This window comes from Odocoileus virginianus, chromosome 10 (assembly GCF_023699985.2).
Source record: "Odocoileus virginianus isolate 20LAN1187 ecotype Illinois chromosome 10, Ovbor_1.2, whole genome shotgun sequence".
In the NCBI taxonomy this organism is placed as follows: Eukaryota; Metazoa; Chordata; class Mammalia; order Artiodactyla; family Cervidae; genus Odocoileus; species Odocoileus virginianus.
Window position 1 is genome coordinate 31,191,694 of NC_069683.1, and position 248,569 is coordinate 31,440,262.

Sequence of the window (248,569 nt, forward strand, 5' to 3'; positions counted from 1 at the left end):
AAAGTAATTAGCCTCCAACTAATAAAAATAAATGGAAAAAAAATTTAAAAAAAAAACAACATAAATCTCAATTAATGAGGTTACTCAAGTCAAAGGACATTAATGTTTAACTCCTTTGGTATACTTTTCCAAAATTATTTTCCAGACAGGAGCCTTTCTTCTCCCTTCTCTCCTTCCTCTTGGTTTGTTCACTATGTCTGCAAGTCTGCTTTTGTTTTATAGATATGTTCCTTTGTACCATATTTCTTCAAGAAAATTAGAGATACTGAGGGAACATTTCATGAAAAGATGGGCTCAATAAAGGATAGAAATGGTATGGACCTAACAGAAGCAGAGGATATTCAGAAGAGGTGGCAAGAATATACATAAGAACCGTATGAAAAAGATCTTCATGACCCAGATAATCACAATGGTGTGATCACTCACCTAGAGCCAGACATCCTGGAACGGGAAGTTAAGTGGGTCTTAGGAAGCATCACTACCAACAAAGCTAGTGGAGGTGATAGAATTCCAGTTGAGCTATTTCAAATCCTGAAAGATGATGCTGTGAAAGTGCTGCACACAATATGCCAGCAAATTTGGAAAACTCAGCAGTGGCCACAGGACTGGAAAAGGTCAGTTTTCATTCCAATCCCAAAGAAAGGTAATGCCAAAGAATGCTCAAACTCCTGCACAATTGCACTCATCTCACACACTAGCAAAGTAATGCTCAGAATTCTCTAAGCCAGGCTTAAACAGTACGTGAACCGTGAACTTCCAGATGTTCAAGCAGGATTCAGAAAAGGCAGAGGAACCAGAGATCAAATTGCCAACACCCACTGGATCATCAAAATAGCAAAAGAGTTCAAGAAAAACATCTACTTCTGCTTTATTGACTATGCTAAAGCCTTTGACTGTGTGGATCACAATAAACTGTGGAAAATTCTGAAAGCGATGAGAATACCAGACCACCTAACCTGTCTCTTGAGAAACCTGTATGCAGGTCTGGAAGTAACAGTTAGATCTGGCCATGGAACAACAGACTGGTTCCAAATAGGAAAAGGAGTACATCAAGGCTGTATATTATCACCATGCTTATTTAACTTGTATGAAGAGTACATCATGAGAAACGCTTGGTTGGATGAAGCACTAGCTTGAATCAGAATTGCCAGGAGAAATATCAGTGACCTCAGATATGCAGATGACACCATCCTTATGGCAAAAAGTGAAGAACTAAAGAGCCTCTTGATGAAAGTGAAAGAGGAGAGTGAAAAAGTTGGCTTAAAGCTCAACATTCAGAAAACAAAGATTATGGCATCTGGTCCCTTCATTTCATGGCAAGTGGATGGATAAACAGTGGAAACCATGGCAGACTTTATTTTTGGGGGCTCCAAAATCACTACAGATGGTGACTACAGCCATGAAATAAAAATATGCTTACTCCTTGGCAGGAAAGTTATGACCAACCTAGACAGCATATTAATAAGCAGAGACATTACTTTGCAAACAAAGGTCTGTCTAGTCAAGGCTATGCAGAAGGCAATGGCACCCCACTCCAATACTCTTGCCTGGAAAAACCTATGGACAGAGGAGCCTGGTAGGCTGCAGACTATGGGGTCTCGAAGAGTCTGGCACGACTGAGCGACTTCACTTTCACGCATTGGAGAAGGAAATGGAAACCCACTCCAGTGTTCTTGCCTGGAGAATCCCAGGGATGGGGGAGCCTGGTGGGCTGCCATCTATGGGGTCCCACAGAGTCAGACACAACTGAAGCGACTTAGCAGCAGCAGCAGCAGCAGTCAAGGCTATGGTTTTTCCAGTAGTCATGTATGGATGTGAGAGCTGGACCATAAAGAAAGCTGAGTGCCGAAGAATTGATGCTTTTGGACTGTGGTTTTGGAGAAGACTCTTGAGAATCCCTTGGACAGCAAGGAGATCCATCCTAAAGGAAATCAGTCCTGAATGTTCATTGGAAGGACCAATGCTGAAGCTGAAATTCCAATACTTTGGCCACCTGATGCAAAGAGCTGATTCATTTGAAAAGACCCTGATGCTGGGAAAGATCGAAGGCAAGAGGAGAAGTGGATGACAGAGGATGAGATGGTTGGATGGCATCACCGACTCGAAGGGCATGAGTTTGAGTAAACTCCGGGAGTTGGTGATGGACAGGGAGGCCTGGCGTGCTGCAGTCCACGGGGTTACAAAGAGTCAGACACAACTGAGCAACTGAACTGAACTGAACCATATTTTAGATTTCACAAATAAGTGATGGCATGGCATTTCCCTTTCTCTTTCTGACTTATTTCCCTTAGTGTGATAATCTCTGGGTCTATCCATGCTGCAAATAACATTATTTCATTCTTTTTAATGGCTGAGTAATATATCATTGGGGGCTTCCCTAGTGGTTCAGGCGGTAAAGAATCTGCCTGCAGTGCAGGAGACCTGGGTTCAGTCCATGGGTTGGGAAGATCCCCTGGAGAAGTAAATGGCAACCCACTCCAGTATTCTTGCCTGCAGAATTCTACGGTCAGAGGAACCTAGCAAAGTTTATCCATGAGATTACAAAGAGTCTGACACGAGTGACCTATACACACAGAATATGTCATTGTGTATTTATACCATATCTTCTTTATCTATTCATTTGTCAAGAATACTGAGCCTATCAACAATAATTACCCAGGTTGTCAAATTTCTTTTAATTTTATTTTATGGTAACTTACAAGATACAAGTTTTAAAGTAATTAAATCCTCTCTTTTTTGTTTTGTTTTTTGCTTTGTGATTTCTGTGTTTTTCATTCTTAGAAAAAGTTTCTCTTCTGAGGGTTTACAGAATGCTCATTTATATTTTTCTAGTTTAGTTTAGTTTACGTTGGTTTAGTTTTATTTTGTCTTAATTTTAAGCACATCACTAAGTCATTTCAGTTTAGCTTTATTTTACCCCAAATACCTAACCAATTGTTCCAGCATCATTTATTGAATACTCTTCCTTTTATATTACTGGTTTTTGGTGGAAATTTAGCTATATATCAAATTCTTACATATAAGAGTATTGGTTTCTGAAATGTTTATATTGCTCCATTGATCAAACTGTCAATTCATGCCCTAGATACATAGCATTGTGATAACTAAAGGTTTATTGTAGGCTTTATTATCTTGTAAAACAAAGTTCTCTTTATGACTCTTTTCATCTCATTTTATTTATCTTTCTGGAATTTTCATACTATTCAAGACTATATACTTTAAAAAATGAGCTATATTTTTACTTTGTCCAGTGAAACTTAGAAGAACTCAAGAAAAATTGTATTGGAATCACATTAAGCCTTTAAATTATTTGAAAATAATTAAATAATTACCTTCATAATATTTAATATTCTCACTCAGGAATATGGTATATCTCTATTTATATTCTCCTTTTATGTCTCTCCATATATTTTCTAATTCTCTTCATATAGATAACACACAATTCTCTAATTTGTTTTTCACTGATTTCTTATTAGAGTTACTTATAAATTTGCCTAATTATTTTTGATGACACAGAATAAAATAATTTCACCATTATAGTTTCTTCATCTTTGTAATTTGACTAGATTACTGCTGGTGAAAAGAAGCAACTATTCATATTTTGTGTTTATCTTTGCATCTGGACATTTTCCTAATTTCTCTAATTAGCTTGAATGATAATTGTTAAAGTTTCTTGAGTCTTCTAGGCTGCCAATTCAATAGTTTATAAAATATTTCCTCTTTAATAACTTTAGCTTATTTCTCTTAGCTTTATTATTGTTTTGCAAATTTACTAAGTTTAATTAAATAATAATGAAGAATTAAAGGTAATATCTTGTTCCTGAATATAAACATATATGTATATGTGTGTACATATATATTTATGAAAATATATATTTCAGAATGCTGCTTCTAGATTTTGTTATTCATTGAAATGTTAAGGAAATTTCCTCCCTTGCTTATTTGATAAGAAGACTTTCCTGAGGAATAGATATTATATTTTGTTGGATAATTTTATAGCATCTGAAGGAACAATTATGTTGCTTTTCTCCTCTGACTTATTGCTAATGGACAATATTAATAAACTTACTATTAATAAGTGAATCTTATATTCTGAGATTAAAAACTACATACTATTTTGGGAATATTATGTTTCTAATATAGTAGTATATTGTCTTCATTGATTTATTTAAGATTTTTACATTTATCTCTGAAGTGTCATTGTGGTAATGGTGACAAGGACCCACATTCCCTATACTTTAGGGGCCTCTTACCAGGAATCCTTTTGTTAATGGGACTAGCTAGCATATCATGATGTTAAGTTCTATAAGAGCAGAGAGCCTTGTTTTGTTTTTTTGTTTTGTTTTATTTTAATTGAAGTGTAGTTGGTCTACAATGTTGTGTTAATTTCTGCTGTACAGGAAAATGATTCAGTTGTGTGTGTGTGTATATATATATGTAATCTTTTTTACTTTCTTTTTCATTATGGTTTATCACAGGATATTGAATATAGTCCCCTGTATACACAGTAGGACCTTGCTGCTTATCCATTCTGCATTTACTCGTTTGCATCTATAAACCCCAAATTCCCACTCCTTCCCTCCCGCATCCCTCCTCCACTTTGGCCCCCACAAGTCTGTTCTCTATGTCTGTGAGTCTGTTTCTGTTTCATAGATAAGTTCATTTGTGTCATATTTTAGATTCCACCCAGAAGTGATATCATATGGTATTTGCCTTTCTCTTTTTGACTTGCTTCACTTATTATGGTAGTCTCTATTTATATCACTGTTGTTGCATGTTGTATTATTTCGTTCTTTCTTATGGCTGAGCAGTATTCCATTGCTTATATGTGGCACATCTTCTTTATCCATTCATCTGTTGATGTTCTTTTAGGTTATCTCCATGTCTTGGCTATTGTGAATGGTTTTGCTATGAACATGAGGGTGCATGTGTCTCTTTGAATTATACTTTTGCCAGTTATATGCCCAGGAGTGGGATTGCTGAAACATATGGTAATCCTTTTTTAGCTTTTTTGAGGAACCTCCATACTGCTTTCCATAGTGGCTGTACCAATTTACATTCCCACCGACAGTGTGGAAGGGTTCCCTTCTTTCCACACTGTCTCAGCATTGTTATTTGTAGACTTTTTAATAATGGCCATTTTGACCAGTGTAAGGTGTTACCTCATTGTAGCTGTGTTGAGCATCTTTTCATGTGCTTGTTGGCAATCTGTATGCTTTCTTTGGAAATTTAGGTCTTCTGCCATTTTTTTCGATTGGGTTATTTGGTTTTATGTTACTGAGTTGTACATGCTGTTCATATATTTTGGAACTTAAGCCCTTGTTGGCCTCATTGCAAATATTTTCTACAGGTCTGTAGGTTGTCTTTTTATTTTGTTTATAATTTCCTTTGTTGTACAAAAGCTTATAAGTTTGATTAGGTTCCATCTGTTTATTTTTGCTTGTATTTCTATTGCCTTGGGAGGCTAACCTAAGAAAATATTGGTACTGTTTGTGTCAGAGAATGTTTTGCCTATGTTCTCTTCTGGGAGTTTTATGGTGTCATGTCTTATACTTAAGTCTTTAAGCCATTTTGAGTTTACTTTTGTGTATGGTGTAAGGGTGTATTCTAATTTCATTGATTTACATGCAGCTGCCTGACTTTACCAACACCATTTGCAGAAGAGATTGTCTTTTCTCCATTGTATATACTTGCCTCCTTTATCAGAGATTAATTGCCCATAGGTGTGTGGGTTTATTTCTGGGCTGTCTATTCTGTTCCCTTGATCTGTCTGTCTCTTTTGTGCCAATCCCAGACTGTTTTGATTACTGTGTGCGTGCATGCTAAGTCACTTCAGTCATGTCCAACTCTTTGTGACCCCATGGGCTGTAGCCTGTGAGGCTCTTCTGTCCATGGGATTCCTCAGGCAAGAATACTGGAGTGGGTTGCCATGCCCTCCTCCAGGGGATCTTCTAATTCCAGGAATTGAACCCATATCTCTTATGTCTCCTGCATTGGCAGGCATGTTCTTTACCACTAGTACCACCTAGGAAGCCCATGATTACTGTAGTTTTGTAGCATTGTCTGAAGTCTGGGAGGTTTATGCCTCCTGTTGTGTTCTTTTTCTTCAAAATTGCTTTGGCAATTCTGGGTTTTTTAATAGAGGTCTTTGTTTCATTTGCTGATGATTCATTTAAGACCTTAGAAGTGTACCTGACACAAAATTGGTATTCAATTAAATACTTGTTGAATGGATTAATGAATTCTCTGTTTTACTGATATTTACCATCTTCAGTCATTTTATACTTGACATACATTCTTTGATTCTTTATTTTGACTCTTTACCTGAGGAACTGGAATAAAACATGAAACATAGAAACTCAGATATCACATGTACACATTTTTTTCCTTATGAATATGAGCATGGTGTACTTGTTGAGCCTTTAAATATTGGAGGATATCCTTCTGTTACCACAGGAATGGAAAAATAGCTGTTTGTACAAAATTTTGCCATCAAAATTATACTATGTGTTCCATTATTTTCTGGTACTTAGCATTGCTGGGGAATATTGTGAAGCTGACATCTGTTTATTTGCCTATTCTTTTCTTTAAAGCCAGGATGCTTTATTCCTAACTTTTAAATACAATGACAAAAATACTAATTTGTTTTTTTAAAACATACATATACAGGCACTGTGTTAGTTGCTCAGTCGTGTCCAACTCTTTGCGACCCCATGGATTGTAACCCACCAGCCTGCTCTCTCCATGGGGTTTTCCAGGCAAGAATACTAGAGTGGGTTGCTATTTCCTTCTCCAACGAATCTTCCAGACCCAGGGATCGAACCTGGGTCTCCCACATTGCAGGTAGTTTTTTACCATCTGAGCCACTGGGGAAGCCATATGTGCACTACATAAAGTAAAAGTCCCTCTGCTTAGTCCCTCTATTTCCCCGACACAGAGCTCCTTCAAAATAACCTCACTCCTCAGATGTAGCTTCTCTGCCAGTTGGTTTTTCCTCTAGATTTGTTTTATATATATTATATGGATAGGTATTTTCTTCTTTCTGAAATGAGATTACACTTTTGTAACAGGTGCCTAAAAGAGAACTCCAAAAACATTTTTGAATAGAGACTGCCATTTTCTTCTTCATCTAAATAGACACAGAAATTAACACTGAAACAAATTTTCTGGACTCACTGCTTGAATGGCCCTTCCTGATTGTGTAAATATTAGAGAAGGAGGCACATGTTGCCCTGAGGAAAAGGCATAGTAGGTGTTTTTGTGTCTTTACCAAAACTGTCTTTTCTCAATGTCACTCGGTATATGGACATTATCTGGTGTTTGAGTGGAAAGTGGAAGATTTTATGTGGGGCCCATGAAGCCCCATTTAATTGAATGGATGGAAGCTTCAACCCCTTCTCATTCAAGAATCAACCTTACTAAATTCTCAGAGGTGGATTAAGATGTCCCACCTAGCACAAGGATTCCAAAATAAACAGAAAAGAAATTTTGAGTTTCCAGAAGAATAAGAAGTAATGTATGTATGACAAAGCTGGAGAGGGAAAAGAGCCCCAGCAACCTATCAGGAGGTTAAGATAGTACCATAGCACACAGCTTCTTCACCATTGATAAGCACCTAATGAGGGAGAATGGCCAATATATTTCTCAGAACAGTGATACCTTCTACTAAATTTGAACATGTTTTCAATAAGACTGTAATTACCTTCTATTAGCTCTAAAAATTAAATAGAAATCTGTTAAATAAAATAATCTAGTTTTTGGTACTTCAGGATATGAAAGAAGAGGAAAAGGGTCCACTGCAGACCCCAAAGTGAAGAAAAGCTATCAAGGGCAGGCTATGATGAGGAACTGATGGATGGACTCATCTGAACATAAGCCCTCCATGGAAATCTAAGAGATTATACTGGTGGCAGAGGTAGATGTAATTAATACTTTCTACAGTATTGAAATAGCTGCATTAACCATCTTATTTTGATATTGTGAAAAGTGTAGGACTCAAAAGATGGGAAAGTTTGGGGAGCATCAGTTTACAAGCACTTGACTATAAATGATCCTCATCTGCATAGTGAACAGCCTCTAGGAGAGCCCCAGTGACCCCACTTCCTTGTATCATCCCTCTCCTTGATTGTGGGCTTAATTTAGTGATTAATTTCTAGTGAATAAATGCAGCTAGAAGGTGATGGAATGTCACATCCAGGATTAGGTTATGAAAGGACTGTGGATTTCATTTTAGGCATTCTCTTACTCATCCTGAAGCAAGCAAGCTGCAGTGTTGTAAACTTCCCAGTGGGGAGATCCACCTGGCAAGGAATTGAGGGAGGTCTCTGGCCAATAGTCAACAAGAAACTAAGGCTCTCAGTTCAACAGCTTACAAGGAACTGAAGTATGCAAGCAACAACATGAGGGTGCTTGGAAGGAGATTCTTTCCCTGTTAAGCTTTCAGATGAGAACATAACCCTGATTTTTGGCTTGACTACAACTTCATGAGAAGTCTTATGCCAGAACCAAACTAAGTAACATCTGGATTCCTGAACCATAGAGACTGTGAGAAACTAAATGTGTGATGTTGTAAGTTGGTGAGTTTGGAGGGTAATTTGTTATGCAACAACAGATAATTAATTCAGTTAGAAAAATAATCAAATGTGTGTCACAAATAGTTGATTGTTTGGGCAAAGGTTGATTTGGGATTCTGCATGGAATCAAATGTTTAATCAAGTCAGAGTTAGGAAATACAACTATGTGTTCAAGGATGCATCATCATACAGAGCAGTAAGCCATAGGATTTTATAACAAACCATCCATTTCCATGATTCCACTGGCTTCTTAAGATATATATGGAAATATGTTTTAGAAGAGACAGAGGCTTTGGTGGAGCCTAGTGAGACAACCCTGACTTGTCTTTCCTCCCCTCCCAATGACAGCCCATGAAAACACAAAGTTACATAGGAATATTGGTCAAAAATCCAGTATATCCCAAGTAAAGCCACTAATCGGAGTACAGAGGGGGCCTTAAATGAGAATGCCTGGCAGTCCAGGGCTTTCACCTGCCAATGGCTGCAGGAGAGCCGCTGTCCTTGCACCCCTCCCCCTTCCAACCCCATACAATGGTCTCCTCATTAATAAGTCTCTTTCTGCATGCTTTTAGGGAATTCAGTTTCCAGGATTCAACATAGCTGAGGGCATATGTCAACAGATGGTGGAGCAATGTATCTAGAGATATCAAGTTGATAGCATAAAAGAATAGAGACAGAAAGCACTGAAGCCTCCTTGCTCTGATCAGTACATTTTTTTTATTACAGCCATAGGCTGTTACAAGGTACTCTCAATGGTTCCCATCCTTATATTTGTCATGTTATAATCCTAAAAATTAATCAATCTTCAAATACATAATTGCAGTGTTCTAGTCTATTTTTAATCTGTGATTTTATATAATATTCACATTACAAGTCTATTTCTAGAATCTGCCTGCAACAGGGCCTGGTCAGTCAGATGATGTGGTTTTGTAGTTTGCAAAGCAAACTCTAGGTTCTAGACTGCCTGGATTTGAATGCTATTTCTGCTGCTTACTGGCTGTGTCACTTTGGGCAAGTGACTTAATCTCGCCAGGCTTCAGCCTCCTTACTTTTAAGATAGAGATAATAATAGCACTTACCTGATAGCATTATTCTGAGGATTCAGTGAGTTATTCCTTATAAATTGCTTAGACAGCAACATCTCCACAAATGGGTTTGCTCTGTTAGCCATTAGTTTCATCATAGAATAGCAAATGCTGGGGGAGAGTAGGGGTGTTGGTGGACAAGAAAAGAAACCTTCAACTTCCTCAGTACAGAGAAGTTCCTTTGCCTCAGGAGTCAGCCTGACCCAGAAACAGTGTTAGTGGTGTGACAGAAAGCTGTTTCACATTCCGTGAAAATCCCAGATTAATATTAATACCCATGAGGTAGTCTCTGGAGGCCCAGACTTGGACCTGCTTCCACCTTAGCCCTGTTGGGCCTTAATTCATACATATTCACTCAGACAAGTATTGCTTAAGCTGGGGAAAAAGTCAGCTTATTGGTCCTTTGTTTTTTTAGTTTATGGTTCTGTCTTTTCTTTTGGAAAACAAATAATTTATTCTCTTGCTCCTCAGGGAGCAGAGCAGGTCACACACTGAAAACAACTGTCTATGGAAAAAAGGACAACAGTTTTTTTCAGACAACAGTTCTAAAAAAACATCATTTCTTCAGTAGAGAAAATCAAGCTTGCTTGCTTGCTATTTTCTCAATACTCTGAAAATAAACAAACCAAAGACAGCTCATGAGGCTGGTAGTTTTCTTGTGATTATCCTTATCTCAAGCTTCATAGTGAATGGAATTCTCCCCCCAGGAGTAGGGATGGAGGCCCAAGTACTGAGTAGCAAGAGGCAAGAGACACTCCCCACCCCCCGAACCCCCTTACCCCACCTCAGGCATGTTCTCTGGGATAAACTCTGCTAACTTGAAGGAAGACCTCTGGTTTGAGGTTGGGCTGAGAATTCTGCAGAGCATAAAGTACTCCCTTCTTCTCACTGGACTAATCAACACACATAAGCCTATACTTGTGTGCATATACTATTCTACATTTCACAGTTACTCCCTTACAGTTTGTGTATTTGTGTGCGCACACACTCTGCTCTCCTATAAGTGTATCTCTAAGACACTTTCTCACATACATGCACATGGTGGTCATGCCCAAGTGTTAGTGTCAGAATCACGGAGGGGTGAGGGGCTTACATCAGTTCAGAAAAGGAAGCTTCTTAATAGATTATGATCAAAGTAAAACTGAGACACAGTCCTTCTCAACTCCTTTGGCAAGATTCATGAGGTACAGTCCTAGGCCAGGAATAGCTCCCTGCAGGGATTTAATATTTATCTTTAAAGTCAGTTGTTTGAAGTCTTATCAATTTGAGGCAAGGAATATCTACCTGATTCTGAGATATAAGAATAGGAGTGAAAGATGAATTTCAGTCATCAGCCAGTCAACATGCATTTAACTGATGCCTGCTGTGGCTCAGGCAGTGCCCTGAACACTAGGAGAGAAAGATGATTGAAACACAATTCCTACTCTTCATAGTAATAGGAAGATGAGACTAACACACAGAAAGCAGACTACTCCAAGATCAGTGTTACACTGTCAGTGTCCAAAAGGACCTTATCTCATCAAACACATTAATTTTGGCAGTGGGTCGCTGATAGCCACAAGGTCACTTTCTTATGGCCATACAACCAGGTAATAAATGAATGCTTCTTGATGAAATTACTCTCTCCATCCTTCTGCGTTGTTCTGTAATTCTACAAAAAACTACATAACCCTGTGTTTTAGCCAGGTACCACTTGTCTGTCCCTAATCCAGGATTGTGAGCTGCCACAAGATGGGAACCTGATCTTAGACACTTTCAAAGCTCACCATGACTGACACAGTCATCATTATCCAGAAGGTGTGCAATTCGTCAGCCTAAAGTGATCTGAAATAGTCTGGGTGATATTGCTCTTGGCCCAGGGCTCCATTCATTACACAAAGAAGCAGCACAGATAGTAAAGAACTAAATCCTGGATACAAACTCAAGGTAAAATGCTTCAACCTTGTCATAAAAATTACAGGTATATTTCCAAGCCCTTCTGTTTTCTTATCCATTTTGACCTCAGTTCTTGTATAATTTTACAGACAAAGGTAATGCATTCTCATTTCAGCCAGCAGGAAAAAGGTCAGGTTCCTCAGGTTCATTTGACTCTTCATATTCAGAGACAGAATCATTGAAAGGTTTTGGTATAGTTCTCCTAAGGGTTTTTTAAATTTATGCCAAGTCACGCAATCATCAAACATTGATTTCAACAAGAATTAAAAAAAAAAAACCTACTCTTTGCCAAATACTGGGCAAATAGTTGGCTAGAAATTTGCTTAGCTGAATTATTGAACACTTTAGGCTCAGAAAAAAATAAAAAACAGCAGTTACATTATTTTCCTTGTGCTACTATAACAAGCCACAACCTTGGCGGCTTAAAACAAAAAATTATTCTTTCACATTTATAGATGCTGAAAGTCCAAAAACAAGTTGTCAGCACAGCCACACTCTTTCTGGAAATGCTAGGGAAGAATCCTTCCTGCCTTCTCCTAGTTTTTGGTAGCTCCTGACAATTCCTTACCATTCCCTGACTTATCAATGCAGTACTCCAGACTCTGTCTCTGTCATTTCTGTATCTGTCTCTGCATTCTCTCCTCTTCTTAGAAGGACCCCACCCTAAATCCAGGATGGCTTCCTTTCTAGATCTTAACTAATTGCATCTGCAAAGACCTTGTTTCCAAATAAGGTCACACACATTTTGGAGGCTCCAGGTGGGCATGAATCTTGGGGGGACACCATTCAACAGCTGTCACTGCACTTTGCTTGCAGGAGTCTGCATTGATAAGACTGATAGTAGATGGGCTGACCATGGAGGGAAGCTTACCTTTGTCTCCATGAATGAGTTCCTCCCATCTGGCTTCTGATTCTTCACAGTCTTACTCTCTGTCCTATGTGTATCCAGACCCATACTGCTCACTAGGATTCTGAACTCCTGATTCACATGATTCTTTTTTTTTTTCTGCCACTTTATTTGTATTTTTAATGGAAGGATATTGTTTTACAGAATTTTGTGGTTTTCTGTCATACATCAACAAGAATCAGCCATAGGTATACCCATGTCCCCTCCCTCCGGAGCCTCCCCCCCACCTCCCTCCCCATCCCACCCTTCTAGATTGTCACAGAGTCCTTGCCTGAGTTCCCTGAGCCATACAGCAAATTCCCATTGGCTATCTGTTTTACATATGGTAATGTAAGTTTCCATGTTACTCTCTCCGTACATCTCACCCTCTCCCTCCTCTTCTCCGCCCCTGTCCATAAGTCTTTTCTCTATGTCTGTTTCTTCATTGCTGCCCTGAAAATAAATTCATCAGTATCATCTTTCTAGATTCCATGTATATGCATCAGTATACGATATTTATATTTCTCTTTCTGAGTTACTTCACTGTATATAATAGGCTCTAGATGGTTCATCCACCTCATTGGAACTAACTCAAATGTGTCCTTTTTATGGTTGAGTAGTATTCCATTGTATATATGTACCACTGCTTCCTTATCAGATGATTCTTTTACATATGACACTGGTTGTCATGTGTTTGCCAAGCTACTGACCTATGCTCTCGTGAGTACCCTGGCCCATCTGGACCTGAGTATTGCCCTTTTTTCATTCAAAAAATATTCACTGGACACTTCCAAGTGTCAGGCACTGTCTTGAATGCTGGATTCTCAGTAATGACAGACAAGGTCTGTACCCCCATGAGGAATAAGGGATGAAAATAAGCCCAAAAGCAAACAGATAGTGGGTGCCCAAAACACTATCTGGCACATAATTGGTGTTCAGTGAATATTTGTGGTTTGACAGAATGAGCGGGAAAGTTTCTGATAGTGACAGTGATATGAAGGAAATAGATTTAATGTGAAATAGAACATTAAAAAAAGGTCAATATGAAAAGTTTCTCTAAGAATATGTTGATTAGACTGAAGTCTGAAGAAAAGGAAAGGGCTAGCTGAGGAGAAGGTATGTCTGAGGTAGAGGAAAGAGCAAGTGAGTTCTGAAAGAACATCACTGAGTTGAGAATAAACTGGGGGTGGGGGTAGGAATAGAACAATTTGACAGAGGTAAACTGAGCAAAAGTGAAAGTGTGAGTTGTTCAGTCATGTCCGACTCTTTGCAACACCATGGATGGTAGCCTGCCAGGCTCCTCTGTCCATGGAATTCTCCAGGCAAGAATACTGGAATGGGTCGCCATTCCCTTCTCCAGAGGATCTTCCCAACCCAGGGATCAAATCCAGGTCCCCTGCATTGCAGGAAGATTCTTTACCATCTGAGCCACTCCGGACCTCCAAACTGAGTAAGGGGAAGACTAATTCATGATGGTATCGAAAAGAAAGAGGGAAGCTTGGTTATACACTGGAGATCAGAGAAGTTTGGGCTTACTTTCCAAGGCAACTGGATGCCATTTGAGGTTTAAGTGGTGAATCAATCTGATTTAACTCATGAATTGAAAGATCGCCATAACTACCCTGAGGAGAAAATATTGTCAGAGGCAAGATTTGTGGAAGGAAGACAGTTTAGGAAGTGCATCAGTTAGAATGTTTTTTTACATAAACAGGTCATAGGTATAAAAGATATTGATCCCTTCAGTCCTTAGTGTAACCAGGCAAGGACAGGGCTGGCCAAAGCCACAAGATTGGTCTGTCTACGAATAGACCAATCCATTAACCTGAATAGCATCATTTTCTGTGTGACACAATGTGAACAAGACTGGAAAGTACTGCTCTAAAGAATATTTTTCATGTTTTCTATCTATGCATCTTCTTTTATACATTGTGTCTGGAGAATTTCTCACTGTGGCACCCAGTCTCTGAGATGTCTTCCAATGATCCCCAAATCCTGGTATTCACACTGCTGTGTAGTCCCCTCTTACACTGTACCAAGGTTTAGTTTCTATAAATGACAGAAGTCACTTCTAAGATTAGGTAGTAAAAGAATGTGGCTTATATCTTGCCCTCTATCTCTCTCGGGTCACTCACTCTGGGGCAGCCAGCTGCCATGTCTTGAGAATGTCCAGGTATCCCTGTGGAGAGCCCACATGGCTGGGAACTCAGATTTCAGCCAACCAATAGCCAACCAGGAAACCTTCTTGAAAGCAGCCCCAGTCAAGCCTTCAGGTGATATAGCCCTGGCTTGACTGCAATCTCATGAAAGACCTTGAAACACAACCACTCAGCTAAGTTGCCCTCAGGTTCCTGAGCTCAGAAACTATGAAATACCAAATGTCAATTGTTTTAAGTTGCTAAGCGTTGGGCTGATTTGTTACATAGCAATAGATAACTAAGGCATCCTACTCTGAGCCATGCCACTCCAAGGTGGAAGCCAGAAACTCTTTTTACTTGCTTCCCTTACAGCTGGGGTGAAGTCAAGGGGCCTGAACTTTGCCAGTCTAACCCATCTGACCCATGTTAGGAAATGATGACATGAAGGAGGAGAACTGATTCTGGGATAGGTGGTGGAGGGAGATGCAGCTTCCAGAGGAGGCAGAAGTAAAGATGCTCATGCTAACTCTCACGCCCAGCCTTAGTCTCTGTGGTCTGCTTTGTCTGCCCCAGTGGTGGCAGAAGTGGTAAGGTGTCCATTGAAGCTGTCTGCTGATGTCTCATGGATAGTGTTTCTGGATTCCAAATCTGATGCACTCCAACTCTAGGACATTCTTTCACAATTTTTGTTTAAACTATTTAGTGGACTCTGTTGTTGGCAACTAGGAACTCAGACTGACACAGAAGTCTTTGAAATCAAAAAGATACTGCCTCAGAGTGGCTTAGATAATGTGGAAATGAATTGTCTCCTATCACAAAAAGGCTGCAGAGGTATGTCATCAAGACTCTGGGTCCACTTAACTAGAACTTTAGAGGCTGTGCCCCTCTCTCAATGTGCGTTCCATCCTCCCTGGCTGATCACAGTTTGGCTGTGGCATTTTTGGTCATCAGATTAGACACAACAATGTCCAGAGGCTGAAGGAGGCTATATTTTCCTTGTATCCCTTTTGTAAGAGTGAAAAACCTTACTCAGGAGCCTTCCATAAACTTTCCTTCATGTCTCATTGGCCATAATTTGATAAGGTGCTCCCTCCTTAAAGCAGTCACTGCTTTAGGAGAATGGCATACCACTGTTGCCTTGGTTTACTTAGGTTCTACCTCCAGGATCTGGGGATGGAGCCAGACACCCTTAAAGCACCTGGCCAGGAGGAAGAAGGTGGCTACATGAAAAACTTTAGAGCTTTCCTAGAGATTCATAGATTCTGAGTAAACAAGCGACAGTCTATTATTGGAGGTTATTACAGTGTCCAGGCAGGAGATTACAGTGGTTTATATTAGAGTAATGGAGGAAGGAACAGAGAGAAGAAAACAGATTGGGATATATTACATACTTAAAAGCAATAAAGTTTGCTGGTGGATTGAATTAGGAAGAGAAACATGGGGAAGAGATAAAGGGAATGATGCATTCATTACTGTATACCTGAGCATTTAAATGTATAATTTAATTAAAGGAGGCAGGTTGGGAAGAAACAGGTAAAGATGAAGTTACACCTTAAATGGTTTCCAAGTTAGACAGTTTGACATATGAGTTTAGAGATGAAAGGGAAATCGTCGATGGAGACCAGAACTTGAGAGTCAGCAGTATATAGACAGAATTTAAAACCCTACCACCAAATGAAATGCCTTGAGGAAAAGTATAGCAAGACAGCAGAGGTCCAAGAACGGAGCTCAGGCCAGGGAGAACAGCTGGAGGCCAGGTAAAAGAGGAGATGTCAGTAGAGAAGAATAAAATTGAGTAGCCTGGGGGAAAGAAAACCGAGATAGACCTCAGAGTTCAGGAGATGGTTCCAGTCATTGTCCTCTAGCCTCGCCTGTCCTGATTCTTCCCTTCTCCCCCACTCCACCCGCAGATGTCTGTGTTTGAAGATAACAACCATCTTCTGCATCTTAACATGCATCTGCATTTGAAGTTTTATGTAATAGATTTAAGTAAGTTCCACTCCCAGTTGAGCCTAAAAAATCACTGGAGATTGAAGGAAAATAGGAACATAATTGAGGAGAGAAAAAAAAAACACTTTGGAAAACTTGTCTTTTCTTTCTTGAATAATATATTCAAAACATTTTCCTCGTGACTCACAAAACAAGCATTGAATATATCTTTACTACCTACAAATATTTTAAAATTTAAACAAATGAAGACTTCCTCTTACTATTTTATTGAGGCAGTATCCTTAAAGCAGTAATTATTTTGCAGTTATTGAAGGGAAGGAAAACTTATGTCCAGTTAGAGGAAACTCTTTCTGCAATATCTCAACTCTGGTAAGTTGCAGATAGAGAAGTTGAGGTCTCTGTATTGGAGGAAGGCAATTCTAATTCCTACACAAAAGGTCGAAGTGCAGAAGAGAAGTAGCATAAGAATGCAGACCAGGAGATCAGTGGAGAAATCCAGACCACAGTGGGAGCTCCAATTTATTACTCAAGTGGGACTGGGATAGCAGAATAATAAAAGCACAGAGCATTTTGCTTGTAGTTTATCATGTAATCACCTGGGCTTTAATCAGTTCTTCAGTGAGCTTATATAATTTTAGAGTGTGGATTTGGTTTTCCTGTAGTTACTCAGAGGGATCATAAGAGGCTCTAAGAATGTATATTGTATAGTAGCTAAGTCGTGTCCGGTTCTTTGCGACCCCGCTAGGCTCCTCTGTCCATGGGATTCTCCAGGTAATAATACCGGAGTGGGTTGCCATTTCCTTTCCCAGTAGATCTTCCTGACCTAGGGATTGAATCCGTGTCTTCTGTACTGGCAGGTGGAGGATCCTTTACCATTGAGCCACCTGGGAAGCCAATAAGAATGTATATAAAATGTAAAAATCCTGCCAGGCAACTCTGAAATGAAATTCATTGGGAACATACCGTGTGAGAGTTAAATTTCAGTCTTTGGAATCTCCCTAACACAGATTTGAATCTTAATTCCATTACTTGCTAGCTGTGTGACCTTGGGCAGGTGACTTGTGCCTCAGAGTTTGTGTTCCCATCTAAAAGTCACGATGATAATAACAGTATCTATTTCAAGTGGTTAATTCAGTTAGACAATAAAGCACAGCAGACACTATGTACTGCAGAGCAAACTACTCAATAAGTGTTGACTATAAATGGCCAGTCTGGAAAGACCACATGGGACGTAATGCAGATTGATCAGACCCTGTCCATCCTCATATGCAGGAAACAAAATCAAGGTGTAGGTCTGACTGCATCCATCAGAGCTGGTGAAAGCACAGTGTCTGCGCTGCTCTTTTGGCCATTTGGGCCCTTCAGCTTTAGCACGTGGACCCTGTGCTCCCACCTGAACCCACTGTACCCACCTGCAGAGGAGGACTGGGCTCAGGAGTCACATAGCCCATCACTGCTACTGATCAGCTGTGTGACCTTAGGAAGGCTACTTAATTTTGGTGTTTACAGTACCTCAGCTGAAAAGTAAAGATAGTTAATAACAATGCCTTCCTTATAGGGGTGTTACATAGATTATATGAGCTAATATCTTTAAAGCATGGCTTTCCAGGTGGCACTAGTGGAAAAGAACCCGCTTGCCAGTGCAGGAGATGTAAGAGATGTGGGTTCGATCCCTGGGTTGGGAAGATCCCCTGGAGGAGGGCATGGCAACCCACTCTTGCCTGGAGAATCCCATGGACAGAGGAGCCTGGCTGGCCATGGTCCTTAGAGTCGCAAATAAAAACAACTGAGACGGCTTAGCATGTAGCATTTAGAGTATTTCTAGAGTGTCTGGCACATAGCATGAGCTAAAAAAACTATAGTAAAGATAATAGGAATATGATAATTGTAATAATAATTTTCAAATGGACCCCTAGAATGACAAAACCTATTTTCCTTCCTGAAAAAAGCTTTGCAGAATAGACTTATGGAAAGAAAATGAGAAGAAAATTAGGAGCAGATAGATTCAAGATGGGAAAGAAAAGTCAAGAAAGTATAAGCAGCACTAAAAGGATGACGTTTTGAATAATGAATGTAAGATAGAATAAGAAAGCTTAATGTGGAAATATAATATTCAACCCTGAAGTTGTATCAAAAAACTCTTGCATTAAGTGATCCCCAATAGACATTTGAAAAAACTAGGCATTTGATTAATTAATTGGTTAATTAAATGTGAGTAAGTTATAATCTCTTTAGCTGATAACCTGAAAGATGGTTCTTTGGATAGGCTGTTGTTGTTCTGTGTTCAGTCATGTCCGACTCTGCGACCCCATGGACTGTGGCTGCCAGGCTCCTCTGTCTGTGGAATTTTCCAGGCAAGAATACTGGAGCAGGTTGCCATTTCCTTCTCCAGGGTATCTTTCCAACCCAAGGATCGAACCTGTGTCTCTTGAGTCTCCTGCGCTGGCAGGCAGATTCTTTACCACTTCGCCACCTGGGAAGCCCCTGGGACAGAGAGAGTGAGGGCTGAGAAAAACATGTGGTCTTCTTGATGCTCTTACCACATTTTGTACAAATCTCTACCCATGAATTAGGCTAGAGGCAGTAAAGTGGATGCTTCTGTGTGTGTGTGTGTGTACTCAGAGATTTTTGTCAAAACTCTTTGTTGCTAAGCAAAGATCATGAAGGGGAGGTTGAAACTCTTCTTTAAGTGCTCAATACCTTAGCTAAGATATAAACATGCCCACTGACCTCTTAATAAGCAGGCACCTGAGCTCAGGTCAACCTACTCTACATCCATTGTTGACACCGAGGAGGGAAGGAAGCATACTGTGGAAGATAATGAAAGGTGTGGGTTATATGGAATCTTTTCTTTTGGCCCTTCTTCAGCTAATTGGACATTCCATGACCACTATGACACAATCTAGCCAATTTTGGACTCCATCATCTTCTCTTTTTCCTCTGTCCAGAGTCATTCTTAACAGTTTCCTAGACCAGTCCAGGGTAAACAACATCAGCCACTTTGAAAGGCAGCTCCAGGGGTGCAAAACATGTTTTTTATTTTTTTTTAAGTTATTTGGTGAGGGAGGGTCCTAAGGTCCAGGTTTCTCTCAGCCAGCACAAATCTGACCTCTGCTGTCTCTGACCTCATTCTGAAAAGATGAACAAATGGAGAACCATGAGTATCTAAGAGTGGAGGAGTGCCAGGTCCTCTGACCCAGAACATCACCTTCTGTTCCTTTCAGTATATCCTTTCATGGTGTATCTGTTAAACGTGTGCTCTTGTGCTTAGTTGCTCAATCGTGTCTCACTCTTTTCGACCACATGGACTATAGCCCGCCAGGCTCGTTTGTCCATGGGATTTCCCAGGCAAACATACTGGAGTGGGTTGCCATTTCCTTCTCCCGGGACCTTCCCGACCCAGGGATCGAACCCAAGTCTACTGCATTGGCGCGTGTGCATGCTCAGTTGCTCAGTCATATCCAACTCTTTGTGACCCCATAGACTGTAGCCTGCCAGGCTCCTTTGTCCATGGGATTTTTCAAGCAAGAGTACTGGAGTGGGTTGCTATTTCCTCCTCTAGGGCATCTTTCCAGCCCAGGGATTGAGTCTCCTGGGTCTCCTGCATTGGCAGGCAGATTCTTTACCACTGTGTCAGCTGGGAAACTATTTTTTAAATAGTAAATCTAATAAATCTCTATTTAAAGTCAAAGAAATTTTAATGATAACTTTGTTATTGGCAACCATAAAACTGGGAAGGAACCCACACAGCACAGGAAGGAAGAATCAGGATAAAGAACAACAACCTGCTTCTTAATGCAGTGATAGCAGACACATGGGCAAGGTGGCATTACCCAACTCAAATCTGCTTTAATCTCTCAAGAAAAGCTTACCACAGTTGGGGAAGGACTCAGCTCACAAGATATTGAAACCCAAGATGAGAGAGTAGTTGTTATGGAATACGAACTCAGTTCTAATCTCTTGGTCCAAGTGAATTATATTTCAGGCTGTGGAGCAGGTGTAGGGATGAATCCCTGTTTGGCATAATTAAGCAGGAGTTTGTGAGTATTTCATGGGAGTGCTAATCACTGGGAGAGAGAACATGGGCTAAGAACAACATGCCAGCTGAATCTTATTTTCTTTTGCTAAAGGCAAGAAGCTGAATCAAACAGAATGCCAATTAATAGGAAGTTCTGCCATTAGGAGTCCCAAACCACTTCCCAAGTACAGAATCTAGATCTTGGGAGTAGTAGTGAGTATATGGTCTAAGAGCAGCATGAACATCTTATAGGACTTCTTTTTAAAATTATTTTTTCCAGCTTTTGGGGGGAATAAAAATTAAAAAGTACATATTTAAAGTGTACATGATGATTTGATATACATGTACATCTTCAAATGATTACCAAGATAAAGATGAAGTTAATTAACACATCCCATCACCTTGTAACTTTTTATTCAACTTTTGTGCTGAGAATGTTTAAGAGCTACTCAGTAAATTTCAAGTATACAATACTGTATTATTAAGTACAGTCACCTCTGTACATTTGATCTTTGTAACAGAATTTGTACCCTTTGACCTACATCTCCCCATTGTACCTTCCCCTAACCCCTGGCCACCATCATTGTACTCTGATTCTATGAGGATCATTTTTTTTAGGTACCACATATACACTACCCAGTACACTTCTCTGTCTGAATATTTCATTAAGTATAATGTCCTCCAGGTTTATCCATGTTGTTGCAAATGGTAGGATTTTCTTCTTTCTAAAGTTAAATAATATTCCATTGTGTATCAGTGTATACATATATATATATATATACACACACACACACATTATATGTGTGTGTACGTATGTGTCACACTTTCTCTATCCATTCATGGGTATCTAGGTTGTTTCCTTGACTTGGATATTGTGAATATGCTGCTATGGACATGTGAATGCAGATATTTATTCATGATAGTGATTTTATTTCCTTCAGATAAATAGCCAGAAGTGAGATAGCTGGATTACATGGTAGTTCTATCTCTAATTTTTTGAGGAATATCCATAGTTGCTGTATCAATTTACATTGCCATCAACATGGCACCTGGGTTCCTTTTATCCACATCCATTTCAACCACTGTTCTGATACTGGAATGTCACTTCCACACATTTTATTGATTAAAAGTCACAGGTCAGCCTAGATTCAAGGGGAAGGGAAACAGTCTCCACTTCTTGGTGGAAGGAGTGGTAAAGTCACATTGCAAGGGGACGTGTGGAATGGGAGGGGGGGACGTGTGGAATGGGAGGGGGGGACGTGTGGAATGGGAGGGAGGGTCGTAGCTGTCCTCTGGAAACAGTCTGCCAGCTTGTCCTTGGGAAGATTACTCAACCACTTGATTTTACTTTCTTTACCTGTAAAATAGGAAATAAAAACATCCATCACTTAGCAGCGTTGTAATAAATTCAGGAAGTGTGTTTAGCACACTTCCAACAACAAAATCACATGCTCCCAACAATAAAATCACATACTAATTGAGTCTGTACTATGTGTTGGCAACTATTCCAAGCATTCTATGTAATCTTTATAATTACTCAATGATGCACATATTAGTTTTATCTGATGAAAAATCCAGGTACAGAAATGTTAAGTAACTTGTGTTGAGTTGGTTGCACAGTAACTAGTCTCTCTAAATCATGACTGTCTTACAGACATAAAGGACAAATGTATGGAAACCAAGGGAGGAGTGAATTGGGGAGATGGTGGCGGAGATGAATTGGGAGATTGGGATTAACATATATACACTACTATATACAGAACAGATGACTAATGAGAACCTACTGTATAGCACAGGGAACCCTACTCAGTGTTATGTGGTGACCAAAATGGGAAGAAAAATCCCCAAAAGAAGGAACATATGTATACTTATAAATGATTTGCTTTGCTGCACAGCAGAAAGTAACACAACATTGTAAAGCAACTCTACTGCAATAATTAATTTAAAAAATCACGACTCTCTTACGGCTTGCTGTATCTGAAGGACACATCTTAGTTTTTTTTCTTCAAATTCTATTGACAGTCGATGCTGTTGATTGTGCCCTTTCTTTTGGACCATGACTCCCCTCTGTCGGATTTTCCTCTTCTCTGATTGCTACTCTCAATCTCATCCTTGTCAAGCCACATTTTGAATGGTAAAGCTCTCTCCCATTTTTCCATCTCTTCTTTTCTGGAAGAATCCATCCAATGTGGCAACTCAGTTTCTACCTTTTTATGGTTGATGGCCATCCTTTTATATGGCTGAAGTCTCCCTCTCCTAAAACTCTGGGCTTGTAACTCTAAATGTCATCAGGTGCTCACAGTGTGTGACCCAGGTCAGTTTTTTGAATGTCTGTGGCTTTCATTCTTTCCCATTCCACTGGTTGCAATCTTGTTGATTCATACCTGAAATATTTTTCTAATTTGGATGTTCCTGGCAATTAGCCAATGCCTTTGGCCTGATCTAGGCCCTTGGATATCTTGCATGGTTTATCAAAGTAATTTCTTAACTGAACTTACTACTTTTGGTTCCTCTCTGACATAGTCACATCAGTGTTAATTTTCCACGTGCTTTAATGCATGCTCCTCCTCACCATTACTACACCAACTTTAGCATCCACACTCTCCCTCCTACATCTCTAAGAGCTCCCTCTTTTTAAAGACCAGTTTCTGCTCTACCTCCTCTGAGGGCTGACTCTGAATTTATTTTCCCTATTAATTTACCTAAGGCAGTCTACTTGCATTTTCACAACTCTGAAGTTAGCTTTACCTTTACAACCCTGCATTTTCTCTATTCTAATGTAAGGTCCTTGAGGCCCCAAGCACCATGTGCAGTAGTATTCTAAAGCTTGTCTACTGGGTGAACACTCTATGGCATCCTGAACTAACTACCTTTCTGCACAATTTGATTTGCTATGAGATGCTCTAGCAACAGCACAGCCTTATGACTGAGAGTATCAGTTGTACAGATTCTACTCTGCTTTAGAGTAGGACACTAGTGTTAAGTAAAGGCAAAGAAAAAGAAGGTCAAGATTAACCTGCCTCCCCATGTATGAACTTGGGCAGGTGCTAACTTCCTGAGTCCCAGGTTTGTCATTGGTAAAAATAAGCATAATAGTTATGCAGACTTTGTTGAGGCTATCCAGGGAGTTAAATGAGATTATGTAGCTAAAGAGTTGTCACACACACAGGAGCTCAGTATTCAAGGGAGTTGGATTATATAGCTAAAAGACCCTCTCTCTCTCTCTCACACACACACACACACAGCTCAGTATCCTCTGGTCATTTCTAGGTTTATTGCCTGAAAGGTTGAAGAGGTTGGCGTATGAGAGGTGCCCTGTGTTCCCTTCCAAACATCCCAGATTCTCTGATACTCTTCCTCGGTGGGTGCTGGAGAATCATTGACAATCCTCAGATTTCCATTCAAATTGCTTAGAAAAACGACCAGGATCTTCGAAGCTGCAGCTAAGTCCCAGCGTCTTTCTCAGGAGCCATTTATTTTTCCTTATTTCTGATTTGAGAGCCTTCACCTTTTTCGAATCACCAAGGTGGTCCGAAAAGGTCCTGCGCTTAAGAAATCTCTCTTTTGTTGGTGAATCTCGGCCCCAAACCCCGCATGGGCATCTAGCATCCTTAGGCCCATGGTTTATGCCCAGACGGCACCTTTCAAGTTCAAAGCCTGGACTCCATTCTCCAGATCGGGCAGGTGTGGTTCACACTTCACCTTTTCGCGCAAAGCATCCAGGAACGTGCTTTGGACTCCCGCGGCAAGGGGCGATGGGAGAGGGTGTGGGTTTGCTTCGGGACGGAGCGCGCACTCGCTTACAAGCTCCAAACCTGGGCGCGGTCGCTCTGAGCGCGAGGTCCCGAACCGAGTCCCGCGCTCCTCTAGGAGCCCGCGAGCGCCCCCGCCCCTCGCCGGCGCCCAGGCCGGGGCCGCCTGGATCCTACCCCGCGGCACGCACCCCTGACCCGCCCCGCCCCCCGGCGGCCGCGAGTGGCGGGCGGAGCGCTAGGAGAGTGGCGCGCTGGGTTGTGCGGCGCCGCCTCTCCTCCGTGCCGGGGGAGGGACGGAGGGGCCAGGCGGGAGAGAGAGAAAGCCCGACCGACCGGCTGGCCGAGAGCTGCATGCAACCGGTGGGAGGCCGGGCCGGCTGGGGCGGGGGCTCGGGCGGTTTCTCCACGGATCCCTGGCGGCGAGCGCGGACGGCCCGGAGGCGGCGGCTCTGAGCTGGCAGGCGGAGGGTTGTCTCCCGCGCCCGCCTGCCCTGCTCGGTCCGAGGATGCGGGGGGGCGATGCCCGGGGCCAGGGACGCGCTCTGTCACCAGGCGCTGCAGCTGCTGGCCGAGCTCTGTGCCCGCGGGGCCCTGGAGCACGACAGCTGCCAGGATTTCATCTACCACCTGCGGGACCGCACCAGACCCCGGCTCCGCGACCCAGGTGAGTGCCGCCGCCGCTGCCCGGCGCGACCCCAGGGCCCTGGGCTGGGAGTTGGGGCCGCGCCAGGGCCTGAAGCAGGGGAGCGAGGCGGACTGGAGGGAGGAGGGTGGGTGACCACCCAGCTAGGGGAGGGGACCAGGAACCAGCGCACCGTGGCCTGATGCTGGACCCGGGCGGGAACCCCGGCGGAGGCTGCTGCGTGGAGGCCGAGTCCGGGTGGGTTGTTGCGGGGTTGGAGGGACCACGCCCGTCACCTGAGCTCCGGTCACCGGGGCTCTTGGGGGGCGGCTCCCGAGCTCGGAACCCCGCGCGCCGCTTCCCTGGATCTGCGCTCCGGGCGAGGAGAGGTCGCGGCGGCCTCGCGAGTCTAGGGAAGGGGGACGAGGCCAGAGGAAACTCTGGGAAGTTGGGAGTTGGGGACGGCCCCGGGCTGTGGCTGAATCCCACCGGGCGCTTCTCACCCTCCCCCCGGAGCGTCTATTTCCTTTCCTCAGTCTGGGGTAAGAAGGGCGGGGCGGGAGTTGGCGCTGGGCCGGGGGCTGGAAGCTCCAGGTCCCGGGCAGCCGGGCCTGAACCCGCTCCCTCCGGGTCTCTCCGCGTGGAGGCGGCCTGGGCCTGGGCGCCCGGCTCTCCCAGCTCCCGCTGCCGGGCACACGGAGGTCGAGGGGCTCACGGGTCATGCCTTGTGCACCTACAGTTATTCTTAATGAAAGTTTCGAAGCTCCTAACTTTGGAAAGTTCATTTATTTTGGCCTTTGACCAATTAAGGTTGGAAGAGGAAGTTTTAGTGGAGCCGTTTGCTTTTCCCCAAGGGTCATGTGTCTCTCGCATCTTCTCATCCACTGCCGGTTATTGGAAAACACATTCCTTCCAGATGTTTACTTGAGATTCTTCTCACCTTGAAGAATCGTTTTCTCAAATAGTCTCTCGACCTCAGTACTAAAAAAAAGGAAAAGAAAAAAAAGTATAATGTAGTTGGGTTGTTAAAGATGGGGTAAGAAAACGGTCCTTCCCCTAATATTCCTGTGTATAAATACTTGAAATGAGCTATTGGTGTGCAAACTATCTAGTATGAATTTTCCTCATTTTAAGCCAATCCATTACATAAAAATCCATTTACCCAAGGGTAAGTTAGAGAAGTATTTGATTCATAAAGAGGTCTACTTTGAGCCTGACTTAAATAGCATTTCCTTGTTAATATATCCAAGATAGGTCTGTGGGGTGAAGAGAAGTTATCTATTAAGAGTTTATATCAGATTTTTTCTACTCGAAGTGTTTTTTTAAAAAACAAATAAGAAACAAAAAAAAATAGATTATTGTTTCCCTTTGCCTGTGGTTATATTAATTAAGTGTATGGGATGGTCACTAATGTGTTACTTCAAAGTGGAGAATTAAGTCAAGAAATGCTGTTGATTTCATATCATTTCCCCGGGGGTTTAATGCCCAGCTTTTGTGTGGCTCCTTGCTGGACTGATGTGCTACCCAGAGTGCAGACAGGAAATGACAGCACTTCATTCATGAACGGGGGGCCTGGGATGATGTCCTCATTGGGGGAGAGCTTCTGTCCTCAGCAGGAGGAACAAGGAAATTATCTAGCTTGCTTCATCCAAAGGTAGTGTTAGTGTTGAAACATGTCACTTCTTTGCCTGTGCCAGGAGTCCCCATTGTTAGCACGCATAAGCGGTCCTCTGTGGGTTTACCAGAAAAGATGGATGAGGCCTCTCGCTGAATTGAATGTTAAACATGCCACATCTTTTTGTCTGATTTTTGTGCCTCTGCTCCTTTTAATCTATAAGCTAGATCTCATGTTCTTAGGTTTTTTCCTCAGCCGCTGCACTCAGAAGTCCTTAAAAAAGTCACGTCTGATTCCCTGGCTGAGAAATAGCCACTGATATAGAGTATGCCATACTATTCTTTGAGTTCCTAAAAGCACTGTCCTGTTATCTTAAACTAGGGTACAGGAGTTTTGAGGTAGCCCGGTGACCCTCTGGATCTTTGGTTTATGGTCAGGAAGTAGCCTGTTCATGAGGTAGGCTGGGGAGGGGGACTGTGAGTGCAAGATCAGAGGAACTGAGACTGAAGCCCCTATCCAAGGTACACCCTCTCTTCCAGGGCCCTTCGACTCAGGCCAGAATCTCTCTTCACTCCCCACCTTTCTCTCTTTACCCACATTAATTCTTACATCAAATGAATTTATCTCCATCCCTTTAAAGCTGTTTGGTTGTCCAAGTCAAGAGTGCCTTTAATTTCTGAGTCTAAAGGCTGAGTGGTTGGAGTAGCTGCACTGCCCAAAGCTGTGAATGGTACCTATGCTGCTGGGTAGTGGGAACCAGAGCAACTGCGTACAGCAGCAGTGCTGGTACGTGGGTCCCTAGAGCAGGTCATCTCTATCAGTGGGTGACTTCCGTTTCTGTAAAGGAGCCCACTTGAATGCCATGTTTCAGCTTTTTCTGCCCATTGTCTGTCCCGGCTACCCAGTGGTAATTAGGTTTTCTCAAGCTCAACTGAGGAACTTTGGCTTTGAAAGGAGAAAAGAGATAATTTCCTGTGGATAGCAGAATGACACCGCATGTAGTATGTTTGTTTGTTTTTCCAGAGGTGGGATAAGCCTGGGTCACAGACCAGTGGGCCATCAGAAAGGTTATTCTTTGCCCAGGTGACTGCAGTGCTCTGATGTGGGAGTACAACCCTAGTCTTCCCTAACTTGGTATTAAGAGAAAATTTAGTGAAAATGTGATTTAAAAAAAAAAAAATAAGGCTAAGTCATAAATTGAAACTTGAGTGCCTAATCCAGTCCTTCATCTGTACCAACTATGGAAAGTAAAGTGTGGATTTTTAAGCTGAGGGTGGGCATTTTTCCATAGAGAGCAATTAGAATCCTGTTAGGTGTCATTATGTCGTTTTCACATATTGGCAGTGCCAGCCATTAACTTGTGAATTTCAGCGAATAGCCTTCACAGCAGAGAGAAGAGGAAGTGCAAAGGTCCTGAGATAGAAGTGTCCTTGTTGTTATTCAACGAATAGTTGAGTTCATGGGTGGCTGGCACAGAGCAAATAAGATAGAGAATGACAAGAAATATGGTTAATGGTTAATGGAGAGGGAAGATCATATAGGATCTTATAAACCATTATAACGGTTTTGGTTTTTACTCTGAATGAGAAGGGATTGAACAGAGCAGTGGCAACCCTTTGGCTGCTGTGTTGACAAAATACTGTTGAAGATCAAGGGAAAAAGAGAAACTTGCTAGCAGGCTATTCTAGTAATCCAGACAGACCAAGGGGCTAGTGGGCACAGTTTGAAGATACAGTGCTCGGATTTGTTGATGGAATGGATGTGAGAAGTGAAAGAAGAGGAGTTAAGGATGACACCAAGGCTTTTTGACCTAAGCAGCTCCATTTACTTGCAAGACTTTAGGAGGAGCAGAGTTGGAAGGAAAGTAAGGAAAGTTTTATTTTATTAAAATTTTTTGTTTACTAAAGATTTTTTGTACCTGTTATATATGCAATGTCTTTTAGTTAGTTCCACAGTGACCTGAGGCATGAAAGTCTTCTTTGATCTTATCATCTGGTCAGTGCTCATACTTTGTAACCAGGGATTTTGCTCTATTTCCTCAAGAGGGCCAGTTGATTGTAGGAGAGCAGTTATTACTAAAAGGTCTTTTCTTGCATGGAATGAAAAGCTCTATTTAACTTCCACTCATTGTTCTTGATTATACTTCAGTTCAGTTCAGTTGCTCAGTCGTGTCCAACTCTTTGCGACCCCATGAACCACAGCACACCAGGCCTCCCTGTCCATCACCAACTCCCAGAGTTCACCCAAACCCATGTCCATCGAGTCGGTGATGCCATCCAACCATCTCATCCTCTGTCGTCCCCTTCTCCTCCTGCCCTCAATCTTTCCCAGCATCAGGGTCTTTTCCAGTGAGTCAGCTCTTCTCATCAGGTGGCCAGAATATTGGAGTTTCAGCTTCAACATCAGTCCTTCCAATGAACACCCAGGACTGATCTCCTTTAGGATGGACTGGTTGGATCTCCTTGCAGTCCAAAGTACTCTCAAGAGTCTTCTCCAACACCACAGTTCAAAAGCATCAATTCTTTGGCACTCAGCTTTCTTGATAGTCCAACTCTCACATCCATACGTGACCATTGGAAAAAACGTAGTCTTGACTAGACGGAACTTTGTTGGTAAAGTAATGTCTCTTCTTTTTAACATGCTGTCTAGGTTGGTCATAACTTTCCTTTCAAGGAGTAAGCATCTTTTAATTTCATGGCTGCAATCATCATCTGCAGTGATTTTGGAGCCCAGAAAAATAAAGTCAGCCACTGTTTCCCCATCTATTTGCCAGTCAAAAAAGAATTCCATCTCTTCTCCATTTGGCTGTTAGCGGGTAGTGATTGTAACTTTTCTCATCCTGTTGTTTCCACATCTGAAAAGGAAAAGAGGATTGAATCAAGTCATTTCTAGGTTTTAACCATGTTTTATAATTTTCTTTGTAAGTCTGTTCTTCTGAAGGGTGCCAACCACATCTGTGCCAAGCACTTTATGTAGGTCATTTCATTTAATCCTCATAACGTCTTCTAAGACCTTGCTGCTCAAAGTGTTCAACAGTGCACCAGCAGCACCAGCAGCATCTGGGAGCTTGTTAGAAATGCAGACTTTCAGGCGCCCCTCCAGACCTACTGGTGTGAATCTGTGTCTTAACAGGATCCTCAGGTAATTCATAGGCACATTAAAGTTTGAGAATCATTGCTAAAAGAGATTGTATGTATGCATAAATTGAAGTGCAGAGAGCTAAACTAGCCCAGAGCCATGGGTTCCTTTCTAAGAAAAAGAGAGTCGAGTCTAAGAGTAGCTTCTAGGTAAACACATCACATATTCTAAGTATCTAGGAGTTATTGTCAATGAAAATTTCCTAGGTTATTTTTTTCATTTAAATGTACACAGATGTACAGAACAGACTTTTGGACTCTGTGGGAGAAGGCGAGGGTGGGATGTTTCGAGAGAACAGCATCGAAACATGTATATTATCTATAGTGAAACAGATCACCAGCCCAGGTTGGATGCATGAGACAAGTGCTCGGGCCTGGTGCATTGGGAAGACCCAGAGGGATTGGGTAGAGAGGGAGGTAGGAGGGGGGATCGGGATGGGGAATACATGTAAATCCATGGCTGATTCATGCCAATGTATGACAAAACCCACTACAATATTGTAAAGTAATTAGCCTCCAACTAATAAAAATAAATGAAAAAATAAATAAATAAAATAAAATAAAAAAAATAAATGTCCTATCTCTATTCTGTTTTTCTATAATGGATTTAATCTCTAATTGTAGGTTAAATTCTATGCAGTTATAAAGATTTTCCTCTGTTTTTACTTTTACTTTTTAAATTTAAAGTGTAGTTGATTTACAATGTTAAGTTAGTTTTAGGTGTGTAGCAAAGGATTCAGTTTTATACACACACACATATCTTCTTTTCCAAATTTTTTCTATTTTAATTATTATAAGATATTGATTATCGTTCCTTGGGCTATATAGTAGGTCCTTGTGTTTATCTATTTTTACATATAATAGTGTGTATCTGTTAATTCCAAACTCCTAATTTATTTCGCCCTCTTTAGTTACCATAAGTTTGTTTTCTGTGTGAGTCTGTGAGTCAATTTCTGTTTTGTAAATAAGTTCATTTGTATCTTTTTAGAACTTCTAAAAAATTCCACATGTAAGTGATATTTGTCTTATATGTGATATCATATCTTATTATATGATATTTCTCTCTCTCTTTTTTACTTACTTAGTGTAATAATCTCTAGGTCCATCCATGTTGCTGCAAATGGCATTATTTCATTCTTTTTCCTGGCTGAGTAGTATTTCACACTCTGTGTGTGTGTGTGTCTGTGTGTGTGTGTGTGTGTGTGTGTACCCACCACATCTTCTTTATCCATTCGTCTGTTGGTGGACATCACTCACTATCTTGGTCATGAATTCTTTTATTCATGATACTAGTTTTCCATTGATATTACAGCTTTGTATTTCTAGGGATTTTTTTTTGGTTCATTTTTTGGGTGAACTCGAGAATGTTTGGGGGCTTCCTTGTTAGCTCAGAGGGTTAAGAATCTGCCTGCATTGAGACCCAGGTTCAGTACCTGGGTTGGGAAGATCCTCTGGAGAAGGGAATAACTACCCACTCTTGCCTGGAGAATTCCGTGAACAGAGGAGCCTGGTGGGCTATAGTCCACGGGGTCACAGAGTCAGACACAACTGAGCGACTAACACCAGAGAATGTTCACCTCATCAGGGTGTGAAGTAGATTTTTATGGCACATCACTGATGATCCCTCTTTCTAGGTGGACGTTAACCCTAGTTAGGAGATGCTTTTTTCTAGACTGATTTTCTAGATTGATTTTCAACCTTAGTTGCATGTTAGAAACACTTAGGGAGCTCTAACAAACAAACAAACAACAATAAAGAAACTGTCAATAACTGAGCTCTACTCTGACCAATTAAATTGGAATCTCTGGTGGTGAGACCTAGTATTGGTATATTTTTGTATGTGTTCTTCAGTTGGTTCTAATGTGCACCAGGTGGAATATAACTGTTGAGTGAGACCAATAAGTGAAGAATGAACCCATCCAACCCTTCTCAGCTCAACTTGTATTTCTTTTTTGCAAAATTAGGAGAGATGCTATCAAGGCAGGGGCTTTGACTGTTACCTTGTACGGTTACCACCCAAATCAACTAACTGATTCTTAAATTTATTTTGACAGTATTACCCCCAATTTTTATTTTGAGGACTCTTTAAAAATACCATGAGAATCCATTATATTCATTCAGTGTAGGGGAAAAAAGAACAAATTGAGAAAATCATGTCCAAATTATTAAAAGGCCAGGAAGTGGAACTGTCATTAATGTCACCTCATATTTAGAGTGAAATAACTTATTAAAAGATGTACATGTAAAATAAATATAGTTCGTAAGGAAAAATTTCCAAAATGATCACTGAGATTAAACATTAACCTTAATTCAGATTTTCAAAGAAAGTCAAGAGAGAAATCAGCCTTAAAACACTGAATTTTTATGAATAGACATTGGTGTGATTATGCACAATGAGATTAATTTTTAAAAATTAATGTTAATTGCAATCAGGAACTGGAGAGTCTTATAAGGAATGAGTGGCATGTTGGATGCACAATCTGCGAAGATTTAATTTGCATTTACTTCAGTGACATTTTAGGGCTTCTTCATAAATATTTTATTTAAACAAGTGTGTTTTCATCTCCGTGGGATTCCTTTACATGGATCAGTGAGTGCTTTAGTCATGAGGTGATTTTCAAGAGGGAAAAACAAAAGCAAATTCTGGTAAAAGCATCATAGGCAGACTTGTGGCCAGCCACCTCTTTCAGAATAAACAATTAAAAGCACAAACTTTTTATGTAGGCTAAGCTTTCAAGGAAAACTTAAGCTGACACCTAAGGGACACCGACTCGATGGGCATGAGTTTGAGTAAACTCCGGGAGTTGGTGATGGACAGGGAGGCCTGGCATGCTGCGATTCATGGGATTGCAAAGAGTCGGACATGACTGAGCGACTGAACTGAACTGAAGGGAAATCACCCTAACATTCCCTGTTATGTATAGAATGTGGGCATTGCTTTCACTGTAAAAGCATACTGGCACTTTTGTGTTTGTGTGTGCATGTGGACTTTGTCATGCGGTTGGCTTAAAAATATACATATCAGAATCCCTTCCTAAGTGACTTACTTGAGGAAACTAACAAGTTCCAGGGAAAGGGAGGAGCTTAATGAGAGGCACCAGTGGGGAAGAGCAGTCTCACTTTCCAAAAGACAACTCTAGAGTTTGTATTTCTGCTTTCTAAATGAAATCACATTTGAGCCATAAATGTTTACCAGTTCAAGTATTTCATTGGGCTGGCTCTGGTTCTGCAGGTCTTGAAATATTCCTTGTGCATGTATTTTATCACACAACAACTTTTATACCAACACTGACAGAACTGAATTCAAAAGAAAAAATATCTCACCCAGGAAATCAAGATGACAAAGTGGAATAAGCAAGAGCTTTGGAGTCAGAATCTGGTGCTGCCCTTACTAGTTTTATGACCTTGAGCAAAATATTTAATTCTTCACATTGTTCAGGGCTTCCCTGGTGGCTCAGTTGGTAAGGAATCTGCCTGCAACGCAGGAGCCCTGGATCAGATCCATGTATAAAATGGGAGTGGAGGGCTGTTACAGCACAGCACCCAGAGTAAGTGCTCAAGTGAATGCTCAGTAAATGGACTTGGTGGTGGTAGTATCACCTGTCCATGATTCCCCTCAGCTGCTGGATCATGGAAAAAGCAAGAGAGTTCCAGAAAAACGTCTACTTTTGCTTTATTGACTACGCCAAAGCCTTTGACTGTATGGGTCACAACAAACTGGGAAATTCTTAAAGAGATGGGAATACCAGACCACCTGACCTGACTCCTGAGACCTACAACTGACCTCCTGTATGCAAGTCAGGAAGCAACAGCTAGAACTGGACATGGAACAACAGGCTGGTTCCAAATCAGGAAAGGAGTATGTCAAGGCTGTATATTGTCATCCTGCTTATTTACCTTCAATACAGAGTACATCATGTGAAATGCCAGGCTGCATGAAGCACAAGCTGGAATCAAGATTGCTGGGAGAAATACCAATAACCTCAGATATGCAGATAACACCACTCTTATGGCAGAAATCAAAGAAGAACTAAAGAGCCTTTTGATGAAGGTGAAAGAGGATAGTGAAAATGTTGGCTTAAAGCTCAACATTCAGAAAACTAAGATCATGGCATCTGGTCCCATCACTTCATGGCAAATAGATAAGGAAACAATGGAAACAGGAAGAGACTTTTTGGGGGGCTCCAAAATCACTGAAAATAGGGACTGCGGCCATGAAATTAAAAGACACTTGCTCCTTGGAAGAAAAACTCTGACCAACCTACACAGCATATTAAAAAGCAGAGACATTACTTTGCCATAAAAGTTATGTCTAGCCAAAGCTATAGTTTTTCCAGGAGTCATGTATGGATGTGAGAGTTGGACTCTAAAGAAAGCTGAGCGCTGAAGAATTGAAGCTTTTGGACTCTGGTGTTGGAGAAGATTCTTGAGAGTCCCTTGGACAGCAATGAGATCCAACCAGTCCATCCTAAAGGAAATCAGTCCTGAATAATCGTTGGAAGGATTGATGCTGAAGCTGAAACTCCAAAACTTTGGCCACCTGATGAGAAGAACTGACTCATTGGAAAAGACCCTGATGCTGGGAAAGACTGAAGGCGGGAGGAAAAGGGGACGACAGAGAATGAGATGGTTGGATGGCATCATCGACTCGATGGACTTGAGTTTGAGTAGGCTCCGGGAGTTGGTGATGGACAGAGAAGCCTGGTGTGCTGCAGTCCATGGGGTCACAAAGAGTTGGGCACCACTGAGCGACTAAACTGAACTGAGCGATGTTGTGGGTTTGATTCCAGATCAGTACAGTAAAATGAGTCATATGAATTTTTTTGTTTATCAGTACCTATAAAGGTTAGGTTTATACCATTCTGTGATTTCTTCAGTGTACAATAGCACTATGTCTTTAAAAAGTACATAATTTAAAAATACTTTATTGCTAAAAGATGCTAACCATTTTCTGAGCCTCCAATGAGTCATATTTTTTGCAGTAGTAATCTCAAAGATCACCAAAACAAATATAATAATAATGAAAAAGTATGAAATATTGGGAGAATTATCAATATATGACAGAGAAACATGAAGTGAGCAAATGTTGGAAAAATGGCCTGATAGGCTTGCTTGATGTGAGGTTGACACAATCCTTCAATTTATTTTTTAAAAAATGCAGTATCTGTGAAGTGCAATAAAGAGAAGCACAACAAAATGAGGTAAGCCTATGATCATTCATAGACAAAATTTACTATTTTACTTTTTTGTAAACTGAGCATTTTATCACCATTTATTAGCTCTATGACCCTGTAAAGTTATTCAGTCCCTATGTCTTAGTCTTCTCATGAATAAAGTGGAGTGCTATTACCCAAGCAAAATACAGGATGCCAAGGTATTCAAATTATTCAAAATTATTCAAATTAAAATTTGAATTTCATATAAATAGCAAGTATCCATTGTTTATCTGAGATTCAAATCAAATTGGGCATCTTACATTTTTATTTGCTAAATATAGCAACCCTATGTTAGTATCTATCTCATAACACATGTGAAATACTTATCATAGTACCAGGCACATAGTAAGTGCTCAGTAAATATTAGCCATTATTACTACTATTTTTATAATTTTTCAATGATGAACAATCATTATCGTGTAATTATTGTGATGAATATATACATATGTTCTGAAAGGTAGATAAGTCTTTTTTTCTTAACCTTTCTTTGGGGTTATTTCTAGCATCTGATTTTTACTTTCTATAAATAATATTTTATATCTATAATATCCTGCTCTCTTTTAAGAACATTTCTTAATAATTAATCATCACCAATGGATTCCAGTTGCTTTCCAGCGTATCTAGGCCAGTTAGCACTGCTACATGTTGACAGTCAGTATACTACCGTTAGGAGGTGTAATTTGACAAAACGTGGCTAATTCAACACGTTTCGAGTGCCTACCTGGTTAGTGTTTCAACTTGAAATTTTTTGTTGGTAGTATTGAATGTTTTTAATATTTTAAACCAGTTTATGTTTTCTGTTATGTGAATTTTGTGTGCTTATTCTCTACCATGTATAAATATGTATTTTGAGACTCTTAATGTATTTCTTACCAATTTGCATTAGTTGGATGATAAATATTCTGTCAAGTTAGCCTATAGAAGGAGCAGTGTATAGTCAGTGTACTCAGGTTGTCTGTCCATACTCAATCCATTCCACTAGACTACCTTTTAAAATGTGAGAAGTCCATCAAGAAATAGAAATTCTTTGTAACATTCTTTCCATGCAAAGTGCTTTTATTTATGTGAGGTATGAAAAAAATTGTTATGTAACTCAAATCTCTTTTTCTCCCCCCCCACCCCCCCGCCCATTCAATTGCCCCCGAGGACTGTAGCCACATAAACTGATCATTTTTCTAAATTATAATTAAGTTACATTAAAAAAAACATACATTGAGTACCTCTTAAGTGCCAGGTGGACTTTGCAGGTGGCTTAGATGGCAAGGAATCTGTCTGCAATGCAGAAGAGCTAGGTTCTGTCCCTAGATCTGGAAGATCCCCTGGAGAAGGAAATGGCAACACCTCCAGTATTCTTGCTTGGAGAATCCCATGGACAGAGGAGCCTGGCGGGCTATAGTCCATAGGGTTGCAAAGTGTCGGACACAACTGAGCAGCTAACACTAAGTGCCAGGTACTAGGTTGGGCATCACTGATTTGAAAATACATTAGACATGATTACTGCCCCTATGGAACTGAAATAAAGCAATAATTACAATTAATAAAGATCAGAAGGGAGACATGTACAGGATACAGTGCGGGAAAAGAGAGAAGTAATTATTCAGTGGATCTATAGAGAACTCCTGGAAAGCTGATTCTTGGGTGGAGTACTTTGCCTGAAATTTGTAGGGGAGAAAGACATTTTAGAAATTTACAAACATTATAGGATGAGAATGGGTCTTTGGTAATAGTAAGTGAAGCATGTGTTGGGAATGTTGAGAGTTGAGTCTGCTCCAGTAAACACTGGTTGTCAGATCATGGAAGTCCCTGTTTGCCATCGTCAAAGTCCCACAGAGGACTTGGGCTGGAGTACTCTGATGCAGGTATCTTGAAGGAAGTACGGTTTAGAGTGATGAGCCCAAAGGATCCATTCTCAGGAAAGTAGTTTGGAGATTTGAGGATGGGGCAAGTTCTATGGGTGCACTTCTCAAGTCTTCCTGATTCTCATGGGAAAAAAAGCTGACATTGGTGGTGATGTTCTTCCTTACTGAGTTAAGGTCCTAACAGATTAGAATCACTGCATGGGTGATTACCTATTCAGATCCCCAAGTGTGTCACCCTGAAACTCAAGTGTAATTACCTCATCTAGTTGTAAAAACTGCCTTTAGCAAGTGTAGTCATCTGGTTCAAACATCTGGATTTCAGATAAAATTTCAGACTGTGCCAACAGTAACATCTTGCTTCCTTGCCTGTTTACTTAATAATGAAAAAGCAGTGTGTTCAGTTGCATTGCAGTCATTCAGTTTGAGGATATGCACAGTCTGTTTTTTCAGATGTTATAGGGCCATGAAGGGAGCAAGCATGGCAGGTCTGGTGCCTACCAAGCCACTGTGGAGATGGTGGTTGATTCTAGATACAGGGGCTGCCAAGAGGCCAGTACAGTTCTTTAAATGAAATGAAATGCCCTTAGGCAGGTTCTACATTTTTCCACTTTTCGTATCCACCCCACCTCCCCTGTGCCACACACGCAGACTTTACTTATCACATTTAGGGGCTATGCCTGGCTACTGAAAACATTTCAGTCTGCATTAGCTGTAGCACTGGAGACCAACTGAAGAGTTTTAAGCTGAAAACTGAGGTGAGCAGATTTGTCTCCTGATTAGATAATTCTGGAGGCAGGATGAAGGTTGATTGCAGAGGTTATGATTAGAAATGCCATTGACTTACTCATCAAATGTTTATGGAACCTCTCCCAAGTACAAAGCTCTCTTCTAGGTATTGTACACACCTAGGTACCTTAATACAGTATTGTACATACACTAGGGAACCAAACAGACTATAAAAAGCTTGCCTTATGAAATTTACAGGTTGACTAGAGGGAAATACTATGTAAATAAGCTAATTCCAGAGGATGTTAGCTACTGATAGTGCTAAGGAGAAAAATAAAGCGTGGAAAGAGAATAGGTGTGGGAACTAAAGTGATATCACTGAGAAACTGATGTATGAGTAAAATCCAGAGATGTGGGAGCAAGATGTGCACATATCAGGAGGAAGAGCATTCTAGGCAGCAGAATAGCAGGTGGAAGGATCCTGAGACAGGTGCATGCTTGGTATGTTTAGGTATTAGCCAGGGGCAGTGGGACTGTGGTAGAGTTGGCAAGGAAGAGGAAAGTATTATGTGCAAATGTAATTGCAGTTTTGGACCATGAATTTTAAATCATTTTAACTAGGCTCAAACACATCTTTATTAATTAAAGTAGGAACTATTACAGTCAACACATTTTTGCCAACAAGATGTAAGTTTGACTATTCCTGTAGAGTAAAAATCCGTGCTTTGAGATTCAACAAACTCTTGGAAAGCATTTTCTGCCTCCTGCTGGTTGTGGGAGTGTTTTCATGCAAAAAGTTGTTGAGTTGCTTAAAGAAGTGGTAGTCGGTTGGCTATAGGTCAGGTGAACATAGCAGATGAGGCAAAACTTCGTAGACTATTTCGTTCAACACTTGAAGCATTAGTTGTGTGACATGCAGTTGGGGGTTGTCATGGGGAAGAATTGGGCCCTTTCTGTTGACCAGTGTTGGCTTCAGGCATTGCAGTTGTTGGTGCATCTCATTAATTTGCTGAGCGTACATCCCAAGTATAATGATTTTGCTGTGATTCAGAAAGCAAAAAAGTGGATCAGATGGGCAACAGGCCACCAAACAGTGACCGTGACCTTTTTGGGGTGCAAGTTTGGCTTTGGGAAGTGCTTTGGAGCATCTCGGTCCAGCCACTCAACTGGTCAATGCCAGTTGTCATATAAAATCCACTTTTCATTGCACATCACAGTCTGATCGAGAAATGGTTTGTTGTTGTTGTGTAGAATAAGAGAAGACAATACTCAAAAAGGATGGTTTTTCTAATCTTTGTACAGTTCATGAGGCATCCACTTATCAAGCTTTTTCACCTTTCCAATTTGCTTCAAATGCTGAATGACCATAGAATGGTTGACATTGAATTCTTGAGCAACTTCTCATGTAGTTGTAAGAGAAGCAACTTTGATGGTCCTCTCAGTTGGTCATTGTCAACTTCTGATGGCCAGTCAGTGTTCCTCATCTTCAAGGATCTCATCTCCTTTGCAAAACTTCTTGAAACACCACTGCATTGTATGTTCATTAGCAGTTCCTAGGCCAAATGTGTTGTTGATGTTGCAAGTTGTTTCTGCTGCTTTATGACCCATTTTGAACTCAAGAAAATGACACAGATTTGCTTCTTGTCTCCTTTCATTTCCCTAGTCTAAAATAAACATAAAATACACAGAAAGTAGTAAATTATTAGTAAAAAAATAAGTAAAGTGAGAAATGCACATTTAAAAATTTATAACATAACCACATTTATTTAAGAATGTATTTCAATATCAAATGGCAAATTTCAACCATGCAAAAACTTCAATTACTTTTGCATCAGCCTAATAGTAGTTGAGATCAGAGAAGTGATGTCATGCTGATTGAGGCCCTAGAAACCACTGCCATTTTTTCTCAGAGAAAGATGGGAAGCCATCAGAAAAATTTGAAGCAGAGGGGTAATAATAACTGAGTTAGGAATGGAAAGGGTCACTCTCACCAGCGTATAGAAAACAGGCTGTTAGAAGGGTGGAATCAGGGAGAGCAGTAATATGGATGGTGTGAGAGATGATGGTAGCTTGGCCCAGAGTGTTAGCATTGAGGGTGGTAAGAAGTGGTCAGATTCTAGGTAGCTGGAAGATAGAGAAATAAGTTTGAAGGGAAAATTGGGAGCTCAATTTTGGATGTGTTAAGTTGGAAATGCTTACTAGAGTGTCAAGTAGGGAACAGACTAGGAAGCTGGACTTTAAAGTGTGTGAGAAAGATGACTGTCCTGGAGATATAGATATGAGAGTTGTAGACTTGGCGGTGATATTTAAAAGGAATCATCTAGGAAGGTGGGTGTTGCCTAGAGGTGAGAAGAGGACTGAGTTCTGGAACTTTCCAGTATTAAAAGGATGGAGAGAAAATGAGGAACCAGCAGAAGAAGTCTAATAGAGACCAGAAGATCCAAACAGGAGTATTGACCTGAAAGCCAAGATGAAGAAGAAATTGTGTGAAAGGAAAAAGTAAACATCTGTGTCATATGCTACCATTAGATCGAGTAGAATGAGCACTGATCACTACCACAGCAGTTAAGTGATGTAGGGGTCATTGGACATGAAGTTGATTAGCCATTATTACTGAGAGGTGAGAACAAGCCAGACTGGAGTGGCCTTAAGATAAATTCATGGGAGAGGAATTGAGGGCAATAAAAACAAAACAAACTACTCTTTCAAGTGTTTCTGTAGACAAGAGCAGAAAGAAATGAGTTTGTAGTCACTGGTGAGGAAGGTGAGATCAAGGGGTTTTTTGGTTTGTTTTTTCTTTTTAATTTTTTAATAGAAGGATAGTTGCTTTAAAGAATTTTGTAGTTTTCTGTCATACATCAACAAGAATCAGCCATAGGTACACCCATGTAACCTCCCTCCCATCCCCCTCCCTCTCCCATCCTTCAGCCTGTCATAGAGCCCCTGTTTGGGTTCCCTGAGTCATATAGCAAATTCCCATACCATATGTAAAATAGATAACCAAAGAGTTTTTGTTTTTATTTAAAGTTATAAGGGATAACAGCACTTAGGTGATGGGAATGGTGGTAGAGAACAAAAATTCATGCTATAGGATAATGAGGGGAGGCTTGCTGGAGGGATATCCTTGAGTGGGCTTTGGGATATGCTCCTGGAGGTCAAGGAGCAAGTATATATATATATATATATATATATATGTATACACACACACACACACACACACACACACACACACACACACCATCAGCATAAAGATGCCAGTTAAAGCTGAGAGATGAGATGAGTCTACCAAGGGGTAACTGAAAATAAAAGAAGTCAAATAAGGTGAGGGAGGGAGAAGGAACCAACAAAGGAGATTGAAAAGGAATAGCAAGTAGGGTGGGAGGAAAATCAGGAGTGTGGTGGCCTAGAGGTGCAGAAAGTATTCCTAGGAGGATGTCCTAAGACCTTATGTGAAATGCAGCTGGTGGGTCAAGTATGTTGAAGACCAAGGACTGCTCATTGCATTTAGCAATGTGGTAGTTCACTGGTGACCTTGAACTGAGTGGTTTTGAAGTGAGGATAGGTGAATAGAGTGGGTGAAAGTCAATTATAGTCTCTTTAAGAGATTATGAGAGGAGAGAAGGAAGAAAGAGAACATACACTGCTTTTTTGTTTCATTGTGAGGGAAAAGGGAGGAGAAAATGATTCAAAAGATGGTTTGTAAAGAAAGGAGAAAATAATTGTTGGTATGCTAGAGAGATGTTAAAAATGATGCAGAGGGTTGAACTGCCTGAGTGATGTGTTTGAGTTGGTGGGTTTTTCAACCAGTTCATTTGTTGTCAAGGAAACAGGGCAGAGTATGTGGTTCCAGGTGAGTAGGTGTGGTTTGGGATCTTACAGAATTGTCTTCTGTTTGCTCTTCCATTATGAGTGAAAAAAGAGACTTCAGGGTTACCATCTGAGAGTAAGGATGGGGTAGAAGATGCTGAGTGTTAGAAAAGAGGAAAGGTAGAAATAATAGTCCAGGAGGTAGAAGATTGAATGGATTAGGGAAGTAGAGTGTGCCTGCCAGACAACATTAAGGGCCCACTTGAAGGTGGTGCTTGTGAATTTAAAATGATATCTACCAGCATGGATATAAGGTTTTCTCTCGCCACGTGCAACTGTGTTTGTACAGGCACGAAGTGACGGGAGCAGCCTTGTGCTTATGTATGACAATGTAAGTATGGCAAAAGAATTGATAGTATATAGATAACCTACTGAATGGGAGAAGATATTTGCAAATGATATGACCAATAAGGGGTTAATATCCAATATATTGGATTGACCAAAAAGTTCATTTGGGTTCTTCCAGAAGATGTAACAGAAAACCCCAAATAAACTTTTTAGCCCTCTCAATATATAAACAGCTTGTATAACTCAACATCAAAAAAACCTGATTAAAAAATGGACAGAAGACCTCAGGGATTTTTCCAAAGAGAACATACATGCACATGGCCAACAGGAACATGAACAGTTGCTCAACATCACTAGTCATCAGAGAAGTGTAAATCAGAACCACAGTGAGGTATCACCTCATACCTGTCAGAATGGATAGCATCGAAAAGGACATATACGACAAATGTTGATGAGGATATGGGAAAAAGGAAACCCTCATACACTGTTGGTGTTGGTGGGAATGTATATTGGTGCAGCCACTGTGGAAAACAAAATGGAGGTTTCTCAAAAAACTAAATAGAAGAACTACCATATGACTCAACAGTTCCACTCTTGGGTATATATCCAGAAAAGAAAACACTAATGGGAAAAGATTCCTGTACCCCAGTGTTTATACCAGCATTATTTACAAGAGCTGCTTTCAGGTATGGAAGCAACCTAAGTGTCCATCAACAGATGCCTGAATAAAAAATGTACATACATATACAAGGGAATACTACTCAGTCATAAAAGGGAATGTAATTTTACCATTTGCTACAATATGGATGGACCTGGGGGGGTGTTATGCTTAGTGAAATTAGTCAATCAGATAAAGACAAATACTCTTTAAGTTATCACTTATGTGTGGTATCTAAAAAATACAACAAACTAATAAATATAACAAAAGAAGCAGACACATAGATATAGAGAACTAACTAGTAGTTACCAGTGGGGAGAGGGTAGTAGAGAAGGGCAATATAGTGGTAGGGGATTTAGAGATACAAACTATTAGTTACAAACCAAGCCACAGGATATATTGTACAATACAGGGGACAAAGTCAATATTTTATAAAGCTATAAATGGAATATAATCTTTAAGAACTGTGAATTACTATATTGTATATCTGTAACTTATTTAATGTCCAGATGTGCAAGCTGAATTTAGAAAAGGCAGAGGAACCAGAGATCAAATTGCCAACATCCACTGGATCATAGAAAAAGCAAGGGAATTCCAAAAATATTTACTTTTGCTTCATTGACAATGCTGAAGCATTGTGTGGATCATAACAGACTGTGGAAAATTCTTAAAGAGATGGGAATACCAGACCACCTTTCCTGCCTCCTGAGAAGCCTGTGTGCAAGTCAAAAAGCCTCAGTTAGAACTGAACATGGAGCAATGAACTGGTTCAGAATTGGGAAAGGAGTACATCAAGGCTCTGTATTGTCACCCTGTTTATTTAGCTTATGTGCAGAGTACATCATGTGAAATGCCAGGTTAGATGAAGTACAGGCTGGAATCACGAGATGATATCACGCTAAATGGCAGAAAGCAAAGAGGAGCTAAAGAGCCTCTTGCTGAAGTTGAAAGAGAAGAGCAAAAAAGCCTGCTTAAAACTCAACTTCAAAAAAATAAAGATTATGGCATCTGGTCCCATCACTTCATGGCTAATAGATGGGGAAAAAAATGGAAACAGAGACAGATTTTATTTTCTTGGGCTCCAAAATCACTGTGGATGGTGACTGCAGCCATGAAATTAAAAGACGCTTGCTCCTTGGAAGAAAAGCTATGACCAACCTCCACAGCATATTAAAAAGCAGAGACTATACAAAGGTCTGTATAGTCAAAGCTATGGTTTTGTGAGAGTTGGACCACAAAGAAGGCTGAGTGCCAAAAAGCTGATGCTTTCAAACTGTGGTGCTGGAGAATACCCTTGAGAGTCCCTTGGACAGCAGGGAAATCAAACCAGTCATTCCTAAAGGAAATCAACCCTGAATATTCATTGGAAGGACTGATGCTGAAGCTGAAGCTCCAATACTTTGGCCATCTGATGGGAAGAGGCGACTTATTGAAAAACACCCCACTGCTGGAAAAGATTGAAGGCAGAAAGAAAAGGGGGTGACAGAGGATGAGACAGTTGGATGGAATCACGGACTCAATGGACATGAGTTTGAGCAGACTCTGGGAGATTGTGAAGGACAGGGAAGCCTGGCATGCTGCAGTCCTTGGGGTCTTAAAGAGTCAGACACAACTGAGAGACTGAACAACCCATTTTTATAATGTACGTTAACTATATTTAAAAAACATGAAAAGAGTTGAGGGTATATAAAGTGGCATCATTAGAATGATTGAATTTGCAATTTCATCTAGGTCAGGAAAGTAAGTGCAGTGGACACATGGTGAGTTGGGAATAGTGAAGAGGTGGTGGGGTTAGTGGACTATAGGTGCTCTGGGGGAGATGATTACCAGGAATGCAGTGAGGACGGAGCCAGACAGAGATTATAGAGGGTTACAGCTGCTCGATGATGGGTCTAGGATGTGATCATGGGAATGAGGCTGTAAGGCAGGGTGGGGGACAAGTGATTGAAGGAAGAAAGGGAAAGAACCAGAGTTTGGGAAGTATTGAACTAACCAAAAATTAAGACAGAAGTAGTGTTGGAGAGAATGACAGCAGGCCAGGAAATGACTTGCATGAGGAATGTCTGTGATGAGGATGTGTAGTGATGACATATAGTGGTGCAGTTGGGTACCTGCAGAATCAAAGCTGGGGGAATTTAAAGAAAACACCAGAAATAATAGACTCTTAGTATTTATCCAGGCAGAAGTGTTGAAGGGATGTTTTAAGACAGTGGAATTGGAAAACTGATGATAGATGTAAAAATGTTTTAAATTGTTTTTTAAGTTTATTTTTAACTGCGCTAGGTCTTTGCTTTGTGCCGGCTCTCTCTAGTTGCGGTGAGTGGGAGCTGCTCTTTGTTGTGGTTCACAGCCTTCCCATTGTGGTGGCTTCTCCTGTCGTGGGGCATAGACTCTGTGGGCTTCAGTAGTTGCAGCCTGCAGGCTCTCGGGTGTGTGGCCTTCAGTACTTACCACACAGGGTCTCAGTAGTCGTGACCCATGGGGTTTAGTTGCCTGAGGCATGTGAAATCTCAGGCCAGCAATTAAACCGGTGTCCCCTGCACTGGCAGGCAGATTCCTGTCCACTGTACCACCAAGGAAGTCCAAGAAATATTTGCTTTATTAAGCTTTTTATTTTGTATTGAAATGTGGCCAATTAACAGTGTTGTGATAGTTTTAGGTGAACAGTGAAGGGACTCAGCCATACATATATATGTACCCATTCTCCCCTAAACTCCCCTCCAATCCAGGCTGCTATATAACATTTACATTAAAAATGTTAAGAGGTAAAATGGTTGGTACACTGATAAGAATTAGAGGGATCCTAATTTCCATATTTCTGGCATAAGTACCTGGAAAGATGGTCATGTGATTTATTAGGTTTACTGTTGGATGTCCAGCATTTTTTTGTGGGAAATAATACAATTATTTTTAAATCCTTGAAGTATAAGAATGTATTGAGATCTGATGCAGATGTCCAGGCAGATCTACCAGTCAACTGGTAGGTCATTGGGAAAAAGTTAGTGGAAATCAAAGAAAGTGAGAAAAGATTGAATGCTAAGGCCCACTAGAAACTTATTAAGAGTTTTGGAATGTAATTCTTAATTCCAGCTGTGCATCAGAATCAATTGGGAAACTTTTGAATTCAAAACACAACTGCCCAGTCCCCAAACTGACTAAACCAGAGTCTTACGCAGTAACACCTAAAATATCTCTACATGTGAGTCTGGTGTGCAGCCAGGGTTGCAAATGACATGCATTTATAGCTTTTATGGATTGAGATTACTTTTTACAGCCCCATTGTCAAAATAAGTGCTCCAACCATCTGTATAAAACCATTATAAAATGTTAGGGAAGGAAATCTAAGCATGAAATGCATTTACTATTATCATTTATCTTTTTTTTTCCCTTACCACAATAAGTTATCTCCCAATTATTTGTAAGTACAGCTGCTGTTGATGCAACTAATAATAAATTCTATAGAAAATTTAGCTGTAGGATGTAGATGTAGCATTCTGGTGCTAACTAAAATCATGGTCTTCTTTATTGCTAAGCATGTAATATGATTATCACTTATTTTTAATTTAGGATAAGTATACTGTAAATAAGGTCTGTAAAAATTCTAATGAGGCTCTGAGCTTAGAGAATGTGTTTGCTTGATTCCTATAGGCTATCAATCCTTCTTTCCAGTATGTTCACTTCCCATCAGAAAAACCTGGGTAACAAGGAAATAGGCATGAATGACAGAATAAATTAGAACCACTTGTGACACCTTACTCAGAAAATCTCAGGTTAAGCTTATTTTCAGTTCTGATGTTTTCGAATAGTATGGATGTCAATTGATGGAATAGCTGAGCTAGCTCTAAGGACTTCCCAGATTGTTTCATAAGGAGTGAGAAAACTGTTGTCTGTTCTTCTCTAATCTGTTCCATTGTTACTGATACTTAGATTTAACGTCACCATAATATCCTGAATTTATAGGTCATCCTTCTTCTGGGGCTTTGGAAATGCTTTGTGTGGATTACTTTAATTTTGATGCAGCTAAAATTCATCATGTTATGGAACCTATTTCAGAGAGAGTCTACAAAGAGAACTAGAAAATCCCCCAAGCCTTTCTTTTTTACTTCCAAATGCCATTGGTAGAAGCATCCATTGATCCTAACTCCATCCTGCTGCTTTAGAGGCCATTTGTGTGTGGATTACTGGAGGCTTCTCTGGGAGGAATCTAATCCCCGTGGGTTCAGTTTGAGAGGATCCACTCGGCAGCCGATGAAGATTAAAATTGCAGCTCTTTTCCATTACATTGGTCTTTTGATCTTTTAATTTTTGTATTATTTTACACTTCAGTGGCTCAATCACAGCTGTCTTTCCCAGTGTCTCAGTATGTGGGAACTGGGAAGTTAAACTGCACAGATTCACAAAACAAAGGTTTTATAGCATATGCTTGTACAGTAAAAGGTGATGTTTTAAGGTATGGACAGTCATCAGGTTTAATCCAGGGAAACACATGGAGAGGAGTAGGTATTAAATAGTGTCCTTATAATAATGCAGCTTAGAGCATAGGGGAATGTCAGAAGGGTCAGAATTGGCTGTTATACTGTTTGATTCTTTTAAAGAAATTAAAAAGTTATTGATGTATAGTTGATTAACAATGTTTTAGTTTCTGGTGTACAGCAAAGTGATTCAGTTATATATGTATGTGTGTATATGTGTATACACACCCACACGGGCTCCCCTGGTGGCTCAGTGGTAAGGAATCCACCTGTGATGCAGGAGACACAGGAGACCCCGGTTTGATCCCTGGGTCAGGAAGATCCCCTGGAGGAGGGCGTGGCAACCCACTTCAGTATTCTTGTTTGGAGAATGCCACAGACAGAGGAGCCTGGCAGACTACAGTCCATGGGGTTGCAGAGAGTCTGACACAACTGAAGTGACTGAGCATGCATGCATATATACACATATCCTTTTTCATATTATTTTCTATTAAGATTTATTACAGGATATTGAATATAGTTCCCTGTGCTATACTGTAGGATCTTGTTTGTTTATTTTATATACACAGTAAGTCCTCTACACACATATGAGTTTTGTTCCAAGAACATTCATAAGTCCAATTTGTTCCAACAAATTGTTAGCCAGTAAGTCCAACAAAATTTTCCTAGATATCCAACTAACACAATCAGAGATAGTATTATACTGTAACAGATTTATAATACTTTTCACACAAATAATACATTAAAAAAACACACAAAAATATTTTAAATCTTATAGTCCCTTGAAAAGTATAGTGGTACAGTACAGTAGCTGACTATACAGGGGCTGGCGTAGAGTGAACGAGCAAGAACTACAGACTGGAGGAAGGAGAGGATGTGGGAGATGGTAGAGTTGAAGGATCATCAGCAATAGGAGATGGAGAGCAAGCTGCAGTTTCGCTCACACCTGAGGGTGATGGCACAGGTTCTGGTTCCTTGTTGACACCAAATGCATGTTCCCATCTTTGAAAGTTTGCAACTTGAAGGTTCAGATGTAGTAGTTTGTATCTGCTAATCCCAATCCACCCCCCCCCTTTCCTTTGCTTTTTATGTCTGTGAGTCTGTTTCTATTTTGTAAATAAGTTCATTTGTATCATATTTTAGATTCCACATGTAAGTTACAGCATATTTGTCTTTCTAACTTGGGAGACCCTGGTAGCTAGCTGGTAAAGAATCCACTTGTAATGCAGGAGACCCTGGTTTGATCCTTGGGTCGGTAAGATCCACTGGAGAAGGAACAGGCTACCCGTTCCAGTATTCTTGGGCTACTCTGGTGGGTCAGCTGGTAAAGAATCCACCTGCAATGCGGGAGACCTGGGTTCCATCCCTGGGATGGAAGATCCCCTGGAGAAGGGAATCACTACCCACTCCAATATTCTGGCTTGAAGAATCCCATGGACTGCATAGTCCATGGGGTCGCAAAGAGTTGGATACGACTGAGTGACTTTCACTTTCTGACTTAACTTAGTGTGCTAATTTCTAGGTCCGTCTATGTTGCTGCAAATGATATTCTTTTTCTATGGCTGAGTCCCTAGTATTCCATTGTACTTATGTAACACATCTTCTTTATCCATTCATCTGTTGACAGGCATTTAGGCTGCTTCCATGTCTTGACTATTGCAAATAGTGCTGCTGTGAACATTGGGGTGCATGTATCTTTTTGAATTAGTTTTCTCTGGATATATGCCCAGGAATGGGATTGCTGGATCATGTGGTAACTCTATTTTTAGTTTTTTGAGGAACCTTCATACTGTTTTCCAATGTTACTGTACTAACTTACATTCTCACCAACAGTGTTGGGAGGGTTCTCTTTTCTCCACACCCTCTCCAGTATTTATTATTTGTAAACTTTTTAATGATAACCGTTCTGACCAGTGTGAAGTAGTGCCTCATCATAGTTCTGATTTGCATTTCTCTAAGTTAGTGATTTTGAGCATGTTTTCACGTACCTATTGGTGATCTGCATGTCTTCTTTGGAGAAATGTCTATTTAGGTTTTCTGTCTGTTTTTTTATTTATGTTCTTTATGTTTTTGTTATTGAGTTGTATGAACTCTTAGTATATTTTGGGAATTAAGTCCTTGTTGATTACATCATTTACAAATATTTTCTCCCAGTTCATAGGTTGTCCTTGTTTTGTTGATGGTTTCCTTTGCTGTGTGAAAACTTGTAAATTTGATTAGATCCTACTTGTTTATTTTTGCTTTTTATTTCTATTGTCTTGGGAGATTGACCTAAGAAAACATTGCTACAATTAATGTCAGAGAATGTTTTGCCTATGTTCTCATCTAAGAATTTTATGGTATCATGCCTTATAAGTCTTTAAGTCATTTTGAGTTTACTTTTGTGTATGATGTGAGGGAGTGTTTTAGCTTCATTATTAAATGTTTGAGAAATTTTTTCATTTAATATATTAAAATAACAAATGCAAAGTATCTGTGGATTTTATATTGTCTCTGTCTTCTCTTGTTCCAAGGCCTCATGCTAATTAAACTAGCATTCATACAATAAATATACTGGAAGTGACATAGAAGTCATTAAATGTGACTTGTTTTAGGCTAATAGTACAATAAACAATGATGGCTTAGCGGACATAAACTTTTAATGAATGAAGAAGAATTTAAATATATAGAAACAAGTTTGTTAAAACTTCAGTGGTTAGAAAAATCAGAATTATAGTGGGAGACCATCATACTTCACTAATAATATGACACATCAAATACACAAAAAATAGAGGATAGAAGTAATGTAGTTAAAGTTTCGGTTTATATGAAATACTTACGGAATTTTCTACTCACCAAGAGAAAAATAATGTTCATGGACCATTTCAAAAAAATCAATCAATATATGATCAGACTGTACAAAAGGAGCATTAATTCTAAAAGGTCAGAATATTATGGGCCACATTTACTGACCGTAATGCAGTAAAACCATCAAGGAGTGAGTAACCGGTAGCAACAATTACTCCAAAACCTTAAATACCTGAAAACTGAACTCTTTCAGAAGTCTCTTGAATAAAATAAAAATCAGAAATGGAAACTGAAATTATAGACATAAGGAGACAATGTAAATGAAAGCATGTATATAAGACCTGTAGAGTCTAAAAAAAGGAAAAAAAAAAACCTGCAGAGTCCAGCCAAAGCTGTATTTAGATGAAAATTCATAACTTTAACTTGTTATAGTATGTAGAGTGATAGAAGATAAAATAGAATTATATTTAAGAACTAGAAGTTGGAAAATGAAGTAAACCAAAAAATGTAGGAGCAAAGCATTAGGAAGATCAAAAGAAAAAAATTGATTAGAAAGTGAAAAATAAAAAACAAAACCAACTTATCTAATATTGCATCACAATTACACTTCAATTTAAAAAACAAAGAAAATGGTATTAGTAAATAAAATGAAGATAAGTTTCTTTGAATTATAAATAAGTAAATACTTTGCTCTTTTGATCAGGAAAAAATATGAGAAAATGTGACTATAAAGCCAGAGGAATGAGTAGGGGGATTTAATAATAGATATAGAAGGGATTAAAAAACATAAGAAAATATGTTTTTCTTATGCCCATGTGGAAATACAAATTGAGTGGAAGGTATAAACATCTCAGAGCAGGTATAAGAATATACAGAGGAAACTGAAAGGTAATCCAAGAATTAGTCCACACCAAATGTTTTAGGCCTAGCTATTTGTATCTGTTAGGTCTATCAAAATATCTAATAATGCGTCATCCTCTCATTTGTTGGAACTGTAATATTCATTGCAAATTTGTTTCAAATTCTCATTGTAAAATTTTTTTTTTAAATGAGCACAAGAATTCAGTAAAGGTCACCAGTACTTATGCTACCTGGAAATAATCACTGTTACTATTTCTTTTTTTTTTTCTTTTTTTACTAGAAGTAGAATTGCTTAATTCAACCTTGGCACATTAAATATTTTCCGACAAAATCATCAGATTGTCCTCTGGAGAGGTTTTGACAGTTCATATACTTACAAAATTATTCTGTACCAGAGAAAAGTATAGAAAACATTCCAGTTCACTTGGTGAAGTTAGTATCATACTGTTATAAAATCTGGCAAAGACAATGGGAAAAAACTTCTCATACCAGTCTCATTTAAGCACATAAATGCACAAATTATATGTTAAATAGTAAAACTATTATTGCTCTAGTAGACTTGTTTTTTCTTGTTGTTTTCTATAATTTTTTAAAAGTGTTTGACCATGTTTACACAAAATAAGTAATATAAGCTTCATGACTTTTCAATTTGTCTCCAATAATTCTCTCATTAAAAAAAATAACTTTATTGAAGTGTATTTTAAATACCCTATAATTCACCCACTTTAAGTGGTTATTATTTAGTAAATCTTTGAAACTATGTAAGCATCACTGTAAATCAGTTTAAGAGCAATCCCATCACCCCAGTGGGATCCCTCATGTCCATTCACTGTTAACCCCAGTTCCAAGAGGCCACTAATCTATTTTCTGTCTCTATAGATTTGCCTTTCCTGGACATTTCATATAAATGAAATCATATAATATGCAATCTCCTTCGTAACTGGATTCGTTCACTTAGCATACTGTTTTTGCAGTCCAGCCAAGTTGTTTTCAATTTGGGATTATTATGAATAATGTTTTTAAGAACACTTGGGTGCAAGTTTTTGCATAATATATGTTTTCATTTCTCTTTATACCTACCCTGATAGCTCAGTTGTTAAACAATCCTCCTGTACTGCAGGAAACCCAGGTTCAATTCCTGGGTCGGAAAGACCTACTGGAGAAGGGATAGGCTACCCACTGCAGTATTCTTGGGCTTCTCTGGTGGTTTAGCTGGTAAAGAATCTGCCAGCAATGCAGGAGACATGGGTTCCATCCCTGTGTTGAGAAGATCCCCTGGAGAAGGGTAAGGCTACCCACTCCAGTATTCTGGCCTGGAGAATTCCATGGACTGTATTGTCCATGGGATTGCAAAGAGTTGGACATGACAAAGCGACTTTCACTTTCACTTCATACCTGCAAATGGAATTACTGGGTCATGTGGTAACTCTGGACTTCCCTGGTGGCTCAGACGGTGAAGCATCTGCCTACAGTGCAGGAGACCGGGTTCAGTCCCTGGGTCGGGAAGATCTCCTGGAGAAGGAAATGGCAGTACTCTTGCCTGGAAAATCCCATGGGCGGAGAAGCCTGGTAGGCTACAGTCCACGGGATCACAAAGAGTCGGACGCGGCTGAGCTACTTCACTTTCACTTTTCACTTTCATGGTAACTCTATGCCGACTGCCAAACTGTTTTGCAATGTGGCTGCACTATTTTACATTCCCACCAGTAGTGTATGAAGATTCCCTACGTGCTCACCAACATTTGTCATTATCTTTTTTATTGCAGTCTTTCAAGTGTCTGAAATTGTGTCTCATTAACAGTAAGTTTTGGAGAAACAAACTGTTATCTCAAGTAATGCCAAAGAAGCATCTGATTCTTTATAAGACCTTAGAAAACTAAAAAAGCCACTATCTTCATATGTTAAGGAATGATGATGACAATGATAGAAAGGTACATTACAGCTAGTATTGTTATTAATAAATAATAATGATAAAACATAATAGAACTTAATGTGAGATGCTGTTCTAATCATTTTATAACTCAATAACTCACTTTAATACAGCACCCTTAAGGTAGGTTCTAATATTATCTTCATTTTACAAAGAAGGTATCCAAAGCAGACAGATGACGTGACTGAATGACTCCACACAGCTAGTAAGTCAAAGTGCTGGGATTTGAATCAGGCATTCTGGTTTCAGAGTCCATACTGTTAATCCTTATGCTGTCATCTGGAGAATTTTATCAGCTGGGCCCTCGTTGCTGCTTAATGGTTTTTCCCTGGCATTTGACCTCTTCCTTGTCCTTCTCCCATTCATCTAAAGCTCTATTTCTACTCCCAGCTTTCTACAGAAAACTGTCCTTCTCACTTCTCAGAGGAAATGAAGACTATACAAAAAAAAAAAAAAAATTAAACAGAAACTGTGTAGTATCTAGTGTGTGTTATTTGCTCAGTCGTGTCTGACTCTTTATGATTCCATGGACTGTAACCCTTTATGTTCCTCTGTCCATGGAATTTTCCAAGCAAGAATACTGGAGTGGGTTGCTATTCCCTTCTTAAGGAGATCTTCCCAATCCAGGAATGGAACCCAGGTCTCCTGCATTGCAGGCGGATTCTTTACTGTCTGAGCCACTCAGTTCAGTTCAGTTGCTCAATCGTGTCTGACTCTTTGTGACCCCATGGACTGCAGCACTCCAGGCTTCCCTGTCCATCACCATCTCCTGGAACTTACTCAAGCTCATGTCCATTGAGTCGATGATGCCATCCAACCAGCTCATCCTCTGTTGTCCCCTTCTCCTCCAGCCTTCAGTCATTTCCAGCGTCGGGGTCTTCAAGAAATGAGTTAGTTCTTCATATCAGGTGGCCAGAGTATTAGAGTTTCAGCTTCAACATCAGTCCTTCCAATGCGTTTTTCAGGACTGATTTCTTCTAGGATGGACTGGTTGGATCTCTTTGTTGTCCAAGAGCTTCTCAAGAGTCTTTTCCAACACCACAGTTCAAAAGCATCAATTCTTCAGTGCTCAGCTTTCTTTATAGTCCAACTTTCACATCCATAGATAACTACTGGTAAAACCAAAACTTTGACTGGACAGACCTTTCTCTGCTTTTTAATATGCTATGTTGGTCACAACTTTTCTTCCAAGGAGCAAGCGTCTTTTAATTTCATGGCTGCAGTCACCATCTGCAGTGATTTTGGAGCCCCCCAGAATAAAGTCTCTCACTGTTTCCATTGCTTTACCATGTATTTGTCATGAAGTGATGGGACCAGATACCACTAGGGAGGCCCATAATATCTAGGTGGCATTTCACATCAGTAGAGGAGAAAATGGATTATTCAGTAAATGGTGTTGGAATAAGTGGTTAATTCTTAGGGAAAAACACTATATTCTTGTTCCACTTCCAGACATTTTCCTGTGGTTTAATTTTTACAAAAAATAAAACCATTAAAATTCTAGAGGAAATTTTGCGATAAGCTTTTAAAATCAGGATATTCTGTGTACGACAGAAAAGCAATAGCAGTGGCTTAAACATGGATGATAAATTTTCTTTGGAGAGAATTGTAGACAGGCCGCACAGGTCTGAGTGGCTCCAAGTAGTCATAAGGTTCTTTCCGTCTTTCTATTGTACCTTCTTTAGTGTATGGCTTCTAACTCCAAAGTCACTTCATAGTCTAAGATGGCTACTGAAATTCAAGCACTCACATTTGAGTTCTTGGGAATGACAAAAGACCTTACCTCCCACCTGAGTCTGCTCTTTTTAAGTAACCTTTTTGGAAATGCCACTCAACACTTGTGCTCTCATTGATCAGAATTTAGTCAACATGACCAAGATACAAGGAACGTTGAGAAATGTAGTCTTTGACTTGATATATCATAATTTCAATACAATTGAAGTTCTGTGGTTTTTTTTTAAGGAAAAAAATGGATATTGGATGGCAGCTACCAGTTTCTGTCATATTTTATTTAGGTAGACGAAGCCTTCCTTAGCATGACCTCAAGGTCAACAACTGTAAAAGGACAAGGTTGATAGCTTTTGACAAACACATCAGCTGTTGTTTTTTCCCCTTGTGCAAAAGGTGTTATTAACAAAATGAAAACGAACTACAAAGTAGGACAAAATAATTGCAATAAATGACATATAATTAATATTCTTAATGTGTAAACATACACTATTGGTAAGAAACTTGATTGCCTGTGCCTTTTGGAGAGAACATAATCAAGTCTTTGATTCTTTTTAAAATGTACAGTAATGCATTATGTTGTTGTTCAGTACTCAGTCATGTTCAATTCTTTGCAACCCCGTGGACTGCAGCATGCCGGGCTTACCTGTCCTTCACCATCTCCCAGAGCTTGCTCAAACTCATATCCATTATAGATAGTGTTTAATCTTGCATGCGTGCTCAGTCACTAAGTTCTGTCTGACTCTTTGCAACCTCATGGACTGTAGCCCACCAGGCTTCTCTGGTCATGAGATTTTCCAGGCAAGAAGAGTGGAGAAGGTTGCCATTTCCAACTCCAGGAGATTCTAGAACTCAAGTCTCCTGTGTCTCCTGCATTGTCAGGCAGATTCTTCACCAGTGAGCCACCTGGGAAGCCCTGTGTTTCATCATATGTATATTTAAAAATTAAAAAATCCACATTGACCTTTTACCAAGAGGGAGCATTTTGTGTTTTGTGTGTCTTCATTTTAATTCTTTGCTCCTTAAAGGCACATTCTAGGCTCATTTGTTAGATGCTGCCCTGCATTAATACATGTACAGTGATGGGATACTTGATTTAGGACAGATTCAGCTAGATTACCTGAATGCTCAGTTAACTGCCTTGGTGAAAATCATCTGCTTTCAGATTGATAAGAAGATAAAATCAGTAGCCATTCTCAGTTCAGTGCTTCATCAGGAAGTGAATTAAAGTGAAATCATTAGCGGTCATTTTTTAAAATACTAATCAAAGAATTTCAAATTCTGGGGAAAGCTTTGTATGTTTTTAGTTTTTAGTGGTTATGATAGACTGGAATGTTTTTAACTGAGTTCGGGACTTGGGAACATTGGGAGGGGACGTTGTTTCTGACCAGATTACTTAGACAACCATAATTCTTCACAGCTTTCTGTTAATATCTCTTGATTAACAAGCAAGTTGGAGCCAAGTGATTTGGCTCTTTGGTATCCTTGGTAACTACCATTAGATAATAAGTTGAATCAGTTAAAATTAATTTGTTGTAAAAATCTGCTTCCATGAGAAAGTATGGACTTTGATATTTAGATGCACAAGAAATATATTTATATTAGTGTCATCAGATATGGAGAATTTTTGTAGATAAAAATCTACAAAGCCTAGTAAACTCAAAAGGTGGGGAAGATAAGGGAAGGCTGCCAGGACTCTGCCCTTAAGGACTCTGCTTCTATCTGGAGAGAGAATACTTCCATAAATGAAGGAACCTGAGGCAAAATAGCCATTGTGTGAGCTTTTGTTCAGTAGAGCTATTATTAATAGCCTTCTTTCCCTTCCATTTGGGAATGCTGTCATGACAATGCTATTTTATTGTTATAGAAGTTTGGGAAAAGGTAGAAAACACTTTTTTTTCTAACATAAAATAACAATACATATTTTAGCTCCAAGCCTATTTTTAGTGTCAGTTTAGGAAACCTCCCTTTGGTCATGATAGGCCCCTTCAACTGAGGCTTGTAACTGCTACAAACCTCTCATTTCCAGACGTTAACATTTTAGGGGTGTTACAAGAAGGTGGAAAAGCCAGTGCTAAACTGTGTAACATGAGCCTGGACTGCTGCTTGGTGGAATAATAGCATTTCCATCCCCCCATTTGTAGCCTGTAGCAAAGGGTGGGCCAGACCATTGTGCAGAATATATCCTGACTCCCTGCAGACTGTGCTTTTGCCCAGGGTACTGGAGAGCCCTGATTTCAGTTTCACATAGGATTTTGTCTGCTACTGACTTCATGTATTCTGTTTGCTCTCAGAGGAGCTATAAGATAGAAATTTAAAGGAAAAAAGCAGAAGTTGAGCTATAACAAGGTAAGTCACAGCTTCATTTATATGATTAGGTGCTTAGAGCCTTTTTAAAATCATCAAATCTACCTATTGTATAGGTAAGTGGCTCCTAAATGATGTTTCCAGGAAAAAAACATGGACTCTGGGCAGTCCATGTAAGCTGAGTTCAAAGACTGCTTCACCACCTACTAGCTGTCCCATGTAGGATAGACATATAACTTCTTGGTGTCTCAGTTTTCTTATTTGCAAAATGAGGTAATGATGTTTATAGGGAAACTTTATGGTATATATGAGATCATGGATTTGGGATAGGACCTGGCACTTGGAGCTCAGTCAGCGCTGGTTCTCTTATTACTCCTCTCGGAGAGACTTTACTGAGTTTCACAAAAAACCTGCTCATCTTTTATTTATTTTACTGCTTCCATTAATCTCTCTTCTTGTATTCCACCCATCTTCTGGCACCCTACTTCATTATTGTTTTCTGTCCTCTTTCTTCATCCTTTTGATTCATTTTATCCTTCAAACTTGTTATTGGCTCTTTGCTGCTGCTTATAGTAAGAATGTAATGTAATCTAGCTGTTACGTTGTGAAACAGTAATGTACCAAATGCTATGTTTGGTGCTGAAGTTATACTGAAGGAGGATATGGTCCTTGTAACCAAGGAGACTACCTTTTAGTGGAAGATGTAGACAAGTACAGTGGGCCCTTGGTGTCTTTAGGTTCTGCATCTGCAGATTCAACCAACCGAGGATCGAAAATGTTTTTTAAAAAATTCCAGAACTTTCCAAAAAGCAAAGCTTGAATTTGTTATGCGCCAGTAGCTATTTACATAGCATTTACATTGTATTAGATATTACAAATAAACTAGAGGTGATTTAAAGTATATGGGAGAATGTGCAGAGGTTAAATGTAAATACTGCATCATTTTATATAAGGGACTTGGGCGTCCATGGATTTTGATATTCATAGAGGGTCATAGAGAGCCAGTCCCTTATGGATACCCAGGGACTACTGTAAATAGGGAATTGCAATTCAGGGAAATGGTGGTGGATTATGGAAACACATAGGAGGGACACTAAACTCAAACTTGGTAGGAATGGTGTCAGAAACAGCTTCCCTGGGGAAAAAGTAAACAAGCTCTGACATGTTATGGAGGTGAGAGTTTAAGCAAAACATTCAGAGGAGGAGTTTTTAATGGAGGAAGCATGTGCAAAGGCTCAAACCCTTGAAGTGGTACGTGACCTTAGGGAGCCTAAATGAGTTCGGGGTTGGTGGAGTCGAATTTGGGAATTAGATTGGGGTGAGTCTGTATGATGAGAGAGAAAATCAGAAAGGTAAGTAGGGGTCTTATTATGAATTTGAATTTTATTCTACTGGTAATAGTCACCTATTTTATGATAGAATCCATAGGACGTGGATTAAAATAGGAGAGGTATAAAGGAAGTCTGAGGCTTCTGATTTAGGCATCTAGGTCATACAGAATGCAGAAGGAGCAGGTTGAAGGAATGAGACTGAGTTGGGTTTTAGAGATGCAGGTCTGTGATATGTAGTAGTTGTAAATATGGGTCTGAAATGAAAAAGCAATTTCAGATCTTATTTTGAAATTGTAATGGATTGCCTTTGTTACTCCCAACTGTTTTCTTGTGTTTTTTTGGCATGATTCTGGTCCTTCTGCCTGTCCTTACATTTTGGTGCATATTGTTGGGTAATTATGACTCAATTATATGTATCTAAGAAGGATCAAAGTGTAAGAAGAACGTAGTTGAGGTAGATGAGAGAACCCAGTATGCATTTCCTGTGAAGGCAATTAGAATAAAACAGAGTGTTCAGTCTCTAGTATCATAGAAATTGTTTACAGGAACTTGGAGGTTGGCTGATTTCCAAGAAGCAGAAGAGCCATTCTGAGAGAGTCCCATGGCCAGAAACCTGTGCTGATTGATGGTGGTCCCAAGGGAAGTGTATGAAGGAGGGTTTGTTTGGGGGTGAATGATAAATAAAATCTTATCCTGCCTAAACTCAAGCTCCAAGATGAGAGATGTCTCTAAATCAGCTATTTTCATTTAAGAGACAGTTGTGGGTTTGTTATTTCCAAATTTATCTAAAAATGTTTGGAGTCTGTTTTTATTTCTGACTTGTATGTCCTCTGAAATAAAGTTCTATGAGAAGTTTATTACCTGCTGGGCTATGTAGAGCTGCATTTGATTAGCAAAGCCTGACTTCTCTTTTGTTTCCAGCAGTGCCGTCTCATTCTGACATTGCAGGATTTGTTGACCAAGTCTATATTTCTGTAGTTTACACCTGTCATGATTGTATAATCTTTTATCATATCCCTCTTAACTTCATATTTTCATGATTTTTTTTTGTTTGGTTTCTCCCCATAGAGCTGGGCTCTTGTCTTCATCACTTACTTTGATTAGCACTTTCTTTACTTCTCATATCTCCCCTGATACACAGAACTGAACCTGACTGTATTTCTGGGGCTGCCGTTCTATGATACAAATGAGAGAATGGGGAGTTTTCCCTTAGACGGTGCAGCAGCCACACATCAGGCCACATGAGTAGTCACACATAAGGCCACCTTCTCAGGAAGCCTAGCAGAGGCTTCCTGACCCCTTCTTCGTGGCCAGCCCCCTCAACTGACACACATCATTTGTTTGCTTATCACTTGTCTCCTGTTATACCTGGTCCTTCATAAAGATCTGAGAGAACTTCTATAGGTTCTTGCAGTCCATTGGAGTGAGGAATGCTGGGTGATCTAACAGCTCCATCTTGGCCCTGTGAAGTCTGGGTCACAGGCTGGAATTAGTTCCAGGCAGGGACTCACAAAGCCAGCAGACAGAGGTGCTAGGCCTATGCTCCAGTTCAGGGCACATCCCTTGCCTGGCCAGCTCTGCTCCTGCTGACTTCTGACTTGCCGGGTTCTGAACTTTCCTGGTGTAGATATTCTCTCTGCTGCCCATCACCTCACCTAACAATCTTTCTGTCTTCATAGCCACACTTCTCATAAGAAGTCTTATCCTTGCTGGGTTTCCTCCTCATCTTCAAACCACTGTCATCTAATTCCCCCACCTGCCACTCCTCTGAGGTTGCTTTAACTACAGTCATTAATGACCTGCTAATTGCTCATCCCAGAGGGCCACATTTCCGCTATTGGAATGCTGCTGCTTTTGAAATGGTGATCATTGCTTCCTCCTCTCTTGAGTTTTGCAACATTGAATCTCATTGTTCTTTTTTCTTCTTCATAGGTTTCTATTCTTCTTCTTGTTCAGTCACTAAGTCAGGTCCAACTCTTTGCAACTCCATGGACTGCAGCACGCCAGGCCTCCCTGTCCTTCACTATCTCCTGGAGTACTCAAACTCATGTCCACTAAGTTGGCGATGCCATCCAACCATCTCATCCACCGTTGCCCCCTTCTCCTCCTCCATTCAATCTTTTCCAGCATCAGGGTCTTTTCCAGTGAGTTGGCTCTTTTCTACTTGCCTCTTAAATGTTGATGTGTCCTAACTAGCTTGACCACTGCTTTTCTTACTTTTTGCCCTTCTGCCCAGTTATTCTCTCTACTCTCAAGATTCACCAGCCTCCAATATGCTGATGATTCCAGATCTACATTCCAGCCCAGATTCTGTTGAGCTTCAGATCTGTATATTTAACTGCCTCCTGAATATCTCCATCTGAGTAGACAAAAGTCACTTCACATTCAACATGTCTAAAATTGGAGTCATTCCTCTGGCCTTTACTCTTAATGTTCATTTGCCTGAAATATTCTGTACAGTGTCTCACAAGGCACACTATCTCTTCATCAATGAGTTTCTCTGCTCAATCAACGTGTTCTCAGGAAGTCACTATATATACCAATTTTCCCTGGCTTTATTTTTCTTTGGGGGCTTCCCGGGTGCTGCTAGTGGTAAAGAATCCTCCTGTCAATGCAGGAGACATAAGAGATATGGGTTCGATCCCTGGGTTGGGATGATTCCTTGGAGAAGGAAGTTGCAACCCACTCCAGTATCTTGCCTGGAGAATTCCATGGACAGAGGAGCCTGGTGGGCTACAGTTCATAGGCTTGCAAAGAGTCAGACATGACTGAGCAACTAACACTTTGACTTTCACTTTTATTTTTCTTTGAAGGACATATATCTGAATTTATGTGATAGATTAGTGTTCACCTTCCTCCGTTAGAATGTAAGCTCTATTTATCTGTCTAGTTCCCTATTATGTTTATAGTACCTGGACCAATTTCTGGAACATAGTAAGTGCCCAAATATTCCTTCAACCCCAGACTGATTTCTATACATTTTATCTTGATGGGTGACACCACCTCCATCCTCAGTCACGTACCTCAGAAACTTGGGTGTAAGTCCAGAAACATCTGTCACTGTCACCACATCTCGGCCTCCCTTTGTCCAACAGTCCCCAATTCCAGCCAGTTTTTTCTCATCTGCCTCCCAACTCCATTTCTGTGATTACCACCTTATTTCAGGCCCTCAAACCTGTCTGGGAAAAAGAATTCACTGTACTCTGTTGATGGGAATGTAAATTAGTGCAGCTACCATGGAGAGCAGAATGGAGGTTCCTCAAAAAACTAAAAATAGAATTACCGTATGATTCAGCTCTTCCACTACTGGGCATATATCTGAAGAAAAGAAAACACTAATTCAAAAAGAGACATCCAACCCTATATTCATAGAAGCATTATTTACAAAAGCCAAGATATGGAAGGAACCCAACTCTTTAACAGATGAATGGATAAAGAAGATAGAGTGTACAATGGAATACTACTCAGCCATATAAAGAATGAAATTTTGCCCTTTGCAACAACATGGATGGACCTAGAGGGTATTATGCTTAGTGAAATTAGTCAGATAGATACAGACAAATGCTCTATGCTGTCACTTAGTTGTGAAATCTAAAAAGCAAACAAATGTGCTCACTTTGGCAGCACATATACTAAAAACAATCCCAAACAAGTGAATGTATGTAGTGAAACGGAAGCAGACTCACAGACACAGAGAACTGGTTAGTGGTTATCACTGGCGGGGGAGAGGGCAAACAGAGGCAGGTGATTAAGAGGCTCAGACTACTATGTATAAAATAGAGAAGCAACAAAGATACAAAGCATAGCACCAGAAATTATAGCCATATTTTATAATATATGAAATACATATTGCATATACAAAATATGTAATATTTTGTAATAACTTTAAATGGTGTATAATCTATAAAAATGTAGAATCATTATATTGTATAACTGAAACTAATATAATATTGTATATTAACTGTATTTGAATTTAAAAAACGCTTTCTCTGGTATTATTAGAGCTTCTAATGTGTTCCTGCCTTTGTTCTTAACCACCCAAACTGAGTCTCCACAGAAGCCAAAGTGGTCTTTCTAGTGGTTTTTCAAATCTAGAAAGCAGATCTGGCCCTGCTGCTTTCCTTTGTAAAACCCCGAGCATCCCAAGCAGCCAGAGGGGCCCATCCCAGCTCCTTAGTGGCCTATGAGAGATGAATGCGGCCACACAGTGCCATCCCTTGCTTTACACTCACAGTTGGTGCGCCGTGCAGTTGCTTGCCTCCAACTTAAACTGTCCTCCAGCCTAGCATGACTCTTCTCTTGACCCCTCCCTTCCAGGGGATTTAGCTTATCATTCTTTTAACACTTGCCATTCACCTGGATTCTCTGTACTCTTCTATCACTGTCCCTACAATTAAAATGTTACCTGTCCCTGCCTCTGCCTTCTTCATTTAGTGGTGAATGCTCTGCTGAAAGGGCTGTGTTTTATCCACCCTTCTATTTCCCTCTTCTAACCAGTGACTGAAGCATAAAAAGCACTTGATAAATGTTTGAGTAGAGGAAAGAATGATTGAATAACTGTCTAGATGGATGTTTCTGGCTGATTTCTGGTCATTGTCATCAAGTTACAGCACAGAATTATATTTCCAAAACCTAGGAGATAGTGTAATCTGCAAGATGGGAGTTCTTGTGCACTCTGTGCTACAGAACATCCTTTTTACGTTTGTCAGAAAGTGGCCCTGTCTAGTCTCCTCTCCTGTCCTTTTAAAACCAAAAATCAACCTAATAATAACTGAAAAGAAAGAAGAAAATAAAAAATGACCATTGGAAGAGGTGCATCTATTTGTTTCTGGGTCTTAAGAATCTGAAAGGTTTTCTTGAAGAACAACAGAGGGGCATTTTTTGCAATAGTAAAATAATTGTATAGTTATTATGTGTTTTGTCAGTCACATGGACAGTTTGGTTTAGCAGGTAATTTCTGAAGGATTTCGGGTATGCTTCCCTCAGTACATGCTGGATTTGCATTTTTAACGTGAAAACAAATATTTCTGTCGTAGACCATTATTATCAACTTGTTGGAATTCATGCCCAGAATATTTTGAGTTGAACAGTTCTGACTCAGTAACATATAAATATTCTCTAGGACAGACACTGTGCCAGTGATGCTGCAAACTTGTTAAAAGCTAGGAATGCTGCACATTAATTAAATGGCAGAGAAGCCAGTCCCAAACCGAAGGAAGTTCTTCTGTCTGCACAATGATTTAACCCTATTTTGCTGAGTTCTGAGACTCTGCATCTTCCTGGCTACACATGGACCTAAGGGTTGAAGCTGAAGCTTCACCTTACTCCCAGTGGAACCAGAGCAGCAGCACTGGTATCTGGTTTATAGAGGGTAGTTCTTTATCATATGATTGTACTTGATATTATATTTGACTTGAATTGGCTGAATGTGGCTGGACTTGTATCCTATAATACAGGGAAAATTTCAAATATAATTTCATGCAGTCAGATTCCAGATAGCTCAAGAGGAATGAAAAACATAAAGAATCTTTTAGATTTTCACATTCAAACTCAAAAGTGGAAAAGAGAAGGAAGACGCCCCCCCCCCCCCCACCCATTAGCTTAGAAACTAGTGCTAATGAGCACAGATTTAAAGAGTTACAGGCACACACATGAGTGGGCCAGACAGATACACATCTGGGAACTTCCACGGGGCATATGCAATGAAAATATTTTCAGGAATGCTAATGGAAAAAATTAGTTCTTTGGAAACATCCAAAGAATGATTGATCAGAAATGTATTACTTTAATTTATGTTCAAACCAAGAAGGAAGACATCTCCCTGCCTGGGGAGAGGGAGTGATAACAGATGCCAGGAGACATCCAATAGAGACAGGAACTGTGCCAGCAGATAGAGTTGGGCAGGTAGCCCAGTCCTCACAGAATCTAGAAATTCAAGGCTTTTGATCTTGGTGTCCATTCCTGGTGAAGTCCTAAGCTAATTTCAGCAGATGATTTGTGAGCACCTAGAAAAGGTGCCCCATAATTGGCTTATTGAAACCAAGTCATGGTAAACTTCCTGTGCTTCTATTATTGGTAGGGTCACTCTTTTTTTTTTTTTTTTTTTTACTTTTTAAAAATGTATTTAATAGTTTGGCATTGTTTCTCTTCACACTTTTAATTTGGAGTGGTAGGGAGTTGGAGTGGGAGAGTCAGGAGGTGGTGCATATACTGTAACCACTTTAACATTTTGGACATCTTGTATTTCTAGTACAGCCCTCCTTTGCTTATCAAACATGAAGATTCCTAAGATCACTCTTGACCCAGTAAATCAAAATTTGTTGGACCTGGAACCTAAGAGGCCTCAGAAGATTCTGATGCCTATTAATGTACGATCTCCCGTTAAACCATAAACTCCTCGAGAACGGAGGCGATCTCTGCTGCAGCATTGCATCCCAGTGCTGACACAGGTCATGACACAGGGTAGTTGCTTGTATACTAACACATATATATGGAATTTAGAAAGATGGTAATGATAACCCTATATGTAAAACAGAAAAAGAGACACAGATGTACAGAAGAGACTTTTGGACTCTCTGGGAGAAGGTGAGGGTGGGATGTTTCGAGAGAACAGCATCGAAACATGTATGTTATCAAGGGTGAAACAGATCACCAGCCCAGGTTGGATGCATGAGACAAGTGCTCGTGGCTGGTGCACTGGGAAGACCCAGAGGGATGGGATAGGGAGGGAGTTGGGAGGGAGAATCGGGATGGGGAATACATGTAAATCATGGCTGATTCATGTCAATGTATGGCAAAAACCACTACAATATTGTAAAGTAATTAGCCTCCAACTAATATAAATAAATGAAAAAAAAATAAAATAAAATCACAAAGATAATGGTAGGATCACTCTTGATCTAGCAAGATTTTTCATGAGATTGCTTATGATAACCAGCAAAGTCCTTTTTTTTCCACTGGAAACAAAGAAATCCATTTGGTGACAGGGTCAATGGGGTGAGGTTCATGTCAATTGAAGAGAGAAGTTAAGGAGGCAGGAAGATACCTCCAAGCTTGATGGAGTGGGTTAGAGTCAGCTTAAGAATGGAGTGGGGAGCTTAGATGTTCACTTTTGAAGCATCTGGTAATACCGCATTTTTCAAACTAAACCATGATTAATCTGTCTTTAGAGGTACTTTGTTGGTGCTGGTGTTATTTAGTTGCTAATTTGTGGGTGTTCCTATCTATCAGGGCTAAATCTCAGGGCTTCCCTGATAGCTCAGTTGGTAAAGAATCTGCCTGCAATGCAGGAGACTGAGGTTCGATTTCTGGGTTGGGAAGCTCCATTGGACAGGGATAAGCTGTCAACTCCAGTATTCTTGGGCGTCCCTTGTGGCTCAGCTGGTAAAGAATCTGCCTGCAATGCAGCAGACCTGGGTTTGATCCCTGGGTTGGGAAGATCCCCTGGAGAAGGGAAAGTAATACTACCCACTCCAGTATTTTGGCCTGGAGAATTCCATGGACTGTTTAGTCCCTGGGGTCCCAAAGAGTTGGACATGACTGAGCGACTTTCATTCATTTCATTTGTGAGTGTTTATTTAGAATGTAGGTACCTGAGCCCCACCCAGAATCCGTATCTCTGGAGGCACCCTAGAAATCTATACTTTCAACAAGCTTCCCTAGCAATTATCAGCACATGTATATTTCAGAACTGTTGCTTTAAAGATAAGATGATCTGTTGTGAAGAGTGTTACCCAGTTAGAGAAGTATAGAAATTCTTTAGTTCTATAAACAGTTTAATGTTTTTTATATGATTGTGGCCCAGAAATTTCTGATCTTCCTCTATCTGCCCAGGGTCAAGCCCAACTCTGTTGCCATCTGGTGACAGCCACTTATGCTGTAAAAGTGGGACTTTTAAGGCAGATCTTTTGAGCATAAAATGATAATTTTGCATCAGGTCAGTATCTTATGTAAACAGTAATGAGGCATATTGCAAGAAGCTTAATTCTGTACAGTTTCTTAAGAAAGTTAGTCTCCATGCTGCCTGGATTGAGGACAGCAGCTTACTGCTATGTGTATGATAACAGTTCTCCAGAGTTAAAAATGTATGAATAAATATAAATGCACAAGCTTATTATAAATTTTACTCTTACACAAGATGTGTACCATATAATTCATAGCAAAATATATACTACAGCTTATTGATTATATTAATATTACAGTTGATTCTTATAAAGTGTCTTGATCTTTGTCAAATTTCTGTATCTATCAAACTTTGGTTGCAATTGGCAAATGAAGATAGGTGCAACATGCATGGTGGTTGATAGTTTCATTTATGTGAGCAAGTAAGACAAAAGTGAAGCAACAGTGGCACATGTCATATAACTTTACCCATGTGTCAGTAATGTGAGCAGCTTCTTTGTTGAGTTAGATAATAGCTTTTAGAGTACTAGAAGAATTTCTCTTCAATCTTTTGTGCTATTCACAATATAATGGCTACGGACATGACCACTTTTAATCTGTGTTATTGACAATTTCTCCATCACTTTCTTAAAATGAATTCAACAAAATAATAAATCAAGCCCCGATTTGTGGTGTTTGAAATATCTGTGATGTAAATGCTCCCACCATAGCACATTTCAGTCTAACAAGATGGCATCATTGAATGCAGAGTTGGGAAGAGACATGCAAAACCATATCTGGAAATATTAGTTACTTCCACATACAGATATGAGATACATTCACATTGAGAGCATGGATAATTGTAAAATGTAGTCAAATGAGTAGGAAATGGTGGCTTTTGGGTGTCTATTACCTTTGTTTTCAATATGATTTATATAATTATAAATTTATGTAATTTAATTAAGTAATGGCTGTATTTAATACTTAGGTCTCATAACACCAAGGTTAAAAATTTCTGACTATTTAACAATTGGCTCTTTCAAGCTGCTCTGAGCTGGCTCTCACCCTTTACTGAACGGGGACACGTTTTCTGAGCCAGCAGATGTGATTGGATGCATCCCTGCTTTTACATGGGAGCACAGATAGAATATCAGACACATTTTCATATTTGCATAAAATGCAGCTCTTCTAAATTAAAGCATAGCAGAAACATGCCTGTCAAATGTGTCCCACTCCTGGGCATAATCAGTTCAGTTCAGTCTCTCAGTCGTGTCCGACTCTTTGCGACCCCATGAATCGCAGCACGGCAGGCTTCCCTGTCCGTCAACAACTCCCGGAGTTTACTCAAACTCATGTTCATCGAGTCGGTAATGCCATGCAGCCATTTCATCCTCTGTCGTCCCTTCTCCTCCTGCCCCCAATCCCTCCCAGCATCAGGGTCTTTTCCAATGAGTCAACTCTTTGCATGAGGTGGCCAAAGTATTGGAGTTTCAGCTTCAGCATCAGTCCTTCCAATGAACACCCAGGACTGATCTCCTTTAGGATGGACTGGTTGGATCTCCTTGCAGTCCAAGGGACTCTCAAGAGTCTTCTCCAACACCACAGTTCAAAAGCATCAATTCTTCGGCGCTCAGCTTTCTTCACAGTCCAGCTCTCACATCCATACATGACCATTGGAAAAACCATAGCCTTGACTAGACAGACCTTTGTTGTCAAAGTAATGTCTCTGCTTTTTAATATGCTATCTAGGTTGGTCATAACTTTCCTGTTATCCTGGGCATAATAGTGAAGAGCAATTCCTAAACAGATGCAGTGAGATCCAATAGAAGAGATTTCCCCTGGCATGTCTGGGAAACTATTTATGACTCATGTTCTTGCCAGCTCCGTGATTTGCATCAGTAGACATTCTGACATGTAAAGGTACCTCTCTTGTGTCGCATCCTACTGATTTCAGCAAAACTGTTTTTTGTTACTTTGACACTCTCCATTCAAGAAGCCCTTTCAATACAATTATGCTATTATTATTTCTTACTTTCTCCTTTTTGTCTGCATCAGCTTGTAATTAAAATCTGATAGCAGCCTGGCTGTGGCCACTAGAATAGTTTTTTTTTTTTTTAATTCATTTGCTCAAAGCCAGATACAGAATTTATTTGCAATTTGTAAGTTCTTAGAGCTGGAAGTTTGAGGCTATCTGCCACATATGAATATACTAGGGTTGGAGTCACACTATTCTGTAAATTCTTGTTAAAGCCAACCGTGCTGTGGAGCGTTGTATTTTTGACAAAATTTTTGGATTGTCAGGCTGTAAATAATATGCCTCTAATGCACAGTCATGTTCTTTTTTCCTATTTTCTTGCTGTTACGCTTACAAGCAAATTGTGCATTTCATTCTGTGCTCCATGAGCATTTCCTGAGGTGTGTTTGAATTTCCCACTGTAGGGACCTGGGATATCAATATTTTCTGTACTGACCCTTGTAATTATGGCACAGGGACCTACTTAAACAGAACTTTGCTTACCTAACAAATATAAAGGCAAGATTACTTTTAAGTTGCTGATTGTTCTTTCCTGCTGTGGATATTGGTTATGTAATCTCACAACTCAATTGTTATTTCAGCCATCAGAGATCTTCTACAGGCTCTCAAATATTTCCTCAAGTTAAAATTTTTATGGTGCCCACTGACTCTTAATTGGAATAAGAAAGCTTCCTTCCTAATACTGTAATAAACCTATACATTTATAAAATGAAAAAGCAACTTTTTGCATAATATAAAAAAAGTGGAACCAAGCCATCTCTTGGCTTGCAGGCAGAACCTATACGCATTTCACAGTACTGATGCCATCTCTCTATTTTTCTTTCAAGACAAGTCTATGTGTATGAAAACTCTCTTAGTGCATGTGCAGCTGATTCCGTAGTTCAGGTTGAGGACAAAGAATGGAAAAACGATGATGGAGGTTCTTCTATAAAATACCCTTTGGCCAGGTAGGTATTAGAGTGTGAGTTCACAGAGGGAAGCAGATAGGCAGATGGCAGGCTAGGCACCCCGGGCTTCACGTGTGATGGCAGGCAGTGCCTCATTACACTTGCTCCAGGGCGCACCTCCCAGGGTCCTGTGCGCAGGCGCAGACCCAGGCACCCGTGCTGCCATCTGGGTCCTCCACCCCGGGGTAGCTCCTAGGCAATACTGGGAAACAGAAACCTTCCCAGTGCTTTTGGTGTTTTTTGGCGTCTGTTTCCGTTGAGACAGAGCCCCTTTGGCCCTTAATTTTTTAGTCAGAGTTGGAGATGTTTCAGCTTCCTAATTTAAAGTATATTTTCTTTATATTTCATTCATCCACATTTTATTTATAATTATAATTATCCAAGTAATACACACACACACACGCATACACACAGTGTTTAAAAAAGTGAGTGCTGAAGAAAAAAGTTTGCTTACTTGTAGATCCACTCTCAGAGGCAACCTTTTATATTTAATCTTTTTTAGTTTTAGGTTTCTGAAGGTAGATAATTACCTTCATACTGTAATACACTTGTACTTTAGGGGTTTTTTTTATTTGCCAACTTCAGAATATTTGTAAATGAGATGAGGAATTTTCCTATCTCCAATCTGTGCATTATGTTATTTTGAGTTCTTTTATTGGTTACATTTTATACTCTCAAAATATTTTTTAAATATCCATTTCCTATTGTATCAACATTAGACATTATCTCTGGATCTTCTACTTTATAAAATAAGGATATTGGTTACCTCTTAAGCTTTTATTTCACTGATAGTAAAATTTTTACATACTATATTATAAATCATTCTTGTTTTGCCTGTATGTTAATTCTGAACAATACATATCAGCAAGCTACATTTTATGGTACAGTTGAAGCTTTTTTAGTCAATTTCCAGTTACCTAACTGGCCGTAATTATCAGAACTTTCAGTTTCTTCTAGAAAACATATCAATAAATGCCAAATGCTAATGGATAGTAGGCTATTCACTTCTATTCCTGTTTATTCCTGCTCCCATAAATTAAGATGAGTGTTGACTAAGAAGTAGTTATTTTTGGCCCAAAACTTGTTTATTCTGGTTGTACTTACTATTGAGATTATATAATTTAATTAAATATTATGGGCTTTCGTGGTGTTCAGTGGTAAAGAATCTGCTTGCCAATGCAGGACACACAGATTCAATCCCTGGGTCAGGAAGATACCCTGGAGAAGAAAATGGCAACCCACTCCAGTATGCTTTCCTGGGAAATCCCATGGACAGAGGAGACTGGTGGGAGTCTCAAAAGAATCAGACACAACTTAGTGACTAAACAACAGCAACATGCTGATGATATATGAATACTAAGAAAACTTGTTCCTTGAAAATGGAGTTGAATGCTTCAAAGACTCAGTAAAGGCAACTTATTTTTTTAAATGGTGCTGAATTAGGAGTGGAGGAGCATTTGTGGAAGATTGAAAACAGTGATAAAAATCTAAAAGGATTCTCCTCTCAGATTGCTTTCCATATATCTTTAACTTTTTATTCTACTTTAAACAGACTCAAGTTGAATGCAAACTGCATTATGAGTGTTTTCAATGTAAAAAAGAAAACAAAACTATAATCAAAGGACTCATATTCAAAGAAAAGAATTTTTCCCTGTCCCAAAGGATTGGTAAATTAATATTTTAGGTTAAGATAAAATGTTTATGTTAAAATAAGATATTTAAAGTATAAGGGGGTGGTTTTTTTCTTTTAAGTGACTTTTTCAATTAACTGATGTCAACCACGTTAGCTAAGAGTGTCATTAGCTTCTCTGTTAGAGTATGGTGATTAAAAGTAACCTTCAAAAACTTGCTTTACCTTTCTGTACCTAGGTTTCCTCATCTGTTTAATTGTGATAATCATAGGGTTTTACGAATTAGCACATAAGTGATGCTTATCACAGCATTGGCACTTGCTAGACACTCAAAGGTGAAGCTATTGTTATTGATATTACAATATTGTAATTTTGTTAAAATTAGTAACAGCTGAGCCATGAAGTGTGATTGGACCCTTGGGAAAGGAAGCACAGTTTTATATTGTTAATCTTTTGCCACTTGAAGTATTCAGTTCCTATATCCAGAGTCTTCAGTTATATGCCATCAATTATTCAAAGTCTGATCACATTTTAAATTGGTGTGATATTTGACTGCTACTTTCTTTAATGGCATTTTGTTTTTCTTAGACTCTAATATTTTCTATAATATTATAATATAATACATTATCTCTAATAATATATAATATAATATATAATATAATATCTCTAATAATTACTTGGGATATTTTGTAAACAAAGAGCAGCATTTGTCGTTGTTGTTGTTTGGTCACTAAGTCGTGTCTGACTTTTTGTGACCCCATGGACTGTAGCCCACCAGGCTCCTCTGTCCATGGGGTTTCCCAGGCAAGAATTTATATTTCTATATTATTGAATATACCCAGTCTCTCAGTCATACATTTGATATTGGGGACCCACTTTCTTCTTGTTGGTATTCTTCCTAGGACTTCTGCTTCCATCTAGAAATATTCTCTAAGCTACACAGAGCTGATGTCCTGGGACCCCATGTTACTGGCACTTAAAGTATGGCTCAGATGGTATAGCATCTGCTTGCAATGCAGGAGACCCGGGTTCGATCCCTGGGTTGGAAAGATCCCCTGGAGAAGGAAATGGCAACCCACTCCAGTACTCTTGCCTGGAAAATTCCATGGACAGAGGAGCCTGGTAGGCTATAGTCCATGGGGTCACAGAGTCAGACACGACTGAGTGACTTCACTTCAAAGTATGGGTACACTTTTATTCATTTCCCTACTCTCTCTTTCTTTGATTCCTTTTTTTTTTTTTTCATTTAGCCAGAGTACATAGTCAAGTAAACTTTTCAGAAGATGGACATAGGATATAAATAACCAGTCCTTCCATTTCTAAAAATGCTTTTATTTTGCCCTCATTTTTATGGATGATTTGGCTGAGCATACATTCTGTAATGAAAATCATTTTCTGTTGGAATTTTAAAGGTACTGTTTCATGGTTTTGCATCATAGAATTGCTTAAAAGGAGTCCAAAGGCAGCTTGCATCTAAGTCTCTCTATGGTATTCTCTCTAGCCTTCAGATTTTGAAATTTCACAGCAGTGTGCCTGGGTATATGCCCTTTTTCATTCATCATGCCCAGCATTTCCTGAGCTGGTGCACTGGGATGACTCAGAGGGATAGGATAGGGAGGGAGGTGGGAGGGGGGTTCAGGATGGGATACGCATGTACACCCATGGCAGATTCATGTCAATGTATGGCAAATACAATACAATATTGTAAAGTAAAAAATAAATAAATAAAACTGAAGAAAAAAAAACAGCTTATGTTGTTTTACTCTGGGAAATGTTATTTTATCTTTATGAGGATTTCCTCCCCTCTGTTTCCTCTGTTTTATATTTTGGGAAACATTCTAGATTAATCCTCTGTTTTTCCTATCTTCTCTACTGCTTTTTGTTTCTCCTCTACATCCAGTTTTGTCTTAGAAGAGAGATGTTTACCACGGAATATTGTAGTATGGATGACTCTTTTGTTCCTTCTTCCCATTTCTCATGCTTTTTCCTCTTTAGCTTCATTTTCCACACCTTCCCCCTCATGTCACCATTGCGATTGAACCTTAAGAAACAAGAAGACAACGTAGTATGATTCTACCCATGTCATCTACTCAGATCATTTTGTTACTGCTTCCTCAAGGGACCTAGTCGTCTTGGTCCAGTTGGGCTGCTATAAACCACTTATCATAGACTGGGTAGCTTGCAAACAACAGAAATTTATTTCTCACGGTTCTGGAGACTTGGAGTTCAAGATCCAGGAGAATGCAGATTCAGTGTGTAGGGGTGGCCCACTTCCTCATAGAAGGTGCCTTCTCTCTGTTCACATGTGAGTGAAGGGAGGAGGGAACTCTCCTGGGTCTCTAATAAGGGAACTAATCCCTTTCATTAGGGCTTCCTAATACCATCACATTGGGTGGTGTTAGGATTTAACCTATGAATTTTGGTGGGGACACAGACACTCAGTCTACAGCACCATCTATCCTTGGACCCTATTTGAGGGGAATTTTGAGGCAAAAGATCAGGTGGGTTTCTCTTTCAATACCCATATTAATTTAATGTTTCTTTGTATAAATTCATAAGTGGAAGCTTCAGAACTCTGTGACCAATACTGGTCAGAAGAGGTTTCAGCAGAGTCCACTTACTTCTCAAGATAACACCAAGTAATACTTGGATGTAATTATCCACATCGACTTCTCAGTTCACTGAAGTTGTGGTCTCAGTCCTTAATTGTCCAAAGATCTGAGAAGAAATTGAGTGACTCGATGTTTTAGAATAGTTTCAGACTCCTCAGTCATAACTTTTTTCACCTTGAGGTAATCTATACCCTGATTTTATACCTAACTTGATTAATAGTGATGACACCTAATTGTAACTTTTTCTTTCTCATTTTGGGGCAGTGAGAAAAGGGCTCTCTTTTAGTTTCTAACAAATTATCAGAAATTTCTAAGATGGTATGCAAGTTATAAAGACAAACAGACACCTTATGCCTTCACCCCATTTCCTTGCACATTTTTTATAAGTTGTTTATGGAAGTCAAATTGTTTAAGCTCTTATGTACCATGCCTTCCAAGTGACATATAGCAGTCCCTATGTTTACAGTAGAAGGAAACATCACGATATCGTGACTAGACTTAATTCTGCAGGGTTGTCCCAAGTGTCTTTTGACACAGACTCCCAGAGTCACAGCCAAGGGAATCAGGATGTGACTCTTAGGGCCTAGAGAAACCCTGGGAGGAGCCCCAGGCCCTGTGGGGGTGGTACTCCATTTGAAGTACTTGGCAGAAGTACTTGGGTTGAGAGGGACCATGTACCCTGCCTAGTTTTGATGTTTAGTGAAGCTACAGAGTTATATGCATTTGTTAAAAACCTAACTCTTTGTCAATCTTATCCTGGCTTAGTAATTCTCTTTTTTTTTATGATAATAATGTCTCATCCTCTCTGATATTTTCAAAACTTATTTCTGTTTCGTTTATTATTAACGCAAATATCTCCCTGAATATCACCAACTCCTGCATCGACCTGGATGGATCTACTTTAGCATTTTTAAATGTAGGCTTGCTGTATTAGCAGCTTTTACCTGTCAAGCAGTAGGAAGGGTCCCTGTCATTTTACTTCTTGTGTTTCCCTTTGGGTCTCCCATGGAGGATGTGGAGGAGAGTAATATCCCATAAAATGAGCCTCTTCCTTTGGCTTTGCTGTCTTTCAGCTGTGCCTCCTGCTTTTATCATCCTTCTCAGCCATACTTGCTGTTCTTGCCATTTCTCTCCTCCAACACAGTCCCTGTTCCCCTTGCCTTGGCTTCCTGCTGACCTATGCTCTGTAGAGCCTAACCTCTGTAGGATCCTGTCTGATCTACCAGTAGTGATTCACCCTCAATTTCTTCTGCTCCTTTAAGTGTGAGAACCTTGCCCTCTCTCCCTCTGCTGTTTGGAGTCTTCTTTACTCCTGAATCCACTGCTCACATTTTTGGTCTTCAGGGAAACACTTTTCCTCTCTCCAGCGCAGCTTGTGTAGAGAGTGTCTCATGGCAGTGCTGCTTGGACCCTTGGTGATAAAACTATGCTGATGAGTCACAAAAAAAGGTGGGAATAGTTCTATGCATCCTCAGGAGAGTGCATTTTCATCCAAGATCAGAGGACTGAGGGATTGTTAGTGGAACATCTGTTTGTAGCCCCTTTCCCAGCCTCAGTCTCCAAAGCATCATGTGGGGTGTGTCCCAGACTCTCCTCTTTTCTGTGTTCATGTAGGAGCCTGCCTGTCCTATCTGGTTGTGATCATCTTCTGTTCTTCTCTGTGTACTTTTGGGAGGTGAAGGGTCTGTCTTGTGACCCAACTTTCATTAAGATGAGGCTGGGGGTGGGGAAAGAAATGAATGGGAGGTTTTGGTTTAATAGGTATAGAACTTCAGTATGGGATGATGATGGAGTTCTATAGATGGGTAGTAATAATGACTGCATAACAATGTGATTATACTTTTGGCATTAAACTGTATGGTGAAAATGTATACAGAATATAGAAGAAATGGTACTGAAGAATTTATTTACAGGGCACCGAAGGAGACACAAAGAGAATAGACTTATGGACATGGGGAGAGAGGAGGAGAGGGTGAGATGTATGGGAAGAGTAACATGGAAGCTTATATTACCATATGTAAAACAGATAGCCAACGGGAATTTGCTGTATGGCTCAGGAAACTCAACCAGGGGCTCCGTATCAACCTAGAGGGGTGGGCTGGGGAGGGAGATGGGAGGAAGGTTCAAAAGGGAGGACATATATGTAATCCTATGGCTGATTCATGTTGATGTTTGACAGAAAACAGCAAAATTTTGTAAAGCAATTATCATTCATAAAAAATAAATTTAAAAAAAATAGAGGGTATATACATTTGAAAAAAAATGGTGGAAATGATCAATATTATGTAGATTTTACCACAATAAAAAAAGTGAAAAAAATAGCACCTACCTGGCTTCTGGAGAAGTGAGGATTACAGAAATGGGAAAAACCATCAGTGTCTGCTTATAGCTGTGTCTCTGTCCATGGCCACTAGGCAGAATTTCTGTGAGTCACAGAGAGGGCCGTCATAAAGAGAATGCTTCTGAGAAGAATTGGTATTCTTTGTATCTTCCTATTAGAGTTAAGAATAATTTGTATTGAAATCTAAGGGTTCTTTCTTTATTTGTCAATAGTCTTTAGAACAATTACTACATTTCTTGGTCATATGCCAGTATTATTCATCATTCTGATGATGAATAAATGGCAGTTTCTATGCATGACTACTGATGAAACTCAGTGATTTAAAAGAAACCATCTTCATTTCAGCTGTATGAAATATTCTCTAAAAGGAAATTGACTTAAAAACATGATTTTTTAGAAAATTGACAATTAAATGCAGAGACACAAGAGCCCAGGCTTTTTATCATTTGGCGATAGTCTAAGCTTGATCATGGTTTCAGCACAGGCAGATCCATGACCATGGGGGTACATTAGGATTTTGAGTATAAAAGTCCCAACTAGTAACAGGTTATATGTTGGAAAAGAGTCTGTGTCTTTAGCCGTGGGCCAAGGTTCAAGCCAGACAGAAGAGAAAAAAATAAAAATAGGTAAGAGTGTGCTCCAGGAATCCACTTTCTGCTCTGACTTCAAGTAGCCTTGTGACTTGAAACTATTTCTCAGGAGAGGTATTCTAGGGTTAATGTTGGCCATAAAAAAGCAAGACTATATGGAGACATCATCTGGCTGTAAGAGTCTCCTGAAAATTTAGTTTCTTTGGCACACTCTGAATAGATCACTCTACTCCCAATTACATAAAATCTTCATAAAGGCAGCTCAATATTATGTGTTGTAAAATTAACTTAATAAATGATGGCTGTCTCCAGAGCCCATGCTCCTCCAACTACACAGCACTACCTCTGTGGAGTCTTAAATGTTCAGAGAAGCATAAAATATATTATTATCAGTCATGATGAAAAGGTAGTCTTACTGCTCATTCTGTATACTTAAACACATGGTTTCTTTGGCATTTTCTTCTCCTGAAGCACATTTTTAGTGGATATAAAAAGGGAAGTGATACATAGCTTAGAATTTTATCAAACACTGAATGCCTTCTGTATGTTAGATATCATGCTAGGTTGTAGAAGATACTTTGGATATAAAAGCTCTCTAATAAATTCAAGAATATGAGATCTGCAAGAGTCTTTCCATCTCATCACCTCTCATTTTATGTATTAGAAAACTTAGGCCCAGATACAAGGTCAGGTTCCCAGAGATTATGGAGGGAGGTTACCCAGGTTGAGACGGGAGATTACGCAGGTTGAGACAAGAGGTAGCTCTTGGAGTAGAAAACAAGTCATTAATACGGAGAATCAGTCTGAGTCCCAATGGAAACATGCAGCATGGTCAAATTAAGAAATGTGAGAAAAACTTAATACAGGGACTTTTTACAGAGGTGTAGTCAGGATACAGGGGAACAGTGAGGGATAGTACGGTACTTCAGAGCTGATAATAGTAGGGAGCCATTGCTACCCATAGGCCTCAGAGAACCCAGAAAAGGAGCTGTAGATTTCAGTAGAGGGACACATGTACCATGGTGACCCAGCGGGAAGAAAGCTGGGGAAGGAGATACTGTGACTACTCTCCCTCCGCTCTCTAATTTCCCACTAGGGCCTCCTATTGGCTGAGTTCAGCAGACACCCTTGACGAATTCCCTAGAGGTCGGCCTCCATGGCCCAGAGCAGGGTGGACAGGGAAGGAGAGTGGGTTTGGAGTGGTGAATGGAAGATGCATGACATAGAGTTCCTGTTAGAAGATAGTATGTGTCAGGTGTCCAAATGTTAGGACGTAAGTTAATCAGACATTGGAAAAAAGTCTTTGACTCTCTTTTAAAGGGCATCACCTATAAGCAGTACATTATTTGAATATAAGATTTTTAAATCTTTTTATTTGAAAGGGAAAAGATTGTTTTAGAGTCATAGAATTCTAATAACTGAAATGCCTAGAGCTCAACTGCCTAAAGATACAGAAAATGCATTGACCCCTTTCCTCTAATAGCTTACCAGGACCTCTTGTCCTTCTTTTAGGGATTATTGGGAGACTCTTGGGGAATGTCTCACATACATTTAAAAACAAGTCTACACCCAGACTCCAGGTGATTTCCTCATATATCCTGTCTCTGGCTGAACTATTGTGCTATGAAACAAATAATACCCATGTAACTCCCTTTATGCTAATGGAGGCCTGGCAGTTCTGTTTCCTAACCTGTATAGACACAGAGGGCATGTTCCCAGGGCTGCTGTCAGCCAGGACGCATGTGTAAAGGTCAAGGCCCTATCCTACAGGTGTTGAGCTGTGCCTGAGGAAGAACCAGGAGAGAGAGTCTGTCTTATTCTGGGGTCCAGCCGCAGTAACAGACTTCCCAGAAAAGGTACTGTAGATGCACCATGCCCTGTGCAGGCAGACAGGTACCACATAGAAGGGAGAGGTAGGGCTGCCTCACGCTAGTTGAGTAACCCGCTTCCCCTCTGAATGGAGCAGGAAGAGGTGGGGGAAGTGATCAGGAGCATTTGGGGAAAAGTCACTCCTCAGGGGAGTCAGGACTGGGAAGAAGCATTCCCACCCACATGTTGCTTTCTGAGATTCTTTTTTCTAAAAATGCTGGTTCACAAAGGTGGTTGTCAGCAACCTTTTGATCTTGTTCCATAGAGCAGACAATAGATTTAAAGACTAATTGGATCAAAGCAAGACCAGATCTAGCTTGGGAAATGGCTCTGAATAACAGAGTTTGGAAAGAGGCCCTGTGGGAGATGTGAATGCTTAGGCCAGTGCAGCAGTGCTAGGCTAGAAAAGAATTTTAAGTAACACTACTTGAAAGCACTGTGACAAGCTCTTAATACATATAGAAATATATGTACCTAATTTTCAAAAGAGCCAGGCAGGGAGGCATTTCCACCCCACCTCCCCACCCCCCATTTTAGAAGTGAGAAATGGCTTCTAAAGAGAAGTCGCAGGCAGCCCAGAGTCTCATAGAAAGTTACAGAGCTAGATGTCACACCTCTGAGGTGCCCATTTCATCCTCTCCAGTGCCAACTGGACCTAGACTCCAGTTTCCCGCAAGCACACCGAGGAAAGTTACTAACCTCTTGGGCCTCTACTTGATCTCCACATGTTCTTAAGATTTGTTTCATGGTGTTCTTTTCAGGCAAAAAGTCCCCATTGTATAAAACCCTACACATCAGATTTTCTGTTATTTCTTAAGAATCTTAGCACATCTGAATGTTTTCGTTTACTCTGCACAGACCTGAATCCCATGATAGAGAAAACTGTAGATTTTGGAAGCATTTCGAATGAAGCTACAGTGGGTGGTAAAATATTTTCTTACATGGACTTTTTTTTTTCCAATTAAATAACATCTGTAGAAAATGAAGAGGGAATGGAAACCCAGCAGCAAACCTGAGGATAGTTCCCGGGCCTTCCTGAGGTGCCACAGGGGTGGGAGCTCAGGGATTTTGGATGCAAGAGCCAAAACGCAGCTCTTAGTGTTTGCAGCTCCAATCACCATGTAGCCTGAGCAGCCTGTGCCCCATCTGGCCAAGGCAGAGGAGTGAAAGCAGTGTGAGGAGGTGCCGGTCACACGGATGAGGCTGCACTTTGTAAATAGAAGGTGCAACAGAACATGTTCTTTCAATGCTAATTTTAGGCTGACTGCTTCCTTAACACTGGCAGAATCAGCTGGACAGCCTTCTGAGGAAAGGGTCGAATGTTTGTATGTTCAGACCACTCTAGGTGACTGTCCTCTCATACATCACCTGCTGGACCAGTGCCGGCTTCATCTGCACCCTAGTCACAGAACTGACCTTCCTACATACTTGCCCCAGTCCCAGCTGATGATTGTTCCAATAGCTAATCAAAGGGGCGTGAAGGGGCGTGCCCCTCTGCTGGTTTCCCCAGTAACTGACAAGCCGACCTGATGCCATTTCCTCCTGTAACTGGTAAACTAGTCCCCAGAGCAAAGTCTGCCACCATGTCTTGCTATGTTTGCTGCACGTGGTAATGAATTGCTCCAGGATCTTGCTTCAGACATGGAAGTGCTCCCTGCCTGTTAAACCATTGATGTTTCTGTTGCTGACTCTAGATTTTTCCTTCGGTCCTGAAGCTGGGCAGGTAATGGTCTTGTCGGCCTATTGGGTAGAGAGGCCTTTTAGGCTTTCAGGGTGAAGGCCTTGTAGGCCTGTGGGGTGCAGCCCAACAGGGCCAGAGACCCAGTCCTTTTAAATATGCTCCTCTCTTTATGTCAGTTACAAGAGAATCCAGTAATGCCACTTGCCAGTTACCATGCCCTAATTCATATGACCAGTTCATGGACTTCTTAGAGTTAAGGCCTTGGAGTGATCTGCTTACCTGGCTCAGTACCTTAATAATGATATGGCCCCTGCAGGCCCAAGTTAATACCCCTTAATAATCCTTGCAGTTTGCACTGAATAGTTGTGTCACTTCAGTTGTGTCTGACTTTTTGTGACCCTATGGACTGTAGCCCACCAGGCTCCTCTGTCCGTGGGATTCTCCTGGCAAGAGTACTAGAGTGAGTTGCCGTGCCCTACTCCTGGGGATATTCCTGACCCAGGAGGCGATGTTTTTCCATGAGCTAAGACAACCTCATATGAGCTGCAAGAATGAAAACCAGGAATGGCCCTAAACCATAGCCTCCAGGTGGAGAGCACCAATTGACTTCTGGTCACTAATAGGAAATATTACAAAGGCTTTAGCCCTAGAGAACCATTGCTGTGAACTCAAGGTCATTTGGCAAGTCCACAAGAACCACAGAATATAAGCCTTGCAAGACCCTTTATGATAGATGAGGAAGACCATACGGGCGCAATGACTTACCCAGGGTCACAAAATATAAATGGTGGCATAGCTTGTCTGAGAGGTCTTAGAACATGCCAGGTCTTTCCCAGATCCTCCGTGTACAATTGGGCAAGTTATGCCCTATGCAGCTTGGAGGCCATATGCAGAAGCCCTGGCTTTCCCTTCCTCCTGGTGAAGTCTTTTGACCACATTCCCAAGTGACCTGGGTTTTGCCTTTGTGTAAGAGAAGAGGTTATAAGTAGGACTTGGCTCGCTCCTGTTTTATGGGAAGCCTTCTCTGAACTCCAGATTGGGTTATATATCCCTCACTTCTGGTTTTCAGTAGCATTACTGAAAGGACTAGTGATTCCTTGAGGGCAGGATCTAGTCTTATTTACTTTGTGTCCATGGTATCAGTTCAGTTCAGTTCAGTCGCTCAGTCGTGTCTGACTCTTTGCAACCCCATGAATCGCAGCACGCCGGACCTCCCTGTCCATCCCTGACTCCCGGAGTCTACTCAAACTCATGCCCATCGAGTCGGTGATGCCATCCAGCCATCTCATCCTCTGTCGTCCCCTTCTCCTTCTGCCCCCAATCCCTCCCAGCATCAGGGTCTTTTCCAATGAGTCAACTCTTTGCATGAGGTGGCCAAAGTATTGGAGTTTCAGCTTCAGCATCAGTCCTTCCAATGAACACCCAGGATATGGTCCTTAGCAAATATCAGGTGCTCAATAGAAGCTCTTTCTCTTATTCTCCATTATTCAGCTCAGTAAGCACCATTTGGGGCTTAATATTTGCTTGTTGCTGGCCCATTTCATAAAGCTGTGGGAAGCCTTGCTATTCATTAACCATGGTGACCACTTCTTGGCAGTAAAAATAAGTCTAGATATGGAGTGGGTGAATCCTGAGACACCTCATTAAAAAAACAGTAACTTACATTTATTGACTGCCAGTACCTTTCTAAACAACTCTAAGGGATAAATAGTATTATTATCCTAACGCTGCTGTGAGAAAACAGAATACCAAGAGATTTATGTTGCACAACTGATGTTGGGCTGCAGACCTTGGCTATGTGTTTCTAGAACTTGTGTTTCTACTAGTGTGCTTTGGTACCTTACAGTGTATTAAAGAGCAAGGTTTCTGCAAGATCATAGTTCCCAGACAACTTAGATTCAAGTATTTAAACACTAAAGCATTTTATTGTAGCCTAGCATCTATTATGTACTTTTTATCTAAGATAAAGGTCACCACTCAGAACCCTCTGGGCTATTGAGGTATTGGGGGGACTAAGTTCCCCTTCACTGAGTAACTCCAGACTTCTGTGATTTTTGAATGTAATAATTTTATTATTATTATTATTATTATTATTATTATTACCTTTAAAATTGCACAGTAATACATGCTCATTGCATTAAGTTTAAAAAAATACAGAAATAATGTATTCAAGTAAAGTCCTTATGGTCATATGGAAGGGACTGTTGATGAGGGAATTCTGATACTGTTTTGGATGACTTCTAAGGTTTATTCTAGTACAGTGTTTCCACATTGATTTGGTTCCCTGAAACACCTAACATCTCATCATCAGAGCTGTGTAGTCTTGGCTGTTTCCTCCATCTAATTACATTGTCACTTTCCCTACAAGCTACCATGTGATATCTTCAGGTTCTCCATGGCCTGATTGTCTAACTGAATTTCCCAGTTTTGTCTTTATTAGGCCCCCAAGACACAGCTGTTTTAGGCAAGCATCTCGTGTTCTGAACCATATATACAATGTTTACTTGGTCTTGTTTACTCAGTGTTGTCTGGAGACTGTTGGCATCAGGTTAATCTGAGATTTGAGATGCTTGTTAAAAGTGGAGATTAAAGGAATCTCACCCAAGACCTGTTAAATGGGAATGTCTAAGACTGAAGTCAGAAATCAACATTTTCTCCAACCAAAACATGTTTTGTTTTTTGTTAGGAATTTGTCAAACATATTCAGAAGTAGAGAGAATAATATAATAAGCCACATATACTCATTACTCAGTTTCAAGAGTAATTAACCTGTGGCCAATCTTAATTTATCTTTAATTTGAAGTAAATTCCAGACATGATATCATTTGAATGTTTACATATCTGTCTATACAACATAACCACAATTCAATTAGCATATCTAAAAGTAATTAATAATAACCTCTAATATCATTACATTGCTAGCGCAGATTTTCATTGTCTCAAGTATTTTTTTTAAGTATTTCTTAATTGTAGTTTTCTAGATGCTAAATCATATCCTTGGTTATATTTCTTCTTTTCTGTGATACATGGGATGTTGGGAGCCAATTCTGTAGCCACCTCTGGCAACTTTACAAAACCTCATATATGAATTTTGGCTAATTTACTTCCCCCTGACTTCATCTTTATTTTACTTTTATTTTTCTTTGGCCCTGATTTCCTTGGAAAGTTTCTCTTACTGCACTGCGTTATATTTTTTAAGCTGTCTCAAATCCTTTTGCAGAAAGGTAAATCATATGTTAGTGAATGTATCAGTGATCTTGAGCTACCTGCTTTACTTCATTTTGCACCATCCTTTTAAACCAGTGCCTGTCATCCCAGGTTCTGACCATGAGTTTCCTGTCCCTTTTTATGTCCCATCTACCTCAGTCTCAATGCTCAGCACCTTTTTTCCAGCTCTGATCTTTTTTGTTTCCCTCCTCAATTTGTAATTCGAGGTTTCCTCTGCCTGCCCTGGAAACACCTTGACTCATTCTGAGCATCTTCACTGGGTCTTCTGTGCTATCACCCTAAGTCTCTATGGCAGTGAGAGGACTAGACACAGACATCAAGTCTTGAGTTTCCAATATAATCCCTTTGAAAATTCCAGTCTTCTGGGACAATACAAGGTTGAGAGAGCAGTTAAAGTGTGGAGCTTAGGACAAGAAGACTGGGTGGATATCAAAAATGTCATCTATTTTCCTGTTTTGCCCTGAGCTACACTGTTGTCATAAGAAGTAGAGATGGGGCAGGACTGACATTCAACGGACTAGGGCAGTAGTTCCCAATCTCCACTGCCTTATTTATGCAGGACAGAGTTCTCACAGCTCTGAGAAGACACAAACAGATGGAACAATATACCATGTTCATGGATTGGAAGAATCAATATTGTCAAAATAACTATACTACCCAAGGCAATCTACAGATTCATTGCAATCCTTATCAAGTTACCAATGGCATTTTTCACAGAATTAGACCAAAAAGATCTCAGAATTTGTATGGAGACACAAAAGACTCTGAATAGCCAAAGCAATCTTGAGATAGAAAAATGGAGCTGGAGGTGATTCAGGCTCCCTGACTTTGAATTATACTACATAGCTACAAATATCAAAACAGCATGATACTTGTACAAAAAATAGAAATATAGATCAATGGAACAGGATAGAAAGCCCAGAAATAAGCTCATGCACTTATCGTCAATTAATATATGACAAAGAAGGCAAAACTACACAGTGTTGGAAAGACAGTCTCTTCAACAAATGATGCTGGGACAGCTAGACGGCTATATATAAAAAAATGAAACTAGATCATTATTTAGCATCATACACAAAAATAAGCTCAAAAAGGATTAAAGACCTAAATGTGGGACCAGACACTATAAGAGAAAAACAGAACACCCTCTGACATAAATGACAGTTTTATCTTTTTTGATCTGTCTTCCAGAATAATGGAAATAAAAACAAAAGTAAACAAATGGGACCTAATTAAACTCAAAATCTTTTGCACAGCAAGGGAAATAATAAACATAAAGACGACCCACAGATTGGGAGAAAATATTTGCAAATAATGTGACCAACAAGGGATTAGTCTTGAGAATTTACAAACAGCTCATGATGCAAACACCAAAACAAACAACCCAATCAACAAATAGGCAGAAGACCTAAATAGACATTTTTCCAAAGAAGACATAGATGGTCAAGAGACACATGAGAAGATGTTTGCAAATAAAACTACAATTAGGTATCCCCTCACATCAGCCAGAATGGCTATCATCAAAAAAATCCACAAACAACAAATGCTGGAGAGGGCATGGAGAGAAGGGAAGCCTGCCCCTACACTGTTTGTGGGAATGTAAATTGGTACCACCGCTATGGAGAACAGTAAGGAGGTTCCTTAAAAGACTAAAAATAGAGCTACCATATGACCCTGCAATCCTATTCCTGGGCATATATCCAGAGAAAAACATGATCTGAAAGAATACATGCACCCTAGTGGTCACTGCAGCACTGTTTACAATAGCCAAGACATGGGAGCACCCTAAATGTCCATTGACAGGAGTTTATAAAGAAGATGTAGTACATACATACAATAGAATATTACTCAGTCATTGAAAAGAATGAAACAATGCCATTTGCAGCAACATGGGTGGACCTAGAGATTATCATACTGAGTAAAGTCAGTCAGAGAAGGAGAAATATTGTATGACATCCCTTATATGTGTAATCTAAAGTTATATAAATGAATGTACTTACAAAATGAACAGAGACTCTCCGACTTAGAGAACGAACTTTTGGTTGCCCGAGGGATGGATGAGGGGAAGGGATAGTTAGAGAGTTTGGTATGGACTTGTACACACTGCTTTGTTTAAAATGAAAACCAACAAGGACCTACTGTATAGCACATAGAACTCTGCTCAATGTTATGTAGCAGCCTGGATCGGAGGGGAGTTTGAGGGAGAATGGATGAATGTATACCTATGGCTGAGTTCCCTATGCTGTTTACCCGAAACTGTTACAACATTGTTACTCAACTATACCCCAATACAAAATAAAAGTTCAAAGTTCTCACAACTCTGAAGCAATTAACAAAATAAGGACAGTGTAATAATTTTATTCATAAAGCTCAATATAGTATTTTAAGGGAATGTCATTTGTTTCTGGTGTTACAGCATCCCTTCTTGTATGAAATGACCATGAGAGTAAAGAGTTGTAAGTTTAAGTTGTAAGTTTAAAATAGGTATTAGCAAGATAAAAAGTTGCTAACATGTGTCAGTCTCCTGATATTTTGTCCATGAATCTAAAAGCCTGAACAAAGATGAGTAGACAAGGGATTTTATGGGTGTGACCTGGAGGGAAAACTGTGCTGGGGAACTGAGAAACTGAGATTATCATTTTTGTAATGATTGTCATGATATTCACTGCTTTGCTCTTCATAAACCAAGGGGCAGAGTTAAATAAGGACTGTTTTTCAGAAATGTTTGGAGATTGCCAACTCAAGTTCACCTGAATGTACTGCCACATGTACTTCATTACTATAGCAGCTTAAAAAATGTTTTTCATTTTTTTCTCAGTAATATTTACTCTTTATAAAAAGTTAACATGGAAGTGAAAGTCTCCTCTAATTTCATCCCAGCAGAAATGGTTTGCTCTATCTCCATGTGGTTTTTAATGTAGAAATAATTTTACCATAATTTTGCCTAAGTTTTCTGAACCTTTTGTTACCCTCTTTTGAATTTTTTATTTGTTTTAGCAATCATTTTTTTTTCTAAGAAGATTGTCTTATTTTCTTCTCCATTTCATTCTAGTAGTCTACCCTTGTTTTAAGGAGGAAATAGATCATGGAAATTTCCTATGATTGAAATGTTTTAAAAGTTCCTGTTTCCTTCTTAATCTCTGTTTTCTCTGGGAACATCTTTTTCTTTTTTTCTTCTATATGTTGATGTTGCTCTAAGATTTCTCTATATGGCTGGCAATTCTTTGAAGCTTTGTTGTTGTTGTTCAGTCCTGACTCTGCAACCCCATGAACTGCAGCATGCCAAGCTTTCTTGTCCTTCACTATATCCCTGAGTTTGCTCAAACTCATGTCCACTGAGTCAGTGATGTCATCCAGCTATCTCATCCTCTGTTGCCTCCTTGTCCTCTTGCCCTCAATCTTTCCCAGCATCAGAGTCTTTTCCAGTGAGTCAGCTCTTTTGCATCAGGTGGTCAAAGTATTGGAGCTTCAGCTTCAGCACCAGTCTTTCCAAGGAATATTCAGGGTTGATTTCCTTTAGGATTGACTGGTTTGATCTCCTTGCTGTCCACAGGACTCTCAAGAGTCTTCTTCAGCACCACAGTTCGAAAGCATCAATTCTTTAGCACTCCATCTTCTTTATGGTCCAACTTTCGCATCCATACTTGACTACTACTAGAAACAAGTCATAGCTTTGACCATATGCGTCTTTGTCGGCAGAGTGACATCTCTGCTTTTTAATACACTGTCTAGATTTGTTATAGTTATTCTTCCAAGGAACATAGTTGTATTTAAGAGTGAGGCAGTAGAAAAGCTGGGTGTAAGGCTGTGCATCTGTGAGTGAGATTTTAACAGTCAAGATTTACTTAAAGGGGTCTTTATGGGGTTCCATTTTTTGCAAGAATATGGAGACTTCTGTTCTTGGGTACCAATTCTTGCACTAGTCGCCTTGATTTCTCCGTAGACATACTGGACAGTATTTGGGGAAGATTTTCAGTCACTGCTCTTGTTTTCAGCTCAACATCTTAGTCTTAGCTACTGCCGTATTGGAAATGTCTCTATCCTGAGCCCATATGAGGGCTTCCCTGGTGGCTCAGGCAGTGAAGAATCCACCTGCAATGTGGGAGACCTGGGTTGATCTCTGGGTTGGGAAAACCCCTAGAGGAGGGCATGGCAACCCACTCTGTTCTTGCCTGGAGAATCCCCATGGACAGAGGAGTCTGGCGGGCTGCAGTCCCTGAGGCTGCTAAGAGTCAAACACGACTGAGCGACTAAGCACAGCACAGCAAACTGCTAATCATCCCATGCTGTTTTTTTTTGTGAGTTTATGCTTTTTGTTTCATATTATTTAATGGGGTGAGGGTTGTCTCAGAAAGGAGAGGATATATATGCATAAATATGTATGCATATGCACCATTATGAGTCACTATCTCCCTTTAATATTTTATGTACATATTGGCACCTAATTTCCTTATCAGCATCAAGTTGAAGTTATCTGTCATCTGTCCTCTCTCCCTGCTAACAGTGTAGGCCATTTAATTTGTTTTTCCTTCTTTCCTTCTTCCTTTTCCCACATTTTGTTGAAATTGTTGGAATTTTAAGTGAATGTAGTTACAATTCCTTTGCTCTTTTAAGTGGATTTTTTCCTTTACAGTTCTGTTAAACTTTATATCCTCAAAGCCATCAATTAGTTTTAATACACTTTTTACTGTTTTCTTTGCTTATCATGAATTCTTGTGATATCTAGTATCTAAGTATATGTCTTATCTAGAAAGCTCTTCCCTTCTTGGGTTCTCTATTCTAACATAAAATTTTACTTGTGTATTTGGAGAATTCCATAGATCGTATGCAGGAAAGGGTACATGAATCACATATTTTCTGAGTCACTGCTGGCTGAAAATGCCTTTCCTCTTGTGATAACGTGGCTGGCTCTGGAGTTCTAGGGCTACAATCTCCTCATAGTTACACCAGGTGAGATCTCAGGGGTGTCTGATTCTGGTTACTGCTACAGCCATACTTATCTCTCTTGGCCACAATTTTAAACATCTCACTGAATATATGAGTTAATTTTTCTCTCACATTGATTTGTTTTATGTCAGAGATCATTTATTCTGATGGCTCTGCTGGGTTAGCCTCTTTCAAGTTGCTGATTTTGTCCTATGATTCTGTTTTTGTCATCAGTTTACACGTTTTTCCCATCCTTTCACAGTTCAGCAGGGCAACTACTGTTCCTTTCCATGTGATGTGTAGGTGTTCCAGCCATGTGTTCGTTGGACAATAATATTTGTCATTCTAGAACAAGTCTTCAGGCTTTCAGGGATCTCTTGGAATCAGAGGTGTCCGGCTGGGATGTCTGCTGGGTCTAGGGGTGTCCCAGTACCTTGTGTCCAGGGCCCAGGGTTGTTGCTGCAGTACTTCATGTCCTATAGCGAGGGCTAGTGGCCTGCAGAAGAGGGTTCTGATGGTCAGGTGATGGCACGCCACGCCACTCTGCCTCTTCTCTGAAGGGGTGTTCTTCAGCAGCTCTGGGTACAGACTGAGGCACAGTCCCCCCAACCAGCAGCACCTCTGAGGATCTGGATCCCAGCTGCATTACCTACCATGTGCCTCATTTCATCCTGGATCACCAGCTGGTTATTCTCTTGACTCTTGGACAGAAGGACCAATTACACTTTTCTGTTTTTCAGAAGAATTGTCTTTAGAGTAATAACTTTTTGATGGTACTATTTACTTTTTTCAATTTTTATTATAAAATATATGTCAGTGCCAAAGAATATATGTGTGTGTGTGTGTATAATACATGTAGTTTAAAAATCAATAATAAAACAAATGGCCATGTACCTACCACCTTACTTAAGCAATAACTTCTTTTCTGAAAAAAGCTATTTTGTGGTTCTAAATGAGATCTCGCTCTTTGTTTCCTGAGGTGGGTGGTATGTGTGGCCTTAGTGAGGCTGAAGCAGCTTTCTAGTACTTCTTTCTGAAAAAAGAGAGAAAAGTACAAGTAGAGTGTGTGAAGAGTACCCTGAGCTGTTTGCTATCAAGAAGTCCTGATGACTGCACTTAGTGGTTGGCGTGGCTGTGTAAGTCACTGTTGGTTTCTCCTGGTGCTCTCTGGCCCCTTGCTCACCTGTAGGGCACCTTTGTGCAAATGAGGAAAAGCCCCTCTTGCTGTTTGCCAGTTATTTTCTGTAGTACCTGGGATCCACAGACGTCTGTCAACAACTATGAATGTGACTAGTGGCCCCTGGAGCTTACGGGCCACGCAGCCTTCACCTACGGTAGACTTGGAGGTGACCACAGGACTCTCTGGTGGGCTGCATCAAACGTACAGTGAATGTGTGCAGTGTTTCAGGCGCCCTTTAAATGCTTGGGATTCAGCCCTAAGAGGGACAGACAAACCCCTGCTTTCATGGATCTCCCATTACTGGACTTGGGAGAAAGGTGGTTTGGGGGTACATGAGCTGAGAGTCAGCTAACAAGCTGGAACAGTTCTTGAGCTGAGTCAGGCCCTATGGTGACTAGCGGAAATAGATCTAGGATTTACTCTATTTAGCATGTTGTCAATGCCAAGTAAACCCTGAGAGGCCATATTGTACCAAGCGGATGAGTTCAGAGCTCAAGTAGGATTCTGAATGCAGGGTGACCATAGGCCTAGACAATCCTGGGTAAAGTCTCTTGTCAATGTGATTATTGATTTCACCTCTTTTCCTTCCTAAAAATATCTTAGTCTTGGACAGTAAATTATATGATCTAGTTTATTAGTCAACTTTTTGCTGTAGGGACAAACACATTCAAAATCCTGGTGACTTAAATAAAACATCAACTGTTTAAGTTTCGCTCATGGATCTATGGATCATTTTGCTGTCCTGCTCAGTCTGTGCATCAGGTTTAAATTTGCTTTTCATTCTGGACTCTGGGCCTGCACCACAAGTCTTCCATTGTGGCACCTAGGCTGAAATATCAGCTGCCTTCTTTTCATGGCAGAAGGTGGGAGCCCAATAATCCTCTGCTCCAAAGTGGCATGGGCCATATCTACACATACTTTATTGACCAGTGTGAATCATGTAGCCAAGACCAATGTCAAGGGTTTGAGATTTATGCTCCCTCGTTGGTGGGGGCACTGTGGTGTGGAAGAGTGAATCTTTGGTAAATGATAATATATAATTGTCACATCACACTTCTAACCTTACTGCCTTCCAGTGTATCCAGTCTCTGCCATCCTCCTGGTGGTGTGTGTGTCAGGTTGGTGCTGAAGTGTTTAACATGATGCAGAGAAGGGGTTTTGCCTCTGTTTGGATTACAAAATGTTTTAAGGGGTTTCACTGTGTTGTAGGGATTGCTTTATTTTTAGAGTTCATTGGAGTTGGTAGAGGTTGATCTTTGCTGTGGCAGCCCGATTGACTGGGAGGGGTTTCCGCCTTCCCTACACCCCTAGTACTACCACCTATCATAGAAGTTTTCATCAACAAATTTTCCATCCTGCTGTGTGAGCTGTCAGAACCAAGTAGAGTCTGTGGCCAAACCACGTTCTCTCCCTCCTCATCTTGCGGCGCCATGGTGTGCGATTTCTAGTGCCCTTTACTTTGCCCCCCTCAACTGTCTTCCCTTTCCCTCATCCCTGCCTTTTTTGCTCTCCACCTGAGATTTTTTAATTTTTGTTTTTCCCTCAGCATTTCTTCATTGTTATTTTTTTGTTGTTCAGTCGCTCTGTCGTGTCCAACTCTTTGCAACCCTGTGGACTGCAGCATGCCAGGCTTCCCTGTCCTTCACTGGCTTATGTTAAGTGTTCAGCCCTGATTGGTTTTTCATTTAAAACAATCCCAGAAATTCCTCAGTGTTAGATAGAGAGTATCTGTCCTTGTTTTCCATAGTTATATAGTTTGCTTATCCTTATTCAGTGATATTTGAAGAGAAATGGGATAAGCAAAGATTTTGAGCTCAACTACCAGTGTTGAAACTGGAACCCCTGTGTTTCCAAACAGAGATATGATGTTTCACCACAAGGGCAAAGATTGATTGGGAGGCATAGAGAAGATACATCAGATCCATCACCAGCCCTGGCAGCTGGCTTTCTGTCAAGGGCAATTTTTCATGAAGAAATTGTCTTATCATTTCATAAGAATGATCAAGTACCTTAAGAATCATGTTGAAAAGTGCACAGACAGTAGGGGGTCTGCTTGATTCCTTAGGAAAGTGATGGGTTCACAAGCATGCCTCAGCTGTCTCATGTCATGGATCATTGGCGTGCTGTGGATTGTTGACATTGTGACTGTTAGGTAACTGATTCCTAATTTTCCCCTTCACTAGAATAGGAGTCTATGAAGGTTAGAGTGTGTCTATCATGTTCTCCATTGTGTCTCCAAAGCCTAGCACAGTTCCTGGCATTAATGGACATCAAGAAAGCTTCGGCTGAAGCAATGCAAATATTAATGATGGACAGTAAAGGCAGAACCTGGGAGGAATCCTTGGGGCCTCAGACTGTAACATAGCTCAGTAAGGGCAGGTAGGGGTATCCTTTAAGGAAGAAGTTTATAGCAGCACAGTGCCAGGAATAAGTTCAGGCTGATGCCTCAGCCTCTTCCTGGCTCTCCTGTAGGGTGGGGTGGAAGCCTGGAGAGCGATGGGCTCTGTTCCAGGAGTCGGGCGCACACCCAGTAGACGCTGCACTGCCTTGGACCGTGGCTGAGGCCGTGGGGCCGTGCTCCGTGTAGCAGATGTTGTTGTTGCCCTCACCACCCCTCTCCTTTGGCCCTTGAGCATCTGCCTACTGACCTAGGCCAGCCCTGCATTATTTGAAATGTGGAAATTTTCTGGCCACAGAAACTTGCTTTGCCACCCACATAGCAGATGCCCCTTGAGAGCTGCCCTCAAATCAGTGACTGAAGGGGGTTGATGTTATAAACAGCCCAGTGGGCTGCGGACCCTCTGCAGCAGTTTAATCTCTGTTCCTCCACTCTGGTAGCTGGCTTGACAAAGCTGCGCGTCCCCCCCCCTCCCCCCCCCCCCGCCTTACTGGCTACTTTCTTACACCCCTGAATTGCTTCCCTCTTCTAACTGGGTCACTTCCCTACTCCCCTACCTATGTTTTCTTCACCTTCTAAATAAACCTCTTGCTCTTGAATACTTGTCTCAGCTCTGCTACTGGAGAAACCCAAACTATGACTCTTGTCCCCCGGTCCTGGGCACCTGACCACCGAGTGGTGGGTATTCTTGAGGCTTGAGAGGACTTGAGCTGCAAAATGCAGCAATGGCCCTTAAAAGCTCATATCAAAAAGAGAGGGAAAAGCACTGTAGTTTTCTCTTGTTTTAAAAAAGATATTACTTAAATGACTCCTAAATTATATTGCTCTCTGAGATGACAGAGGAATTTTTAATGATAGTTGAAACCACTCTACTCCCAGAATATCAGTGATTTTTATTGCTGAGGGGACAGGGTCTCAGTTGCCTTGCAGGGTATTTCTGGTCCTCTGAACACACCCTGTCTCTTGCTATCACAGGCTATTTGTTTCTAAACATGCGTGCATGTTACATCTCTATGCTTGTGTCTGAATCCTGATTGTCCCTGCCTCAGAATCAGCAGGGACATTCAGCATGCATCCCAGGTGATTCAACAGTATCCCAGGCCTGGCCTTCCGCCGTCACTCCTGGGGATGCATGAATGAGAGGGCTCTGCCCACACCCTGCAGTAGGTGGGCACGGGAGGAGCAATCCCACTGACCTTTGATCTTTGCTTCTTTGCAGATATCTCAGTGAGCCTGCTGACCCTTGTAGTCACTGCCTGTGGCCTCGCTCTCTTTGGTGTGTCTCTCTTCGTGTCTTGGAAACTCTGCTGGGTTCCGTGGCGAGAACGAGGCCTGTTCTCTAGTAGCAAAGACAACAACCAGGAGCCTCTTAACTACACGGACACAGAGACCAATGAGCAGGAGAACAGTGAGGGCTTCCTAGACCCTCCCACCCCTTGTCCAGACTCCTCCATGAAGATCAGTCACACCTCCCCCGACATTCCCCTCTCAACCCAGACGGGGGACCAGGACAACTATGCCCATGGCATCCGCGTGCAACGCCAAATCACAGAGCCAACCTCATCAGCTCGGTCAGTACTGCCCCCTTCCTTTCTGGATGCAAGGCAAGCGCTGCCCTGCTTCCTTCTCTTGGCAGCAATGGCATTGATTTAGACAAAGAGCCTGTAACCTTTCACATGTCCCTTTGGTATCAGAGACATGAATGTGGGAAAACGTGATGCTTCCTATACTCCAGTCAGGTTCCTGAGCACTGCTTAATCTCTCCTTAGCTCATATTAACAGTAGTTAACATTGCTAATACTTTCCATGTTAAGGACTGTCCAAGAATTTTATTTGTATTATTTTTTCATTGCTCACAACTTTGTGTGAAACAGATCCTATTATCATTTTCATCTCACAGAAGAAGAAACTTAAGGAAATTAAGAAACAAAGTCATAAGTTGGTAAGCACCTAGGACAAGGTTTGAACCCTTGTTCAAACACCACCAGAGCCCAAGTTTTTACCCTCTCTTCCATGTTACTCTTGCAGTGCTATGAAATTAATTCCCTGTGCCTCTAGCCTAGCCCAGCTGTCACACACAGGGTCTCCATAGAGTCCACACGGTGGCTGAAGGTCTTTGTCCGTCTCCAGGCTTTTCAAGGACTACAGAGTACCTAGGCCTAGTGTCACTGTCTTTCCACGGGCTGGATCTTCGTGCTTTTGCATTGTAGAGAAATAATACCGTGCGGCGATAAAAAGCAAGGGCTCTTTGGTCCAGTGAACTAGCTTTACCTCCAAATGTGATATTGGACAGATTATTTAACCTTCATCTGTTTCTGTTTCCTCTTGTGTAAGAGGAACAGTGATAGGTGGTTTTGAGAATGAGATGATAACATGCACATCACATGCCTTGCACAGACCTGCACCTAGTGGCTGCTCCACACACTGTGAGCTGCTGTTTTGTTTTTGGTGATGCTGTCATTATCATCATCATCACCGAGCCCTGCCTCTACCCGGACTCTGATGCATAAAGATAGCTTTGAGGCTAAGCTGCCAATTCTGAATCACTGTATATAAAAATTCACTCTCAATAACGCTTCAGGAAAAGAGACTAAGAAAGCAACTTTCTTTAAAATGAAAATATTTGCTTGAGTGATAGCTAGAGGAATAGCATGTGCTGTTATTTGAAAAGTACAAGCACAGTTTGCAGTTATTTTTTTTAAAATCTCTTTTATTTGTCCTCTAGAAGCAGAAATAAGATTTTACCCTTTTTATGTTAATCAAGTTTATCCTAGAGGCTCTGCTCATTCACATTAAGTGGGATGGAATATGACAGTTTGTAATTTAATTTTTTCCAAAACCTATTTTAGCATCATTTCCAATTCTGAATCAAAGAACTTTATCTAAAATATTCCTCTGTGAGGAAACGGATGGTTGTTTGCCATTTGGTTTAGAAGAAATCTTCAGATTTTATCATTAGGGCTTCTCTTCAGATTTAAGACTGAAATATAACTAGAGCTCTGTCTGATGCTGCCGTGGAGTTTGTGCATTGGTGCAGACGCATAGTAAAATCCTCTCAGTGCTTCAGTAAGTAGGGCTTTCAGATGGAGTCTCCACTGAAATTGTCTCCTGTTTGGTTTTACTCTGCATGTTCATTTCTCTGATCTGGGTTCCATCAATATGGTGTAACAGTGCTGTGTTTTTATTAGATGAAAGGTCTGAGGGCTCTGCCATAATTTTAGAGAATTGATAGCAATCATATCACTATAATTATTAGTGTTTATTCTAGAAAATATGTATGTAACCTGCATATCAAAAAATATATTCCATTTAAAACTAAAAACTGTAGATCTCTTTACCACTGACCTATAGAAACTGGGTAGAAGGAAAGCAAAAATAAAGAGCAAGGGAAGGAATTACTGCATTTACATTTTGATGTATTTTAGTTTTGAAGTCATGCAATTAAATTCTCTCTTCTGATGTCTAAAGTTGTTTAGTAATATTTGAGTCCCATATGACAACTAAACTCTTTCCAGCTGCATTTGACCTAATACTAATGATAATTTGCATCATTTTGCATTTCAAACATTCTTATCTAAATTACTGCTGACCTGATTCTATGGGTTATGTCTGGAAATGCATATCTTTGACTCATGGTCTTACCATAATGAGAAGGATGTGGTCTTATAATTCTTTAGAGTTGTGCCATAAAACACACACACACACACACACAGCCTTTTTACTGACAGTGTGGGGGAAATGAATGAAATTTCCTTGATACTCCAGAACATTTTTAACATCCTTTTTTAAGTAGCATTTTTCATTCCATACTTGCGGTGGGTGGGGAAATTACTCTTGCTGAGATGGCTCTAAACAATCTGCATTGCTAGTTATTATTTCTACTCCCTTCTTTCTCATTATGATCCTTACTTTCTCACTGCTGTCTCTTTCTTACTGCTTCCCTCCTGCAGCTGTTAACCATTTGTCCCAAAGTTCCCTGGGCACATGCTCAGCTCAGAACATGCAACGCTTGGACTCCCAGTTAAGGCCTCCCCACTTGTCACAGAGACTGGCACAGCTTCTGCCATGGCATTTGCTTTGGAAATCCTACTGTCACCTGGCCCCTTCAGCTTAGATATATATGGCTCCCACCACTGCCTTTGGGTACATCCTAACAATGAATTTTGCTGCATCTTCTAAGAATATTTCTGGTCAGGATGACTTTCGATTGTTCTTCCAAGAGCAGGCATGTTTGCCTTCTGTTTCTGGTTGGCTCAGTTACTGTTAGACCCTCCAAAATTCCTGCTAATTCCTTTCTATTTGGATGAAATCCCTTTTGTATAATGACCTAATATCCTGGGAAAGTAGATATTTTTTTTTTAGACCTTTTCAGTACCAGAACATTTTAAAGGTCTCTACTCCAAATATATGAAAATCCCTGAGTCCTCAAAATAGAAGGATCCTTGAAAAACCATCTAACCCATTTCCTGATTCATGACCCAAGCTGAAAGTCCAATCTGTTTTAAGTCTTCTCAAATTTCTTTTATAACACTTCCGTTTTATAAAAATTTCAATTTCCACACCAAAAACTTCTTATCAGGTCTGTTAAGGCCCTGTGTCGTACTGCTACAGTCTCCTGCTACCAGCTGTAGGCCTCACCTCCAGGCAGGGCCACCATGTGGCACAACCCCAGAGGATGCCACTAGCCTGGACTCAGTTAAGAGACCCTACCCGAAAAAGCTCATCACATTCCATCTCCATCTACACTAGCTTCTCTCTTGCTTTCTTCAGTATACCTGCCTTTTCCTGCCCTGGGACCTTCGTAAATGCTATCCTATCAGCTTGGAATGCTTCTCTGTTTTCTTTACCATGCCAGCTCATTTGCAGCCTTAATGTTCCACCTTAGATGTCACCTCCTCAGAAGTTTCCCTGAATGAATGAAAGTTGCTCAGTTGTGTCCGACTCTTTGCAACTCCATGGTCTGTCCTTGAAATTCTCCAGGCAAGGATACTGGAGTGGGCTGTCATTCCCCTCTCCAGGGGATCTTCCTGACCCAGGGATCAAGCCCAAGTCTTCTGCATTGCAGGCAGATTCTTTACCATCTGAGCTACAGGGAGTTCCCTGACCACCTGTCTGAATTACATATTCTTTCCTCCACTTCTTCCCACTCTTTATTCTCCTACAAGTTGCCTTACTTTCACTTCCTCACAGGATTAAAATCTATTTCTAACTATGCAATTGTTTGTTTATTATCTATATCCCACTCTAGACTATGAATTCGGTGAGTTCAAAGACCAGATCTGCTTTGCATCTCCTTATGTAGGTCAGGAAGCAACAATTAGAACTGGATATGGAACAACAGACTGGTTCCAAATCAGGAAAGGAGTACATCAAGGCTGTACATTGTCATGCTGCTTATTTAACTTATATGCAGAGTACATCATGAGTAACGCTGGGCTGGATGAAGCACAAGCTGGAATCAAGATTTCCAGGAGAAATATCAATAACCTTGGATATGCAGATGATACCACCCTTTTGGCAGAAAATGAAGAAGAACTGAAGAGCCTCTTGATGAAAGTGCAAGAGGAGAGTGAAAAAGTTGGTTTAAAACTCAGCATTCAGAAAACTAAGATCATGGCATCCAGTCCCATCACTTCATGGTAAATAGATGGGAAACAATGGAAACAATGGCAAACTTTATTTTGGGGGGCTCCAAAATCACTGTAGATGGTAACTGCAGCCATGAAATTAAAAGACGCTTGCTCCTTGGAAGAAAAGTTATGACCAACCTAGACAGCCTATTAAAAAGCAGAGACATTACTTTGTCAACTAAAGTCCATCTAGTTAAAGCTGTGGTTTTTCCAATAGTCACGTATGGATGTGAGTTGGACTATAAAGAAGGCTGAGCGCTGAAGAATTGATGCTTTTGAACTGTGGTGTTGAAGAAGACTCTTGAGAGTCCCTTGGAGAGCAAGGAGATCCAAACCAGTCCATCCTAGAGGAAATCAGCCCTAAATGTTCATTGGAAGGACTGATGCTAAAGCTGAAACTCCAATACTTTGGCCACCTGATGCGAAGAACCAACTCGATGCTGGGAAAGATTGAAGTCGGGAGGAGAAGGGGACAACAGAGGATGAGATCTTTGTTTGGATGGCATCACTGACTCAATGGACATGAGTTTGAGCAAACTCCAGGAGTTGGTGATGGACAGGGAGGCCTGGCATGGTGCAGTCCATGTCACAAAGAGTCGGACATGACTGAGTGATTGAACTGATGTATCTAACACCTAGTGCAGCCTCTCACACATAGTGGAATTTTTCATGAATGACTGACAAAGTGCATTCATCAATATCAGGCCATTTTTCTTGTGTTCTGATGACAAAGCACTAAAAGTATAAACCGAGTGGAGCCTGTAATGATATGAAACCAATGGAAGGTGACTTGTCCCAGGTCTCACTTTCATTCAGAGCCTTACTTTTGAATTTGTCAAAAAGTAAGTTCAGAGACTTTTGAACTTGTCTGTGAACTAAGTAATCTGTAGAGTCACAGAAATACTCTGGCAGAATTGAAAAAAGACAATTTGAGTCCTCTAAATGTCATTACTGGCCACAACTCCATTAAGCGGTACATTAGGATTAAATGTTGTAATTACTCCAGGTGTAGCACAGGCTTATTAAGCTATATATATATATATATATATATATATATATATATATATTTTTTATGTTGAGAACATTGATTAGATGTAAACATTTAAAACATAATGTTTTGAATTAGTCTTTTAGTTATGTCTTCAGATTTTAATAAACTGACATCTTCAAAAATAAAAGTTGCCTAGACCTCTCTCAACTTCCATGAGACCCTGAAACAAGATATAAATGTGTGTTTTCTCTACTGGGATAATTATCAGGAACTATTATGTCCATGGCATGTATATATTTACTCTAGACACGCGAACACTTTATAGAGAAAGTGTTGGTGGACATAAGCTCATTTTAGTAACAATAAAATATTTGAAGGTGACACCAAGGTTTCAGCCTTTTTAACTTGGCTGAGGGTGGGGGGAGCAAGACAGGCTTCATGTAAGTAGCAGCATTTGAGCCCACACCTCCACCCTCCAAGGCCAGATACCTGCATCTCCCTTATCTCACTCATTCTGTAAGCCTCTGAATCCCATTTCCTCCTGCCGTTGTAGTCAGTTAACTGTGTCTGTTTGTCTACTACTCCCCCTTCTTCTGTGTCCATTTGTGATTCAGAACAACCCAACCCTCCCCTCTCCTTCACAAGGGAAGATTCCAGGAAGGTCAGTTTCCTGTTTCCAAATTGTCTTGATTTGAACTTTGTAAAGAAACCCATGATGATTCTGAAGTCACTATTTGCTTCTTTCTTTCCTGTCTTTGGGGACCCCAAAGCCTTAAAACACTAGTATCCCAAACCAGGGAAGGGATAAGCCAAGTTTCCTCTCTGAGATGTGGTCCCTGAGATGAGGGAGGATGAAAGAGTATACTCTTGTCTGTGGTTGCATGGGAAACCCAGCAATGGAAGGGAAATTCTGAACTCTGGTTCTTAACACAAAACCTGGAATGGAAGATGTGGGCATGTGTGAGGAGAAAGTTGCTGGGGCAGAAGAGCTGAAGGTCCCTTCGTGCTGAAGAGCTGGGCCCCAAGAGGAAAACTTAATTTCCCCATTGAGGTCTAGAGCATCAGCGGGGAGGCTGAGAAGTGGGAGGCCAGGTCAAGTAGGCAGGCTCAGCTCAAGTACGGTCTCCAAGTACCGTGACAGGTTCCCAAGTCAGAGGCCTTTCTTTATCCCTCTCCCTAACATCCAGTCAGTTCTTATCCCCTCTGCCCTGACGTACATTAGTGTACAACTCTATCTTCACCCTTGGCCGTGCATTTCCTGAAAGGCAGTAACAAGGCTTTGCCTCTCTCTCCCTTCCTCCCTACCTGACCTCTTACTTCGCACATTCAAATTTGTTGAACTGTAGTAATGTCCTCTTTCTTAAGATCCAGTGGACACTACGATATTGTAAAGTAATTAGCCTCCAACTAATAAAAATAAATGAAAAAAAAAAAAGATCCAGTTGAGGTGGCTGGCTTTTTGGGTGACTGAGACTTTATTTGGAGACTCAGAGTGGGATGCTGGAACTGGTTAATTCAAATTTGATGGAAGGAAAGGGGGGATCCTTTTGTGTGTAGGCACCTACCTACCTATCCTTACCCTTGGCTCATATCAGCACAGGCTCACATTCCTTCAGGCCTGAAAGTGTGTTTTTGAACTTGTTGTAGGAAATCAGCTTTGCAGATTTGGTTGGTCAACTTGGAAATTGCACTTTCTCCAGGCTCAGCCACCAGTCTTCTGGCTCAGGTCTGGGACAGCCAAGTCCAATGGTGACGTCCTCTTCCTTGCCTGTTTCACAACAGGAAAATGGCCTCTGCCCACCTTGAGTGGGGCAAGAGGTGGAGGAAGCTGAGAGCTCCAGCCCTGGGGCCAGCTCCTCTCAGTCAACATTAGGGTGACTTATTTACCGAAGACACCATTTCTCAGCTTTCCTTCTTGGCCACCCTCATTGGGGCCCATCTTTCCTTCCATTCATTGTGCATATTAAGTGCTGAAAACATCAAAATACAGGACTACCCAGACCTACTCAGAGGACTGCCTGCTTCAGACACACATCCCTCCTTGCTACACTCATTCTGCGTCCCTAGGCGGAATTCCAGATCCTCACCCTGGGGAGGGGGCTCTACTTTACTGTGGCCCACCTCCACTGACTGTTTCAGACCCTTCATCTCAAGGGGAGCTCAGGTCACAACATTCTGCTCTTTATCTTTACTCTTTTCTGCTTTTGATTTGCTTTTTCCTCCTGCCTCTGTTTAAGTAGCCCATGGAAACTGTGGAATATTGATTTTCCAGTTCCTCCGCCTCATCTTCTCCTTTGTGTCCCTGGGGGAAGCCTCCCTGCTCTCCTTTCTAGCTGCCGACTTTAGGCAGCAGGGTGATGGGTTACCCTGGTTCTCTGGCTGCTCTGAGCTTTGCTGGTCCATGCCCCCAACTCCAGTCACCACTCACTCTTTCCTGAGGGAAATTGGAAGTGAAAGAAACCCCAGGGAGTGAGCACTGTCATGGCCTGTTACAGTCTTTGCCATCTGCTTTAAGCCACTTCCTTACAGTTGGATTCAGCTGGTTTCCCAATAGTATGTGTGATCCTGAATAGGAGGAAAAAGGTTGAGACTGAAACTAGTTGCGTAAAATATTTGGGTAGACAGTAGTATTCATACCTGTGCTTGATTTTTAAAAACAATCTTCAGCTCTCTTGGAATTTGGAATGAAGTCCTCCTGTGCAGTTGGATTCTGAGGTAATGGGCTCCTACTTTGATCTTTGAAGTACAAATCTCTGCATATACCTTCCTTCCCTAGCCCATCCCCTCCACCCCGTGGCAATCCATTCTGGTTAGAAGAGCAGAACACGTAGGATTTATTTCTCTCCAGATTTCATGTCTAAGAAAATGTGAGAGTAAAACAGAATATGTTCCATTGCCAAGCAGCCAAGTTCATATATTTTAAATTAAAATGTTCATGGCAGGTTTAGTCTTGCAGATGAGAGATAAGACAAAATGCTGCTGTGAGGAGTTCAAAGCCATGACTCAAAAACCTCGCAGTTAAGTTGTTAGGCACAGAGAGTCTGCTCAGGCAACCAGCTCAGGAGAAAAGTGGCAGCAGGGTGGCAGGGGTTGCTCTGGTGTAGACACAGGACCCATGTTCCATCATAGACATTGGTGCCAAGATGGCACATCTAGTAGGTCTTGAAGATGCACTTTTAGTATTTAAACTGCACCACTGACTAACTGGATAGCGCCCAGAATTGCCCATCATAGGTGGTAACCATCATAGGTGGTAAAAAAAAAAAGGGCCCTCAAGCAGGGCCCTTGTTTGAAACCAGCTTGGAGAGAAAAATCACCAGCAGAGGAAACCAAAGCTGGTTCCAGCCACTTATGACCCTTGCATAGAGATTGAGTCTTGCTGCTCCCCGGGAGCCTTTCTGCCCAGAAATCCCAGTAGAGCAGGATTAAAACTCTGTAGTCTAGCACTGCAAAGGTTCAACATCTAGACAGGAACTGACCTGGGTGGGAGCACAGAGAGCTTTATCATTGTTCCCCCGACTCTCCCCTTCCTTCCTTGAAAAATCAAAAGATACAGAGAAAACTTAAGATGGTGAGTGGATTTCTTTGTAAGAAATTAAAATTCCACAAGAGAAGCATTCAGGCCACACGGTTTTTGCACATGTGGGAATGTGTATGGCTGAGTGTAGACGGTTGGCTGTGACAGGTGCAAGTGACAGCTCTGTGATTGTGCTTTTGTTGTATCGTGTGAGTGATTAGTAATCAGGAGGGTATTTTAGGATGAAGAGAAATGTTGAGCATCATAGCGTCTGTATGACAAGGGAGAATAATTTCAAATATATTTCAGGACCTATTAATCCCGTATTTGCACCTTCATTTCATAAAGTAGTCTTAAGAAAGGAAAAGAAGGCAAACTCCAATGTTTACTCTGTCTCTTCAACTATTTACTAACCTCTCAGAGACAGTTTGACTGTTCCCCTTTCACCTTCTGGTGGAGAGGAGCTATTTTAATTAAGGTGATTGCGAGACAAAATACAATAGCTATGAACTAAAATGAACAAAACTAACCTTAAAGACAACTTTCTATGTAATGACTACTCTCAGTTTGTGAGGACCCATACATATGGCAAAGAGATTTTCAGGAAAACTTTTGACCCAAGCCAACAAGCTTATAGGGTGAAGTATAGATTCTGATAGCAAAAATTTAATTTGTAATACCAGTGTCCAACCTTCTCTAACTGAATCCATATATAGATTTATAATAGCTTACCTTTAATTTTTATGTCTCATAAAAATTATAGTGTTTATTATAGAAATAAAACCCTCCCTCCTCATCACTTATCACCCACGTGGTACAATGGAAGCACAGTCATGGAGCTGGCACTTGTATCTTTCAGAGTCAACAAAATCCCCTACAAACAGATGCATCCTGTCACATACATTTCCAGAAGAGCAAAGACTATGTTCTTGTGATGAAATGATTTGATTTATCCCATAAGAATGTGAATCCTTAGTAGGCTAAAAACCAGTGCCACGAAATTCTATATAATTTAGAAAAATATCCATTCTTTTTAAGATACCACATAGCTAACTATTTCAGTTTCAGGACCATACTATATATTAAGGAGAATAACTTTATTTTCTAAACCAGTTTGTACAAATCTTTACCTCCCACCAGCTGAATAAGCTTCTCTAATGTCATATTAGACAGTTTAGAAAGTGCATTAAACCCTCCAAGCTCCAAGGTCACATGTTAGTAAGATCACTTCCAGATGCCCAGGCCTCAGTTTTGAGCTTCAAGCCTTGGGGAACAGCTTACTCACATTGATAAGCATTTTGAATTTAGATTAAAAAAATGCCTACAGATCTAAATTTTTAATAGTATGTAGCAGTCTACCTACATCCCAGGCACAGGTTTGTGAAAGACCCAGAGCTAATGAGGTTATAACTTTATTCTCTCTTGCTCTTCATTCAAGGCACAATTCAATCCGAAGACAACTCAACCTGTCAAACCCAGACTTCAATATCCAACAACTTCAAAAACAGGAACAGTTGACTGGCATTGGTCGAATTAAACCGGAGTTATATAAGCAGAGGTCATTGGACAATGATGACGGGAGAAGGAGTAACAGTAAATCCTGTGGGAAACTGAACTTCATTTTAAAATATGACTGTGACTTAGAGCAGCTCATAGTGAAGATCCACAAAGCTGTCAACTTGCCCGCCAAGGACTTTTCTGGGACTTCAGATCCTTATGTCAAGATCTATTTGCTTCCCGATCGGAAGACAAAACACCAGACTAAAGTTCACAGAAAGACCCTGAACCCGGTGTTTGATGAAGTGTTTTTATTTCCAGTTCCCTACAATGACCTTGCAGCCAGGAAGCTTCACTTCTCTGTCTATGACTTTGACAGGTTCTCTCGCCATGACCTAATTGGTCAAGTGGTGGTGGATCACTTCTTAGACTTGGCTGATTTTCCCAGGGAGTGCATCCTGTGGAAGGATATTGAATATGTCACCAACGTGAGTCTAACATTTCTTCATTTTGGTTGAAGGTGGGGAGGGGGGAGCTTCTTGGTCAGCATGCAAACAGCTTACTTATACCTTATTTTATTTGAGGGGTAGAGTACAAAATTTATCTCACTGTACTTAAAGCTATTACTTCAAAAAAAAAAAAAAAGCTATTACTTCAAATCTCCTTCTTCAGTTAAGTTTAGTCACTCAGTCGTGTCCAATTCTTTGCGACCCTATTGACTGCAGCGTGCCAGACTTCCCTGTCCTTCACCAGCTCCTGGAGCTTGCTCAAAATCATGTCCATTGAGTTGGTGATGCCATCCAACCATCCCATCCTCTATTGTCCCCTTCTCCCTCCTGCCTTCAGTCTTTCCCAGAATCAGGGCCTTTTCAGTTCTCATCAGGTGGCCAAAGTTTTGGAGTTTCAGCTTCTGCATCAGTCCTTCCGATGAGTATTCAGGACTGATTTCCTTTATGATTGACTGAATTGATCTCCTTGCAGTCCAAGGGACTCTTAAGAGTCTCCTCTAGTACTACAGTTCAAAAGCATCAATTCTGCTCTCAGCTTTCTTTATGGTCCAACTCTTACGTCCATACACAACTACTGGGAAAACCATAGCTTTGACTAGATGGATCTTTGTTGACAAAGTAATGTCTCTGCTTTTTAAATATGCTGTCTAGGTTGGTCATAACTTTTCTCCCAAGGAGCGTCTTTTAATTTCACACCTGCAGTCACCATCTGCAGTGATTTTGGAGCCCAAGAAAATAAAGTCTGTCACTCTTTTCATTGTTTCCCCATCTATTGGCCATGAAGGGACGGGACCAGATGCCATGATCTTAGTTTTTTGAATATTGAGTTTTAAGCCAACTTTTTCATGCTCCTCTTTCATCAAGAGGCTCTTTAGTTCTTCTTTGCATTTTGCCGTAAGGATGGTGTCATTTGCATATCTGAGGTTATTGATATTTTTCCTGGCAGTCTTGATTCTAGCTTGTGCTTTATCCAGCCCAGCATTTCTCATGCTGTCCTCTGCATATAAGTTAAATAAGCAGGGTAACAGTACACAGCCTTGACGTACTCCTTTCCCAATTTTGAACCAGTCCATTGTTCATGTCTAGTTCTAACTGTTGCTTCCTGACCTGCATGCAGGTTTCTCAGGAGACAGGGAAGGTGGTCAGGTATTCCCATCTCTTTAAGAATTTTCCACAGTTTGTTGTGATCCACACAGTCCAAGGTTTTAGCCTAGTCAATGAAGCAGAGGTAGATGTTTTTCTGGAAACCTCCTTGTACCTTTCCAGAAACAAACCTTTCACAATGCTCATTTTGTGGTTTCTAAGAATTACTCATGAAAGCAGTATTGAAAAGTAACATTCTGTCTTTTCTACTTCCTAGTTCTAAGTGATTCCCTAATAGACATTAGACATTATCTGCCCTCCTTACCTCATTTTCTTTAGAACTTTCTTAAGTTTGTTTGTGTTAAATGGATCCTGGCATCCTATTAGCTGTTATCTGTAGCTGAGGGCACATTGCCTGACTCTGAGAGCATTAAGCCCTTGCCATGTTCTCAGGTCGGCTCAGGAGCATTTCTCATGATCATCACATCTTCAGCTTTAATCCCAGAAGTGAGAATGATGGAGAAGAGTTGGCACCACATTTTTAAATACAGAATCAAAGTTGCCAAAAGTCTGTTTGAAAAGATCTACTGCTATTGGCAAACTAATCTATACAAGGTCAAATCCTTTTTAGAGCCCAGGAGAGAGGGCAGAAGTACTATGTATTGTTGCCTTATATCTATGTTTACATCTAGACATGAGATCAAAGTGGTGGTATTTTCACTCCATTTGCGTATATTTCACTATCCTGCAGAGGGGTACTGACACTCCTGAAATAGAAAGGAAAATTGTGCTATCTTAGGGGACTCTGATATTTTAAGACCACTCATGTCTTTTCCCTGTGCAAATTCGCTCAGGTAACTTTGTTAGCTCATCTTCTGAAGGGAATATCATTCTCTTTCTCTACATTGGCATCCAAGACACCAAGCACCATAATCCTTATGTGCTTGGATAATGATCTAGCTAGAGTTTGGAGCCCATGTAGTGAGAGACTCTCACTCCACTCAAGAAGAGAACACACAGAATCTCTGCCCAGTGACCCAGTACCCACACTGATACTCTGTCATCTCAGCCACTTTTGTCAACTGGGAACTCATGTTCCAAGGGACACCTTCTCTTCATGTGCTGTGTGATGGCAGGCCAACTTTGTCCTGCTACTCAAATAAGCAAAGTGAAGCATGGAGTTTTGCTGGCCTTTATTATAATGACGAGGAAAGAAAAGAAGGAACTGGAGAAGGAGCAGAGAACATCAGATGATGAAATTAAGCTGACTAGGGAGATTGGGTAAGGGACACACCTCTTAAAACTTGAAAGGTTGTGATATTTGTAAACCCCAAAATGGTTGCTATAGGTGGCAAGGGTTGTATCCTAAATCCCAACTGGCAAAATCAAAAGGCAGTGCTAGAAACTTAAAAAAAAAAAAGAGGTCAGTGGGGGCAGGCTGCTGATACTAAGCAGCGAATGGCTCAAGAATTAACCGTCTCACTGGAGTTCTTATCAAATCACCTTGTGTGTAAGCTAAGACACTTCTGGCCAACAGTGATGAGCCTTGGTACAGAGACATTGGTCATGTCATCTAGTGTGACATCTTTTTTTTATTTTTTGACTAGTGGATTCTAGGATTCCATGAAATAACTGGAGTGGTTATTAGATACCTCATCAGGGTTCCTGCTGTGAGTTGCCTTCTAGAGATTTTGTGGGAAGAGTAACACTTTAATGCACAGTGGCTGATAAAAATCTGCATAAACTGATCCCTGGTGGGCAGGACTCCTCAAGCAGTTTCCCATGGGGTGAAAATAGAGAATGGAGGCTTGCAGAGGCCTTTGGGCCCTGAGATCACTGCCATTGTCATACTTTGCCATGACTGTGGTGGGAGCTCCACTGATGGAGAATCCTGAGCTTCCATAGAGTGGAGGAGAATGTGAAATTATTTATCAAGGAGGCAAACCATTAAGGCTAAAGGCCTTGAAGCTCTCAGTTGTTTCCTCAGGCCAACATGGCTAATTCATTTCAATGTATGACAAAAACTACTGTAATGATGTAAAGTAATTAGCCTCCAAGTAATAAAAATAAATGGAAAAAAAAAATATTCTGAGTGTTGATGGCATTTGGATGGCCAGCAGGAGAAAGGACGTCCTAAGAAAGGAATTACAGGTTGTTTCATAATCTAGCATTTAAAAAATTTTTGTTTGGAAAATTACAATTTGGGGCTCTTTTAACTGTGCTTTTTAAAATGTGACTTTGTGCAAAGACTGATAAGGAAAGTCTGAGATTTACCAAGGCTTCATTTTTATAATACACATGTATGCCACACAGTATACACACTATACATGTACAGACTAATGAGGGAATAATAAGAAGAACCGGCACGACCCACCCCTCAGCTGAAGACCAGACCACCACCAAGTCCTGATGATGACCTCTGGGTTGTCCTCCCCCATCACATTCTTTTAGCCCATTCCTGCCAAGAGGAAACCACTATCCTGAATTTTATTTGTAAGATAATATATTCTTCAGTTTTGTCTGTTTCTGCTTTTCACAGCTCTTCTTTGCCCTTTTTTTCAGTCCACATTGATCGTGACATTTAGCAATAGAGATGAATGGAGCCGTGGTTCATTTATTTTCATTACTATGTAAATTTTCATTGTGTTATATACATTAATTAGCTCTCTTGTATTGATGATATTTGGGTTGTGATTAGTTTTTTTATGGTTCTGAATAATACCACAGAGAACATATTTTGTGCACGTCTCCTGGTTCACACGTGCATTAATTTCTCTAGGAAGTAGCCCTGATAGAGGAAATGTACACATGCATCCAAATTTTCTAGGCAGTGTCGTTTGTTTTTCCATCATGGCTGTACAAGTTGATCCTTCCACTGAGGTATGACAGTTCCTAATGTTCCACATTATCACTGACTCTTGGAATTGTCATACTGTTTAATATGTAAACATGCATGTAAATATGATTTGTATGTACATGCATGTAAATATGATTTGTATATTCTTGGTTGCCAAGGTTAATGGTCCTTTGATATGTTCACTGGTCATTCACATTTTCCTTCCTTGCTAAATGTTTGTTCAGCATTTTTTGTTGTTTTTTTTCTATATATATAGATGCAATCCTTTGTTGGTTGTATGTATTACAAACATCATCTCTCCATTTATGGCTGCCTTTATACTCACTTGATGGTGTATTTTGATCAATAGAGGTTCTTAAATTTAATACAGTAAAATATATTAATATTCTCCATTGTAAGTTAGCACTTTTCTGTCTTATTTAAGAAATCCTTTCTTACCCTACTCATAAAGATATTTTTCCAATGTTTTTATTAGAAATTTTAATGTTTCGCCTTTCTTAATTATGATTTCAGTCCACCTCTCCTCTTCTTAGAAGGACAATAATCTCACCATGAGGGCCTCACCTTCCTGATGTCGTTTAAACATAATAACCACCCAGAGAACCCAAATACCACCATATTTGGGGTTCAGTCAGTTCAGTTCAGTCTCTCAGTTGTGTCTGACTCTGCTACCCTATGGACTACAGCACGCCAGGTTCCCTGTCCATCACCAACTCCCAGAGCTTGCTCAAACTCATTTCCATTGAGTCGGTGATGCCATCCATCCATCTCATCCTCTGTCGTCCCCTTTTTCTGCCTTCAGTCTTGCCCAGCATCAGGGTCTTTTCCAATGTGTCAGTTTTTCACATCAGGTGGCCAAAGTATTGGAGTTTCAGCTTCAGCATCAGTCCTTCCAATAAGTATTCAGGACTGATTTCCTTTAGGAGGTACTGGTTGGATCTCCTTGCAGTCCAAGGGACTCTCAAGAGTCTTCTCCAACATCACAGTTCAAAAGCATCAATTCTTTGGCACTCGGCTTTCTTTATGGTCCAACTCTCACATCCACACATGACTACTGGAAAAGCCATAGCTTTGACTAGACTGACCTTTGTTGGCAAAGTAATGTCTCTGCTTTTTAATATGCTGTCTAGGTTGGTCATGGCTTTTCTTCCAAGGAGCAAGCGTCTTAATTTCATGGCTGCAGTCGTCGGGGGTTAGGATTTCAGTATATGAATTTGAGGGACACAGACATTCAGTGCATAAGACATCCATACTTCTTTTTCTATATGAATAAGCAAGTTTCTGGCATATTTTCCCAGTAATCTGCAGTATAAGCTCTATCCTGACTACATCTCTATATATGAAGAATCTGTTTCTGAATTCTCTCTTTTATCCATATTTCTGTTTGAGTGACTCTACCAATAGCTCTATTTGTAAATTACTACCATTCTGTGATAAGCTTTAATGTCTAGAAGAGAAAATCATCCAGCCTACTTTTTCTTCAGTTCAATCTTGGCTAACACTTGGCTTTCCTCATAAATGTTAAAATCATATTGTCAAATTAAAATTTCTTTCTGATATTTGTTTGAACTGCTATGATGTCTATAGGTAAATTCATGGAATTTTTACATCTTTTGTGATACTGAGTCTTCCTGTTCATGATCATGGTACATCTCTCCATTTAGCTAGTTCTCCTTTAAAGTCTTTCATTCAAAGCTTATACCTTTCTACATGATGATGTCTTTCATGTATTAAATATTTTGTTAGTTTGATTACCAGGTATCTTACTTTTTGTTATTTTAAGTAGTATCTTTTCTAAAATTGCATTTTCTAACTCTTGTTGCTGTATAGTAATGCAGTTTAAATTTTTATGTTTATCTTCTATTTAGCCATTTATAAAGCTCTTCTTACTCTTATAATATATAGACTCTTCTGAATTTTCTTTGTAGATAATCAGTCATGTGAATTATGATAGTTTTTTTTCCTAATCTGTGTACTTATTTTTAATTCAGTGCACAGACTAGAATTTCCTATACAATGCTAAATAATAATTGTGGTATTAGTCATTCTTGACTTATTCCTTCTTTTAAATGGAATGTCTTTAACATTCCCATTTAGTATGATTTTGATAAAGATGTATCATATCTGTATCATCTACATCATGGATGTCTATCATGTTTAGAATGTATTCCTCAGGGACTTCCCTGGTGATCCAGTGACTAAGACTTTGGTCTCCCAATGCAGGGGACCAGATTTCAGTCACTAGTCAGCAAACAAGAACCCACATGCTGCAACTAAGAGTTTGCACGCCGCAACTAAAGATCCCACATTCCACAATGAAGATCAAAGATCCCATGTACCACAGTTACAACTAAATAACTATTTTTTAAAGAAATGTGTGCCTCTCTTCCTAGTTGACTGAGCCTCTAATTAAACTGAAGTATAGTTGATTAATAATATTGTGTAGGTTTCAGGTTTACAGCATAGTGACTCAGTTGTTCTTATGATTATATTCCATTATAGGTTATTATAAGATATTGAATATAATTCCTGGTGCTATTCAGAAAGTCCTTGTTACTTTTTATGTGGAGTATTTGTGTTTGTCCCATATTCCTAATTTCCCCTCCCTCCTTTGTTTTCTCTTGTCTGTGAGTCTGTTTCTCTTTTGTATATGGATTCATTTGTATTATTTTTTAGATTCCATATGTAAGTGATACCATTATAGTATTTGTCTTTCTCTGTATGACTTCACTAAGTATAATTTTCCTAGGTTCATCTCTGTTGCTTCAAATGGCAGTGTTTTGTTATTTTTATGGCTGAGTAATATTCCATTGGATATATACCACATCTTAATCCAGTTGTTTGTTGATGAGCACTTGCATTGTTTCCATCTCTTGGGTGTTGTAAATAGTGCTGCTGTAAACATTGTGGTACATGTATCTTTTCTAATGAAGGTTTTCATTTTTTCTGGATATATATCCAGGAGTGGGATTGCTGGATCATATCGTAGCTCTATTTTTAGTTTTTTAAGGAACCTTCATACTGTTTTCTGTAGTGGCAGCACCAGTTTACATCCCCACCAATAGTGTACAAGGGTTCCCTTTACCTAAGCCTTTTTATCACAAACATTCATTTTATCACATGCTATGAGCTTATGGGTTTTTTTTTTCATTCTAATCTACTATTTTGGTCAGTTACATCGATCATTTTCTAATTTTAAGTCAATCTTGTATTCTTAATATGATCCAGACTTGCCTTGATATATTGCATTTTACAATTGCTGAGTTCAGTTGCTATTTTGTTTAGCATTTTTTGCATCTGTGCTCATGAGCGATATATGTAACTTACTTTCTTGAATGGCTTGGAATCAAGGTATTTCTTGATTTATAAAACTATTTGGGGGACTTCTCTGGCTGTCCAGTGATTAGTACTCTGCACTTCCACTGTAGGGGGCGAGGGTTCAGCCCCTAGTGGGGGAACTAATATCCTACATGCTGTGCAGCTTGCCCCCCTCCAAAAAAAATCTATTTGAGAGAATGATTTTGGATGCCTCCCATTTGTTCCTATTCAGTGACCCTATACGCTTTGGGATTTTTGTTTATTTTTCTTCAAACTGAAAAGCCTCCCTTAGTCTCTGGCTTCTGATTTGTTGTTGTTGTTTAGTCACTAAGTCATGTCCAGCTCTTTGTGACCCCATTAAGTTCAGAAAATAAGGAAGGAAGGAGAATGAGTTCAGGATATTTATTCTCCTGAATGCCTTCCTTGGAGTATCCATAGGCTGGCAGTAACCTTAAACTGAAAGCCATAGTTCTGAATATCCTGAATATGTCTTTATTTTGCTGTCATTCTTAGATCACTTTTCTGGATGTAAAAATTGGGGGTGTGGCACAAAAGTCTCAATTTACCCTGATTTTGGCATTGTAAAGCTATCATTCCATAGTTTTCCAACCATCAGTTCCTTCAGAGAAGTCAACATTTAGTCTAAGGTTTATTCCTTCGTATTTAATTTTTCTTTTCTTTCTTACTGGTTTCAAGATCTTGCTTTCTGGTTTAGTGTTCTATAGTTTAACTGTAACACTGTAAAATAAAGTGGACCTTTATTTTATTTATCCTGATTGAGATTTACTGGGTTTCCTGAATCTGAGATTGTTTCCTTTTATCAGTTCTGGAAAAGTCTTGGCCATTTACTTTTTTTCCATTTGTAGAAGTGTATTATTTGCTGCATTTTCACATTTGCCTAATACACATTTGAGAGCCTCTCTCTTTTTTTTAACATACTTTCAATTTTTTTTATGATTTCATATATAAGCATTTTATACTTTGCTGCTCATAATTCCGATAGGTGTAATCTTTGCAGCTCTACTTCTTTTGTTTGGCATTTCCATCAGCTTTTACTCGTCATGCCTTGTTGACTCTTGGATTTAGTTATTTGTGATTGTGAGCTCATCTAGCTTAGAACTTTATCAGTAGACATTTTCAAGCTTTTAATATAAAGTTCATTCCTTAAGATATTATTTGTGATTGCTTCTACCAAGTGCCTAGGAGAACTACCAACATGGAATAATTTTAAATTATTGAGCATGAGTCTTTTTTTTTTTTTTTTACAACAAGGTAGGCTGGATATAGAGTCCAGCAGTGTAAGTATAGGCTTGTACTAATAGTGAGAAACTGAAAGGTTTTTTTGTTTTGTTTTTTTTTTTTGCTTTATTTCAATTCAGTCGCTCAGTCTTGTCTGACTCTTTGCAAGTCCATGAAGTAGAACTTCAGCATGCCAGGCTTCCCTGTCCATTAGAAACTCCCAGAGCTTACTCAAACTCATGTCCTTTGAGTTGGTGATGCCATGCAACCATCTCATCCTCTGTCGTCCCTTCTCCTCCTGCCCCCAATCCCTCCCAGCATCAGGGTCTTTTCCAATGAGTCAACTTTTTGCATGAGGTGGCCAAAGTATTGGAGTTTCAGCTTCAGCATCAGTCCTTCCAATGAACACCCAGGACTGATCTCCTTTAGGATGGACTGGTTGGATCTCCTTGCAGTCCAAGGGACTCTCAAGAGTCTTCTCCAACACCACAGTTCAAAAGCATCAATTCTTTGGTGCTCAGCTTTCTTTATAGTCCAACTCTCACACCCATACATGGCTACTGGAAAAACATAGCTTTGACTAGACAGACCTTTGTTGGCAAAATAATGTCTCTGCTTTTTAATATGCTGTCTAGGTTGGTCATAGCTTTTCTTCCAAAGAGCAAGCATCTTTTAATTTTATGGCTACAGTCACTATCAGCAGTGATTTTGGAGCCCCCCAAAATAAAGTCTGTCACTGTTCCCATTATTTCCCCATCTTTTTGCCATGAAGTAATCGGACCAGATGCCATGATCTTAGTTTTCTGAATGTTGAGCTTTAAGCCAACTTTTTCACTCTCCTTTCACTTTCATTAAGAGACTCTTCTTTTCTGCCATAAGGGTGGTGTCATCTGCATATCTGAGGTTATTGATATTTCCCATGGCAATCTTGATTCCAGATTGTGCTTCATTCAGTCCAGCGTTTTTCATGATGTACTCTGCATATAAGTGACCTATTTTATGCAGGGTGACAATATACAGCCTTGATATACTCCTTTCTTGATTTGGAAGCAGCCTGTTATTCCATGTACAGTTCTAACTGTTGCTTCTTGACCAGCATACCGATTTCTCAGGAGGCAGATCAGGTGGTCTGGTATTCCCATCTCTTTAAGAATTTTCCACAGCTTTTTGTGATCCACACAGTCAAAGGCTTTGGCGTAATCAATAAAGCAAAAGTAGATGTTTTTCTGGAACTCTCTTGCTTTTTCGATGATCCAAGGGATGTAGGTGATTTGATCTCTTGTTCCTCTGCCTTTTCTAATTGAACATCTGGAAGTTCACAGTTCACGTACTGTTGCTTCCATTTTAAGTCCCAAATAGGATGTATTTCTGGTGTCTACTTATTTAGGGCAGAAGTTCTGTTTTGTTTATCCTTTAAGGGTGTGATCCTCAGTCGTTAGTACTCCAGCCTTCACGCAGGATTCTCCCACAGTCCTCTAAAACCCAGGCTCTAGGCCACCCAAGTTCACATTCACCTCTGTTCAGACTGCAGCTCCACAGGTTACTTCTGTAGATTTATGCTTTCTCATTGTTTTTGGCACTGAAAGATTCTTTTCTCTGAGCCCTGCTACTCATTAAAAAGAATTTTATAATCTAGTATTTTTACTTGGAGGAGTTTCTGTGAACATCCACCCTACGTCTGAAATAGTGTGTGCTGTATTACTCAAGGTCTGTTCAAAAGAGCAGTTTTTACTTCTACTAACTCAATAATTATCTGTGTGTATGTGTATCTATTATTTATTACCATAGCTGCCTCACAGTTAAGTGCCTCACAGTCCAATGCAGAAGGAGCCTTAAGAGATCCCGTAATCCAAAATCTTCATTTAGCGCATTAAACTGAAGTGGAGGGGCATTGAGTCAGCCAGGGTCACGTAGCTGAATCATGGCCAAATAGGGCTTCAGATTGTTTTTCAATAGCCATTTTAGTCCGTTCAAGAAAAGGTGTCTCAAAATTACCATATATGCTGTTTTACTTTTCTTCCTCCTCTTTTCCTGGTTAATTCCATACTAAACTTTTAGATTCCAACTTAAATGCCACTTCCTTGAACAACTCTTATGTGAGCCCTGGACTGGGATAGATTTTTCTGGTGAATGCTCCCATGATATTCTATATTTCTATTATTGTATCATCATGTCTTTTTTTCCATATACATATGACTTTAAAGTTTATTTACTCTTATTATTGTTGTTATGTGAATAATGTATATGTTTTATTAAAAGATTTAATTGAAATATAAATGACAAATAACATTAGTTTCAGGTGTACAACATAATCATTTGTATTTGTATGTATTGCAAAATGATAAGCATAGTAAGTCTAGTTAATATCTCACCATACCTAATTACAGATTTTGCTCTTGTGTCATTATACTTTATGTATTTGTTCAATTTTCTTTCTTCCCTGTTAGACCTGTAAGTGCAACCAACTTGTTCACTACTCTGTGCTTAGCCTCTGAAATTATATCTGGAAATGGTAATAATTAATAAGCACTAACTGACTAAAATGAAGTTTCCGATGAGGGGCTAATCTGGTGAGGCTCTAGGGACTGGTTTGTTTGGGGGAATGTTATGCAAAGCTGAATCTATTAACTAATTTTTTAATTTTGTTCTTAATTTCTCTAAGGAGATTATGAGTTTTATAAATGGTAGCAGTCAAATAAAAATTAATCCTCACACCTTCCTGTGAAGGAGCAAAATGCAATTATTGAGTTTAAAAATGGTAGTTTAATTAAACTTCTCAACTATTGAAACCAGATCAATCAATAATAGTATATAATGCAATTTTGTAGCATGTGTAGCAGTCACCGGGAGGATATAGTATCTGGGGAAGGCCAAAGTTGGGAGGGCATGGGTTTAGTGGTCTGGTGAGTGTTGACTGCTGTGTCTATATGCTCTTTGCATTTTTAGTACACCCCACTCATCTCTGACTCCCTGGGAAATAGGCAGTAAGCACTTCAGGAATTTCTCTCCATGGCTCGCATAGAAACTGATTCAGAGGCTTTCTCTAGGACCTATGGTCATCTCAGCTAGACTCTAATTTGGAGAAGGTGCTAAAGCTCTCACAGGGTACCAGTAGAAGTTACAAGGTTCCCTCTTTGCCAGTATCAGTCCCAGTTCATAAGAGGATAGGGGGCACTTTACAGCAGCGTAGACCTTCTTTTGGTGACTTCCCTGGTGGCTCAGTGGTAAAGAATCTGCCTGCAATGCAGGTGACACAGGAGAAGTGGGTTTGACCCCTGGATCCCCTGGAGGAGGAAATGGCGACCCATTCCAGTATTCTTGCCTGGAAAGTCCCCTGGACAGAGAAGCCTGGCAGGGAGCAGGCTTTGAAACCATGGGGTTTCAAAGAGTCGGACACGACTGAGTGACTGAGCATACAGACCTTCTTTTAATGTTATAGATTTTAAAACCTTGCATTTCCACAAAAATTGGACTTTGTGAGTGGTTGCAAAGTCTAATATTTTGCAGTAGTTGATTTAGGAGTCTCCCTGTTCCATCTGCCAGCGCCCTGGGGCCATTTCTATACCTGATAAATGTGGATACTTGGAACCACTCAGGGAAGATGAAAGTAATCAGGGAAGCCCAGGATGCTTGCTTCTCACAGTTGAATGCATATGGGGCAGGCAATCTCCTGACTGAAGAAGTCTGTTAATTTAATTCTGTTTCATTCCATTACACTGTGAGTCCTAAGTTGTTATCATATGATTCTATAACTTTGTCACATTCAGTGGAGTCATAGATGTATTAACAACTGGCTGGAGTTGGGCGATTAGAAGGGGACCTGATTTGTAGCATTTGCTCATTTCCGTGGTGTAAATTCTCCCAGAAGGGCTGATTTCAGGCTGCCAATGTGACATCACTGAAGGTGGAGTTGGCAAATGATGCTCATATTGGTTCTGGCAAGCTGGTGCCAGCTGATAGAAGCCTGCTCAGTACCATGGCATGTAGTGCTGAAAACACTAAGGCTAGCTAATTCTAAAAAACCAACTGTGTGAAAAGCTCCACAGAAAACCCTGGTTTCCAGCTGGCAACAGAGAAGCCAAATTCCTTCTATAATGTGAATGTGGGTGGATTTCAACCATCACTGGGGTCTAATGAGCTGTATTTTCCTAAGAGCCCACTGAAGTCCACCCTACTATTTTTCCCATTCATGATCCTTCACACATACCATCCCCTGGATATTTAGATTATTCAGAGTGAAAAGGTACAGAATTGCAGAAAAGAACATCTGAAGGAAGGGATCAATAAAGCTATAGGTCTCTGACAAATTGACTTTGATAGCTTTTATCATAGTTTAAGTGCCAGGACAATGCATTTGTTTTTTTAAATGAAATATGATATATACAATAGTATGTATAATGTGTATGTGTTACTGAACCGATTGGGTCCAGTTGCCCCGTGTGCAGTAAAGCCAGTCTGCTGACACTGGTTTGTGATGAGGGAAAATACAGCGATTATTGCAAGGCACCCAGTGTAGGGTCAAGCGAGAATAACTGGCAGCTCATGCTCCAAAGGCCAGAACTCCCCAGTGGCTTTTAGGGATTTAAAGAAATCCCTTAGGCATTCAAAAGAAACATTGGGGTGGGGCCTGCAGGGTGCCTCATCAGCTCATGGACATCCTTCTTGTCGACGGGTGGTGGGGTAGCAGGGTGGTGTTTCAAAAGTTAGCATCATCAACTTTCTGGTTCCAAACTGTCTGGAGTCATTGAGCTTGTGGTCATCATGCAGATAAATTCTTCCTGGTGTGGGTCTTAGTGTCTGCAAAACAACTCAAGGATATGGCTCAAAATATTATTAAAACCTTTAAAGAAGAAATAAAAGGTCCTTGACTTTGTTTTATGGCTAAACTGGTACTGTTTTCACTTACTTGACTGTTTTCCTTTGTTCCTGCATTTTTTTTTTCACTTATCTGATTAAATTTGCTCTTTGGAACTCAGGGAAAAGGCCAGGAGGTCTAAGCTTTTCTATAGACAAGAAGTGGAGGACGTTGGGGTGAGGGAGGGATCTGTCCCTGGGGAGACCCCACAGGGTCCTGCTTGGTTTCATATGTATGATTTAAAAACAAAAAAAAAAAAAATGCGTATCTGTCAGTCTAGAGTTTAGCTGACGAAAGAGAACATTATCAGTCTCTTTGAAGCTCCCTATGTGCTCCTCCTCTGTCCCCAAGCTTTGTCTCCCCGGTAATCAGCATGTTGAATTTCATATCTGTAATTCCCTTGTTTTTAAATCATTTTACCACATAAGAATAGGTTGTTATATTTTGCCTATTTTTGAAATTTATGTGAAAAAATCATATTTATTCTGCAAACCTCCATTATGTGTATTATGTGTATTGAGTCTCTCACATCCACCTGCACACTGCCAGCCTGCCAGTTCTTTGTTTATTTTTTTTTTGGCAGGGTGTTTTAGCATTTCATTGTGTGATGTACCATATTTTACTTATCTGGTCTCTAGTCAATGGTTATCTGAATTAATTTTTTCTTCTATTTTAGAAAATGCTGCTATATATGTATATTTTATAAATGTCTCCTGGTAAAAATATGCAAGAATTTCTCTAAGATGTATACCTAGGAATAGTGTTGCTAAATTAAAATGCTACCTTTTTCGTTAATATAATTTTTAAAGATTACACTCCATTTACAGTTGTTATGAAACATTGGCCATGTTCCCATGTTGCGCAGTATGTCCCAGCAGCAGTGCATAAGCCCATCTTAGTCTGTGTTCTCTCCACCACTTGGTATTGCTGCATACTTTAAGTCTGGACTTAAAGAATCGGCCCGCAATGTGGGAGACCTGGGTTCAATCCCTGGGCTGGGAAGATCCCCTAGAGAAGGGAACAGCTACCCACTGCAGTATTCTGGCCTGGAGAATTCCATGGACCCTATAGACCATGGAGTCACAAAGAGTCAGACATGACTGAGTGACTTTCACTTTAAGACTGTGACCACAGAGTTTTTTGAGTTTTGTACATTGACAGATAAACCATGAAAAAATAGGTGCTTTTTGCTACTTTCCTTTTTGGTTCTTTTGACTTTTCTCTACAGCTCCCCTTTTACTTGTTTTATTACATTTATCTGGACTGCCAATACAAAGGACAGTCTAATAATCCTTGGCTTGCTCCTAATCTCAAAAGAAATGCTCTGAATTTCCACCACTAAGTAGGACATTGCCTATAGACTTTGAACACCTGAATGAATACTGAATTTTATCAGATGATTTTTCTGAGTTTGTGGAGGTAATCATATGTTTTGCTTCTCTTGTCTTTTAATGTGATGAATTACATTGCTTTATTTTCTAATTTTGGTGAGAACTTGTATTCCTGAGATAAATCGGGCTTATACATGATGTATTTTTTTCATCTACATGGATATATGTGAATGTGTGTGTTCACCTGCTTAGTTTGTTAATATTTGGTTAAAGATTTTTGCAACTAAATTAATGAGTAAGACAGCCCTCTGATTTTGTTTTATTGCTCTCTCTTTATCTGGTTTCATCATCAAAATAAATGATGGAGCATTCTCTCTCTTTTTGGTTTTTCAAAGATCTTGTTTACAATTGAAATAACCTTTTCCTTCAGTGTTTAGTAGAATTGACCCACACAACTTTCTGGGTCAGGTGTTTACTTTGGGGTACAATGATTCCATTCCTTTGATGGATATAGCAGTATACTGTATAAGTTTTCTATTTCTTTATGAAATGATTTTGCTGATATAGATATTTTTAGAAGATTGCTTATTTCATTTATGGTTTAAATATATTGACTTGAAATTCTTCATAATCTTATCATTTTACTTTCTCCCTCATCTGTTCAGTTCAGTTTAGTCACTCAGTTGTGTCTGACTCTTTGTGACCCTATGGATTGCAGCATGCCAGGCTTCCCTGTCTATCAACAACTCCTGGAACCTGCTCAAACTCAAGTCCAATGAGTCGGCGATGCCATCCAACCATCTCATCCTCTGTCATCCCCTTCTCCTCCTGCCTTCAGTTTTGCGCAGTATCAGGATCTTTTCAAATTAGTCAGTTTTTTGCTTCAGGTGGCCAAAGTATTGGAGTTTCAGCTTCAGCATCAGTCCTTCCAATCAACACCCAGGACTGATCTCCTTTAGGATGGACTGGTTGGATCTCCTTGCAGTCCAAGGGACTCTCAAGAGTCTTCTCTAACACCACAGTTCAAAAGCATGAATTCTTCAGCACTCAGCTTTCTTTATAGTCCAACTCTCACACCTATACATGGCTACTGGAAAAATCATAGTCTTAACTAGATGGACCTTTGTTGGCAAAGCAATGTCTCTGTTTTTTAATATGCTGTCTAGGTTGGTCATAATTTTTCTTCCAAGGAGCAAATGTCTTTTAATTTCATGGCTGCAGTCACCATCTGCAGTGATTTTTGAGCCCCCCAAAATAAAGTCTGTCACTGTTTCCATTGTTTCCCCATCTATTTGTCATGTAGTGGTGGGACCAGATGCCATGATCTTTGTTTTCTGAATGTTGAGTTTTAAACCAGCTTTTTCACTGTCCTCTTTCACTTTCATCAAGAGGTTCTTTAGTTCTTCTTCGCTTTCTGCCATAAGAGTAGTGTCATCTGCATATCTGAAGTTATTGATATTTCTCCCGTCAATCTTAATTCCAGTTTATGCTTCATCCAGCCTGACATTTCTCATGATATACTCTGCATGTAAGTTAAATAAGCAGGGTGACAATATACAGCCTTGACATACTCCATTCCCAATTTGGAGCCAATCTGTTGTTCCATGTCCAATTCTAACTGTTGCTTCTTGACCTGCATACAGATTTCTCAGGATGCAGGTCAGGTGGTCTAGCATTCCCATCTCGAAGAATTTCCCACAGTTTGTTATAATAACACACAATCAAAGGCTTTGGTGTAGTCAATAAAGCAGAAGTAGATGTTTTCCTGGAACTTTCTTGCTTTCTCAATGATCCAGTGGATGTTGGCAATTTGATAGCTGGTTCCTCTGCCTTTCCTAAATCCAGCTTGAATATCTGGAAGTTCATGGTTCACATACTGTTGAAGCCTGGCTTGGAGAACTTTGAGCATTACTTTGCTAGCATGTGAGATGAATGCAATTGTGCAGTTGAACTAACAATCAAAAAAGATGTCCTTTTCATCATAGGCGACTGGAATGCAAAAGTAGGAAGTCAAGAGATACCTTGAGTAACAGGCAAATTTGGCCTTGAAGTACAGAATGAAGTAGGGCAAAGGCTAAGAGTTTTGTGAAGAGAACACATTGGTCATAGCAAACACCCTCTTCCAACAACACAAGAGAAGACTCTACACATGGACATCACCAGATGGTCAATACCAAAAGCAGACTGATTATATTCTTTACAGCCAAAGATGGAGAAACTCTATACAGTCAGCAAAAGCAAAACTGTGAGCTGACTGTGGCTCAGATCATGAACTCCTATTGCCAAATTCAGACTTAAATTGAACAAAGTAGGGAAAACCACTAGATCACCTATATGCTTTCTTTGGAGAAATGTCTGTTTAGGTCTTCTGCCCATTTTTTGATTGGATTGTTTGTTTTTCTGACATTGAGATGTATGAGCTGCTTCTATGTTTTGGAGATTAACCCTTTGTCAGTTACTTCATTTGCAATTATTTTCTCCCATTCTGAGGGTTGTCTTTTCATCTTGTTTATAGTTTCCTTTGCTGTGCAAAAGCTTTAAAGTTTTATTAGGTCCCATTTGTTTATTTTTGTTTTTATTTCCTTTAAGAGGTGAGTCAGAGAGAATGTTGCTGCAATTTATGTCAAAGAGTGTATTGCCTATGTTTTACTCTAACAGCTTCAGGTTTCCAGCCTTACATTTAAGTCTTTAATGCAATTTGAGTTTATTTTTGTGAATAGCATTAGGAAGTATTCTGATTTCATTCTTTTACAGGAAGCAGTCCTGTTTTCCCAGCACCACTTAATGAAGAGCCTTTTTTTTCCATTGTATGTTCTTGCCTCCTTTGTCATAGATTAGTTGATCATAGGTGTGTGGGTTTTTCTCTGGACTTTCTATCTTGTTGCATTGATCTGTATTTCTATTTTTGTGCTGATACCATACTGTTTTGATTACTGTAGCTTAATAGTGTAGTATGAAGTCAGGGAGCCTGTTTCTTCTGGCTCCATTTTTCTTTCTGAATATTGCTTTGGCTATTCAGGGGTCTTTGTGTTTCCATACAAACTGAAAATTTTGGGGTCTCATTCTGTGAAAAATGCCATTGATAATTTGATAGGGATTGCATTGTATCTGTAGATTGCTTTAGCTAGTATAGTCGTTTGTATAATATTGATTCTTCCAATCCAAGAACATAGTACATCTCTCTATCTGTTTATATCATCTTTGAGTACTTTCATCAGTATCTTATAGTTTTCTGAGTACAGGTCTTTTGCCTCCATAGGTAGATTTATTCCTAGGTATTTTATTATTTCTGATGTGATGGTAAATGGGATTGTTTTCTTAATTTCTGTTTCTGATCTTTCATTGTTAGTGTATAGGAATGCAAGAGATTTCAGTGTATTCATTTTGTACCCTGAAACATTACCAAATTCATTAATGAACTCTAGTAGTCTTCTGGTAGCATCTTTAAGATTTTCTGTCTATAGTATCATGTCCTCTTCAAAAAAATGATATTTTAACTTCTTTTTTTTCTAATTTGGAGTCTTTTCATTTCTTTTTCTTTGATTGCTGTGGCTAGGACATTCAAAATCATGTTGAATAAAAGTGGCAAGAGGTAACATCCTTGTCTTGTTCCTGATTATAGAGGAAATGCTTTTAGTTTTTCACTGTTAAGAATGATGTTTGCTGTGGTTTTGTCATATATGACCCTTATTATATTGAGGTATGTTCCCTCTGTGCCCACTTTCTGGAGAGTTATTATCATAAATGGGTGTTCAGTTCAGTCGCTCAGTTGTGTCTGACTCTTTGCGACCCCATGAACCACAACACACCAGGCTTCCCTGTCTATCACCTACTCCCGGAGTCCACCCAAACTCATGTCCATTGAGTCAGTGATGCCATCTAACCATCTCATCCTCTTTCGTCCCCTTCTCCTCCTGCCCTCAATGTTTCCTAGCATCAGGGTCTTTTCAAATGAGTCAGCTCTTCGCATCAGGTGGCCAAAGTATTGGAGTTTTAGCTTCAACCTTAGTCCTTCCACTGAACACCCAGAACTGATTTCCTTTAGGATGGACTTGGATCTCCTTGCAGTCCAGGGAACTCTCAAGAGTCTTCCCCAACACCACAGTTCAAAAGCATCAATTCTTCGGTGCTCAGCTTTCTTTATGGTCCAACTCTCACACCCATACATGACTACTGGAAAAACCATGCCTTGACTAGATGGACCTTTGTTGACAAAGTAATGTCTCTGGTTTTTAATATGCTATCTAGTTTGGTCATAACTTTCCATCCAAGGAGTAAGCATCTTTTAATTTCATGGCTGTAGTCACCATCTGCAGTGATTTTGGAGCCCCCAAAAATAAAGTCTCTCACTGTTTCCACTGTTTCCCCATCTATTTTCCATGAAGTGATGGGACCAGATGCCATGATCTTAGTTTTCTGAATGTTAAGTTTTAAGCCAACTTTTTCATTCTCCTCTTTCACTTTCATCAAGAGTCTCTTTAGTTCTTCGCTTTCTGCCATGAGGGTGGTGTCATTTGCATATCTGTGGTTATTGATATTTTCCCCGTCAATCTTGATTCCAGCTTGTGCTTCGTCCGGTCCAACGTTTCTCATGATGTACTCTGCGTATAAGTTAAATAAGAAGGTGTTAAAATTCGTCAAAAGCCTTTTTTCCATCTATTGAGATGGATCATAGGGTTTTTATCCTTCAGTTTGTTAATGTGGTGTATCACACTGCTTGATTTGTGGATATTGAAAAATCCTTGCATCCCTTTTCAACTAAGTGTTATTCGTTTGAGAAGTTCTCCTATAATTACTCACCTCACTAAACAAGCCCTCCTTAGGTCTACCCAGAACAGATTAGGTATCATTCATGTGCTTTTAAAGTTTCCTTTTTGTTCCTCTTCACAGCAGTTATCACATTTGATTGTGAGTGTCTGTTTATCCTTGGCCATTCCGCTGGAGGAGATACTCTTCTGGGCAGGCTGTGACTATACCCTTAGTACTTAAGCTAAGAGTTGGGGGTTGAATGCATTTTGAGTGAATGAATGAAGATAGCTCCAACATAGTGTGTGTGTCTTTAGTGTGATTCTGTGGAAGCAGAGGCTGAGAGGATTCTTGTTCAGTGATTTATTGAGGGACTGCTATTCAGTAAGGAGGTAAGGGGAACAGGATAGGAAAAGAGAGGGGTTCCACTAAAGCCTGTCCTGAGCCTGATTACACAGGGAGCTATGGAACATGAAAGGCACCACCACAGAGGTATCGCATCCTGAGACAAGGGAGCTGCCTTTTAACCCTATACTACTTTGTCATTGGCTGCAGGCAAGAGAGTAACTTGCCAATCATTTTAAGGTGTCTCCCATCAACTGAGGAGGATTCCTTTAAGAAGGATGCAGCTGTGAGCTGTGGACAACCAATACTCACAGTAGCTAAGGATTGGGTGCACTGGGCTGGTAATGGGGATCTAGGCAAGATTCAGTGGTGTCTACTGCAGTGTGATAGAGTAATAGGAAAAGGGGTTACAGAGACACAGGGGAAACATTGACTCATGTGACCTCTGCAGTGGAGGGAAATGATGACAGGGAGAAAGGACCCTCTTCCTTCCTCACTACCCCTACCCTCTGTACTCCTTTCCCAGCCAAGATTCTGCTTGCTGTCTTGGTGTGGGTACCAAAGGCAGGTATCTGCATAGCCAGCTGGATGCTCCTGAGAGGGAGGCTGGCTTTGCAGTAGCTGGAGTGTGTTCTACTCGGTCCCCCTTACACAGTCAAATATCTCCCTGACTGAATACATGGGAACAACACAGTTCAATGAAAAAGGTCCGCAAACCTGAAGGAGAATTTAATAGAGTTGTCAAGGACAGCAACTTAATTTTTGAAAAAAGGTGAGACCAGTCAGGTAGAATGTCCATGGACCACTGTTAATGATCTTCTACCTGTGGAAGCATTATTGTCCAAAATAGCAAGCCAGTTCCCTGACAAAAAGCTTTGTCCCATGGATTGGCATTTGCTTGCTTGGAAAATGAGTTTTGAGCCTTTGGAGAATCGAAGTCATCTGTGGTATTTACAATACAGCCTTACTGTCCAGTAGCTAAGTGTAGTCTAATTCTGACAGATGGCTCTCAAGGGAAATTTTCTTTCAGATTGGATTATGCTTCCATGCTGAAATGCTCTAATTGAGGGGAGTCTATAAACATAGTGGGGAGGGGAAGAGAGGGTAAGGTAGGCTGTTTCTTAGGAAGCTGTTTTGGAAAATGGCCATGTTTGCAATCTTTATCCTCCCAGCCCCACATGCACAGCTACACTGAGAATCTAGGCCACTGCTCTGCTAAAAGCATGGTAGCGCTGGATCAATGGTCAGCTTTCACCAAGGAGCCCTGACTTCACTTCCTTTGAGGTCCTGCCCGTCTAGCCTCATCTCCATCTGACTTTGGGTTTTAACTGTCATGTTAACTAGCTTTGTACTATCTTGAGGTTTAACTTCCAGGATAATTGTTTCATCAACATGATCGGGACTGATTTTTTTAAATCCCAGTTGATCTATCAGGTCAGTTGTCTCAAACATTGCTAACCATTCTTTTATAACTCTAATACTTTAATTTTAAGGTTCCACCCTATTACCTTTCTCTTTCTTTTTCTCATGTCCTTTTTTTCTATTACCTTTCTTAATCCTTACCAATTCGATACCTGCATAGCTATAGGAAAAGGCTACTTGACTGTCAGATATAAAAGGATGACTATTCCATGAGTGAGTTTAGAAAAATCTAATCTGGAAGTTATAGAGTGGGTTCATTTAAGAAGTGAGTTCCAGTTCTGTCTCTATTATTTACTCAACAAGTGTTTTTGGATACCTACTATGTGCCAGGTAACATGCTAGGCACTAAGTACATATGATCCCTGCTCTCTTAGAGTTAAAGCCTGAGAGATGTAGGAGAAGGGGACAGATAGGAAACAGAAATTTTCACAGATAATTATTTACATGTGTGATTGGTACTGTGAGGAAGACATAGGCGAGTACTACTTTCAAGACCTAACCTAGCCTGGTGCATCAACGAAGGATGCTTGGAGGAGATAATACTGAAGCTGAGGCCAAAGGAAAGTTAGGTGTTGACCTGGAGGAGGGCAGAGTTCCAGACAAAAGGAATTGGCATGTGTAGAGGTCCTGAGACAGAAACAGTTTGGGCACGTTGCAGCAGCAGAAAGCACAGTCTGGTTAAAAGGGGGAAACAAGATGGAAAATGGACCAGAACTCTGACACGAGCAAGATTAAATAGAGTCTTACAGCAAAATAAATCTTTGGGTCTTGATTTTCTGAGTAATTTTTGAAGGATTTTGAGCAGTGCCACATATAGATTTATGATCTTAAAAGATCGCTCAGGCTGCAGTGCAGAGAGTGGAAAAGGGGACAGTGAGGAAAGAGTCAGGCTATTGTAGAAAGCCAGAAGGAGTGATGGTTTTTCTCACCAGGATGGTGGTAACAGGAGAAAAGTAGCAAATTCCAGATTTTTTTTTGTTTTATTGAAGAATAATTGGTAGACAATAAATTTTATGTTTAGGGTACACAGTTTGTACAGTTTGACATATGTATTCACATACATATATATTTATGAAAACATCACCATAATCAAAATATTGAATATTTTTATCACCCTTAAAACTCATCTTATGCTGTTTTGTATCTCCTCCTTACCTACCCTCCCCTCCATCCATTCTCCAGTCCCCAGGGAACTGTTGATCTGGATTCTGTCAGTATAGATTAGTTGGGATTTTTCTAGAATTTTGTATACATAAGAAATACAATATGTTCTTTGTTTTGTTTAGATTTTTTTCCAATCAGAATAATTACTTTGAGATTCATCCATGTTGTTGTATTAATAGTTCAATCCTTTGTTGCAAATTACTACTCCAGTGCATGTGTGTGTGTTTAATAACACACACCACTATTTGTTTATCCATTGCTCATTTGGATTATTATTATTGAAGTATTTGAGGTTTTTTTCAGTTTGGGACTATTACAGATAAACCTCCTGTCAGCGTTCATGCTCTTTATATGGGCACATACGTTCATTTTTCCTGCATTATTTCCTTGGAGTAGAATGGCTGGGCCCTGTGGTAGGTATATCTTTACCTTTTAAAGAAACTGCCAAACTGTTTATTTTACCAAATTGGTTATACCATTTTACACCCACACCAATGATGATCAAAGTTTTTGTTGCCCTACATTCTCACCAACATTTGGCAAGGTCAGTCTTTAATTTTAGACACTCTAAGGAATATAAAATGGAATCTCATTGTGGTTTAATTTGCATTTCCCTGACAACTTACTATGCTGAGCATCTTTTCATGTGCTTATCTACCATCTGTTTATGTTCGTTGTTGAAGTGTCTATTCAAATCTTTTGTCAAATTTTAAACTTGGTTGTTCGCTTTCTTATTATTGAGTTGTAAGTGTTCTTTCTATATTTCAGATGCCAATTATTTATCCTAATATATGATGTGCAAATATTTTCTCCCAAACTATGGTTTGTATTTCCATTCTCTTAATATTGTCTCTTGAAGAATTTCTTAATTTTGTTCAAGTCCATTTTGTCAGTTTAACCTTTTACAGAATGCATTTAGTGACATATCAAAGAAATCTTTGTCTCATCCAAATTCATACAGTATGATTTTATATGGTTTTCTTTTAAAAGTTTTATACTTTTAACTCTTATGTTTAACTCTTATGGACTATGAACCATTTTTATTTATTTTAATATGTAGTATGAGATATGGATCAGAGGATTAGATTTTTTTGCATACAGTATCCAATTATTCCTGCACCATTGTTGTAAAAACTATAGTTTATCTATGTAACTGTCTTTTGCACTTTTGAAGACGATTGATCATATATACAGGTCTATTTCTAGACTCTCTTCTTTTCCAGTGCTCTATTTGTCTATCTTTACTCCCATACCACAGTGTCTTGATTATTGTAGATTTATGTTAAGTCCTAAAATCAGGTAATGTGGATGTTCCAACGTTGTCCTACTTTTTGCAAAGTGGTTTTGGTTTTTCTAGGTCCTTCAAATTTCCATATGAATTTATGATCAGCTTATCAATTTACACACATAAGCACAACACACTGTTGGAAGCTTGATTAGGGTTGCATAAGGACTCTGTGGGAGAAGGCGAGGGTGGGATGTTTCAAGAGAACAGCATCAAAACATATATATTATCTAGTGTGAAACAGATCACCAGCCCAGGTTGGACGCATGAGACAAATGCTCGGACCTGGTGCACTGAGAAGAGCCAAAGGGATCGGATCGAGAGGGAAGTGGGAGGGGGGATCGGGATGGGGAATACATGTAAATCCATGGCTAATTCATGTCAATGTATGACAAAACCCACTACAATACTGTAAAGTAATTAGCCTCCAACTAATAAAAATAAATGAAAAAAAAATAAAATAAAAATTAAAAAAAGATCAGTTTGGAAAGAATACACATCTTAAAAATATATATTGAGTCTTCCAGTCATGGTATATATCTCTCCATTTAATACATCTTCTTAAATTTATTTCAGCAACATTTTGTAGTACAGATGTCAGCAGCTTTCTCAGTGTTCATCCTTCTCCTCCTTGTAAACTGTAGGCTGCAGTGGACTTTCCAGACCCCCAAGTCCATTTTCTCAACTCCGGCTCCCACTGGGCTCTTCCTGGGTTTCCACCTGTGTTGTATCTTTCCAGGGGGTGAGCTGGGGCAATCATAAGACCCCCTTGTTTGTTTCTTGTTTTTCAAGTATCACTTATCTTCACTGGCTGGTGTCCAGTGTCTTATAACCCATTGTTTCGTGTACTTTGTCCAGATATTTACTTGTTTAAAATTTGAGGGTAAATTCATTTACTGTTTTCCCATCATTGTCAGAAGTGATTAATTTTCTGTGAGACTTAAAGAAATGATGTTGTTGTTCAGTCGCCAAGTCACGTCTCACTCTTCATGACCCCATGGGCTGCAGCACACCAGGCTTCCCTGTCCCTCACCATCTCCTGGAGTTTGCCCAAGTTCATGTCCATTGAATCAGTGATGCCATCCAACCATCTCATTCTTTGTTGCCCTCTTCTTCTTCTGACTTCAGTCTTTCCCAGCATGGGGGCTTTTCCAGTGAGTCAGCTGTTCGAATCAGGTGGCCAAAGTATTGGAGCTTCAACTTCAGCATCATTCCTTCCAAAGAGTATTCAGGGTTGATTTCCTTTAATATTGACTTATTTGATTTCCTTGCTGTCCAAGGGACCCTCCAGAGTCTTCTCCAACACCACAGTTTGAATGCATCAATTCTTTGGCACTCTGCCTTTTTTACTGTTTAGCTCTCACATCCATACGTGACAGCTGGAAGGACCATAGCTTTGAATATATGGACCTTTGTCAGCAAAGTGATGTCTTTGCTTTTTAACACACTGTCTAAGTTTGTCATAGACTTTAAAAATGGAAATAGTCAAAGATGATTTTTTGGTTCCCAGCATGAGCAACCTCAAGGAAGGTGTTAGTATTTATTGAAATAGGAAGCAATAGATGGAGAATAGGTTGGGATTTTTTTTTTAATGTTGATAAGACCATTTTTAACATACTGAGTTTGCACTTCTGGTGAAATATTCAAGAAAAAAATTAAAAAGCAGTTGTATATACAGATATACAAGGCTGGAGCTCAGAAGCAGAGTATGAGTTGGAAATACAAATTTATAAATTGTCTACATATATTGTTTATGGTATTTGAATCATAGAGGTTGATGAAGTTACTTAATAGAGAATCTATAGTGAAGAATGCAAAGAACATGGGACAAGTTCCTTAGACCTTAAAGTAACTTGAAGTGGGACAGCCAAAAAGGTAAAAGGAAAACTGATACTGTATTGTGGAAGTCCCTGGAAGCATGTTTCAAGGAACTGTGAGTGGTCAGGTGGGTCAACAGCTGCACTGATGTCAATTAACAAAGGCCTGAACAAATCCATTGGATTGTGCAACATGAAAGTCTTTGGTGACACTACTTAGTGGAGTCAGCAGCCAGGACAGAAGCCAGAGTGGAGTAGACTGAATAGCTAGTCAGGTAGGGGAACTTAAAGATGCAGGAAAAAGAGCGTGAGCAGCAGAGGGCACCCCGAGCCCAGGAGCCCGTGGGAAGGTAAGAGTGAAAGCGATCCAGAACAGAATTGGTGGGTCAGCTTCCAATAGGACATTTCCTCCCCTGTCACAAGTGGGAAGGTGAGGCCCACACAAGCAGGAAGCTTCATGTAGCCCCATCTGCTGACATGTCTTCTCCATGAAGCATGACATGAACTGTGTGCTGAGTGTGAGTCTGAAAGGGCCCCTTCCTCTAGGAAGCTGGTGATCCTTTGGGATATACTGGTCTGATTGCTTTTACACCAACTACAGAATATAAACTTGTTGACACAGCCTCAGTTCAGTTCAGTCACTCAGTTGTGTTCTGTATTGCCTCTGTCCATGGCTCCTCACTGCAGCTTTTATATGTTTCTGACATGATTTGGCCCACTTCTTTGCTTTTCTTTGTGTAAAGGAAGAAACAGAATGCACAGCTGTGTCTCTCAGAGGACCCTCCCTGCGGGTGGTGGGCCCCTGTCCCTCAGTAGCTGGTCAGGGTTTCTCTGGCAGCCAGGCAACCCTGGGCAAACACTCATTCCATGTGCAGCCTTCAGAGGAAGCTTGTCTGGCTGCTTCTGTTTTGGAGGCCGAAAGGTCCCAGTCACTTCATCTGAAAGAGAAGCTGGCACTGACCAGTTAGCCAATCCTATTTTCAGATAGTCTTATGAAAACATTCAGTTTAAAGCAGGGTAACACTTGGAGGACCAGTGCTGGGGCAAGTCTCATATGCAGCTTTAGGGATCTTGGGACCAGTGTCTCTTCAGCAGAGGATGCTGCTGCCCTGGGGAATAAGGACGTTTGCAGATAGGCGATGCTTCCACTTAAGTCTGGAGGGAAGTGTCTCACTAGTTATTCACAACAGGATATGGAGAGCAGCTTGTTGAGGGGATGGGAAGCTGAACGGAAGAAATGTTGGAGTTCTGCCGCATTGAGACAGAGATCAGCAGCTCATGAAAGAGGGCATGCAGGGATGGGCAGGTCCCAGTGAAGCACTGGTCTTTCAACAGACATTGGAAATCAGGCTCAATGCTAGGTGCTGGGATGCCTGTAGAAATGGAAGGAAGAAGCCACAAGCTGGCAGAGGCTTGTGTCTGTGGCATCAGAGTAGGAAGCCAGTTCTAAGAAGCAGCAACTCGTCTCTAGCTCTGTTTATTCCCTTCTCACCCTGGAAGAGTGAGGTGCGAGGAAAGAGAGAAAATTCACTGATAAGGGACTTTCCTTAATACCTGGGTTTTGTATTCTAGATTCTTTCAAAATGAAAAGGCACACTTTCAGCATAGAAGGAGTCCCCCAATCAGGTCATGCGCTGCATTATAACTATAGTTTGAACATACTCTTACAGAAAAAAATAGGCGATTTCCCCTTCAGAGACATGCATGGGCTCCAGGAGTCCACCTGAGTCTTGTGTTGGCCTCTTCATCAACCTCATCACCCTCCCAGTCCCTATCAATCTGTTCCCAAAAAGAAATGTCACCAGATGGTCCTGCAAATGTTACCTGGCCGTCAGCGTGGCTTCACCCAAAACAGGGAGGCATAGAGAATTTAATCCATACTTCATTTCCTCCATTTCAAGTCAGTTTTGGACCCTTGATGGGCATTTAGTACTTTCTTAATACACTGGGCTGGACAGTAAGGTCCATAATCCAACTGTTATTAAAGAATCTTGCTTTTACATTTAGTGGGGGAGGGTCCAGTGACTCACAGATCCAAGTCTCTTGTAAGAACTCCTCTCTTGTTAGCATTAATACCAGATTTTACTGCCCTCTGCTTCATGAGCTGCGCAGTGCCTCAGCATTCTCAATACCTTGAGCTATTTTTAGCATTTAATCCTTTCCAGATAGAAGAACCATCAAACCTGCTCTTCTTTTTTTTTTTTTTTTTCTTTTTTTGTGCAGAAGAGAATCCTCCTATATTTTCAGATTGTGGATGGCTGGTTTTTAGGAATTGAGCTGGTCTTTTTGAAAAATGGCCTTTTCTTTGGCTGTCTCTTAGACTTCACACCCAAGTGTGGGCATCAGGTCTGGTCCTGACCCTAGTCTGTGTCTTTCTCAATGGTAGCAGTTATAGAAAAGTAGCAGAGGTCAGTTTGGCTGGTCCTGGAGAAAAAGATAGAAGCTGAACTCCACCAACTGAGATGATGACATGGCCATGGCCAGGCAAAGGGATCACATACCCTGACGTGTTTGAGCTCCCCACATCTTTGAAGAAGTGTCAAGTCACAAAATTCAGAAGTGAATTTGGAATAGAAGTTTCAAATGGGTCCCTGCCTCCTGTTACCACCAGTTACTCTCTTCACAGTGGGGTTAAAAACTTCTCAGGGTTGCTAGGGGCTGGGAAAGGGGGAAATGGGGGATCATTGGTAAACGGATAGTGGCTAGGATAATGCAGAAGTACTGGGAATGCATAGTGGTGATGGTCACACATCATTGCGAATGTAGTTAGTGCTATTGAATTGTACACTTACAGATAGTTAAAGTAGCAAATTTTATGTAACATTTATTTTACCACAACTTGAAAAATATTCAGAAAAGTAAAAGCTCTCTGCTGGGATATGTAAAAGACTTGGAGGCAGCAGAGGAGAGCCCAGACCTGAGCACCCAGAGCTGTCTCCTGCTGGGCACAGGGACTGTGTCCGGAGGATGGCTCCTCTTTGTTTCAGAGGATGCCCAGGCAGTGAGGTCTGGAGACCCCACCAACACCTGTACTAACACAATTCACCCCTTTTATTTCACTCTCTTCCCCTATTTCTCACTTCTGTCACTATCTCTGTGCAAGGTTCTGTCCTGGACACTGAGTACACCCATTGGAAATAGAAAACCAGACAAGAATCTTAATTAAAAAAGAATTTTCTTTTTTGCAAATCATCAGTGAAGTCAAGGAACAGCTGCAGGGTGGTTGAACCCTTTAGACTCTGAGTGCCCACTTGGGACTGGCGTCCCAGCAAGTTTCCGTGGGAGGAAGAAGGGACTCGAGAGTAATGCACACCTCCTAGATGTCAGACCCTGGGTTCAATGCTTTTACATGTTTCCCAATTAATTTTCACAAAAGGGGTATAGGTATCATGCCCATTTTACAGAAGAGGAAACTGAAGTATAGAGGGGTTCATTAATTGCCTAAGGTCACACAGGTAATAAAAGGTAGAACAAGGTTTGTATGTAAGCCTCTTTAGAGCCCGTGTTGTGAAACTTAATGCTTATTTCATTTTACCACACTTCAGAATATCTGTCCTAGTATAAAAATATGCTTTGAACAATGCCTTCATCAACTCCAGAGTAAAAATGTGTTTGTATCATGATATGTGTCCAGCACACTTAATGAGAGCCACTAGTAGTTCTGGTGTTTTCATCTGAGATCCCCTCCCCCGCGTGAGTCTCTCCTGCCTCTGGAACCTAGCCACTGTGCTCTGATACATCACAGCCTGAAAAAGGGACAGGCTGGCCAGACAGTTGTCCAGAGAACTAATCAATAAATGATGCCAAAGCACTGAGGTGGGAGGAAACTATTAATCAGTATTTCTCTCGAAGAGAATATTGCATATAGTTGGAAATAATACTTTAATAAGTCCCTGAGGGAGAGCAGTGACATTCCCAAATAGCTCAGGTTTCAGGGAACGCTCCATAACCTATCTCCTGAAGATGTCAGTCCTGTTACCTGCAGACTTCAGGCTTGACTGTTCAGATGATAGAGGGAAGACCCACACTATCTTCAACAACCTTCTTTCTCTCGCCATCAGAACAGTCAACGTCTCTTCCAGTTAACACTGAGCAGATATTTAAGCAATACCAGTTTGAAGGATAGCCAGCGTTGACTCCTGCCTAAGCTGCCCACATGCACTGATCTGGCCTGCAGGCCTCATCTCCCTCATAAACACCCCCCCCCCAGATGCAGTCCCATGGCTCCAACTGACTCCCCTTCATCTTCCTTATTCTCAAGACCACTCCCCAACCACTCCTTTCATGACTGGCTCTGCTGTTGCTGCCACTACCAGCTTTCAACCTAAGAGCATGATTTTTCCAGAAAATTAGAGGATGGGGCAAGAGGGAGAAAAGCAGTGCTACATGCATTTTGACACTAACCCAAAAACAAACAAACTCCAGCTTTAATAGACTTTTTAAAACAATGTATAAAATAATTGTTTTAGCAGATTCCTGACTCTGACCCCATTGTTAATCTTCATCCTCTTTGAGAGTGGCAGTCACTTATCGAATAGGGTCAGAGGGATAGAGTAAGTGTCAACTTGGTAATAAAAGCAGTAATGTTTATAATACTCTGCTGCTGTCTTACAAATACCCAGATCAAAGAGGCCACCTTAAAGAAGTTCTGCTTCCATAGAGCTACAGTTTAAAAAATGATTTTGAATTATGTTTTGTGCACCTTGAAACAACATAGTATATATTGCCTGTTTCTTATCAGTTGACTCTGGTGAGCTTTGGTGGGGAAAGGAACTAATAGCTCAGTAGTTCGTAAGATCTTCAGTACCAATGAACTATTAACCATGTGTCATCTGGGGCACTGGTTACATTTTCTAAAGTCTGCCATCTGTGCTAATTGGCCAGCAATGTGACTAGCCCAGGTCAAGATCCCGCAGTCATTGCAAGAGGGCCCTGAGGCTTTGGGCAGCCTGGGTGATGGCAGTCCCCAAATGCACGATGTAGCAGTGATGCTGGCCTAGTTTTTGGAGCAGCTCCTGAGATATTGGCCCTTAATGTGGGAGCTGCGTGTGGACTTGAGCTTCAGACTGCTTGTTCCCTGCCTGGAGTCTTAGCCTGTCATCATTGATTTTATGGGGAAAGAAAACATTTCCTTTTGTAAACACCACACCAGTGCCTTCAATAAGATGATGTAATGGGATTAATGATGCACTTTCCAGAATCCTCATCGATTCTAAAGATGGAAGTAGAAACTTGAGATGAGGCTAAGCTATGTTTTGTCAACATTTGGCCGCTCTATTAAGCAAAGTATCCTCAGACAAACAGTGGGCTTACTTGAAAGCTGTGCTGGTATTTGAATACTCGGGGCTGGGAAGATTCTGCCTGTGTTACAGACATCACCAAGAATGTAACTGTCAGGCCTGAGAGTGAGGAGAAAAGGATTAAAAAATAAAGAATGACCAACCTCTCTATGTCAGAGCCTGCTGATGGGTGAGCAGGTGGTGATTCACTTGTGAATGTGTTTTCCAGGAAATAAACCTTGAGGTATAAAAATAAAACATTAGAACTTCTGATAATATTATCTCATCTCTGTCATTCTCTTTTTTTTGACCTATGTTTATTGTATATAATTAGAATGTTCTAGTTGTATGTAAGTTTTAAGTGAGTAAATATATATACATATGTTGGGGCTGTATGCCCCCAAATGTGCCAATTATAAATATATTTCATCTGAGGTCCAAATTTAATCTTCATTACCTGCTCTGGAAAAATAAGCATTGCTGCTGCTGCTGCTGCTAAGTCGCTTCAGTCGTGTTCGACTGTGCGGCCCCATAGACGGCAGCCCACCAGGCTCCCCTGGGAATCCCCTGGGATTCTCCAGGCAAAAACACTGGAGTGGGTTGCCATTGCCTTCTCCAATGCATGAAAGTGAAGTCATTCAGTCGTGTCCGACTCTTCATGACCCCATGGACTGCAGCCTGCCAGGCTCCTCCGTCCATGGGATTTTCCAGGCAAGAGTACCGGAGTGGGTTGCCATTGCCTTCGACAATAAGCATCGGGACCTCTTAAATAGGTTTCCTTTCCACGTGGCACCATGTTAAGCTGTCAGTAGAGGGCGCTAGAGAGACAATGTGGGAAGAAGGGCCTTTTCTTCTTAGATCTGGTATCCTGTCCTGAGGCTCCTGCAGAGAACCAGCTTCTCCAGCACCAGTTCCTACAGCTCCTGCAGCTTACCTAGAGCCCTGCCCTTGCAGCGGGGGCCTCTGCTCCACAACACAGGTGGCCTCTTCAGGACTTGGCCTTTGCAGTGCACAGCAGTCTGCAGCCCTCACTAGCAGCTTCCCTCAGGTGGTTTTGTAGCAGAGTGTCTCTGCTGAGACACCTTCCCCTGAAGCGCTCTTTCTGGCATCTAGATGGCAGATTTCTGGTGAGTTCCAGAGAGTGGATTTCCAGTAAGTTCTGCAAGTGCAGGGCCGTGACGACTTCTCATTCAGTGAGTGACAGCTGTGTCCTCTCCTACAGGGTCTGGGACCTCGCCTCCGAAGCAAGGAGGATCCTGTCCTTGGGTCTATCTCAGCCCAGGGGGAAATGGTTGCTCTTTGTATCTGCTATCCCTCCGTTCCTTAGATATCTGGTCATTTCTTGCTAGCCAGTGCCTCATTACTCAAGCCTCTGTTATAGTTAGTGATTCTTCATATTAAACTTGCCCCATCTCAATTACTGGTTTCTATTTTTTGTTTGGACCCAAACAGATACAGTGTACTTCTCTTAGTAAAAAGAAAAAAAAATGGTGTCTGCATTGCCAGCGTATTTACATTTTATTATTTTGCAAGTATATTTATATACTGTTTTACTAATTTTAATATATTGAAGCATACATGAAAAATTTAATTAGACAAAGATGAAACATTATATATATGTATATTTGATGATGTGGACCATTTTTTAAGTCTTTATTGAATTTGTTACAATATTGCTTGTTTGTTTTGGTTTTTTGACCATGAGGCATGTAGGATCTTAGCTCCCTGTTGAGAGATTGAACCCACACTCCGCCCCCCACATTGGAAGGTGAAGTCTTAACCAATAGACTGCAGGAAAGTAGGAAAGTCCCTGAAATATTTTAACTGTCTTGTTATAATGGCTTTATACTGCATTAGCAAATATTTCAAATAACAATATTTGACCATGTATGGTTAATCACTAATAACAGTAAATAAATATCTAAATTTCAAATGTTTTTGATCAAGACTGAGTGAGGTGGCCTGTGTCCATCCTTATATTAAGAATGAAAAGAAAAAAAAAGAATGAACAGATTTTATCTTTAAAATAATGAATAAAGAGAAGCTGTTTTATTTCATTACCCTACTTGAAGATAGGGTACCATATTTGCACATCTCTGGGATGCAGGAGCTCTCTTTAGGTACCCTTGATCTGAGGGGTGCTGATTGGGAAGCCAGGTGGGCCCCTCTTAGGGGCCTCCAGTCTTACCTTTTCACCTAACTGGTTTACCCCAGTGTGAACTGCAGACAGGGCTTTGTACATTTGCCCCGATATAAAATGTTGGAGAAGTGCCGTGTTAGTATTGCCTTTTACGCTTCCTCTCCTATCCCTTCTGTCAATCTTTCTGGCCTCAACTCAGAGGCCACCTTTCCCTGAGATTTTCCCCTGCCTTCCCTTAGCCAAAGGAATAGAAACATCCAGCCAACATAGATTACCCCAGTTTCTTCCACAGACTCCTGCAGTTTTTTTCTGATCCATCTATTAGACAATTGACCAGATTTTCGGCCACTGCTTGGGATACCTCTTATATTGGTGTTAATGAGTTAAAGAATAGGGAGAAGCCAGTTGGTGGGATTGACCTTAGAGATCATTAGGTCAAATGATACATAGAAGAGAGGGGCCCTATCAAGTTTAACTGGAACTTATCCAGTATCACTTGGAGCTTGAATTGGAGTTCCATATTCTTGTCACTAGTCCACAGTTATGTTTCTCATCCTGTGTTTTCTCTCACCAGTTATTTCAGGATTCTTTGGTAAGCCATTCCTTTCCTTTTTGACTTGTATTTGCCGTGGTGAGCTTGGCCCAGGGCCCTGTACAAATTGGAGCCCGTGAATCAGCCCTTATTTGAATTTATTTGCTCACAAGCAAGCCTCTTCCTTGGATTTCATTTGGGGATCAAACCTCAATCATTCCAATGGCTGATAGTTTCTCTTAAGCTCATTAACTGTCTCAGGTCTAGGCTGAAATAACTGATGATGTGCTTGAGCCTGTCTAGGAACTGAGATTTGTCACTGAGGTTCAAGTCAACAAATGGTAATGAGCCCGTCAATGGATGGAAGAAGCAATTCTGAGGCTAATTGTCTGGGTCCTACTTGCAATTTTAGCGCAGAGAGAAAAACAGAATGTTTAATGTGTCTACCATCTGCATCTTCAAACTTGAGTCGCCTCTCCAGTTCTTGAAATTTAATCTTAATGCTTTCTTTGAAATTCTGATACTCAGTATCCAGATCTTCCCTTGGGAGAAATGGCTCCTTGTGTATTTCAGTGTTGTCAGTCTGAGCAGTTAGCATCCAGGCTGTGCCTAGGACACCTGAGCCTGGTGTGGGGGCTTTGCCTCTCTGCTCTTTCCTCCCGGTCCCAGCCTGACTTGACTCTTTGTAATGCAGCCCCAGGGAGGGAAGAAGTAGCAGAGACTGCCCTGTTGCCCTTTATCCCTCCATACACCACTAATGATCCTTTCCCCTTGTGATTCAGTCACTTAAACCTCTGTCTTGAGAGCATTTGAGATAACAAGAAAAACCACTTTGGGAACCTTATAAACTGAGTCCTTTACAGACAATTGTCACCTCTTTAACGGCAGATCCAATTAAAATGTAATTGTGATCACCAATAATTGACGGTCCACACGCAGATTCTGTTACTTTGAGAAGTTATTTTTACTTCACTCTTTCCCTAGTTTTAATGTTAAAAACATGTGCATTTGTGCGTTCTGCTGGTCCTTGTTGAGTAATTACTACATGCCAGGTCCTGTGCTGCTATGTCCTAGGGTTTCTGTCTTCACGGTGTTTCATCTAGGCAGGGAGGTTAGGGTTATTACTATTTAATTAAAATTGTGCGAATTGGCACAGGGAAAAATGCCAGGTGCCCCAATAACCTGTAACAATGGAGCAGAACTTGGTCTGAGGGGTCAGGGAAAGTTTCCCCAAAGAAGCAGTGTTTATGCTGAGACTGAAGTGTGGCAAAAAGGTAATAGAAGTTCTGGGAGAGCACTTCACTATGGGAAAGCAAGCCATGTGAAGCATTTGGGATTTTCTTCCCAAAACAGTGAAAACCTACTGAAGGAATCTTAGGAAGAGAGTGACATGAATCTATCTTCATTTTAAAAGTAACCCTCAGGCTGTTATGTGGAGGAGATTGTATGGTGTCTAGGGGAAATTGTCAAGGACTATATTGGTATTGTCTTAGATTTGGAGATTAGGAAAAGGGAGCCAGTGTCTGGTTGTTTGGAAATACAGGATACATAAGACAAATACAGCATACAGGATACAATACAGTATACAGGATACAAATATAGCATAAGACAAAAATAATACTAGGTGTACACTGGTCTTCAAGACTTGATAATAAAAATGCTTTAAATTTTAAAAAAGTTTTAAATTACTGGCATTACTAAACTTTGTCTCCCTAAACAAGGTAATGCACGTGAAGCACTCATAATTAGACCCCAGCTTCTCTGAGAGACTCCTGGAGATAGCAAGGCAAATGAGAAGTAAACCCTTGATATAATAATTTTCAAATAAGTGGATAACCAGAGACGCCAAACCTACTCCTTTTCCTTTCTCAATAGTCACTTTGGTAGGAACCTCACCCAGTTGGGTGTAGTCCAGGAGGAGCCATGGTTTAATCTCTCACCAGCTATATCCATCCAAGTTGGTCTCCTTTCCATGAAAATTTTTATTTTCATACATGTGATTGTATCCATAAATGAAATGTAATATTGCTTCATGTGTTTTGGAATTTTTCACAAGTAGCATCACAATTTAATGTCCTTTTGTAACTTGCTTTTTTTCTTTTAATATTATTTTCTCAAGGTTTATCCACACTGATACTTGTACATATAGATCATTTACTTTATTTGTTAGTTAGATTCCATTCTGTGAAAAAATTAGCTTGCTTAACCATTCTTTATGACTGATGAATAGTTTTGTACTTTATGCTAAAATGTACAAAAAAAATCTGAGATGAGCATCTTATATGCATGTCCCTTAAGGGCATTAGTAGGAATAAAATTGCTCAGACTTAGAGTATGCACATAATTCAATTTTATTAGGTGTTTCTAAATTGCAAGTGTTTATGCCAGTTTATACTCCCACCAGAAATATATGGGCCTAAGTGTCTGTACCTGTTTCCCTAAACTTAATTGGTTAATTTTGGCAATCTGACTGGTACTAAATTGTATCTTATTAATTTATATATATATATTATTAGGATTTCTTATGGTTTTCCTGATCATATACTTCGGTCATTTTTCTCTTGGGGTTACTTTTTTGTTCATTAATTGTTGATATTTCTTTACTTTCTGATTATAAGTCATTTTTCAATTATGCAGGTTACTTTTGTCAAAATAAAGCTTAACTTTTAATTTTCTTATATTTTTTGTCATTCAGAAGCTTTTAATTTTAATACATTCAAAATTTTCTCATCATTCCTTATGGTCTGCAGTTTTAGACTCTGCTTTAAGAAGTCTTTTCTTACCCCATCATCATAAAAAGAGCATCCTAAATTATCTTCTAAAACTTCTTGCATTTTACAATTAATTGTTCTAAGTTTTGTTTTTATGTGTGCAGTGTGTGAGTTAGAGACCTAAGTCTGCCTTTTTCCATAGGGATGTCTATACCCATTATCTATTGCCACAGTAATGTTGCATAACCACAAAACCTCAGTGACATATTTATTTTGCACACAAGCTTAGCTGTTCTGCTGATCTGAGTCGGGCTTAATGGGCCTCACTCATGGGTCTCTTGTCTGCTGACCTTGGCTAGGCACTTCACATACAGCGGAGAATGAAAGCAGGCTTCTGTTGAGACAGCTGTACTTAGGTATACTCCACACACTTCTCCAGACTTGTTATTGTGGCAGAGGCTCAGGAGTAGGAGAGAAAGTGGAAACCTGGGGCATTTCGAAGCCTGGATTTGGAACTGACACACAGTCACTTCAGCATCATTTTATTGGCCAAATCAATTTGCTAGGTGCCCAGATTTAAGGTATGGGGAAATAGACCACTTTTTTATGCTAGGCGTTACAACCTCATGTACATGCATGCTCAGTGGATTCATTCATGTCCAAACTCTTTGTGACCCTGTGGACCGTAGCCCATCAGACTCCTCTCTCCATGGGATTCTCCAGGCAAGAATACTGGAGTGGGTTTCCATTTCGTCCTCTAGGGGATCTTCCCGACCCAGGGGTAGACCTGCATCTCCTGAGTCTCCTGAACTGCAGGTGGATTCTTTACCCCTGAGCCACCTGGGAGCCCAGAGCATGTACGGAGAAGGGTAGGGAATTGGAGCCGTTTTTTGGAATCAATTTACCAGAATTGTCCCAGCACCATTTATGAGTAATCCGTTCTTTCTTTGACATGACAAGTCTCATATATACTTTGGTTTTTCTCTTGGTACTCTCTTCTGTTCCATCATTTATATTTTGTCATTTTCGATGTTATTTTAGTAATTGTTGAATCCAGCAGTATAAATCTCCTCCCACTCAACTCTGTTCTCAGCTATCCTCTTCTCTTTCTTACATGGATCGGCTACTTTTAGGCCTTCATTATTCCTTAAGAATTTAAGGGAATTCCCAGTTACCCAGGAGATCCAACCAGTCCATCCTAAAGGAGATCAGTCCTGGGTGTTCATTGGAAGGACTGATGCTGAAGCTGAAACTCCAATACTTTGGCCACCTCATGAGAAGAGTTGACTCATTGGAAAAGACTGTGATGCTGGGAGGGATTGGGGGCAGGAGGAGAAGGGGACAACAGAGGATGAGATGGCTGGATGGCATCACCAACTCGATGGGCATGAGTTTGAGTAAACTCCAGGAGTTGGTGATGGACAGGGAGGCCTGGCATGCTGCGATTCATGGGGTTGCAAAGAGTCGGACACGACTGAATGACTGAACTGAACTTACCCAGTTTCATGAAAAACAATGTAGACAGTTTTATTTAAATTGCCTTGAATTTATATATTAATTTGACTAAAATGAACATATTTATAATATTGATCCTTTTTTAACCATAGACCATTTATTTCTCCATTGATTTCGATGTTTATTAATTCATTGAAAAAGTATTTGTTGAGCCATACTCTATGCTAAGCACTGTTCTAGAAGCTGTTATACAGCGAAGAATAAGAGCAGAAAAACTGACAGCTTTGAGGGCTTTATATTCTGGTCTATATTTATTGTCTGAAAACAGACAATTAAAAAATGCAAATATTAGGAGGTGCTAAGTACTATGTAAAAGAAGATGATGTGCAAAGAGTTAAAAGATGATAATTAGGTTAGCATTATAGTTTTATAAATGATGCTCTTTTTTTCTGTCATTCAATAATAATGTTCTCCTTAAAATTTTTTATAACCTTTTTACATTTATGTTAATACAATATAGTTTTTGAGGCCATTCTGAAAAGTTGCCATCTTTTACAATTACAGATTTTTTGGTTGGTGAATAAAAATGCTGTTGATTTTTGAATAAGTGATCTTATACCCAGCAGACTTTTGTATTAGCTTATTGTTAAACTGGTTTGCAGATTCTCTTTAAAATTGTTTTTAACAGTATACAATTTTGATTCTCTTTATTTGTCCTACCTGTTGCTGTTTTTCTTAATGAGAACATTGTCATGCCATTCCAGTGCAATACTGTATAGAAATAATGAGAGCAGAGAGGTTGTCTTCTTAAAGGGAAGGTTTCTAACATTTTACCATTAAGTGTGACATTCTCAGTGAGTGTTTGGAGACACCTTTTTATCAGATTAAAGGTTCATAGTTTGCTAAGCAAGATGAGTTTTCGTGAATGAGTGTTAAATTTTAGTAACTTTTTTTTTCTAAGTCTATTATGATGATAATATTATTTTCCGTTTCCACCATGCTTTGTGGTGGATTACAAGTTATATTGTCTAAAATTAAGTTATCCTTGAATGCTGATGATAATCATCCCTACTTTGTTACAGTGTATTTTTTTTTTTGTATGTTGCTTTATTTTGCTTTCTTATGATTTCTTTAGCATTTTTGAGGCTGTGTTCCTAAAGCAGTTGGCTTATAATTTTCCAGTCTTGTACACTCCATGTCTAGTTATCATATCAAGGTTATACTAGCTTCATAAAACAAATTGGAGAAAGTTGCTTTTAAAAACAACCTACTCTCTAAAAAAATTTTGTATAAAATAGAAAATATTAGTTCTTTGAATATTTTGTAGAATTTACCCAACAGATTATCTGTTTTAGGGGGCTTTTTGAGGTGGGTTTTAAGTAATTGATTTGATTGACCTAATGGTTATCTATTCTTGATGTGAACATTGATAATTTTATTATCCTAGATAATTTTCTGTTTTACTAAGTTTTTAATTTCTTGGTATTGGTAGTTGGTATTCTCTAACATTTCTAAAAGTTTTTAATATAGGCGTAATTATGTGGCTTCTTTGTCATTGATGACATTGTTTGTTCTTTACCTCCTTTTCCTTGATCAACTTTGTCAAGAATTAATTTGTCAGAATCATTCAAAGAATCAGGTTTTGTATTGTTAATCCTTTATTGCTGATACTTTCCATTTTCTTCTTTTTGTGTTTTGTTTTGCATTTCATTTTTGGTGTGGTTAGCCTGTTATGCTTTTTCTAACTTTTTGATGTTTTTTGTTGCATCCTGTGAGTCATTCAACTCTAAGTAGCTTCTCGTCCCCATTATAATCCCTGTTTTGTCTGGTGAATTATTTAGAAGTATGCTTTTTAATTTCCAAATTTATGAGCTTGTTTGGCTTTTTATCATTGATTTATAATCTTATTGCATTTTGCTCTGAGAACATGATCTGAAGACTATCATTGTTTTGGATTTACTGAGCCTTCCTTTGCAGCCTTAAATGTGGCCAGCTTTTATAACTGTTCCGTGGTTCTTTAATAAGAACACGTTTTCATCTTCTGGTTTCATGTGAGGAGCTTGGAGCCTGCCACTCCATCCTGACAAGTTAAAAGCCGAGCAGACTGAAAAATCAGCAACTGTTTCAGAATCTGAAAGACATGTGAGGACAGACTGAAAGACACAGGGCAGACCAAGAGTGGAGAGACCTCGAGGTGAATACAGAGAATAACTGTTCCCTGGAGTAGAGACTCATAAGTGGAAACCATCCCTAGAACCAGTGTCAGGATAGGAAAACCTGATGAATTGCTGGAGGCTCAGTGTAGACAACTCTGAGAATTAAAAGCTCCAGAGAAACCCAATCATAGTGGAGCTGCAAAATTTTGTGAGGTTTACCTCAGGAGCTCAGTCAGGTTTCCACAGTAAATATCAGAGAGAAATCCCTTCCTCCTTTTGGCAGGAAAAGAAAAAGATCCATTTTTAAATGCACCTGAGTACTCTGTTCTTCTTAACAAGGACTGCCAGTGGGAGGAGCTGTTTCAGTTCAGTCTTTCAGTCGTGTCCGACTCTTTGCAACCCCACAGACTGCAGCATACCAGGCTTTCCTGTCCATCACCAACTCCTGGAGTTTACTCAAACTCATGTCCATTGCATTGGTGATGCCATCCAACCATCTCATCCTCTTTCGTCCCCTTCTCCTTCCACCTTCAACCTTTCCCAGCATCAAGGTCTTTTCCAGTGAGTCGGTTCTTCATAGCAGGTGGCCAAAGTATTGGAGTTTCAGCTTCAGCATCAGTCCTTCCAATGAATAGTCAGGACTGATTTCCTTTAGGATGTACTAGTTGGATCTCCTTGCAGTCCCAGGGACTCTCAAGAGTCCTCTCCAACACCACAGTTCAAAAGCATCAATTCTTCGGCTCTCAGCTTTCTTTATGGTCCAACTCTCACATCATACATGACTCCTGGAAAAACCATAGCTTTGACTAGATGGACCATTGTTGGCAAAGTAACGTCTCTGCTTTTTAATAGGCTGTCTAGGTTGGTCATAGCTTTTCTTCCGAGGAACAAGTGTCTTTTAATTTTGTGGCTGCAGTCACCATCTGCAGTGATTTTGGAGCCCCCCAAAATAAAGTGTCTCACTGTTTCCTTTGTTTCCCCATCTATTTGCCATGAAGTGGTGGGACCAGATGCCATGATCTTAGTTTTCTGAATGTTGAGTTTTAAGCCAACTTTTTCACTCTCCTCTTTCACTTTCATCAAGAGGCTCTTTAGTTCTTCTTCGCTTGCTGTTGAACCAGAGCCTAACCTGCTGGAGTAGTATCAGAGCCTAACTGAAGCAACTTCAGTTAGCTTTAGCTGTCTTCTGCCACCTAAAGGAGAGGGAAGAAACTTTAAAACATTTGTGAAGTTCACAGTCCAGAGGCACAGGCTCCCTAAAAGACTGTGAGACCTAATCACAGGACTCTAGTACACTTCCCCTTCCCCCACAACTCAGCACCACAATACCAAAGATTCTGTTCACAGCAGTTCTTGTTACCCAGTACATCATGTCCAACTTCCCTGGTAGCTCTGACAATAAAGAATCTGTCTGCAATGTGGGAGACCTGGGTTTGATACTTGGGTCGGAAAGATCCCCTGGAGGAGGAAATGGCAACCTACTCCAGTATCCTTGCCTGGAAAATCCCATGGACAGAGGAGCATGGCATCACAGAGTCAGACATGACTGAGCGACTAACACTTTCACTTTCATGTCCAGCTGTCAAGAAAAAAGGCACATCAAAAGGCAACAAAGCACAATTTGAGGAGACACAGCAAGCATCAGACCCAGATATGACAGGGATATTGGAATTATCAGATTAGAAATTTAAAACAACTGTGATTAATATGCTAAAGGCTCTAATGGATAAAATAGTATGCAACAACAGATGGGCAGTATAAGCAGAAACATGGAAATCCTAAGAAAGAACCAAAAGAAATTCTAGAGATTAAAAAACAAAAAACAAACAAACAAAAAAACCTTAACAGTGGGGCTAGCCTGAGCATGTTGAAGGCATGGGAAAGGATCACCTTACATGAGCTAGAGTGAAAGGAAAGCAATGCCTAGTAAAGGTCCAGTAGAGTAGGAAGTGAAAGGAAACTGAGAAGGTAGAGTCAAAAAGAAAAGCTGGAGAATCTGACGTTGTGGAATCCAGGGGAAGTGAGTGATTTCCCAGGGAGGGGAGTGGTCGTTTATGGCAAACACCTCTGAGAGGTCAAGATGAAGATGGAGAAATGTCCACTATCTTTAGTTACGTGGAGGATACCTCCTGAGAGCAGTTTGGGTGGAGCTCTGGTGCAGAAGCCAGGTAGAAGCAGGTTGAAGAATAAGTGGGAGGTAAGGAATTGGATCCAAGTTGCCTAAACAACCCTTCAGGGAAGTTTGGCCAGACAAGAAAGTATCGTTGGGAGACGATCATATTTACAAGAGAGATATTTATTTAAAAATTCATAGAAAATATTTAAACAGTGATAAGTGAGATCCATTGGAGAGGATAACCTGAGTTTCTGAGAGGCCCTAATGGGGTAGAGTATCCATGCCACTTGCTAGGATGAGGAGCACATCTTTCAGTGCAGGAAGGAGGACAGATATACAGGTGTCTCTGTAAGGATGACCAGATTTTCTTTGTGGGAGCTCTTATCTTCTCCATGAAGAAAAGTTATTTGCTGATACTGACTGAGATGAAGGTAAAGGTCAGAGGTTTGAGGAAAGACTAGAAAACCTGAGTGGTTGGTATATAATAGCTACGGTTTGTTAACTTTCTAGTGTCAGGGACATATATTATTTCTAATAATCACCAAAACCTAGCAAATCCTATTGCCCTCAGTCTACAGAGTAGAAACAAATGTTAAAGAATTTGCCCAAACTTACCCAACTAGTGGATGGCCAAGTTGGAATTGAATGAGGTCAGAACCCAAAAAGATGTGTTTGGGTTTAAACTGACACTTTAATTTGAAACAGTAGAAGAGTCTGGCACAGACAAAGATTATCTCCTCCTGTTTTTCACTGACTTTCCTACAGCTCATCAGATATTTAAGATCCTTTGTGACCCAGTTTGAAAAGTCTAACCTGCGTGAGCAGTGAGTTGTCTTCAGTGCTTACATTTATTTATGTTAAATATAAGGCATCAGTAAGATGAAAATAGAATTTGGGGTCAGATTCCTTCATGGCTGGGGAACTCTGCCGCTGTGACAGATGGATGAGGGAGCAAGTGCTAGAGGGAGAAAAGAAAGAAAAAAGAATCTGTCCTAAACTGAACCTTCTGTCCAGAGAAGACTTCCCTCCCAGAGCAGGTTTTTCGGATTGCTGGGGGTCTCTTGTTTTGTGTCCTGGAGTATCTGAGTGACGCTTTTCAGGCATCCAGAGCTCCTCCTCCCAGCAGCACTCTTGCACCCTTACTCTCCAATAACCAGTTTCTAAGGAAATGGAAAGCTATGATAATGGAGTGTAAGTGTTTTTGTCTTCATAATTGTGAAGAGGAAAAAACCTAAAGAAATTAGAAACCCTCAAGATGAGATGGGAAAAAGAACAGACGACTCGTCAGGAAAATAGACACTCCAGCCTAAAAAGTACATCTTTCATTCTCCTCCCAATGTATTCAGAAAATCACATTTCATATATTTTTCTCAGCCAAGATTGAAAAAAAATTTTTTTTACATTTCTCTTTTTTATCTTTGCAAGCCTAAAAATATGTTTAAGACTTTCTAGTATGCTGTGTTCTGTTAATGTTTGCATGCTGTTTTTTTTTTTTTCTTTTTTTTTTTAAATTTTTATTAGTTGGAGGCTAATTACTTTACATCATTACAGTAGTTTTTGTTATACATTGATATGAATTAGCCATGGATTTACATGTATTCCCCATCCCAGTCCCCCCTCCCACCTCCCTCTCCACCCGATCCCTCTGGGTTTTCCCAGTGCACCAGGCCCGAGCACTTGTCTCATGTACCCAACCTGAGCTGGTTATCCGTTTCACCCTAGATAATATACATGTTTCAATGCTGTTCTCCTGAAACATCCCACCCTCGCCTTCTCCCAGAGTCCACAAGTCTGTTCCATACATCTGAGTCTCTTTTTCTGTTTTGCATATAGGGTTATCATTACCATCTTTCTAAAGTCCATATATATGTGTTAGTATACTGTATTGGTCTTTATCTTTCTGGCTTACTTCGCTCTGTATAATGGGCTCTAGTTTCATCCATCTCATTAGAACTGATTCAAATGAATTCTTTTTAATGGCTGAGTAATATTCCATGTTTGCATGCTGTTTAACTGTAGGTTGTATTTTATTTGCACTTAAGTGGCCTGGAACTCTACGGAGTCAGGGGCTCTCACTCACCTCTGCTTACCCCCAAATTCTAACACATGCCATGCCTGCGGTCTTGTGGGTAACAACTTTTTTAAAAAAAATGAATGAATGAGCTCATTAAACTTTCCTTGCAGAGTATTCTCATTGCCTTCTGGTTCTCATTGCTTTATCTTTACTGACATTGTCAGGGAACCTCTTACCTGTGTTTTGTATGATACTAGTGAAGATAAACATCTTTTTGCACATGTATTGACCATTTGTTTTGCTGCTTTTGTGATTTGTCTGTTTCTTTCTTTTACTGAGTTTTATATTGGAGTTTACTTTTGTTTTTCTTAGTAATATTTAAGATCTCTTTGAGATTAAAGGTGTCAGCCTTTGTTTGCTTTTTGACTCATTAAATGTCTGTGTCTTCGCATATGTAATATTCTTCCATGGGAAGTTCTACCTTTGGGGTTGGCTTGAAAAGTCCCTCCAACCTCTACCCTCATTCCTGAGGTTACAAAAATCACCTGTATTAACAGCAGCAACTTCAAGGACTAACATTTACTGGTACTTAACCGTTTGCCAGACCCTGTTCCAAGAACTTTGTACGCTCTTGTCTTCATTCATCACAAAAACCCTGTGAGGCACTTGATCTTATAACTCATTTTACAAGTGAAGTATCTAAGACTCAAATAAATGAAGTGACTTGCTCAAAGTCACGTGGTGAGTAGGCAGAGACTGGAATCCAACCTAGATAATCTGACCCTAGAGGCCACAGTCTAAACTGTAATCTCTACTTTAAAACTTGAATCCATTTGGAATGAATTGGTATGTATACATACGACAATAATCTTGACTAATTTTTCCCAAATACTCACTTATCTCAACTCCATCTAAATAAACCAGCGCTTCCTAAATTACCAATATTATCATATAATACATGCTCATATTTTTAACTTTTGTGCAGTCTGCACATTTGAACCTTATACACTGACATCATTAAACCAGCTTTTACAATCCAAATTTGACATTTGATGCATTAGTTGATAAAGCCCTTGAAAACAAGAATCTTAAATGTCATTGCTGAAACAACTCAGTTTCAGCAGTATTTTCATGAAGTCGCTCAGTCGTGTCCGACTGTTTGTGACCTCATGGACCTACTAGGCTCCTCCGTCCATGGGATTTTCCAGGCAAGGATACTGGAGTGGGTTGCCATTTCCTTCTCCAGAAGATCTTTCCGACCCGGGGATTGAAGCTGGGTCTCCTGCATTATGGGCAGACACTTTACCATCTGAGCCACCAAGGAAATCCAAAAATTATATTTCATCTCACCCTTATTTTGAAGCCAGACACAATAAAGCACATATTGTATGATTTCATAAATGCAGAATGTCCAGAAAAGACAAAGTAGATGAGTGCTTCTTTAAGACTGGAGGTGTAAATGGCCAGTGATTGTAAAAAGGCTTGAGGTGTCTTTTTAGGGTGATAGCAATGCTAAATTAAATCATGGCCGATGGTGGTAAAATCCTGTGTGCATGCTAAGTCCCTTCTGTTGTGTCTGACTCTTTGCAACCCAATGGACCGTAGCCCGTCAGGCTCCTCCGTCCATGGGATTCTCCAGGCAAGAGTTCTGGAGTGGGTTGCCATGCCCTCCTCCAGGGGATCTTCCCAATCCAGGGATGGAGTGTCTCTTGTGTATCCTGCATTGGCAGGCAGGGTCTTTACCAGTAGTACCACCTGGGACGCCTGTAAAATCCTACAAATGTACTAAAATCCATTGAATTTTGCACTTAAAACAAGTAAATTTTATGAGATGTGAATTATATCTCAATTAAACAATTGTTTAAAAAAGCAAAAACCTATTCCCTGCACACTCTCACACACACACATACACACGCATGATGAGAAATCCAAAAGTGCTTATGTTAATCAAAGTATAAACCTCAAAAATATAATAAAGTTGAGATAAATATGGAAATAATTAGGACTTGAAAGCAGTTAACTGTTACTCTCAAACAGATGCTCCCTTAAACTTAGCCTGTTGATACTGGATCTACCATGAATGAAAGAAAATGTTGGGAACATATTGTTTAAAATTGTGCTACTGAAGTAATGTGTAATTAGAGTTTTAATAGAATTTTTAGTTCTTAGAAATTAGAAACCCTTTATAATATCTGTTTTTCAGTTTGGTACATTTGTATTCTGTATATTTTTGTGAGATAATTATGTACCAAAATTGGGAGCTGCGTATTTTTGTGCTTTTTTTTTTTATTCATTCATCTTCTTCACTTTTCTATTAGCAATATTCTGATAATTACAGCCTCTTAATAATACATTTTTGCTACCTAGTAAGGTAAATCTCCCATCTCATTCTTTTTTTTTTCCCCATCTCATTCTTTTGGGGGAGGTGGGCTGTGCTGGGTCTTTGTTGTGGCATGAGTGCTCAGTAGTTGCAGCTGGTGGCCTTAATTGCCCGGGGAAGACCAGGGATCAAACTGCATCCTCTGTATTGGAAGGCAAATTCTTTACCACTGGACCACCAAGGAAATTCCCCGTCCATTTACTCTTGCAAGCAAGTCTTAATATCATTTAGGAATAATGTTTAAAAATGAATTGTGATATTGGTCTAGGATTTACTTGTATTTATATACAATTTTGGTATGAATAAACACCTTTACGATATTAAATATTCCCATCTGGAAACACAGAATATCTCCATTTATTCCAGTTTGTTTAAAAGAGTGATTTAATAAAATTTTGTAAAATTTACTCTATCTGTATTCATTGTATTTCTTAAGATTTTTTTTCCTGCATGCTTTGTATTTTGGCTGCCATTGAGAATGGAATTTTATTTTTAAAATCTGTTTTGTTCACTGGTATATATAGAAAAAAACTTTTAAAATTGAGATATAATTTACATTGGATAAAAAGCATTGATCTTAAGTGTTCCATTTTGATGAGTTTTGACATTGTGTTCACTCATGTAATTGCCACCCAAAACAAGGTATAGAACATTTCCATCACTCCAGCAAGTTTCATCATGCCCTATTCCAGTCAACCCCTCCACTCTCCTAGCAGCAGCCAGTTTCTGAATTCTGTCACCCTGATTTCCTGATGGTTACTTCATATTGTGTGTGATGAATTGGGAGGAGGAGAGATTCTTTTGCTCGGCATAATGTTTTTAATATTTAGCAATGCTGTGGAGTGTATCGGTAGTTCTTTTTTTTTCTGAATAGTATTAAACTGTATGAGTATACCAGATTTTGTTTATTTTTCTGCTTTTGGACATTTGGGTTGTTTCTAGGTTTTTGTTTTTGTTTTTTTTTTGGCACAAGGTCCTACGTTTGCTTTTGGTTTTGGCAAATATGAATACAGCTGGGATGAACCTTTTTATTCAAGTCTATGTGTGGATGTTTTTATTTCTCTTGGGTAAATATCTAGGAGTAAAATTCCTTGGTCATAGGGTACGTATATGTTTATGAGAAATGCAAATGATTTTTCAAATCAGTTGTATGATTTTATCTTCTCACTAGCACTTCTGAGTTCCAATTGCTTCATATCCCTGCCAGTGTTTAGTCTTGTAATCTTTTAATTTTAGCTATTCAAGGCAAGCATTTCACTTTAGTTTTCCTTTTTTGACTCATGATGCCAAGGACCTTTTCTTGCTTTTCATCTATCTTCTTCTATAAAATTTATGTTTTAGCCTCTTGCCCATGTTTTTGCCCATTTTTATTGGGTTATCTCCTAATTTGTGATTTGTAGGAGTTTAGTTGTAAATTCTCATTAGACACCTGTTTCATTAGTTTTAATAGTTACTCACTTGGTTATCTTAGATTCCCAACTAAGCAGTTATATGTTCTGTGAAGAATCATATTTTTGCCCTTTTTGTAATAGCTTTACCTTTGTGTATTTCTTTATTTTATGGCATTGGCTAGAACTTCCTAAACTGTTGAATAACAGGAATGATAGCAGGAATTTTTGTCCTGGTCTTGAATTTAATGATAATATTTAAAGTGTTTTATTATTCTATTATTAGGAATGGATGTTGAATTTTATCTAATATCTTTTCTGTTGAGATGTCGGTGTGATTTTTCTTCTTTAATCCACTGATGTGATTTATTAATTTTGAAACATTCATGCATCTTAGAATAAACCCTTCTTGGTCCAAAGTGTAGTATTAATGCTGATAGATTTTATTTGTTGATACACAGGAATTTTTCAACTGTATTCTTGTAAGAATTGGCCTATAATTTTGCTTGTTTGTTGTTTTGGTGGAGGTGTTTACTTCTTCTGTGCATCTTTGCCAGATACTGTTTTTAGGGTTATACTAAACTAAATATTTGGAACATATTTTTAAATGAATCGATTATGTATGACACCTTTTCATTCCCATCCACCTATCCATTTTATCCTTGAGTGACTTCCTTCATCTCACTCCTCCCCTTCCCTTATTATTACTGGCCAGTGCTGAGCCCCAGGGAACCCTAAGCCCTCTGCTTAACTGCACCCAGTCTCGCTACTGCAGGTATAGACATCTTTGGCTCCCTTGAGTTTTGAGATTTCCATTTTCTTTGGAATGAGTTCTCATGCACTAAATTGGAGGTCATTTAATGATAGCACCTAGGGAAGCAGCAATTCCAGCCCATGTGCTGAGCCATAAAATAGATTGAACTATGTGAAGTCACTGGGAGTCCTCCATTTTTGACTAACCAAAGGGGCAGTTTCACATAGTTCAGTGTATACCTGGACTCTCTACCAGATGTCTAGAAGCAGCTGGAGGCTAGGGAAACCTTAACTTTTTGTCTTTGGAGTCCCTGGAGGGAGATACTTAAATCTTTTTTTCTTCTTTCTTTCTTTTTTTTTTTTTTTTTTTTTGCTGTGATGGGGGCCCTTGGTCTTAGGGCACAGCTACCTAAGGAACATTTTTAACGTTGTATTTAGATTTTCCTAGATTGTCTTAGAGGCTTTTGCTTTGATTCCCCCAGAGCTCCTCAGGAGACTATTCAGTAAGGCCCCTGTCATGAATCTTCCTAAACAGAAGGGATATCCTGCACACATTATAGGATCTGACTGGAAGCAATGGCTAATGCAATAAGCAATTGAAATTCTTCTTAATGAGTAAGGAGACCTTATAAAATCCAAGATGCTTAAGAAATTAACTAAAACAACAGTACCTTGAACAGCATAGTTTGCAAGTTTTTGCAATGGCTTCCTTCTTGGTTATCCTGATCCTACTTTGCCTCAGTTAAGTTCTCTACACAAAAACTAGGCTAATCTCTTTGATTTCTAGACTGATTCTTATTACTCTTGCCCCCAGTCCTCTAATAACTCCCCATTTCATCACAATAGAAGCCAAAGTCCTCCAGGATTTGGGCGCTTTCACCCATTATCTCCGACCTCCTCTTCCGCTACTTTAGCAAACATTTCCCCCACTCTACCTGCACTGGAACCTCCTTTCTGATGTCCAGCCACACAGTTCCACCTCAGCACCATTTTCTCTGCTGGAATCACTTTCCCTAGCTGTCTGTATGCCTTGCTTCCTTTTTTGGGGGGCTGCACCATGCAGCATGTGAGATCTTAGTTCCCCAACCAGGGATCAAATCCATTCCCCAAGCAGTGGAAGTGCAGAGACTTAACCATCAGACCACTGGGGAAATCTCCCTTAGGTCTTTTTTTAACCCTCCTCATCTCTGAGATCTTCCCTGACCATCCTATTTAAAAATGCACTTCTTTCTTTTTTTTTTTTCCATATATTTTTATTAGTTGGAGGCTAATTACTTTACAACATTGCAGTGGTTTTTGTCATACATTGAAATGAATTAGCCATGGATTTACATGTATTCCCCATCCCGGTGCCCCCTCCCACCTCCCTCTCCACCCGATCCCTCTGGCTCTTCCCAGTGGACCAGGCCCGAGCACTTGTCTCATGCATCCAACCTGGGCTGGTGATCTGTTTCACCCTAGATAATATACATGTTTCGATGCTGTTCTCTTGAAACATCCCACCCTCACCTTCTCCCACAGAGTCCACAAGTCTGTTCTATACATCTGTGTCTCTTTTTCTGTTTTGCATATAGGGTTATCGTTACCATCTTTCTAAATTCCATATATATGTGTTAGTGTACTGTAATGGTCTTTATCTCTCTGGCTTACTTCGCTCTGTATAATGGGCTCCATTTTCATCCATCTCATTAGAACTGATTCAAATGAATTCTTTTTAATGGCTGAGTAATATTCCATGGTGTATATGTACCACAGCTTCCTCATCCATTCGTCTGCTGATGGGCATCTAGGTTGCTTCCATGTCCTGGCTATTATTAACAGTGCTGCGATGAACATTGGGGTGCACGTGTCTCTTTCAGATCTGATTTCCTCGGTTAAAAATGCACTTCTTTTCACAGCCTCCTATCTCCCTATAATTTTTGGCAGCATTTTTTTTTACCATGTAATATCCAATATCATTTATTTGTTTAATTTGTTTATTGTCTAAGTTCTAGAATGTTACCCACAATGGCAACTCCATTACAGCAAGGATTCTTATCCTTTTTTCGTCCTTTACATTCCCAGCACCTAGTATAGTGCCTGTTACATGGCATGTGTTCAAAAGATACTTATTGAATAGATGAATAAATAAATTTAAAGAGACTTTTTTAAAACATGCCCAGGTTCTCCCCTGCCTCCCACATAGCTGCCTTTGTTCTCATCCTAAGTGAATGAGAACTGTGCCTTCTGAGAGAAGAGAGAGTTCCTGATCCATTCTAAAATCCACCACCTTTCAATGAAGACTTAGAGCCAGAGAAAGCACACAGGTGGAAAGACCCATTCTTGACACTGGTGAACTTCGTAACTGCAGATGAGTTGTTTAACCTCTCTGCTGGTATCTAATCACCTTCTGTAGCAAGGAGGGCCATACCATTTCCAAAGAGTATCTTATTGTCTTATTTCCTGTATAATTCTTTCCATAGCCCAGGAAATTCTTTTCATTGAATTTAATTTTTTATCTTGGACCATAGGTGATTTACAATATTGTATTAGTTTCAGGTGTATAGCAAAGTTATTCAGTTATACATATATCCATTCTTTTTCAGATTCTTTTCCCATATGGGTCATTACAGTGTATTGAGGAGAGCTTCCTAGGCTATACAGTAGGTCCTTGTTATTTATCTATTTCATATATAGTAATACGTATCTGTTAATCCCCAACTCCTAATTTATCCCTGCCTCACTTGCCTTCCCCCTTGGAAACCACAAGTCTGTTCTGTATGTCTGTGAGTCTATTTCTGTTTCATAGATATATTAATTTCTGTTCATATTTTAGAGTCCACATATAAGTGATATCATATGATATTTGTCTTTCTCTCTGATTTACTTCACTTAGTGTGATAACCTCTCTAGGTCCATCCATGTTGCTGCAAATGGCATTATTTCATTCTTTTTATGGCTGAGTGATATTCCATTGTATATATGTAGGAAATTCTTGTAGCATCTGTGTGTCTCCTGTATTCGTGTAGTTTGTACATCAGGATGTAAGAGTGTCTTCAAATGTAGGTCACCTTGATAGAGAGGAGTCTTTGCTGTATGTTCTCTCTGATCAGTCTCTCTCCTTTCCTGTGGAGACTACTGCTTATTCATTCATTGATGCATTGCGTTTAATATTTATGGACCTACCCTGTGCCAGGCACTGCTCTAAGGAGTATGGGAGCAACACAGATAATGATTTCACACGTGTATTTCAGACACTGTGCTAAGTGCTTTCCATGTATTTTATTTATCTTTACTCTTTGAAGTATAGTTGATTTGGGGCTTCCCTGGATGCTCAGGGGTAAAGAATCCGTCTGCCAATGCAGGAGATGCAGATTCATTCCCTGAGTTGTGAAGATCCCCTGGAGATGGAAATGGCAACACACTCCAGTATTCTTATTTGGGAAATCCCATGTACAGAGGAGCCTGGAGGGCTACAGTCCATGGGGTCACAAAAGAGTCAGACATGACTTAACAACTAAACATGAAATAGTTGATTTATAATGTTGTACTAATTTCTGCTGTATGGCAAAGTGACTTAGTTATGCACACATATGCATTCTTTTTTATATTCTCTTCCATTATGGATTATACCAGGAGATTGGATATAGTTTTCTGTGCTATAGAGCAAGACCTTGTTGTTTATCCACTCTGAATAAATAGTTTGCATCTACCATCCCCAGACTCCTAGTCCATCCCTCTCCCTCCCCACACCTTGGCAACCACAGGTTTGTTCTCTATCTTTACATGTATTTTTAGTTTGTTATTTTTTAGAGAAGGAGACTATTACTGTTGTTTTTTATTGGAAGTACATCTGAGATGGCCCCTAATTACACCTACAGTACCCTTTATTGTAACAAAATCTGTTATTTTCCTAAGGAGTATTAGAAAATTTTAGTGGAAATGGAGGGAAATGGTCTAATGCTTGTGTGTGAAAGAAAGGCAGATCCTCTTTTGGTAAAGCCCCATTTGCCCTAGTTCTTAAATAGGATTCAGTCAAGGTAGCTTTTCTCTCTCTCTTTCTTTTTTCCTCTCTAGCTGCAAAGGCAAAAGCAAGTTCCTGCTGATGAAACGTGTGAGAGGGTCAGCCCTGAGGGTGCAAAACCTGTGGCTAAGAGAAGGATCTGGAGGCTTGTAGCTCCCAGCTCAGCAACTCCAAGCTTGTCAAGCCTCCAGGAGAATTTAGCCACCTTCCCCTTCCCCAGTCCCCCAACCCCCAGTTCTCTTGCGCTCTGCAAGGAACCCCGCTTAGAAGCGCCACAGGCTCTGCAGTCTAGCTGCTCGCTTGGAGGGTGGTTCTAGCACTAACTGTGTGCCCTAGGGGAGATTGCTTAACTTCTCCAACCCAAGGTTCTCTTCTGTAAAATGCCCAGGGCCCCAGATAAAAGCACGAAAAGAAAGAAAATGTAGCTCCAGCCTTCAGCTTTTCACAGTCTGAAACAAGTACCTCTAGTTTCATGTGGTAATAGAAACGTGGACAGGGGGCTGCCACAGCAGAGAGCATGGGGTTGGAGAGACAGGATGCCTGCACAGAAGGGGAGACTTGTAAGCCGTCTTCAATGCCAAAAAACACACCACATTTTACCAGCAGAGAGGTGAGTAGAGTTGTTCAGAAACAAAAGGGTAAGGTTAGTGTAGGGAGTAAGAATAGTTCAGACGGACTGGAGGACTGGACGTATTAGGCAGGAGAAATAATAGGAGTTACCCTCGGAGTCATCTCGAAGGATATGCTAAGAGGTTCACATTTGAACCTAAGAGCATCTGGGATTTGTCAAAGGATTTAAGCAAGCAAGCGAAATGGTCAAGTCTGTTTATGTGAAGGACGGATTGGAAAAGGTAGAATTATCCCCAAGTAATCTTGCAGAGACTGAGGCAGAGGGAATAGATAGGAAGAGTTGTAATCAAGACACATTTTGGAGAACAAATGAAATGGCTTGGTGACCCATGTACTGAGCTCTAAGAGTGGCGGTAAGGATGGAGCAAAAGTTCACAGGGCCAGAAGAGAGGTAGGATCATAGTGCTTATCTCCAAAAAAGGTTAAAAGCACCCTGTGTCCTGGGATTATCTGTGGAGCAGGTCTCCGTCCAGAGTAGAGTAAAAATAATGTTTTTTTGTTCATGATTGTTCATTCCACTGAGCATGTTGGTTTAATTCACTCACTGTCATGTTTCCCTTTAGAGGGCATCTTTACTAGAGAATCTCATCCTCCCATCCCCCCTAAACTATGTGAATTCTTAGTTTTGATGGAATGTTTGGGATGACAAAGATGCTTACAGTGCTGGGTGAATTCTTAATTATTTCCAATGCATCTTAATTTTTTTTTTCTTCAAAAGCCAGCGAAATACCTTGTAACAGTCAGAGTCATCACACAATGCCCAAGCTTCTAAAGATGCTCTCCTGTTCCCAAGTGAGACTTTTTCTTTAAAGAAGAACAAATTTTCATCTTGTTCCCTTTTTTCTATTAAGAATTGATGGATCTCTAAGATGTCTTAACAGAATAGATTGTTTTACCATCAACTTAAATTTGAAAGTCTTTTCTGTGGCCCTTTAACTTTTGAAATTCTCTTTGTGTTCACCAAGGACAATCTTTGACTAGACATGCTCCCTGGGAAAATAGGAGTATTAAAAAAAAACTCATGTGTGAATCTTAAAGAATTTATTTGGGCAGCAAGTTGAGAAAGAAGAAGAAGTCTCATCAAGACTCCAGTACCCGAAAGTCTTGTGTTTGGTTCACCAAGGTTGGAATTCACCTCCTCTTTTCCGTATCTCCTTTTAAAGTTCTCGTGTTCCTAAGATGCTGAACTAGGCAGCTTTAGTCAGGAGCCCTCACCATTTCTGACCTCCTAGTCCCTCTAGATCTCCCCGTCAGAGACAGTCGCACACTCCACCAAGTCCTGTCTCCTTAATCACAATTCTGATAGCACGGTTGCCTTGCTCCAAAACTTCAATGTCTCCTCTTGCCTCCCAGTTGATGCCTGAGATCAGGGAACTGCAGGACCTCAGGGCTGGGAAAGACTTTACATTGTTAACCACTCCATTCCTCTCTAAAGCAGAGAAATCTGCAGAACAGATAGTAAATTCTCCCCCTTCAGAGACAAACAGGTCATGATTTTGGATTGTGATAGAGGGGAATATTCTAAATCCTCCCATGTCTCCCCCTTGTTGGCCCTGGTTCTAAACCTTGGAACCGGTAAGAGTGAGTTTAGTCCCTCTTTTGTATGACTCCACTTCAGATCTGTGCTGACAAGAGTCTTGTCTTTCTCGATCCTTTTCCTGAAAATTTAATACCTCCTCATTGTTCCTCATGTGATACTGATCCCGTCCGTCTCATGGTAGTTGCTCTTCTCACCATCTTTCAGGTGATCATACGTCTCTAAGCTGCAGGTGCCCAGAACAGAATTCAGATTTCAGATGTGTTGAGGCTGGTGTATAACCTCCCTCCCTAGACTGTATCTCTATTGATGTGAAGTGAAAGTGAAAGTGAAGTCGCTCAGTCTTGTCCGACTCTCTGCGACACGGTGGACTGTAGTCTAGCTGGCTCCTCCATCCATCCACGGGATTTTCCAGGCAGGAGTACTGTAGTGGGTTGCCAATTCCTTCTCCAGGGGATCTTCCCAGCCCAGGAAACGAACCTGGGTCTCCCAAGTTGATGTAGCCTAAAGCAAAATTGGGCTTCCCAGGTGGCGCTAGTGGTAAAGAACCCACCTGCCAATGCAGGAGACTAAAGAGACTTGGGTTCAGTCCCAGGGTCGGGAAGATCCTCTGGAAGAGGGTAGGGCAATCCACTCCAGTATTCTTGCCTGGAAAATCCCATGGACAGAGAAGCTTGGCGGGCTACAGTCCTTGGGGTTGCAAGAATTGGACATGACTTAGTGACTAAGTCACCTTGATGGGAACTTGCTGGACTTCCCTGGTGACCCAGCAGTAAAGAATCCACTGGCAATGCAGGATACACAGCAGATGTGGGTTCGATCCCTGGGCGGGAAAATCCTCTGGAGGAGGGCATGGCAATCACTCCAGTATTCTTGCCTGGAGAATCCCATGGAAGAAAAGCCTGGCAAGTTACAGTCCATAGGATCATAGAGTCGGACACGACTGAAGCAACTCAGCAGGCATGTACACATGCGAACTCGTCAGCCAGCCCCTAGATTATACTTTTAGAAGCCTCTAAGGGGAAGCCCCAGTCATGTGGGGAGGTCAGGAACCACCCCATCCCCACACCAGTGGAACAGTCCTCTGAGTCCTCACCAGTGCACCAATTCAGACTGGGAATCCCAGACTCAGTCACGTTGCAGGGTAAGCATGAGGATATGAAAGCAAGCAATGGAGGCTTCCAGCTTGAGCAACTGTGAGCCATATAGCATCATGTGATATGAACATATCATAGCAGCCATCTGGACTTACGGACTCACTTCTCCTTTTGCCTTCATGATTCTAAGGGAGTTCCATGAGAAGGTGATGGTATTTTGGAATAGGATAGCAACATAGAGAAGGATAAAATTGGACAGATGAGATATTTTTGGAGGGAGAAATAGCATGACTTGCAGATGTGGGAGGGTGAGAGGAGAGGAGGAATACAAAATCTAATGACTGCCAGATTTGGGGAGCTGCTTGGAGGATGTGTTTACCAAACTGAAATGGAAAAGATGGGTAGGATGGCTGGGAGCAGGAGAGGAAAATCAGTTCCATTTTTGAAATATCAAGATTGAGATGCCTATTAGACAATTATAACTAGACACCTAAAGAAGGGACTTGGATGTATGAGTTTATAATGCAGGAAGAGGTGGGGATGGAGACATAAATGTTGGAGTCATCCATGTACACAAGTGGCATTTTAAACCAGGGAAGCAGATAAAATCAGAAAAGCTAGTGATGTCAATGTTTTTGGTCAGCTGTAAAGTGATCTAATATATATGTGATGTTATTATCCTATGTATTCCTAACTGAGCATATCTTTAGTCAGAGTAATACTTTCTAATGTAGGGCCAGTCCTGTGGAATTAGATCTAGAATCGTTTGAGGGAATGATTCAAAAAAGGAAAAGGAGTGGGCTGATGGCAGTCCTCTCCCAGGGCCCTGTGAGGGCTGCTGGCTTCTCTCGTCCCCCAGCACCAGCTCAGAGAGCGTCATCCTCCAGGAACACTTCCAGTGCAATTAATCATGTTAATATCTATAAATAAAGTGCAATCAACAGTTACTTTAACAGTGCATGCTAATTATTGGTAGGATCTGTCACTGAAAAAGGATGTTTTTGCCAGTTGTGTCACGTCTGGGGAAAGTATCAGGAATTCGGTGGGAGTTTCTGAGAAAGCTGAATGGCCAACTCATTGCAAGCTTCCATTTACAGGTGGGCCAGGTTTGGGCCATCACTGTGATTGTTAGAGTGAAAATCAATGACCCTTGAGAGAAATGTTGCAAATGGAATTCCTCTCTACCTGATAAATAATTATGTCATCCTGCTTTATCTCACAAGTGTTTTTTGTTTTTGTGAGAGACTCTGTAAGAACAGGATTTCTCAGTGAGTCAGTAATGCTGGAGGACACAGGGTGGGTGGTGACCAGATGTCCCATAGCTTAGTGGCTTCCTGGAAAATTGACCCAAAGTCTTGAGGAAGCTAGGCTACGGGGGCTGCAGCAGATATCCAAGAACTCTTGCACCTCTTCATGTGTGCATCAGTTCAAGAAATACTAAGCTACTCGTAAGTGTCTGCCACTAGGAAAGATGGAGAAGTCAGACTCCCTCTAGAAGAGTACAGAGACCAGTGAGAATGAGAAGCACACATCAAATGTAGTAATATTAGCCACCTCTTATTTATACAGATGCAGATTTTCTCATTTAATCTTTTCAACAACCCTAGACCTTAGATTGGAGAAGGAAATGGCAACCCACTTCAATATTCTTGCCTGAAGAATCCCATAGACAGAGGAACCTGGCAGGTTACAGTCTATGGGGTCACAAGAGTTGGACATGACTGAGCGACTCAGCATATACACAGGGCTTAGATGGTAAAGAATCCGCCTGCAATGTGGGAGACCTGGGTGCGATCCCTGGGTTGGGAAGATAGCCTGGAGAAAGGCGTGGCAACCCACTCCAGTATCCTTGCCTGGAGAATCCCCATGGACAGAGAAGCCTGGTGGGCCATAGTCCGTGGAATCTCAAAGTTGGACATGGCTGAGCAACTACGCACAGCACAGTACTAGTTTCCAAATGAAGAAACTAAGAGCAGAGAACTGATAAACTGAGAAATTGTGTAGTTTATCTAAGGTTGCATAATAAGGAATGAGTAAGACTTCATCCTGTTGTTCCACATGTCCAGACTTCAGGACTTTTAAATAACAAGTCCTTTATATGTTTATACCCCCAACTTCAATTCTTAGTCTTCAAAGCAAACACTTTAAACTGTTTGTTTCAAAATATGCCTGCATATTTTTTAATGCTCTATTTTATTTTTTAGTTTTAGATTTCTATCAAATTTTGTTACGAAAGTTGAAGATTTAGCTCATAAGTGCACTACACAAACACACACTCTTGCTCCTCCAACTTCTCAAAATAGTAATATTACAAATTTGTAGAGATAGTTATTCCTATCTGTATCATTATTATGTAAACTTAGTTTATAATAGCTGAACCATATAGTGTGATTATGTTCTTTGTTCCACCCAGGAGTTGGTCATTTGTATTTCTAGCCTGGCTCTTACCCCTGATCTCCATACTCGTATCTGATTGGCTCCCTGGCCTTCCCATTTGTATCGCACATTTCATGCATACAGAACTGAGTTCTTGGTCTCTACCATAGCTTCCCTGGTGGTTCAGAGGGTCAAGAATCTTCCTTCAATGCAGGAGACCCAGGTTCCATCCCTGAGTCTGGAAGTTTCCCTGGAAAAGGCAATGACAATCCATTCCAGTATTCTTGCCTGGAGAATTCCATGGACAGAGGAGCCTCGTGGGATACAATCCATGGGGTCACAAAGAGTCTGGCCCAACTAAGTGACTAACACTTTCACTTTCCCATAGCCCAGTGCCTTCTCTCTCTCCATTTAGAAACGCAAGTTAATGGCAATTCCACCTTCTCATTAACTCAGACCAAAAGTACTGGATTCATCCTTGACTACTCTCTTTCTATCATTTATTCTATTAGAAAACTCTGTTGTTTCATCTTCAAAATTTGATGATCTCTCACCACTGTTTTCTGTGGACCAATCCACATCACCTCTCACCAGGTTCGTTACAGTCATCTCCTAACTGCTGGCCCTGCTGCTGCCCTTGTCCCCTCAGTCTCATCTGAGGGGCAGAAGCCTGAGTGATCACATTAAAATAAAATCACATTGTGCTGTTTCTCGGCTTTAACCTTTTAATGACTTCCATTCCCACTTAGAGCAGAGTTCTTATGATAACCTGCATGGTTCGGTCCCTCACAACCTCTGTGACCTCACCATGTTTTCCTCCCTTCTCTTCTTACTCTCGCCTTTCCCGTCTGCAGACACAACAGGTACATTCCCACCTCATGGCATCTGTGCTTGCCCCTTGATTTGTGTGCAGTTCCCCCCAGTTAGCTGCATTGCTAGCTTTCTAACTTCATTTCTGAAGGTCTTCACTCAAAAAGGAACTCTATTATGAAGGCTTCCCTACTTAACATTTTATTTAACTCTTCAATACTACTTAATCCCTATTCTGGACTTTTTTCTTCTCTGCATTGTATTATATGTATGTGTATTATATGTGGATTTATATATGTGTGTGTGTGTATACATATATGTGTATGTCTGTATATAGTTTGTTTTGCTCATTGTCAAGCTTTACAACATAAGAAATATAAGACTCATGATGGCTTTTTTTTTCTATTAAAAACCTTTTTTTCAGATACATAAAAATTAAATCTATTTTTGTTTACTTATAGCCATCAATCCACCAGTCATCAATAATCATGCTTATTAATTGTAATAATCTACCTGTAGCTTTTTAAAATTTCTTTTTTTTTTTTTAATGCATGCCACATGGCTTGTGGGATCTTAGTTCCTCTGCTCAGGATCAAATCCAGGCCCTTGGCAGCAAAAGCACAGTCCTATCACTGGATCACCAGGGAATTCCCCAGGATTTATTTCTTTATACGGGAGAAATAAATGACAGAGTGAATTCTTCATGTCAAAACTTTATACTGTTTATTTCTTTTACGTACCTTATTTCCCTAGCTAAGGCCTGAAGTACAGTATAGAATATAAGCAGTAATGTGTCTTATTTCTTACGTTAATTGGGTAGCTTTTCACATTTCACCAGTAAGTACATCAATGCTGTAGCCTTGTTTTCAGATGCCCTCCATCAGATAAATTCCTCTTCTATATCTGGTTTGTTAAAAACTTTTACCATAAATGGATGCTTGATTCTTATCATATTTTTCTACATTCACGGAGATAATTACATGATTTTCCTCTGTATTATTTTACTATGAACACATATTTTTAAGTCTTCACATGTTAAATTAACCTTATAAACTTGAGGTAAAACACATGGAAGTAATGTGCTGTCATTTTCATGTTTTTCTTCATTCAGTTTTCTCATATTTTGATTAATTTTTTAAAAATCTCAGTTCGAAAAGTGTACACTATGTCTAATTTTTATCATCTGTAAAAGTGTAAAGGTGGATGTAAAGGTGTTTATAAAATAATTTTATTATCTGTTTAATGTTTTTGGTAAAGATTCATGGTGGTGTTGCATTTCAACCATGACATGATTATTTTGCCTTTTCTCCCCTACCCCCTCTTTTTTACCTATTTTAACAAAGGCTAACAGTTTTAACCTTTTCAGAGCTAACTTTTGGCTTCGTTGATTTTCTTTAAATATACTGTTTTTGTGTCATTAATTTCTGCTTTTAAATTTATTATTTCCTTCCTTCTACTTAGTTTGGGTTCAATTTGTTGTTCTTTTTCCAAGTTCTTTAGATAGATGCTTTGATTATTTTGTTCCATGTTACAGTTTTTTAAAGCTAAAAGTTTTCCATTAATTTGATTCTCAAGCATTTGTGTGGGGAAGATCCTACAGTCCTCTTCCTGTGTGTCTTTTACTCTCATACGACTACCACACTCACATCTCTGACACCAAACATGTTGGGGTTTTTCTTATGTATTTCACAGGCAATTCTGAGACCAGCTGACATCTTACAATTTAACTCACTTTGACACCGTCAACCTGATTAAGGACTCAGTCCCATGAGACTCCCCTGGCTTCAGATGCCAGGCACAAGTAGCAAGTGCCCAGATTATCCCACTTCTGTCCAACTTGGCTACAGGTCAGACGGTCCCATGACCTGCTCCTTGGATTCTGTTATTTGTGGGAACAGCTCACAGAACTCAGGGAAACATTTACTTGCTTTACCAGTCTATTAAAAGATGTGATAAAGAATACAGATGAACAGAGATCCATTGGGTGAAGTCTGGGAGGGTCCTGAGCACAGCAGCTTCTGACTCCATGGAGTTGGGGGGTGTGTCACCTTCCTGATATATGGGTGTCTTCACCAACCTGGAAGATCTTTGGAACCAATACTTTAAATAGTTTATGGGGGCTTTCTAATGTAGGCATGGTCCATTATCAGCTTCATTTCCAGCCTCTCCCATATCTGGAGAGTGGGTGGGGGGTGGTACTGAAACTTTTGAGTTTCTAATCATGGCTTGGTCTTTTTGGTGACCGGTTCCCACCCAGAAGCCATCACGGAACCTGCCCACAGTTGACTCACTCCGACAGAAGGTGCTCCCGCGCTCCTAGCGCTCTTATCACTTAGGGATTTACAAGGGTTTTGGGAGCCCTGTGTCATGAGCAGGGATGAGGACCGCAAGTGCAATATATTTCTAATTTTCACTGTGATTTTTACTTGGAACCATGGTTATTTGGAAGTATATTTCTTAGTTTCTAAACATATAGACCTGCCTCTTGAGAAACCTATATGCAGGTCAGGAAGCAACAGTTAGAACTGGACATGGAACAACAGACTGGTTCCAAATAGGAAAGGGAGTATGTTAAGGCTGTATGTTGTCACCCTGCTTATTTAACTTATATGCAGAGAACATCATGAGAAACGCTAGGCTGGAAGAAGCACAAGCTGGAATCAGGGTTGCTGAGAGAAATATCAATAACCTCAGATATGCAGATGACACCACCCTTATGGCAAAAACTGAAGAGGAACTAAAAAGCCTCTTGATGAAAGTGAAAGAGGAGAGTGAAAAAGTTGGCTTAAAGCTCAACATTCAGAAAACTAAGATCATGGCATCTGGTCCCATCACTTCATGGGAAATAGATGGGAAAACAGTGGAAACAGTGTCAGACTTTATTTTGGGGGGGCTCCAAAATCACTGCAGATGGTGATTGCAGCCATGAAATTAAAAGATGCTTACTCCTTGGAAGGAAAGTTATGGCCAACCTAGATAGCATATTAAAAAGCAGACACATTACTTTGCCAACAAAGATCCGTCTAGTCAAGGCTATGGTTTTTCCAGTGGTCATGTATGGATGTGAGAGTTGGACTGTGAAGAAAGCTGAGCACTGAAGAATTGATGCTTTTGAACTGTGGTGTTGGAGAAGACTCTTGAGAGTCCCTTGGACTGCAAGGAGATCCAACCAGTCCATCTTAAAGGAGATCACTCCTGGGTGTTCACTGGAAGGACTGATGCTGAAGCTGAAACTCCAATACTTTGGCCACCTCATGTGAAGAGTTGACTCATTGGAAAAGACCCTGATGCTGGGAGGGATTGGGAGCAGGAGGAGAAGGGGATGACAGAGGATGAGATGGCTGGATGGCATCACCAACTTGATGGGCATGAGTTTGAGTAAACTCCGGGAGTTGGTGATGGACAGGGAGGCCTGGCGTGCTGCGATTCATGGGGTCGCAAAGAGTTGGACATGACTGAGTGACTGAACTGAACTGAACTGAAACATATAGAAACACTCTATCTTTTTATTATAGAGTTCTAGCTTAATTCCATTATTATCAGCCCTTATCCTATCTCTCTGCCAATCCCTGCTGTTAACCTAACCTCCTTCCAGTATGTCTCCTGTGTCATCAGCTGTTGATCTCTGGGTGAGAATGTGTGATGGTTAGGTACACAAGCAATGGACCACAACCACTTCTCCCCTTTTCAGTACAGGAAAATATGTGTGAAAAGGCAAGCTGAGAGGAGGGCACTATGTACGTATAGTAAAGGATTGACTCAATAAGCTTGGGGTACCTAAATCCTACACATTCTACAGAAGGGACTAGACCTTGACTAAAACAGTGGGTTGCCGTGTCCTCCTCCAGGGATTCCCAACCCAGGGATTGAACCCAGGTCTCCTACATTGCAGACGGATTTTTTACCATCTGAGCCACCAGGGAAGCCCATAATTTATGATGGTTACTTGTTTTTGTTCATTTAGGGCTCTAGGCTACACTGATCCCCCTCTGATGAAGGGAGTAAAGACTGACCTGCTAAGATTAGTCATGTGGGTACTCCTTAGCACCCGCAGTAAGAACACTGGGCATCAAGGTTTAGGTGAGCTTTCCTCGTTGATAATTTGTATTTTTGTCACACATCACTGTGGGGAGTACCAAGTACTATATGTGTGACTCCATTGGAAAAGGCAACTGGGAACTAATGCCTGGTTTCTCTTGGACTCCACCCTATGTAATTTTTTTTTCTTTGCTGATTTAAATCTGTGTCCTTTTATTGTAATAAACCATATGAACATGACTTAGCAACTAAACTACCACTACCACCATGAGTATAACAGCCTTTCTGGGTCTTTCTAATGAATCATCAGACCTGAGGGGGTCTTGTGGACCCCCAGTATGTGTGTGTGTGTGTGCAAAGTCACTACAGTGGTGTCCAACTCTTTGTGACCCTATGGGCTGTAGCCCACCAGGATCTTCTGTCCGTGGGATTCTCCAGTCAGGAATTCTGGAGTGGGTTGCCATGCCCTCCTCCGGAGGGGAACTTCCTAACCCAGGGGGGATCAAACCTGTGTCTTTTATGTCTCCTCCATTGGCTTACTTGGCAGATCACTTCAGTCATGTCCGACTCCTTGTGACCCCATGAACTGTAGCCTTTCAGTCTCCTCTGTTCAAGGGATTCTCCAGGCAAGAATGAGGTGGGTTCTTTACCTCTAGCTCCACCTGGGAAACCCAGTACGGTGGTGTTTAAAATTATTGAGACTGGGATAGCAAAACTCTGTTGATAATGATTCCCTGCCTAACTTGTATAACCTACTGTGAAACCAAATTCATTAACTTTGTCAATGTTGATATCATGCAAGTAGTATTAAAGAATAATTATTTAAAATATCCAGTTATATATATATATATATATATATATATATATATATCAGATGAAAATATGAGATTGTCCCCACTTCTTCATGAGGATCTTCACAAAATGACAAGCAGTAAAAGATTTTTGCTTTGACCCTTCAGTTATAAATACAGACAATTAAGGATGTCCTAGAATATGAGGAAAACCAACATCATGAAAGAGAAGGTCCAAGGTAAACAAACAGATCAACTGATCACTGGAGAAAAAGAGATTAAAGCAAGAGAAAAAAAGTTCCAATTAATATCAATCACTGAGGACCAAGCAAAATCAGTGAAAACAAGATATCTAAAGGGGAGATTACAGAAGATACAAGTACAGAGTAAAAGTACAGAGAGACAATCTTAAAACCTTCTTGAGGGGGAAAAAAAATATACAAAAGAATGGCATCAAACACCCTAGCTAGAACATGAAGTACTAGAAGGTATTGTGACAAAGTAGAAGATTGTAAGATAAAATAATTTTAACCTAAATTCTGTGCCTAGCTAACTTTAAGAATTAGAGCACAATAAAGATTACTTTAACTACCTGTGAACCCTCACTGGAAAAAAAGTACTCAAGAACATACACAAGCAAAATGTATCTTAAAATGAGAGATGATAATGGGTTTTATGAAACTGCAGTGAGCATTGAAATAAATATTTTAACCATAGTTTAAATGTTTGCTAATACTCTGACTGTAAAACAATGGAATGGGAATAAACCATATTTTGAAAGACAATATTATAATAAATTCCAAGAGGAAGAAGATTTGGATACAAAATTAATAAACTTGACTTAATAAAAATATAGAAATAAGTCCCTGAGAATAGAGGATAGGCATTATTTTTAGATACATTTGAGCACAAATGCATGGGATAGGATAGAATAATTTTTAAATGATTGAAACCATCAAGGTTTCTGAACTCAAGACAGTACAACTAGAAGAGAGAAGTATAGTCCTCTGTAAAATCTGTCTTTTCAGAATTTTTAAATTTCCATTAATTTATGTACAGCAAAATTAATCAATTTTAAGTGTGCAAGTTTGTCACATATATATAGTCATATAACTACTACCATTCAGTTCAAAATAATTTTTAATTTCTCATGACTTTTTTCTTTGACCTGTAGATAATTTAGAAAAGTATTGTTTAATTTTCAAATATATAGAGATTTTTCTAGATATCTATGGTTGAATTCTACTTTAATTTTATTGTTGTTGAAGAACATACTTTGTGTGATTTCATTCATTTTGAATTTAATGAGAATTTTTTAATGACCCAGAATATGATTCATCTTGCTGAATGTATATATTTGAAAAGAATGGGCATTTTGATCATTTGATGAGTATTAATAGGTAGAGTGAAAGTGAAGTGAAGTCGCTCAGTCGTGTCCGACTCTTTGCGACCCCATGGACTGTAGCCTACCAGGCTCCTCCCTCCATGGGATTCTCCAGGCAAGAATACTGGAGTGGGTTGCCATTTCCTTCTCCAGTTAATAGGTAAAGTAAGTATCAATTAATAGATAAAGTAAGTATCAATTATGTCAGGTTAGTCGATAATATTGTTCAGTCTTTTATATCCTTAACTTCTTTTTTGCTTGCTTGTTCAATGAATTACTAGTAGAGTAGTGCTGGAATCTCTAACTCTACTTGTGTGTTTGCCTATTTGTCCTCTTAATTCCATCTCATTTGTTTAATATACTTTGAAGTTCTGTTATTAGAAGCATATGCATTTAAGATTATGTTGTCTTGATGATTTTAGCCTTTGTCAATGAAGTATCACCTTTCTCCCTGGTAATATTCCTTGGCCTGGAATCTTGATATTAATATAACCACTCTAGCTTTCTTTAGATTACTGTTTGCATAGCCTAATTGTTTTCATCCTTTAAACCTATCTTTGTCTTGTTATTTTAAGTGGGTTTCCTGTAGACAGTGTATATAGTTGGGTCTTGCTTTACAGTCCTATTAGAACATTTATATCCTTTTAATTGAAGTTATCAGGTATATACATTTAATGTAGTTATCAACATGGTAGTGTTTAAATCTGTCTTTTCTGTTTGTTCCACCTGTATTTTCATTCCTTTTTTCTGTGCCTTTTTTTGAATTGAGCATTTAGAAGTGTGTTATTTAGTTTTCAAATATTTAGAGATTTCCCAGATATCTTTTTTTTGTTATTGATTTCTAATTCATTTCCATTGCAGCCAGAGAATATACTCCGAATCTTCTCAAATTTAATTGAGACATGTTTTATGGGCTGTAATATGATCTTTCTTGTTCAGTGTTTTGGGTCCACCTGAAAAGATACGTGTTCTATTGCTGTTTGGTGTTTCTTTAATGCCACTCATTAGGCCAAGTTAGTTGATAGTGCTGTTCAGGTATTCAAATCTCTGACTGCAACTTGTTTATCCTCACAGTTCTATAAGTTTTTGCTTCAGATGATGAAATGACCCTCTTTTTCCTGGCAATATTCATTGCTCTTACATATACTTTGTCTGATATTAACTTAACCACTCCAGATTTCTTTTTATTAGTTTAAGTGTGGCATATAGTTTTTTATTCTTTTCTTTTAATGTACATATACCTGTATATTTAAGTTAAATTTCTTGTAGAGAGCATAATATTGGGTCTTGCTGTTTACTAAATTAGATAATCTTTGCTTTTTATTTGGATGCTTAGATCTTTTACATTTATGTGATTATTGAAATTATTTTGTTTAAATTTACTATCTTACTATGTGTTTTCCATTTCTATCATTTATATCTCTTCCAGTCTTATTCCCTTTTCCTTTTTTTCTGCCGTCTTTTGGATTAACTTGATATTTTCAAAGCATGTATCTTAAGCCTTTTGTTGGCTTATTAACTAATTTATAGTTAATAAATTATGTTATTTTAGTCATTTCCTCTGGGTTTATGGTATATGTTTTAATATACAGAGTCTAACTTAAAGTGATAGTATACTACTTATCTTCAGTACAAGAATCTTACAGCAATGCTAGTTTCATATCTTTCCAGTGAATAACCCCAATAAAATTAAAATTTCTCTTTCTCAACATTCATTTTTTTAGTCCCAGAGAAGACTAAATCTCCCTGTGTGGGTAATATACTCATCCCTGAACAGAAGACAATGGACAGGGGCATGAATACTTTGGTCTGAATTCCTGCAGCAGCCCTTCTAGAATTTTATGGAATTGGGAAGGATTTCACCAGAAGAACCCAAGGATAGAAATGCAAAAGTGCGCTAGCTAGACAAAGACTAGAACTATCACAGACCACTACAGGTAAACATCACAGAAAGAGTTTACAGGTTCGCAGGTATAGAATTCACACACATTTGCTATTAGTTCCCTATATATCTTGCCAACAATACTGACCTTGGCCACACAAAGCAAAAGCAAATGAAGCATTTCTTTGTATGACATTTTCCTTCCCCATGGACCGCTCCAGGGCATTTAGCCACCAGTGACACCTCTGCATATCTGATTTCTGTCAAGCTGGAATAGAAGCCAAACACTCCATACTCTTTTGTATTTGACTTTTATCAGCATCCTGGAAAATTTTTTACTAACAATATGAATACTTCCGTGTAAGGCAGTGTTTCTCAACCTTGGCACTACTGACATTTTGGACCAAATAATTCATTGTAGTGAGGGGCTCCCCTGTGCATTGTGGGATGTTTAGCAGCATCCCTGGACTCTTCCTCCTAGATGTCAGTAACACCTGCCTCCTCAGTTGTAACAGTTACAAATTTATCCAGGTAACACCAAATGTGCCCAGAGGGAGAAAAATTGCTTCTGGTTGAGAACCACTGATTTAAAGGGAATGTTTATACACATCAGGAGCCATAGATTCTTAATCCCGAATCAGTATGGGCTGATGAGGAGAAAGCAGAGTTAGCATTAGGTTCCATCAACTCCTGTTCCATAGCCCACAAACTAGTCACTTCTCAAGGGACCACATCTGTTGTTCACCACAGCAAAAACAGCTTCCAGCACCTGGAAGAGAGCAATGCTCAACAACCACAACAGATGTTAAGAGAGTAAGCAGATGGATGGATGAATGAATGAAGGATGAAAAGAAAAATGTGCGTGATTATTCAGTGTTACTCTGGGGAAAGGAGTAACTTAGGTGGAATGTATGTAAGAAAAGGAGATATTTTACTATTATACTTTAAAACATTTGTACTTGAATTTTATCACTCTTACTTTCATAGTTTCGATAATTTTAAATGATTTATTTTTAAAGCACTCGGAAATCAAACCAAGCCTTTTCTCCCTAATAAATCTTTAATTTGCCTAGGTTTTTCTTTTAACTACAAAAGTGGACTTTAGCCCTAGTTCATATTCTGAATATATAACCAAATCTGAAGCATTTTTTTTTTCTTTTAACTCATGAGTAAACAGCAGTATAATGTAAATATTTGTGAATGAAAGAGGTTTATGTTGGAGGAAAATGTACTTAGCACAAAAGTAACTTAACACAGTACATTCAGTTGTGTGCCTTGGCCTTGAGGGTGGGGACTGGAGTAGATGTATCGTCACATCTCCAGCCCTACAGAGCTTGTGCAGTGGGGGCCCTCAGAAATCGTATGCTGAAAAAATGATGATAGAGCTTCATATGCATGGCTTTGGTTGCTCCTGTTTTACTTTGTTCAGACCAAGATTATTACGGCAGGATGAGAGGAGAGGGGGCTTGAGCCCTCTGAGAAGAACAGCTATCTGAGCCTTTCTGCTTAAGGCAGACAGAAGAGGTCCAAGGGCAAGGGAATAGGCCAGGGAGTGTAAAGAGAAAAAGGCAATTTGTGGGGACAGCTGTTGCTCCTCTTTTCCTCTGCTACTAGCCAGAAACTGGATCAAATCCTTCAATGTCAGCAGACCCTCCTCCTGCAGTCAAAACCCCAGCAACACAAAACTGTCTAGCCCCAGTCCATGTGACACCCCACTCCTGCAGAAGTGTCATCTCTTCCCTCACCTCCACCCCAGAGGGAAAGCCCAACTACCTAGGTCTCTTGATATCAGGGCTCCAGGAGCCAGAAGAGCCTGGCGTGCTTTCGAGAGGAGGTCATTTGTTTACATGAAGCAGGCAGAGCTCAGGGATACAGAGCAATCCATCTGCCCTTAGCGTCCAGACAGACTCCCTTCACCTCAATCTCCTGCAGAAGCGGTCAAGGAGGGAGGTTGGGAGAGGTGACCTTCCAGAGCTGAATCTGTGCTGCTAAAAATAGAAGCATCCTTAGAGAATCAAGGAGGGGAGGAGAGGCTATGGATGTTGAGGGCAAAAGCTGGACACCCCAGAGCATTATCATTATGAAGCTATGTTAATTAGACCCAGACACCCAGCTTGATAACCTCAGGTATCACAGAAATTGAAACTAAAAAAACTGGCTCCCCACCCCCCCACACACACCCATTTCTGGTTGGATTTTCCCTGGGCTAAAAAGGAAAAAGAGAATGGTGTCTTCTGACCTATTCGATTGGCTACACACTGCCCGAGGAGATGTTTTCCCCAGCAGAGAAAAGTGGGGCTTCTTAGAGACATACCAAGGAGAAGCAAAAGCTTCAGCAGAGTGGGAGCCCAGTGGTCAGCAATCGGGGGCTGTGGGACCTGGATCCCCTCGTGTGTCCGCCTGCCTGGAGAGACTGCGCAGGGCTGGGCAGGTGTCTGAGTGTGTCGAGGGCTGTGGATGTGTGGGCTCAGGGCTGCTGCTCTGCAGAGTGTTTGCAGGCCTCAGTGGAGCCACATCCTGCTCTGCACAGGTTGTGTGTGACCAGGTTATGTGCAGGGTTCTGTGGGTAGAGGAGGGTGTGTGTGCACGCATGCATGTGTCGGAATGGAGAGTGTTTGCAGGAGTGCATGGAAGTATTGCAGCAAACTCGGTGGGGGCCATGTAGGGGAAAGTGAGAGACTGTCGGGGAGGGATGCATATGGATGGTGACTATTTGTGTGCCTGTATGAGGTTTGTGGGAAAAACTGCGGGCGAAGCTATGTAGGAAACCCTGGATGAGGAGTCTCCAAGGGGCTGTATGGAGACCCATTTGAAAGAGTGCATGAGACTGCGAGGGGTGTGTACAGAGCATGTGTGGGCTGCCTGTGAGGCAGGCAGCACTGCTGGGTACTCTGTGTAGCTTTGTCCTGGGGGCTGTGTGGACTATGGTGGGGATATGAGTGAAGTCGCATGGGCGTCTCCATGGGAATAGTTAGCCTGTGGGGGCTTCTGTTCTCTGCAGGGCTGCAGGTAATGAGACAGAAGGGACAGAACCCAGACGGTCTGCAGTTCTGCCATCTAAAGATGAGTGTGTTTCCTTAGGGAGGGGGCTCCGGAAGTAGGAACATTTGTTCTTGTGATTGATGATGTGAAGGGAAAAGACATGAGGGATTTGGGAGATGAGCAGAAGGACCAGTGCAGCCCCTTGCAGTGCTGCCCTGCCCCTGCTTCTGTGTGCACCAGGCTAAAGACACTTTCTTTATTATGATTATTATTTTATGTTTAAAATTTATTTATTTTTTAATTGAAGGATAATTGCTTCACAGAATTTTGTTGGTTTCTGCCAAATGAAGATACTTCTAGTGCTTCAGTTTTTGCTTTCTCAACAGGACAACGTGGATCTTGGAGAACTGATGTTTTCCCTCTGCTATCTTCCCACGGCTGGCAGGCTGACCATTACCATTATAAAAGCAAGGAATTTAAAGGCAATGGACATAACAGGAGCATCAGGTGGGACAATCTCAAATTCAGATTTCCTCCTACAGTTCTTATATAGCACCTCATGAAGCTTCCAGTAGAGTAATAAAGGCACATGGACTTCGGAACCAAACTGCCTAGGTTTAAACCTAGTCCTAGACCTGATAGCTGTGTGATGCTGGCAAGTCAGTCTCTCTGGGTTTTAGATCCCCATCTGTAAAAATGAGGATAGTAATAGTGCCTGGTTCTTTGGGTTGTTACAGGATTATGATGCCTAAGGATGCTGCGTGGCACACAGTAAATGCTCCTTGGTGTTAGCTCTCATTATTACTACTAGTATTCCCTTAGGTCTTCTCCTCCACGTGACTGTGGACTGGACCCATAGTTTGCACATACTGATATATCTAATTGGGTCATTCCTCAGATACAAGCAATTGTCACCTCAGGCTTTTAGAAGATTGATATCCTATATCCTTCTATGAAAGGTCCATCAGTGAACTATGCAGTTTGGTTTTTCCATTGAATTAAGCATGTATCCTTAAATTTTAAATCCTCACAGAGGGACTTCCCTGGTGGTCCAATGGTTAAGATTCCACGCTTCCAATGCAGGAGCATTAGTTAGATTCCTGGTGGAGGAACTAAGATCCCATGCTGCTTGGCATGGCCAAAAAAATAAAAAAACAAAACAAACAAAATCCTAACAGAAGGTATCCTGAAATGGAATTCCTTTCTATAAGTTTACAAGCCACCTCTGCAGGGGTTCCCAAAATGTGGTCACAAAATGCCCAGTCCACTGGCTTTTGGTCACTGAGATCAAAAGATGCAATATATTTTGCCTCCCGGATACCAGTGTTTTATTCAAGCAGAAAAAAAAGAGATGTGACCCCTTCTGGCCCTCTAAGTCCTCCTGGACAGTGTATGAGTGTCAGGGCCACCCATGGTTATGCAGGTGAAGCAAGGAGAAGGCCCCACGGAGCAGGAAAATAGTGAGGTGAAGCCAGGAATGTCCCACCAGGTGCAGAGACCAGCCTCGTCCCCTGTCACCCATTCGCAGCATGGCCCCACAAGCAAGCCTGCATCCTTTCTCTCTCCGACCTGCTGAATTGCTTCCCCCTTCACAACTCGACTGCAGGCAGCTCAAGAGCTTGAAGCCCCTGCACTGAAGGACATCCACCCGCACCCCAACTTCTCACTATGTCTAGCTGTTTAGCTTCTCCCTTTCCTAAAGGCCTGTGTCTTAGGAAAAGACTCCGTGGGGTGGCTCCGAGTCAGAGCGTGCCACCTATTCCCCCGTGCCTTGAAAATGGCTTGCATTTCCCTTCCTGTGGCAGCCTGGCAAGTCTGAATCCTAGCTGGAACATTTCTAAATTGATAACAAATGTTTTCACACTATTTTTAAATTCCACACATTTTGAGGAGAGTGTGTCCTGTGCTTTTTCCTGAATGAATGACTTAAGTACCCCAACTTCAGTTGTTGCCCAGACATCGTATAAATTAATATCCTTAGACTCCAGTCCGCAGGCAGGTGAAGGGCTTCTGCACCCTGTGGGCCTTGAAACTCCACCATGATGAAACTGCTGGCCTAAATCTACGTGTCTCCTCATAGTACCCCTGCTTCTCATGGTCTGTGCAGATCCCTACGTGAAAGTCTCACTGATGTGTGATGGCAGACGACTGAAAAAGAGGAAAACATCCACCAAGAGGAGCACTCTGAATCCTGTTTACAATGAAGCCATAGTCTTTGACGTCCCTCCTGAGAACATTGACCAAATCCACCTGTCCATAGCAGTCATGGACTATGACCGGTGAGATGCCTGGAGCTGTGTCCCATTGCAAACCCACTGTGCCCAGGACCAGGGGAGGGGGTGGCAGCCGTGGATTCCTAGCTGGTGTCCTAGTGCCGCCACTAAGCAGCGCCCTGAGAGCTGACGGACAAGGAGTCAAGCCTCTAAGCACTCCTAGTTCTCATGTCTCTCCCCCCTCCGTCCTCCTGTCTCTTCCTCGCTTCCCCTCTCCATCCCTGTACACCCCTTAGAATCTCAGCTTGGAGAACTGTGGGCCCCACAGATCTTAATCTTCCCTCAGGCAGTCCTACCTGGCCTTTATCAGAAAGATTCCACTCAAAACAGCAGCATGATTACTTGAGCCAGACCATCAACATTCTAAATACACAGCTTCATTCTTTTTTTTTTTTCTCTTCTCCCAATATGTTTAATAAAGATCATTTCTATCCACTTAAGTCTGAAAGCAAACACAGAAATGTTCTCTTGAAATTGCTAGAATCAGTATGGATGACGGGGTACATTAAAATGTATAAGATGCTCAACTTTAATTAATACTGCACAGAAGAGATATTTATAACCTGCATTGTAGCCAATTGTGTATTTAAAAGACTGATTTGAAAAACAGTTATTTTAATATGCAAAGGAAGTACCAACAGGGAATTATACATGTTAAACCAGTCATTAGACTAAAATGCAAAGTCTTTTTTTAATTGGAAACCTCCCACGTGGTCTGGGCACAATTATTTAAAAAAAAAAAATTATTCTGACTTCTAATGTCTTACAATATCATTTGCAGCTAAAAATTTTCCCACAGACCCTGAAATGTCAGCCCAGCAGCCTCAGTGCCCTGAACACTCTTTCCAGCAGATTTCTGGGTGAAACATAATCGTCTTGCAACCCAGGGAGCACATCCATTGGCTCGGCTGCACATGGGTGTGACAGCACACGCTGGGCTGTAGACCTCATCCTGTCCCTCTGGATGACACACAACACCGATAGTGTCAGGCCACAGGAGGGAACATGGCCCACCAGCCATGGAAGGCTGGGCCAGTATTTTTCAAGCTATTGCCAAGTTTCCCACATCGACAAATCTGATTATGTGAGCTCTGCTTCAATTTAATTCTCAATAAACTCATGAATCTGGCCTGGAAAAATCCATGGCAAAATTCATGGGGCTTCTGCATGCAACTGATTTTAATGAGCATAGAATCCAATATTCTTCACACTACTTTTCCACCCTTGCCTCCCCCTTGCACTGTCCATAGGAGAAAAATCCCTCATCTTTGCAGGAAGGAAAGAGAAAGAGCCTGTGAATTTGGATCCCAGAGAATTAAAGGATGAGCCATGTAATTCTGGATGCGTGCAAAGGACTTATAACCAAAAACTGGAAGGAAAAAAAAAAAACTATCCAAGGCAGAGACCTATCCGAGGATGTTTCAGAAATACTAGCTAGGTATTAAAGGATCTCAGAGTTTTTCTACAGTAGGGGACTGAAGTTGGGTCAGAGAAGCAAAGATGGGCTTGGAAGGAAGGAGAGAAGAGCATGAAAAGGCAACATGTTTTATAAAGAGAGGTCTTGCAAGAGGTAGGAGCCACCTCCATTCTGCCCTTGTCAGTTCAATGCTACAGCTGCCAGACTCAGAGCTCTTCCATGGCCCATTCTTGATTCCCGTTTGTGGAAATTAAACAGCCATCAGTGCAAGAAACTCTTTTCAGTGCCCCCATTTTTCATCACATAGATCTGAAGGCCTGAAGTCAGCCTTGTTCCAGAACCAGTGGCGGCATCCTTTGTGTGTGTCAGGGAGTTTTTCCAACTCAGGGCTCTCGGGAACAAGCTAAGTCCTGCCAGTGTTAAGACGGCCCAGGTGTGTGAGGGCCAGACTCTGGGCTTCCTCTCTGTGCCTCCCCAGTGCCATATTGGTCCCCAAGTCCTAGTGGCTGTTAAGGTTGATCTGTGCTTTTGCATTCAGGAGTGAAAAGAACCAACCCTTTCCTAATTCCTCTATGTTTATTTGAGTAGTTGCTGTTCTTACATAACAAAATTTTAGGGAAAAAATAACTATTGTGGACCATTTCACAGTGTAGGTCACAATGAGATCATCGGCGTGTGTCAAGTAGGCAACGAAGCTGAGAGGCTGGGCAGAGACCACTGGAGTGAAATGTTGTCATATCCACGCAAGCCCATCGCACACTGGCATTCCCTGGTGGAGGTAAGACCCTGCTCCCATGTGCACCCCTTTGCAGAAGGATAAATGCTTTACAGTTGAAATGCAGGAGCCACAAAAAATGTGAGTGTACCGGGTTCTGTGGTCATCGATGGGTTTCCCTGGTTGTACTTCCTGGGACTGTTCCCTGGGAATTGGATTCAGTCTGCTCCCTGCCAGTCTGCTAGGTTTTGAACATTGACCAGGGATCATCCTTCACTTTGAATGTTTTCAAAAAAAGATCTAGATTCTCTTATTTTATGTCATGGCTTTGGATTGACATTTGGAGGGCATCTGCAAGATCTGGGTAAGTGTGGAGTGTCAGGCCATCATAGAGTGACTTATAGCTGGCATCAGAAAGAACTGGAGACTGGTGGAGATGAAGCGTGGATTTTAGGACTAGCTCTACCATAAACCTGTGATTCTGGGTTAGTATCAATTGTATATGATGAAAAAAAAAACAGCCAAATTAACAAACCACAAAATAGCAAGTGAAATGAAAATTTATTTCTCTCTCACATAATAAAGGTTCAGAGGAAGGCTATCTAGGCTGTTATAGTGGCTCTGTGATTAACAGAAATCAAATCAAATCTATCCTTCTGCCTCCCTGTCCCGATGTGGGGTTTTTTTGTTTGTTTGTTTGTTTGTTTTGCTTTTTGTGTTTTTTTGAGGTTACCTCCTTGAACATGGCAGCTAAGCTCCAACCATCACATATCTTCTGGTCATAGAAAGATGAAGACACAAGCCAAAAGCACATACCTTCCTTTTTAAAGTATTTTCCTTGATGTCTTATGCAGCACTGCTCCTTCTATTTTTTTTTTTTCATTTATTTTTATTAGTTGGAGGCTAATTATTTTACAGTATTGTAGTGGTTTTTGTCATACATTGACATGAATTAGCCATGGATTTACATATATTCCCCATCCCGATCCCCCCTCCCACCTTGCTCCTTCTATTTAATTTAGTCACAGAACTTGGTCATAAGGTTATGTCTGGTTTCAATGGAGGGTAGGAAGTGTATTCTTTTTGTTGGTGGCAGTGTGTACAACTGAAAAAGCAGAGTTCTGATTCTAGTTGCAAGGTAGAAGAAGAGTGGATACTTGCAGGCAGTGGACCATGGTTCTGCCTCCCACACTTATTCATTCACTTACTCCCCTATCCTTTCCTTCTCATTCTTCCCCCATTCATCCTTAACTCAGTGACACACCCTCTTTTTTTATTTACTAACTCTTTCAGGAATAAATTGCATTCACTGAGTGACATTTCTGTGGGTCAAATGCCATATTAGATAGAAAAAATATATAGATATGAGAAACCTTTCCTTTCCTCAAAGAGCTTGTATACTCTAAGAGAGAGGATGGCGTGTAAACTAACCACTGAAGTGCACCATCGTAAACATTATCATCCCCATCAGATACTGTGGGGCACAAAGGAAGGAGGTGTTTGTCATGCTTGGGTGAGCTTGTCCACAAAGTCTTAGTCCCTCCTGCTCTTGGGAAGTGAACTGAGCCCCTGGGAACAAGAATATGAGGGTGTGTGGGTTCCAGGCAGAGAACTCCCTCTTATTCTCCCAGGGCAGGCAGCTCTGTTCCGTGCAAAACCATCTTGAGAGGCCGAGATCAGAGCCTTGCTCGCTCAGTGTGGGTTTCACTGCCCTGGACAGTCAGGAGAGCCTAAGTAAGCATGCAGGGCAGCTGTGGAGAGGCAGGAAGTCCCCAGGGGATGAAGGGACAGTCTGTTGGAGATGGCACCGGAGGGGAAGTGCAGGACATGGTCTGAGGGCTGATTCTAAGGTTCAGGGCCTCCAGGTGGTATACTCCAGGAGGGCCTGGAGGCCCCCTAATTTTCAGGTCCCTGAGGACACCTCTGTCCTTGGGCCACAGAAACGAAGGCTCTTTCCTGGGTTCAAAATTAATCCCTGCGGGAGACCATAGAACCTGTGAACCACTTGAGAAGTAGCTAGGGGACTGGTGCTGACTCCAACGCACCTCACTTCCTCAGGTCCTGGTGGAATTCTCAAAGGAGTCCATCTGTGGGCTTATATAATTGCTGGAGCCTGTCACTAGCAGCGGCGGAGCACTTGTAATAGACATTTTGCACCCGACTTTCATTCTTATTTGTAATCTGGAGTGTTAAGAAGTGTCAGAGCTTCTGAACACAAGGATTGGGAAAGGAGTGAGGACCAGGGTGCGGCGTGGAGCTGAGACAGGAGCCCTGATTCTGTGCACAAGCCCCTCCCTGTCCGTGGCCTTGCCAGGGAGTGCCTGGGGGTGGCCCCCATGAGCCCCCAAGCATGGCACGTGCACCTCACATGAGGGAACATGTAGAAAGTGGGCCTCGGAGGCTCCGCTCACCGCCCAGGAGAAAGTGCTGTGTGACTGGCTGCCCAAGAGACGAGCCTTAAACCCTGAGCACTTGTCTTATTGCAAATCCGTGTTTGACAGTTATGTGAGAAAGAAGTGTTTTTAGGGTTAAACCACTGAAACCTGGGACTTGTTTGTTAACAGCAGCTAAAATTACTTCAGCGATTACAGTGGTCTTTTCTCAACCATTGCTGCAGAGCTAGGGAAATGGAATGTCCCTCATGTGAAAGGCAAATGGAGGGAGGCTTTCCCGGCCCTGTTGCTTCCTGTGTCTTTGAAGTACATGCCCGAGACTTTGAATCCATCCTAAGCAGGGAAGGAATATTTTCTCTTTTAAGAACAAACGTGTAATGAGCAGAACTGCGGCAGTGGAACTGGATGAGGTGAAAAGCGGTGTCAGAGGGGTGACCACGCTTTCCTGACAGCTGTCAGGATGGAGGAGGCTATGGGCAGAGCAGTTGGAAGTGCTCACTTTGGGCTTGGATGGACCTAGACTCAAATCCCTGTGCTACCTCTCAGTTGCGTGTGTCCGTCCCTTTCTGAATCTATTTTCTCCTCTGTTAAGTGGCCATAATAGTGCCTGTCCCACAAGGGTGGTTGTGAAGATTAAACAATCTAGTGTATGTGAAGCATCATGGCTGGCACCCAGTAAATGTTCAGTAAACTTCCCAGTTACCACCATTATTTATGTAGGTCCTATAATGCTGTGTGTTCTCTTTGGACTGGTGCACAAAGAAACATCATAATGTTTGTCATAGAGGGAAAAAAGTTTGGATATCCCTCACCCCCCACATGCTGGTGAGTGGTCACCTCAAACTGGGGGAAGGGGTCATTTGTGACTTGGCTGGATGTAGGTACAGGTATTTCAGTTCTATTCTTTCTCCTTTCTTCCTTGGCCTTAAAGATAAGTTACTGTTACACTAAGAACTGTTACATTTTCTACTTTAAAACAAAAATAGCAATTAAGTTGCTGTTCTCTCTCTGTGTACATAAGCATAAGTATAAAAATGAATGAGAGAGAGAGAGAAAAGAGAAGATACAGGGTAGTTAGGATTTAGTATGAAGGGAGGCTGGCCTGGCAGATGCTCTTTGCTGCTGGGGGCTGTGGGGCCAGATTAGGACTGAACCCTTGGACCTGCAGAGATCTGGCAGCCTGCCTGGGGCTGCATCCAACACACCCTGACTTTGTCAGAGCAGGTGGCAGATGGAGTCTTCAAAGCCAGTGAGTTCAAAAATCCGTTTCTCTCTCAGGAATTCTGGACGGCTTCACTGCACACTCAAAGGTCAGCCAGTGCCGCTTCACTCTCCTGTCTCCCCATGATGTCAGTGGCTCAGAAAGCTGTGTCAACTCCCTCCGAGCAGCTGCCTGGGCCCTGGGGACAGGAGCATCCCCTCCACAGGCCCTCAGGAGATGACAGAGCTCTCAGGGCTCCCCCCACAGCCCCCTCTTCTGTATATCCAAGAGAAGATGGTGCTGAGCACCTTTCCCACCCCCACACGTGGAGCTGACCCCACCATGCGCTCCGGGGAGAGAGAGAGAAATAGCTCCAGGTTTCCATCGCTTCCTTGTGAAATGTTGTTTGACCTCTGGATTAAAAAGTAGTGAATTTCATTGATGGAAAGACCAGACCACAGACACCATTCGGTTAAAGCAGTTTTTACTTTTCTAAAAGGGATAGAATCCCATCAGAATGTACAGTGAAGGTCAGCAGTATTCCCCCTGATTGACAGAGATGCAAGATTCTAAATCCCAAAGCCCTGCTCAGGGGGCCTCAAGTGTGAGTAAGTCTTCCTCTCTCCAAACTCAGTCTTTTCCCTGTGTACCTGGTTAGTCTTGACACTCTGCAGGACCACCTCAAGAGCTGAAAGCCCCTACAACTCTCGGTTGTGCAGTTCCTAGCATAAGTAGTGGTGGGTGTGGCACCGTACACCCTGAGGTGAGCAGAGTTCTCATCTGCCCCCTTGAGGGTGTAAACTTTGAGCTGTGTGACTAAAGCAAATGTCATCACCCAGACTCAACTGGGAGTTACCGTTGCAGGCCCTTTACATCAACTCTAGATATTATCCATCAAGTGCCTGGCAGGCCTACCCAGAGTCTTCGAGGGCCACATATTCTCAAGATTGCCCAAGCTGGATTAAGTGTCCACTCCTGGTCCACTTTGCTAGAGGCCAAGTCATGGAAATGCGACCTGGTCCCACTCCAGTAGGAGTGTTGAAAGTAGACTTCCTGAGAAAGGTCCGCCCCTTCTCAGGGAAATGGACACAAGTGACCTCACCTGATTCCCAGAAGATTTTGAAGTGAGGAAGTCAAAGGCTTTAGCACTCTGGGCCAGCTGTTACTCGTAACAGATTTAGGAAAGAGGAGCGATGCCCCAGAAAGAGGAGGGGCTGACTGGAAGAAACCAAGCAGATCAGGTGCCATCACGGAGTCTGAATGTGTGTAGGCTCGGGTCCTGGTAAGGATCAGACCAGCAGAGAAGGAACCGGAGGCCAGAAAAAAGAAACCATGATGCTAGGCAGAGAGAGTGGGAAGGCCCAAGGGAAAGTTGCCGCGCTCTCTCTTTCCTCCCCAAGCCGCCGCCTGGAGAGGAAAGCACAAAGACCCTGGTGGTGGGGGACAGCGGTGTGCTTGCGTCTGACTGGCTTGTTGTCCTGCTTGTCTTTGGCCCTCAGATGCTGTTGTCACTACCTGTGCTGATGGAACCCCCTCAAGGCTGACCAGGCCCCACTGCACCTCTTGACTGCCCTGAGGTCTCCGAGGCCTGGCAGCACCTCATTTGATGCCAGGCTCAAGAGGTCTTCTGTGCAGCCCAAGTATAGGGTCGCTTTCCGCACCTGCTGGTTGCCCGCCCCACAACAGAAACATTGTTGGCCAATATTGTCATCTCCTTTTCATATCCTGGGAGCATTCAGGGATATGCAGGAGACTCAGGAGTTATGTGGCCATTTCTACCTTGTTCCTCTAGCTTCATGTTTGCTCAGGAGCCATAGCTGCCTTCAGCTTCCTCAACCCACCTGAAACTTGAGGCTTCAAGCTTCAGGGGTGAATCTGGACCTGACATCAAGTACCCCCCATCTCTCCTAACAAAGGCTGTCTGCTTCCTCTTTCTAACTAGTAAAACTTCCTTTATATCAGAGCGTCATTTCCTTTAATCTATAACTTATGTTCAGATCTCCAAGATTTCCTCTCAACATTGGGATTTCAATGTGTCTCTTTTCTCTTGACAAGGCCTGACTTTAGAGACTCCATTTCTGGAGGGATTGTCTGATCCTTGACCTCATGTTGTTTTTCCTCAGTTTGCAGGACATGTAGCATTGATTCCTTTGAATGTAACAGCACAGTTTACAGAGAATGGAAACACTGTCCCTGTTACATAGGCATGGAATTAGTATCTGAAGAATGAATGAGTGAATGAATGAGACATAGTGAAAGCAGTTGTGTTCCTTTAGTTCTAAAGTTCAACAGTTTCTCAGTCCAAAGGAGAAGTCAGTTCAGAGCAAAATGTAAAAGGTATTAAGACTGAATTTACAGTGAGCTCTTCAAATGGAGATGGTCCTTATTAAGCTCCAAGCTCTAATTACCTTTTCTTTATTTAGGAGAAGGATGTGAGAAGAGGTCATTTCCACCCCCCCAACCCTGTCACTTGGTTCCCATGAACTGCCCTCTGATGGTAGTGACTCTGTATTTCGAGTGCACTGGGAAATATTCAGAACAATAATTTAGGCACCTTAGTAAATTATGAAGGTCCCCCTCATGCTGATATGGGTGGTCAGGTTCTGAAGAACTTTGTATCTTCTTTATAAGAGACAGGGACAGAAACCATAGATGTCCCTGTGGCGAATGGCAGAATGCTGAACCCCAAATGAGAATTGATCATGACATCAAGGTGACAAGGACATCGGTCTGCAAGTTGACATTTCTCACCAGGAAAACATTTTAGCATCAATTTTACATCAGACAATGATTAGCTCGGCCTACCTGTGAAAATTTTAAAAAAAAGAGAAAAATAGTGGGAAGGTATTTTTTGGACAAAATAAAGGCCTTATGATTGAGATTTTTTTTCCAAAAACTAAATTTTTTATTGGGGGATTTAGTATGCCGATATCCATAAACACCTGCAAAGCCCCTGAAGCAACACTGATTGCAAAGAACATAGAAATATAGTACATGTTGGGATCTGAAAAACATGTAACAAACTTGTTAGAATCTGTGCCAGTTGACGTAAGTGGCCAGAATGCAGTTTGGACCAGTAGGCATGGTTAATGTTAATGGGGCATTGTGTTTCCTGCTGGTGGAGAGAATGGTCAGCAAACAAAGCCAAGAGCATTCAGTGTTTCCCAAACAAGTCCTCTTTCCTATGTAAAATTATCTGATTTAGGGGAAAGAAAATGGATGCTAAGCATTTTCTCATCTTTAACTAGTATACAGAATCTATGACTCTTCCAGTGGTCTGTAGAGATAGGAATCATATAAACCATGGAAGCATTAAGGTAAGAACTAGAGGTATGAATACCTTGGGAAATACCAAATGCAAAAGTAGGAAGTCAAGAGATACCTGGAGTAACAGGCAAGTTTGGCCTTGGAGTACAAAATGAAGCAGGGCAAAGGCTAATAGAGTTTTGCCATGAGAACGCACGGTCATAGCAAACACTCTCTTCCAACAATATAAAAGATGACTACACATGGACATCACCAGATGGAAACACTGTCCCTGTTACTAGGCATTGAATTAGTATCTGAGGAGTGAATGAAAAAATGAATGAATGAGACATAATGAAAGGTCCATCTAGTCAAAGCTATGGTTTTTCCAGTTGTCATGTATGGATGTGAGAGTTGGACCATAAAGAAGGTTGAGTGGTGAAGGACTGATGCTTTTGAACTGTGGTGCTGGAGAAGACTTGAGAGTCCCTGGGAGATCAAACCAGTCAATCCTAAAGGAAATCAACCCTGAATATTCATTGGAAGGACTGATGCTGAGTCTGAAGCTTCAGTACTTTGGCCACCTGATGCAAAGAGCCAACTCATTAGAAAAGACCCTGATGCTGGGAAAGATTGAAGGCAGGAGGAGAAGAGGAGATGGTTGGATCACATCACTGACTCAATGGACAGAGTTTGAGTGAGCTCCAGGAGATGATGAAGGACAGGAATGCCTGGTGTGCTGTAGTCCATGGGGTTGCAGAGAGTTGGACACGACTGAGTGAACAACAGCAGAGGTATGAGAGATCGTAACACTGCGTTGGAAAATACCACTGTTGCCTGAGTAGACAGTCAACTGCGTCTTGACTCTGCTCTCTCAGAAATGACCTTGCCTCAGCAGTCACTGCCCTGGAGCATTCCTGAAGCACACTTGAATAGTAATTAAATAAGAGAGTGGTTAACAATGGGCTTGGGCCTTCAGCAGTCTCAGCTCCAGGAATGGTGTTTAGAGGTGACTGCTAATACTGTGGGCTGATGGCCAGTTATTCCCCCATAGTTGAAATGAACTAGCATGTTTTATGACAGCCTCTGAAAGAACCACACTGTCTCATGATTGATTATCTGTGGAGAGGAGAGTACTTCCTCAGTTGGGTCCAAGGCAAAGGTGGGGCATCCTGTGTCGAGTGAAAAACAAACAAACACACAACTTAAAAGTTGTGAGTTAAGTTTACTCAGCAGACAAAACTGAGGACTTAAGCCCAGGATGCAGCCTCTCTGATAGCTGTAAGGAACAGCTCTAAAGAGTCAGGTGAGGATCCAGGATATATAAGAGTAAGCAAAGACCAGGTAGTCAGAACATCAAAAGATTACTATGAATCAAAGAAAACCAGACATTTCAAGTTAAGGAATTTAGCACTTTTCTGTGTATTGGAAGGTTCAAGCATCTGAACTCACTGAAATCATTCCTTTGGTATGTCCCTCAGCTATCTAGGGCCAGTGGCCTCTGTTTTTTCATCCTGAGTCTCCTCTGGGTACATCGTTGGGCTGGCTGCAGTGTCTGATCGTTTGATGGTGGACATCCTGGGTGAGGGAGGCTATGACGGGTGATGTGAAGTCATGTGATGGCTTGATGGCTGCACCGTTTGTTTATTGTTAAGGCAGACAACAGTTTTTTTCATTGATAATGGCCAAAGGCCAGAATCTCTGGAATTCCAGTGCTCCTGGAAACGAGTCTTTCAGGAGATGCGCCAATTGAATGCTGTGTTCCAAATATCAGCAGAACAAACTTTTAAAAGGCAGAGCTGAGTTTATTACTTACCTGGTAATGGAAGGAGAAGGACAGGGACCAACTGGTTGATATTTTGAAGTTTAGTTTAAGGTGGGTCTTTCAGCATGGCAAGGGAGGAGGGAATTGAAGGGATGAAGAAGGTTGGTTAGAGTTGGGTCAAGATCATGATATAATAGTGAATACAGCAAGGTGAAGATTTTGAGGCTAGGATTCAAAGAGCTTAGGGGTATAAACTGTCTGTTGATGCTTTCTAAGGAAGAATTGATGGTTTGGGGGTAAAGTCCCTTTGATGAGCAATGTTGTTATGTGCAACTTTTATCTCTCTGGGCCAGAGTCTCTTGGAATAATAAAATCATGTTAATGAAGCCAGTAGAATAGTAAAGACAAGCTAATGTGGAGTGCATTCTGTAGACAGCTAGCTGTGTTAACTAGATGGCTTTAGTTCTCATATCCCAAGAACAAAAAGCTGAAGAAGAGATGATAAGGAGCCTCCCTAGTTCTGCAGATACCCACATAGACAACAGGATGTCTTTCTGATGGCCTTGATTTCTGCTTGGGGATTCCAGGGAGCCTGACTCCATCCTTGGCTCCAGTAATGGAACTAAGACCTAGTCCCAGGCTAAACCAGCCAAACCAACCATGGGGATAGGCATTCCATAAGCATATTCAGTCAGTGAGTATTACACAGCATTTGGTGTGAATGCTTGAACAAAGATACGCTGTCTTTCTTGTTGGATGTAAACAAAGAAGCAAACTTTGGAGCAAACTTAGTTCTGAAGTCTGCTCCAAAACTTTGGAGCAAAATTCCTAAGCAAACTTAGGAGCAGCTGTAGCCCTTTTGGACCTTTAGAGGAGCCAGGGTTAGAGTGAGGCCAACCATGGGAGACAGACTAGAGAGAGAAAAAAATATCCAGACCCCATATAGTTGAGTTGCTGAATCAAGTTTCTCCTGAACATGATGCTACCTCTGGCCTTTCTGAATATATATGCATGTAAGTTTCCTTTGTTTTGTAAGCACTGCAAGATAGGATTTCTGTTACTTGAGATGGAAAATATCTGAGACATAAGTGAACACCCGCCCAGCTGGTGTTCCCTTGCAGTGAAGAGCACTATTCCCAAAGCTGTCATGGTATCAGCTCATCCGTCTTGCTCACTGTGAAATGTCCAGTGCCTTCCAGAATAAGTGGGACATGATGACGTATTCAACAGAGTTTTCCTAATGAAACAGATTGTCAGTGTTTGATTGATGTGTGCTGAAACAGTTGTGCCAAAAGAAAGGCTCTCTGCTCTTAGTGACACACAAATACTGTATGAGGTGAGGGGGATGCTGCTTTCCTGTTGTACTTGGGTCTTATTTTTCCAAAGGGAAAATCACATCGTGGATGGATTTGAAGGATCTATGGGCAGCTCTCCATCTCATGATGTCTTCCTTGGGTTGAAAAGGCCCAGTTCCTCAGAACTGAAGATCAGTCACATGACCGTCTCCTACGGATTTCACGTGGCCTCGGCCTGCAGTGACTTGAAGCAGGATTTTGGTTCCTTGGTCAGAGGTTGAAGTCAGGCTGTGTCAGTGAGAGTACCTAATCCTAACCACTTCACCAGTGGTCAGCAACAAGGCCCTGCCCCATACAACTTTGTAGAAAATTAATTTCCACAAAGAAACTGAAAGTAGTGAAACAAGTAAAGTCTCCCTTAGGAGGAAAAAGAGTACATGTGGATAGACATAAAGGCAGGTTCAGAGAGAGAGTCGCGCCCTCATGGTAGTTCAGATGACTCATATGGAGCATTTTTTTCTGGGTTTCCTTTGACCCATCATTTTTCTTTGCCTGGTTCTGAGTCTGTGTTTGGTTTATCACAGGGTCCACCCAAGTGTGCGTGTACATTTCTTAGCCAAGATGGATTCTAGTGAAGAGGCCTGTAGGTAGGCTGACATCTTTTTGGCCTGCAAATAGCCTCTCTGCTCAAGTATAGTCAGCAAGATCTCCTTGACCTCAAGAGTGAGAAATATGTGGTCTCTTATCTAGGCAGGGCTCGGCTCCTCCTCCTCTTTGTCTTGGAGTATCTGTCCCTAGATACAGGGGCTCTAGCCACTCAGCCTGGGACCCATAGACCTCCTGCCTACTACCATGTACTGCAGTTCATTTGTTTAGAATGAAAATGAAAATCTATAGTCTTTTAATGATAGTATCCTTGCAGCTCTAATATTAATTCCATACTTATTTATTTTTATTTACAAATTAAAGCGTAGAAGTTCGTGATCCATGGTAGTTTTGTCACTGACTCCTGTCTAGCTCTTGGCGACCCTATTGACTGTAGCCCACCAAGGCTCCTCTGTCCATGGGAATTCCCAGGCAAGATTACTGGAGTGGGTTGCCATTTCCTTCACACCTCCCCCTACCCCCATTTTAAATAAAGATCAGAATGAAATGTGATGCCATTGATCATTGAAATGCTTAAAAATAAGGGAAGGGGATTTTCTTTTAAGGGAACTTTGCAAATCATTGAGCAATCCACTGACTGTCATGAGTTGTGCTCATATTGTCAAAAAGAGAAGCAGTCATGAATGAGGAGCAGGAAAACAAAGGTGCGATTTTTTTTCCCCACTATGTAGCTGAGGATCTGAGTGGAGCTACTTAAATAGTGTACATACTGACAGTAAGTGTCCAGGTTGAAAAAGTTTCCTAGAGAAAGGTCATAAAATCAATCAAGACAGCAAATGCCATCCGAGGGGATTAAGATTGATGAAAATTAAACAGTGTAAACATTCCAGGTCTTCCTTCCTGTGAAGAATGCTTAATGAAGTCTCTGAAGGGGACCAGAGTTGTAGATCTAAACAGAATGCTTTTTGCTGGGCTCCTCTGCATCTCCCTCTTTGTCGACTGAGTCAGGGCCGTCTGGGGAGCAGCACTGAACTGGAACAGGCAGCACCTACTCGTGAGCAGGGGATGGGCAGGGAGGAATTGGCCCGGTTGCAGAGACATCTAGAGAGTCCATCATCAAGATACTGAGGCTGAGCATCTGATGCTCCCATCCTATTTCTGGAAGCTTCCATCCAAGGATAGTGAATGAGACCCCCCAGTGGCAATGACTGTGGCCATAGATCCAGTCTCTAACTAAAGAACCAAGAGCCAAGCAGGGATCAGAGTGGGCTTCTGAGTTATAGAGCATGATGGCAGGGCTCTTCCTGGCAAGCTTTTAGGACTGGGGTAAGATCCAAACAGGAGTTCAGCCTAGTGGTAAAAGTGAGGGTGTGGGAGTTGGACTCCCTTCAGCTCAGAAAGTCCAGGAATGAGTTGACAACCCAGGTCCCTTGGCAGGAGAACATTGTTATCACAGGACCTGAAGCCCGACAGGGCTGCCTCTCTAGCCTGCAGGGTCGATTCAACATTGTCTTCATAGATGAGTAGCTGGGGTGAGACAGTCTGATCTCTCACTTGCATTAACAAGTGTATGTTCCTTAAAGATGTGAAATGTCCATTCCCGCTATGAGCACTAATGGCTTTTATCCTACTGTTTAAAAATAATCTGACCCTTCCATTGCTCTTCAAATATGGAACCAGAATACCAAGTGAGCACGGGCTCACCTAGAATTAAGTCCTATATCATAAGTAAGGATGCAGGGATCCTTGCTGAGAAAGAACTAGTAACTCAGAGGGTAACTCTACACTATCGGGATAGTAAGGGAAAGTCAGGGATACCACCTCAGCCACACTGATGTGTCTGAACATCATACCGCGCACCCGTCCTCTCCACCTCTTGTCCTGCTTCTCTCACACATCAGCAGGCTCCAAAGAGTTAATAGAAAGGCCTTGAGAAATCTGCACTTTGTTAGGAGGAATACCGCTTAGCTCCAGTTGCTGCCGCCGCCAGAGGAGATACTTGAAAGCAAGAAAGGGAATAATAGCTAAGAAAAGGACTTTTGAATCACATGGGAGTCTTCAAGGACTACTCGGCCCAGAAGATGTATCTGTTATAGTTTCAAGCCAAAAATTTTCTGAAGGCCACCCCCCCAGCCCAGATGTAGCTTCCTTCACTGTCTTTATAGGTTGTGTCTGAGTTCATTGGAGCCCAGAGGAATCCTCTGCTGGGTTTGGACTTCCTCCTTAGCAGGAACTAGGGACAGAATTAATAATAGCAGTGTCACTGAACTCTGCATTGTCGTTGAGGTGGGTGGCTCTGAACTTCAGGAGGGTCCTTGAGCAATTGCATACAGAGACTCCTGCAGCTGTTTGATTAATGGATCAGCTGTTGAATCTAGAAGTGAACTCCTTGAGTCAGGGAATGGTGGGGAACCAGGGCTATAAGAGAAGAAAAACAGATCTGGACCAGACTCAGAGCTTCACCCATTCACATCCAGAGAAGATCTTTGAATCTAAGCGTGGGCCCTCCCACCATCACCACTCCTCTGTGTTCAGAGACCATCAGGTGGCCCATGTTTCTATAAGCCTGCTTTGCTGAGTGAGAGGTGCTTGCTGAGTGGGGTGGGGTTGGGAGGTTTTATAAGGGGTCCTCCATGTGGTTGGAGAAGCAGAAGAAAAGTAGGTTTGGGGTGAGGAGAGGTAGTGGAGGGCAGCCAACCACAGGGGGAGGAGTCGGGTGTTGGGGGAGAAGAGGAGGGAGGGCATCCCTGAAACAGAAGACATTTAAATAAGATTTAGACTCCGCTTTGCTGGCAGGAAACAAGTTCACCTTCACAGCTCCAGGGACTCTTCAGTAGGATTGACATGGATTTGCATTTGGATTATAATACAAGAACTTGCTGAATCTGACTCCCAGACTGGAGGGTCCATGAGAGGGTTCAGGATTATTTGTAATCTGCTGTTCACGTGCATCTATAGATACATAAATTTAAGGTAGTTCTTAGCAAATTGAAGCATACACCTAAAGGTTTCAATTACTTGCTCAACACAGTGCTGTGCAGTTTTAGGACTTTGGTGATTTTTCCCCTGAATTTTTTCCTGAAGTCAAATCTAAATTGGAAATTGAATTTATAAAACAGATAAATGCAAGACCTACTATGTTCAAAGCAGACAGAAATTGAGGAGCACAAATTCATTTAATCAAAGAGGAAGGTGTGACCCAGTTAAACGGCCTAGTGGACCAGCCCAGTTGTGCTGCATTTATGTCTAAAGGGAGGGGACTGACAGCCGACTCTGGCTTTTAGAGCTGCTGTTGGTGGTGGTCAGGGCCTTCGTTGTGTCCGACTCGGAGACCCCATGGACGGCAAGCACACCAGGCCTCCCTGTCCTTCACCGTCTCCCGGAGCTTGCTCAAACTCATGTCCACTGAGTCAGTGATGCCATCCAACCATCTCATCCTCTGTCATCCCCTTCTCCTCCTGCCTTCAATCCTTCCCAGCATCAGGGTCTTTTCCAGTGAGTCGGCTCTTCACATCAGGTAGCCAAAGTTTTGGAACTTCAGCTTCAGCATCAGTCCTTCCAATGAATTTTCAGGGTTGATTTCCTTCAGGATTGACTGGTTTGATCTACTTGCTATCCAAGGGACTCTCAGGATTCCCTTGGAATAGAGTGGTGTGCCCCCTAGTGCTTTTGGATATGATTTACAGTAAGAAGGACATTTTGCATCACAACACACAGATTAAAAAAAAAAAGTTTCCCCCCCAGGCCACACCCCCTTTTAGTTTGTTTTAGTTGCTCTGGGGGGAAGAGAGACCATAGAGCTGTTCTTAAATTTATTAATAAAATAATAATAAAAGGGAAAAAAAAGTTTCGTGAAATAGTATATATGCATGTGAGGCATTTGGGGAAAAAATCAGTTCATTAAGATAAAAGAATACTGGTCACAACCATTAAATTGATTTCACAAACCCAATGATGGATCATGATCTACAGTCTTGAAAACTAAATAAAGGATATATACTTTTAGAGAGGCCAATGGAATTCTGATGCCATGTGGAAGTATTAAGAGGGAAGTGTGGAATCATAACCCCAGCTGCATGCATGTTTAGGGCCATCCAGAATGCTTTCTCCAAACAACTGGAATTCTAGACTTTGCATCACAACTCTTTGTCAGGAAACAACACTGTCCCTTAGTTTAAGCTTCTCTGTATAGGTTGCTGCATGCCTGAATTTGTATTGCCACAGTTGCATAAGTGCACAAATAGACTATTTTTATCACAAATATTTTAACCTTCTGGTTTGGTTTTTTTTTCTTTTTTAACCTTCTGGTTTGGAACTGTGCTTCCCCTACAACGATTAAACAGCACAGAGACACCCAACTGTGTGTTTATAATTGAAGAAGAAGGTTGGGTAAAGCCGCAGAAGGAAGGAATGTGTGTGTGCCTTGCTATGAGAGTTCCCTGAAGTAGCCAGCTCCAAGTTGACTCCCCCACTGCTGCTGGGTGCCAGGTACTGTCAGAAGTCCTGAGGATGCAGGGCCCACCTCCATGGAGTTGATGGAGTCTGACAGCAAGTTGTGTAATCAGTATTGTCAAAATTTTTATGGGAGCACAGATAAGAGAGTTCCCAGCCACCTGTTGGGGAAAGGTCATGACCAGAGAGACATGGTGACCCACTAGGGCAGGCTCTGGACGATAAGTAGGAATATTCCTGTTGAGCAAAGACAAAAACAAAAGGAATCACAAGGAGAAAGGTAGGAGGCACATTCAAAGGCCTGAAGGTATGAAAGAGAAGGGCTGGTGCCTGGGACACCAAGGAGTTCAAGATGACTGATACACAGGGGACAGAAATGAGGCCAGAAAGGGAAGGATGTGATAAGGAATTTGAACCTTCTACTGAGGCAGTAAAGGAGCTTTGGAGTGATTTTAAGAACAGCTGAGCATGCTCAAATGTGTGTCTTAAAAGGATCACACTGCCTGTCTGGAAAAGCGCGGTCAGGAATGGTCGAGAAGAGTTGTGTCGGGCCTGAAGAGGGCACAGGCAAAGGGGATGGGTGGGAATGGATGCCTTTGCGAAGGGTTATGAGAGGTCAGGAGAAGCAGGAGCTCAGGACGATGACCAGACCTCTCTGTTGGCCAGATGGACGGTCCTGGCATCCACTGATCTGTAGTACGTCAGAGAAAGGACAGGGTGTTTGGGGCAAGGGTCAGGGAAGTGGGAGCTGACATGAAAGGGGAGGTTAAAGAGGTTCAGTATGTGTTAAGAGCAATAGAATTTGACAAATTATTACCTCTCAAGATGTTCTTCTGAAAGATATATTGCAGTTCTAACCACCCACCTCTCACACACGTCCGTGCATACATGCATACACGTGTGTGTGTGCACCTACCTTCTACCCTTCTCTGAGCTGACAGCCAGCCAGTCCAATTCTGTGCTGGGCCACGGCCACACAAAGTAGGCAGATTGCTTCACCGAGTCTTTAAATGAAAACGCCAGTGCCTATAATCCGCTGACAAAAGGTTAATTAGCCTGAATTTTAAGCCCCGCATCCTTCAGGGAAGAGCATGTCAGAAAGCACTAAGTTTTCAGAACAAAGCTTTCCCTCAATAAGGGAGGGTGCAGATTTTGTCACGCAGCTCTTGTCTCTGACTCTGCTATGACCCCACTGTGAGGAGAGGGGACCTGGATTCTGACAAGCAGGCGCTTCCTATTAACAGCCCTCTCCCTGATGAGGCCAAGAGTGAGGATTGAAAAAAGAAGATTCTGGAACAGCAGTCATGAATGGCACTCAGGCAGATGGATGTCCTGTGAATAAGGAGTCAGGGGGAGCAAGGACTGAAGAGAGGCACAGGAGACAGGGTCCCACTGAGACAGTCCACATCAGGTCACGGAGCAGCCAGGACAAAATCTGTTCACACCAACTACAAATTAAATTCTGTGATATTTTGAAACCGTTCCTCAACACCGTGCCCCATCCTTCTGTTCCCCTTCAGATTCCTTAACTGTCTAGAGAAAGCACATTCTGGTGGTCTGCTGTGCCCAGGAGGGCTGGGCAGGCTCCCCCAAGAGTATGTGTCTGTAGTCTCCCAACCCTGGAGCAGGGCAGCATCAGCAGAGCCGTGGTGTCTGGGGGCGTCCAGGCAGAAGACAGACACGGCCCGAGGAATTAATGAATACGGACAGCTCTTTCCCGCTTCTTGGGTGAAAGGGGAAGGGAAGTCAGGCCTGTCGCTAGAAAAGGGTGAAGGATTTTGAGGGCAGGATTTTGTTTCTCAGAAGCAAGAAATGTGAGCATTTTTATAAGCTGAGGTAGAGGCTAATAGGGAAGGAGAAATGGAAGAGACAGGAGAGAGGGCATGACTGACATGTGGGCTTTACCTGGGGAACACGTGGCCCTGGTCTCCGCCCAGCTCCTCTCACTGAGGGCCAGGGTGTTCCTCCCCTGTGTTGGGCGCAGCGTGGCTCTGTCTCACCTCTGTGGTCTAGGGAAGCAGTGTGACTCTGCAGGTAGGGTTAGGAGTAGCCCAGGGCTGCTCTGGATAGGAGGCGGGGACCCAGCGTCTATGCTGTGCCCCTTCCCACCGCAGCCAGATGGAGGCCCAGATGACCTCCTGCCTCCTCTTCCTGCGTGTCCAGGTCCCCAGGTTTCCTCCATGTACTGACCACACACTCTGGTGTCCTGGAAGCAGCTCAGCACTTTTCCAACCCAGCTCAACCTTGAAAGGGCCTCTCTCTCCACCCGGATCCTGCTGGGCTTTTGGCAGCATGCAGAGGCTGCTCTTATTCTGTTACCAACTTTGATCAGGTTGTCTGGAACAAGCCCACCTCCTCCCACTGCTCTGCAGTTTGCCAGCACACCCCTCAGATCAGAGACCCATTCCCTGTCATCTGGCCCGCCTCCCGTGTCTCAGCTCTGACACCTGAATGGGCGTGCCACACCTCTGCTTCAACCTCACCTCTGATTTCAGCATCAGCCCTTGATGCGAAGGCTTCTTCCTGTTAAGTCCTCTCCTCCTCTCTAATTCACAGTCCCCACCTCCATTCACTTCCAGCCGGTCCAGCTGTGGGCAGTCTTTGAGCATTTACCCTAAAATCCTAAAGGGCCCAGCATTGATGCGAGAGGCCAGCCCCCACCACTCAGAATGCAAACACTCGCTATGCCCTTGTGGCTTCCATCAAACAAACCCCAAGACATTCAGAAGGATGAAGCAGCTGAAAAACCCAGTTTAGTAGAGACGACCAAGGTCTGGGGGAGAATGGAAGAAATTATACAGGCCAGTGGAAAACTAGACGTGCTCACAATACAGAAGAAGTCACTCTGTGATTGTGGTTTCATGATCATTTGAGACCTTCACCTGTAACATGAATCTAAACCATGTGAGAAGGTTTCTCTGTTCTAGGAAAAAAGGAGGTGAAGGGGAGTCTCTGTTGGAGCCGAGGGCTGATAGAAAGAGGAGCCTCGGGAGTGCTGGGTTCTGCCTGCCAAGGCTGCTGTGGACGTATCAGACCCCCACTCACAGCACTGCCCCATCTCAGCCCCCTCACGTGCACACGCAGCTCCACTCCCCTGTTTGTCAAAGAGATGGTCCCGACCACTGGGATTTGTACAGGGTAACTCTGGCCCCAGGTGATGGGATCCCTAGGGGATATGCTCCCAGCAGTCAGTCTATGGGCTGCCCGGTGACAAGTGGCACAGTCTGAGACCCCGAAGATGGGCTGGGTCAGTTAGATACTACTTCTGAACTTGGTAGATATCAAGAAAGTGAGGCATCAGCAGAACCATGAAGTAACGGGAGGCTTTAGAGGTCTTGGTAGAATATGAAAAAAAATCACATTAATAAGTACACTGAAAGTGTAGTGAGTGGAAATACTTGCTCAGTAGAGGATTAAGAAGCCAATTGGTGAAGAGACAACAGAGAAGTCTCATGAATTGTAGACCAGAAAGGACCTACTATATAAAAGAGAGACTTCTTGTCAATACTCTGTAATAACCTCTGTGCTAAAAGAATCAAAAAGAGTATACACATGTGTATGTATAACTGATTGGCTTTGCTGTGCCACAGAAACTAAGGCAACACTGTAAATTAACTATACTCCAATATAAAATTAAAAAATAGCAGACCAGAGCCAAGATCCAGAAACCTGCTGCTGATATTCCAGGGGTTGCCTTGGGCCCGGAACAAACCTCCCGCCCGATTCTTCTCAGGCCCCCTCTTACCATGTTTTCTGCTTGGGAACCTCTGTGAGAATCCATTTCCACTGTTGCCCATGAGTGCTTTTGCAATAAATCACCACCACCACCCAGCTAACCTTTTATTGAGCTCTCTTGAGTGAGTCTCTGTTCCTTGCAACCCAAAGACTGACCAGGACCCATGTGGACTGCCCAGGAGTACATTTGATGGATGTTGGATTTGGGCTACTCTGTTTGTTTTCACAGAGTTGGCTGCAATTTAGCTGTGCTTAAGATGAAACCTTAAAATGGTGAGAATGTCTCTGAATAAAAAGAGAAGCTAGAATGAGCAGAACAACACAAGTAGAAATGAGTTCTACCCCATTTAGAGCAGTCAAGAATTTCTGGAAGAGAAACATAGATGAAGAAGAAGCCCTTAAGAACATGGGCATGAAGAAGGCTGCTTAGAGAGAAGCTTAAAAAGACCCTGGTTGGTGACTCTTTATGGAGAGTCACTGTGCATGGGACCCAAAGTTCTGATAGCAAGATGCCTTCCTGATGGCAACTAAGGTGTAACAGAGTCAGCTGAAACTGGGCAAATTCTTCATTGCTTCTCTTGGTTAGAGACAACCCACTAGGAGCAAACACAGATGTGTCTTCAGACACAATGATTTGGAGGTGGGAGATGAAGGACTTGAGAGCACAGGCACTTCTTCACTTCTTTCCCTGCCCTTAGGAACCCCGGGAGACTGAGGAACAATTCAAAGGTCATCAACAGTTGCCAGAAAGATCAGGTTGAAGTTTAGCTGAGGCTCAGAATCCTGGCTTAATGTATCAGAATAAATCATTCTTAGCCAAGAGTGCAAATCTTACGAAGATGTGGAGAACTGGTGATTGATGAGTTACTCCCATCAAGACGATTTAACAGTGAATACCAGAAGGTAAAGAACAAAACAGATAACCCATGAGACCAGTTGCTACAAATGATAATAAGTGGAAGATAGAAAAGAGAGTTTCAGGACAGGCAGTACCCGGGAGGGAGGGCCAGAAGCCCAGCTGTAAGTGGAAGCCCAGTGCACCCCTCACAGCAAACAGACACTATCCCAGAGCATTGTCTGCAGACACCTGAGGAGGTCAACAGACCACTTAGAAACAGGCAGACTAATGTGCTGTGCCTGTCTGGAAAGCTGTGCATGGAAGGCTGAAGACTCATTGAGAAGCAAGTACGTGGGGCTTCGCAGAAATGACCACGCTATGGGAGTATCACAGAGGGAGGCGATGCTCTCCTGAAACAAATCCAAGCATGACTGCAAAGATAAAATCTCATTGTGAGGGAGCACCTCACTGAGGAGGTCTTCCTGGACATCTTCGTTGGTTGAAAACGGAGGATCTGACACGTTCTTGAGTTGCTTTGCTGGCAGGATAAATCAGAATACCTTTGATGTAATGAACAGAGGGAAGTGGGGGCAATTAAGGATATGGGATTCAGAGATACAAACTGCTGTGTATAAAATAGATAAGCAACAAGGATATATTGTATAGCACAGGGAATTAGAGCCATCATCTTATAATAAGCTTTAATGGAATATAATCTGTAAAAATGCTGAATCATTTGCTGTGTACCTGAAACTCATATTGTAAATCAGCTATACTTCAATTAAAAAAAAATACCAGAAATCCTGACACAAACTGGATTAAACCATGAGAAAATGCATCACCTGGCTAAGGAGTTAGAGATAGGGTAGGGATCAGGGTTGGAAGATTCAGGAGCTAATGATAGGGCAAGCATGTGAGATCTTTCCAGGCTGCTGTCTTCAGGTTAGCAGAAAGGTGGATGCACTTCCAGGCATTGTGTCCAGGTGTGAAAACAACCAGATGAAAATGCACTTCCTGAAGATAAGGAGCAAGGAATAAATTTCTCAAGTCCCCAACAGACTTTCCCTTTATATGTCATGGTCTAAAGTATGCCAAGTTTTGAATCAGTCACTGGCCGAAGGAATAGGAGTACCTGGGAAAAATATGCCCAGCCCTGGAGTGGATCCCCTTTCCATGATATGCCTTGGTTCGTGGGGAGAGGAGGCAACCTGGAAAAATTCAGGGTTCACTTAGGAAGAAGGAAATAGGGGGATGGGTGCTGGATGGGTCATTAACAGTGACTTCACCAGGCATCTTCTGATAAATGTAAACAGTAAGAAAAAGTATATATTAAAATATGAAGGAGGAGAAAGGAAATATGTAAAAAAAACAAGAACTGTTTGGCAAAGTAGAAGTAATGAGACCTTAGGAGAACTGCTCTGTCCTGGGAGAGACGAGACCCAGGCAGTGAAGGAGGGTTTGGATATGGTCAGATTCTCCCATCAGCTTTAGAATAAAGATTTTTAAAACCTCAGAAGAAAAAATAAAGGCTTCTGTTGTTGGAAGCCTAGATGGAGAGACTTGAAATATTTGAAAAGCTCTTTAGAATGCTATTCTGACTGTGCAATCAGAAATGACAGTGAGGGAGGTACTCACAGAAACACTCAATTACTGACACTTTACATGGACATGTACAAAAGATGAAAAGAGACAGGGAGGAAAATGCATTCTTGCCTTTTTCTTTCTACCTGGTCCCTTCTGCCCCTCTGCAGCACTTCTGCTGTCTAGAATTATGAAGTTTGCCTATTTATCCACTTCCCTAAAGGGACCCACTCCAGTGCTGAACCTAGAAATCTGTTCTTCTGTCTGCTGGGAAGCTGAGCATCTTCAAAGAACCAGGTACTTGATACAAGGCCACAGGATTTTCATAGCTGGGACACTGTGAGCTTCATGCAGCAAATTTCTTTGGTTTAAATACCAAACAGAATGTGTCTTCTCATATTCTCCTGGGCTAAGGACTCCCAAGACCACTGATACTCAGAGCACCCCACAGGGACATGTGCCCTACCGTCTGGGCTAGCTGACCACATCACATTCACCAAGCCCCAAAGACTTTGCCTGGTTTTGAGAACATTATTTTCCTCTCTGGTCAGAATCTATTCTTCAGACCGACAAAAGCACCATCCCCTTGTCCCTCAGCGATGTCCATCTAGCCTTCTAGCTGTGACCCCCACCACTCCCCCAATGTCTGCAAATCTGGGCTCTGTCATCTGCCCTCCTGATTTTCTAGCCAGTTCCAGAAGGCTCAAGCCAACATAGGCAGGACAGAAGATCAAGTTTGAATCAAAGCTCACCAGCTGGTCTAAGACCAGCAGCCCTGGCACTCTGTGCTCCGGGGGAAATCCACCGAGAGGGCTCTTTTTCTAAGGCCCCAGGTCTCTGCCAGTTCCCACACCTGGGGGTGGGAGGAGCCTTGAGAGCGTCCTTCACAAAACTAGCTGGGTCTGGTCGTAACCCTCCTTCCCACAGTTCTTGAGCCCAAACTAGAGTAGAAGACCCAACTTTCAGGACATTTGTCACCTTAAGGACTAGAGTCAACACTGGGGTAAGTTTGAGGCCCCCAGGGATGCTCAGCATAGGGCTTGTGCTGCCAGCACTGCAGCTCTAGACCACGTACTTCACCTGTGATGCTGACCTCAGCGCATCACCGCACAAACCCCAGCACTGGCCACCAGCCTCTGTAGCTCCCTGCTCAAACTGACCCCCCTCTTTACAATCCTGGGATTCACTGGACTTCTGTCAGCAGTTTTCTCCAGTCCTTATGCTCTCCCCTGATATTCACATGGGTAATAGAACCTATGGGTAATAATAAAGTAATAGGACTTATATGTAATAGGGGAAACAATGTAAACAGTGATAGACTTTATTTTCTTGGGCTCCAAAATCACTGCAGATAGCGACTGCAGCCATGAAATTAAAAGACACTTTCTCCTTGGAAGAAAAGCTATGACAAACCTAGACAGCATATTAAAAAACAGAGACATTACTTTGCTGACAAAGGTCTGTCTAGTCAAAGCTGTGGTTTTTCCAGTAGTCATGTTTGGATGTGAGTGAAGTTAAGTCACTCAGTTGTGTCTGACTCTTTGCGACCCCATGGACTGTAGCCTACCAGGCTTCTCCATCCATGGGATTTTCCAGGCAAGAGTACTGGAGTGGGTTGCCATTTCCTTCTCCAGAGGATCTTCCTGACCCAGGGATCAAACCTGGGTCTCCTGCATTGCAGGCAGACGCTTTCCTGTCTGAGCCACCAAGGAAGTCCCCATGGATGTGAGAGTTGGACCATAAAGAAGTCTGAGCACCGAAGAATTGATTGCTTTTGAACTGTGGTGTTGGAGAAGACTCTTGAGAGTCCCTTGGACTGCAAGTAGGTGAAACCAGTCAATCCTAAAGGAAATCAGTCCTGAATATTCATTGGAAGGACTGATGCTAAAGCTGAAACTGAAACTCCAATACTTTGGTCACCTAATTTGAAAAGACCCTGATGCTGGGAAAGATTGAAGGCAGAAGGGGATGACAGAGGATGAGATGGTTGGATGGCATTACTGACTTGATGAACATGAGTTTGAGCAAGCTCCGGGAATTGGTGATGGACAGGGAAGCCTGGTGTGCTGCTGTCCATGGGGTCGCAAAGAGTCAGGCATGACTGAGCAACAACTGAACTGAACAGAATCTTGATGAAATTAGAGAAGATAGCCCTTTCCTCGGGCTTCTGCCATCAGCTCCGCTACCTTCTGCTGCCCTCCCCTGGCCATTAGTGTCACTGCAGGTGACCCTTCAGTGCTCTGATAGCTTCATTGATATGCTGATTTTTAAACACTGAGCGAGGAAGAATTGATGCTTTTGAACTGTGGTGTTGGAGAAGATTCTTGAGAGTCCCTTGGCCTGCAAGGAGATCCAACCAGTCCATCCTAAAGGAGATCAGTCCTGAGTGTTCATTGGAAGGACTGATGTTGAAGCTGAAACTCCAATATTTTGGCCACCTGATGCAAAGAGCTGACTCATTGGAAAAGACCCTGATACTGGGAAAGACTGAGGGCAGGAGGAGAAGGGGACAACAGAGGATGAGATGGTTAGATTGCATCACTGACTCAATGGAGATGAGTTTGAGTGAACTCCAGGAGTTGGTGATGGACAGGGAGGACTGGCATGCTGTGGTCCATGGGTCGCAAAGAGTCGGACACAACTGAGCCACTGAACTGAACTAACACACTTACTTGGTCTTCCCAGGTGGCTTGGTGGTAAAGAATCTGCCTGCCAATGCAAGAGACAGGGGTTTGATCCCTGGGTCAGGACAATCCCCTGGAGAAGGAAATGGCAGTGCACTCTAGTATTCTTGCCTGAGAAATCCCATGGACAGAGGAGCCTGGCAGGCTGCAGTCCATGAGGTTGCAGAAGAGTCGGACATGCCTTAGTGACTAAACAACAATAACAAACACTTATGTAGGGCCCCTCTGTAGAATGCAACGTGTAGACAAAGGATTCGGTGATATAAGTAGGTGAAGCTTGCCTTGCATAAGCACATGGTCTACTGAGGGAAGGTGAACAGAGACCGGGGGAATGAACGAATATAAATGAATGGGAGCGGAATGAATGAATTCCGGAGTACCCCTGTGAAGCCTGGGTTTGCTTATCATTCCACAGACTCCCCTGCTTTGTACTTTCACCTGACAAAATCCTTCCCCTTGAAGTGGAATTGGGGACCTTTGACCGTCCCCCCCGACTAGTGGAACATGTTGGTCACAGCTGTCTTCTTTTTCCCTAGCATTTGATGGTTTGTTTTCATTCATAAACCAAATATTTCTGAGCAGGTGGTGAACATTCTGCCAGGCACTGAGGATACAGTGGGAAAATGCTGATCGTATCCCCCATGGAATTTGCGGTCCAGCTCAGGATGTCTACATAAGGAGATCATTAGACAGGTTGATAGAAGCTTTGATCAGTGTTCCCTGGTGCCACATTCTGTCTTGTTCACACCTAGTAGGAGCCCTACAAGAACAGAGCATGGGATCCATGGAGTAGAAGAGATGAACCGCAGAGGAGCATTGCTGCACACAGTAGGCAGCTCAGGAAGTGCTGAATGATGAAAGTGGCTGCAGAGACCCAAGCCCATTGTTTCCCATGAGCTCTGCTGAGATCGGCAGCTCCTGTGTTCACCCCTCACCTGCAGCACACCCACCGCAGCCTCTTCTGCCCACCTACTTCCTGTCCAGATGCAGATCCATATGTATGAAACTGCAGGCCAGGACCTTCACCAGATTCCTGGTCAAGTCGAGGACAGTTCAAGAGCCACGGTCCAGTACTGCAGGGGCTACATCTCTGTTCACTAAGATATCCCAATCTTCCGCACAGCACCTAGCATATATAGGATGTACTCAGTAATTCTGTGGTGGTTGTTGAATTAATACATGAATTCTGCATAATTATCTAGACAAGAGCTTAAATTTCTGCAAGGAGTTTAATCATGATTGGGCTCATTTTATCAATAGAGACAGCTGTCCTAATTCTCTGTAGCCAGAAGTGGATTTATAACTTAAGTTGGTGTATGCCCACCAATAAGGTGTAGACCCTGAGTTGTAGTGACCCCATGGATTAACCTCCAGCACAAGAAGAGCTCCGCCATCCTCCCTGAGCTGAGATTTAAGGGCTCCCCATTGTTCAGCCTGCTCTCAGGGGTAGATGAGTGTGAGCTGGCTGATCCGAGGAATCTTCTTGGTAAAGAAGGGGCAGGAGAAGAATCACCAGCAGCAAAGAAGAGAGAGCAGTGTGCAATGAGGACCAGGGTGCAGAGCAGCCACTGGGAGGACACGCTCCTGAGGTTTGGGAGAGGAGCCTCTACCAGGGCTGGACTTCAGTGAGTGGGTCTAGTGGGCCCTGGGCTGGGAGTGACCAACTTTTACTCAAAGATCCAGCAGGGACTGCAGCACGTTTTGCTTAAAACAACAGCTGGTTTGTAATTTTGGCCTCAGACAGTAATTATAGCTGCTGGGGCTCCTTGGAGAGATAATTACGGAAAGGATCCAGCACATTCATTTTATCTACACACTTAACCATCAATTAAATCATTACCATCTAATCCTATTCCAGAGTCTAGAAATGATCTGTGAATGTATAATTTTGAAGGCTCTGAAGTTTGTTTGCAGATGGTTTTAAGTGAAAAATTGCCCCATTTCCAGAGCCAGCAGAGGTCCATGTGTGTGCTTTCCCAAGGAGGCAGAACCCAGGGAAGTTCCAGGTCAGCTGTCCTGTCTCCCCAGGCGCTGCTGCAGGAAGGCCATGCCTTTCATCTCCCTGTGATTGTGCAGAGCGGGATTCCCACTGGGACCTAGAGGAACCTGGGGGCAGAAGGCATGGTGTTTTGTTTGCCAAGAGGCTTCCTGGAGGATCCCCTGCTGCGATTTTGCAAGGACCCTGGGCCACCACCCCTAGCTCAATGGCAGGGAAGAGGTCTTTTCACTGCGGGAACTAGAAACTTGCGATATTTAGAAGCGGGGGCTCTGGAGTCAGACCCCTGGGCTCACGTTTCTGCTCTCCCACTTCCCAGCTGCGTGTCCTTAAGCCAGTCTTTGAACCTCTCCAAGCCTCAGAGTATTCAGCTTTTTGATGATACAATAATAGGCCCTGCCTAGTGGAGCTGTTGAGAGACTTAAGCATAAGAAAATAATGTAACATGTTCAAGGCACAGTGTCTGACATTTAATGGGTGCTAGGGAAATTGGAATCATTAGGTTACACAGTATACAGTGGGTACCGGGGAAGGAGAAAAGCAGAGGGAGAACCAGAATGTCCAAAAATGTGCTGCTGTGAGGTTCAGTGGCCTCTGAGAGCATGTGGCTCCGGCTTTGGACTCCACAGCTGCTGCTTCTCCGACCCTGACCTCCCTCCATGGTGAGCCAACCCGGAGTCCCTTGCTCTCAGACCCTGTCCTTTCTGATCCTGCCTGCCCTCAGCTGTTAACCCCTGTGCTTCTCCAGAAATCTGACCTCACTGCTCTGCTGATTCCCTGAGCAAGCCTGCATCCCTCCCAAACCTCTGACAGCCTTTTCTGTCACTCTCGGGTGTTTTTATGGGCTCACTGCTGCTGCTGCTGCTAAGTTGCTTCAGTCGTGTCCGACTCTGCGACCCCATAGACTGCAGCTCACCAGGCTCCCCCATCCCTGGGATTCTCCAGGCAAGAACACTGGAGTGGGTTGCCATTTCCTTCTCCAATGCATGAAAGTGAAAAGTGAAAGTGAAGTCACTCAGTTGTGTCTGACTCTTAGCAACCCCATGGACTGCAGCCTACCAGGGTTCGCCGCCCATGGGATTTTCCAGGCAAGAGTACTGGAGTGGGGTACCATTGCCTTCTCCATGTGGGCTCACAGTTGCACACAATTATGCCCTAAGTTTCTGTCTTAAGCTACTTTCTGTTCTTCTATGACATACAGAACAGCTTTGCAGTGCTAAGATCCACAGGATTGAAATTGCTTCCCTGCCTCTTGATGCCTGAAAGACAGCTTCTCTAATAGACAGGGATCTTGATACCAGCTCTTCACACCTGTGCCTAAAGCTAGGATCCTAGAGGCACTGGCTATACTCTAGGGTACTGGGCAGGTCCCCTCTCTGGGCGCTGACTCTTCCAGACTGCTGCAGCCGCCCCCTGGCCAGTGTCACACTCTGCCCATCTGCCCTCCTACTCATACCATGGGCTCTTTCTCCTGAGGTTGCTAAAAAAAAAAGCCCCACTCTGTGGCTGGGATGGAATTGGCTCCAGGACTGACTTTTGCCCCAGCAAGAGCAGTAACTGTGTGGCAGCCCCAAGCTGGGAACCAGCTCCCAGCACAGCATCATCCACGTGCCGGACTGACCTGGAGGGCACCCATCTCATCTTACAGCCATGCCCAGCCCCGAGCCAGGGCTGCAGAGGAAATGAAAGGCTCCCAGCGGTGCTGTGACAAAGCCAGATGTCCCGTCTTCAGACTCATTGTTATTGTTGGAAGAATTATAAACAGCTTATTTTCAACTACTTTAAGTTGTAAGAATTAAGTTAGTAAATATAAAGCATTTACAAGAGAGCCTAGTATCTAGTATAAACTTAATAGATACCATTAGATTGGTGCAGAAATAATTATGGTTTCAGATCCTGAATTTTAAAGCATTACAGCTAGGCTCAAACACATCTTTATTAACCAAAACAGGAACCATTACAATCAACACATTTTTGCCAATGAGAAATGTTTATTTATTCCTTATGCTTCAGGATTTGATGAATTCTTGGAAAGCATTTTCTGCGTTCTGCTGGTTGTGGAAGCATTTTTTCCTAACAGAATGTTGTCATGATGCTTGAAGAAGTGGTAGTTGGTGAGAGGTCAGGTGAATATGGCAGATGAGGCAAAACTTTGTACCTCAGTTGTTCAGCTTTTCAAATGTTTGTTGTGTGATATGTGGTCGGATGTTACATTGTCGTGGAGAAGAACTGGGCCCTTTCTGTTGACCAACACTGGCTGCAAGCATTGCAGTTCTTGGCACATCTCATCAGTTTGCCGAGCGTACTTCTCAGATGTAATGGTTTCACCAGAATTCAGAAAACTAGTGGATTTCAGAGCAGCAGCAGACCACCAGACAGTGACTGTGACCCTTTCTCTGGTGTGAGTTTGGTTTGGGTTAGTGCTTTGGAGCCTCTTCTTGGTCCAGCCAGTGAGCTGGTTTTCACCAGTTGTCTTATAAAATCCACTTTTCTTTGCACATCACAATCCAATCAAGAACTGTTTTGTTGTTGTTGCACAGAATAAGATAAGATGACACTTCAAAACAATGATTTTTATTTGTTTTTGGTCAGGTCTCAAGGCACCTACTTAGCGAGCTTTTTCAGCTTTCCAATTTGCATCAAACGCCAACCAACCATAGGATGGTGGATGTTGAGTTCTTAGGCAGCTTCTTGTGTAGTTGTAAGATGATCAGTTTTGATGATCCTCTCAATAGGTCGTCAACTTTGGATGACCAGCCAATGCACTCCTCATCATTAAGGCTCTAGTCTCCTTTGCAAAACTTCTTGAACCACCATTGCACTGTATGTCCCATTAGCAGTTCCTGGGCCAAATGCCTTGTTGATGTTTCAGGTTGCCTCTGATGCGTTATGATCCATTTGAACTCAAATAAGAAAATCACTCAAATTTGCTTTCAGTCTAACATCATTCCCTTAGTCTAAAATACATATAAACAGCAAGTAATAATTCATTAGCAAACAATGTAAAGCAAGAAATGATATTAAAATGATGTATAACATAACCGATTTTATTTACAAATGTATTTCAGTATCAAATAGCAAAGTCAACAATGCCAAACAGAAATTAACTTTTGTACCAACCTAATAGCTATGGTTATTGCAGGCTTCCATGGTGGCTCAGCGGCAGAGTATCTGCCTGCAAGGAAGGAGACTCAGATTCGATCCCTGGGTCAGGAAGATCCCCTGGAGGAGGAAATGGCTCCCCACTCCAGTATTCTTGCCTGAGAAATCTCATAGACAGAGGAGCCTGGCAGGCTGCAGTCCATGGGCTTGTAAGAGTCAGACACAACTTAGCGACTTATCACCACTTTATTGTCCTTATCCTCTTCTCTGTGTAAATACCTACATGATAGCTCCCGAAAGGCTGCACTGGGTCTTTGTGTTTGTTTTCCTGATTGGATGTGAGTTCCCTGATTAGACATGAGTTCCCTGGGAGCAGAGATGGAGTCTCCTGTGTCTCTGAATCCCTCAAGCCTTGTGTAGACCCCCAGCTCTTGAGGAGGTGCTCAGTATTGGCTGAAGGAGAGAAAGAGAGATGGAGGGAATAAAGGAGGCAGGGAGATGGGCTTCCCACATGCTCAGCCTGAGGTGCCCCTTTCCTGGCTCCTGAGTGGGGGTCCTTCACTGACACTCAGTGCTTGCTTCTGGAAGTTTTCATGTTTTAACTTCTACTGGATGAAAAGGTGGATGGAACACCTCACTGAAAACATCTGATGCTTTGACCAACAGCCTGGGATCTCCTGCTCTGGAAAGGCTTCTAGGAAAAGTCTGAGCAGTTCAGAAAAGGAAAAACAGCTGGGTTTTCAGGGTCCCGCAAACTTTGGGAGATTCCACATTTCAAGATGATTTTGTAACTTTGCTAGTCACCCTGAGCAAGTGCAAGGAGAGGCAGCAGGGAGGGAGGACGGGAGGCAGAGGAGGCTGTGGCCTCTGGAAGGACTTCAGAACCACCTTCTTCTGTCTCATCTCTCTTCTGCAAACAGCATTTGCCATGCAAGGAAGCTGTGCTCAGGTGTGGGGACCTAGCCCAAGGCTTGCAGGAAGCATTATTGCCTGTGAAGTTTCTTGTGAAAGGAGTGGTGTGTGCACCGCTGCGTGCACCAGGGGGGTCTTATCATCTCCACTCAGAGCTCTAGTCCCGGCCACATGGCAGAGACCAGGGTAGCAGCACACACCTCCTGTTCCATAGAAGAGAACATCCCCTTCATGAGCTTGTGCCAGCTTCCTCGAGACTGCTCTCCTTTATTTATTGCAATTTCATGCTGCGATTATCCCACTTCAATCTATGCTGAAAATACCAACTGTACCCACTGTCTCCAACGACGTGCAGCACATGGATTTTGTTTTCTGGACTTCACTAAGATCATTTGATAAAGTTGCAAAACCCCCTCTGCTGCAGAGCACAAAGAACTCTCTCAGAATAGCTCACCTTTCATATAAATAGCTCGCCTCCTAGATAGTCCTGCAGTGGGCACACTGAGTCAGAGGCTGCATCTGCACAGCTTTTCCAGAGATCTGAGTCACTCACGATCAGAGCACATAAGCTGCCATATGCCCTGCTCTGGTGTCGCAGTGGGACGAGTTGGCACCCAGGTGGGACAGCTCCCTGGCCTGGTTCCTAGTGTGGGACAGGGGTGGAAGGGAAAACCGGGGCAGAGCAGATGAAGGAGGCGGCTAGGGGTGCTCCCGGTGGGAGCAGGAGAAGAGGCCCTGGGTAGATGAGCAGTATTACAAGAAGGTGTTAGGAGCAAAGGCATCAAGGAGCAAAGGAGATGAAGGGGAGTTTGAGGGGTCAAAGCAGAGGGCACAGACCTCGGGAGAAGCAAGGATTGACTTAGGGTGAGAGCGGGATGGAAGTTTTGATAAAGATCAAGGAAGGAAGGGACACCAGATGGGAGCCCCAGAGGAGGGTTAGAGATGGTTCAAAGGGAGTAGGGCTCATTTGGGGCAGGCTGTGCGGGCAGCAGAGAGAGGAGAGGCTGCTGCACTGTGAGGGTGGAGGGCGAGGGACTGAGGCTGGGCAGGTTTGGTCTGAGGAGCCAAGTCTGCCTTCTCTGAAGGAAGTAGGGTGGCCAGGCTGCCCTGGGGTTGGGAGGATAAAACCACAAGCTCCCTCAGCCCAGCTGCTCTCCCGGAGTTGAGAGGCTGTCTGAGCCACCTCTCACCTGCATGTCCATGCACCTGCCTGCCCACCACCTCCTCTTCTGCCGCCCTGGTCTGTGCCCACATAACCTGCCAGTCCTGTGTCCTACCTTCTCTCCATTGCTGACCACTGGGCTCCTGACAAGAGGGCATGCCTTGCTTATAATCTGATACCTCGGATTAATAATAAGACGAGGGACTTCCCTGGGGGTCCAGTGGCTAAGACTCTGCGCTTCCAATGCAGGGCGCCCAGGTTTGATCCCTGATCAGGGCACTAGATCCCACATGCCACAACTGAGACGTGGCGCATCAAATAAATAAATAAATATAAAAAGTAATAATAATAATAAAATGACATTAGCTGTCGCACATGGAGCATCTGCTCCATCCAGGGCCCTGTGTTAAGTGCTGTACTTAAGTCATCTAATTTAACCTATGCCCTGTGAGATAAACAGTATTGTCTCCCCAGATGAAAAGAAGTTGAGACCAAACTAACTTGTCAAACATCAAGAGGCAAATAAGCGGTAGAGCACACCTACTGAAATAGATGGCAAATCTATCCATTGTCACATGCCATCTCCACACTCCCCAAGGGCCTTATATTCCAATGACTTGGACTTGGCTGTGGGACTTCATTGTCCAGTAGACTATGGGTGGGGTGACAGTTCTAGGTGAGGGCTTTCAGAAGTATCATATATTTGTGTTTGATCCCTTGAGCTTTTGGCCTGCATCATGGGAATTCCCTGGGCCCTAGAATAGTAAGACCCAGGAACAAACCTCTAGCTCTGTGAAGCCAGGTCCAGCTGAGCCCAGCAGAGCTGTAGCCAACCCAAAAACTTACTGTTGAAAGCAGCTAAGATTTGGGGGTTGCTTGTTATTGCAGCAAAAGCTGACTCATACAGATTTAAATAGATCTTTCTGATTCCATACAGAGCTTTTAAAACCACAGTATTCGTCCATGTCAGTGCTTCTTGGGCATAGAAACAAAGGTGATTTGAACTGGATCCAGAGGGGGACCTCTCTTCACCCCTTAGGGAAGGCTTGTCTCTTCACCACTTTGCATCAAGTTGAAGTGGGTAACCTATAGCCATTTCAGTTCCTCTCTTCTGTTTATTCTCCTGCCCTCTTCCTATAAAGAAATTTTTTTGCACAAACCTTCATATCCCAGCAGATCTGTAGCTTGGAAGAAGATACAGCTCTACCAGTCCATTACAGCCAAGTTCTCACATGCTTGGTCAGCTCTGCTGGTTCTAAACGATTTTTCCCTTCTGTGCAGTTGTTATTCAGCTCAATGAAGATGGTAAAAACAAAATAATGCCTAAGAACTCTCCAGAAATTTCTTTTGTTTTCATCCCACTGGCACTAATTCACTGTTCCTTAACCTCACATTCCCAGATGATTTATCATGTAAGTTTTTTGCTAATTTACTTTCAGTTGTTTTGCTTCTGCTGTTTCTCTCCACCCCTGTGCTGTGCTGTGCTTAGTCACTCGGTTGTGTCTGACTCTTTGTGACCCCATGGACTTAGCCCACCAGGCTCCTCTGTCCATGGGATTCTCCAGATAAGAATACTGGAGTGGGTTGCCATGTCCTCCTCCAGGGGTTCTTCCCAACCCAGGGATTGAACCCATCCCCACCCCTGTCCCCTGCCTAAATCATCTGCTTCAGTATTACCATAATTTTCAAAACCAGTCTGATGTGCAGTGAACAGTGTGTAGTAAAACTGATTAACTGAAAGTCACCTTTAAAAAAACCCCCAAAGCCAATAGAATACTCTTTTTCATTTTAGAAGTCATGTTATATTCTGTGGGGTTTTTCCCATAAATGTGTTTTTCAGTGTTAAAAGGCTAAACTTTATAGCTACAAAGATTCGATTCTTTCAGATTGGAACATGATTGTCCCTATTTATGTTAACAGGAAAAGCTCTGAAGTGAAAACTTAGGGTTTTTCATACACAGTGTTTCTTCTCTCTTCTTCTGGCAGAAGAACCCTGTTTTTCTTGAGGACCAACCCACTTCCCTGTGTCTGTGTGGTTTGGGTAGACCTGGCCTCACCCTTCGTCCATGCTCCATGCATCCCTGGACTGTGTCCACCCTACAAATCAGGAGCTGGTTCAGGGCAGCCCCGTGACCCAGTTAAGGGCCAGGAGTTTGGCTGGAACTGTCAGGAGGAGTCACGTCTTTCCACTGGACCCAACTGGGAGGATGCCAGTGTGGAGTAGCCAGCGGCAGTCTTGCCATCACAGTACTTGAACCTAGCCCAGAGTGGAGCCAATCACAGCGTCACTCCAAATCTTTGTTGTGACGAGACAAAGAACCGAGGAACATACACTCGCCTGACAAAAGGAAAGCAGAGTTGAGTGGTGGGGAAAGTGCTCGTGAGTCCTGAGGACACTGCCTGAACCTCTGGAGGGACGGAGAGGCTGGCAGGCAGACGGAGAGACCGGAGAGTGGCCCTGCTCATATCACCTCGCATCTCCTCACCCACACTCCCCAGCTTGGGAGCGGGGGGTCCAGGGGACCCGAGCCACACGAGGAGGGGAGGAGAGACGTGAGAGTGGGCGACAGGGACGGAAGGCTCAGGGAGGGGCGCACGATGCGTAGCTGACAGGACACTGGTGCGGGACTTGTGCCAGGGACAGGTTGCCAGGCTGGCAGGGGCAGGCAGCGTGGGGGTCCTCCACAGAGTCAGGCACGCAGAAGTCCTCACACAGGACTGGAGCCATGAAGTGAGAACAGTTAGGACACAGGTGGTGCTAGGACCTGCAGGTGGCAAGCACCGCCCAGCTGCAGAGACTGCAGGGCTAACCCAGCCCCGCCTAGTGCAGGGTATGGTTTCACCCCCTGACGTGGGAGGTTCTGGCTCAGGCTGTGGGGAGCCACGCAGGCTTCGGGCACGTGGGGGTATGGCAGGACATGGATGCCTAGAACCTCCTCCTTTAGTTGATGTTCTATTTAGATAATAGAAACCAAATGGAACTAGCTTGGGACTTTTTGTAAGAGTTGAGGGAAGTTTCTTGGAATTCGAGGGTGGGGATGTATCTATGTTCCAGGAAGGACTGGGGCTGAAACTGGAAACTTTAGAGAAACCAGATGTTTGTTTATTTTTTGCTTTGACTCTGCTCTCTCCTTTCATCATCTACTACATTCGTCTCTCCCCACCCCCGCCCCACACATTCACATTCCTCTGTCTGTCTTTTCTCTTTCGTACTCTTTTACATTTTCCGGTTGAAGGATCTCTCATTGCCCATCTTGACTAGGGTGTCCAGTCTTGGTCAAATAGCTGACACTGGGGTTGGGTGGAAGGGGATGAAGAGAGAGCAGTCTTACAAGCGTGACTTGCAGCGTCTCAGCGCTGTGTGGGGGAGGTGATGGGGGTAGTGGTGGCCGGGTGAGCTGGGAAGACAATCCAGGCTATGTTCCTCTAACTGCCAGAGGCTGGCCTTTGGTGTATCTACAGTCAGTACCCACCATAGTCTTCAGCTGTCCTGATGTCTGCACTCAGCATTTATTCAATCCATGTTCACTGGGCACTTGCCGCATGCCGCCTGCTCTTCCACACTCAGGGGAACCAGTGTTCAAGCAACAGGCAAAATGCTTGGCACCATGGAGCTTTCGTTCTGCTGGAGGAGAGAGATTCCAGAAAAATAAACAGAAAATGAATCTCGATGAGTTGAAGGATGGAAACACAACAGAAACGTGATAGGAATGGGTGGGAGCCGGCTTTATGTTGGGAGGTTGGGGAGATGACACTTAACAGAGACCTGGAATGAGAAGTGGACAGCAGAGCAAAGACCTGGGAAGAGCAGAGAAGAGGAAGCTGTGGGTGGGATGCAGAGTCCAGGGAGTCAGGGGCTGCCCCTGCAGTCTGGTGTCCCACCCTCGTCAGGAGCCCCAGCGAGAGGAGCTGAACTCAGCCTCCTCATCCGGTCCCCTCTGCTTGCTCCTCGTCTGACAGGCCAGGTGCTCCTAGCAAAGCCAGGTGAGCGCAGCATTCTCACAGGGAACACCAATCTCCACTTCATGCAGCACCAGCCACCGTTTCCCTGGCCTTGCTACACTCACAGTCACTTTTCTCCCTTATGACTGTATTTCCATCCCCTTGATGAAAGACCAGGGTTCTCAGATTCTGTCTGATCTGAGCCTCTGCCCTTTCTGCCTGCCCTAAGTTGACTTCCTCTCCTCTCTTGGCTTAACCAGCCCCTGGACAGTGCTTGTTTGCGTGTCTCATTCGTCTCACGCATCTCACTGTGCTCACCCTTTCTCCTTCCAGCTGTGCCTGGGTTTCTCTGCTGCCCGTCTTTGGAGGTCTTAGAAATGCTGCTTCCAGCCACCAGCTTCTCTCTGCCCTGCTTTCCCCAAGTGTGGACATAATGCTGCCTGAGTTCCCCCAAAACACAGCTAGGGCCAGGCTAGAGTGTTAAATGAAGCTTTCCTAAGGGTTGGGGAATGACTGCAGAGAAAAAACAGCTAATGGGAAACTGAAAGTTCTATAACCTGAGAAAGAAGCATCCACCTAGTACTGTCCCTGCCAATAGGAAGCTGCCTGGAAGGAGCACACTTTGCATCATTGTGCAGAATAATACTGCCTCTCCTGACCCCAGCTTCTCAGGCTAACATAGGATCTGGGCTCTACCTTTGATAACTAAGTCCCCACAGGAGCTTCTTCCCCAGGGCTGTGCAGACTGCCCTATAGGCAGTACCTTTACCAGGGAGCTGGGCTGAGGAGAGCTAGGAAAGTGAAGTCACCTCTCTCTCCTCTCCACTGACAAGGGATGGGTGTGCCTGGAGGGACTTCTGTGTCTTAATTCACACAAAGGCTCAAACACAAATCTGACCTGCTTCTCTCATACTTAAAATGCTTCAGTTACTCTGCTTTGTCCTGAACAAGATCAAGTTCTTTATCTTGACATTCAAGATCCTCTGTAGCTCCTCCCCCATCTCCTCCTTCTGTTACGTCGAGGCTAGGCCCAATGATCAGTGGTCCACGTCATGCTTTTTTATTCACCCCATGGCCCCTGCTCCTGCTTTCACTTCTTTTTGTGTGTGTGCTGTCCTTTCGACCCCTTTTTTCCTGGCTGGATCCAGCTTATCTTTTAAGCATCTTATCACTTGTCATTTTCTTCAGGAGGCATTCTGAAGATCCTCCCACTGTGAGTTAGAAGTCTCTGGTCTGAGTTCTCCTAGTCCCCTGTGTTCACCCCTTACTTAACATTTGATGACACCTGATGTTATCTGTGTACAAGTCACCTGCAGCACATCCAATTGCTCCCTGAGGATAGAGACTGTTATTCATCATTATGTAACCAGTACCTGGCAAAATGCCTGGCACAAAGTCAGTGTCGAATAATTTCTTGTTGGATAGAATTCCAATTTCTTCTATCTTACAACTTGGAAAATGATTGCTGATTTGTTAGAAAGACTCTGGATGTCATATTTTCAAACATACAGGCATATGGTTCTATTAATGTATACAAGTAACACAGTGCTAGCTCTGAAAGCTGAAGAAGCTCCCTTTTTTTGAGGACTAAATGAGCTCTACCTTCCTTCTAGCACCCAGTTCTCCAAGTGAAAGATGACAGCCATAAGAGTTATTCAGTGCAGTCATGTTCTCAGTCATTGTCTCAGGTGATATTTGTGGCAAAACAGAAGTACAGACAGTTCTCATAAAGATCTCTGCAAAAGAATCACCTTAGCTTCAAAGCACAATGGAAGATCCATGACTGTTGCCTCCAGGAAGCTCAGAACTCCTTCATGCTTGTACTTCTCATGTAGGCTGCTTGTCTTAACAATCTTTCAAGATTCTCCTTGGATTCCTGCGTCATTTGTTACATTGTGGCATTCTGTCCAAGGAATGATCAGTCCAATTGCCTTTAAAACAATCACTTTGAGGGGAAAGTGGGGGCTCAGTCATTTACTTATTCATCAGTGAAATATTAATTGAGTGCCATACTACTCAGAGTATACATCTGTGAGAAAGAAATAGACAAAAACTTTCCTCCTCTTAAAGCTTTTATTTTAGTAAGAGGAACAAAAAGAAACATTGTGAGTGAACATTGTATTGAAGGTAATAAGTACTGTGAAAAATACAAGAAAACAAGGAGAATCAGAAATGTGGTAGTGATTTTTTTGTTTTTTTTTTTAATTAAAAATTTTTTTTAATTTTTAAAAAGTTAAAAAAAATTTTTTTTTAATTTGGCTGCACTGGGTCTTAGTTGCAGCATACAGTATCTAGTTCCCTGACAAGGAATTGAACCTGAGCCCCCTGCATTGAGAGCTCAGAGTCTTAACCACTGGATCACCAGGAAGTCCCAGTGGTGACTTCTTGTTGTTTGGTTAGTTGGTTGTGTTTTTTAAAAGGAGGTTAATTTTAATATAGGTAATGGTAGGCCTTGAGGAGCATTGAAACATTTGAGCAAACACTTGAAAGAGATTAGGGAGTAAGCCATGTAGAAATACAGGCTGAGGAACAGCTGACACTGAGGCCTTTAGGAAGTCTGTACACGCAGTGTGGGAGAGTAATGGGGCTGAGAGAGAGAGTAATGGGGCCGAGAGGGAGTGTAGTAGAAATGAGATCAGAAAGGTACACAGGGTGGGTGGGGCCCAGTTGCACAGAACCTAGTGATCTTCTTAAGAACTTTGATTCCCACTCTGAGGTGAATGGAAAAGCCATTGCAGCATTTTAAAGAGAGATGTGACATGATCTAGGCTTACAACCATTCCCTCTGGTTCTGTGTTTGGAATAGACTGCATCGGGGCAAGAGCGCAAGTGGGGAGAACCTTTAGGAGTCTGCCACTATGATCTAGATGGAAACAGTAGAGGCTTGGGCCAGTGTAGAAGCAATGGTAGAGTTGAGAAGTGGTTATATTCTGGATAGATTTTGGAAGGAGACCTAATAGGATTTCCTGATGTCAGGTGTGACAGAAGTGAAGGGATGGAGGTGACAGAAGTGAAGGGATGGAGTTGCCACAAGTGAGCTGAGGCAGGTGGAGCACCTGTGTAGGGCACTAGAGTTGGACTTAACTGCATTTGACTTAACTACTTAACTACAACTTAAGTTGGACTTAACTACTTAACTACATCTACTGGATGCATCTACAGGGAGATATCAAGTGGCAGTTAGATACAGAAATCTAGAATTCCAGAAGTACATCCAGATGTAAATGGAGAAGATAGGAGGCCCAAGGACTAAAACTTGGGACATTCCAACACTTAAAGGTAGGGGAAAGAAGAGAAATCAAGGAAACTAATATAGTTGGTGTCTTAGCTCAGACTACCATAACAAAATACCACAGACTGGGTGGCTAAAACAACAGAAGCTTATTTTCTTACAGATCTGGAGGCTAGAAGTCAGAGATCAACATGATTGCATTCTGGTGAAAGCTCTTTTTCTAGATTGCAGATGACAGCCTTCTCACTGTGTCCTGGCATGATGGGTGGACAGAAACAGGGAGAGAGCAGGAAAGAGAGCTCTCTGGTGACTCATCTTATAAGGGCACTAATCCCATCCTGAGGGCCCCACCCTCATGACCTCCTCTGACCCTGATTACCTGCTCTGACCACATCTGACCACATGGCTGGATGGACATGAGTTTGAGCAAGGCCCATGAGTTGGTGAATGACCGGGAAGCCTGGCAGGCTGCAGTCCATGGGGTCGCAAGAGTCGGACACACTGAGCAACTGAACTGAACTGGAATAGTTTAGTTGGAAGCACTTGGTAAAGCACTTATTCAACATCTATGTACCTCAGTTTCCTCATCTATAAAATGAGAATAGTAATAGGACCCACCTCAGAGACCTGGTGAGGAGTTAAATGGATTAATATATGTAATATGCTACATACTAAATCCTGCATAGTGTTAACTATTATAATGGTTATAAATCTAATCATTTAGTTATGAAACTAAAATGCTCAGCTTTACTTGTTCTTGCTTAATTCTCAATTATCTCATTAATTTGACAGATTAAATTTCCCTAGAGTTCTAAAGCCAATTTCACACTTAATCAAATTCTCTTAAATATTTCAAATTAAAAGGAAAAAAAAACTATAAATCTAGCAAAAAAAAAACTAATCTTCTAATATTTAAGTACTGTTTAAACAATAATTGACTATTTTCCCTCAAACATTTCAAACTAAGGTCACAAGTTGATTATGTCAAACATTTCAAATATCTAACACAGTAGGTATTAAACAACATTGTTCTCAAGGTATATTAACTCTTATAATGCAAGTCTTACACATTTAGCTTAAATTACTTTGAGCATTTCAGCATCTTAAAAATCAAACTCAGGACTTCCCTGGCAGCTCAGCGGTAAAACATCTGCCTGCCACTATAGGAGACATGAGTTCAGTCCCTGATCCAGGAAGATCCCAAATGCCGCTTAGCAACTAAGCCCATGCACAACTATTGAGCCACTGCCCTAGAGCCTGGAAGCTGCAACTACTGAGTCTGCCGCAGCTAGAAAGGAGCTCCCACTTGGGGCAACTAGAGAAGAGCCTGTGCAGCAACAAAGAAGCAGCAAAGTCAATATTAAATAAATTAAATCTTTGAAAAATCAAATCCATAAATTTAGTATTTTGGATTTTCCTAAACATTTGAATATTATTGACTATAAATTTAGCAAGTTAGGTTCTCCTAAATATGTGCACTAAAATCATAAATCTGGTAAATTTCTACTATATCATTTCATTAACCATTGACCTTAAAAGCAAAATTGTGCTATTATACTCAAATAAATATAACTTACACAAAAGCATCATTGATTCATCATTTGTAATTCTTGTTATACCTTTCTGGCATTATATAGTTACTCTTCCAAATAACAGGAATAGAATTATCTCTTCAAGTCCTCTATAGTGACTGAGATTACCCGAGATCTGAGTTCCAAATTACAAAGATAGGATACCTGTGCAAGGACGTGGGACGGGCACAGTTGCCATTTCACCACAGCTGTTCATTAACAAGGGCAGTATGTTCTTTTGATTGGTTTCTCCTAGCTACATTGCCAGTAAGAGACTTCCTTAGGCTTTGTTTATTTACTGCTGTGCTGGGTCTTTGTCAGTGTGCACAGGCTTCTCTTGGTGCAGAGCACTGGCTCTAGGCTCTCAGGCTTCAGTAGTTGTAGCAGTAGTTTCAGCACATGGGCTCAGCAGTTATGGGGCACAGGCTTAGCTGCCTCAAGGCATGTGGGATCTTAGTTCCCCAACCAAGGACTGAACCTATGTTCATGGGATTCTCTAGGCAAGAATACTAGAATGGGTTTCCATTCCCTTCTCCAGGGGATCTTCTGAACCCAGGAATCGAACCTGGATCTCTGGCATTGCAGGCAGATTCTTTGAGCCACAGGGAAGCCTGCATTGAAAGGTGGATTCTTAACTACTGGACCATCAGGGAAGTCCTCAATCTCAGACTTTTGAAGTGGAATTTTATTGCTCAATCTAGTGTGTCACATATATCCTAAGACCCTTTCAACTGTAACCCTCACCCAATTTTTTTATCATAACTTTTTTCTTCCTTCCCTGATTTGAGTAGTTGGAGCTACACATAACTGCACGCACATGCATGCACACATGCACAGGCGTGTACCACTTAGCAATTACAAATGAGCTTCTTGATGAGACTTCACTTACTTTCCCTTTTCTTTCTTATCAGCCATGGTTCTCTAGTCATCTACTGACAACTGTGAGCACTTCAAGAGAAGGCTGTATATTCGTCATCTTTGTGTTTCTAGTGCCTGGTGCTAGGTAAATGCTTGTGGGACAAATTAAGAATAAATGTACTGAATGTAAACTTGGAGTTCAGCTCAGTTCAGTCTCGCTCAGTCGTGTCCAACTCTTTGCAACCCCATGAATTGCAGCACACCAGGACTCCCTGTCCATCACAAACTCCCAGAGTTTACTCAAACCCATGTCCATCGAGTCGGTGATGACAACCAGCCATCTCATCCTCTGTTGTCCCCTTCTCCTCCTGCCCCTAATCCCTCCCAGCATCAGGGTCTTTTCCAATTAGTCAACTCTTCGCATGAGGTGGCCAAAGTACTGGAGTTTCAGCTTCAGCATCAGTCCTTCCAATGAACACCCAGGACTGATCTCCTTTAAGATCGACTGGTTGGATCTCCTTGCAGTAACCAACCCCAAAAGTCCTCTTCATCAACTGGAATAAGTTTTTTCTTGCAGCAATTCCCTATCTTGCCCCTTCATCTGAAAAGCCATGACAACGGTCTTCTTATCTTTTGAACAGCACCACATTTCTAGCCCTTGCTTCTTGTTTCTGTTGAATCCCTCTTAGTAACAGCCTGCATGTCACACATATCACTATTCATCACCTTCCCTTCAAGGCTGACTTGACAGTGGATCGTAACACTTTCGTACGAACTCTGGACTGTTCAGAATTCCTTTCTGAATAGAGATTCCTTTTTAGAAAGGCACCATAATGGAGTTGGCATTCAAGGTGTCATAATTTTCTGTCCCGGGCAGAGTACCTAACAGCACACATTTGGATCCATACACATACGATGGCAGATCCTGGCTCTGCCATTTACAACCTTTGTTGTTGTTTGGCTTTTCTCAGACTCAGTTACCTTTGTAAAAAAAAAACACCAATTTAACATCTATCACAGAGGGGCAAGACAAGGACTGAATGAAATAAAGTTTGCAAAGCTCTTAGGGCAAAGCAGGGTGCTTGAATGCTCAATAAATAGTAATTATTACCCAAATGGACACTTCTGTTTTCTGTCTTTTGCCCCAGTTGCCTGGCTGAGTTTGATCCCTGGGTTGGGAAGATGCCCTGGAGAAGGAAATGGCAACCCACTCCAATTTTCTTGCCTGGAGAATTCCATGGACAGCAGAGCCTGGCATGCTCCAGTCCATGGAGTTGCAAGGAGTCGGACACGACTGAGCAACTAACACACACACACACACACACCTGGCTGGAAATATAGTTACCTTCACACTTTCTTTGACATGCTGATTCTTCAAGAGGCAAAGAAAAGTGAAGACAGCCCTCCTTGGGGAAATTGAGAAGGGAAGACTCAGATTTTAAGTGGGCAGGGGATGGTGTTTCTTCATATATTTGCAGATCTGTGTTAAGTAATAAATAGTAAGCGAAATCCCAAGATTTTTATGCTTTTTAAATAAAATTTTAAAATACAAGTTTGACAACTTTAAGTACAATAAGATTGAATCATGTAATGAGTCACTTCAATTTTCGACAGGCTTCCTATTTCAAAGCCCTTAGATACTTCCTGTAATCAAAACCCATTTTCTAATTCACAGGCAGATATTATCTAATGATCCACTCAATCTTTTCATGTTCTTAATTTGGGGTCAGTCTCAATGGCCTGACTCACATCAGCTGTCATTTTTGTGATCGAAATGTCACTTCACATTACAGTGTTGTTCATCGGGACAGTTCTCATCTTTGGTTTCAATTCAATTTCATTCAAATCAAATTCATATGTCTCAGAACAATTGAATTTGCTTAAAATCCCCTCTGTTCAGATAAGACTGTAACCACCACTTCCTGTTGATGCTACTGAAGTTCCTAATACCTTCTAAAGCCCTGGTACTGCCTGATAACAAGGACGTTGCTTTTCTTCTGCCCCCTGATCCTGACACCAGTGCTGAAACCAGCCACACAGCCTCACGGCCACCAGAGCTTGAGCCGCCACTGCTGTCTCTGGTCTTGATGCCACAGTCTCCACTGCCCCGTCCCACCACCACTCCTGCTGGGTCAGTGCCCTTCTAAACTGTAGAAAAATCTTTCCTCATACCTCATTTATTGGAAATCTTGGCTAAGTAACCACTTATTAGGTCATAAGTGTTTAGAAAAGTATTATTTGCTTTCTTGGAGTTTTTTTTTTGTTTGACATTGGTTGAGTTTTTCAACTCTTCCACAGGACAGACGAAAGGGACTGAGCCGCAGCACAATCCACCCATGGCATACTCAAAATTTTATATTTAATCAGTTAATTTCTGAGCAGATTGTGTTAAAAATATTCAACTGTAATGATTATTTCATATATTTGTTTATTTTTCATTTGTTCTGTTTTTGAAAAAAATGCTAAGATTCCTGGTAGAAGTGACTGCACCCCTCCACCAAATGTGATGAAATTTCTGTATCCCTTCATCTTGTGGGCTGGCAGACCAAAAGCACTCTGAGTACTTAGTGGCACTGTCCAGAGTAGGAAAACAAGGATGCTGAGGTCAGGCAGGATCAGGACCCAGAAAACTCACCCAGCTGAAGAAGGGGTAGACCAGTAGGGCCCTCCACAGTATTCCCAGGGCTGAGCTTGATTCACATAACAAAATTCACCAAGGACCAAAGCCCAGCTGGAGGGGTCGGTTTGGAGCTGTGCTGCAATTTGGCCATTGGCAGCATGGCCTCAGCTGGTGGTATTCCTGGGTATGGGGCTGGTGGAAAAATGGGCTGAGGTCGTAGCCCAGCCCTCTATGCAGGCCTTAGGTGACAAACCAGATGCCGAAGTAGTCCATCAGGCTGAATGTTTTGGAAGAGCTCTACCCAAAGCAGTCTGAAGGGGCTCTGCAGATGAAGAAATGAAACTAAGGTCATAACAGGGATGGATGGGATAGAGAGCTGAAGGGACAAGTGAGATACATATGCAGGCCACTGGCCAGGGGAATCCAGAGAAATGGAATAAGAAGGTAGGAAGCTGTAAGTGGAATACAATACCTGCTGCATGCTACTAGCTTGGACTAGGTTTTCTTAAAGTTACCTCATCTGGCTAGATTTAGAGTGTCTAGAAAACCAAGACCGAAGCTCAGATATATAGATTGAACTTATACAGTACACTTAGAAATTATGTAATTGCTAAAGTTTCCACTTTTTATTTAATTTCATTTGAAAATATTTTAAATTTGTGTAGTTGATTTACAATGTTGTGTTAGTTTTTTGGTGTACAGCAAAGTGATTCCATTTTATATATATATATATTCTTCATATTCTTTTCCCTTATGGTTTATTGTTGGATATTGAATATCGTTACCTGTGCTATGTATTATAGGACCTTATTCTTGTCCATTTTAGGTATAGTAGTTTGTATCTGCTAATCCCAAACTTCTAATTTATCCCTCCCCAGCCCCCTTTCCTTTGTTTCTGTGTCTGTGAGTCTGTTTCCGTTTTGTAGATCAATTCATTTGTGTCATATTTTGGATTCTACATATAAGTGGTATCTTGTATCTGTCTGTCCGAACATTCACTTAATATGATAATCTCTGAGTCCATCTATGTTGCTGAAAATGGCATTGTTTCATTCTTTTTTGTGGTCAAGTTGTATTCCTGTGTGTGTATCACATCTTCTTTATTCATTCGTCTGCTGATGAACATTTATGTTCCTTCCATGTCTTGGGTATTGTAAATACTGTGAAGCTTAAACTGTAGTTAGAAGTCTTGGGATCCAATTCCAGCTCTGATAACATGACTTTCGGCAGATTAATCTCTCTACATCCCTGTACCCTTCAGTAAAGAGCTTCAGATGGTTCTTTTAAGGGTTTGTAAAGTTCATATCACTATAGTTAATCAAAAACTGAAGTCATGTGGCTGCCCTGGCTAATAGCAGCACACTAATTCCAGACCACATGGCATTCACTGAGGGGGCTGAGCCTGTTGATGGCTTGCCTTCCTGATAAGAAAGAATGCAGGGACTGGCAAGCTGGCCTGCATGTATGAGTCTCACAGCTGGAAAAAGGGGTTGGGGGAACCAGCACCTAATGTGGATGGTGGGTTGGGAAGTAGAACCAATTGGAAGGTGCTTCAGAGTATCTGGGAACTTTTGTTGTATTTGAATCAAAATATAGGGGAAATATCCATTCACATTTTCCTCCTTATCTAGAAAATAATATCCTTTCCCAGGGGTATGGGTATGCCCACACCCATGCACATACTTCAGAACCAAAGGTCACAGACAGACTAATTTTCCTTCTACCGGGTACCCTCTGGCTTGTATTACCTTCTCTGATAGCCTCACCCTTGAACATTTGATCTTTGAAATGCAGTCCAGACTTTCCAGTTTGAGAATGTTTGCAGCTCTCCTATGGTTTACATGTTTAATTTTTGTTATTGCTATGTCCATGGAAGTAACTACAGTTTTCTTTCTCTCTGTGACTGCAGCATTAATACTCTTAGTCTGTATTAGAAGATGCCCTGAGTTTAAATTAAGTTGAATGCTGGGCTGAGTGTGAATCACAAGAGTTCCTCCTACTCTTAAATCTGGGGCTCCAGTGAAAGAGCCCATCCTCACAGCTTGAGAACAGGAAAGGTATGTCACACCACGCAGACCCTCTCCTCCCCAGACTTCTTAATTTCTCCTGCTCCACTCCTCACACCACATTCTGATAGTTCCTTCAATGCCATTTCCTGCCTCTGCACAGGCTCTTTCCTCTGTCCACAGTGGCCTTGCCTCTTTCACTCCTGATGACCTCCTCTTCAGCCAAAATGGTCCAGCTCGAGACATCTTTATGGTCCTCTCTATAGACCTCAGTCCCCTCAAAGTTAGCCCTTCCCTCCTCTTTGCTCCTACACATTTTACACATATCTCTGTTGTTCAGCTTCTCATGTTGTAATAGTATCTCCTGCTGTGAGCTCTTTGAAAGCAGAATATGTGTCTTCCTCATGGTATCTCTATCACCAGAATCTGTCACAGTGCCTGGCACTTGTCTGATACACATTAAAAATATATGGATGACAGACATAGAAGACAAACATGGTTACCAAAGGGAAAGGGGAGAGAAATAAACTGGGAATTTGGAATTAACAGACACACGCTATCATATATAAACAAGGACCTACTATTGGAACTATATTCAATTAGAATAACCTATAATGAAAAAAATCTGAAAAAGAACATATATAAATATGTATAACTGAATCATTTTGCTATATATTTGAAACATTGTAAATAAACTATACTTCAATTTAAAAAAAATAAAGGAAATATTTTTGTGTATGGTGAGAGGGTGTATTCTAACTTCCTTGATTTCCATGCTTTCAACTTCCCAAACACCACTTGCTTAAAAGAGTGTTTTTTCACTTTGTATATTCTTGCCTCCTTTGTCAAAGATTAACTGAGCATGGGTGTGTGGGTTTATTAATATTTCTGGGCTCTCTATTCTGTTCCATTTACCCATATGTCTGTTTTTTGTGCCAGTACCTTGCTGTTTTGATTACTGTGGCTTTGCAGTATTGTCTGAATTCAAACTGGCTTGAAGACTTAAACATAAGACCTGACACCATAAAACGCCTAGAAGAGATCATACACAAAACATTCTCTAACAGAAATCATACAAAAGTTTTCTTAGGTCAGTCACTCAAGGCAGTAGAAATAAAAACAAAAATAAACAGATGTGACCTAATCAAAATTACAAGCTTTTGCATAGCAAAGGAAACTATAGACAAAAGAAAAGACAGTGTATAGAATAAGAGAAAATATCTGCAAACATTGTGACCAACAAAGGCTTAATTTCCAAAATATACAGCTTATGCAACTCAACAACAAAAAAACAACCCAATCGAAACGTGGAATGAAGAACTAAATGACATCTCTCCAAAGAAGACATACAGATGGCCAATAGGCACATGAAAAGATGCTTAACATTGCTAATTACTAAGAAATGCAAGTCAGAATTATGATGAGGTACCACCTCCTAACAGTCAGAAGGGCCATCATTAAAAAGTCTACAAATAACATAGAGGATGTGGAGAGAAAGGAATCCTCCTTCACTGTTGGTGGGAGGGTAAGTTGGTGTCAGTCAGTCAGTCAGTTCAGTCATGTCCGACTCTTTGCGACCCCATGAATCACAGTATGCCAGGCCTCCCTGTCCATCACAAACTCCCAGAGTTCACCCAAACCCATGTCCATCGAGTCGGTGATGCCATCCAACCATCTCATCCTCTGTCGTCCCCTTCTCCTCCTGCCCCCAATCCCTCCCAGCATCAGGGTCTTTTCCAATGAGTCAACTCTTCGCGTGAGGTAGCCAAAGTATTGGAGTTTCAGCTTCAGCATCAGTCCTTCCAATGAACACCCAGGACTGATCTCCTTTAGGATGGAATGGTTGGATCTCCTTGCAGTCCAAGGGACTCTCAAGAGTCTAGCCACTGTGAAAAACCGTATGGAGTCTCCTCAAGAAAACTAAAAAAAGAACTAACATATGATCCAGCAATCCCACTCCTGGGCATTTATCCAGACAAATCTCTAATTCAAATAGATACATACACTTTTGTGTTCATAGTAGCACTGTTCACAATAACCAAGACATGGAAGCAGCCTAAATGTCCATAAACAGATGCATGGGTAAAGAAGATGTGGTAAATATATACAATGGAATGTTACTTGACCATAGAAAATAATAAAATAATCCTGCACCTAGAGATTGTCATACTGAGTGAAGTCAGTCAGACAGAGGACAGATATATCATATGACTTCCCTTATATGTGGAATCTAAAAAGAATTGATGCAAATGAACTTGGTTACAAAACAAAGAGACTCAGAGACTTAGAAAATGAACTTACGGTTGCTGGGGGGAGGGAAGGGATAGTCAGGGGGTTTGGGATGTGTGTGTACACACTGCTATATTTACAATGGATAACCAACCAGGAACTACTGTAGAGCACATGGAGCTCTGCTCAGGGTTATGTGGCAGCCTGGCTGGGAGGAGAGTTTGGGGAAGCATTGGATACATTTATGTATATGGATAAGTCCCTTTGCTATTCACCTGAAATTTAAAACATTGGTAACTGGCTATACCCCCACTGGGCCACTGGGGAAGTCCTTCCAAAAGCAAAATTTAAAAAAATAAAGTAAAAAAAGAAGATGACATGGCACATATATGCAATGGAATACTACTCAGCTTTAAAAAAAGAATGCAGTAATGCCATTTGTAGCAGCATGGATAATGACTGGAGGTTATCATGTTAAGTGAGTCAGAAAGACAAATATCATATGATGTCATTTATATGTGGAATCTAAAATATGACACAAATGAATCAATCTATGAAGCAGAATCATGGACATAGAGAACAGACCGGTGGTTGCCAAGACGTGGAGGACAGACTGGTGGGGTTGGGAGAGGGATGGAGTGGGAGGTTGAGGTTAGCAGATGTAAACTTTTCTATATGGGATGGATAAGCAACAAAGTTCTTTATAGCACAGAGGACTATATTCAGTGTCCTGTGATAAACCATCATGGAAAAGAATACTTTAAAAAGAATGTGTAACTGAATGGCTTTGCTGCTTAGCAAAAATGAAGACAACATTGTAAATCAACTGTACTTCAATTAAAAAGAGAAAACTGAAATAAAATATATTCATATGAATGAAAACCAAATCATTATTTTTGTTTCTTTTTCCTACAGAAACGATGACTGTGGGTAAGAGGACCACTTATGTCAAGAACACAATAGGACAACCATCTTACAGAGATCTTCAGTAACTTTTCCCATCCAACAACATCCAGATGACTCTAGTGACCAAATGCTCAGCTGTAAACACAGCAATAACTGGCCCTCTTTCCAGGTTGGGTTTGCTAAACGTGAATGGTCCAGCTGTCTTCAGGTGGCCTAAGGTGGTGTGCTGCAGGGGAAGCACATCTCTTCTGGCCAGGAATCAAGACTGGACTATGGAAGAAACCACCTGACACAGAATACTCAGAGCACCTAGAGTGCCAGGACTCATAGTGATTAACACAAGGCCCTTGGTGATGGGTTCACAGCAGCTGCCTTGGCAGCATCACTCTGACATGGTGTTATTTGCTGGAAGGCCCTGGAATGACAGAATATCTTAAAATCTATCCAGGTGCTAAGTAGGCAGCAGATCTAATTCATACTGGACTACTACTGAGCTAATAACTATCTCCAGAAAATAATTTCACCCAAGAAGTACTCCAGCTTTGCACGGAATAGCCCCAGGAGAGTAATAGGATAAGCAGGCCATTACCCTGGAAAAAATCGAGTGCAAAGCAGTCTAGTTCACAGCAAATTCACTGCCTACTCCCATGTCTGTGGCAGTGAGTACCAGTTGATTGTGGCCCTCTCTTCTGCTAAACCCAGAGTCAGAATCCCCAGCACTATTTTCAGAATAGCCAGCAGCCACTTCCTTTCAACTGGTATTGGCAAGTAGAATGAACATTCATTGTCATCCCTGTTAGAAAGGCATACATCTCAATGGCATAGGCATCTGGAATACCCTTTCCCAGGTACATTTGTCTTCCGAGGGAAGAGCCTCAGAAACAGATGTACCATTGAGTGAGCTGAGTTTGTGAAGAGATGACACAGCTGGTCCCTGATTGAAGGCACAGCTTTTGGGGCCTTCTTGGCCTGAGTGCCTTCTGGGTATTTCCATATGCAACAGTCCAGAGGCATAGCCTTGGGCAGCCACAGACAGGTTTCCTTTCATTTCCAGACACATATATCACATTCACAGCACTTGGGGAATGGAAGTACCTACTAGAGTGAAGGTCAAGGGCTCTCCCCGGGTGTCACGTCCATTACTCAGCTTCCTTTGTGACGACATCAGCCAACCCACTGCCAGCTGTGTTCCACATCCTCCTTGCTTCTGCTTCTATACAAATGAAACCAAAGGTCTCGGCGTGCCCTGGGGCTGGGGGTATTACCTTTCTTCCCCAACATGGGTGTAAGGTACCCCGCCCATACATTTGCCCATACATTTCTCCAAGACAGCATTTCCCTTTCATACAGTCTCTTTGCAGCAGAATCCATAGTGTGACTGTAGTTTACCTTCCTGGGAAACTCATTATCTTCATTTGAATTAACATTTCCATACAGGATTAACTGGGTAGAAGCACGAACTAGGCAGGTCTTCAGAAGGTTCTTGTTGCCATGGCTGCCTGGTACAAGAAGCTACCTTGATGTCAAATCTTAAAAGGCTGGAGACCTTTGGTTGTATGAGGCAGTGTTACTATATTCCAGCTTCACATGTTCCCCATCCTGTGTATTCCATTTCCATCTCTGATTGGCTTTCAACTTCAAAGATCGACAGGGAATCCAGGGTTCTGCCTATGTCTGTTGACATGAGAAGAATTCGATTTCTTTGCCTAAGGTTCCCCTCTGCCTATTCCTCCATGTTCAGACATCTTCCATCCTACCAGTTTAGAACCAAAGCATGAAGGACTAGTGCCAGCAAGATAGTCAGCCTAAACATTATCTCTAGATCGTGGCAGATGAGCCCAAAAAGGTGGTCCCAGAGAAACCAGACTGGCCCCAATAGATATCAGGCAGCCATCCCAATAAGCTTTGATTTGTCCTTGGAATGGGGAGCCTTGGTAGGAAATCCTGGGGCAGCTGAGCCTATTGTTCCCCTGCTCTCAAGATCTTCCTGCCTTGAGGACTAGCAGCCCTGTGGTACTTTTGAGTATGCCACTGGCTTGCTGGTATGAAATAGAAGGTGACTTTAATAGGGGCCAGCAGGCAAGTGGCTTGTATCTGAAAGCTTTGCCTAGCAGTCCAGCTGTGGCCAGAGGCTGGTCAGAAATTTGAACTCCCTGAGCCCGTCTGCCGCTCTGCCTCTGTTCCCTTGTATTCTGTTTGGTTTCCCTTTAGTTTCCTAGTAAATGTTCCTTTTGAAAAATTCCAACCTTGTTTCAATGAACTTGGGGGGAAGGGGAGTCTCCATTGTCTTTTCCAGGAAAGAGAAGGAAGTTAAAGTATCATCTTGAAAAAAAAAAAATGGTAATGTCAGTGGAAAGGGGTACACCCTGGTTAGGTCTTTGGAAGGCCTTCAGAAAAGCTGGTTCCAAGAGATGAGGAGAAACCAAGTATCTCCCTCTGCCACCTGGCCCTGATTCTCAGCCCATTCCTCTTGCTGCCTTTGTCTTCAAGAAGACCTGACTTGGATGCCTGTTGCTGCAGAAGCATCATCGTAGCCAGTGAAGTGGGCACATTTCACAGGCAATGTGATATCCAGGAAGCACATGGTGCATGATGAGAGGAGAAATAATGGAGGGAGGGAAAGGACTATTTCTACAGTGTGGATATTTTCAAAACACTCCAACAGTCATGACTCTAAATGGAATGATTTAGTCCTCACGGCCATCGGTAGAACTACATTTCATACGAAGAAAAGAAAGGCATACTCTCATACTTAGGTCTGGAGAAGGCAATGGCACCCCACTCCAGTACTCTTGCCTGGAAAATCCCATGGACGGAGGAGCCTGGTAAGCTGCAGTCCATGGGGTCACAAAGAGTCGGACATGGCTGAGCGACTTCACTTTCACTTTTCACTTTTATGCATTGGAGAAGGAAATGGCAACCCACTCCAGTGTTCTTGCCTGGAGAATCCCAGGGATGGGGTCACACAGAGTCGGACACGACTGAAGTGACTTAACAGCAGCAGCGGCATACTTAGGTCAACGAGACTGACAAAAGATAGATATGCAAAGTGTCTTATCTTCATGGCCATCCTGTCCAACGATGGTGGGTGTTCCAAGTATCTACTGCTGCATAGCAAAGCACTTCAAAGCTTTGTGGTTTAAAGAGCAAGTCATTATCTTTCATGATTCTGCGGGTTGGCAGAGTTTAGGTGACTGCTCGCTCTTGGAGTCTCGGGGTTGCTGTCAGATGGCAGCTGAGACTGGTATCATCTGAATCCCAGACTGGGCAGGATGTCCATAATGGACTCTGCGTCCATTTGCGACTCCTCCGTTGGGACGGCAAGCACAGCTGAAGGCTGAGTGGGCCTCTCTGCATACAGTCTCTCCACATGGTTAGCTTGTGCTTCCTCACAACATGGAGGTCTCGAGGCAGTCAGACATTTTACAGGACAGCTGGCTTCTCCCAGAGCCTATGTGGCAAGAGGTCCCAGTAGATGCTGCAAGACTCTTCTAAATAACCTCAGAAATAACACAGGGTCATTGCCACCACAGACTGTTGGTCAAAAGCAAGTCATAGGGCCAGCCTAGATTCAATGGAAAGGAATTACCGAAGAAGGAAATACGAGAAAGTGTGGCTCACCAGGGCCACTTTGGAGATAGTGGGGATTGGAGTGGAGGGGGAGGGATTCCTGGATTGCTGTCACTTTAAAAACACATGCATTACTTAACATGCATGAAGGGGGTGTAATAAGGGGCAGAGGAGAAGGGGAAGGGCTATCCATGAATACTTCAAAAAAGCATAAGCTGAAGAAAAGTGAATAGATGTGACTGAAACAGTTGATGATGTTGTAAGAAAGCCTGGAGGAAAATTGTAGTTCTAGTGATTGTTCAAGAGCTTGAGTGGAATGCTTTTTGCCCCCTCATCTTTACTGCCAAAGTGTAAGTGCAAACAAGACATTCCATGCTCAGGAACCTACTTAGAAATGAAAATGCAAAGTATATGAGCAAAGGTTGTTTGCCTCTTTTCTTAAGACTTCAGAAAGAGTTACTGAAGTTAGGAAAGAGGGAATTTATCAAGTCTAGTCTAAGCATAGCTCTGCCAGCTGTCCCCTGACATGAGGTCCTCACATGGCTACTGTTGCCATGGTGCCTTCTCCAGTCTGCCTCTGCCTGTCTTGCAGCAGTCCTGCTGTATGGAATCAGGGTCAGTCCACTGCTCTTCCCTCCACCCTTGGCTCCTCCTAACTCAGCCACCTTGCTAGAACTTGCAAAGTTATAGAAAGTGGTTTACTGAACTGAGAAAAGGATGTTACTGTGGATGTGCGTATGGCCAAAGACAGTGTCTGCAACTTGTATGTGGATCCTGAGAATTCTGCAGGCCATTTAGCTGCCCATGGCCACCCATTTCACTGATGGTCACTGAGGGCTATGAGAGTGTCCAGCCTGGGGGGGTCTTGAATGGCCACCCACACTCAAGCCAGAGAGGATGGACACTTGCTTTGCTGTCCCATGCTGGATGCCTGTGAAGAATCTCTCTCACACACTAGATCCTGAGCTGCTTGGTGACACGGAGCACAATGAGAGGCTAGTGCCCAGTGAGCCCTCTCTGAGCCTCTAGTCTTCTCACTGACGGAGCCTTCCAATTCTCTTCCCCCTTCAATTCTCAGGGCCCAAGAGGGGCCATAACCCCTCACTGTCTTTTAACAACCACCTTAGACACTTTCTTAACCACAGATCCAGTGATGCCCACCACAGAGGTACTGCTTGGCACCTTATCTTCTCAGCCAGAGTAGTCCTGGGCCGTGTTCAGAGAATCCTAGTGTCTCTGAGATGCTCTTTCCAAAGATGAGGCATAGAAGAGTGAAGCCCTTGCATTGTAGCACAAGCTAGTCTATCTTTTGTTCAACTACATACCAAATAGGCTGACCTGCATGGAAAAAGTGAAATAGTAAAGCCCAGGGAATACAGTAATCAGAAAAACTGCCTCAGAAGTTGAGGAAATATCCCAGGGAAGGCCTGTAGAGAACTCCAAGGAAAAAGTGAGGGGGGGGGGGGGGGGAGAGGGTTTCTGTTACACTGAGATCTGCGGAAGATGAGCCCTGGTCCTCTCCGCTAAGCCCAGATGTGAGGCATAGGAAGCTCTATCAGTTTAATGCACCTGCCTTCACTGTTGATGATATCAGGTACAAAGTCTCCCATAGAACAGATCAAGGCTCTCCGGGGACAATGGCAGAGCCCACTTCTTCCACTCAAGTGGCTGACTTGTCACCTGCTGCTTAGGTTCCCTGGACGTATAGGCTGCAAAATTAAACCAGCAGTATGATCACTTCTGTCCCCTCACCCCCTAATGTCTCCTTGCTGTGTCCAGGAGCTCTGGGCACGGGAAGGAGTAACGATCAAGATTGACGAATGCCTCAGAGGATCAAGAAATCCCATACTTTGGCTAAGTCTCAATGGCATCAGAGTCCCCCATCTCATCCACAGGCCAGCTGATGAATTCTCATGTACCTCCTCCTGGTAGATGAGAAGAGGCCAGAGGGACCTGGGCCACAGAGGCTGTCGCCTTAACTCACTGATGCTGCCTCTCCAAACTCCATCATAAGATAGACTTCTCTGTGAAATGGATAACCATTGCCAGACAATTTTTTAAAAACTATATTTATCAATATGAAGATTATTTATGACAATACCACATCTTATAGTTTACAATGCATGGTATCATTTTTTATCCATTTTTAAAATATTTTTGAAAATTCAAATTTTGATTCCAAATGGTAAAAGTGATACACACACACACACACACACAAGTATCATCTTGGCTCAATACTAAAGTTATTGTAGTTATTTCAGCAGTTATCCATTGCATTAAAGCTATTTCCAAACCAGCATTTGACATAGTAATATTGATGATTTTTCCTATCAAGGAAACATCATCTCCAAGACACTGACTTTTTCACAGTTTAGATAGAATTCTTTCTGCATGTCAACAGTATTTTGAATTTTCAAATAAAGACAATTTTCTAATTCACTAAACTCAAAGCTTTCAGATAACAATAAAATCATTTCTTCAAATACCTGAAGATATTTGTATTCAGGGCCTCAGAGATGAACATATGGACTATATAAACTGGTGAATAAATCTTCCAGAAACAAGTTTTACCTTCATCTCAAACATGTAGTGATTTTTTAAATACAAATTTTTCCTCCAGAAATTTCAGAACTAATTATTAAGTCTAAAATAGAGTTTTCAAGTGATCTTTACCTTCAAAGTGCTCAAGTAACTATAAGCAAGGTCATAAATAAAGAAAAATATTGCCATAAACCATACCTTTTTGAGAGCAAACAAATGTGCTCTTCCTGCCTGTGTATTTACAAACTCAGATGGGTACTCCGCGGAGGGCTTATTTGGCTTCTTGGATCCAAAAAGACTCAAACTTTCTTAGACAAGCCACATTGTGCCCCAACATTATGGTCAGTATTTTAAAATTTTATTTTCTGCATAGAAAGAGTGAATACAGAAATGTTTCATTGAGAATAAGACCCAGGCAGTCCTGGGCTAAGTAAGCCCTCTGGAGAAAATAAGGTGTCTCAGCTACTGTGCAAAATGAAAGAGGAACACTAAATGCTGTTTTCCAAATTAGAACTCCTGGGGTTGAAAGCGTTTCAACCAAAGTAAATATTTTTCAAAAATATATATTGATTTTATTTTGTTCTCTGCAAAGTGAAGTGTCACACTATCTTGAACAGCACTAATAGGTTTTGAAATAATTGCATTTGTTTGAGTCACATTAACAAGAGGACATTTAAACTTTGCCTTCAGGTGTTTTCCACACTTAAAATCCCCAGGAAGCAGCCTGCTTGATCCTAGCCCTAACCAGTGCTGTTAATACCTGCTGGCCCTTTCTCAGTGACAACTCCCCAGCAGGATGACCCCCCCCTCCACTCCACCAGCAGTCCGCTTAGCAGCTTCCACAAACCCAGGGGCTTCTGGGTCAAGATAATGCCATTCTAGCGGCAACTACCACTTGGTTTTGACTCTCCCCACTCCGAAAGGTGATTCTCTTTTTTTCCCCCAACAATCCAAAGCAAAGGAGAATGAACCCGTGTCACCAAACAGAATCAGAACAAGGACAACCACTGTGCATGCATGCAAGGGATTGGGGGGGAAACTCTAGAGCCAGCCCAAATGCCATAGTCTTTTTTTTTTTTTTTTTTGTATGTTTTAAGTTTATTGATCTTGAATTTTTCAGGGACATAAAGATGGAATTTCAAAGAACATAAGCAGTGGACTCAAACCCAAGGGGGCTATATCTGTGACTTGAAAGAGTCCCATAAAACCAGAAAATTTCGGTAAATTATTCAAACACTTATTCTGTTTGGTAGACCAAATAATGACATTTGGTTGCATGACTCACTTACGTCAGTGTTCCCAGTCCAGGTTAAAAGTTGTTGGCAGGTGCCTTCTTAAAGGACTGTTCCTATGCATGAAGCCTCAGGGGGACCCACAATCCCTCAAAGGGGTCCTTTCTGGCTTGGGAGAGGAGAGCAGACTCAGGAGACCCCAGTGCTGTCTTCAAGTCTTCTCATGCTTTTAAGTGCAGAGGGCAGGTCCTTGTGGGAAAAGGCATTTATGTAAATGAGGGGAGAACTTATGACCTTTTCTGACTCCAGAGAACAAGATAAAATCAGTAGTTTGGAGAAGGCAGATTTCAGGTTTGAAGCTGTAATTATGCAGGAGTTAAGGACTGGGAAGGAAGATTAAACTTTTACCCACCACTTGAAGCTATTCTAGTGCATGATCTCACTGCTTTGGGTCCTAATCATAAAACATGCGCCTCATTCTTGTAGACAAGCTGGCAGAGACCAGCTGGTCCTAGAAGATGCAGAAGGAACTCAGACCAGCTGAGTGCTGGTTAGACAGAGTGCTGCCCACAGTGGAGCTGAGCATCTGCTCTGCCACTGACCAGCTCTGTAACCTCCAGCCCTCATCTTCCTGCTGCTCTCCCAGCCTTCAGGGGGCCCTGCCTGGACCCTTGTAGATTCTGGTGCAGGCAGACCACAGACACAGCCGAGGAAGAACAGCAGTGCGCCTGTGGCTGTACTTGGCTCCCACTCTTCTGGGCTTCAGAGGTCTTCCTGGAAGAGGCAGTCCCCAAAGGACTCAAGCTCACAACAGAAATAGGGCCATGCGAAACCTCTGCCTCGAACTTCCTACCCTGCCCCAGCCCCTCACTCATCTTTACCTCGTGGTGCTTAGTATCCCCAGGCTACCGTACACAGACACACACAGGCAGAAATGCAATCATTGCACAGGTGCGGCTCAGGAGAGGCTGGTGCCGGGCTTCGTGTCTCTCCTAGGCTGGTGGGAATGACTTAGAAGAGCAGGTCCCCGTGCAGAGCCAAGAGACCAGAGCTCATGCATCTCTTGGTAGCAAGGAGCCCTCTGGTTCTTCCTATGACCCTCAGTCATGCAACTCTTTGCTCTCATTTTATGCAAGGTTCTACATCCATAACCTGGCCTGTAGCCAGGAAAGAAGTCACTAGGGGTGACCCCACCTCTCCAGGGCCATGGTGTGTAGGTTCAAAAAAGGATGGAGTCGAAAACTACAGCATCAGGTGGAGGGTTTGTCAGGGCTGCCATTTCTGATGAAAAGCTGCCACTCACATGCAGGGTTTTTAACTGGATTGCTAGCCTGAGGAAGGCTGAACAAAGACGAGGTGTAGCAGGACAGCAGAGAGGGCCGCCGGCTGGGCCGGGCCCCAGGACCCTGCTCCTGTCTCTGAAGCTGGGGCCACGCCAGTTGCTCCCAGCTGCTTCTCACTTGAAGGCTGGCCTTTCGTTCTGTGCTCCTTCCATCTCCTGGGTCAGTGTGTCCCTGAGTCTGAGGAACTGCTGTGCCTTACTGGGAAAACCGTGTGGCCGGAGTAGGGCCCAAGCCGTCTGAGACGCCTATCGCCCAGACACCCAAGTGCATGCCCTCTGGAGGACGGTTTTCTGTGATTCTCAGAGAACATCAGCTCTCTGGCCACCTCTTCTTATTTGAGCTCCTTTTTCTGTGGGTTTGTATTTTTAACAAATGAAAGGAATTTGATTTTGAGGATTTCCTGAAGAATCTTTTAATGATCTGTGATGTCTCCTGTGCATCATAAAACCAGAACTGAAACCCTTAAAGCAGAGGAAATTCCATTCTGAATTAAATACCAGTACAGATTCTCCCAATCCACCCCCAAGAGTTCATCCTTGTTCAGCTTCTTAGCTGGAAGGAGGGAAGAGGGCAGCTGCAAAGAGAGCTCCCTGCAAGAAGGGCTTCTAGATGGAGTCATGTGAGATGAAGAAAGGGGAAAGACAGTCTGCATTTGGTTCAGAGTCAGGGCAGGAAAGAGGGAAGATGCTGAGGCTTCTTCCTGGACTTTCGTCTTCAGCAACAGCCTGTAATTCCTCGCCTCCGGCTGTACTAGAAATCTTAATCCCAGGAAGCTCTGTGGATTTGTCCATAACTCTCTGGGAGGCTTAGCCCTGAGCTCCTGATAACATCAAGTCAGAGGTGTCTGGGGCACGTACCTTCCTTCTCCAAACTGCATAGCTCACGCAAGCCAGCACTGCCCATCTACCAGGCCCACATGAGCACTAGCTTGAGATGTGGATTTCTAGGGCCTAATGCTCTGCAGACTGTGGGAACGATTTTGAAAACAGAACCATTCTACCCATTCTATCTGTTTAGTCAGTCTGGTTCAGAATATCAATTTATTGGGGGAGGAGGGAGAAAAGTGAGAGGGTTTGTGGGCACTTTTTGTAGATGCCCACTCAAAATTTTTTTTTTTTTTTTTTGGTAAATTCCCATTGAAGTCTAAATAGAAAAAGGACTAGGACCCTAGCCATAGTCAGAAAAGCCTCTGCCCTCTAGTGGAGAAAGGCTCAAACAAATATTTGTGTTGAATATTTCATTCAGTGTTTGGGCTTGGAACCCTGAACTGGTATCATCCAAGTTGGTGCTCTCTGGGGACATCAGGAGAACCCTTGGCTTTAATTCCTGGGGCTCTGTTCCCAGGGGGTTAAGTGTTCACAGGGCCCCAGAGGCCTCACTTACTTGGGAACCTGCTCAGCAGAGAGGGAGAGACCAAAAGTAGGTCCTGTTCTGGGGGAGTCCCGGAGCCTGTGTGAGACTCAGGTTCCCTTACCCCGACCCCCACCCTTATGCTGACAACCTGGCCCCAGCGGCCACTGGGGAGGGAGCCTGAGCTGGTGACGTCATCCCCCGGCCAGCCCGTCTTCTCCAGCTGCAGTCACTTCTCTCACACCACCTGAAATCACTCATCTCATTCCATCCTGGAGCCCATTAATTAGTTCCCTCCCCCCAGCTCTCCGCCCTCCATTCCCAAACATCCCCAAGCTAAGCAGACATCGGCAAGACTTCGGAGGCTTTTGGCTGAAATGAAGTTACCAGGCGCTGTAGGAACAGAGACTCCAAACAGGCCACCTGAGCCTGACCAGCCAGGCTGCTTCTACAGCGTTTGGTGAAGCTGGGACCCGACACTGTCCTCCGGGGAGACTCAGTTCATAGGAAACTGCCAGGTGGGTTTCCAAAGCCAAACCAGAGTGATCACTATCCAGGGACTCTGGTGCCCGTGGTGTTTATTTCAAAGAGCAGAGTGAGGCTGTGACTGTCTACCAAGTGATGCTGGGCTGACTGTCCATCCTGGGCCCTGTGGGAAGATGGGGCCAGCTCTGGCGACAGGCAGAGAACAGCAGCACTGCCAGGCACTGGAGACGGTTCTGGCCAGAAGACATTGCTGGTAAACCTTGGGAGTTGGGGGTCGAGGCCCAGAGCGGAGAAGTCTGTGTTCTGAGTGGATTCAGGCCAGGAATGAGGAGAGGGGAGGGTAGGAAGAGGTGAATGAAGTCAAGGGAGCATCTTGGGAATTTCTCACTCCTGTCAAACTGTGAAGTTAATGATAAATGAAGAGGTTGGTGACACAGCAGAGGGTGTGTGGGCGAGAGGGTACCCACAGGTACCCTAGGTGTTTAGACATAGCACAAGCATTTACATATGACTGTCTTGTTTGTTACCTTCTTGGGGATTCTTCCCTGACTTCCCATTTCTTCACACAAATCTCTAAAGTGTTTGAAATGATCCGCAAATATCTCATTATCCACTAAAAAAATACCAACCTGCTTCAATAATCTCTTACCCCAAACTCTCAAAACAGTCTTCTTACTGTCTAATTTAAGTCCCTTCTGCAATATGTCCGTTCCTTTTTATTACATCTTGAAACAGCAGTTAGTTTCTGTGGCCACTCCTTATGGCTTCATTTCCACCTCCTTCCTTTTCACATAATCCAAAGATTTAAAAAGATGAGAAAAGCAAATTAACGTGAAAATTAATACATGGAGGGGAAATCATAGAACTTAAGAAAGGAAGAGGCTGTTTCAAATCATCACAGTTACATACAAGGAGAAGACTCTTGAGAGTCCCTTGGACTGCAAGGAGATTCTACCAGTCCATCCTAAAGGAAATCAGTCCTGAATATTTATTGGAAGGACTGATGCTAAAGCTGAAACTCCAATACTTTGGCCACCTGATTCGAAGAACTAACTCATTGGAAAAGACCCTGATGCTGGGAAAGATTGAAGGCAGTAGGAGAAGGGGACAACAGAGGATGAGATGGTTGGATGGCATCACCGACTCGATGGGCATGAGTTTGAGTAAACTCCAGGAGTTGGTGATGGACAGGGAAGCCTGGTGTGTTGCAGTCCATGGGGTAACAAAGAGTTGGACACGACTGAGTGGCTGAACTGAAACCCACATCATCAGGCTTACCTGGTGGCCCAGTGGTAAAGAATCTGCCTGCAGTGCAGGAGCCACAGGAGATGTGGGTTCAAACCCTGGGTCAGGAAGGTCCCCTGGAGTAGGAAATAGCAACCCCCTCCAGTATTCTTGCTTGGAGAATTCCATGGGCAGAGGAGCCTGGCAGGCTACAGTCTGTGGGGCGGTGACGAGCGAGGAGTCATATTGCAACTGAGCCTCCAACCCTCATCTTCACAACTGGATTCTTTTATATTGCTAAGTGGGTGGGTGGGTCAGTGGGTGTGGGTATGTGTGAGTGCTAGTAAATTTTAAGCTCCTTGAGGGCAGGGTCATGTCCTCTTAGCACATTGGCTTCAATAAAAGGGATGGGCTTCATGCAGCCATCCCTCGGCATGCTTATTATAAACTATGCTTAACATTCTTTTTCCTGGAGGAGGAAATGGCAACCCACTCCAGTATTCTTGCCTGGAAAATTCCACGGACAGAGGAGTCTGGTGGGCTACAGTCCACAGAGTCACAAAGAGCAGGACACGACTGAGCACCCACACACACATGCACCGTTCTTTTTTGTCACTAAAACCAGCCTCCTAAGGATTCTAGCTCCGATTTTCTTACATACTGAAAGGTACTAACCCTGATATTTTTTGACAATATGGTATCTCAGTCCCCCTCTTCATTCAGTCCCCCTCATACATCCCAAGTGGTCTGCATTTTCAAGGTTTGACAAGCATCCTCCAATCATGGAGGCTGGAGGATTCAGATTTATTTTTTGCTGTCTCTCTGGGGGTAGAGCAGAGGTAGAAAGGAAGATGGTTCCCTTCTTGAAATGTAGAAGTCCCTCTGGAGTTTTATGCTCCTTATTCAGGGAATCCTTTACAGCCCAGTGAGTAAGTGATAGTCGCTCAGTCGTGTCCAACTCTTTGCGACCCCATGGACTATAGCCTGTCAGGCTCCTCTGTCCATGGAATTTTCCAGGCTAGAATACTGGAATGGGTTGCCATTTAGCCTAAGAGGAAACAAAACAAACTTCAGGTCCAGAAAAGTCCTTCCTGACCTTCTCTGCCTGTCAAAACTGGCAGAGTTTCCTTGGGGCAACTTGTGGCAGAGATTGGTGAGCAATGCAGATGGTATTGGGGCAGCACTCGGAAGACAGAACAGAGTGAGATTCCGAAGTTAACCTATCTGAGCCGGTCCCAAAGGACTCTACTGGGGTCACTGAGTGGGGTCCCCCTTACCCGCTTCTAAGGCATGAACCTGGAGTAAAGATACTAGACCCAAAGGTGTAGAAAGGTGCTAAGATTGAAATCAGAATAATGAGCCCCAATCCAGTTCTAGATTCTATTACAAGGCAGAGCCAGAAGGAGTTATTGAAACAGATCATGAGCCCAGGAGACAGGGAGATGCAGAGCAGCTGAGTAGTACAATTAGGAAGTAACCTCAAATATTTTCTGAAGCCTGAGTTTGTAATCCCAGACCCCATATTTCACATGCCTTGAAGGTTGTGTTCAGTCGCTAAGCTGTGTCTGGCTCTTTGAGACCCCATGGACTGCCAGGCTCCTCTGTCCTCCACTATCTCCAGGAGTTCACTCAAATTCATGTTCATTGAGTTGGTGATGCTATCTAACTATCTTATCCTCTACCATCCTCTTCTCCTTTTGCCTTCAATCTTTCCCAGCATCAAAGTCTTTTCCAATGAATTGGCTCTTTACATCAGGTGGCCAAAGTATTTGAGGGTTCCAGCGTAATAATGAGCCAGTTTTTTTCTAAAAGGATTGGGTGAGTCAGAGAAGGAAAGGGAAAAAGTCAGAGAAAATATAAAAAGCAGATCCTAGAACTAAAAATCCCAGTTGTCCTTACCCAGTAAGTATCAAAGCAAATGCCTAGGCATACCTTAATCTCTAAGAGGTCCCTATACACAGTATGAGAGCTAATTTTCATAATGTCATCTTATGTCATTAAAATAATAATTGGCTTTTAAAGAAAATAACAAATGGCTGTAAATATCTGAAAGATAGTTGGGAAGATTTCCATGGAAATATTTAAGGTTCAAAATATTTTTACATTTTCCAAGGAAAGAGAAAATTTGTGCTTTCTGAAAATTGGTTTATGAAGAATATCTCATTCCCCAGCAAGGATAGAGAAAGGAGACTTTGTGTCCTTAGCACTGCATGGCTTGTAAAACTGACACATCCTAGGACTCAGTCTTGGAGGCTTGTGGGCTGTGCTGAACCACAGTGAAATGGGCTCACATCTGTCCAGCTTTCTGGGGGGTGGAAGGCCCTGAGCCCTTCAAAATAAAATAAGATTTTAAGTCAGTGCTAAAACCCATGAAGTGGGTGTGGGTGTCTGTAATGGAGCTGATGTTTGTATATCATCTGTGTGAATTTCCAAGTGTTTTCAGAGAGCCTGCTAGGTGGTATGTCCTGGCTGCCAGCTGGGAGTGAGCATGGTTTAAGTAAGGGACCAGTTCTGGAGGCAGTTATGAGCCCAGCTCAAGAGAAAATGTGCATTTCTTTCTTTCAGGAGTTAGTCTAAGCAGGGCTGTATATCTGCACAAGATTCTAAAGGCTGAGTGGGAGACCTATGGCAAACATAAGCAGAGTAGCAGAAATCAGATCCCAAAGAGGCATGCTCAAGCCTGAGAGGTGTCTTGCTGGCCAGAGCTACTCTTAAAGAGCTATCTGCACTACCTCTTCACCACAAGGGTACCTCACTCACCCCCACTCCTTGGCCTACTTTCTACTTCAGCTATAGATCTTCATTCATGGGTAACTTACTTGCAAAGCCTTCCCTGAGCCTGAGGAATTTATTAGAGAGGAATAGGCAGACAGCCAGGGCTTCAAAACAGCAGAATTACATAATGAGGTTTGCAGACTGTCTCCATCACCCTGTCTGCTGTCTGATTGTTAGACTAGAGGGGTCCGAATGGAGGCTGTTGAAAACAATGCAGACTCTGGCCATCAGCCTGACTCTTCCCTCTCCTTACCCCTCATTTGGTCAGGAACCAAGTTCTGTTCTGCCTCTAAATATTTTGCAAAGACTTCTGCAGTTCTTTGATGTTCTTTACAATGCATGTTATCTCCCGCATACCACCAATTCTCCAATATCAGCCGGGTATCCTATAATTCAATTCTGATACCATCTACCTGGAGATAGGGTCAAGTCCCATAGGGTCAAGTCCCCACTTCAGATGCCAGTCAAAAGTCCGGGTTCTCACGTCACCTGTGCTTCTGACCATCTGGCTATCAATCAGTGGTTCCCACAATCACCTTCTTGAGTTTGCTTAATTTTCTGGAGCAGCTCAGAGAACTCAGAGAAACATTTTACTAGATTACATGTGTTTTATAAAAGGATATAACTCAGGAGCAGTCAGATGGATGCAATGCAGAGTGCAAGGTGTGGGGAAAGGACATGGCACTTCCATGCTCTCTGGGATCAGCCTCTCCTGAATCTCCAGGAAACTCTCTGAACTCTTTCTCCTTTCAGGATTTCCTGGAGGCCTCATTACAGAGGCATCATTGATTAACTCATTGGCCAATGGTGGTTGTTGTTCAGTGGCTCAGTGTGTGTGACTCTTCGTGACCCCATGGACTGCAGCACTCCAGGCTTCCCTGTCCTTCACCATCTCCCAGAGCTTGCTCAGACTCATGTCCATTGAGTTGGTGGTGCCATTGGTGACTAACGTCAACTTCCAGCCCCTCTTCCCTCTCCCAGATAAGGGGATGTAAATGAACGTTTCAACACTTTAATCACAAGATTGGCTCCACTGACAACCAGCCCCCATCCTTAGGTGATTTCCAAAGCCACCTCATACATAACAAAAGACACTTTAATGGCTCTCATCAAAAAAAAAAAAAAAAAAACCTCCAAGGATTTTAAGATCTCTGAACCAGGAACAGTGATGGAAGACCGAATATATGTATTTCTTATCATCAATCACAATACGACAACATCCATTTGTCTCTCACTCCGCTGACACTACTATTATTCTGGCCCTCATGATCTCTCCATGAGCCACTACAGCCTCCTCATCTCCCACCTTGAATTCAGTCATGTTGCTTTCACCTAGCCTCCAGAGAGGTCTCTGAAATACAGATCTATTTGTGTAACCCACTTCCTTGAAACTCTAATTGTTCTCTCATTCTTCTTCCCATAGCATCTAAAATATCTGGTGTGTATGTCTTACAAATGTGGCAAAGCCTGGCCTCTGCTTATCCTACTGAATGAAGTGTGTACTATGGCATGTTGCCCAAACCTACCCTTCAGAATAAGGACACTCATTCTCTGAGCTGTGTGAGTGTTGCCACTAACAGCTCACAGCTGAGTCCTTCTCCAGGCCTTGTCCTCAGCCAGAGGGCCTGCCGCACTTGAGGCTGTATATGCTCCCTTCCCAGGAACAGCCCTCGCCACTGAGTGCTCGGTGTGGGGCTGCCAAGGCATTGGCCCCTGGCCTCCATTCAGCACACATCTGAAGGACCCGTCTAGGGCAAGAACCCCTTGTGGTATCAGTTAGGTTCTGTGTTGCAACTGCATTGCAGTTTAACTTCTCTCTCTGCCCACGCATGCTCCATTCATCCTCCCGCAGGTATTGTTCTGGAGAATACAGCCCCGAAATGTCTTGCATTTGTAGGGGAGCAAAATTTGCCACCCTAAAAGCTCTTTGGCATTTGGATTATTTCAAGTTGAAAACAATCAAGGCCCAAGACTCAAGAAGAACCTTTAACCTTGCCCCTAACTACCTCAAAGAGGACCTCTTCCCTTTCAGGCAGGGAGCCATCTCTATAGAAAACGAAGTATGGACTAGGTGTGATAGATAGGGAGGAACCTAGCAAAGTCTGTTTGTTAAAATTTCTCTCTGTGTCCCTCTGTCTCTACATGTCTCAGCAAATGTTTATTTACCAAACATTTGCTATTTCATCTTCATGTGAATTGCCTTCCTCTCCTCTGAATTCCCAAACTGAAACAGGAGGGAGAGGGGCAGCACACAACCTTTAAAAGAATGGCATAGCCATGTAATTGTTCAGTCACTCAGTCCTGTCTGACTATTTGCGACCCCATAGACTGCAACATGCCAGGCATCCCTATCCATCACCAACTCCCAGGTTTGTGCTAGTTGCTCAGTCATGTCTGACTCTGTGTGACCCCATGGACTCCTCTGTCCATGGGATTTTCCAGGCCAGAATACTGGAGTGAGTTGCCATTTCCTTCTCCAGGGGAGCTTCCTGACCCAGGGATCGAACCCATGTCTCCTGTGATCCTACCTTGCAGGCAGATTCTTTACCCTTTGAGCCATCAGGGAATCCCTCCCAACTCCCAGAGCTTGCTCAAACTCATGTCCATTGAGTCAGTGATGCCATCCAACCATCTCATCTTCTGTCGTCCCCTTCTCCTCCTGCCTTCAACCTTTCCCAGCATCAGGGTCTTTTCCAATGAGTCAGTTCTTCACATCAGGTGGCCAAAGTACTGGAGCTTCAGCTTCAGCATCAATCCTTCTAATGGATATTCAGGATTGATTTCCTTTAGGATTGACTGGTTTGATCTCCTTGCTGTCCAAGGGACTCTCAAGAGTCTTCTGCAATACCACAGTACAAAAGCATCAATTTTTAGGCATTCAACCTTCTTTATGGTCCAACTCTCACATAGCCATAGGACTTGACAAAAACTGGTTAGAACCAATTAGGTCCAAAATGGCAGATTTGACTTCCAGTGGGTTTTGAACCTCATACACTCATTGTAATACATTAGCTTATGTTAAATGACACACCCACAGGGGCTATGATAGTTCTGAGGCCAACCATAAAAGGTCAAAATTTGGGTGGTGGACCAGTTCCTGTAAGTCTCCACTCTTTCCCCTATATAGTTGGAATAATCCTCCTACTCATTAGCCTATGAAACTATCCAATCCATGAAAACTAACCACCCCATATTTCAGGGCCACTTGCCTTCTGAGATGGCCCACACTCTGTGGAGTATGTTTCTCTCTAAGTAAATCCACTCCTTACCTATCACTTCATCTCCCTCTGAATTCTTTCTGTGATTGGACATCAAGAACCTGAACTTCATTAAGTCCTGAGATCAGGTATGTGATCTCAGCTAAAACACATGAGTTCGAGTCCCAGTCTGGATTTTGGCTGAGTTTCAGCTATAGGGTTCAAGTCTCAGTCTGAGGTGAACAGTTTCAAGACCACTATCCCCAATATCCTCTTTTGCTGAAATGATATGTTAGGTGAGGATTTTGGCCATTTTGGTGAGTTACTCTGTTTTCTGGGTCTCTCCCATGGATACATGTTACTAAACTTTTGTTTGATTTTTCTCCTGTTAATCTGTCACATTTGAGAACTGACTCATTTGAAAAGACCCTGATGCTGGGAAAGATTGAGGGCAGGAGGGGAAGGGGATGACAGAGGATGAGGTGGTTGGATGGCATCACTGACTCAATGGACATGAGTTCGAGTAAACTCTGGGAGTTGGTGATGGACAGGGAGGCCTGGCGTGCTGTAGTCCATGAGGTCGCAAAGTGTTGGACAGAACTGATCGACTGAACTGAACTGAATCTGTCACACGTCAATTTAACTCTTGGGACAATCGGAATAACCTAGAGGGAAGTTTCTTCCCCCCTGACACATGCAGATTGTTCTCAGAGTTTGTTTCCTGGGAAGCCTGACCTACAGTACTCTCCCAGCCTCATCACTCAGTCGTTAAAAGGTCACACGGAATTTGTATCCGTTCCTCAAGTCCCTAAGTTCTCATTCATGTGTCTTTGCATTTGCCATTGCTTCTGCCTAGAGCCTTGCACACCTCTCCTTCCTGCTATCCACTTTATAGGGCTAATTCCTATTCATCCTTCAAGTTTCAGTTAAGACATCACCTCTTTTGGGAAGTCCTCCCTGATTCTTGGAGCTCAGGGTGCACCAGCTCTGTGCTGACATGGCATTCAATACTACCTCCTATCACTGCGTAATTAAGATAATTGTAATGGATTACAGTTACACATCCATGTGATTGTCTTCCCTACTTGACTACATCTTCTGTAGGGCAAGGAATGTATCTACCATGTCATCATATCCCTAGTGTGTAATCCAATACTTGGAATATATTGGGAACTCTAAAATATTTTTAAATAAGTGAACAAAAAGTAGGAAATAAGCCCTAAGTAAAGAAGTAGCAGATAAAGATAAAATAGAAGGTCAAATATATATATCAAATATATAGGTGGTAAAATCAATAGGTCTTAGTAACCAATTAATTAACTGACAAAAGATGAGAAAGAGTCTAGAATAATACTTATATTTCCATATTTATAAGTAGGTAGAAGATGAGCTATTTGCTGAGAGAGAGCACATGGAAAGAAGTTTATGTTTGGGTAGAAATGATAAATAGACACAGCCCAAGTGTGAGATGTCTATTCTTTATACAAGTGTAGATGTCCAGTTGGCAGTGAAAATGGGGTTTGGAGCTCAAGACTCAGGCCTGGACTTGGAAATCATGAGTGTGTCACCCAAGAAATCCCCTTATCAATTTATGTACTGAGAGCATCCTGCAGACCCCCTCATCAGTTTACGTACTGAGAGCATCCTGCAGACCCCCTCATCAGTTTACGTACTGAGAGCATCCTGCAGACCCCCTCATCAGTTTACATACTGAGAGCATCCTGCAGACCCCCTCTGCAATCTCTCTCCGTTCTGTCCTCATATTGCTTTCTCTGCCACTCAGTGCATGCTCATATTAACTTGCTGGAGCTGCCATAACAAAGTACCACAAACTGGGGAGCTTAAAAAATAGGAAATTTCTTCTCACAGTTCCGGGACCAGAGGTTCAAGTTCAAAGCGTCAAGAGGTTTGGTCTCCTTCAAGCTCTCCTTGGCTTGCAGGTGGCCTCCTTACTGTGTCTTCACAGGGTGTTTCCCTTGATATCTCTTTTTGGGTTCAAATTTCCAATTTTTATTAGGACACGGTGAGGTTAGATTAGGGTCCACCCTAGTGACCTCCGTTCAACCTTATTACCCTTTTAGAGGCTCTGTCTCCAAGTGCAGCAACATTCTCAGGCACTAATCAGCTAGGACTTTAACATCTGAATGTCACAGGGGGACACAGTTCAGCCCATGACACGGCTAGGTTTCTTCTCCTCCTCCTTCCTCCCATCCCTGGGACAACCAGCCCACACCTCCCCATCAGGGCACCCATAACCAAATGAACCTTCCTCTCAAATTGCCAAGATTCAGACTTCAACATGCCCCTGGAAACAGATAAATGAGGAGGTATTCTGCCTGGGGTGGGGGTGAGGAGGTGGTAGGAAAACTTGAAGTCTTAAATTTCATAGAGAATGTGGGGGAAATTAGATGTGGCTCTTGTAGAGGCTGAATGTGGGAGGTGATAAGAGCTAAAGTAATAGGGTGTAGAGGAACAGAGTTTTCTGCCCCAAATTGTGTCTCTTTGGTGTGAGGATTGATTTAGGCTGATTGTTTTGATTTTCAGGCTGCACTGCCCAAACTTAGTTCCTTGACTAGGGGTAGCACCCATGCCCCTGGCAGTAGAAGCATGGAGTACTGACCACTGGACCACCAGTGAAGTTCCACTTAAGTTGTTTGTTTTAAGGTCCCAAAAGACTCAGAAAGAACATTTCAGTCTCAGTTCAGTCACTCAGTCATGTCTGACTCTTTGTGACCCCATGGACTGCAGCACACCCGGCCTCCCTGTCCATCACCAATTCCCAGAGTTTACTCAGACTCATGTCCATTGAGTCGGTGATGCCATCCAACCATCTCATCCTCTGTCGTCCCCTTCTTCTCCTGCCCTCTATCTTTCCCAGCATCAGGGTCTTTTCCAATGAGTCAGTTCTTCACATCAGGTGGCCAAAGCATTGGAGTTTCAGCTTCAGCAAAAGTCCTTCCAATGAATATTCAGGACTGATTTCCTTTAGGATGGACTGGTTGGATCTCCTTGCAGTCCAAGGGACTCTCAAGAGTCTTCTCCAACACCACAGCTCAAAAGCATCAATTCTTCAGTGCTCAGCTTTCTTTGTAGTCCAACTCTCACATCCATACGTGACTAATGGAAAAACCATAGCTTTGACTAGACAGACCTTTGTTGGTAAAGTAATATCTCTGCTTTTTTATGGAGAAGGAAATGGCAACCCACTCCAGTACTCTTGCCTGGAGAATCCCTTGGACAGAGGAGCCTGGTGGGCTACAGTCCGTTCACTCACTCACATACCTGAGTGGTCTGCTGGTTTTTCCTACTTTCTTCAATTTAAGTCTGAATTTTGCAGTAAGAAGTTCATGATCCGAGCCACAGTCAGCTCCTGGTCTTGTTTTTGCTGACCGTAGAGAGCTTCTTCATCTTTGGCTGCAAAGAATATAATCAATCTGATTTTGGTATTGACCATCTGGTGATGTCCACGTGTAGAGCCTTCTCTTGTGTTGTTGGAAAAGGGTGTTTGCTATGACCAGTGTGTTCTCTTGGCAAAACTATTAGCCTTTGCCCTGCTTCATTCTGTACTCCAAGGCCAAATTTGCCTGTTACTCAAGGTATTTCTTGACTTCCTACTGCATTCCAGTCCCCTATAATGAAAATGACATCTTTTTTGGGTGTTAGTTCTGGAAGGTGTTGTAGGTCTTCATAGAACCATTCAAGTTCAGCTTCTTCACATTACTGGTCAGGACATAGACTTGGATTACTGTGATATTGAAAGATCATTTGACTTGCCCTAATTGCCTAAAAGCATGTTGACAAAGGACCTCTTCCAGGAAGGGAGCTATGGCCATAGATAAGGAAGTATGAACTAGGTGTGTAGATGAGAAGCAATCTAGGAAAATTTGTTAAAATCCCCCTCTGTGGCCCAGTGTCTCTACAAAGCCCAGAAAATATGTGTTTACCAAACACTAGCTTGTTCATCTCTATGTAAATTGCCTTCCTCCTCTTTGAAGTCCCAAACCACTACCCAATCACTTTTGTCTTTAGCTGAGGATGGTATTTAAGGTGAACTTCAGTCATTTTGGTGAGTTACTCTGTTTTCCTGGGTTTTTCTCCCATATACACATATGTACATATATTTTTATATTTTTTGTTTGATTTTCTCCTGTTAATCTGTCTCATGTCAGTTTAATTCTTAGAACCAGCCAGAAGAACCTAGAAGGATAGAGAAAATTTCTTCCTCCCCACAAGGGGTTGGCTGAGGTCACGTTTTCAAGCACTTTCCTTTTGGCACAAAAGCAGCCAATGTTTTATCTAAAGAGACATAAGTAATTAGAGACCACTCCAATCACTCAAGCAGGAAACAATGCAGTTAGTTGTAAAAAGTTGGAAGGTTGGAGAATGATGTTAAGGCAAAGAGCTATTGGGGGTGGGGGAACAGGAGTGGTGAATAAAAGATAAAGGGGAAAACCAAGGGAAAAAAGAAGAGAGACTTCCTGTTCAGAGCCAAATGATGAATTCTAGTATCCCAGATGGGTTCTGTTGAGTTGGCCTCTGCCTCCTCAAGAATACAAGTTCTCCTCCATACAGACTTTCCCAGAGTTAGCCAGCACCTCTCAGTAAAGTGGAGGGTGCAGGGAGTAGAGAAGGCTCTAGAAATCAGTAGGGTAGTTAATATGGAGGCACCAAGCAAAAGGACCACCAGTGATGAAGATGGCGAAGAATGAAGTAATGAAGATGGCAAGATGGCAAAGAATGCCAAGAGGACTGGGAAACTGAGGGAGGTCAGCCTCAGTGGGCTGGTGAGGCTGGGCGTTGATGTGTCCAGTTCTGACTTGTCACTTAAGGAAAAAGAGCAACTCAGGGCTGGGCTTACAGATCAAGGACTAGTGACTCAGATCCAGCCACACTGGGGACATGATCGTAGTTGTCAAGGGCTTACGTTTCCTCTCTCAGGATACCAGGGCAGGAGAGCAGAAGGATCACAAGTCACACACACAAGTGTTAGTCGC

At 41.8% G+C, this 248,569-nt stretch overlaps 1 protein-coding gene across 2 annotated transcripts; it reads left to right on the forward strand.

The window, feature by feature from the left end:
- The first annotated feature begins 24,597 nt into the window (after window positions 1-24,597).
- On the forward strand, window positions 24,598-230,884 carry SYT9 (synaptotagmin 9). 2 transcript variants are annotated; one of them, XM_070473341.1, is made up of 7 exons: window positions 24,608-25,001; window positions 92,280-92,631; window positions 102,637-103,183; window positions 173,507-173,627; window positions 175,228-175,399; window positions 177,459-177,588; window positions 225,867-230,884. In XM_070473341.1, the coding sequence occupies exons 1-7, from the start codon at window positions 24,857-24,859 to the stop codon at window positions 225,873-225,875; spliced, it is 1,476 nt and encodes a 491-aa protein (XP_070329442.1). In that variant the 5' UTR covers window positions 24,608-24,856; the 3' UTR covers window positions 225,876-230,884. The 2 variants fall into 2 exon arrangements, with proteins under 2 accessions (XP_070329443.1, XP_070329442.1); XM_070473342.1 differs by lacking the exon at window positions 225,867-230,884 and having other exon boundaries at window positions 24,598-25,001; window positions 177,464-177,557.
- The last annotated feature ends 17,685 nt before the right edge of the window (window positions 230,885-248,569 follow it).

Excerpts from the sequence above, each read along its gene's own strand:
- SYT9 (XM_070473341.1), top strand. The coding sequence starts at position 24,857 with ATGCCCGGGGCCAGGGACGCGCTCTGTCACCAGGCGCTGCAGCTGCTG. Across the intron at positions 25,002-92,279 it reads ACCCCGGCTCCGCGACCCAG|ATATCTCAGTGAGCCTGCTG; the intron begins GTGAGTGCCGCC and ends GCTTCTTTGCAG. Across the intron at positions 173,628-175,227 it reads GGACATAACAGGAGCATCAG|ATCCCTACGTGAAAGTCTCA; the intron begins GTGGGACAATCT and ends TGGTCTGTGCAG.